Below are 288,358 nucleotides of genomic sequence, written 5' to 3' on the forward strand. Positions count from 1 at the left end.
TTCAATAGAAATGAATGAACGCACAAAGGAAACAACTTAAAAAAATATAGTATTATAGCTAATATTATCTGTGACAGTTTCACGTGATTAACTATTTTGCTTTCTTTTAAAATTATTTATAAAATAAATAAAAACCAGTTTTGTGCTTGAATTTGGACGTTTCTAGACCCCATTTGTCAAGCGATTTTAATGCCTATTACCTAAACTATAAGGTATACCAAGAATATACACATTTTTGTCTTGTAGCTTCCTCTTAATGATTTAAATTGTAACAAAATTTGCGATGGTATTTTCTTATAAAAAATATTCTTTGTAATTGAATGTGTTTTATTTTTCAACGTAGCAGGCCTTTGACATATTCTATCAGAAATTGTGTTAATGTATTGTGTATAATAGGGTAAGAAAGGAAACTAATAATAAAATATTGGTCGGACAAGGTGCTTTTATAGTGGAAGGGTGCATGCACCAGATCTTCTCAATACATATGCTAACTGAGAAGTTCGTGGCAAAAAACCAGAAACTTTTCTGTGCTTTTATAGATCTACAAAAAACATACTACCGAGTCAACAGGAAAAAGCGATGGAAGGTGTTGTCCAAGTATGGAATGAATACGAATCTCACTCAGACAATTGCGTTTCTCTATTATGGAAGCGTTGGATGTGTTATGGTGAAAGGTGGTTTACGGGGTGGTTTTATATCACGAAAGGTGTTAAACAAAACTGCGTATTCTCACCGTAGTTATTCGAATCATCCATGAATAATCGTGTGCGAAAAATGAAAAAGGTGGGATTGGGCGCGAATTTGAGTAATCTGAAAGTATGTTTGCCTGTTGTATGCTGATGATGCGGTGCTGATTACTAATAGTGTGGAAGATCTACAGTCCGTATTGAGGATGGACGAAGTATGTATCAGGAATCAGTTAATGATGAATGTAATTAAGTCTAAAATCATGGAGATGGAAGAGAGAGTACGAAAACAATGTGCAACATAGATGTGAATGACGAATACTTGGAGCAGTTGAATGAGTTTGGGTATTTAGGAAGTATGTTTACGAGAGATGCTGACAGAGATATTGAAGGAAGGATAATTGCAGGTCGCTTCATTAATGGAGGACTAAACGCAGTTGGCGCTAGCAAAAAAATGTCCAAAGAAGCCAAACCGGTCCACAGTAGAGTGCTTATACACCTACCTTGATGTATCTGAACAGGCAGAGAAATAATGAAAGTAGACTGAATGCTGTATAAATGAGATCTCTGAGACATATGTGTGGTAAAACCATGTATAAAACCGCGTGAGAAATGTAGATATCTGCAAAGAGTGCAAGGTTGATGTAGGCGTAGTGAGTACTATTAAGAAAGGGACGCTTAGATGGTTTAAGTATGCAGAGAAAAAATATAGGACGCAAATGTGAATAGTAGCAGACGTCGGGGATGACCTAGGAAGACAAGGCACGATCAAGTGACTCAGATACTTGAGTCAGGCCATGTCGAGAGTCAGAATAATAGAAGAGTATATATGAGATGACGTTTAAATGTGAATGAGGCGAGGATTGTATGCCATGACCGAGTTGTTTGGCGGTCCTCTCTGCCTACCCCTGCGGGGAAACGGCGTGATGGTTAGAGCCAGAAAAATCTTGGTGCGGCCCTCGACTGATGATACTACAAACATCCAAATGCCCCCCGAAGGCGAAAAGGTTCCCCACCCCTGGTCTAAAACATGCGAAAACCTCAGCACGGCTTCTCCTAGTAAGGTAACACCAACGGTAACCTATTTACATACAGTTACTGATTATTCACATTTTTGTATTACTGGGACTTATCATCTATGTAAACTGTAATCATTTGTAAAAAGTTTGTAAGAGAAAAGGAATTAGTAAAGTAATAAAAACATTCGACTCTGATAGAAAATAACTTCCGAGTGATGTTTAACAATTAGTTTATCATGTCTCAACTTATGAACAACAACAACAATAATTATTATCAACTGTTTCCACAAAGACCTATCTTGTGCGATCTATATCTTTTACCACGCAGGATTTTAAAAATTCGGTATATTATGTAGGCTAAATAGCTCAGAAAACGGGGGTTTGTTGAAAATTAGACATCGAGCTTATTACATGTTTTAGTATCTTCCCAACTATTAATGGTTTAAACTTAAGTTTAATGGATCGCAGCCCGCTTTTTATTTATGTTAATTAATTATAATTACGTTATAAACCTTTTTTTAACGCGCCTAAAATTAATGGATTGAAACGTCTGCGGATTTTAAACTTGTTGTTACATTAAACTTGAATGCTATACGATTATTTTTATACATTTTATCGTCTTTGGTAGGTACCTGATTATACATCAAAATACTAATTTTAGTATAAAAATGGTGTTTTATATAAACATAAATGCCAACGAATGGATTTTTGGTTGTGATTTATTCATTGAACATTAAAATTTAATTTCTAAAAATACGCTGTCACAATTTCAACTACAGCGTTGCATAATACCCAATTTTACAAATTTTATGAAGACAATTTAATGTCTTTTTGAGAATTTGATGATGTCCTTTTCTTGTTTGCGGAAATCCTTTCGAGTCTCCGATGCCAATTTCAATAAGTTCATCAAACTAAAGACGTGTTGTTACACAGAATTTAAGCAAAACTTCAAATTCCAAAGTTCAAATTAAAGTTCTTCCAAAGTTCTATTCAAGTTCTGTTACTATCCATGTAATGTGAAACGAATGGCTATGATAAAATAATAACACAAATAAAGTTCTATTCAAGTTATTATCTATGTAATGTGAAACAACTGGCCATGATGCAATAATAACAGAACTTGAATAGAACTTTCACAAAATTTTAACTTCGAAATTTAATGAAATGTTCAAAATCTGTGAAACAACCCCTCCTTTATCATAACACTTGTCCTCCATCAGTATGGGATTTGGCCTTCTCTACAAAAGCTCTCCACCGGCTTCGGTCCTTTGGTATCTGCTTCCAGTCTTCAGTCCATTCTATTCTGCTCCAATCCTCTTCCATAGAACTAGTTTCACCTCTTCCTCAGCCTGCCTGAGTCGCTTCCACCGAGCGGTGTCGATGTCGTTCTATAGATTTATTATTATTTATTATTCAACCAAATACTCGTACCAATATCAATACGTTTTTGCGCTGCGCAGAAATCGAGCCATCAACCTGTCAAGAAATATTTGCACAAACCACAAAGCCACGGTTGCCGTTAAAATTAGTAAGGGTAGTTGGATCATTTACTGTTAATCTTGCATGGTGATAAAATCAGAGAGGAAATATTAATAACGCGTGCAAAATTACAACTATTTGTTGCGGTGTTGGGTTATAGGCAAAAAGTTGCCAATTATTTATACAGAAATTCGAAAACAACAATTAATTAATAAACATGTTGCATTCGGATTATCTACCCAAAGGAATGCTTTCTTCGTGCTGAACATGTGTTCAATGTCGCCAAAAGCAAAAAAGAATGAATATAAATTTTGTGTTCAGTCACATATATTTGGAATACCCTAGATCAGGGCTTCCCTAACTGTGAGTCGCGACGCCCCGGGGCGCCGCGGGATCATCCCAGGGGCGTCGTGAGGTAATCTTTATAGCGAAAATATCGTTCAATCAGCACTGCAGCGTTAAGGGTTTTATTACCGTTTGCGACATCATACTTGTGTGAGACAGGTTTCTTTGCAGTTGCAGTAATTAAGAATAAGTACAGATCAAAAATAAATTTAGAGGCAGAGACGAGAGTGGCGATTTCGAAACTTCAACCTCGTTTTGAGAAACTGCTCAGAAAAGCAAGCACATCCTTCTCATTAATACCAAAGAAAAAAGTTGCTTTTTTATCTTTTTTGTTTGCTTCCATTTTTTTTTTTACGTTGACTACGTGACCCGTTCAGGGGGGGGGCTTCAAAATACTACGCTTGGTGCAAATGACAAATGAGCGGCGGGGGGCTTAGATTTTTAGTAACCGGGGGGGGGGGGCGTCGCAAAAATATGGCAACTTCCCAAGGGCGTCACAGTTGAAAAAAGTTTGAGAAGCCCTGCCCTAGATCATTAATACAAGTTTAAAAATTGAAGCGACTCAATTTGCGCGGTTGTTATCAATCTAGTTGGGTTTAAAGTAACCATTTTAAAATATTTCAAATTTATTAAGAATCTCTTCACATTATTCGTAATCTGGTTAAAGCAGTATTTCAGGCCTTTAACGAATGAATTGACAGGTTTCCTAATAAACTTTCAGTGAAACACGAATGTATTATTGCGACGATGGAACACGTGCTGAATTTTTTTTAAATATTTTGGCATTTCGTCATTGTATATTATCAAAACAACCAAAACAAACAAAACAGAACACATGTTCCAATATATTATTAATGTTCTTAAAGTTTATTAGAAAATGGCCTGCAATCCCGTTTACAACTGGATTTTAATAAATCAACAATACTCATTTTTCTCCTTGCACTAATGTATAAATAATAATCTATCGTCCACATTCACTTCATACTAATTCCTGCCGTGCAAGGACACTTGAAGGTCTAAAGTCGTTCTTAAGTAAATTTAGTTTAATTTAAAAAAAAAATTATATATATATATTTTTTTAAATATATGTATATATATAGTCCTTGTAGGAGTAACAGGGGGAAAGCGGTAGGTCCCCTTAACTGTATTTGTTTCACCACCTAGTACTATTTTAATAAATTAAGTATGGCTAAATAGATATTGTTGGCAAGACAAGATTTTGCAACGCATAACGCGCGTTATGATGATATTAAACAATTAAACGTACGCACTAACTTGTTTTAGCTGCACTAAAATATGTTTTATTGTACCGGGAATATTTGTGTGTGAAGGCTATTATTTTTACATGTGGCTTCGAAATATGCAATAAAAAAATAATATGGTTAATGTAACAACCTACCTGTGCCAGTTACTTCTTCAAAAAATGTTCCCACGTTTCCTGAGCCCATTAATCCGATATAAGTTGTGATAAACAAATCGCAAAACAGACAGTAGTCGTACAACGTACAACCGGTAAGCGGTTCCACCAAGGGAAGGGTTCGCTCTGTAACGTAAGGTGCTGTTAAAAGCTTTGATTAAAAATATAATACATATTCGAGACTATGACTCAGCCGGAATTTCGTGCATTGTCATCATGGTAAAATAACACCACTCAGTACCTCTACACTTGCCTCTTTACTGCCTAGGAAAATCTACCAAACCAATTAGTGTATTACAATGCATCCTGTCTTTGAAATCACTCGTTCCGCCTTGAATACAACGGTCAATGGTCGGTAATCGATTGTGGGTCGATTTCACACACCTATCGCAGGTCTATCCAGGTTATAGTCGAGGGTTTAAATCACGATTAGTATATTGTCCGACGAATGCGTAATCCATTCATACTCAAGGTCTACCCGTTTAATTGCTGTGTAGTGACTTGTTTCTTCCTCATTCCTGTATCCCATTTATAATTCTACAGAACATTCCAACATTGTACTGTTCCATATTATAGATACCTACTTTATTACAATTCAAATAGCTATCACACCAAAACGGTGATTCAACCAATTCTCTCAATACAAAAACTTTGTTTTGTATGAGAATTAAACATTCTAACATTTTATAATTTGTCCGCTCTATTGCATATTCATCTTTGAGGACTAAAAAAATAAATTTAAGGTTATGTTTCTATTTTTTTCTTTTTGACATCGTGTAAACGTATTGTTCCTTCAAGTAATCTCAAAGTGACTTTCGAGATTTGTCACTTATATTATATATACTCTATAATATTATTCAATTGATCCGGCTTAAAATGTAGATTTTCACTTCAGTTCAAACTTTTACAGTAGCTAAGAAATTAGAATGGAGTTAGTGAAAGCCAAACACAGTGTTTTTACATTATTCCTAAGCTTCTAGTTCTTATATTCTGATAAATGACGTATACTGAACCACTGGTTCTGATCGTAAAATGTTTAGAGTTAGCCACAAGTAATATATTATGTTAGTTATCGTGCTAAATGCCAAAAACTAAATTAAAAGAATCGCGCTATGTTGTCGAAATTTAAGCAATCCGAATATAGATGGATAATTAATATTTAATGTCTTAATTACTAAATGAGAGTGGCGTCAATCTTATCAGGTCATAACAATAAACCAATGTTCAATAAAAATCGATTAAGATTGCCTCTACATGTGCTAAAAGAAATAAATTAAATCTGTCAAATACTTCAAGTGGTAGCCGAAATTGTAAAAGCAATAAATCTAGTCCGTGATAAACAATAACATCTGCTTCCGTGATTTGCTTTGTAGGCTTCTACTAGTTTCTACGCTACGTGACCCACCCACGAGTAGCATACCGATACGCTACTTTTAAGGCTGGCCGCATACATACGTTTTTCGTATTCGATTTCCGAATTCGTTTTCCGTATTCGGAATTCCGTGAGACTAGCGCAAACGTTCGTTTTTCTTCATTCGGAATGTATAAACGTCAGTACCAGTGTTGCCAACAAGGGCGATATATCGCCATTTAGGCTACTCAGAGCGAGAATCTAAGTGAAGTAGCTTAAAAGGCGCCAATTAAGCTACTTCAAAAACATCAATTTTAAACATGTCCCGAAATTCTCTAGCCAACCCCACCCCCCCCATGAAATTTATTTTTCTGGGGACAAATTTTATATTTTCTTGAAATTCTCTAGCCACCCCCCCTCCCCCCCCCACGAAATTTTTATTTTCACGTAAAAACATCAATTTTAAACATGTCCCACCTAACAGCAAATTCGGCTACTTTACGCTGCCTTATGTATGAGAAACGGCGATATTAGGTCAAGATCCGTTGGCAACACTGAATTACGAACGGAAATTTCCGTACGTTTGCGTCGGCACAAACAAACTGTATGCAATAGCTGCGTTCCACATGACGTCATTAGGTTTTTTTCCATTCGGTTTCTCCGAACGCGCCGGCTCGCATTCGGAACGTGCGTAAGGAATTTGTTCCGTTCGGAACTAAAACGAACGTGTGCCGCAGTTAATGTATTTTCTACTGATTCCGTGCATTCGGATGTCCGAATACGGAAAACGAATTCGGAAATCGAATACGAAAAACGTATGTATGCGGCCAGCCTTAAAGCTGGTTTCAGCCAGCCTTTTTGTGTAGCCGTTGAATTAATATTATGTCAAGTTACGGAGTGACGAAGACAATAACAATATTCTTCTTCATATTTACAAGCATAAAAACGATTTAAAGGAATATTTTGGGTTAACCCATACAACAAAATAAATGTTGATTGTAGGGCATTCGTCAGGAAAATTACACAATGCTGATATCAAATGGGCTTGTATTGCAAACTCAATCCTCAAACAGTGTTCTCTGCTAAATCCTAAAACTTAACCTAACATGAAGATTTTCTCAACTCCAGAACCAATTTAACATTCAGATCATGTTCGGACATCATTTCTGTCAAATGAGTAGTAGATGCGAATGAAACTCGCGTGGCGTGCTACCAGCACTGTCAGTAGCGTGCAACTGACTTCAAACAAGTAGCCGAAGCGTCGCACGAGCGGCGCGCGGATACGCACGAGCGATGCGTATGTTACCTGTTTAAAACTCGAGTCGCTTGTAAGTATCTTAGTGTACGAATGGCCTTAGCTAGCATAATACTAATGTTAAACCCACGATCCACAGACGAGTGTCTCCATGAAGAAAGCTGGCCATAAGTCGGAAACATTTACGAGTACTTTGTTAAAAACCCGTAAATTATAAACATTTATTATGAAAGCTGTAAATCCGGTACAGTAGTATAATAGGGAGGGGATGGAATTATTAAACCATACTACCTTACCCGTAAACAGTCTTATCGCAGTCGTTGCGTGAATCGCTTTCGTTTGATCAGTTTCGTTTTGGAAATATACGTAGAAGGTATTCACCATACAGTTTTAATGTTGTTGTCGATATAGTTATACTTCTAATTATAAGCATTTAAGAGATAGTTTTTTTTCTGGAAAAGTATCACCATTATAAGCAATTAAGTATGTAAGTTTGGTCGAGTTCCGTAAAATTAGGTTATTCGTATAAAAATTAAAAAAACACTGTGAGCTTATTTTGTTTACCATCACTTTAAACTTTTTGGTGAGAAAAGGATTTTCTTAGTTACTTTTTGTTAGATTTCCGGAGATGGTAAAGTTTTATTAAATGTTTAATTTAAAAAATAAATGAAGCAATAAAAATAAATTAAAAAAATATTTAAATAGTGGCTCAATCATATATTTCATATATTATAATTAATGTCTGTCTAGTGATCTGTTCTATCAATAGTAGGGCGTTCACAGTATTTTTTCACAAAAAAATCTCTTCTAATTTGTTGAAGGTCTGAAAAAAATCAACGATTACGAATAAACTCACTTCATAGTCTCGTGCGACGCACGCCTGGGTGGGAACCCGCCCTATTTGTTCACTTAGCTACTAACCAATCTTGAATTAGTAATTGACGGAGCATAGCGAATTCGTGTTGTAACATTTTGGCATTTAATCTGTTTGCTAATTTCTCTGTGTGTTCCTTTTCCGTTTTAGAAAATCTGCTGCATCCACTTTATTATTCCAGCAAGCCTTTGACTAGATGGCGAACTTTGACTACGGTTCAGTGAAGATTCTTTTTTTAAACGTGAAATCGTGTTTATTTGAACATTATAATTCGATTTTTTTTCAATATTATGGCACCTACCTGCCAATAAATAAACCACTCACCAGATCGACGCTCTTTGGGCTTTTTTTATGAAACGAGTTGGTCCTAAAAACCATAGATATACAAAAAATACTGTGTGTGGCAAGCCTACGCACGACGGAAGTGAAACTTTTAGTATTCTTCTCTCTCTCTTTTCATTTCATTATCTCTTTTTTTCTGTCTATTGACATATTTATAAGTAGCATGTGATAAAAAAAAATTAAAAGTTATAAAAATATGGGATTCGAAGCCGGGTCCTGCATAACGAGTGTCGAACGCTCTGCCTCTAGACCGCGGGGAAAGGTATCTCGCGCGACGAGAACCGCGTATACAAATTGTACTCCTCAATTGACTTGACAAATTTTCGTTTTCAAACACGGTCTCGTTAGCGCTTTATATAGGGTCGATTCGAATATATATTCGCAGTGTGAAGTCATATCTGTCGTTTTTCAAAATATTTCCGTATATTTGTCCGTTTTGGAAAAGATCTATCGTGTTTTAACAGTCTCATACCCGTATGGAGTCTGAATTTGAAAAACATTTCTAAATTTTGAAAAACTCACTTATGGCTGTGTTTTTTACAAAAAAAAACTTGTCACGCACGTCTGCGAGGGTTATTAGTCGCGTTATCGGCCTTGATTAGTAATTTTAATGATTCAAAATAAAAATAATTAATCAAAATACCGAGAGACTCTACCGGCTCGATTTGTAAGCTATATTTCGACCAAAATATCATATAGTCAAAATATCTAAAAGTCGCAGCACGAGAGCATTTTATCATTTTTTTTTGGAATTAAAAAAATCACAAGGAGAAAAAAAAATTAGTTAAAGCGGGGATCGAACCTCGGTTCTTCACGACGATAGTCGGGCGCTCTGCCTCTAGCTAGGCTCCTATAGCGAAATGATCACGGTTTTTCGTGACGGTCATGAGTCGGTTTTTCTCCGGTCCTCGAAAATGCATAACGCGCGTAAAGAAGTTTCACTTCAATATATAGACAGTAAAATTCTCCTTCGAAGCCTACTTATTATACTATACTATACACCATTGAAAAACTCTGAAAGTTTATTTCACAGACTTTCAGAGTTTTTCATTGGTGGATGTAGTTAGGCAATCATACAACCGAAAATGCATTAAATGGATGATTTCTTAAGTAACGAATTAGAGTTAAATATTAAAATTCAAGAATACGAATGTATATGTACCGATTCGTGTAACAAAATTATTTCTAAAAACATCAATGATATAATTATTATGCACATAAACATCCGTAGCGCTCAAAAAAATTTAGATGAATTAATTCTAAAAATAAATAATTTAATTAAAAAACCGGACTTTATAGTGTTATCCGAAACATTTACGAACGCTGAATCACCGTCTTATCACTTACCTGAGTACAACTATATTTCTACCAAAGTAGACATCAATAAAAATTCGGGAATAATAATATTTGCAAGCAATAAATTTAGTATTGTTAACATAATAGAACATCCAATACACTTAGTAAACTGCATCGAAGTACATTTCAAACTCGGCAAATCAATATACTATCTAATAGCTATCTATAGAACGCATGGCTCGAGTATTATTACGTTTATAAATGACCTCAAATACATATTATTAAAATTAAAAAATAAACTTTGCTTCGTCGTAGGAGATTTTAACGTTAATATTAATGAAAAAATAGAAAATAATAACAAAAATGAATACATCAATTGCATGACTGAACAAAATTTTATATCTTGCATAAATAAAAATACTAGGGAAATAAAAGAACATATTCCATCTTGTTTAGACCACATTTGGACAAATGTAAACATTAAAGATCTTCACAAAATAAAATCAATTGTTTGGAAAACTAACATAACTGATCATCACTCATGCTTACTTCTGTATAATAATAATACTAAACATAAAAAACATAATTTAATAACCAAAAAATCAACAATAGATATGACTATTCTCTCTGAAAAATTAAAAAAGGAGGATTGGAATAATGTTTTAAACAGTGATAATACTGAAATTTGTTCAACTAACTTCGAAAATATTATGTCACAACACATTAAAAATTCGACAACTGAGATAACAACACACATAAAATCAAAATTAAGATGTTTAAAGCCTTGGATTACCAAAGGACTTATTATATCTATCAGAAATAAAGAAAAACTTTACAAAATAACTTTAAAAAATCCCCAAGATGAAAAAGCATATATTTTCTATAAAAAATATAAAAATAAATTAACATCTTATATTAAAAAAAGTAAAGAAGAATATTTTAAAAATAAAATCCTATCTTCAGAAAATAACCATAAACAAATGTGGAAAACTGTTAATTTCGCCATAGAAAATACAAAAAAAACACAAAACATTAAGTACATTGAACATGATAAAAAAATTATAGATGCCAATATACAGCCTAAACAATGTGCAGACATATTTAATTCGTTCTTTGCAAATGTTGGGAAAAATCTTGCGAAAAATATTCATAAGCCTTCAAACCAAGAAAACCATAAAAATAAAAATATACAGAAACGTAATATACTTTCAATGTTTGAAACAACAACAGAATGTGAAATTTCGAAAATAATAGAAAATATGAAAGGAGGTTCGTCTCCCGGTTTTGATTCTATTACAACACACATGTTAAAAACTATGAAACCTCACTTAATAAAACCTATCACTCATTTAATAAACTTAAGTTTAACAACTGGAATTTTTCCAATGAACTACAAAACCACAATAATCTCACCTATTTACAAATCTGGAGATCCACATCAACCAACGAATTATCGCCCAATATGTCTAATTTCTAATATAGGAAAGATCTTTGAAAAAATAGTAAAAAAACAATTGGTAAATTTTCTAGATAATAATAAAATATTACACAAAAATCAGTTTGGCTTTATAAAATCTCTCAGCACACAAGATGCTATTGCTAACGTAACTTCATACATTTCTGAATCATTAGATAAAAGTAAAAAATGTGCGGGTATATTTATTGACCTTAGAAAGGCATTCGATAGCATATCCCATGAGATGCTATTAAAAAAATTGAATAATATCGGCATAAAAGGCAACGCGATTAAATGGATCACCGACTACTTAAAAAACCGTCCTCAAGTAGTAAAAATCAATCATGTTAATAGTGATCAAGAGATTACAAGCTTTGGAATCCCCCAAGGTACAGTGCTTGGACCAATTCTATTTACTATATATGTAAACGATATTTTTTTTCAACCTTTACATGGTCAAATTACGTCATACGCTGATGATACAGTATTAATAATAAGTGATAAGACTTGGGAAAAAGTAGAGTTAAAGGCCACAGAAGACATCAACACGCTCAAGAATTTTTTCGACACTAATTTACTGTCACTTAATAATGAAAAGACATTTGTAATTCCATTTGCAATCCATACAAATGATACTCCTAAAAATTTTAACATTGTCATACATAATAATACTAAAATTCACAGCCAAAACTATTGCAAATCAAACTGTACAGTACTAAAAACAACAAATAAAATTAAATATCTAGGAGTAATTATTGATAAAAATCTGAAATGGAAGGAACAAATATGTCAAGTAGTAAACAAAATTAGAAAATTAATATATATATTTTTAAGAATTAGAAACTTTCTGTCGATAAAAAATCTATATATAATTTACTATGCCTTAGTTCAATCCACTTTACAATACGCTATTATTAGTTGGGGATCCGCGTATAAATGTAACCTTCTTCCAATTGAAATTATACAAAGAACGATTATTAAAATTATATTAAAAAAACCCTTTGACTACCCAACAGAACGCCTGTTTGAAGAATTTCAAGTACCTACATTTAAAGACCTATATATTAAAAACTCACTAATCCAAATTATAAAAGAAAAAGATAAATATCAATTTTTAAATGAAAACAGAACGCGACTTAGACATGTTTTTCTATGCCCAAAACTAAATACGTCTTTTGCACAACATCATTATACTTACCAGGGAAGAACCTTTTTCAATCGTCTACCAGAAGAAATCAGAAGCATTAATGATAAAACCCAAATACTGCTCTCTGTCAAGAGACACTTTAAAAATATTCTGAAAAAAAAACTACTGTCACTTAATTAAGCTCACAAATATCCTTAGTTTTCCATAACTTTCTTTCTTTTTTAAAATTTATTATATTAATATATTATCCTTCACTACTATAAAAAAAAAATACTACAGCAAACATACATTTATGTACAATGAATTATTTAAGTACTAACTAACAACAACATTTATGTACACTCCCCTTCCATACACAAGCAAATGCTTTCAATGGAAGAGTAGTAAAAAGAACCAAGATGTAAAATGAATTATGTACCATGTAAACATATTATTAAAAATAAAAAATAATTACAAAAAAAAAAAAAAAAAAAAAAAAATCATATGACGTCACAATATTTCGGTTCCAATTTTTGATCGGAGTTATACCCACCTGTACCTGCCTGAAGCATATTTGAAAAAGAATTGTCATTACGATTCTTTGGACAAATTGTATGATTCCTTATTTCAAAAAATAAAAATAGTTTTATAAATGTATGGTTTATAATTAAATAGGTAGGTATTTAAGTAATTAAAATCAAATCTTATGATTTCAGAGGAAAGTTTGGTTTTGATTTACTAAATAAGAGAAAATTAGAAACACACTTTCTTTGACGCGAAGTTCACAGTTAGATTTGGCCAAGTCTACTAGTTTAGATTCAGTCAATATTTATCCCATATTATTTGTGGAGCAAACCAAAACTGCAATGGAGTCACTGTTTCCGGCCAGTGCTATTTTTTTAATGATAAAACCCAATGCGGTTGTTGCACGCATCGCCTAGAGTGGCCAGTCGCGTTTTTTCGCTATGGCAACGTTAGAACCGTTTTTTTTCAGCTGTCGAAAAATATTTGGCGGAGGTCACGCGGTCCTTGTCTCTCAGTTAGTGGACCCACACCAACACAATTACTTACACGTGCATTATATATGTACGCATTATGGACTGTTACTCACACTAATGAACGATGGGTTATAATGCGAAAGAAAATTACGTCTAGTCGGTTGATGCGACTGCTCAAAAGGTGACGGATGTAATTTTATCTAGTTGTAGTTTTGGTATTTAAGGCGATGCCATACGTAGTAATGCAAAATCATGTGTTTTTGGTTTGAAAATTTGGTCGCCTAGAAATGTTTCAGATGCTTTAATTAAATACTTCGAGTAGAATACATCTTGGCCTTTGAAATAATCGGGTATTTTTTAGATAAGTCTTTTTATAAGCCCAGAAAAAAATTATGTAAAAGCCTATAAAAACTGCTTTAAAGCTCAAAATCTCCTACTTACGAACCCATTTTCGGTTATGATTTTAATGTATAATGTGGCAAATTAAGTTATTTATAAAATGATCGAAAAAAAAAATATTTATGCCTGAACTACCACAAAATAAAATAAAAGGCACTTTTTGGCCATGTTTAATTCTTGCATAAATCAAAACAGGCGGATGGTGTTAAGCGGGAATTTAAACCTTATCGCCATCTACGTAAGGGTTGTTATTGATAGCGGCTCAATTTAAAATATTACACGACGTAGTGCATCGCCTTAATTTAATATTTGGAAGCATTTTTGAGAGGTTCTCTCATTTTTTCAGTGGCATTTTACCTATCTACAAATTTACCACAAAAATATGTATCATTTCCGTGTATTAGGTACGTGAATATAATATGTTTAAACGCATAATTTATACAATTTTTGAATTATCTTTCCACTGAAAATGTCTACAGATATCATGTTTTTTTATTGGGACGGGTTGTTTCCTAGATTTTGAACACTTGATCAAATTTTAAAGTTGATAAATTTTCTAGAATTCTATAAAATAACTGGCCAAATGTGAATACTGTACAACAGTTCCAATTGCTACCAACTGTCCGGAGCCAGTGGTGCTATGGCATCTTCAATTTTAATATTATGACATGATGTGATGTGTGTGGCTGATATAATAGAAAGGAAATAATTGGGAAAGAGAAACGTTGGTTAGTATCTGGATCACCTGAAGTCCTGCACGGAGAAAAAAAAGTATTACTAAATTTTTCGTAATCCGGTTATAAACGAGAATGTAGGCCTTAAAGAATGAGTTAATAGGTTTCCAGATAAAATTTTAGTAAATAACGAATATATTATCACTATGTCGGTACACGTGTTCATAAAATCCTAATATATTCGCATTTCGTCATTATATACTAGGCAAATTCACGTGCATAATCCCGTGTTCCGAAATATTAGAAATTTTCTTATGGTTTATCAGGAAACGGCCTATAACCCCTAATTTGAAAAATTTACAGTACTTTTTTTGCACCGTGTGGTTATCAAACATAGCTAAAGTCATTTCAAGCAACTTAACATTTATTAATGGTGGTCTTTCACAAGGGCGATAGTGAGAGTATCTACCGATCAACAAGAGAACTTCTATAGGAGAGCGGTCGTGATTTAACCGCTCCGGTTTGTTTAATACTTTGAGAAGGTTTTCCTTCTTAAGATATTGCTGAAAAATATTCAATATCCGTGTTTTATTTTATAATTTTTTACCGCTTGTTATAACATTTAAAATCGATAAAATTTGGAAAGTGAAGCCAGAACAAAGACTGTTCAGACTTGGTTCGAACTTTAAAAGTCAATTTATCTGGCTCAATGAAATCAAACATGCTGAAATTTTGGAATTGTGATAAGAATCTCATGGTCCAAATCGAAATCAGTCTCAAAATCTGCATAAAGTTGCATATCTGGAAAATGCATCATTTCTATGGGAACTGATTTCAGACTTGGGTTCGAACTTGAAAATTCAATTTTTCTGGCTGTATGGTACCAAACAGGGTGAAATTTTGAGATCGTGATATGAATCATGTCCGAATCGAAATTAGTATTAAAATCTGCAAAAAGTTGAATTTCTATAAAAATCATCATTCCTATGGGCCCAGATTTCAAACTTGGGGTTGAACTTGAAAAGTCAATTTTTTGGCTCTATGGTACCCAACAGGCTGAAATTTTGGAATTGTGATAAGAATCCTGTTCCAAATCGAAATCAGTCTCAAAATCTGCATAAAGCTGCATGTCTGGAAAATTTATCATTTCTATGGGCATTGATTTCAAACTTTTGTTCGAATTTGAAAAGTCAATTTTTCTGGCTATATGGTACCAAACGGGCTGAAAATTTGGAATCGTGATGAGAATGTCACCTCAAGTGTCAAGTGGTGTCATTAGTTCGGGATTTACGTTACCTCTTCAACCGTGGATATCTACTTATAAAACAGATAAGCCATATTTTATTTAATATTTTTGTTATTGTTTTTTGTTTCAGATGGCACACATACATTATCTTCACTTTGATTTTGGATCAAGATTTTTGTTTATGATATCCTGCGATACACGAGCCCTCTAAGTCTGAGACAGAGTTATGAAATCATTGGACCACGACACAATAGAAGAAATTGTAATTTTTAATTTCATTGTTGGATTTTTATTTTATTTAGGTAGCCAGGATAGGCAAAATAGACTAGGATAAGAAGTCAGCTAGAAGAGATAGGAATAGGCTAGAAGTAATGAACCAGTAAGTGGCATGAATGGCTAAGAAGTAACTAGAACAGACTAAAAGAGGCTAGGAGAAATGAAGTGATTTTGCACAAAAACGGCGCCATATAAATCATCAAAAGAGACTAGATATGATGGACTCGCCGAACGTCACAGCGGTGCTGCCAAGGTCTGGTATCTATGTGAGGATATTGTGTCAGCGCTTTATTACCAACAGGCACATACCTGGACGGATGACAAACCTCGTGCTGGCACTGTTGGTGGACGCGGTGGACTCTCTCGCTGAAGTTTCTTCACCACCTAGGATTCTTGCTGCAGAGTCTCCATCTTCTATCTTCATCGAACGTCACAGCGGTGCTGTCAAGGTCTGTTATCTATATAGGTCCAGTTTCTTCACCGCCTAGGATTCTTGCTGCAGAGTCTCCATCTTCTATCTTCATCGAACGTCACAGCGGTGCTGTCAAGGTCTGTTATCTATGTGAAGATATTGTGTCAGCGCATTATTAGTAGCAGACACATAACTGGACGGATGACGAACCTCGTGCTGGCACTGTTGGTGGACGTGGTGGACTCTCTCGCTGCAGCAGCTGGTCCAGTTTCTTCACCACCTAGGATTCTTTCTGCAGAGTCTCCATCTTCTATCTTCATCGAACGTCACTGCGGTGCTGTCAAGGTCTGTTATCTATATAGGTCCAGTTTCTTCACCACCTAGGATTCTTGTTGCAGGGTTTCCATCTTCTATCTTCGTGTCACCTTGTCCTGCTCATCAACTGTAAAGCGCCCCTGGGGTGATATCTCAAACGGCGCTATACAAATTGTCCAATAAATTAATTAATTAACTAACTGATATCACCAATTTGACATTACCATTTTTTTAACGACTTTTTGACTCCAAGGTTCCCAGACAGTAATCCAATTCCAATAATCCCCAGACAGGTTATTGAAATTAATTTTCCGTCCAAGAAAAAAATTCGATTTTTGAAAAGTTGAGCACTTTCACTCGAAGTAAGACAAAAATACCTCATTTGGGGAACACCACACACGCCCACAGCATACACTTCCATTGGTTCTGATACGAATTTGGGACATCATTAGAATTTAGTAAAATTTCTCGTCTACTCCAAAAATATTTTGAATATTTAAAGCGCGGCCATTCTTACAGGTGCGTCGATTTTTAAGCTGACTAACGCATCGCCGAAAAGTGTGCAGTTTTTTTTCAGTGTGAACGTCTCGTAATACTTTGAAAATACACAGAAGTGAATTTTATGGCATACACATACTGCAATAACCAACAAGCCTCTGTAAAGTAGAGGTATATCAAAAGTAATGTTAGAATTAAATATGTAATAAAAATAATTTTAAATTAGTGACTATATTTAATTTCACGGATTTGCATGTACGTAGGGATTGTTTGTGAAAATTGGTTTTATGATTTCAGTAAACGAATATTTTTCATCTATTGAACATAAAACTCAATAGAATAATAAGAATGTTGTGGCCAATTTCCATGAGACCTATCTTCTCCAAGGCCCAAAACGATCCAATAAATTTGATTTTCTTGAAGAAATAATTTCGAAACATCAAAATTGTTTTCCATTTTCACCAGAAGTTGAAGAAAATTGGACTCTTTAAGTAGCGCGTTAGCAGTACCTTGGTTGAACAATATTATATTGTATACCACCACAAAAAGTTTAAATTATCTGAAAAACTATAGTGTAACGAGTGAGAAATACGAGTACATTAAAAAAACAGCAGAAAAGATTTTTTGTGATCACAGATTCCAGTACAATAATACACAATTATTGTAATATTTATCGAATCAATGCATTATCAATTTGAATGGTTGTTACTTTCGCCTCAGTTTGCAACTGTAGGACTGACACACGCGGCGACGAATAAAACCTCACACACACACGCGCGCTAATTTCTCGCGTATATTCGGTGCATACTTATCCGCTGTGTGTAGCACACTTACATAATGGCATTTTGGTGTTTTTATTGTTCGGTAGAAACGTTAAGCTTTGTCTAAATGTTGCGCAGAGTACAAAAAAGTTTTTTTATGGTGACACCAAAAGAAGGAATGGTTGAAAGAAAAAATCTGGCAATAGTGGCTATTATAATATTGTTACTTAGGACGGGTTGTTTTACAGAGTTTGAACAATGTAAAAATTTTAAAAGTTATGTGAAAGTCCTATTCAAGTTCTGTTACTATCCGTGCGTACAACCGGCCCATGATGAAATTGAAATAATAACAGAACTTGAATGAAACATGATTTTTTTTACTTTGAAATTAGATTGTGTGTCCAAATAGTGTGGAATAACCCGTCCTAAGCTTAGGCGAATGAAACGTGCGTAGTGTATGATAATTGTCCTTGGGTCGACGTAACTTTGTATGTTCAGTTCATTATATTATATTAAAGTGTATTACTAATATTGATATCGAACATAACACATAACAGAAGTAGGTACCTTACAGGGTGACCGAAAAAGTACGCAGAAAAATTACAAAAACGTGTAGAAAAAAAATTACATAAATTCAGACTAGTTATTTTTACTAATGAATTTTCGTGGTCCTGAGGCGCATTGATTAATTTATTTGTGTTTTTTCAATGCTTTATTTAACTTTACAATATTTTTTCTTTTTAGTTTTAACTAAAAAAAATTCACACGCTGAGTTCTGAACGCCATGAAATGGGCACTGATTTTTTTTTTGCAAATTAGTTGCGAAACAAAGCAAAACATGTTTACCTTCCCGTCTTTTAACAACTTGTAACAGTTGTTAATGAGTTAATAATATATTTGGTTTTTGTATCCACACTTCGTAAGTTCGTAGCTTACGACCACTATTTCAGAATACTCAGGAATGTAACGAATTGGTTTAGGTTATTAGAAAACCAATCTAGCAACTTCTCGGAAATAAATATATTAAATCTATTAAAAAGAAAACGAAAAGCCTGCATTTAGTCGCTTTCTAAATATATATAAAAAGCAATTGAAATACATGCATTTAGTCGCATTCTAGTAATATAATGTGTAGAAAAATCAACGCGCCATATATTGTGAGGTGTGATGTCAGCTTTATGTATTTTAGTTTCTCATTTGGCTGCACCGCGTAGGAACCGACAATTCGCGCCTCAAGGTCGGAACGCGCTTTGCACGGTTCCGGCACCAAATTATTCTCGTTCGATTTAATTGTTCTAAATTCAAAGTTATTCATAGACGAATTTAATCGGTCTGGAATCATTCGAAACGTTCGATTCGAAATCGTTTTAACTTTAAATAGTCACAGCGTTCCTTGCAAAATTTAAAATTAATTTCCAATGCTTATAGATTTATAATAAATTGGACTGTGCTGTGCAATAACCAGTTAAGCGCCAGTTATCGGTTAGGTGCTAAGATACGATAAGAATGTAACACGATAAGAATGTAAGCACATCTTTCCCGGCGGGACCGGTACATCTAGGGACACTGATTTTTAAGGTTAGAATTTAATCAGCCGGTATAGGGACATATCATTATATAACTGGGTAATGTAGGAATACAGTGTGGACAAGGATTTTGAAAAGGAACGTAATATCCTAGTTCCATTATCCTTCTTCTTGCTTTTCATTACTTTTTTTAGCTTCGTCTTCCTCTAAATATGATTTAAGATTTTCACGGCCAAAAGTATTTTTGTGATTTATTTTTGGGGTGTTATGCCGTGTTGCGCTAACTCCTTCTTTAGCCAACGTTTCGGACAGCATTGCAGTGTCCATCATCAGGGCAGATGTGTTATTTGTCTTCCTCTTCCTAACTTTTCTGTAACAATTATCTATATGAAACATGCATGAAGCAGCAAAACTTTATGATATTTAGACAGCTTTTTCAGAAGCAAACGCGCACGCGTTTGCCTTGATAATATACCATGGCGAAATGCGAAAAGATTCGGATTTTCATGAAGAAGTATTCCGACATCCTGATACTACACTCGTAATTTACTAAAAAATTATCAGAAAAACTGTTAATTCATAAGGCCTGCAATCCCGTTTTTTATCGAATTACCAATAATAATAATAACACTAAGAAGTAATAATTCTTAATAAATTAGCAAACTTTATTTTTCTTTGTGTGGGTTATTTAGAAAGTCTTGGTCATTTCACCTGAACTATGATGGAGATTACTTATTAGATTCTGGATTGGACTTAGTTACGAATATTTTTTAAACCGTATGTATTTTTAAGATTAAAAGTTTTCAAAATTATATTTAAATGAGTATATTATTGGTTTTGCCACGTGCCAAAGAGGCTTTCTTTATTTATAAGTTATTCGAATATTATCCGACCATTTAGTTTATTTTAATCCACTGCGTCAAAAAACACCTTTAAAAACATTTAATTTATGGAAATTAAAACGCGATCACGTTTCATACACATGCTGCCTATATCTGACTTAATCCTAATTGTCATAATTAATAGAATTTTTACCTAAGTCTTACTAAAACTGATTGGATCCAGTTTGAGATTTAGACTTTCATAAATCTATTTCACAATTTTCACATAGTGAGTTCAGAAGTCCAAATATATTCTTCTATTTTTTTCTAGAATTGATTGCGTGGAAATTATTAGTCTGTACATTTTGGATGCGTAGTACCCAGGAAAAAAATATTATTTTTTTTAGTTAGAAAACAATAATTTTTAATTGACAACCCAATAAGTTTATTTACGTGTTTACCACTGTTTTTATTATTGTTTTTCGTAGTTTCTTCGAAGTCGAGGTCAGGGCTTTCGACTTGCAATCCTGGGGTCGCAGGCTCGAATCTCGGCGTGCGCAAGTAAATTTCATTTTATTTGTGTTATTTCGCAATTTATTAAGTTAAAATTATTTTAATTTTTTTTTGTTTTTAATTTTTATTATTTGTACAATATTTTATATAACTTAAATCGTACAAAACTGATCAATCAGTTTGTTTGTAGGAAGGACTTATATTGGTACGTTCAGTATCGCCCTGGTGAAAGAACATAATTTGGAATTGAAAAGTTGCTTGAAATGGATTTAGCCGTGTTTGGTGACATATAAAATAGCCAGGTGTTTCCCCACCTTCCTCTTCCCATCTCTTCCCCCTTCCCACTACCTTCAGTCTCACAAAATACGCCAATTGGGGATGCCATAGTCTCACTGTATCCAGGCTGTTTTGTCTTTATGATTGTTCCCCTCAAATAAAATCTCATCATTAAATTATCAATTTATAGCACAGAGCATTTAATACCTTATGTTTAAACGTTTTCAGAAATTAATCACATTAAAATCTATTCTAATTTAAAACTTAAAAACTGACACATATTTACTAGCAGCCAAAGCTTGTCAATAAAGCAATTATTATTAAACATTAAAAATTGTTTTCGTTTTCATAACAAAATAAGGGTTTTTCAAACGATCGGGTTCTTGGGATTGAAACGATAACATAGGCCAGTTTATTTTTGACATTAATGTTTAATTTCAAAATGAAAAATACTCTACCTCCTATAAGACACAATTCCTTTCATTATATCACTGTGTATACACATTCCTGTAAACTTAATGGAAATCTCATATGGATGTACGTATTATGTATTAATTAATTACAGTTACGTACGGCAAACATATTTATATATCAAACCTGTGTTCTGTGTTTATAATACAAAATTGGTTCTCCTTCAGAAATAACTAATCTTAATTTTGTTTACAACGCGGCTGATTGAAAAATCTCCCAGTCAAACATGCAACGTTCATTTAAAATGCAATATTTTTTTCATACTTCTTCAAATCCAAATTGAAGCATCTTGTACATTTTAATTGGTATTTCAGTGTTCCGAAAAATGGACAGCAAAAAATGGCGGCTTGGTAACCAAAAACAGGCCATTAATAATTGCACATTTCGATAGTTGCAATGTCTATCAAAACTAGTAGGATGAACCACGAAAATAAATTGCATTTAAAATATTTCCACCACACCAATAAAACTAATCAATTACTCATTATTTTTTTGAATTTTGTAATAACGAATATCCCCTTTTTCGGAGAACATCGTTTTATGGTCGTTGCATCGCCGAAAAACCGCGATTTGATTCTTGCCTCTCTATAAATTTAAATGGTTTGGAAAGAGACAGAGTCGTACTTGTTACGGTTTGCACAAGAATTACTTGCGGTGATATTTTGCCGGTTGGAGCTGGGCACCGAGAATAATGTTAGTGTTAAGCATTTCAAGGTTAGGAATCATAAAATATTAGTTTATAATAAGGTTTATGGACCCCAATATCAATAACGCTAATGTAATTAGAGATGATTTATTTATACACTGTGATGGTTATGATGACTTGATAACATCTTGTTATTTTTCAGGAAGAAAATACGCACTTTCACTCAAATTAATATTATATTTGTACAATGATATTTTTCAACTTTATTTCAATAGTGGCATTTGTTTTTCAGGGTGTTATAATATGAAAATTATTTCAATTTCCTCTGACGTTTCCTTCACATAATATCTTCCCCTACCAATTTTCTTTTCATATAAAAAAACCTCCACCGCTTAACTATCCCTTCCCATAATATCTCAACCCTCCATCACTTATTTTTACTTTCAAGTAATTTCCACATCACTCGAAATTCATTTCAATAATTCCTCCACCCGTCAGTGTTCCCCCTTTATTAAAATATGTGACAATGTAAAAAATAATTCTTTAATTATTACATATTTGGAATGATAACATTATATTTTAAATAAATATATTAAAAAATAAAATATTTTTTTAATCTCTTTGACTGTATGAGTTATGTATTTTTATAGTGCTTTCACGCAAACTAATTATTGACATTAGTAAGTCAGTTGGGGCTCATAGTTTGCGTTTTGTAAGCGGGTACCATTTAAAGCATGGGATCATTCCAATATAAAACGCGAGAACTAGCAATGTGTAAATTTTCTTTAAAAAAACACCGTCAATGAAGACAACCGTATTAATTTTTGTAACGAACATAAACACGACTCAATTAGATTTAGTATCTAAACAAACCTAATAAAAGTTGTTCAATCTCATTTGAAATTTTGTTAACGTGGGATATGCAGTCAGCCTTTTTACATTAATACGTATCTACAAATCTACACGCTATTGTTCTAAAAGATGCCCCTGAATCCATCTTCAGGGTGACACAAGATTGCACAAAGCATTGCCCATAACATACCTTCAACTGCCTTCAACATATTTTTCGTGTTTTTTTCTGACTATGTGTGAATCACGATGCTGTCATAGAGGATATAATAATAACAATTAATTGCTTCGCTGTATTTTAACGATCATTGTTCCTAGAAGTTACTGCGGACAGCCCAAGTGCGTGATGCGCAGCCGCGCTCCGTGAGATAATCAAATAATTCATAAAACCAGATCTTACGTCGAAACAGAAAAAAATAGCAATAATATATTATTGTTAGAGATAGACGCTCTCGCAATGTGGTAGGTACTGGAGAAAACTTCTCAGGATTTCATTTGGCAGCCAGGCAGGAACTGTCTTTTGCACGCGCAATTTGAGCAGTCCGCTGACTTGTAAAGGCGTCGAGGCGCTGTTAATACCTAACACGTAACACAGCACCCTTGTGGTTTTTACTAACGCCAGGTGTACAAATGTATCTATTCTGGAAGAGCTATGCATCCACAATAGGCTTTTATATTTCTGCCTACAACGTATTAAGATTATTTGGACATGTTGCTCGCCAAACTGAGGACTCCAACTTGGAGAAGCTTGGAGAAGCAGAGGAAGGTCACCAATTCGCTGGAGTGACAAAGTATCTCTGGTAAGTGAGTGTCCTTGGCTCTACACACAGTGCAAAGCAAGAAGGAGCCATGTCCATCAGGGAAATTGGAGTGGTAGTCACGATCCTCAGCAATGAAAAACAACATGAATCTTGGAGAAGACTGACTTACACTGATACTGAATGCAATTATTATTATGGATGGAGAATGCCGAAGTAGTGCAGGTCAGGGAAGCCTGGAGGCGGCTTGTCGCGGCAACGGGATAACCCGAATATAACAAGGGGAAGTAGATAAGATGAGTTGAAAAATTATTATTTTACGGAGGTCATAATAATAACATAATAATAATAATAATAATAATATAATATAATTGCTTAGCAACGCTAGTTTAGGCATATACTTTGCATTTGCTCTCTGATTATTTTTTGTTATATCAGATAGAAAAGAATTAGCTTTGATCCCAAAAAATATAAATATTTAAAGAAGAGTATATAAGATAACGCATTAAATAAACTGCCAGTAAGCCATAGGATATTTAGGTAAATAAATAGGATTTAAAAAAAAAATTATTTGAGGACCCCAGTAACCAAGGTAAACAACAATATTTGACATTCATTTGAAAAAAATAAAATTTTGAGACATGTAGATGAAATTGGTAGAAAATTTGGTTATAACATTGATAGTCATAATAATGAAAATATAATCAATGATTTATTGGATTTATTAAAACAAAAATTAGGCGTAAAAGCTAGTAGATTAAAAAGATATAATTATACGTATAATAAAAAAAAAAATAATAGATTATTTCAGAAAAATGAAAAAATATTTTATTCCAAACTTGACGATAAACAAAATATTATTTCGAATAATAATATTCCGTTACCATCTGAATCAGATATGCGCGATTTTTGGACTAAAATTTGGAGTAAAGATATAAAACATAACGAGTCAACTCCATGGATAGAAAATGAAGAACTCAATTTTTCAGGTATTGAACAAATGAGTTTTTCTAATATATCGGTTGAATTGTTAACCAAAATTATTAAAAATACTCATAATTGGAAAGCCACGGGTTGCGATTGGATACATAATTTTTGGTACAAACGTCTGACTACTTTACATCCTCTTTTGGCAAAAAATCTTTCAAAATTTGTCAGTCAACCTCAAAATTTTCCAAATTTTCTAACTAAGGGTATTACTTATATGTTACCCAAAAGCGAAAATATTAATAATCCTTCTCAGTACAGACCCATTACATGTTTACCGACAATATACAAAATTTTAACCTCTTGTTTAACAGATTTAATATATACTCATTTAGATGAAAAAAATATTTTATCTGAACAACAAAAAGGTTGTCGCAGAAAACATATGGGATGTAAAGAACAATTAGTTATCGATTCTGTAATTCTAAAACAGATTCAAACTCGAAAACGTAATTTACATACTTGCTATATAGACTACCAAAAGGCTTTCGATAGTGTCCCGCACTCGTGGCTGATCAAAGTATTAAAAATATATAAAATTAACCCCATTATTATTAGCTTTTTGGAAAACATTATGTCCTTTTGGAATACCAATTTACTTATCAATTTAAAAGGTAAGAAAATAGTAATACCGGGCATTTCAATTAAAAGAGGGATTTTTCAAGGAGACTCATTGAGTCCTCTTTGGTTTTGCTTAGCATTGAATCCTCTATCTAAAATGTTAATTAAAAGCAAGTTTGGAATAAAAGTTAAGGGTAATACAAGGGAGAGTAGTACAATTTCGCATTTATTATTTATGGATGATATAAAATTATTTTCGAATTCTGAACAAAATTTAGAGAAAATGATCGAGGTAGTTAAAAACTTTTCAGATGATATCAAAATGACATTTGGTTTAGATAAATGTAGAACGATCCATATAGAGAAAGGCAAAATTGTAGATGGGGACGAGAGTATATTTAGAAATTTCCAAATTACCAGTATGAAAAGGGATGAGGTTTATAAGTATTTAGGATACCCACAATCAAATAGATTAGACCATAGTAGTATTAAAAATGATATTAGGATTAAATTTCAAACTAGGATAAGGAAAATTTTAAAATGCAATCTATCTGCTAAAAATTTAGTAAAAGCAATAAATACTTGGGCAATACCTCTATTAACGTACTCATTTGGCATAATTAAATGGTATAATACAGATTTAGATAACTTAGAAAGATTAATTAGAACTACGCTAACAAAGTTTAATTGCCATCATCCAAATTCAGCTATAGAACGAGTTAATTTACCTAGAAATTTAGGAGGTAGAGGTATAGTCAAAATAACTTCTTTGAAACATAATCAGGTAGAAATGCTAAGAACTTTTTTCCATAGGAAAGCTCATAGCTCAGAAATGCACAAAATAATTTGCAAGGCAGATAGAAATATTACACCTTTAAATTTATACGATGAGAATGCCAACATTTTTATAAATCCCAACCAGGAATTATTAGATTCCTGGTCAAATAAAATTTTACACGCAAAACACTTCAATTATCTCAACCAAACGTATGTTGACAAAATTAAGTCAAACAAATGGTTGAGTATTGGAGAGTTGAGCGCAGAAATAGAAGGATTTATGCTTGCAATTCAGGATAGAGTCATTAATACTAAAAATTATAGAAAGCATATAATCAAAGATACAAATCAAATTGATGATTTGTGTAGAAAATGTTTGGCTTTTCCAGAAACTATAGAACATATTATATCGGGATGTTCTATATTAGCACCGTCCGAGTATACATTTAGGCACAATCAAGTTTTAAAAATAATTCACCAAAATTTGGTAATTAAACATAACTTGATTGACTGCCGTAATGTAGTACCATATTATGAATACGAACCAAATTCATTTTTAGAAAACGAATTTTATAAAATATATTATGATAAAACTATACTAACAGACCGAGCGATTAGTCATAATAGACCCGATATAGTTTTACATGACAAAATTAAAAAAATAACTTATATCATTGATGTTGCTATTCCAAATTCCTGTAATATTCAAAAATCTGTTAGTGAAAAAATAAGAAAATACACAGATTTAGGAAATGAAATAAAAAGAATTTGGCATTCTCAGACTATAAAAATATTACCATTCGTTATTTCGGCTACTGGCATTATACCTAGCTCTCTAATTAAAAATTTTGGCGTATTAGATCTATCAAAAAATTTATATATAAAGATGCAAAAGTCGGTCATTTTGAATACATGTAGGATAACAAAAGATTTTTTAAATATTTATGTTGAGGGATCAGTAGGATTTATAGGCCCTGTTAGAAGTGCTACCGAGCCGAACCCTCTGATATGAAAATATCTGGAGACGGTGAATTTTTTTTCCCATTTGATATCTGGTGATTTGACGTGTTGTTGTTCTTGTATTGTTTTGTATTTATTTTACTTATATAATGCACTTACATAGTGTTGATTGACTAGCTGATCATTTGTGGAAAAGTGAGTGGAAGGGTTAAGTTTTTCCTTTGGGGAAGACTTAACCCGGACAACTAAATCGGAAGTTTAAAAAAAAAAAAAAAATTCTTTATTCCAGCATGTAGGGAGGTTGGTGCAATCCCACACATCCCATAGAGGATATAAGTACAGATGGTATTTACATATAGTAAAATAAATAAAAGTAGAAAAAAAAAAAAAAAATTGAAAATTAAATTAAATTAAAGCAGAGAAGCACGGGAACCCATCGGATCTAAGATTGTGGGAGCAAGTATCTTTCTCCAATGGTCTTCAATGCTCGATCTTGAAGTCAGACGGGATTCTATGATAAGAATGTTTCTGGAATGATTTATCCTTTCCCTCAGTCCTGCAATCCTGGTTCTTAACAGAGCTGTAAATCCTGGAACTCGCCCTTCTGTAAACATTGAGGAGGCACTGCAGTGCCTGGGGAGTCCAAGCATCAATCGGTAAGCGTTGTTATATTGTACCCGAAGCCTTTTCACCTCCTTTAGTTTGAGCTCGATTGTCCATGCGAGCAGCAACCTTCAAAAGTCCCCACCGGCTGGAGTTAGTGGAAATGTAGCATCCCAAATATTCAGTTATTTTGTGAAGTGGGATTATGATTAATTATGATTATCCAATTTGGTATGGACACCGCCGCCCAAGTTCACCCCAAGTTTTTCGCTACGTTTAGTGATTTAGCATGGGTGCCCTGGTTAATTGTGTGAATTGTGTTCAGGTTGTTCAACACTTTGCCCTCTACAACTGGTCTCTCGACCCATCGCCTTGCTCCATGGTGGGAGGGATATGTTCATATGTCCGTCACTCCTAGACACACTGATCTTTAGATTCCTATCTACCCCTCACACCTTTTACCTCCCCAGAACCCTCTCTCCATCTTTTCCTTAAAAAAGACCCTTCACGCAGCATCCCAAAAGAACATATAGACCCAAAGGGATTTTTTTGTCAGGTCATCCTGTGTGGCGTTGAAGTAAAAAAAAAAAACAAAAACAAAAATTACATACACCGACACTACATGACCAGACACAAGTAGTTGATTCATTTGATCGAGCCAGTTCTTCCTAGGATGTCTACAACTAATTATAATTTGATACCTTGCGGTGAAGTGTACAAATATATCTTATGGATTATAAAGCCCATGACTTCCGAATTTCTACCAATTTATAACATATTTCTCTTGAATACTTTTGTAAGTTCTAAGTTCCCTTGAAAATATATGTTAATTTTGAAGGTAATATACATTTATAAAGCCGAAACGGTTATTACGTAAATTTCCCTCCACAGAAAAAAATTATTTAAAATGCATTTTGTTCTGTTATTTAATACTTTATAGGTATGAAATAATTCACAGTGTGTCTTGAATTTTATCAGTGTATCTATTTGCTGTATTGTAAACGAGTCGATTTTTTATATTAGCGCTCTCCCTTTAAAATTCGTACTGACATATCTCATTTTCAAACTATCTTCTTTTTCTTTCGAACGCTTACCATATTTAGCCTAGCCTTTATTTACTTTTTCACTTCACTCCTTATTTACATGCAACTAAATTTCTGACTAGGTTGCTTTAGTCCTACTAGCTCCAGGCAGTGGAACTGTTGGATTGAATGGATATTATAAAATTACATATTGTGCATACACTCTTCTTAATGGCTGACAAACAAGTTTTATAGCGATGCAGACATAACAATAAAAACCACCACAACCCGACCGGAATGCAAACACAATTTGCGTCAGATTAAAAAAACGTCGATTAATTTATACGCATACTTCCATATATCTGTTAGAACTATACAGTTAATAAAGACGTTTGTAGATATTTGCATTGCAATTGTATTACAGTTTTTCCTAAAAAGAATCATATGCGTACCTTTGTCTTTTTTTCCCAGCCGTCTGGACACGGTGAGATTATGAGATTATTAACAATTGGGGTAAGTTGTGGGGTTGAAGAAAGTGGGGAGGGGAAGGAGATGTTTAAGAGGAAGGTAGGGAAGCACCTGGTTATTACATATCGCTAAACACGACTAAAGCCAATTAGGCAATTTATCGATTCAAATTATGGTATTTTTTAAAATTTCTATTCCAGATAAAAGAAAATTACATTTTCACTCATTTAACTAGAAATAACTAATATAAATACATTTTTATTTTATTCCAAGTGAATACATAACAACAATATTATTCACTTTCAGTGTTTTGCTGACTGAGCATAAAAGAGAGATTTTTTTAAAAATGTATCTACACTTTTTTCATTTTTAATGTTGTCTGGAAGGCAATTATACATGTTGCCCTCCTCGTAACCAATGGATTGATTGCCATGAGGAGTATGTATGGTGTTTAAATTGTGTTGCCGTGTAAAGTGTGTGTATCTTTGGGTTGTTTTAATGAATTCTGTATTTGTATGTTTGAGTTTATTATTTATTTTGTTTATAAGGAGACATGTATTATGTTCATATAGTTTTCTTAATTTAAACAATTTTGTTTCCATATATAATATTTATGTAGATGTTCTAGGTTTGAAGTGAAAAAGATATTTGATTACTTTGTTTTGTCTTACCTGTAATTCATTTATGCATGTTTCATATGCGTTTCATAAATTAATTTAAATGTGAATGTACGAGGATATAATGGTGACCGGATAAATCATCACAATGATAATTCATCACATCTTTAAAAAGTTATATAAAGTCATGGAAAGTGACGAAACAAAAACTATATTAACTTGGTTAAGTAGGTTAGGTTAGGTTATTTTTTTTTTCATCGTTTCTAATGACTTTATATCACTTTTTAAAAGTGTGTTGAGTTATCATGGAACCGGCCATAATATAGATATTTTTAAATTTTATTTGGTAACATATAAGATAACCGGCTAAGAACGCTATTTAAGGTGGTAATTTTATCTTTAATATCTACAATATGCTGTTTAAATGTAAAATGCTTATCAATGCATAGCTCAAGATATTTCTCCTGTATCAGTATTTGCAGGTTGATATTTTGGTATGAGAACGAATGATTTTACGTGTCGAGCTTAAAAAGCTTATCTTTCGCTAGGGTGATTCTGATAGTATATACTGCTCTGGAACGTGCCGCAAGTAAAATATATTATTTCATGAATTAATTAACTTTAAAAAAAATTTATAATAAAGGTATTACGAGAAAGGAAAGTAAGCAACTGGTGGTGTTGTGTGTAGGAAAACATTAGCTATTGCGATATGTAATCTTTTTGAACTATAAATATAAATTTGTAGAGATATTTTTTCAATCAACCCTGTAGCACAAAAATTCGATAACCGCCACTGACTTCTAATAAGATTGTGTTGTTACGCAATGTCGGTATGCACGACAAAGATTGGTCCAAAGAAACTAGAGAATATGCTTAAAGCGTATCAACGTTCATTACATTCTACCTGTGTGAGTCGCCAGAAAATATAGTTAGCCCCAGAATTAGTTCCTGAAACGATCATAATTTTTTTTCTAAAATGGATATGAATTTGTAAAAATCAAACGAGGTTTAGATCTCTGGCCCGTTAGCAAAAAAAACCCTATCTACTCATCGCTGTGATTTGATTGAAAAAATTAAAATCCACACTTCGATAGTTTTTCTCAGAATATTATCTAGTCTCGTAAAGTACGTACATATAAAGGCTAATCTGGTTTTCACAAACCAGAACGAACTTATTTTTCGTAGTATCTTAAAAACTACAGGCGAACACATCATTGCCTCCCAACATATATTAGCTAACGGAATTTATAAGAACACCGGAAAACTATAAAAATGAAATTTTCAAAGCATCACCGAAGCTTCAAACAGATGATCGAACAAGTTTTCATTGTAGGACAAAAGCAAATACGATTTTAGTATTATATCAAGGAGCAGAAAAATAATATTACGTAATCAATGAAAGTATTATTTATAGCGCTACAAATCATTGGACGGACTTTACGAGAAGTTTGTTTATTTCGTTAGTAAATTTAATCAAAGATTTTTCCCCGAATCGCGAAATGAAGATTTTTTCCAGCGTTGCATTCGAGTTGAACGCCCAGACGCTAGTATCGATTCGTTTCCCCAGCGTTTTTTTCGCGTCACTGTGAGCCAGAGGCCTCTTGTTATTTTTTTCGTTTTTTTTTCAGTTCGTCTATGAAAAATTAGTCGAGCGCGTCGCTCTTCCTCGTGTTGCGTTATTTCGCGTCTCTATGGCAACGGAAAACACATTAGTGTGACGTGCCGAAATGGATTTACCTGCAAATCTCACCGGTCACGCAAATAATACTGATCGATTTAATTATGCAGTTGAATTATTGTTTCTACCTGCGATATTTTTCTCGCGGGCTTTAGCTTGCGAAGGTTACACTTAAATTGGGTGCATGCATGTGCAATATGATATTATATATTATTTATTTTTCTATTTTTTTATTTATTTTTTATTTTTTTTATTCTAGATAAAATAAAATTACATTTTCACTAATTTAACTAATAATAACAAATACATTACACTTAAATATATTAGACAACGATATTATTCACTTTCATTGATTTGTTGGTTGAGCATAAATCAGTTACAGCTGTAAATATCTATTCAGTTTGTGAATCACAACTAACAGACAAGTTTGTTTCTACTATATCTGTTACTTTGGGAGAGGTTGAATGAAAAAAGGATACTTACTTCTTATTTTGAAAAAAGCAAGAATCTCATTGTTGTGGAAACTAGGACCGTTCAAACTTAGCGAAGGATATTTTGAAATTTAGCTGAAATGCAATTTTTTTTTTTTTTTTTTTTTTTTTTTTTTTTTTTTTTTTTTTTTTTTTTTTTTTTTTTTGGAATTATTTTTTATTTTTAATAATAAGTTTACATGGTACATAATTCATTTTACATCTTGGGTTTTTTTTACTACTCTTCCATTGAAAGCATTTGCTTGTGTATGGAAGGGGAGTGTACATAAATGTTGTTGTTAGTTAGTACTTAGATAATTCATTGTACATAAATGTATGTTTGCTGTAGTATTTTTTTTTGATAGTAGTGAAGGATAATATATTAATATAATAAATTTTAATAAAGAAAGAAAGTTATGGAAAACTAAGGATATTTTTGAGATTAATTAAGTGACAGTAGTTTTTTTTTTCAGAATATTTTTAAAGTGTCTCTTGACAGAGAGCAGTATTTGGGTTTTATCATTAATGCTTCTGATTTCTTCTGGTAGACGATTGAAAAAAGTTCTTCCCTGGTAAGTATAATGATGTTGTGCAAAAGACGTATTTAGTTTTGGGCATAGAAAAACATGTCTAAGTCGCGTTCTGTTTTAATGACAATGTAAGTTAATGTAATCGTAACATGCCATTTACGATTTTGATTAAATAACTTGCACTAAGCATTTATTAGAATATCAAAAAACCATAGATCAACAATGTAAAACAATAATATGGTTATTTGTGGACCTTAGAACAGGTATATAATACCTGTCAAGATGCGACCGCGTATTTATCTTTCTTACTCTTTAAATATTATATGACGTGTCTAGCCATTGTAAAATAGTAAGCTTTGTTGGTTTACGCATTTCTTCAGTTAAATAAAACAGTTATCACAATAAGTACAATTGTGTTTAATTTCGTATATTTCATACTTAAACTATGACAACGTTTTAATGCTACTGACAAACGAACAAAACACGGTAAAATGTTAACAGAGAGAAATTTTTTCCGTCGACGAAAATAATAGGCGGTATCAAAATAATAGACGGTCTCAAAATAATAGATGGTCTCAAAATAATAGACGGTCTCAAAATAATAGACTGTCTCAAAATAATAGACGGTCTCAAAATAATAGACGGTCTCAAAATAATAGACGGTCTCCAAATAATAGACGGTCTAAAAATAATAGACGGTCTCAAAATAATAGACGGTCTCAAAATAATAGACGGTCGGTACGAATCCGAAGGTCGCGGGTTCAAATCCCGGCAATTAAATTTTATTTGAATAACTTTTGTTACTAAACAATATTTTAATTTTTGATATTTTATAAAATATTTGCGGCACATTTCAGAGTGGTAGATATTATCAGTATAACATTGGTGAAAAACCACCATTCAGAATCCAGTTGCTTGAAATTACTTTAGACGTGTTTGGTGACAAGATATACATAGCAAAGTTTCCCCGCCTTCCTCTTCCTCGTCTCCTTCTCCTCCCCACTTTATTCAGCCTCATACCGTACACCAATTGGGGATGCCATTGTCTCACTGGCTCCAGACGGTTGGGATCAGTTTGAAATCTTTTGCGGAACTCTCTAAAAAAATATTTTGAAGTAGATAAATGAAGCAGTGGCTCTAGTTACAAAATAGCAAACAGAAAGACTCTGAAAAGATATCATTAATCATTCCTACTTTCAGCACTTACGCCTTTTTTTGAAGCATCTCAATAATTACGAATGCACATATGCACATTGCACATTGCCTAAAGTAAATATAATATATTTCTCAGCAGTCATATTCAACATGTATTTCAACTTAATCTAAGGAGATACTCGTTAATCAAATAAAGTTTTCGTGTCAGAATCATAATGCAATGTTCTTGCACAATTTTGCATCCAAAAACATAATGTATTAATCAGATTTGTGAAGGCGTTCAATTTTGATTTAAAACTTATAATAAAACAATTTCTCTTCCCACATTGTGTCTCATGATTAGATGCAATTTCGTAATATTTTTAGAAAAAACCTTTTTTTTGTTTCATTAAAGGCTCATATTTTTACAATATTTTGTAGAAAATGTAAATGGGTTTCGTTTTAAAACGTAGGTGACCAGAGAAAATGTAAATGGGTTTCGTTACAAAACGTAGGTGGCCAGAGAAAATGTAAATGGGTTTTGTTACAAAACGTAGGTGGCCAGAGAAAATGTAAATGGGTTTGGTTACAAAACGTAGGTGGCCAGAAAAAATGTAAATGAGTTTCCTTACAAAACGTAGGTGGGCAGAGAAAATATAAATCGGTTTCGTTACAAAACGTAGGTGGCCAGAGAAATCGATACATGGTTAAAAAAAGTTAAAAATACGTTCTTGTCTTGAAAATGTTTAGAGCGGAAAACATGTAGGTTGAGACAAAACTCCTTCATTCTCTATGATTAACAAACTATTTTGCCTACCGAGATAATGCAGCGCTACGGAGATTTTCCTCGAGTCACAATTACACTCTTTTAAATCCCAGCTACACTACTCGCGAAGTTGATCGAAGTTGACCGAATACAATAGTGTGGGCACTAACTTCACTTCGCTTCGGGCAACTTCGCTTCGCTTCGCCCGACTTCCGATTGTTGTCGGTAAATGCGCCCGAGTTAAAGGACTCGAAGCGTTACTCGCGAAGTTGCACGAGTGTGTGGGCACGCACTTCGAACTTCGGCTAACTTCGTCGAAGCGTCGAAGCGAGTAGTGTAGCTGACACTTTAGAGCACTTCACCGTCACTGCATGGGGATCTAATTGCTCTGACTACACCATTTTTTACAATTGTATTTATTTAGTTATTTTGAAATATTTTTAAAATTTATTTCTTGTTTACAGTTATAATTATGTTTCTAAATAAATCTTCACTTTTGGAAAAAATGCATTGTACTACCGATCACTATCTCTGCATACTTCTGGAATAAAACTTGTAGTGTTGTGAGCAGTAAGTAGACTTGCGCTCTGGCATAATAAAAAGGTAGGTAATATCAAATATGGCTACCATGGATAGACCGGACACGGAACATAAAAACAAATTTACAGACAAACGAAATGCAAAGTGGTCGAGTCTAAGCAGGACATCACTACGCTCAGTCAAATAGTTATTATTTTAATCGAATGCTAAGAAAAAACTCAGGAATTTTCATTTATTAATAAATATATTTATATTCATTTTGATGGCTTCTTTAAAAACTTTATTAAGAGTTTTTTTTTCTAAGATTATTGTGAATAACCTCACTACAAGTTTTCGCGGTATGAGGATGGAACATGGCGTAAATAGATTACAGAATCAAGTTGTTTCACAAATATTAAAACCATGATGTTCGGCGACTTGCTCTACAGTGTCATCCATCAATCTTCAGTGGTGGTCCTGCAATTTGTTCAAATTCAAAATGAGTCGAAGACATTTCAAGTTTTAACTTCAAATTGCCTTCATACGCCTGACAAGTCTTTTTGTGATTTTTTATTAAGTGTTTTTATCGAAGCGTTTTCAGTAGAGTTTATCTTTTATCCAGTGATATCTCACCTGAATACCTTCGTTGTGTCCATTCTAGGAATTAATTGGTAGATTCGCTATTCTCGGAAAGCGCTCAAACGGCTTGCATTCTGGTAAAAGAAACACTGAAAAAACACCCGGGATAGAAAAATAAAAATATCGCTGTGATAGGTAAAAATTACAAAATAAGCGTCGGATCTGGATGTGGCCAGGATTTAGAATATACCAGGTAGGTACCCTGGTATATTACCTCGCAAGTAATATGCCAGGTAGGTACCCTGGTATATTACCTCGCAGGTGATATACCCAGGTTGGTGAAAGCAAGCGATTGGGATTGGGCTCAGGATGTATGGATTTTTATGTAGCGCTGTTTTTATAAAAAATAATCTCAAAAATGTTATAACTATTGGTTAGGTATTATCAGCGCCATGGCAATTCGGCGCCCGGAGCGGACTGCTCCAATTGCACCCGCAAAGAGCCGTCCCTAGATGTAAATTCAGATACATCTTTGTAAGACAACCTCTGAAGGCCTGCGCGGTCAAGTTAGTGATTAAGATCGACTGTGAATCCTAAAAAAAAGATTAATTTCTGTTATTAAATCAAAAAGTGTGGCACGTTCCAGAATGGAAGACACCCTTATTATTGCTCTGGTAAAACACCACTGTTCACGACCGAAACGTTGCTTCGATTGACTTTAGCCGTATCGAAAGGTTTGATTAAGCAGGCACCTCTTCCCCATTTCCTCCCCCTCCCCACTACCTTCAGCCTCACAATTTTAAAACCAAGTCAATCACAACGGTAAACAAAATATTTTGTAACAATTTCATAATTACAATTATGTTTTAAAATGATAACCTACTTTGTTATATGAGTTATGGTTATGTAACGTACCTACCTACTTAATGTTAGGTGTCAGATTTGAGATTTTTAAGTGAATGTACCGCATAAGATTCCCGACTGCCCCGAGTCAGTCAGACTATGGCCTCTCCAGTTGAAGTATGTTATGAGGTTGAAGAGAAGTGGAGAAGGGGAGTATAAGCAAGATGAAGGTTGAGAAATAGATACCTTGATTATTCAGCTTAAACCCTGAAAACGGCGACAGAAAAAATATTTTATGGTATTCTTTCACCAGCGTGATAATGAGTCAATATTCTGGAACGTTCTACACAATATGTCTACTACCTATCCTATCTGATCCGGATCCTAACTGCTTTGCCATTCTGATCCCCTTTGTCCAATCTAGTGCATTCTGTATCAACGCTATTTGGCCATGATATTTTTTTTCGTGGTGGCATTTTTAATATGCTGCGTGTTTATTCAGCATGAGAATCCATGTTTTTTTCTCTCTTTCTATTTCAATCACAGTCCACGACGCGACGGTTGGTTTGGCGGGACGACTCTCCCACGTTAAAACGGCCGAAAAACCTAGTTATCTATGCGATGCATAATCATGTTAGATCTAATAAAATAACTCTTGTAACATCCGCCGAATGCAGCGTAGCGCGCTCTACCGTCAACACTTGGATGTGGCTACTGCTGAAGCATCGGTCGACCAGCAAGAACACCCCGCGATCAGATTGAGAATAATCACAACATGATCATGTAGGGTTCTGCAGTGCGTCAGCACTTTATTTTTATTACTTACTTGATGAAAAATCTATATGTTTAGGACTGTGTATAATTGTTCAAAGTAATCTGTACACTGACATAGAGCTACAATAAGAGGCGCTACTGTATTCTAATATCTCGTGGAAACTTGTTCCACTATTAGAACGCGATAAGCGTTGCGTGTAGACCGGCTTCTGTTGGGAGAGTTGGAGGTCAGTTGGAGGTAAAAAAGCTGAACCTTTTTTTTCGCTTCATGTCTTATCTAAATATAGTACACCGATGCACATTGTAGGGTCTGGGCGACGCTATTGCATATGCTATTGTTACCTGTGCAAAAAACAGCTGCATTACTCTCTTGGTCGTACGCAGATTTGTAATATTACCAATAATTATTATTATTATTTTCTTTATTCCGGAATTTGGAGTATAAATATAGGTATAATAATTTAAATAAGTTTTTCAGGGGTAAAGGGCACTAACTTCTGAAGGTGATTGTACCAACAAGTAAAAAAGATAAAAAACTTTAAGGTAGGTTTCAAGTATTAAAGTTGAATTGTTCGTACATTACAAAAAATCTACCTTGAAAAAAAAAATTGATTTGGAAAAAATTTGGAATTTTGAAAGAATTTATACATAAAAGTTAAAATAAAAAAGCATAATAATAAGAGAAATAAAAAACAACCAATATATACATAAATAAAGAAATATTGTCGATTTCCCAATTCTATCTCTCTATTGATTAATCGGATTGAAGAATGAAGATCCCTTGAGGTGATTTTCCACAAAATGGCACTAAACAAATCGGCCTAAAAGTTTTATTATTATTAATATCTGATACCAATTTGATTCGATGCTCGAACAACTCTTACAGAATTCCATGACAAGGATATTTACGGAATTATTCCTTTTCCTCATTTCTGCCATTCTGGTTCTTTTTGGGGTTGGAAATACAGAAACTAGCCCTTTCGTGAACACTGAGGAGACACTGCAGAGCCTGGGAAGTACAAAATCATGGGTTCTATGGATTTTTAGCGAACACGGAATCAGAAAACTTACTGATATACTGATATAGAATATTGCTAACTTATTAACAATCTCTTCAAATTTTTCGTATTCCAGTTAAAAACGGGAATGCAGGCCCTTACCAAATGAATTGTTAGGTTACAGTTTTGGTAAAAAAAGGAATGTATTAACGTGTTCATTAAAATCATAATATTTTCGCATTTTTGTCAATATGTATTAACGGGGCAAACACGTGAACACGTGTTCCGATATCATCGGAAAGTGCTAACATTTTGTTAGGAAGCCGCCTGCTGTTCCGTTTTTAACAGAATTTTAATAAATCAACAATACTCATTTTCCTCCGTGCAGAGCTCGCTTGCGTACATGGTGGTACAGAAAGCCAAGAAGAGCGTCCTTTTGACCTGTTAGCTGTATAAGCGAAATATTCTCTGCCCGGTGATGTCATCATCATCCGTTAGCTTGTTGGTGATAAGGTACCCTATGTATTTGACTACTCCTACAAATTATTTTGCTCAAATCTCCTGTCTTCAATTCAGACTAGCCCATTATTCTATTGATGGTTGTTTACGGGTTGTTGAACATGCTTTCTGGTGGACACTAGGGTTTTCCGACATACAGGCTTTGTGAGAGGAAAGTTGGAAGTAATAGTTTTGATAAATAAATTTAAAAAATCACCTTTAGATTTCTCTCGCAAATCCGCTTACGCTGGAGAAGTCATTAACTTCTTTAAGAATTCTGCAACAGAGTCGCATGACTTTTACAAAAACATGAGCAAAACGTGGCGATAACAATTGCAATCCGTTTTCAATTTCCCCATTGTAAGTTGTCTTTTAAAATGTGCAGATATTTCGTCTGAGACGTGCATAAAATCCTAATTCTGATCAGAGCTTCTTTGTTGAATTCTATAACACTATCGTTGAAAAAGATAAACCTACACGAAGAATTTGTCAAGCAAAAATATCAAGACACTGGTGAACGGTGAATCCTGAAAGAAATAATGAACTTTAACAGTTGGAGTTAAAATAGAGGGAAGTTAGTCCAAAATGAAATCTGTAAATGGGGGATCGCAGAATTTTTTTGATTAAATGTAAAAATGAGAAGTTGAAAAAGGAATTGAAACTTGTGGTCGGTAACGGGTCTTGACATGAACCCTGAAGGATGGTCTAAAAGTTCAAGAATTTATATATGAAATACAAAAATAGACTTCGACTAATGAATAATTGATAGAAATGCTATTGCTGAAGCATATTTCTTATTTAATTTATAAAATTGATGAATTACAACTGAGGAAAAATGAGTTGAACCCAGTATAATAAAGCAAGTGCAGTAAAAGATCAATAATGGTTCCTTTGATTTCATTTCAGAATAAAATATGATTTGATAGAATATGTGTGATGGAACTAACGAAGTCCGTGGAAGACATGACACAATCAAGTCCTTTTTGAGGTCAGTCAGAAAAGTTATGTGCTGAGCCAATTGAATTGACAGGATCCTGCATCGAGAAAAATAGCAAACATTATAAAGTTTTAAAAAATCATCCATTACGACAAAACCTTGTGCCTACGTTCCATGTTCTCTTTTGCAATGTTATCATCATTGGATGCAGCTGGGCCGCCTGAAGCAGCCAGCATCACCTCATGGCGCAACAAGATGTAGTTTGTTCATTGTATAATATATAATGCATATATATTTGAACTATACATGGGGTAACACTGTAGAAGGCATTATATTCGACGATGAAATGTTTTCTTCTGAGATGATTTTTTCGTAATTGTAGTACCGCACTAAATTCCCTAATTAAAAAAATATTATTTTGCCCCTTTGGAATAATATCTTCTCCAAAGATTATGGCAACCAGCATCACAGCGTGTTTTCAACTTGGACACGATAAAACCATTTCAGTTCTTACTGTAAAAACTTTAAAATTAACAGTTATTAGGTGTCTATGGTTACAAATCATCATCTACATTACATTATCTTTTTGATGTTTGTGTTAGTGTAGACCAGTAATGGCTATTTTTTATGCAAATTAATTTATCTATCGTTACTTAGAATATAATATAATTATGTCTTTCACAGTGTTACCCCCGCAATTTTTTTTTAAATAAAAGTATGGGTGTATGTTTTGTGCCAGATTCGCGAATAGCCAAATGATTAAAGAGTTTATGAATATGTTTAGTATCAGTCATCTTCAATCTGAGATCTACTTCCGTGCAAGGATAAAACTTACTGATAAAAAAATATTGCAAATTTATTAAGAATCACTCTTAATCCGGATAAAAACGGGATTGCAGGCCAATAACTAATCAATTGATAGGTATCCTGATAAACTTTTATAAAATTCCTATATATTGTCACAATGTCGGAACACGTGTTAGTAAAAACATTTTCGCATTTCGTAATTATATATTATTAAGGGTCACAATGATAATTCATCACATCTTTAAAAAGTTATACTAAGTCATGGAACGTGATGAAATAAAAACTTTATTAACTGGGTTAAGTAGATTAGGTTAGGTTAGGTTAAAAAAAATCATCGTTTCTAATGACTTTATATCATTTTTTAAAAGTGTGTTGAATTTTTACTGTGTTGAGTTATAATGGAACCATTATTAAGACAAACGCAGCTGCACGAAAACGTGTTCCAATATTAAAGCGGCATGCAGTCCCGTTTTTAAACGGATTACCAATAATTTGAAGAGATTCTTAAGAAAATCAGCAATACTCATTTTTCTCCGTGAGGTATTGGCACTTATTGCTAATTTTTCAAACTGATTTACTTCTTTTCACAAAATTGCGTAGCTTATTCGTTTCCACTCCCACATCTTATTACGGCACAGATATCTAGAGTCTAGATATATCTACCATAATTATATATGTGCTTTGGGTTTTCCAAAGTCATCGTATCTTCCATTAAAGTTGAGCTAAGTCAGTTCAAGTGCCATTATATTAATATAAACGAAAAAAGCGTCTTTTTTATCAATAATTAAAGAGTGAGATCCATTCTACCATCAATTTAGGTATACATATTTGAAATCATCTCCAACCCAAATTTTCTGGTTTCGGTAAAAATACTCCTGTCTGAAGATGCCCACACCAAGGTGAAACCCACTTAATGTTATTAACTAATAGAATAAAATACCTAATAGGTTTTTCTGTCACTTATTAGCAATTTATAATAGTTATTATAAAATGTGAATTCAGTGGAGTACTTCAGAATATGTTTCCTGCTAGACCTAGAAAACTTTACCCTCGAAAATGGGAATTAATCCGTAATGTAACTGAAATACTCTTGTAAAATTTGATCAAAATAATAACAATGAACACATTAAATAGAATACATTTGTTTAATAATCACAAATAAAAATAAATATAAAAATAAAGTAAAGTACGGGTAGCAATCACTGGTGTGTCTCTCCTGTGTAACACTGGTTAAAAAAAATTGCTTTGAATTTAACAAAAATAAAAAAGTTTAGTTTTCTAAATTAGAACTCAATGTATCAGGGTTCCTACAAGCGATAAAGTAGGTACCTACCTTCCTGAAATATAATATTTTAACAGAAAATTATTTTTATTGTCTTTTTCAAAATTGGATTTATAATATTTCGTGATTTTTCATAAAAATAATAATTTCAGTATGAAATCGTTTTTTTATACTTCCGCCAAATCGAAAAAAAAATTACAAATATCGAATCATTTTCTTCCACCGTAAATCACGTTTGGTTTGAAGTTTTGGCTACCATGCTGAAAATGTAATGTATTTATTTACAATCATTATTTTTTAAGTTTTAATAAATATTTAATGAATTATCTTGTACCATTTGATGGTTCCAATGCATCCTCTCCAGACAACGTACCCAAAGATTTGTTGTCCGATGCGTGGTCCTAGTCTTGCACTTTTTTAGTCCGCGGCCGCCATGCACAAAATCCTAACCTCAATAACCTATCGGTCAAAACACGTTTTGCCGCTCTTTTGTAGCCGCTCGTGGCGCGAACATTTGCAACCAACAGTTCACTTTTCAGCGGTGGGCAACCATCATCAACAATGATTACCATAATTAACATCAAATTTTGTTCTTTTCGACAAGCAAGCTTCGGTCTTCGAAAGCGATCTACCATTGTGTCTTAAAAGCTCAAAATGTTTAAATATAATAATTTTGAAAAGCGTAAAAAAAATTATATGACACAATTATTCACTTAGCGTGATTTTACGACTATGCGACAACTAGAAGACTTTTAAATTATTATAAGCAATAATTAGTCGCCTGTAATATCAATACAAATTGAAAATATCTCCCAAGTAAAAATAAATGCCGCCGACGGGAATTGAACCCGCGTCTTCTTATGTCCGGTCAGACACTCCGAACCACTGAGCCACGTCGGTTTATTTCCAACCCGCCAAATACTATAACATGTAATAGTACTTCAATCGACAATTACTGCTTATTATTTGTTTTTCACCTGTAAACAACCAACTTTATTAAAAAATAATAGGAAACTTTTACTTTGAAAACTTTTTGAAATATTTTGTAAATATAATATTTTTTGGTTTACATTTCCAAAGAAGTTCCAAATACTTATACATAGATTGATGGCAAAATGAACCTTACTCTGTTATTAGTAAAAACCACATTTTATAGTGCCTGTCTCTTCCCACACGTGATAAAAAAGTAGCTTTTTCGATTGTATTAATGTCACTTGGAAGATACGGTGACGGTGTCGGTAAAACATAAGGTACATAATTTATTGCGTTGTGTGAAAAACCATTTTTTTTTCATTTTTTAGTTTGTTATATCTGTCTGTGTTACTTTGTTTCAATGAACTCAGATGTGATTTTAATTTAAGTGTTATTTTTAAAATAGGAACTGATTGTGTGAATAATTCAGACAAGTGATAAAGTATCAACCTACCTGCATTATTTATTATTTTACACATAATATTATTTTACTTGTAATTTTCAAAATTGAATGGTAATAATTGAGACTATGATTTTTCACAGGTCTGTGCTAGTACCAACACTAAACTTTAAACCACTTCAAACTACTACTGATAAACTACCTACTAATATAGTGCTCTAAACAAAATAAAGAATTTTTGTGAATTTAATTACGCCTCATCAACTGAAAACAGTTATCAGAATAAATAATCAACAACGGGATAAAACAGAACAGTAACAAAGCAGAAGGTGATTAAATAGAAGGATAGGTTATGTTTTGTCTTTAGGGAGAATCAAGTAACTGAACAAAGATGCCAACCCGGAACCATCTGCATTCTTGGTTGACGATCCCTGCACTTGGAATGAATCCGAATGTCCGTTAGCCCAAAAGGCGGGAGAACGCAGCAATGATGACTTCCTGCAACGTGTAATAGGACTTGATGGTATTAGAATCGTTCTTTTTTTGTTTGCATCCAAACCGGTCCAAGATTTCTTTTTGGCCAAATGCCTCGCGGTTTGACTTTTTTATTGCATCGCGGCAAATGCGTCGGCTGTAATAATAAGCACAATTATCGCACGCCGCTGGAGAGAACTATACCGATAGAAGTGTGTCCCTATGCCCGAAGTAAGCTCAAATTTTCCCTACTTCTGCGAAAGAGATACAAATTTCAAATCAAATCTTTATCATAATGTGTATATATGTACCTACCTAGTACTTTTAAATTAGAATGCCACCCAAGCAGCAGTTAATCTTATGTTTAATTGGATATTTTATTTTATTCTATTTCTTCTCTTTGTTATTCATATTTATACAAAATATGTTAGTAGGCTTAGGCACCAGTTAAAAGTACATATACCTATTATTTCATTATTATTTTAATACTATACTTATCAAACAACTTATCAAAATGTTAATACTCATCCTAATTTGACTGTCCTAAAACGGGAATCCTCCTAGTTGGGCACTCAAAACATTTCTTAAATAATGTATATAAATGTATAATCTTTTACTAAATAAAAAAAATATCGAAATTCTTTCTCCGAAATGTGTTATATTTAACATCTGGACCCCTAGCACAAGCATATCGATAAATATTTTTATCGATATGCTTGTGCTAGTGTCGGTAATTTGACCGTAGATCTACAACGAACATAAATCACTTTATGACGACTAAATATGCTTAATTTGATCGACGAGACGCATTGTTTGTTCGTTAGCGATCTGCTGGTAACATGTCTAGGCCTATTTCAGCATATCGCTCGCCATACACTACTAATTGGAATGTATAGCGAGCGCTACGCTGAAATAGGCCAAGCCACGAAAATATGCCCAGCTCATGACGAGGAGCGTACAGGATTTATCGATGGGTTTGTGATAGGAGGTAGTTTTCTTTCAAATCGGTATAGATCACACTTCTATGAATTATCTGTTCAGTGACGCACGCTTTGTAATTTTGGTATTATTTGTATTTATTTAAAAATGGGCGGTTTAATTAGCGTTAATAACGTCAATTAGCTTGACATTATTTGCGTTTTGAAATATCTCTTTTAACCGTACATATTGAAATAAAATTATTGCATTTTAGTTGCAAAGTTGAACGAGAACTGGCTGTAATTTAAAATAGACCGTGTATCAATAATAACTGTTTATTATCTCTAGAATAGAAAATCAAAATTAATACGATTTTCAATTCATATTATTTTGTTAAAATTTTAGGCGAAATTTTTACAAAAAACGGTTGTCTACAAAAAAATCTAAATAATTATAATTAACATCACTCACCCACTTTATGTACACATTGAGGCCATTAAACCGTAAAAATATTTTTTTTTCTAGTTTCACAATCGATTTAATCATTGACTTAAGCAGGATGGGAAGGTCCAGATACTGGAGATGGTGACCTAATGGCAGAATCTGGCTAAATCCTGCGAAGTGAACAAATACATCCAAAGTAAGCAGTTTTTGCTTTTTGTTTAAGTTGATTATTTCCTTCTTTTGTGCATGTTGCTTTGACCTACCGTTTTCGTTATTAAATTCGTTAGGATAGGTTCTAACAACAAAATTAGAAATATAGAAAAAGTGAAGTAGACAAATATAATAGAATAATACTTTTGGACCCAGAGATCTGACCAACGGCATTGCTAACTTCAATATTAATTATCAGCTCGCATAGCTGTGTACGGTGATTAAGGCGAAGCTTTATGCTAAATCACTATTTTAATTAATCTTTATAACGAATTGGTGTACATTATGAATATCAAAAAATATGCTTTAGATAAATTGAAGGTTTTCCTATCGTTTCGCTCGAGTAGAATACAAATAAAAAAATAAATTACTCAATTAAAATAAATTACTATAAAAAATGTAAACTACTAAAAAATATTTTTTCTAAAGAAATGTATGAACGCGTAAAGGAAACAACTTTAAAAAATACTGTATTATAGCTAAGACTATCTGTGACAGTTTCCCTTGATTAAATTTTTCCTTTTTTTAAAATTATTTACAAAATAAATAAAAACCAGTTTCGTTATTGAAATCGAACGTTTCTAGACACCTTTTGTGGAGCGATTTTAATGCCTATTACCTACAATATAAGGTATATCAAGAATATAAACATTTTTGGCTTGTAGCTTCCTCTTAACTAGAGACCAACAGATCTCCCTGGAACACCAAGAAGACCACAGCAATGATGGAGTTATACATAATGTTGTGACTCTGGCCTTTGTCACACGGTACCATATAATTCAGCCGGATAACATTGACCCAGACCCTCTCCCCTCAGGGTTGTGTACAGCCCTCAGCCCGCGTTTCATTAATTCAATAAACTTATTGTTACAAGCCATTTTGAAATTTTTTAATAACCACGTAAGTTTTACCATTGTATTATTAACGGCTCTCTATTGTTTTAATATCGTACATTGGCCAACTCCCGTTCCTTCAACATAATGAGCGCTGCCTTCCTTACATTTTAGAAGCAATGATCTAAAATAGCAGACCACTGCCAAAAAATAGAATATTGGATCGAAAAGTATCAGTCCTATAGCCAGACATATGTAGACTAAGGAAGAATTTACATACGCAAAGAATAAAAAGCAAATATTAGAAAGATGTCAACATTTTGTTTCAATGAAAGGAAACAATCCATTTCCTCAACAATTGAGTACACAATGCTTACATAATTTAACCAAAAAAATTAGCTGTAATTATTCAAATATTCCGCGACAGAAACGCAAGACAAACGTAACTTTTCAATTTTACGTCGTGCAAAAAATATATGCTGCTTCTATCACATGCACGGCCGTTCAAAAGGATGCGATTTGCACAAATAATAGCAAAAAAACTGGCTTAAAACATGCATAAGTTATTAGACGTTCTTTTTTGGTATTCATATTTAGAATACACTTTTTTAAATAATACAAATTGCAGTCGCCGCCTGACTGTGCAAAAAAACAGTCTGGTCTATTCGTTGGGTACATATTAAGTTGCAGCTATAACAACAAAATGTTTTCAGCAGCCTCTCTGCTGTTCTGTAAATACTCGTCATTCCTGTTCTCGAAATGCTGAAAAAATGCTCATATTGAATGTCATCGTCATCACATAAGAAACTTTTTATGCACTCGATAAAATATAAATACAATAAATAGATTACTGCGAAATTAAGATTTACGTCGGAGCAAATCTGGTTTAGAAGGTGTATCTGCAAATAAAGCTGCTAAATAAACAATAATACAGCTTCTTTCTGTTAATCTGATCATCCTAGGACCTTATATCAATATAAAGTTGAGGTGTGATAAAGAAACGAAAAGTCAAGTTGGATTATTTCATACAATTTTTTTATTTCATGCCAATACTTTGAATACATAATACAGGCATAGTAAATTGAAATCCCAATTCAATTTTTAAAATTAAAAATGTGTTTTTTTATGTACAAATAACTTTAATTTCTTATAGATATTGTCATGTAATTCTTTGGTACTACGGCTTTTCTAAAAAATATTAATTATGCTTCATTCCTCTCATATAAAATCTATGCCTCACTGCCATACATTACACTTGGATTTGTTTTGAGAGTTTCAAAAGATTAAATAATCAATGGATAAAGAGATACTCATTTAAAAGGTTAAGACAAATATTATTATTATTATTATTTATTAACATTTGGTCGTGCCATGTATTCCTCGGGCATCCCCGACTTCTGCTACCATTCACATTTGCATCGTATGTTCATGACCTTTATTAAATATGATAGTTAATAGAGTAGTGAGGATACTTTTTTTTATATATTGTCTGTTATTGTTTTTGTAATTTTTTTAGCTAAGTTGACCCAAACATTGCCGTCAACTGAAGGGCGATTGTGAATTATTTCCAATTTACACGGAAAACAGCATGCTGTTTTAAAATGCATGTAAAAGCCCGGCTAGCTAATAATCAAATAATATTATAAAATTAACTAAACATTAAGTCCAAAATGTATGTATATCCTTTGCGCACACCTAATGATCACATCAGCGGTCACAAAAATATTGCACATCATATACCAACATCTATATTACGAATTTAAATTTAAAATTTTGCATTCTTTAAAACATTTCCTTTGTGCCTTCAACTTTGTGAATCTGAACTATTGTAGATGTTTAACTGTTTTCTTCCGATCTTTTGAAAGAAGAAAGTATTAAATTTGCAAGGAACATAAAGTGTGGTTTTTTCGGAACTAAAAAGGTAATCGTGAACTTTTTTGTGTCCACGCAGAGGATACAGCGTTACTATGAAATCACTTGTCCAAATTTAATCATTTAATTGAATTTTATGGGAAAAATACATACCAAAAATATTTTTATTCTTAGTGTGCCTTATATCACAACGAATACAGTTAATAGGAATAAAAATCGTTTGGTAAACGAACTAGAAACGGCCGGTTTTTGTGAAAAATATATTTTTTATTTATTTTTTGTACAATCTTACTAGAAATAAAATAGAAGACTGTCACAATAAACTTAATCAAAAAAATATATCTGAATAAAATTATTCCATATGTTTTTTTGTGTTTTCTAACGAAAAAAAATATAATACTCATATTTTTCGAAACGTAGTTAAAATTTTTTTTTTCTATACTCAAGTAAAACATCTTTTCCCACTATCGGTTTATCTTTTCATCTGGTTACTTTGATTTAATTTTCTAAATTGGCAGGAAGCTAACTGAAAATAGATTATCGCGAATTCGATTAAATGGTTGAATTGAATTATTCGATTAGATTAACCGAAAAGATATCTAAATGAATCGATCATATTGTTTGATTGAATTATTTCATTGAGTTTTTATTAAATTGTTCGATTAATACTAATTCATTTAATGATAATCTCTTATTATGTGAATTATTATTGACATTAACATATATACCAACTAGACGCATTCGTATAATAACAGTTCAAATGTACTATGATTGTGTTTGAATCATTTTTAGTGAAATATGACTACCAATAGAATTACTGGATTGCGGGGAAACTAATAAAATGGAGTGTTTTTGTTTAAGTTTTTTTTCCAGATGTATAGTTGACTGAGCGTAGCGAGTTATTTTTTAATTCGAGCGTTTTGCATTTTGTCTTTTTTGCACGTTCTGTTTCTGATTTAAGATGGTGGCCTTGTTGGGTGATACCTTTTTATCCCGCTAGAGTTCGCATGAGCGTTACTATCAGTCTAATCAGAATAATCAGTACCTACTACGCGAGGTCTGCTGTTCACAGAACTGCTAGTATTTTAATAAGCGGCAAGAATTAACTATAAATTAAATTTTGTTGTACGTATATGTTTATCTATTATTCGCCGCAGTGATATCATATTATTTACTGCTTTTTTGTAGTGAACATAAATGATAGTGCCGGATTAGTGAGATTCCACCGTATGTACAAGAATTCAGCCGAGTAAAATAACTAGTTCTCTAAATTTCTTATACGATTACTTAATGTATTTGCATTTTTTGACTCAAGAATTTTGCCTATGGTAAAGTTTAAAAGCCTTTTTCAAAACCTAACCATAAGTCGTTTTTGAAATTGATGCCTTTGAACTTCGAAGGCCTTTATAAATCCCATGTGAACAATGAGCTTCTTGCATGTTTTTTCAACTGGCTTAGAAACATATTGTGAGTAGATGTTTCTATTAAGAATATGAAAATGGGAGAAAAAAACTATTATTATAAAAAAACACACAAATGAATTTTCGTGATGTCATTATTTCAAAATTATGTAGACTTTTTTATATATGACGATTTTTTTTCGATTGACAATGAATTCGACGATTTTATCGAGCTTAGGTTCCAAAAAATAATATCGTTAATTCTTATACGCTAGTTCAACGTGTGGTAAAACCGGCCTTAAGCCTGGTTTATGACCGTTTTAACCAAACGAACGCCATGGTAATAAGTCAAGTTTTTTACTGTTCTGACCTTACGCGCGGCGTAATATTTACAACACGTTTTTAGTAAGGCTGTAAATGAGTAATAAATATATCTAAAAAATAAAATAAAATTCAACTAAATAAAGACAACACCTATTGTCTTAAAAATCCTTCACTAAATCGAAAAAAGAGTTGAAAATTTTGTTGCAAGTCGCTCATAACGTCCATAAAACGGAAATGTTATTACGTATTTACACGTCTAACTAACATCGCAAATTCATAAAAGTAATGACGGTTACTTAAAGTTACGGTTTGATGTATTGAACGGTAAAACCAAATCTAGCCAATTCATATAACTCAAATCGAGGATAAAACGCCAAATACAAGGGGAAAGTCATCATTGCTGTCTTTGTAGATTTATTTTACATCTCTAAAAGATCATCAATCAATGGCTGTTTTGTTAGAAGGCTGACGATCAGGCTTTTACTTATTTTGGGATGTTTACCAAGAGTCCTCATTCCTCGTAAAATTTTCAATATCTGATGATAATATCTGTCGAAATTAGACCAAATCATGTCTGATTATAACTAAAGGGCAATGAAACGAGATTTTACAATGATGTCTTTGATCTACCGACATTTAATAGAAAGTGTTTAGATGCCAGGATTATTAATTCAAAAAGAAAACCAGTGAAGATACCAATTTGTGGAAATAAAAATTGTAAAGGAAATAGCGATGAAACGTTCATGAGCGAGCCGCACAATTGATCTAGCTCTTTTTGATGAGTCGGATTCGTACTCTACTACGGCTCAATTGAATGGTTACTCTTTTTATCAGGAGATATTTCTAAAGTAATTAAAGACGAACGGCTGATAGTCCGACATCTAGACTCGGACATATGTACCTACACCTACTAAATACCTAGCATCTTATTTTTTCGTAGTTCGAACCGAAAAACGGTACCGAGAGTCGTACGATCCCCGGGAGCCGGGAGCCGGGAGCCGGGAGCCGGGAGCCGGGAGCCGTAACGGGGGAGCCGTACTGGGGGAGCCATATGGGGCGACCACAGTATTCACATTACACATATGCTCTGAGCTCACGGCTCCCGTTTAATTGAGCCGTCGTTCAATTGAGCCCGTCGTCCTACGGGTCGGTAAGCAATCGACATAAACCAAATGTTGCAAGAGCCTGCGCAGAAAATTAAGTTCGGTGCGGTAACGGTCTGTTTACTAGTTACTGTTTAGTGTGGAACTTTTCTACGCGGGGTCTTACATGGTTCGTAGCTCTTACTCTTAATAAAATGAGTCACAACCTATCGCTGAAAAGAAAGGATTAATAGAATTGCATTGTCTAACTCTCATTCATTTAAAAATGATTACATTGATAACCTTCAAACAGTTAGAAATTCGCGTACAATGTCACTCTATTTTTTCCACCATTCATTAAAGCGTCTATTATGCTTCGCGATGCATTTAACTATTTTGTTTAGGCGTCATTGTCTCACCGTCCGCTATTCGAGCAAAAAGATGACGAGTCCCTACTTCCTAGTTTCGAAGGCTTCAAATAAGGCTTTCGGTGTCTTTTGTTGCGTGCGACTAACGAATCTTAATGGCTCGACTGTGCAAATTGTTTTTTTTTTCCAATTTGAGGTCAAAATACTCACCAGCGGTGCTTAATGCGTTTTGAAGAGGATAACGGCCTGCAGCATTATTCGTTATTTCTAATATCATCATCGTCAAAATGATATATGATTCTTTTTCGGTATGTTACAAGTTACATCTTTTAGGCTCATCAAGCGAGCAGAAAACATTTTTTCAAGAATGCAAATATACTCTATTAAGTTTTCCGTATCTGATTTGAATTAGGTGGCTAAAAGGAGAACTGGAATGAAATAACAATATATTTAAACGATTTTTCGTGTTTACAAAATCAGATTTTTTTTTTAAATGTATGTTTTTGTGTTTGAAATTTAGGTAAATCTAAATCTTTTTTGTTATTTGTTTTTGGGGTATTATGCCGTGTTGCGCTAACTCCTTCTTTAGCCAACGTTTTGGACAGCATTGCAGTGTCCATCATCAGGGCAGATGTGTTATTTGAATTAAACTATTATAACTAACTAACATAATTTAATTCTAAATAACACATCTGCCCTGATGATGGACACTGCAATGCTGTCCGAAACGTTGGCTAAAGAAGGAGTTAGCGCAACACGGCATAATACCCCAAAAACAAATAACAAAAATACTTTTGGCCGTGAAAATCTTAAATCAAATCTAAATCTGTCAAAAATTGACAGGTAGTATACTGAATCATTTAATTATTTAATTTGTTATTTTTTGTTCAAAAGTACAATCCTGTTTAACTGCAGTTTGTCAAAAGGTGATAAGTATGTCGATTTGTGGAGTTAACTGTTTATAACTATTAAAAAAACACATTAAAACTTTGTCGTTAAAGTTATAGAAACTCGCAAATTCGAAAGATATAGTCATTTGTAACCGAGGGGTGATTTCTGTTCTACTTAAGGATAAGGAATTATCATTAACCTTAAAATTAATTAATTTTTTGGTGTCATCCGAGAGAACTGGAATCGCAGTTAACAAAAAAGTCGTTCATCTTAAGGTTAAGGACAATCCTTATCGTTAAGTAGAATCGGGATTGCCCCTCTGGTACTTTTCCCGTTCTTTGATAAGTATATGTCTATATAACATCAAGTCTCAGTTAGGATAATATTACATCAGAAACTAGAGTGTCTTCTTTATCGCATTAGGATGCATTCAAACGTTACCAAAATAAAGCGAGCATTAAAGTTTTGTTTAGCAAATCTTATTTTTATCAACAGTTTTAATACATTGCTATTAATAAAATAGGCATTGCTAAAAATAGAACTAACACAAATTATTACCGAGAGTTTGGAAGTCGTTGTTCAAAAAAGTGTAGGTTTTTTTACGACGCGACGTTTCGACTGCACATCAACATAACGCTTATGCATATGCAATACATGCACACAGTTTTCAATACAAAACAGAGAGTCGAAACTCTTTCTTATCTGATTTATTGTTAGAATAGACAGGCTTCGTTTAGTCATTACTTTTTATGTACCTACAAGAAACGTTTGGTGAGGTTAAATATACTTTACTTTTGTTAAGGTCTGCGAATATTCATACAATGGTCAATGTGGAAACCTGGTAAGAGAATCCACCTATACTCTCAGCCTAAACTTATTAACCAACAAAACCCTTGTCATTTAAAAAAATTACAAGTAAGTTTATCAACTGTTTGGAACCAGGGGAACTATGACGTCCTAATTTAAGAATAATTTAATTTATGGAAGAAAATTTCTTCTGAAAGTATATTGTATAGCGCCGTTTTTGTGCAAAATCACCTCAAGGGCGCTGTACAAACTTATAATACATTTCTACAGTGATCTATGTTATTAATTAACTATTTATGGAGATAATATACAGTACAATACTTACCTGGTAGGTCACTTGAGATTTACACTTAATTAACATTATCTAATTGTTTATTAGCGAAATTTAGATACATGATTTAGGACATAATTGGAAAATTGAATATAACTGGACTTTCTCTTAGGAATGGTATATTTAATTTAAGGGTAAGACAGTTTAAAATGGTAAGTTTTTAGTTTTTAGTTTAGACCTGAATTTATTATATTAAAACACAAATAACTTTGTTTACATCACTTTAATATATATAACCTCTATATCTATAACCTGAACATTGTTCAAAAAAAAGTGAAAAAAAAAAGAAACATGTAAAGGTTATATATATTAAAGTGATGTAAACAAAGTTATTGGTGTTTTAAAATACTAATTTAAGACATTTGTTGACTGGTTCAACTACAATTTCGTTGTTCTGGGTATTTTGCATAATAGCCTGATAGGTGAAGATTGATCTTATGGTAGGAAACTTCCGATAGGAGAGGGCAATGTAAGAAAAATAAGTGAAACTATATTATGTAGAGAAGGAATATGGTGGATGGGTAGCAGCCCTTGATTGATGAAAAATTGATGCTCGAGTAATCTTGCTGTTCACAGTGCTAGCAGATTTTTCCCCTTTTTTTATTTTTTAACTGAAACCGCACAAAAGTCCCAACTGCTCCTAACCGTCTGGAGCAAGTGAGACTACGGCATCCCCAATTGAGGTATGTTGTGAGGCTGAAGGTATTGGGGAGGGGAAGGGGATGGGGAAGATGGATGTTGGGAAGTACCTGGCTATTAAGATCTGGTCACCAAAGCCATTTCAAGCAACATTTAAATTCTGAATGGTTGTCTTACACCAGGACGATACTAAGAGTATCTTCCACTCAGGAATGTGCCGCAAATATACGAAATATTATTTAAAGTAAATTAAAATGATTATGAATTAAATATATTTAAAAAAAAACATATTGAATTACATTAAATAAAATTAGGATTCCATAAAATCTTAATAGTATGTACTTAAATAAAAATGAGAAAATTAGGTACCTACATAAAAAAGAATAAAATATTGACCTAAAAAAAGAATTTTAAGGATACATCAAATACATTAAAAAATTACTTACATACACGATGGTTCGTTAAAATAAAATTCTACACTTAAAAGTATTTTTTACTGCCCTGATGCCATATTTTAAAGTTAAAAATGGCTGGGTAAAATTAATGGCCAATATATGTTCTACGTTATACTCTTACCCCCTTTCTAATAAACGTATTTAAAATTTTACTCAACCGTTAAACAACCATTTATATTATATGGTGACGGTTGTTTACCAGTGTTGTTCAGGAAAAAAAGAATCTGGAAACTCGTCAGATAGACAAAATTGTATGCCTCTCCCCCCACTATTGACACTGGAAGAGGGAAAATTTTTCCCTGGCACTGTTTACATTGTGTGCCTCTTCACTCACTATTGACACTGGAAGAGGGAGAAATGTTCCCTGGCACTATTTACATTGTGTACATCTTAACCCACTTTTGACACTGGAGAGGGAGAAATGTTCCATGGCATTGTTTACATTATGTGCCTCTCCACCCACTATTGACACTGGAGAGGGAGAAATGTTCCTTGGCACTGTTTACATTATGTGCCTCTCTACCCACTATTGACACTGGAGAGGGAGAAATGTTCCATGGCATTGTTTACATTATGTGCCTCTCTACCCACTATTGACACTGGAGAGGGAGAAATGTTCCATGGCATTGTTTACATTATGTGCCTCTCCACCCACTATCGACACTGGAAGAGGGAGACATGTTCACTGGCACTGTTTACATTGTGTGCCTCTTCATCCACTATTAACACTGGAAGAGCGAGAAATGTTCCTTGGCATTGCTTTCAATATGTTTCTGTAATGATTGGTGCTCAAATTTTCAGACCAAAACATTACTTTCACGATTTGAATTATCGCGAATCCACGATCACTATTTATTTTTTTTATTTTGCTTCTATGGTGGGGGGTCAGAGGAGAACATCTAAGTCAGTGAGACTCTCTAAGGCCTCAAGCGTCATCCTGTGGACCTCGTCAATCCCGCCGGGGAATGAATGCAGCAGGCATTCTTTGACCATATGTTCAATGGTCTGCACCGCACCGCATTCACACTTCGCTGACTCCAAGTCCCCACCTGTGCATCATGTAGGCATAGCGGCTGTGGGAGGACCTTGTCTTAATTATGGTTTTCCAAAGTTTACGAGGCAGTGAGAATCCAGGCTGTCTCTCAAAGGGGTCGTGCACGAGATGGGGTTTTCCCACGTTAGCCGATTGCCACTCAAATTTTTACCTCTTCTGGAATTAGAGGTAATCGGAGGAGCCTTTCTCCTTCTATCCAGAATGGTTTTCGGGACTTCAAGCGGCATGCAGGAGGAGAGACGACATCCTCATGCAAAAAGTATAGATTGCGCTTTTTAAAGCGCCTTCTTGTAATCCTTATTAATTATTAAAAAACATTAAGCACCTTTTAAAACGGGCTGACTTGATTTATTTGGTTTAATGACATCAAGCGCTAATAGAGTAGATTACCGTCGAATGAACTCAGCCATAAGAACAAACTTGTGAATAATTAGCATGGATGCTTATTCAAATCATAGGATTAATTAAATTAAATAAATTATATATTTTTTAATTAGCGAGTATCTGCGCATATTTGATGATAACAAAACTGATTACAAGAATATTAATGAGGTTTTCTGTGCTACCGAATTCACAGCCTGATAATAACAAATCTAGACGTTTGAAGGAAAGCGGTTTTGGCATATGAAAAAAAAATTAATTATTATGAGAAAATTGTACATCTACACTTTACATGTCCTATATAATGAAGTGAGCAATGTCACGGGTTATGATAATTATAACACATTCACATGATAATTACATGCTGATGATAATATTTTTTATTACCTACGACTGCTTAATATATCTAATAAAATATTTAATTATTAAAAATATGTATTTATACCTACATATTAACATTTCTTGGCCAATTTGAGAAATGACTGAAATTAAATGTTATTATTTTTTGTGTTAATAGGTACAAGTGTTTCAAATTGTCTCAGCCGTCTGAAGCCAGATAGACCCAATTGGGATATTTTGTGAAGCTACAGGTAGTTGGGGAGGGGAAGGAGATAAGAAGAGGAAGGTAGGAAAGTACCTTGCTATTCAGCTCTGATCACCAAACATGGACAAAGCCATTTCCAGCAAAGTCTCGATTCTAAATGGTTGTGTTTAATCAAGGTGATACTGATAGTATCTACCACACTGGAAAGTGCCGCAAATACACTATATTCGATTTTAAATTAATTATTTTAAAACAACACAAAATTAATTAAGTTTAGAACAAAATAAAATTAATTAATTTTAAAACAACACAAAATTAATTAAATAAACTTTACTTGGGCACGCCGCATTTGAACCCGCAACCTCCGGATTCGTAATCGAGGATGGTAACCACTCAACTACCAGCTTCTTATACGACTATGATAGAAACACGTAGTAACCAATATTATTTATTCGTATGAAGCAATTAATTTGTGGTTAGACATCATATTTATAATTAAATCAAACACTTAGTTTTTAACCACGAGTTTTTATTACCGGACTTTATTACGACGGTCAGATTTTATTCGACCGGTTTCGCTCAGTTCAATCTTCATAAGAATATAAATAAAAACTTATTATTAAATATTTACGAGTTATTATTTATATCCCGATGAAGCACGATCTAAGCGAAACCGGTCGATGTAAAAAATAATAAAAACTCGTGGTTAAAAATAAGTTATTGATTTAATTATAAATACACTATTATTTAACTTTATTACGATTTCTAGTTTGGAACTTCGCTTGAAACTACGAATTAGTAATACTGTTACAAGAAAATAATCACATATTTCAGAACCAGTAACCTTCATTGGCTCAATTGCCCTGGAAGAATCCAGTATAAATTGTGCTGGATGGTGCTTAACTCCATCAATGAAATGACTCCACCCTACATCCCTGAACTATGAGTCCCGGAAATCACTGGTCTGAGGCAGTCAACTCTTAGATCAACAGATTGATGGAACCTAAGCTCAAGTCAAATACTATGTTTGGTGATCGCGCTTTCCGAGTATCTGGGCCGAAGGCTTGGAATATACTCCCTCCGGAACTAACATCCATAACAAGTCCAACTGAATTCAGGTATAAACTAAAAATTTACCTTTTTAAGCTGTAATACCCTTAAATTAAATATACCATTCCTGCGAGAAAGTCCAGTTATTTCCAATTTTCCAATTATGTCCTAAATCCAGTATATAAATTTCGCTAATAAAAAATTAGTTAATGTTAATTATATGTTAATCTCAAGTGACCTACCAGGTAAATATTGTACTGTATATTATCTCCATATATAGTTAGTAATAACATAGATCATTGTAGAAAAATATGATATATTTGTACAGCGCCCTTGAGGTGATTTTGTACAAAAACGGCGCTATACAAATCATCCAAATATTATTATAATACAGAACTTTTTTTTTCCAACTGAAGGGTTAATATCTTTTGGAGCCCGGTTTAAGCCTCGGCGCATTTTAAGACACCCTAAACAGTTGATATAAACAGCTTAGCGACTGATTTTCTTCAAATTCGACCTAAAAATATCCAACATCGTACTCAACAAGAGACCAAATCAAATAAGTTATACCACAAAATTGACAGCAAATATGTTGAATTTTCACCAGTTTTTCTCTTGTACTACGAATTTAAGGACACCGTGTATATGTGCACGTAGAAAAATAAGTAAATGCTGATTAATTAAAAATCTCTTCAAAGTATTGTTAATCCTGTTAAAAACGGGACTGAAGATGTTTCGTGATAAAGTTTTAGTAAACTCGTAATAATATGCCCTTGAGGTGATTTTGCACAAAAACTGCGCAATACAAATCATCCAATTATTATTATTATTATAGAAGAAAGTAAACACTTTGTGGCTTAACATTATACAAAATGAAGTTTTTTGTTTTAAACCACTTTATTTTATTATATACGTCGACCGGTTTCGGTTGGTCTCAACCTTGTTCAGGACAATAAATAATTAAGTTAGTTAGTAGTTTATATATGTATTGTCCTGAACAAGGTTGAGACCAACTGAAACCAGTCGACGTATATTATAAAATAAAGTGGTTTAAAACAAAAAAAAAATCATTTTGTATTATTATTTTTAATATGGAAATACGTGTTCATACACCTACGTTTATCTTAATAATATAAAATGTTGGGATTTTTATGACGCTTTCGGAAATGGTAACAAAACTTTTTTTTTAATTTAATGTTTATCAGGATAACTATCCATTCATTCGCTAGTTGCCAACAATTCCGATTTTAACGGGAATTCTAATAATTTGAAGAGATTCTTAATACATTAGCAATAATTTTTATCAAGATGTTTTCTCTGTGTGCGGTAGTAGAAATAGTAATAAGACCCTGTTAACAAGATGTGTGTTAAATTAAATTTCGGAATGTAGATCGTATTGCAGTTATTTAGTGTTTATTTTCCATGGGAACATAATTACGCGAGTCATATTTAACAAGGTAAACTATTCGCATCTAATTGCATAAAAACATCGCGGGTTGTGTTGGGTCGGGTCGGGTTAACTTCCAAAGAAAATAAAAGTGCCACAGATCTTCGTCATAGGACTCTTGTCATTTTACAAAAAAATTAATCCATGCGATGCTAAGGAATTTTTCATGCGAAGCTGAGAACAAAGATATACGAAAATTAGTTTATTTTAAATCTGTGTTAGCTTCGTCGTATTATATGAATAGAAAATACTGTTTGGGCGAGACTTTTATTTTTAAAACTTAATACTTTTTGTGTGCAATATTCACTATTCACGGTTAATGCATTTTAATAAGTGCCGTTATTTAAAATAAATTAATGCAGTAAATAGAAGCTAAATAATTTTAGTGTAACTTTAAAAATATTTTTAATTGGGTCGTAGTTGTTTTAAAAATCTATTTATCGAATGAAATTGATGGAATTGCGCTGCGGGCGTATCCGTGTGCCCAGATTAAGCTTTTTTTTAATATTTATGAATAAAATATGCACAAATATCCACTTATATTCATAAATATCCATGAAAATTCACAAACATTTACGAATATTCACAAAAATCCACGAATATTTACAAATATTCAAGAAAATCCATAAAACATCCACAAATATCAAGAAGTGTGTGCTAAGACCGAGTTGTTTGGCGGTCCGTCCTCTATACCTACCCCCGCGGAGAAACGAGGTGACAAAAACGGTGCTATATAAATCATCCAAATATCATTATTATTATTTGCCAATGTTTTGTAATAGTAAATATTCCATAATCTTTTTGTTCACGCAGTTCTGCGTCGGTTCTTTTTATTATATTATAATAATAATTATTATAACAATACATTGAACCTAGTACAAAGAAAAACATAATTTAATTTGTGTTTATTGTTCTGCAGCTCCTAATTTGATACAATGGAGGCGTAAAGTGACAAGTGACGTCATTAGACACAGCCATCGTGCGGTAATGTGCAATATTACGTTACACTCATAGTGCGACTGTATTACCTTTATTTATTTTACTATGCAAAAACACATTTGCTTTAGTTCGCGAACGGAGGTGATTAGTAAAATCGCCTCACTTTCTATATCGCATCTATTATTTTTGGTAATTTATCACTCATTTTAAATTTTAATTAATTAAATCATTACAAATTTTTGAAAATATTTTTTTTGTGAACACCTCATGAGAGTCCCAACTTGACGTTGCTAATGAGAATGTGAAAACCCCAGTTAGGATATGTTGCAAGACGAGAAGAGAAAGAGTAAAATAATTAAATTATTGTCAATTGCTTTTTAGATATGGACACAACAATATAGCTAAAGCCATGTAATGCAATGTTTAGTCGTCGAATCGGAGTTTATCTCCTGCCAGACACTGGGAGAATCTTTCATGCATAGTAAAAAACCTTCTATAAATATCTTTACAAAGGTAAAAATAACAACAATCAACAGGACAAATACGGGGTTTTCCAATAAGAGGTGTTATTTTGAATAGCCCGCTATTTCGGTAGATGTTATTTTGAAGCTGTCATTTTTTGACATTTGACAAGTAGAAACTACGCCATTAATAAAAGCCTACGCAAGACAGAAGTGAAACTTCTTTTGTTAAACCGTATGAACCACAATCAATTACGTATTTCACTCGTATTACACTCACGACGCAGTATACTAACCAAGCAGCTGATGCTTGGCGTGGCGCAGTTCGCTGGTGTCTGAGAGAGAGGAAAGAAGAGAAGAGAGAGAACGTTCGTGAGCGGCTCCCCCACCTCAACAAGCGCATATGGTGAGAGAGGGACAGTGAACGGTGAGCGGTGGTGGGGGTACCCGCATTTTCGTGTCGATCCTGACTCGGTTTTACTCCGTCCCCGAATTACGCGCCTAAAGAAGTTTCACTTCAATATAATATATTTTTAAAAATAATGTACAATGTACAGAAATAGAATCCCACACAAGATCGCGTAGTGCGCTCTAGCGAACGGATATTTTATCAGAGGGAGATAGTTTTAATTTTTTTTTCTGTAAATTATTACATATTATCAAAATAAATAAATTAATTAAATAAATGTAATACAATTATCATAATATACGGATTAGATAATAATTTTAATCCAACACAATAACGCAAAGCGCGCTCTAGCGGAGTAATGTTTTATCACAGTGAGATAAGTGTTTTTATTATTTTGCAATATTATTTTCTTTTAAAAAATGTTCTGACCTACTAAAAAATAAGATATTGAATGAAAAAGGCGTTAAAAACAAAAAAATAATGTGCGATGGCCGAGAATCGAACTCGGATCAACTGCTTGGAAGGCAACTATGCTGACCATTACACCACCAACGCCAGTTGTCGGGATGAGCTAAGAAGCATTTATATGTTACTTCAAAACTTTGACTAGATCAAATGAACTTTAATCGGTGGTGGGGGTACCCGCATTTTCGTTTCGATCGTGACTCGGTTTTACTCCGTCCCCGAAAATTCATTACGCGCCTAAAGAAGTTTCACTTCAAAAATGGAACGATATACGCTTCAACAACGCATTAAAATTATTAAAATTCACTTGAGTGAATCAAATGCAAATCATCTTGAGTGATGAGACCCATTTCCACCTCGGTGGCTTCGTCAACAAGTAAAATTTTCGCATCTGGGACTCGGAAACCCCAAGAGTTATTGTTGAAAAGCCTCTCTATCCTCAACTTGTGACTATTTGGTGCGGTTTATGGTCCGGCGAAGTAATTGGACCTTACTTTTTCGAAAATGAGGCTGGAGCAACAGTTATGGTGAATGGATTGCGCTATCGAGAGATGATTAATGATTTTTTATGGCCGGAATTGGATGGTATTGATCTGGACAACGTTTAATTTCAACAAAACGGCGCTACGTGCCACACAAGCAACGAAACCATTGATCTTTTACGATTGAATATCAAAATAACACATCTTATTGGGAAACCCTGTAAGTACTGTTTATCAATATCGAAAATTTAAAAAATATAAGTTATTTGCATTAATTCGTTACAGATCTTTGAATTTCTAAGTATTCCACAAGATAATGTAACATATCTTGTTAAACTTATATTCGAAATGTAAATTTATTTGCATTTAATGCACTTACTTTTTATCAAGCGCCCATATAAACTATTTCACAATTAGACCGCTCTTCAGCCCTGAAAAAGCTAGGCTTAGAAAGTACGCAAAACGTAGCGTGAGCTTCTCTAATACTAACCTTCAACTAGCCAAGGTACTACAAAAAAAGGCATACACCAATCTCCTGCACACCGTATTAGTAGATGTAAATCATTTTACCTTTTTCAGACCGTCTTCGATTTGTTACCAATCAATAAGTTTTACGGATCGTGCTACAGTTTATCGAAAGGGTATTTTTGTATCAAGTTATACGTGAAGATCAAATCGTGGGAGTTGGTTTTTTTAGTGAATGTGTTAATTTTACTTGTTGATATAACGTTCTTTGGGTCGTACAGTTGTCTCGTACTGTGGGAACCAGCAAGATGTTATGACTCTGTAACCTTGCTGGAAGAGTAAAGGACATTATGAGTCATGATCAGAAATCGTGAGCGGCCGCGGTGGATTTGTAGGAACATGCAGTGCGCCTACGAGATCTATCGACCCATGAAATAATTGCGTGCCACATGGGAGTAATGATTAGGAACGATTATTAATAGCTAGTAAATCCCTCGTGGATCGGAAATTTAATTAAAAAGAAAATAATAATAGACGTTCTCTGAGTAAGGGCGAAAATCTCCCTAAATCTGAACTGAGAAGTCGTGGACATTTCTCATTCCTATCCAACAAAAACCCAACACGAGGAAATATTTTAGTTATTTTTTTAGATGTGTTTCTGACATATTTTTATCAAACCGTATATTATATTTCTTCTCTCTTCTTCGAATTCCTTTTCCTTTCGGAAGTTGGCTATCACCAGGGCAATCTTCACTCTGCAGGTTATAGCAAGGTAATTTGCGAAGCCACGTTGATGAGAGACGGTCATGTCCGAGAGGCAAGAATATAAACGTAACTCTCGTTTCTAAGTTTGAATCTGATGGTAGAATGGGATATTTTCACAAACTATGAATACTGTTAAAATACGTGAAAGATTATTTTTATGATTCTAATGATCATTTTACTAAAAATGTGTAATTTTAATATTTTCATTAATTATTATTGATTTGAAAAACCGCACATTCTGAAAAGATTCCAACTGGCTATTTTTATTATGATATAGAAACCGATAATGTATTTTAAGACGGCTGTTACCACCGTCGCCCGGCGTGACGTCAACTCCGCCAAATTCTCGAATAAAAACGAACATATCGTTTTGGCGGCAAATCGAAAATGGTACATTTTAAATTGTTATAGAATAGTTATTCGTCAATATAAAAATATTTAATTTTGTAATTTTTTTCCGGAACATAAAAACAATGAAAATACCCTATTCCATTTGGAAATTATGATTAAAAAAACTATTTTTTACAAAGATTTCCGATTCATAATTTTACATTAAAATTGGTCTTTGCTTGAAATTACTATATATAACATAAGCGACTAAATCTAAATAGCTATCTACCTACCTGCATACATACTTTTCGCATTCCTATTCTTCTCTCTCAATTCCCTCGGGCCAGCAACACTAAGAAATTGTGGATGATATAGCTCCACTAGATTCGGTCATCTGGAAACTGTTGTGCGGTTTAAAATTGAAAAAAAGCTGCGTTTCTTTCTCAATGTCTCTTAACAACTTCATCTTTCAACACGAGTATGTCGCTTTTATCGCCCTCCGATGTAATCCCGATAAGCATTAATAAAGACATTAATTCATTCAACTTGATGTAGGTACGTAAAGTCATTAAAGACAATGCCTATTAAAGGAACCGGTGGTTGGAAACCAAAAGAAGAAAATAAGATGTAATTAGAAGGGGGAAATTAAAAAAAAAAACACAGGAATTTTATCACATGAAATAGTTTTCTGATTTTACACAGAGAAAACTTACTGATATACAATATTGTTGATTTAACATAAAACACGATTGTTGTTGTTTGAATGTTTTTATGAACACGTGTTCATAAAAATTCAAAAATTTTCGCATTTCGTCATTATATTTATCAATCAAAGCGCAGCTGCACTAACACCTCCCGATATAATCTGATAAATTTTATTGGGAAATGGGTTGCCATCACGTTTTTAACGGGACTAATAAATCGGCTTATTTTCTCCTCATATATATTACGTCAGCTCAAAGAATATTTAATCCAAATATATAAGTTTACTATTGGCGTTGAATACAACGGAAAAAATAAAGAATTATGAATTGCGATACACAAATATTTAAATTCTGCAGACTACGGAAGGGGGAACCAACAAACGTAAGATTTTTTTATAAAACATTGATTTTTTAGCATCCCAAAAAATTTACACTAGCAACGCCAACATCTGCAAAGTTAAGCGAACCTTATAGCATTATACAATATTGGCAATATTTAATATTGGACGATCTATTCAACAGGTGTTTTCCAATCAGAATGCGCAGAACGAGATTTTGGTACAGGTGTTATTTCTGTGTTTGGGAAGCGGGTATGGGTACCGCTGCCCCTAGAACTATTATTGCATATCCAATTTGGACCCAGCAGCCATAGATCACCCCAAGTGGTTTGCTAACTTTGGTGACTTAGCAGAGGAGTCCATGTTCATGGGGTGAGGTCTGTCAGGTCTTGGAGGCAGATGCGTTTTCCCCTCCTATTGCGTGGCAGGCAGGAACGGAAGAGACTGGTTGGGGAAGACCATTTTACTTTTACCATAATATGGTCTTTCTTGACCCATCGCCTTGCACCTCAGAGGAAGGGATGGATTAATACATCCGTCACCCCTGGACACATTGACCCTCAGATCTACCCATCCCTCATACCTTTTTCCTTCCCATAACTTCTATATTTCACTAAAAAGACCCTCCACATATCATCCCGAGGGATGACAGGCACTGATTAACTGGCACTGTGTGGAGCAAATGTGCAACTGTGTGGAGCAAATGTAAAAAAAATGTGTTCCTTACTATGACTATGTGATTGGCACAATCACCTTCTATTTTATATAAAAAACATTTTATTTTTAAGACATCGCAATTATTGATGCATTTAAAAATATGTCTATAAAATACCATCAATCAGATAAATATGATAAGGATGGAAACTGACTGTCAGAAATCAATTTCCGGACTAACAACACTTGTTAGAAACAAGACAAATTATTTTTAAATAAATTTATTTTAGTACAGAGGCATTATCAATCAATTCTGTTGCTTTTATTCGACCGTTAATTTTGTTTACCAAGCTTCCATTTATAAAAAAGCTGTGATTAATATTTTGCTACAAGAACTTTGCAAAAAATCTTCTGAAAGTTAGATATATAAATGTTTAGATGACTCATTGTACCAAAGATAATATAATATTCTATTATCTTTGCATTGGACAAATATTTTTTTAATACATTCGTAATAAGAATTACCTATGTTTAGTATTGAAACCGTTTGGGATAATACCTACCATCATTTCCCATGATATACTATCATACCTACTATCCATTTCCTTCCTTCAAAACAGCCTTACCCACATTGGAAAGAAGAAAATGATTTGTTGCATTGTAAATTGTCGCAAGTCAGTACATTATTCGCATTTGTGGCAAGCAGTTGCATTCGTTGTGTCATTGAAACTCATCAAAATCTTAATAAAGACGACGGGGCTATGCTCAATACTTCTTGTCATACGGGAATTGACGGCTACACCAAAACTAAACGCAGAAAACCATTTTAAAATTATATTGTAAAACCAGCTTTTAGAGGATTAGAGTTGGCCACACGAAATCACATCTACATACATAAGCACACACTTTACCAAAATCTTTACACATCTCCCGCGATGATGGAGACTGAAATGCTGTCCGAAACATTGGAAAAAGAAGGAGGTAGCGCAGCACGGCATGATACCCCAACAATAAATCAAATCCAAATTCTTTTAGCTTCACAATATTTACGCAAGTTATCAATTTATTATTAAAACCATATACTTTATATCATGTTTTCAAACATGAATTAGAAAAACACAATCCCGAGTGGAAGATGCTCTTGGTATAGTAGGTCATACGCATTATTGTAGGTGACTTTTAACTAATGATGAGATGTGCAGAATGCGTTGAACAGTATTCTCTTGACAGATTACTTAATTAATGAATTACATTATTTGCAACAGCAATATCAAGACTGAGCCATTTAGATACTCGCTTGTACCTAGATTGCACGCGGACGGCTATTCTTTAGCAAAAAATTTAGGTGTGTTCAACCGCAATGAATATAGTTTCAAGAAGGCTATAATAACATATCACAATAACAATACTAATTAAGGTTAGCGTAATACTATTTTTCCGCATAGGTTCTGTACAAATTTTAATAGCAAATCTTATTTATGATTACTGTCCCACTAAATTATTTTGTATGACATATGTTTGTATAATATTAATAATCGGGTAATTTACATAGCGCCGTTTTTGTGAAAAATTACCTCAACGGGCGTCTAACATAAATAAAGACTTATTCTAACGGATACCACTCTTATACATATTAAGGATTTTATAATTTTTGCATCGTCTTTTTGTTCATAAATGATTGTATGTCTACGAACATTTCTTGTATGTTTATGTTTATTTTTATGTTGTGTCTTGCATATTATTACCAATTTCTAGTAGGTACATATTTTATTTTACCCACTAAACCAATAACATATTAAAGCGTCTATTACGTGTGGCCTCGTGTTTTCATTTTGAAAAAAAAAACGCGTTTTTTCCTGAATACAATTTGAATAATTTATTATAATACGTTAAGGCGATGCCATACGTAGTAATGCAAAATCATGTGTTTTTGGTTTGAAAATTTGGTCGCCTAGAAATGTTTCAGATGCTTTTATTAAATACTGCGAGTAGAATACATCTTGGCCTTTGAAATAATCGAGTATTTTTTAGATAAGTCTTTTTATAAGCCCAGAAAAAAATAATGTAAAGGCCTATGAAAACTGCTTTAAAGTTCAAAATCTCCTACTTTCGAACCAATTGTCGGTTATGATTTTATTGTACCTATAGTGTGAAAAATTAAGTTATTTATAAAATGATCGAAAAAAAATTAAATATTTATGCCTGAACATCCACAAAATAAAATAAAAGGCACTTTTTGGCCATATTTTTTTCTTGCATAAATCAAAAACTGCGGATGGTGTTAAGCGGGAATTTAAACCTTATCGCCATCTACGTAAGGGTTGTTATTGATAGCGGCTCAATTTAAAATATTACACGACGTAGTGCATCGCCTTAAGGATTATATAACGTTGGTACTCAACGAACTAAACAGAAAAAGAATTCTATATGTTGTTAAAAAACCAAAAACACAATTTGGAAGGCGGGTTTGGGTACCGCCGCACCGGCAACCAATTTATTGGATAACTAATACCTTTGCCATAGTTACTCAAAGAGGTTCGGTACGTTTGGTGGATTTAGCAGGGGTGCCCGGGTTCATCGGGTGAGGTGTGTTTAGGATGCGCCTGCCCACCTGCCTGAGAATCCAGTTTGGGGAGACATTGACTTCTCCAACTGTACTCGCGCCTTGCGCTGCAGTGGAAGGGATATTTTCATATGTCCATCCACTACTGGACGCACTGATCCCTAGATACCCAACACTAATATCTTTAACCTTTCCAGAACTTTCTCTCCTTCCTCTCAAAGGAGACCCCTTACACAGGGAAATTATTATATATTACATTTTATTTTTAAGACATCGCAATTATTGATGCATTTAAAAATATGTCTATTAAATACCATCAATCAGATAAATATGATAAGGATGGGAAGTGACTGTCAGAAATCAATTTCCGGAATAATAAAACTGGTTGGAAACGAGACAAATTATTTTTAAATAAATTTATTTTAGTACAGAGGCATTATCAATCAATTCTGTTGCTTTTATTCGACGGGTAATTTTGTTTACCAAGCTTCCATTTATAAAAAAGCTGTGATCAATATTTTGCTACAAGAACTTTGCAAAAAATCTTCTGAAAGTTAGCTATATAAATGTTTAGATGACTGATTGCACCAAAGATAATATAATATTCTATTATCTTTGCATTGGACAAATATTTTTTTTAATACTTAGTGCATTCGTAATAAGAAGTACCTATGTTTAGTATTGAAACAGTTTGGGATAATACCTACCATCATTTCCCATCATATACTATCATACCTACTATCCATTTCCTTCCTTCAAACCAGCCTTACCCACATTGGAAAGAAGAAGGTGATTTGTTGCATTGTATGTTAGATGCCCGTTGATGTGATTTTTCACAAAAACGGCGCTATGTAAGTTACCCGATCATTAATATTATACAAACATATGTCATACAAAATAATTTAGTGGGACAGTAATAATGAATAAGATTTGCTATTAAAATTGTACAGAACCTATGCAGAAAAATAGTATTACGCTAACCTTAATTAGTATTGTTACTGTGGTATGTTATTATATATACCTACTAGAAAAACACACAAGGAAATGGTTGCCATGGAATTTGAACTCGCTACTAACTGAGCTATCTTGGCATCCCTTAGACCTGCGTAATCTCCGCTCTTTTCGATCTCATATTAGTAATGAAGACTCTGCAAAGTTCTTCAATATACAGACGTTAACTTTCCGAATAAATATAGCAGATTCGGTAATGTTATTTAAAATTACACACAATTTAATCGATAGTCCTGATCTTCTTCAACGCCTATTATTCCATGTTCCCAATCGCGCAACAGCAGACAGTCGCTTACTTTTAATCTCCCTCATTGTAAGACCGATTCCAAACAAAACTCATTTTTCTACAGATCCACACATTCATTTAACTTAAATTATAACCATATTGACATTTTTAACTCGACTTAACGCGACATAAAACAAAAACTCAATAATCAACAAAACTCAAACTAGAAGTTCTATTCCTATATATTCCCGTCCTTAATCCTTATCCTATATTTCCCCCTCCGCCCCTCCCACTCTCCTTTATTTTAATATTTTATAACTAAACAAGAAATTGATTTAAGAGAACATCTCTATGACATTGTACACCTCACCATTGACTATTCATCAGTGGAAAGTTCATAATTGGCATAATTAACTATATTATTATTGTATCATTGTATAATTAAAGATTTGCTGTCAACTTTTCCTAAAATGTATAAATAAATAAATTCTCCACTGCACAATTAGTTTCTGATTCTATTGAAGATATTTCTAAATCACTATATTCGATTGATCTTTTTAACGCATTGATTGACATTATGAATACCAAAAAATATGCTTGGATAAATTGAAGCTTCTCCCATCGTTTACCTTGAGTAATATACAAATAAAATGTTTAATTACTCAATAAAAATATAAATGTAAAGAATTTTTTTTTCGATTGAAATGTACGAACGCATAAAAGAATCTACTTTAAAAAATACAATACCATATTTAAGATTATCTGTGACAGTTTCCCTTGATTGACTTTTTTGCTTTCTTATAAAATTGTTTAGAAAATAAATAAAAACCACAAACGAGCGTTTCTAGACTACGTTTTCAATGGGATTTCGATGCCTATTACTTATATTTGTGACGATATAAGGCATACCAAGAATATACACATTTTTGGCTTGTATTTTGGCCAGTATTTCGCTTTATGAAATGTAATAATCCACAACAGCCCAAAATTATTCCCAATTTTTAAAAGCCTCAGTTAATCTGAGTACTTACTACCAATTATTTATTAGGATATTTTCGTCATACTTATTTCCTTTGCCTTTGTATACCTAAGGATTCTAAAATTTAATCTACAACCTGATCACACTGCTTGAGTGTTTGTAATTGTGTGGGTAGCATTAAGCTATTTTTAAAGGTCCAATTAATCAACAACAACAACACAAATAGTGGATTGATTTTAAAATTGCAATTTTTGTGAATTCTAGATCTGCAATGAATAAATTACTTTGATCTATTTAGGTAGCTGATATTAAACTAAAGGAAAATAACAAAGAATACGGAATAATAGATTCTACGTACGTTACCTATAAATTAAACTGTGTGACTGGTAAAAAAGTCATCATCTTCTAAATCCCTAATACTACCAATACTTCATCATAATCAATAAAAAAATAAATTATAAATATCTTTGGACAAAAAACTGATATATATTTATGAGAAAAAATGACGGTTCTCCGATTATTCGAATTTCCTCTGAAGTAGATATAAACAAAATAGCATGCCTCCTTTCAAATACTTCAATGATTTTTCTTTTCAATTCTATTCGCATTTGGCATTTTTATGTATCATACACAATTTAAAACTATTTTTTAATCTTATAAATTCCAGTAAACAAATTACTTTTAATCAAGTTATGGCATATATTACGTCTATTAAGAGGTTAAATTTACATCGTACACTTTTTGTCTACATTAATATTTACTTTACCATTCCTTTATTTTTATTATTATTAAAATTAAATTTTGGTGATATCTTATTTATGTTTTATAATATGGCTTCTTTAAGATATTTTTCATTGTACCTTAAAAACTTTTAAAAACAAATTAACCTTACAATGTACCTTAATCACTACAATTATTATTTATTGTTCTCATATTCTTTTAATTATTTTTTTACCTATGTCATTAAATATCTATTTTCTTCCTTACCTGTAACTATAAAAAAGATTGTAAATGGAACTTGACTGGTTTATCTTATATTCAACTAAAATGTAAAATTTATTCACTTGTACAACTGTCTGTTTACTAAATAAACTAAAATAAAAAAAATAAAAAAATATCATTCTTAATTCAGAATCAATAACTAGAAAAATTATTAATTAATTAATACTAAAACACCTCAGCACAGATTCTCGAAGTGAGCTTATCATTCTCACTCCATTTAAAATTAAACACTATCTGTGATCGAAGGGTAGGGCTCTCGACTAGCAAATTCGAAGGTCGCGGGTTCAAACACCGAGAGTAAATTTTATTTGATGAATTTGTGTATTAATTAATATAAAGTATACTCCATTCACAATTGAAAAGTTGTTGGCTTTTTCCATGTTTGGTGAACAGATCTGAATTGCCAGGTACTTCATCGACTTCCTCTGCCTCATCTCCTTCCCTTCCCCACTACCTCGAGCCTCGCTAAATACCCCAATTGGGGATGCAAAAGTCTCACTGGCTCCAGACGGTTGGGAGCAGTTGGGACCCTTGTGCGGGATACACGTTATATTTTTATATATATGTGACGTTACTGTAAAATAAATATAAATAATTTTAAAACTTGAATAATTTTTAAATTCCATGTGAGTTTGTAAAAAAAAAAGTTTAAAAAAATGCAATATTATATAACGAGCTGAACGTATGTTACCCTGTAAGTACGAGTATGAAGACAATTTCCCTGAGAAACATGACAAGAGGAATAGTAAGTAAGTAAGTTAGATGGGCCATAGTCGAGTTTCGCCGACGAGATATCGATTATTTCGGCGGCGGAAAATCCTACGCTGCATTTCCCGTTCCGCTGAAGAAAAAGTGCACCGCCCGCGGCGCCTGCGTCGCTCCTCGGAGGGGGGCGGTGCATCCACCCAGGTCGGGGGCGGGGGGGCTGCAGGGGGCGCGCGAGGGGGGCGGGAGCCGCCGGGAGGGGGGCCGCCGGACACGATTCAGACAGTTGGACGGCAAACCTGCCTCTCGCCGGTCCTTCGCGCCGCCGAGCCGAACCAAACACTTTTATATGTAACAAGGTAAATAAATCACAACCGAAAGTGCACCGGTAGTGGCGTTACGTAATCCGCAACAACAAAAATTAGTGCGTTCAAAATTGAATTAAATAAAGAATTCTTGATTTTAAATAGTTTTTCCCGCCCGCGCTGTTTTGTTTTCAAGTTTTGGCGGTCCTATGCAGTGACAGTTTGATTGGCACGGCGACACTTTCGCGTGGTGGCCCAGGCGTCAAGCGTCAGGCGACCAGTGCTCGCCAGTTTGCTGGGGTTTCAGCCGAGTTCTTTCAGCCGCCGCGAGTTGACCAAAGCATCTGCATCTTCCTAAATGACGTTGTCCGGTTTCCGGAGCCAGGACTTTCCGACGGGAGGTTTTCTTCGTTCGGCTTCTCCGCAGTTTCCTGTCGATCCCAAGGTGAAGTTGACCTTTCCTCTGCATTTTTGGCCGGAACAATCCTCCCGGCGCCAAAGCGCGACCAGCGACAGTGTCACAGTTTTTCTCTGTAGAAAAGTTTCATTTCCTCCCGCGCGCCACACTTAACATTCAACCCAAACTTTTTTCGTCGAGTTATTAAACTACTAACTTGTAAATAACGGTTAACAGTTGTATGCACTCGGATGCAATACGATCAAATATTCTTTATTGTGAAATTAACGTTTGCAATTTGGAAATTCAAAAGTGCACGAATTAGTGCATGCAGTGATCATTTTATGGACAAATGATTTATGAAGAAGATTTTGAAAGTAAGTTTTTAAAATGTTTTCCGAAGCGTCACGGACTTTTGATGTTATCAAATAGTGTTTGCATTTATCTCATTGTTCATTTTAACGGTTATTCTAATTCAGACATACACTGAAAACATTTTCATTCAAACCCATGAATTGTATTCAAAATATATATAAGTCACAAAAACATATAATTTTTCATCAAAACGGGGTAAATAAATTACTTAATTATTATTATCGATTAAATGCGTGCATTTTTTTTAAATCCTATAAGAAACCATTTGAAGTTGTTCAACCGCATTTCCAACTGGATTTTTTTATTAATAAGAAAAATGCATTATTTTTCTTATATGCGATATAAATAAATTTTCCATTTACCGCCATAATCTTATCTTGCACAATGTAGCAAAATGTAATGTGTAGGACCAATGAAATAAAATGTGTAAACGTATGAAATGATTAATGGCAATATACCTATCATGTTTATAAGTAATAACTAGCGTCGACCGCACGTGTAAAGAGATGTGCATTCAGAATGACAGAATACTTGCATTCTAGAATATTAAGCATTCCCATAAATATAATAATGTTGCCTACAACATTAACGCTTATAATCCGTAATTCTACATTATGTAATAGGTACAGAGCCCCTGGTGTGATTTTTCACGGAAACGGTGCAATAAAAATATTTAATTATCAATAAAAATTATTCCTCTTATCTTGTACGCTGAACTGTCATACATTGGAATTATTCCCACGCAGGCAAAGTTATTAATTGTTTTATCTAATCTTTGCAATTTTATAATCTCATAGAAAAATACTCAAGATTTGAAAAAAACCGGTCATCTGACCAATCTCATCTGACACACTAATTGCCTTTTCATAATTCGATTGCAAACCCGTAAGTAGCGCAAGTCCCTTTAATTATTTTTTTTTTCTGGCCGTTGGTATCTTTGAAATTATTACCGAATATTTTCTTGCATAAAACTTGACACAAAACATTAGGAAAAAATCATCATTTCAAAAACAAAATTAAGATATGGATTAAAGAACAAAAGAGGATGTATTACAAAAAAATATATTCAAAAAGGTTGTTTTTTTAAATATCTATATAGTGCACATATAATACACAACCGAACTAATAATAACATACATATTGCTTAGTTTTTATAAATACCTTAATATTTATTTTATATCTTAATATTTCATTTAAACACGTTTAATGTAACATCATTTTAATACAGTCCATTTTATTTACACACAATTTGTCACATAAAATTGTAGAATAGGGTCCTCAGCACGGGTTACAGTCAGTGAGGCTCACATTACCAAATAATATTTTATAAAAAAACTTCCAATATATCAATGAAAATAAAAATATATAATTTTTCACTTGTAGCAAACACTTTGTGGGTATACATAATTATAATAATTAAAATAAAATAACTTTGTTTAAATACCACTTTATTGAGTGGTATTTAAACAAAGTTATTTTATTTTAATTATTATAAAAATATATATCTAATTCTAATGCAAATTACGTTGTTCTTTAGTTTTATAAAATAAGGCTATTATAGTCCGGCAATACCAAGTTTGTTCATTTTGCATGAAAGTACCTACACTTATATATATTTAAATGAAAGCACCTAAACTTATCTCCACTTATATACATTTTAAAATTTAATTATCTGTTTTTTGCGAGTACTTATTTATATCCTAGGTGCGTAATAGGTACATTTATAAATATTCATATTTTAAATATCTCTAAAATAGATAAGCTTGTACCTTGGAAAATGTATCCATGCCGTAATGTTCTACCTATACCTACGCATTTGAGTGATGCTGCTCGATTTCCACGCCAGTTCAAAAATATATTGATATTGAGTTTCTAGTAAATATACAAAAAATAGGGACAACTTTTATTTTATTTTTTATTCTATTTATTATCATTTCTTTACGCATATAATACATAATAACAAATAGTATATAATAACATAATATATAATAATAAATAGTATAAACAAGAAATGAAAACCCACGAAGGCACTGCCTGAGTGTGGGTAATATATAAAAACAATTATTTCCAAGTACATAAAGTATAAAATACATCAGTAGAATAAGAATAATATACACATTTACACAATTAATACGCACATTTTGCTTAAAAACAGGTTTTGACAGATAATAATGAGAATATATTTCAGTTTAAAGAAATGGAAAAAATGCATTTTAATATCTATTTCGTTAAAAAAAACGGATAATGTGACGTATTTTCTTCACGCTTTGTTTTAAGGTAGTGATATAAAAATAGTCATTTAGGTATATTTTTTTAAATTAAAGCAAACTATGAACCTATTTTAGGATTATACTTTAATATTTTGCGTTAAATAAGAGAAGAAAATAAATCGTACCTTAAAACTTTAGCATCAATAACAGTTGTAGTCAAATGAAGGATTGATTTTAATTTTAAGGAAAAAACTATAAAAATGCATTATTTTCTATTTCTGGATACCGAAATAATTACTTCTCATTATTGTATAACTATTTTAAAGTGCTTATTAAATGTGTCCCTTTTTTCAGAGAACTTAACGAGTTTTTTTCACGAATAGGTTTCTGGGTATCGTCTCAATTTTGTATGTTAATGGCTCTTGTAACAGTGGTCAGATATTTATTAAAATATTAAGACTTAATATTTTTAATAAATAATAATCATTAACTAAAATAGTGCGTATAGTAGAATAATTTGTTTCAGTCCAAAAATACCCATCATTTTCCCAACAAAATTGCACAAATAGGTATCTACTTTCTAGATAGAGAATGCTGCGCTGAATTTTTTCAAATGTTATCTATTCCATGAAATAATATTTATCGTTTATTATCATATCAAATAATGTACGCGGATACCGATTGGTATGATTCTGTACCTACACCAACATAAAACCAGTTTATTTCTATCGATCCATTGGAGTAATGTAATTCGGCATACTTTTTTGCTTCTCATTTCTAATATTTCAAAACGATTGTGATAAAAGTTTTTTTTCAAATGCATTGTTGTAAGTTATCCCGTTAAGTTGTGTACCAAGTTGACATTTTTAATTGCGTGAGTTATAAAACTGTTATAAATAATGTATCAATACAGTTGTGTTTGCATTTATTTATGGATTGCATAAAAGTGTTTATCCACCCTTGACTCTGCATTACCTACGTCGAAAAAATTATTTTGAGAGGTAAAAATTAGATGCATTAAAAAAATTATACTTTTCTTCTGACGGGTCATACAAATTTGTCCGTTAAATTAGTTTGAAACTTTTGAGATAATAATATATTTTATAAAATCTGTGAGGCAGTTAATAGTGCTAAGTGGTAGATATAGTTATACGAGTACCTACCAGATGTTTCTGATAAGGATTAGTTACGAGTTCAAGTCTCGTTTTTGGCATAGTTTTTTTTATTCCTAAGATTTAAAAATCGGATTCAGGTGTATTTATTGTTTGGAATGCATTAGGTTATTTAATGTCACAGTGATTATAAAAATCCTTTGTAGTTAGGTATATTGTGTGAAATTTTAATGCAATACCTATGTCATATTTATTACATATTATAACGACATCAAATGTGCATAATTATTTAATCTACATTAAAAATTATAAAAAAAAGAAAATTATCCTGAAAAATGGTAATTATGATACAAAAGTATTAAAGTGATTAGTTTTAGGGGTATTATGCCTACTCCTACTACTAATCCTTCTTTGGCCATCGTTTTGGACAGCATTGCAGTTTCCATCATCAGGGCAGACGTGTAAGATTACATATTTAAGATAACACATCTGCCCCGAGGATGGACACTGCAATGCTGTCCGAAACGTTGGTTAAAGAACGAACTAGCGCAACACAGCATAATACTCCAAAAACAAATCACCATACTACTGTAGGCCGTGAAAATCTTAAATGATAAAAGCTTCATGATAAAAGCTTCAAATTACTTACGGGTCTACGTACAAGTCTGCAATTTTTTTAATTTTAATTTTTCTCAGCACAGCGTGCTTTGTATAATAACTTTTTAAAAACTGTCTGCTAATATTTTTTAACAGAGCTTATTTTTTTTATTGAGCTATATCATCACCAATCACAAGTATCAGGATATGATCACATTTTAGAAGAAATTAATAAAAGTGGTTTGCCTGAATAAAATATATTTTATAACCACTAAAAAATATCTGTATTTTCGAAGAAAGCAAAAATTGTTTAGTAACATTCAAAGATAAATAAAGCATTGTCTACTTTAGCATGACTAACTAATTAACTAACCATCACGCAGTTTCCCCGGGAATATTTTTTTTGGAAAAGTTTTATCTCTGCGGGGGCAGGTAGAGGAGAAGAATCGCCAAACAACTTGTTCTTGAAACACACTCCTTGCTTCAGTCACATTCATACATTATCTCATACACACCATTCTGTTTTGACTCATGACATGATCCAACTAACGTGTTAACTTCACTTGGTCTTGCCATGTATTATTTATTAATATTCATAATCGGATCGTCAACAGGATTGAGGGTTATTTTATTAAACCCTTTGGAAGCAGGACTCGGTCGGCATAATTACCATACTTTGTTTTACCGCATAATAAATAATGCTGTAAAACAAAGTAGGTATCTAACTATTTTCGACTTATTTTGTTTTATCTAAAAACCTACTAAACTATAGATAGGACTAATATTTTGCTTTAGGACTGTAAATTTTGAAGAATTCGTAATACCTGCATCAACTGTAAAGCGCCCCTGAGGTGATATCTCACAAAAGCGGCGCTATACAAATTGTCCAATATTATTATTATTAAATACTTTTTTGCATATTATTCAAGTGCCAAGTAATAACGTGCCAACTATAATAGATTGTTGCATGGTTGACTTTTAGAAATGAACTCTATATTTATCTCGATGCACTTTCGACAACTTTGAAAAAGTGTCATTTTTTGCATAGGTAGGTTTTTACAGCAAAGTTTTTTTACAATCTTTTCGATATATCTATTATCCCGACGGTCATGAATCACCTCAGATTTTTCTCTTTGCTACTCCGATAATGCCATAGCACTTTGGCATGCGATCACGATAATTTAGTTGTGTTCAAAAAAATATTCTTACATTAAATTATTAAATTATCTTCAGAGAATTATTTTTTGAAACAGCAAAAATTGTAGAATAGTGAGCTCTGGCTCTATGAAAATCGTAAATTTTCGGTCTAGAAAGTGTAGGTTATTGCAAATATTTTTAACTCGCAACGTAGCGTCGCGCGTCGTTTACTCAAAATGCCATACAACTATAAACTTTTTTCAAAAGAAAGAAACATTCTCGGGTTGTGAATAAACCGAAAATATTTGTAATATCCTACTACCATCATACTAACTGGAAATTTTGCTTGTGATATGATGAAGGACTTAGCTAGCAAATGAAACAAACCTACGACAATAGACCAAATGCTAGATATACATTTCTTTTATTTTTTTTCGTTGTTCAATAGGAATAAATTATGTTTCTCGGTATAAAAATATAATAATAACTTTCTGCAGGTTAGTAGGTATCACCCAAAACAAAATTATATATTCCTGTGCACAGTAAAAAATTTAAATAAATTATTTATTCTTGAACACAATTAAAAAAATGTTGGATTAACTTAATGAGTGAAATCTGAAAATTGTAAAATTTTAATTATTGAAGACAATATTAGTGATCTCAATCGAAATTTTGAAACTGAAAAATCAACGAAAGATTTGGTCGCATCTAGGAGTTGAACCCAGGAAAACATAAATAAATCAGCCATTAAAAAAATGTCTTAAGCTAATATTGGTAGTTCTTAATCGAAGTACAATACAAAATATGACTGAAGGGAATAGGTCGAATTAGCTCAGTGGCAGAGCAAAGCCCCGGTATTCTTGGGTTCAATTCCTAGATGCGACCCAATTATTTGTGATTTTTGAGAGTTACTCATAATTTCATCAATTATTAAAGTATTTTTTTTTTTTTTTTTATAGTGAATACCTCACAAGAGTCCCAACTGCTCCCGTCTGGAGCCAGTGAGACTATGGCATCCCCAATTGGGGGATGTTGTGAGGCTGAAGGTAAGTGGGGAAGGGAAAGAGGAAGGTGGGGAAGTACCTGGCTATTCAGATCTAGTCACTAAACACGGCTAAAGCCATTTGGAGCAACGTTTCAATTCTGAATGGTGGTCTTACACCAGGGCGATACTGAGAGTATCTTCCACTCTGGAACGTGCCGCAAATATACTATATATTATTTTAATTAATTAATTGTGAAATAACACAAATTAATCAAATAAAATTTATCTGCGCACGCCGGGTTCGAACCCGCGACCTTCAGAATGGCAGTCCAATGCGTTACCACTGGACTATGCCGGCCGTTTTATACTCGTACATACATGTGAATTGAATGTAATGAAACTTGAGACAAGTTGAATTATAATAAATACACCTTCATCTATGCCGTAACAAACATAGATAAAATAATAGTAACACTGCCGTGTTTTTAATTGTACATATTCTGCTATACAAGAAAATAATATATCTAAAACCATACCTTACTTAATTTTCAAATTATTTATGTCAATCTTATTTAAAGGCAATTGAATTATTGAGACGTTGTGTTTGTTGAATTGGATTCCGAACAGTTTTATATCTTTCATTCTTATTCACTGAAGGGTTTATAGTTTTATGGCGTTGCCATCAACACGCGCGTTAATCTTAAATAAGTTTTTCAACATAATAAACAATCGTGAGCTCCAATATGTTTTTCTTATAGTTTCTAGTTCAGGGAATGGAAACTTGTGAAAATATAATTTTGTGAAAACATGAAGTAACGCGATTTATTTAATAATATTGCATCTTTAAACTGTATATTTCTAATGAATTGAATAAATAATTAAGTAGTATAGTTCGTTCAGATTCTGTAGTCGGATCGTGATGGACTGCCGCCCGCGCCCGCTATACCGTAATGCATTCACGAATGTCCTTGTGCCGTTTTTCGCGAATGCACACTATACGCCTAGCAAATTCACTAATTATTTCAATAAAAATTACTAATGCGTTGCATCAAATTTTATAAATTGAATATTATCTTGTGTTTCAGTTATTCTGATATCACATTTTTTCACATTTTCTTTATTGACCAATTTTTACAAATTCGATAAAATGATATTTCGGAAGACATATTCTTTATATCTCATCAATATGTTTTCATGCATATGCCGTTAAGCCATTTTTAGTCCATTGTATAAGCAATAGTCCAGAGCAATAATTTATAAGCAACATAACATACGAAGTGAATTTTTTTGAATATAGGTTTTTTTTAATGACAACTGCAGTCGAATATTTATGCAAAGACATTTTAAAAAAGAGCTTCAATACCTACAAGTACTTGAAAAAAATTATAAAAAATTATATTGGAATAAGGATTAGTAAACTCTTTAAACTTCACTTTGAGATAAAATATTTTAAATTATTCTAGTTTTGTTGAAATAACATTTACTTTAGCGTCTCACCATTTTTTCGTATACCTATTTCTATACCAAGATATTTTATACTTTATGTTTGTGTAATAATGGAGCAAAAACATTGCAAAAAATTGCTTTAAATTTATTATAATTAACCATCTGTTATTTGTCAAATAATTGTATTGTTCCATACTTAATCTAATGAATTTGATTATGTGATTTTTTCCATGGTTTCCTCACTTTACCTTCATTCCGTTTCATGTTTTCGTTTATAATAAAAGTTGTATGTTACCATTGATTATTTTTTACACTCAAATCATTTGTTTGAATAAATTACACTTCTATCAAAGTTTTGTCGCAACGCAAATCGTCCAATATTGGTTCCCACCGTTTGTACTTTTCACCCGGCCTATCCAGTGCCAAAATAATAATAAAAGTACCTACCTACGAACACGCTTCGCCAATCAATAAAAAGATAATTTTGCTACGAACCATTTAGGCTTAAAATATAATTATCATATAATTATAAAAAATCATTTATCCAGCTAAGTACGCTAAGTGTCTTAATCTGACTTAACTGTAATCAAATCGAATGGTAGTAATCCGACTACTTAGGCTTTGCCATTTAAAAGCTACCTGGCCAGTAGTTAAACTATTAAATAGCCAGGCGTAGCGCGGTAGCACCATTCTTAACTAATCTTCTTACGACTAGAGTAAATCTGTCCTAAAACATATGGAATATTATAATAAATATTAAGTATTATGTTTGAATAGTCATTATAATCATATAATGATGGACTTAACTCGTGTCCTAAAAACGAATGATTTAAATTCGTTATTGCAGCTATGGAAAATGAACTTTGGAAAAATAAGACAAACACTTGTGTTAGTGTAACTGATCTAGTCGATCATAATTTGGAAGTATCACACACAAAAGGTGGTACACTGGTTGGAAGAACGTTCGACTTGCAGTTGTATGGGCCAGGTTCGATACTCACCGTGTCGTAAACCGACTATGTATATATTTGTGGGTACTATGAAATGATTCTTGGGGTTTGCAGCTTAAGGGTAAACGTTACGTACATTATAATCTACGAATTCGTAGATGACGTTATTTTAAATATTTTATGGAAATTACTTATTGCAAGTTATGCTTTAAAATATTAAGACGATTTATTTTTGGCGCCCGTAATCATAATTATTAATCAATTTTCATATTGTGTAGAATAAGAGTAAGAGTAAATGGTAAGGAATAAATAAATAGTAACAATAAGAGTAAGAATAAACTGATTTTATACTGACAGAATTATTTATTCGTATACATATTGCATAGGGTATACATATTGCAAAGTCATTAGAACCGATAATTTTTTTTAACCTAACCTAACCTAACCTACATAACCCAGTTAATAAAGTTTTTGTTTCATCACTTTCCATGACTTTATATAACTTTTAAAAGATGTGATGAATTATCATTGTGACGATTTATCCGGTTACCATTGCATAGAATAAGAGTAAGAAAAAATAGTTAAGAATAAATAAATAGTAATAATAAGAGTAAGAATAAATAAATAGTAATAATAAGAGTAAGAATAAATTGCTTTCATAAGAACAGAATCATTTATTCATGTTCATATTGCGTAGAATAAGAGTAAGAATAAGTAGTTAAGAATAAATAAATAGTAATAATAATAGTAAGTATAAATAGTTTTTATATGGACTGGACATAATCATTTTTTCATATTCATATTGGGTATGTACGGGCGCAAACAAATAATTAGTCTAAATATTTGAAAGCATAACTTGCAAAAAGTGTATTTTCATAAAATGGTTAAATTAACGACATCTATGAATACATAGATTATAACATACGTTACGTTTATCCTTAATAACACGTTCAAAGTTCTTCCGATTTTCCTCATTATTGGCTTTTATTTATGACATAAGGACATCTTTATAGTGCGAAGTTGAGTTTTCTTACATATCGAAAATAAAAAAATTGGTTTTATTTTCACTGTCTGGCTGGGTTTCAGTATACATTATCAAAAAAATTTCTAAGAAATTGAAATCGTTCTTCGCAAAAATTTTAGACCAAGCTGTGTGCACAGTTTATTGGTGTTACCACAATCATTGCAAAGCAGATTAGTCTACTGGTTTTTTTTTATATTCTTAGCAATCTTCGTCAATGTAGTAATTAAAAAAAACTATTTTATTATCGTGGATTTTTAAATTATTAAAATAATTTCGACCATTTTTTTGTTGAAGCAGAATAAAATGCTTCAATGAATATTTTTTCCGTCCGACGGAAACAGAACCACGAAAGCCCTAAGGGCCCGTTCCCACTTCCGTTTTCAAATCGGGGGCGGGTCCCGTTTTAAAATCGGATGCCCTAGTGGCTGTAGTGGATGTATGGAGCTGTTCACACTTGTCCGACACGATTTGAAAACGGATCCGACATTTTTTGTCGGATGGCTCGCCTACGCAGCGCGTCCGTTTTCAAATCGTGTCGGCACACGCTCGCTCATAGTGTTGTATGGAGCTGTTCACACTTGTCGTCCAGTCGTTCCGGCAGAGTCCCCGCCAAACCCCGACCCCTCCCCGCCCGCTCCCTGTCGCAAGGAAGCAGGCACGCTGCGTGCTTGTATTTGGTTATTTTGTTAAGTAAATAAATCAAAACTACAATAATGGATAAGGAAATAAATCCCGAAAATTTAATACCACTGGTCGAAGAAAGAGTATGGTAATATTTTATCTTTAACTAAATAAAAACAAAACACTTGGTGTACACAACTTTTGTACATCAAAATTTTTATTTTATTTTATTTAAGTTTACTTTTTTTTAAATTTTAAAGCTTTAATGAGATGCACGGAAGAGCGTATTAGTTAAATAAACACATAATAAAAAATATTTGAGTGTTTATTGTTTTCTTACTTTAAAATATCGATAGCCTTTCTTCAGGACAAATGCACTTTCTCAATTTTGTATTTTGATATGTTAAGCTCTCTGAAACTCATTCCAGTAGATGGTTAAAGGAAGTGATAGACATTCTTTTAAGCCATTTAGCGCCCTTGAGGTGATTTTTCATGGTGAAAACGGCGCTATATAAATAATCCATTCATTATTATTCTAAAATAATTAAAGAACTTTAGTTCATCACTTCTTAACTCACCAATTAACACTTGGAAAATTCCTACAGAAAATCATTCGGCTATGATTGGGTATACTCAAAATTTTCTTTTCACTTTTTTCCTTCTATTTAATAAGTACCACATGACAACAAGAGCTTCATCGTCGTCCATTGCGCACCATTACTGAATAATGAGCAAATAACATGTTTTTGTTGAATCGACAATTATTTTTTTTCGTAGAGTATGGTCCGTTTTTAAAACGGATCCGTTTTTAAAACGGTAGTGTGAACAGGGCCATTGGCCGTCCGTTTTTAAAACGGGACCCGCCTCCGATTTGAAAACGGAAGTGGGAACGGGCCCTAAATAAAAATTGAGATATCTTAAAACAGCTGCAAACAGTCAACCTTAGAAAGTGTCGCCATTCGCCATGAAAAAAATACCATTAATAAAAATTAGTTTTATTTTTAGTTTTACAGTATAAAATCGGCTCTTTTTTAACATTTTTTTTCAAAGAATTTTATTTGAGGACACGGATGGCTCCGATTCTTCAACTCAGAGCATGGTACAGAGAACATGGAGATTTCTTTGACCACGTTAGACCCTAGGAGTTTTACAGTAATCAAGTCAATTGTGTGATGTTAAGCATCTCTAATAATTTGTATTGAATGGAGACCCTTGGCTCGGCGCTACACAGGTAAGTCGATTTTTTCCATTTCAATTTGTTTTCAGGCATTAATATCAAAGGCTTCCATGTCATGGACATTTATTTCAGGCAACGTTTCTGGATTTATTACTTATGTTATTTCTGTCTTAGTTTTTTTTGCAATATTTATACAATAATAACATTTTTTTGTTATTTGTTTTTGGGGTGTTATGCCGTGTTGCGCTAACTCCTTCTTTAGCCAACGTTTCGGACAGCATTGCAATATCCACCATCAGTGCAGATGTGTTATATAATATAACACCACAAAAACAAATAATAAAAATACTTGTGGCCGTGAAATTTTTAATCATATTTGAATAATAACTCATTTGATTTTCACGTTTTAATGTACTTGTACGTGTTGTATCGAAACTAATACCTCAAGCGGGAAACTGATGAATCTACATCACATTTGGAGTTTACATTGTGGTATACTTTTTTCTTTCGTTTTCGAATTTTTAAGGTCAAATTAAAAACAAAATGGCTGCCGTGGGGTAAGTATAATTTTCAATGACTTTCTTCGTTTTTGTTTGAAAAGTTTAGATGCTGTTGTTGTAGATTCAACAGTTTCCCGCTATTACCACTAGGTTCCGGACATTCTAGATACTATACAGAATTTGAATAATTCATCAAATTTCGATGTTAATTTTCACGTTCTGCAAAAGTTCTATTCAAGTTATTTTATTATTTTAGTTGTGCGAAGCATCTGGAGCATACTGATATAATAACAGAACTTGAATAGAACTTCCACAGAACCTGAAAATTAACATGAAAATTTGATGAATTATTCAAATCCTTTGAAACAACCCGTCCTAAGTATTTTTCAGATTTAAAATGGTGGATATGACGAAATTGACATAAAAATGATCTAGCGATAACGAAGATTTAACAATGTACTTGCGATGTTGAATTTGAATATGGAATTAGGATATTCCCATAGACATTAAACAAATAAGAAAAATGGAAACCATTAATAGGTTTTATATTTTGATACGTATTCATGTTTAAAGGCTTCATAGATCTGAATTTAAATGTTTAAATGCTAAAGATATTCCAGGAAAAAACGTATTTTCAAATTTCAAAATGCCAAAGCTCACCGTTAGTGTTATACCAATAAATTTGAAATAAGAACTAACTGTAGAAGTTTCCCGGTACATGGATGACATTTGGTTATATTAATTAGGTACTGTAAAAAAAATCAGATAATTGTTATCCAGAGTGGAAGATGTATAATAAAATGTGATTGTTTCAACGTAGTTCGTACCTAAAGACCACCACTTTTATTTTAACAGTACCAAAAATCATTATCTATATCTAGTTTCATTTACTCGAACTTATTGGCCAAGTAATCCCAATATATCCTTTCTCTTTCCCATTATCTATGTATCACCGATTGGATGATTGTATATTAATTATTCTTATACCATTAAAATTACTTTATGAGAAATATTGGGTATGTGTATTTTTCATGTCTATTATAAATCCGGTCTGTACATTGTGTGCACGTGTACTTGCTAATGGCAGAACAGAACGTGATACATAGCCATACAAACACTGAAATATCAGTCTAGTATTAAATTCAACATTACCTACGAAAGAGCAAAAATGTAATAATATTATCTGTGTAACTTTATAATAAAATACACGAGTATCACTCCAGCGTTAGAGCAATTATTTAAGGCAGTGAAATGAAAAGGCGGGTATTCCCCGGGCCAAAAAAATCACCGCCTAACCGAGCTGCCTAAAAAGTTCGTTTTACTCGAATTGTCTGGGTCTATGTGGGTCTAACGGTGCCTCAACGGAAAGAACCAACGAAGCTAGGCGTGTCCAATCTCTGTGTCTACTCTTCTCGTCTACTTTGACCATTATGGAAGAAAACTGGAACAAAACGATGAGAAAATCACCAAGCAAGTGGGGAAATTCCAAAAATTGAAACGCTTAACAATTCACCGTAAAATCGGTCTATTTTTATTTATTTACTTTCATAGAAACCTTTTAACTACTTGTTCTGTACATTGGCTAAGAGCTTGGTTCTTTGGGTTTAAAACTTATTTTGTGCAAGGAGGAATTTACGAAACAGTGCAGTACAAAAATAAATAAGAGAGTTAATTTATATAGAGAAGAGAACAACATACAAATATGTACAATAATTACGTAAACGGCCTCCGGCCTCCGAGGTCGAGGGATAAGGCTCTCGACTAGCAAGCTGTAGGTTCAAATCGCGGGTTCAAATCCCAGCGTGCGCAAATGAATTTAATTTGATTAAATTAGGTTATTTTAGAAATTGTTCATTTAAAAAAATATATACCTACACCATATTTGCGACACGTTCCAGAGTGGAAAATACTATTAGAATCACCCTGGTGTAAGATCACCATTCAGAATTGAAACGTTGCTTGAAATTGCTTTAGCCGTGTTGATTAGATCTGAACGGCCAGATACTTCCCCACCTTCTTTCTCCACATTTCTTTCCCCTCCCATCTAGTCTCACAACATACCTCAAATGGAGATGCCATAGTCTCACTGGCTCCAGACGGTTGGGAACAGTTGGGACTAAAAAACAACCCAAAGAAAAAAGACCTTTTTTTAAGACTTAGATGATTCTTAGTTTGTAATGCAAAGCGGATAGACAGAGAAAGGAGTGCCAGGAAGGAGGTGAATCCATATCGAAGGAGTGGATTTAAGAAGTTCAGAACGTCCTTAGAAGACGTTCAAATGAAACCGGTCGCTGAAGAAGGCGCTGAAATGGCAAGATGCATATTTGTGAGCAGCTGTTATTAGCCAGGTATCTCCTTCCTCACCTTTCTCTTTCCATTTCTTTCATTCTCTCTTTTCCCAGCCTCTCTAAACAGACTACACTGCACACCTTAGATTATTTGGGAATTCCATAGTCCCATAGGCAAAGGAAATTTTAGGAATCACATAAAAAAACAATTACATCGGTCGGGTCTTGTCAAGAGCATATTGTTTAATATGTTTACAAGGAGTATATGCCAAGACAGAGATGTGTGGTGTTTAATCCTCTCTGCATTCCTCCGCGGTATATTGTGTGATGGTTACATAGATTAGGTGGCGAAGTTCTGTTTTTACTCGACCGTTTTGCATTTTCTCCTTCTGTACATTTGTTTGCACGGTCCATCGTTTCAAGATCGTGACCATTAGTAAAGATTCTTTTTTCAAATGTAAAATCGTCGTGTTTATTTGAAATTTCTTGTAGTACCTACCTGCCCCAAGAAATATTGAAAAAAAAATCATTGAGATAGTGACGCATCTTTGGATAAATTGTATAGTTCCTTATTCGAAATTTTAACAAAAATGTTACGTAAAATAAGTAGTTTATAATTAAGTAGATAGGTATTTAAGTACCTACTTACAAATCTTAAGATTTCAAAGGAAATTTTGTTATAGATTTATTAAATGAGAGAAAAATAGAAAATTACATTTGTGAACGCGGGTATCTTGCGTTGCTCGACTTTTCTCTACTTTCTATAAATAAAATATGGATGTATTATATGTATAAACCTTCAGGAAGAAATTCTCTAAATGATAAGAGAACTAAGAAGAAGAACTAAGCGCACAAACAGGCAGACGAATAAAGAGCATTTATTTTAGTATAATAGAGATAATTTATTGTTGATATCCACTTGGCCACTACTTACCTTACGTACGTATTATATGCTTATCTAACTTATTTATATTAAAATCAGAAGGGGAACGTACACTGTTCTCGGAATATTAAAACTGTTTATTTAGCATGTATAAGTATTTGATAGGGCGCATTATTTATTGATACTTTCTTAGTAATTTGAACTAAATATGTAACATTTTTAAAAGTAGCTACTCAACCACGTAACAAACGCATAATATTTTATATAACTTCAATAAGCCACTTATGGCGATGCCATACGTAGTAATGCAAAATCATGTGTTTTTGGTTTGAAAATTTGGTCGCCTAGAAATGTTTCAGATGCTTTAATTAAATACTGCGAGTAGAATACATCTTGACCTTTGAAATAATCTAGTATTTTTTAGATAAGTCTTTTTATAAGCCCAGAAAAAAATAATGTATAATGCCTATGAAAACTGCTTTAAAGTTCAAAATCTCCTACTTACGAACCCATTTTCGGTTATGATTTTATTGTATAATGTGGCAAATTAAGTTATTTAGAAAATGATCGAGAAAAAAATAAATATTTATGCCTGAACATCCACAAAATAAAATAAAAGGCTCTTTTTGGCCATGTTTTTTTGTAATTTTGACACCATCGAAAACTCGAGCGCAAAGCATTTGATTATTTAGAACATTTCCTAGCTAAGAATTAATATTCACTTGACTAGACATAGAAACACTTGAATTTTTTTGAAATATTGTTAGTTATTATATAAAACCAACGCATACCAGTGAAAAAACACGGGAAAGTCTGAATTTTTAAAATTACAACTAAAACAAATTTCTGTTAAAATTATAGTTTTTATAGGTAGAGACTTAATCGCTTGCCTGAATTCTTCCCACAATCAGTTCTCATTTTTCAAAATCACACTTAAATTAAATCGCGGGATTATCTGAATTCTTGACACATCAGTTTCAATTTTGAAAATGAGAATTAATATGTTTTCCTGCTAAAAATATAATGTTATAGGTAGGTACCTACTTTATCGCTTGTCTGAATTCTTCGCACAATCAGTTCTAATTTTGAAAATGATCAAAATAAGTATTTTATTAATTTTACTTTGTTATTAATGCCATGTAAATGTATTTACGTAATGTATACCCATATAATATCACAACGCGCCATTTATATTCAACAAGTTGCAAAAATGAAGTCAATGCTGTTGCTGAAAGGAGATGGATTTTGGGAAGAGATTTTGTATCAAGTTTTTTGTGACTATTATTTAGTAAGTTCTTTTAGAGTTTGACTGTTCCTCGGATTCCAGAAATAAAGAAAAACATAGTATTTTCTTATAGAAAGCAGAAATCAGATAATCTTTATGGACATTCTCAAAGTCAATAAATTGATAATGTCAATAGATTCTAATTCATTAGTAAACTCTCCAGTATCTAATCAGAATCTCACGCTATTGCAAATCCATGCTACTTAACTAACTATTAATTTCTTACTCCATAACATAAAATGGTTTTCAGAAATTTACGACTTCCGTGGAAGAGTGGTACATCCCTTGGTTCTCGTACCAAAGGCCGCAAGTTCAAAACAAGGCAAGAACAAATATATAAATGGATTTATATTACATCCCGGTTGTTTAGAATACTTCAAAATATATACATATCATCTATTTGAAACTAAGAATTCACAGAGGAAAGCCTCACAGTGCCTCAGTAGAGATACAACAATAAGGAATTACAGTTTTTTTCAAATTTTATGAATGTTAACCTTCTAACTTAAATATGTACCATTTTATTTTATTTTTTTTACAATTGTTTATTTCATAGTTAAAATAATTTTCAAGGTTTTTATTTTTAAAATACCGCATAAATGATCGAAATCTGACAGGATACGCATGACGTCATACTTTCTTCGGTTTTGTTGCTTAACAATAAGTTCAATCCCACTCGGGCCGATATGAAATCAACAAAATTTTAATTTGAATATTTAGCAAGATTTAATAAAAACATGAATTCCTTTGATATAATTTGTATATCTTAGTGGTGAACCGTGTACGAGTCTACGCAGCGCAACTTGGCACAAAATTAAGGCACGTGGCCGGCCGACCCGTGAGGTAGCTGTGTAAGTTTTGACAGAAACCGCTGACCAATCACAGGGTGATTAAATCTCTCACGGTTTTAAAATAAAGATATATTAATTCTAAGTATATATATATCATTATTTTTTGATGAATATGAACATATGTTTTTTTAAGCTATAATATTTTCACTCTAGTTTCTTTTAGAATTGAAAACTTGATTGAAATGATTTAGCTATGTTTAGTGTCCAGATCTGAAAAATCATATTAGAAACTATTAAAATTCTTTTCTTGCATTCCACTTCGTTCAGTCAATTGGAGTTACCATATTCCCATAAGCTGGAACATTGATATTAAAACACCTGCGTGTAGTGGTATATTCCTTCATAGGTACATTGTGTTTAAAAACATTACCCGATTTCTAATAAACATGGTTTAAATTTTAACTTGTTTAATTTAACTAATATTAACGGTTGTTTATCAATTGTGTAAAATTTAAAGGTTTCATGATAACTCAACACAATGACAACTTCACCCACCTTTTAAAAGTGATATACAGCCATTAAAAGGTTCCATGAAAACTCAACACAATGATAACCCCACACACTTTTGAAAAGTAATATAAAGCCATTAAAAGGTTCCATGAAAATTCAACACAATCACAACTCCACACACCTTTAAAAGTGATATAAAGCCATTAAAAGGTTCCATGAAAACTCAACACAATGATAACTCCACACACTTTTGAAAAGTAATATAAAGCCATTAAAAGGTTCCATGAAAATTCAACACAATCACAACTCCACACACCTTTAAAAGTGATATAAAGCCATTAAAAGGTTCCATGAAAACTCAACACAATCACAACTCCACACACCTTTAAAAGTGATATAAAGCAATTAAAAGGTTCTATGAAAACTCAACACAATCACAACTCCACACACATTTAAAAGTGATATAAAGCCATTAAAAGGTTCCATGAAAACTCGACACAATCACAACTCCACACACCTTCAAAAGTGATATAAAACCATTAAAAGGTTCCATGATAACTCAACACAATGACAACTCCACAGTCCACACACCTTCAAAAAGTGATATACATCCATTAAAAGCGTTGAAAAAAAGTAACCTATAAACCTATTTAACCTAGTTTTTGTTTCATCATTTTTCATGACTTTATATAACTTTTTGAAGGTTTGTATTGTATTGAGTTATCCGGTTTCCGCTGACCATTATACCACCAATTATTTTAATAACTGCGACATAAATTCATTACGTATACTGAAAAAATTATAAATATAGATAAAATAAGTATAGGTATTTTATAATTTAACGAAGTTATATTATAAAATGGTTCAATAATAATAATAAATAACAATATGCTTATCATTCGCCCGGTCGAGTAACTGAGACGATATAAATCTTTCAGTTCTGCAAAATAATTATGCGAAGGCATTGTTATTATTTTGAAGTGCATCCGGTTCACAAAGTATAATAAATCAAAAGAGGAAATTCAATTTATTATAGGTGAGAGTCCGTTTTGATACCTGGACACGTTAACTTATAGAATATTGAAATGAAGTTATTAATCAAAGCATGTGAGATTATATTAATAATTTTAATTGCTCCAATTATTTAGTTAAATGCTTTCATTACTTTCCGCACTTCGGCCACAAGTAAAAAAATCTTACATATTTTTTCTGCTTATTGTTTTCACGTTTTCGAACACCATCAAATCACCATTGTTGAGCACCATCAAATATAATCTACGCGCAGCGACGCCCGCTTTGTTTCTACCTAAACGCCAAACGCATAAACTCCTTTTGTTTCCACTATTAATTGCTGCGGCCGACGAATCTTCGATGAGTTTTACCAGCACTTTAACAGAACATTGTTAGCAGAAGTGTTATATACAAGTATATTTATTTAAAACCACAAAGAGTCCCAATTGATCCTAACCGTGTGAAGCCAGTGAGACTATGGAATCCACAATTGGGGTATGTTGTGGGTCTGAAGATTGTGGGTAAAGGAAGGAGATGTGGAAGATGAAAGTGGGAACGTATCTGGCAATTCAGATCTAGTCACCAAACACGGCCAAAACCGTTTCAAGCCATGTTTCAATTCTGAATAATTGTCATACACCAGGGCGATACTTAGAGAATCTTCCACTCTGGAAACATGGAAAAGAAAGGTTTTTTTTTTCATTTATGGTCCCCGAACATTCTAATCGATTTTACAGAGTTGAACATTCTATTTTTTAATATTTACCTAACTACACGCAATAAATCTTCTTAATTTACCAAACTTTTTTATAAATTATCCTCGGACTTCTTATTAGGTATTTTAATTAGAATGTAGGTTCCAGTTAACTAAAAGATTGTCACTGTAAATGATGATTTAATGCTTTTGTTCATAAAGTCACGGTTTTAGCAAGTCCATCTATCAGCGTAGGAGACTGCAAATAGACCAACTTTTAATTTTTTATATCACCTGAAGAATGGTTAAATTTGTAAATCAAGGCAAATTTTAATAGGTATCTTTTCTATGGGAAAATATTGAACTCGCAGCAACGAATCGATTAAGGCTATTTTTAACCACGCTCTTCTCATTATCGAAACAGAATACGAACATTCGGTGACTTCATGCTTTTAAATTGGATCACACAGTTTCGTTGCATAATGCATACAGCCTTTTGGTTACCAAAATACGTAGGAACTACTTGCATACGGTTGGAATGAGCAAGCGTCATGAAATGTGCAAATTGAGTGACGCTTTACTTAGAAGGACGGTCTACGGTGACGCGACTAATGGATATGATGTTTATTCACTATACTTAGACGTACACGGAGAAAAATTACCCATATTGAATATTGCTACATCATTTAAAATATTTTTAAATTTTTAAATTATTCATAATCCGGATAAAAACAGGATTGCAGGCCCTTTAATAATGAGTTGATAGGTTTAATAATAATTTTGTAGTAATATTTTTTTTTAGGTTTCACGCCCAGCCGGGCTTTTACATGAATTTTAAAACAAAATATATCTAGTAAGCTATCGAAAATTATACAAAAAAGTTAAAGCTAATACATATGAATTAATATTAGTAAAATTTGTAATAGTAACAAAAAATATTACAGAGACTAGAACAATTCTATATGTAAGACAAATCACTAAAACTACATTACCAACGCTACTCTAATTTTTAAGATTCAACAAAGTGCTGGTATATATTACGCTTAGTCGTATAATATATCAATAGTACTCCCATACTTGTTACCCAGATCATGCATCCTACTGGTCAGTGAGTGTGACTGACACTTAGTTGTGTTTGTATTGCAGAAGAATGTTATATTTTGTCTTGTATTCCTAGTCGGCATAATAAATTATCACGGTGTCATAAAAAATCCTAATATTTCCGCATTTCGTCATTGTATATTGTATTTTATTTATAAAATAAAAATATAATTACATAGTGTCTCGACAATGAAGGATCTTGGAATCATGTTTGATAGTAGGCTGACATTTCATGCTCATATTGAGGCGGCATGTAGCACTTCACTTAGAATTCTGGGCTTTGTTCTACGCACTGCAAGGAATTTTAGAGATAACCGGGTGCTTATAGTTTTATTTAATTCCTTAGTAAGGAGTAGACTTGAAAATGGGTCGGTGATTTGGAGTCCACACCAGGTAAAGTATTCTCTCATGTTGGAGAGAGTTCAGAAGAAGTTCTTGAGATTTCTCTACATGGGGGAGTATGGCTACTACCCGTGGCTCTATCCCACTGACTTTCCTTTGGGTATGCTCGGAATGAACTATCTACGGGTCAGGAGAGATGTGCGCATTGCTACACATTTCTTTAGACTGATTCGTGGATGGTTTGAAAACTCGGTCATCATGGAGAGCCTTCATTTCTATGTTCCCGATGGTTATCTACGTCACCGACAACATAGTCTATTTTATCTCCCGGCCTGCAGAATTAACTTGCCAATGGTCATGCCTGTGGGGAGAGCAATCTTTCTGTTGAACAGAATCAATTCGGATATCGACATTTTTTGCATCAATGAAGCACGCTTTAAAAGGCAAGCTCTATTATCACTGGTATAGTTGATATACACACTGTTAATATTAATCTAAGAATTCTTATTATAAATATATTTTAAAAACGCATTAAAATTAACAATTTTGTAATGTTCTTGAAATGAATAAACAAAATTGAATTGAATTTAATTGAATTGAATAACACATTAAAACATTTATTTACATATGATACATTAAATCACCTTACTAGGCCATTGCCTGTTTCATGGTGACCAACAATATTAGTAAGGAAAATGCAGTTGCTTGAACACGTGTTCCGATATAATGGGAATTTACTAAAAGTTTAGCAGGAAACTGCCTGCAATCTCTTTTTTGACCGGTTTACCAAACATTTGAAGAGATTATAAATCAGCAATGATAATTTTTCTCCGTGTAGATAATCTCAGTATCGCCTTGGTGAAAGACCATCGTTAAAAATAAATGCACAAGACTAGATCTGATTTCCTGGTACTTTCCAACGTTCCTCTCCTCTATCTCCTTTTCTTCAGCGCTCCATTTAACATCCTCTACCTGGGCATGCGATTAAAAAGAATGTATAATAGATGTAGGTAAATAAATCAATAAAGGAAAAAAATAAAATATATTCGCTAAACACACTACGAAAAAAAAACATGTTAACATTTCTAAGCTAACCAGGATAACAATATGGAAATTAGCAAATATAAAAAAAAATTAACAACAGCAAAAATATATTTACGTTAGAAAAGCGTAAGGGATTATTTTTTACCATATTATGGCAAAAAAAAAACATAAATTGTAAATGAATAACAATTCACAAAGTTAGTAAATAAGTTAAAACTATAGTCAAGTTACTAAAAAAAACTAAACATAACTTTTCTCCTTAGCTTATAAGAGACTTCATTAATTATATGGGTTAAATTTTTTTTATTTTTATAAATTTAGTGCTAAACATTTTATAAGGTTTAATAATGTCTAATATGTGTCAATGACATGTATCCGATGGGTGATTTTAATATAATATATTTTACCGAACGGAGTTAGTAACATGAAGGGAATGATTTAAGGTAAAGATAAATTATATAATGTAAAAATGTTCGTTGTGTATAATAAGTAATAAGTATACGTTTGTGTACGTGAACGGGAATGTATACCTATGTGCCTGAATTGTTGTATGTAGTGGAGAGTTGTAAGTGCGCATCGATTGACTTATGGCTAATGTTTTTTTTTCTAAAATAACGGAAAGGAGGCAAAAATTATATCAAGAATTGAGTTAGGACAAAGACTTTTGAATGTTTTTAACACAATAAGTCGGAATCTTAACGACGTAAGTGGAGATGGCGTATACGAAGATATACGGTCCGTATATTTTTATCTGCCCAATATATACACGTAACATTTTTTTCGAATTTGCACTAACAGATACTCTAAAAATAAAGTGGAAATGTTAACGACTTAAGAGAAGAAGTCGTGTAAAAAAATATTCGGCGAGAAGTTCGTCGAATTAGATGGACCTACGGTCGAATATGTACTAGCAGGCCTAGACAATCGATCTCCCCGCGGCGCTTATGAGGAAGCTACAAGCCAAAAATGTGCATATATATATTCTTTGTATACCTTATATTGTAGGTAATAGGCATTTTAATCGCTTGACAAATGGAGTCTAGAAACGTTCGATTTCAAGCATAAAAATGGTTTTTATTTATATTGTAAATAATTTTATAAGAAAGCAAAAAAGTTGATCAAGTGAAACTCACAGATAATCTTAGCTATAATACTGTATTTTTTAAGTTGTTTCCTTTACGCGTTCATATATTTCTATTGAAAAAAAAATTTTTTTAGTAGTTTACATTTATATTTTTTATTGAATAATTTATTTTTTTATTTGTATTCTACTCAAGCGAAACAATAGGAAAACCTTCAATTTAACTCAATCATATTTTTTGGTATTCATAATGTACACCAATTCGTTATAAAGATTAATCAAAATAGTGATTTACCACTAAGCTTCGCCTCCAATATTCTCAAACGATATCTCGGGTAAGCTACTAATTCATCGTCTAGAAAAATAAAATCTGGTGCTTAGGTACCGCTTAGTTTATAGTTGAAAAACGTTTTAAAATATTTTAAATATTTTAATGGTAAGGTTCTGTTTTATTAAATTAAATATAAATAACTTACGTCAAATTAATAATAAAAGCTATTTTGCAAGATCATATTACGTACCTGCAAAAACTCAATCGCCTCTTCAATGCAAACAGGAGGTTGGAATAATCATGTTGGCAGTTATGTATATATTTTTGTCAGATGTCAGTTCCATCAAGCTTCACAACCTACATCACAGGACCTGGAACCTAGTAGTCCTATTTGAGGGAAAAATTAAAATTCGATGTTGCATTAGAATTGAACCCTATGAATAGTATATTATAATTGAATACCTGCTCGATTGAATTTGAAATTAATCAAACTACTTACACTCAAATAATTAAAAAATTTTCCACCCCAAATTGGCAAAATAACATCCCGTGTTCAATTCCGGTCGCATCAAAATACTGTCACTGGACTTTTTTTAATGTATGAAATACTAATGATTTTAATATGAAATAGGTAAAAATTTAAATAAAATAAATCACTTTGTATTCTCCACTAATCGAATTAATCGACCTGTTTCAAAACCAATGGTTTCTTCGTCAGCAAAAACATATAATGCAAATGAATAGCAATAGACAAATAAGTTTAAAAAAATAAGTATCTATGGATAAAAATTATTACAATGAACTGTGATTAATTAGTTATTGTTATATTATATTTTTTTTTATAAATTAAAACAACCAAATCAGGGATATTCGACGTATTAAGGTGGTAAAATAACAAAAAATAATTATAATAATTAAATAAATGTATTAACGTGAACAAAATTTAAGAGATTTTCTGACTTATATATATTTTTAATTATTATTCTAAAGCAACTATTTTTTACTACGATAGCTAATTAATCAGCGTTCATATTAATATTTTTTATCTTTAGCTATTTATTTGTCGATTCTTATTCGTATATTCTTATTACTTTTTAATTATATAAGTTCATCAAGAAACCATTGTTTTCTAATCAATTCGATTATTTTATTGTGATTTAATTTATTTATAATAAAATAACGGTAACGATGAAGTGAATATGCAGTTATTAAAGAAGTTGGTAATAAATGTTTCAAACTTTGTTTTAAGAACCCTTAAAGTTACTCTGTTGTACCTACATGAAAAGATTCTCCAATTTATATGTACTCATTTAACATGTAATATGTACCTATGTAGGTAGCTACTATCAGATATTATTATTCAATGCTTACCTCATCTGAACTAAAGCACGCTAATAAAACAACCGATTAAAATAGCGTGCTAAGCTCGACCAGAAAGTCTACACGATGTGAAATACTTGAAGTTCCTTCTATCTCGCAAACGATACTCCTTGTCTCATTAAAATACATATTGAAGTCTTCGTGCATACAAAACTCTTTCGATTCTATGAGATAATACTACCCTAATTGATAAAACATCTCAGCTCATTGATATGCCATTCATTAGATGAACTCTGCAATCACAACTACGACCTATTAAATTGGACTGACTTACTGCCTTGTACTTGGAGGTATAAATAACACACGTGAAAGGATACATTTTAAAGTTAATATTTAATAAACTTTAATCAGAACCATACCAAAAGTTATGCTACAATCTCGGCTGTCCAATTTAAAAACCTAATGCTACGTATACATACGCGAACCGAGCCAAGAATTATGGGAAAGGAACGAAGCAACTACAAGCCTTTTGTTGCTTCGTTCCTTTCCCATCAGTTGAGGTTCAGTTTGGCAGTTCGGCTTGCGTATGTTTACGTATCATAATAACTACGGAATAGCAAAAACACGGGATTACACAAATTCGTCCTTTACAAGGAAATTCAAATTGGACAGCTCTGTGGCACTCATAAAATTAAAATTTGATTTAAAAACTCGTTTTTGTTTACGATTTTTTTTAAATAAAATATATTTTATTTTCTACAAAACAATCTATACGTATATGTAAGAGGTTGTTAAAATAAAATAGGTCTTTGCATAATGCAAATATTAAATAATACAGATTTCGTTTCGCTATTTGTTTCCCAGATATATTACGTGAACTAGAATTATTCCTTTAAAATAAGAGGTATTCTTGGTAAGAGTCCCAATCCCGCAGATGATAACAGCTTTTAAACAAATTATTTATTGAATATCTTTTTATAAATTAAAATATATGAAAATACGTAATAGTGTGATCCAATCAAGGGTTTTATATCTATGACTCCACACAATCTCGAGACGCGTTATCACGAAGTCGTGATTAGCGATGCTATTTTACATTTTACGTGCAAGATGGCATAATAAATTAATATTTAATTAACTCCGAAGTCGGAAATGACAACCAATGTTATCTCTTGATGTTTTAAAACAATTTTTGTATCATGCAAAAGCTGTCAGTGGACAGGGAGATATTTAGATGGTGTACTTAATTACATAGACACAATTATGTTTATTAAAAAAGTTTATATTTCTGCGGTTTTTTTTCCTGGTATCTATTGTATCGATTTTGACTTCTATCAGGATTGTCAGAACAGAATTTTAGATTTTTTCCGATTATTTACTTAGACCTTCGATTGAATTTAGAGTTCGTAAAACTTTTACAAAAATTGGCCCAATAGCTGGGAGATTCATTAAGACAAATATGTTTTATGAAAAAGTTTAGAATGAAGGGGTAATGCAGGACAGCGCTTTGCTTAGTTAGAAACATATAGAGAAAAACTATGAATGCGTTAGTAAGAATTCTACACAGTGAATATTTATATTAAAGAAGATATTTTATGGTTTCCTGTCGCCATGGGATCATCAAGTATAATGGTATTGGTGTCATAATATACTTACTACTTGATAATAATTATGCTTCCCATGTGATCGTGAATTAGATTTCTGAAAAGTGCTCCATTAACAATTCCGTAGCGTTGCAATAATACCCAAGGAGTCAGGAAAGCTGATAACAGGAGTTTTCAAAATAAAGTGTTTTTCAGTTTATGCCACTAGGAGCAGGGCCATATTCGTGCGCTGGCTACCAAGTACCTTAATGATTTTCAATTCCTTTCATTTTTTGATGACTATTTGGAATAGTATCTTAACAACCTGTAACTAACATGTTTATGTATCTTACGTATTAGTATGAAGTTTGATTTAGCACTAATTTTCATAGCGGCACAGTAATGTGTTAATAAATATATAATCTATTGGCTACATTATATTATATAATAAGTAAGATCAATAATGCATTGCCTAGTAACCTCCCGTCATGAAAACTGTATAATGTTTTTGATAATTAGTTTCATAAGACAATCACTTTGTTTTTCAGCCGATGCTGCTTTCTTTTAGAAAAGTTCAAGTATTTATAAATAGGAGGATAGGTACTGTCTATTAATTTTATTAGTTTTGCATTACATGGAAACTGGTCAGCTTACCTATTCAATTTGCACATGTGACATACTTACTTGATTAGAAAGCCATGTCCTTGTTACTACTGGAACAATTAACATTCTCTTCCATTAGAATTTCATTCTATCGAATACTTTCATGGCTTTGCCTCTGTCAACTAATTTATTTTGGCACATATTTTCCTCCACGCAGCAACATTACCCCCAGGGCCTACGTCAACTTTGAGGATGCTCTGTGGAGGGTCTTTTTTAGGAAAAGGAGGAGATAAAGTACTGAAGAGGAATTATATATGAGGGTTAGGTAGGAATCTGGTGGTCAGTATGTACAGGAGTGACGTGTGAATCCATCCCTCCCACTGCTGTGTTGGGTTGAGAGAGTTCAACTGGAGATATCAAAGGGTCTCCTTTAACCGTCCTATCCCGATCAGGCCACGATGCTGATGGGCAGAAGCTTCCGCCAATAAGACACAAACCTTATTCTATGAGCCCGGCAACCACTGCTAAGTCACCATACATAGCGTACCACTTGGGGTGACCTACAGCAGAGGTATTGGTTCATCCAATTAATGGTTTCCGGGGTGGCGCTACCCCTCACCCACGTCCCAAATTGAATCTTCCATCTTCTATCTTCAGAGAGATTCGAACCCAGATTTCCAAAAAAGAACAACCAGGTACTTAAAGTTCCGTTGTCTTGGTTTGCCTGAACGTCTGATGCAAAACCGTCTTCATTACATCTATTTGAACTTCGCTTTTATTTTCGGCAATGAATGAATGCAAATCTTGAAAGCGGAAACTAACCCACTTCCCGATCGAGCTGAAACTCGGCATATAGATCAATGGTTAATGGCAATGGCGCTCACGAACAGACACGCACACTAGAGGTGGGTGAGTTCTGCATTTTTCCGGAGGCATCCGAGGACTGCTTCCTTTTAAAAGAACTCGAGTTCTTGGAGTGGGTCCCGGGTCCGAGTTCTTGGGTGCGGACTGGGTACTGGGCGACTACCGGGACGCACGGGTCCGGCCAAGGACTCGGCACTCGGACTCGGATAGAACCCGCGAAAGAACTCGGACCCGTAGCAGGACAAGGACCCGCACAAGAACTCGGACCCACACGAGAACACGGAGTCAATCCCGTCACCCATCGCACCCGAGTCGCGAGTTGTGCAGTTTACATTTTGGCGAAGTTCAACGAAATCCATTCGTGTCTTGTCGTGTTCCAGCTGATTGGGCTACAGCTAATGCGAGGCCGTAACGGATGTAGTATTAGGTTCCAAGTTCCAGATGATAATTTTAGCACACGCGTAAGCAGTAATAAATCAAATGTAGTAACATAAATTTCGGTTGTCGTTGAGAATTTGTCGTTTTCATAATCTCTGTCCATCGATATAGATAAAGGTACTTGGTCGAAGCCTCTATCAAATGAAACTCAGTAAAGGCGAGATGTTTTAAAAACAAAGTCAGGAAGTAGTTAGGTACAGCATTGAACTATTAAAATTTTAACAATTAACAACATGTTTTAATATCTATTTATTCCAGTCCATTTTTTTTACTTTTACAATACATACACACTTTGTTCAATATATTATTGTAGGATTTGTGTATATTATATACTTGATTTGTATATTTTTCCTTTTGGTTTCACAAATATATACATATATATGTCTCAGGATCATTAAAAATAAACATTTGCCAGAAATTTGCCTTTCGAATGAACACTATTACGACATAGCTAAAAAATTTTAACAAAAGATAGCCATTTTAAATAAACAATTATTGAATAAAATAATCTTGGTACCTAATTTATCGCTTGTCTGAATCTTTCCAATACCAGTTGACAATCAGTTCCAATTTTTAAAATCAAAGCAAATCCATATTCTAGAGTTCATTGAACCAGAGTTACGGATACACAGACAGACACCACTGAAATTTGTATTTTTAATAACACAAAAAATAAAAATAGTGAACGATAATTAAAATAAAACTTTAAAATAAAACAATAATTTTTACTTACAGTAGGTACCTAGCGCCTACAAATATGAGGGGCTAAAATAAAAATATAAAACATCAAAGAATTGCGATAAATCATTGAGATTTTACATAAAAACCGTTAAACTAATCGGCAATATCTCAAAATGCCTTGTGGCCTTAGTGGCTTGTGTTTTTTAGAAGATAAATAAAAACATCCACTGGAGCGCTTTTCGTCAAATTTTTGCAAGTATTGCAATATCTTAGTAGCACCTCTAGGTACATCCTAGAGTACTTAGTGAGTCTAAAAATATTGGAAAAATGGTAAAATCTAGGTGAATTCATTGTTATTTAAATCATTTCTTATTGTTTCAATACTAATATTTTGAGGAATGCTGTTAATTGTATCGAATGGCAGAATTGATCGCTGAAACAGAATTGATTGATAAAACTATCGACAATACTAGGGTAAGAATCAATTTTTTTTAAAGTGAAAACCCCAGTCACAGCCTAATTTTTATACACCTAATTAAATTAAATATTACTTAACTTATTTTTTTTTTACATCACTCAAATAATTTATTGCTATTATTGATTTATTAGTACATGTCAGTCGATATTATTATTTAACTAATTAGCTCATCGGTTTAGAAAAGCAACTCATAACCCCAAATAACTCCAATAAGTACTAGATATTAAACAATAAACAAAACATCCACTTACTGTAAATCAGGTAAACAGAAGATGTCTTCACCACCAGAACTTACCACTCACTGCAGGACTCGCGAGGCCGGTGGTGGAGGGAGGCATTCGGGTTCGAGACCCCGAGTCCGAGTTTTCTGGGAGTTGTTGATTAGAGGCATTCGGGTCCGAGTCCAAGTCCTTAGAGGCATTCTCGGGTCCGGGTTCTCTGGGAGTCGTTGATTGGAGGCATTCGGGTCCGAGTCCCAGACCGAGTTCTCTGGGAGTGGTTGATTACGAAAAGGAGTGGGAGTAGGACCCGCTTCCCGCAAAGGACTCGGGCTCAAGGACTCAATCCGGCTGAACCTACACATCGCTAACGCACACACATTCGCAATTTTCTGAAATTGTCTACTAGCTGCCCCAAGAGATGGCCAGACAATTGTAACAAACTCTCTTACTTTCGATGTGACACCAAAGGCAATCTTCCCTTTGTGAAGAAAATTTGATGGGTAGGGAAACATGGGTTTATTTTTATAATATATATTAGATAAATAAATTCGTAACCTACTTTCAATAATTATAATCTACATGTTTATGTATATTTTCGTCTTAATTGTTTCATTAAGTTCACTTCAAGTAGTATCCGTTTATTTTCTTCTCACACTCATTGGCACTACGAGTATTTCTATTTAACATTGATATCTAATAACTGATACTAACCTAATATACAATAACACTTTATCTAAAACATGCAAACACCTCAACCCAGGTTTTTCTAATGAGGTGTTCATAAAAAACTACAAAATTTTTCCCCATTTACATAGATATACTGATTATTTTACACTCTTCTACCGTGTTTTATACTACAAATATTTTTTGTATTACTTGTACTTATCATCTATTTACCTGTAGATTTGTAACTATATGTAAGAGCATAAAAATAACTACATAAATCTAGTACTGGTCTCATAAGTTTTCTATTGACTTTGCGTTTGTTACAATGTATCTATCGGTTTGTATTATGTTGTGGTGGAGTTTTCTGATTACAATGTTTTAACTGTGGTGTTTTGTGAAAGTCAATTATTCGGGAGTTATAATAAATAAATATTTAACCGCAATTTAATACTTATCAACCGCTAGACGAGTAGCACCTGAAAATAAAACTTGTATAATTAGTTGCATAATCAACTGACCTTTTATTGAATAATTTATGACCTCAGCTTTTTGCTGCTTTATCATTTGTGTCAAGAAAGATCTAAGCACGGGGAACGCTCAAATGTTTCAAGGCCGCACTACTATCTTTAGTCATTAACTAAATGATCTATGATCAAGACAACAAGGTTAGCATTATTATGTCTATTTAAAGCGTATGTTTAAACACGCTCTCTTATCGCTGCACTGAACTAGGTCTCCTATTATCAATTTGGATGCAGTTTTCACCAATTGCGTGTGCAGTTTGTGTGTACATACATTGATACTGATATACTCTCCCGGTGAATATACTTGAGTATGATCAGGCGTGCTAAATGTGCTTTGGGTCAGTGGCGTATACAGAGTTTTGGATCAGGATCGGCATTTGAGTTATTGTTTATGGTGTATTTATAAGTATATAAAATAACTATATTTTTTGGCTAAATAAAAACAGACATCACTACTTCGTTAGTGAAGATGTACTGATAGAGGTACCGGCATATTTTCTGGTCATCACAATTTGTTCTGAAAAGCTCTGCCTATTTAGACATTAACACAAACGAGTAATCTCTTGATTTCGCACAGAGTAAACATGTACATATTTTGTGTTGTATGAAGTAAAAATTGAATACTCTGACGTGAGCGACATTTGGCATAGAAGTACTTAGTTTCTGCTTTTGACAAGTTATAGTGTGCGGTCGAGCGAGAGTCGTAGTTGGAACTTTGTGCATATTTTTGAAAGTATATATTAATTTCTTGCAATAAGTTTATACACTTTAATATTATTTAGAATGCCCGCCTCTGCCGTGGTGATGTGTATTAAGCGTCGTAGAGTTTTTATTTATGCAATAGATGATATTTGACACATATACATCGGAATACAGAAAAATATTCTTGAATGTACATTTTTTGTGTCCATTTTATTAATATTCGAACTCGTGGATTATACAGATCAACAGAAATCTTTGCATAGATTTTAAAATCCTCGTAGACCATTACTTTTGCCTGTTAGCATGTTCCGACGTACAATGTACTACTTACAGAATTTATTATAATAAACACACGTTTATTGCGTCAGTACATCCTCAAGCGCAAATTATCTGCTAGAGTTCAGTACCTACCTATTAAATATTGTGTAAATTCAAAAGATCTGGTATAATTTTTAATTGATGCCGCACAAGAGTACCAAATTACCTGGGCCAGTGAAAATACGTTATCCGTACTACTATCGCCGAGAGATCTCTTGGATATCGGCCCTTTACGTGATACACGGAGAAAAATGAGTAGGGATGATTTATCAGAATACTGTTAAAACTGTGACTGCATGATCATTTCCTGATAAAATATTAGTCATGCAGAATATATCTGAACACGTGTTCATGCAGGTGGCCTTGTCTTAATAATAACCGACGAAATGCGACATCATCATACTTTTTAAGAACACTTGTTCCGACCTCCCAATAAAATATTCATGATTTACTGATAGTTTGTTATGAAACCTGTTAATTCATTCGTTAAAGGAGTGCAGTCCCGTTTTTAACAGGAAAACAAATAGTTTGACACGATTTTGAATAAATTAAAAATATTTTATATCAGTAAGTTTTCTCCGTGTAATATAAAAAACATGCAAAAATATGCTTCTCTAAGTTGATTAGAAGATTAATCGTATTATGGTGCTCTTATAACTGGAATGAAAAAAACATGTTTCTCTTAAGTTGGTTAGAAGATTAATCGTTCTATAGTGTTCTAATAACTGGAATCACAAAGGTTTTTTTCATATAACTAAAAACATTAATTTTTAAATTTCTAAATGCAGACGTGCACTTGGAAATGCCCTGTGTTTATTTTTCGTTGCAGAAGTCATGTGTAAATGTGTGATTTAGCTAATATTTGAACTATGATAATGTTATGTTTCATTGAATTATATGATACCATAGTAATTAAGTAACCGATGAGTAAATGCACCTTTCGTTTATTAACATTTTAGCAATTCAAGATAGATAGAAATTTCGAACAATAGAGATTATTCTGCCTTACCTCATTCGAGAGTCTTTGTGGAACATTTACAATACAAGCAATCAAAATACCTAAGTTTTAAACCATGCTGCAAAAATCACAGTAATTGTCTTTTTCATAAGAAATTTAAAATTCTAAAGCACGCTTTATCCAACTTAACCACAAAACTACGTGTGACGCTGCACTCGGGTTTTTATTACGTTTTTCATAGGACCTTGGTATTTAGTTGGACTGGGTAGTATGTTATTGGGAATTTTTGCCAAATTTTGCACAAGTTTTTTTTTATTCTCCATTCCTTTACTTTAACTTTATTTTTAAGCTTCCACCAACATCAGATTATTAGAGGTCGGGATATTTTTTAAAGCCAAGAAATTCTGGGACTAACTACCATAATATGTATTGCGAAGAATACTAATGGAGGGTAATAATGTGAATTCTTCAGTAGAAATTTTCAATTTATCACTTAATAATTTTACAAAATATTGTTGCTGGGGTAGTTCAGTTATGCACAAAAATATAATTATAAAAAATGTACAGTAGTAATAGAATTGTTTAAAACTTCATAAACTTTTTTTTATGTAGTAAGTCCCTAAAAGGATGTTAAAAAATGTACAGGAACTAAATAAAGGTTTAAATACGAAAAATGTCAATTATTTCAATGTTGGTCGAAATTTACCCAAAAAATATATTTTCCAAAAATTAATTATTTAAGAAACCACCAAATTAATCTTAGATACCTAACATAAATTACGAAATAACACTTTATTTCATTGAATGTTGAAATGGGACATGGTAAAACACACACTAACTTTTGATCAAAATAATTCATTAAAAATATATGTAGGTTGGACAGTCGTAAAACAGTAAAAAAATAAAGTTATTTAATTAATTTTTATTTAAAAAATACATCATTTTCCAATATTCAATATTATGTAAATATGAAAAAAAATAAAAATAAAATCGTGGGACATGACCAAATCGCAATGTACATACTTTGGAGATTGGACATGACTATAACGCAATGTACATACTTTAGAGATGGGACATGACTAAAACGCAATGTACATACTTTGGAGATTGGACATGACTATAACGCAATGTACATACTTTAGAGATGGGACATGACTAAAACGCAATGTACATACTTTGGAGATTGGACATGACTATAACGCAATGTACATACTTTAGAGATGGGACATGACTAAAACGCAATGTACATACTTTGGAGATTGGACATGACTATAACGCAATGTACATACTTTAGAGATGGGACATGACTAAAACGCAATGTACATACTTTGGAGATTGGACATGACTATAACGCAATGTACATACTTTAGAGATGGGACATGACTAAAACGCAATGTACATACTTTGGAGATTGGACATGACTATAACGCAATGTACATACTTTAGAGATGGGACATGACTAAAACGCAATGTACATACTTTGGAGATTGGACATGACTATAACGCAATGTACATACTTTAGAGATGGGACATGACTAAAACGCAATGTACATACTTTGGAGATTGGACATGACTATAACGCAATGTACACACTTTAGAGATAAGACATGACTAAAACGCAATGTACATACTTTGGAGATTGGACATGACTATAACGCAATGTACATACTTTAGAGATGGGACATGACTAAAACGCAATGTACATACTTTGGAGATTGGACATGACTATAACGCAATGTACATACTTTAGAGATGGGACATGACTATAACGCAATGTACATACTTTGGAGATTGGACATGACTATAACGCAATGTACATACTTTAGAGATGGGACATGACTAAAACGCAATGTACATACTTTGGAGATTGGACATGACTATAACGCAATGTACATACTTTAGAGATGGGACATGACTAAAACGCAATGTACATACTTTAGAAATGAGACATGACCAATACGCAATGTAAATACTTTGAAGATGCCCATTTTCATCGTGTGAATCTGCGAATATATTACATCTATTTGATCTTATGAATTAGAAAGCTTAAGCATTTTTATGCCTATTAAGTAGCAACATTTTAACATCTTAGAAAAAAACGACGTAGTACCATAATAGGGTTCATGAAATAGGGAAACATGACCATGTCTATAACGTAAGAGATGTGTGGAATTTCCACGCTTCCTTCCAAAAATGGCATGAATGTTTACATTCAGCTTGACACGGATAACTTCGCAGGCGTTCAAACGAAGTTCCAACGATCTAACTATTTTAAAGACAATACGAATATAACTAACTAACCATCACGCGTTTCCAGCAGGGTCAGGCAGAGGGGACGGATCGCCAAACAACTTCGTATTGGCACACACTCCTTGCCTCATTCACATTTATTCATCGTCTCATATATTTTATTATTCTGACTCTTGACATGGCCGACTCAAATATCTGATTCTCTTGATCGTGCCATGTCTTCCCTAACTTCTGCTGCCATTCAGCGCCCTTGAGGTGTTTTTGCACAAAAACGGCGCTATACAAGTCATCCAAGTATTATTATTATTATTATTATTCACATTTCCGTCATATATTCTCCTCACGCTCCTGTCTTCGCTTATTCACTCTAAATGCCCAAACCATCTAAGCGTCTCTTTCTTAATCTTACTAATTGCGCTTAAATCAGCTTTGCACTCTTTGCGGATTTCCACATTTCACGTTATACCACTCATACGGGTGGTCATCAGGTATCTCATTTCTACAGCATTCAGACTACTTTCATCCTTTTTCTGCCAGTTCCATGCCTCACTTTCATACATCAGGGTAGGTACCAGCACTTCATTGTGGCCTGCTAACTTCGCTTCTTTGGACATTTTATTGCTAGCGCCAAATGCGTTCAGTCCTCTATTAATGGAGTTACCTACATTTACCCTACTTTCAATATCTCTGTCAGCCTTCCCATCTCTCGTAAGCATATTTCCTAAATACAGAAACTCGTCCACCTGCTCCAAGTATTCCTTATTCACAACTATTCGTATGTACGCTAATAACTTATAATGAAAATATTAATATTTGTAATCGTGCAATCATTAGTAACCTTTAAATGCAAAGGAAGCTAAAAACCCTTGCGAATTTTCGGGTTTTATGTCACAATGTTGTACTTGCATAATATGTGTCTTTGGGCCAGGTGGTGAACACATAAAATTGTTGTAGTCACATAGAATCTTAGAAACTGAATACTTTACAAGAATTTGGCTCTAGCGTGAACCCACAAAATATACACTAAACACGCCACCAATTGCAAACCTACAATAATTGTTGGTGCCGGTTTTCTTATTTGCGTGCTACTTTTAACAAATCACATTTTTTGTATAAACTTGCTAAGAAGGTAACTGCAACTTGCAGTAGACAATTTTATATTAAGAAAAAGAAAATTATAAACAGCCAAGTTGTGTAGATATTATCTAGAGTTCTACAGTTTAATCATTTTATTTTTCATTCATGATTAACCTTTCCTCTCAGGTGCCTACTTAGCAAGAATTAATTATGCACATACTTTCATATCCCGGAAAGTCCACCGGTACATAATCGAGTACTTCCTAGATGCAGATTAAAGGTTATAACAATTCTCATGTACATACACAATCCGTATAAGGTTTTAAAACAGCTGTTTCAGCGTGAAAATTTCAACTTAATATACAAGCACATATTTATTGCGGTCCCATGACAACTCAGAGCAGTAGTAATTCATTACACTTTTGAAAAGTGATATAGAGTCATTAAAAGTGATGAAAAATGGCCTGTAAACCTTACCGAACGTAACTCATTTAACCTAGTTGTTTTTTATATCACTTTTCATAACTTTACATCACTTTTCAGGAATATGTTGAAGTATGTCTTAGTAAAGTTTCCCGGTTAACATATATTGACTAGATAAGTATTAGTTTAATTTATTCAGAGTTTTAACACCTATAGTTGAATGAAGAATTCAGACAAACGATAAGGTACTAATTTCAGTTGTTCGGTGTGAAATCTGCTTCAATAAACTAAAATTTGCTTAGAATTTAAGTCTCATTTTTAAAAATTGGAACCTACTTGTACCAACGATTAATTTAATATTTAAAAAAAAAATACTTTCATTGTTATTTTCAAAAACTGATTTTTCAGAAGAAATCCCGTGATTTTTTACTTACGTGTTCTGTAAACTAGAACCTCTTAACGATTCACTTGTGAAGTGACATGAACTGTGAAAAGAGAACAGAGAGCAGTGAGCAGTAGATGACCAATAGTTTGCCTAGTATGACGCTAATATTACCTACTACATGCGTCCTTGGCAGTAGGATGCGTGACTGCTAGACAAGTGACTGGTGTGCGTGCGAACGTCACTTTGTTCTTAGGAAACCAATTCCAACAGGGTAACGAATATCAGCGCAAAAACAAAGCAAGGCCATTATTTAGTTTTTTATGCTTGCTCCGGGTCATCCTTCAAAATCTGTATGTTGTACATTGTACTTAATGCATTGAAATAATATCTACTAGTTTGGCTTGTGACTTACACGAACTGGTCGCATTAGTAAGTGCGACTGAAACTATTGAAAATTTAAGGTTCTGTAAGAAACTTTCAAAGATGGTTTGAAAGGGAAATATGTAAATACGAAAAACGACAATAATTAAGCGAAAACTGTGAAAATATTTAATAAAACATGACTCGTTTCAAATAAAGCAAACATCTCTCAAGAAATGCTTACGTTGCATTTAAATATACACCGTGATTTTTAACATATTGAACAACAGAACAAAACGTGTTTTTAATCATTTTCGGAGATTTTTTTCTATGGAGGGATATTTCATATAATTACCGTTTCGGCAATTTTTTTAGGAACTTAAAAGCAAAAAGTGTTTCGTTAAAAAGAATGCGGGGCTTAACGCACATGTTAATATTTGTTACATGTCATCCTTCAAAATTTGTATGTTCCACATGCATTGAAATAACATCTACTAGGTCGGTTTTTGATTTGCACGAAATGACCGCATTAATAAGTGAGTCTGAAATAATTATATTAATCGGACTTTTTAATATTTGCTTCGGGTCATCCTTCATAATCTGTAAGTTATACGCATTGAGATAACATCTACTAGGTTGACTTTTGGCTCGCACGAAATGATCGCATTAGCGAGTGCGGCTAAAACTATTATAGATTTCCGCGTGTGGAACGTTTCGATGACATGCACGAAAGCAGATTGCACGGTTAGACAATAAACATGCCCACAACAATAGGTACTTATAAATAGTTATTTCACCATTTTGTGAGAATATTACTGATATATATATTTTTTGCTCACTTTACCGCTCACTTTGAGAAAAATGCATGCAAATTGTCGAAAAGTAAGTATTTAAATGGAAAAGTACTGACCGAAACACTTGAATTTCATTGCTAATCTTAGCAAACAGCCTTTTTTCGTAAAACAATTAAAATAATTCAGTACTCATCCATATAGATACTTAAATGCTAACCTGGTGGTAGGTAACTGATATAAAATTAGTACATTAATTAAATGAAATGGAATTTTAGCAAAAAAAGGAGATATAAGGCACGCAGAATTTTTCGTCAAAAAAACGAAATTTCAGGCGGTGGTGAAGATCACGTCAATGAGGAGAGATTCTTTCATGAATCAATACGTTTTCCCCTTTGTAATTAAAATATGTTGATATATGAAGAGATTTGGTTCTTTGAAAAGATTTATGAAGTATTTCGCAGAAACTAACTCAGTGGGTACCTACCTGTACAAGCGAGACGCTTATCCAGTTTATTTTGTGTCAACGCTGTGATGCAAATACGAATATTATATTTATTATGATACTTTAGTATTAGATTATTATTATTTGTCCATCATCAGGGCAGATGTGTTTCTGGAAGTTGGGACTCTTGGGCGGTAAACATTATTTATAATACATTTATATTTTCCCTTCCTCTGGCTTGGAACATGAAACTCTAGCCCCTTTTCTTATAACCGTGGTATAAAAAATATAAGTTTGGACCGGGCTTAAGATCGGCTTAACTATACCAACGCTTAACCGGCGAATAAGAAACTAATAAGCAAGAAGATAATAGAATAACGCTCTAATGCGTTGGTCAACTAGCTTACTAAACACTCGTTTGAGAGAACGAAGAAATACGTAGGAAGCTTAACAAGCATGTTCTATTATACTTAAAAAGGCTTGAAGACGCGTAGGTTGAACGTACATATTATAATATAAACAGTTTGATAATATAAGGACTTGTAGAGCTGAACTTAAAGTGCACGAATATTATAAATACATTATGTCTCCACGTACAGATGTACTCGTACATCGCTCACATTCATCTTTACTTCTCTCCAGATTCCTACAAATGTTACCTCTGGAACATTTCTTGATTCGAAAGCTTTAAAGCTCTTCCGGATCAAAATCAGGGGTTCGTAAAGTATCTACATATTTATAAAAAAAAATTAATCCAATTAATTTACTATATTTTCGAATGTTCTGAGGTGCGTTTCGAATGTTCTGAGGAATGCGTAGGGAAAATTTATTACAAATCGATATTGTGTATGCATTTTAATAATGCATGCACTCATTAATTATTTATAATGCTAGTGAAATAAAGATGCGCGGGTAGGTACCTGATAACAACATACTACCCATGAGAACCAAAGTACCGAGCAGGTAAATTTCTTCATTTTTAAACAAACAAACAAAAACATTTTTTCTTGTATGTATTTTAAAACTTTTTTTACTTAACGCTGCCCGGTGTTTAACAGTACTGGGCTTACTACCTAGTACTTCGCAAAATAATATTTTTCTTCATGTAAAAATATTAATTTTCTTTAACTGAATAAGTTATGTGTGATAATGATAAGTGCGATAACTTAATAAGTTATGTCCCTCCGAGAATGCGTTGACACCAAAAAACAATCTTTAAAACCATATTTTTTTAAGAACATGCGGAGCTTTAAAAAATACTGTTTTTTTCAATACATTTCGTTATTCATACCTTACTCGTCATTGTAAGTAACATTTCTGATAATTTTCCTTTTTTCTGCATTTAGAACTATTTTCTCTATATTTTGGGACGACTTACACCGTGCTGATGGCTAGATAAAATATTCGAACGACCTATATCGTGCAGATGGCTAAATAAAATATTTGGACGATCTACATCGTGCAGATGGCTAGATGGGACGACCTACGTCGTACAGATGGCTAGATAAAATATTGAGACGACCTACATCGTGCAGATGGCTAGATGAAATATTGGGATGACCTACATCGTGGAGATGGCTAGATAAAATATTGGGATGACCTACATCGTGCAGATGGCTAGATAAAATATTGGGATGACCTACATCGTGCAGATGGCTAGATAAAATATTGGGATGACCTACATCGTAGAGATGGCTAGATAAAATTTTGATACCACCTACATCATCAAATGGCTAGATAAAATATTGAGGTACTCACTTAATGTCGATGAAAGAGATTAAATTTTTGAAATTATTTATTATATTTTTAGAAATATAAATATTTCGCTTTCTAACCAAATACATAAATAAAAGCTTTATAATATTAATACGTTTACCAATCGATAATAATTTTACATAATATCTTATCCTATCAATTATTCTACATTAAAGGACATTATCATTTTGTTCACTTATCTTAAGATTTAAAAGTTTTAAAATAACAATTATTTATTCGATTCTCCGTTTTGAGGCTACCAGGAAGGGGTTTGTAACTGTATATACCCTAATGGCCTATGCTTTTCTTACCACTTTAAGTATTTAATGAGTTAACATTGTTTCTGATTAACAAAATACGTGTCACCGATGCAAAATAATAATACATAGTAAAACAGTAGAATTATTCTAAAGTTTTTCAATTGTTCCACCATAACCACACAATGTAATTCCACTAACCGTGGCAACTTTTAATTAGCACACAGAGCATTTGCAACCCTGCCATTAAAGATCGTGACCAACACATCGTGTTAAACACAGGCTTGAAACGTATCGCGATTTCATGAAATTACGACGACTTCGTAAAAAAGTGTATGCAACAAAATATGAAACAATTTTCCCACTCGTGTAATGAAATTCGACTTTTCAATGAGGAGGCTAAATTTCTTGTTTAATTTTGTGATTTGGTGTGTTCGTTATTATTACTTGATCTTGTTTGTGTGTGTGTTTGTTTGTATGTGAGTGTGTGGGTTTTAGGTCATCTACGCGGATCTCATGCGTGTTGCTAGGGGATTAGATGGTACTGCAATCATTCAATATCGCAATGCAACATATTATTTAGTCGCTCTGTGGACAGTTCATTCGTGGGGTGTTTTTCTGTGTATGGACGAATGCTGCAATATATACTATTTCCTGTCCAATACTGTTTTGAAAAATTATTGCTTGTTTCTAAAGCGATATTAAAGGGATAAAGAAAACAAAGAAGCAGTGAAATGGGAAGTTATTCAAAACTACACAGTAACTGATGAACATAACAAGAACTTCATGTATTTTGAGTAGTAGTGTCTTATTCGAGTGTCTTCCACAGAGGGGCGAAATACAACACACATTTATTATTATTATATATGATCGCTAAGCGATCTCAGGAGACACATGAAGATATTAGGAGTGGAAAACACCAATAAGTGCAGGAAATGTGAAGAGGATGAAGAGACTCCAACTCACCTATGGTGCTAATGTCCTGCCCTGGTGGGAACTAGGCTCAGATACCTGGGGAGACATACAGTAGAACCAGAAGACATAGCCACATACCCAATAACAACCCTGGTGAACTTTATTAAAGGTACTTTGTTGAAAAATTGAGATAAAATGGGAGATAGTACAATGGGCCTATGGCCTAAGTGTTCACGGGAACTATATATAAACAGTCTCCGCCCTTAAAAAATAAAATATGTATATATGAAATTAATTAATTATGAACTGTGTTCTTTAAATAACTTCACATTAAATAATAAATGTATTTGAATACATTTATTATTATATATGAAATTAATTAATTCTGAATGGTGTTCTTTCACAGCTGCAATGTTGAAATCATCTTCAAGAAATTATTGTGGCTAAAAACAAAATTATTTAAAAATTTATACGAATAATCGTTCAGCAGTTGAATCTACTCTCAACATATGTAACACTGAATGCATGTTATTTAGATGAACATTTTACACCGACCATTATATTTTTTATTGCATGGGAATCCCCAGCTTTGTGAGTAGGTAGGTAGTAACCCACATACTTCCTATCTTCGCGTCTCTTTTACGTTCAACTGTAAAGCCGCATACAGACAGGAGTAAAAAGCGACCGCGAGTGTTTGTCCAGCCAATGAAAGCCACTAAAATAATAACACGTCAAAGCCAGATGGTATGATGACAAAATTTTCAGTAGCTGTCATTGGCTAGAAAAGGGCTTTCGTGCACTGTTTTGCTCCCTTCTGAACGAGGACAAATTTTCTACGATGGATGACAATTTTTTTTAAGTATCTCTAGCTATGGGTAATGGTATGGTATATGATGTTAACTGGCTCCGGGCAGTTCGATTCATAATTTTGAACATTTTTGTTAGTTTTTACGTTGCACACTGTTCACCAAGACATAATCTACATATTTATTTATATAACGAGGAGTGTCTGTGGCGGTCCGCGTGTATTTGATTTTTTTACAAGTTTACATTTTTCTTCCTAAATTGAAAATTTGCAAACGTGACCTTTAAATCTAGAGGAAGGTCATATTCTGCATAACATTACGAAAAACCACCTCAGCCCCTTTTTCCACCCCCTGAAGCAGATTTTTTGTATTTATTGATGAAATTTTGCACACTTGACGTTCAAAACCAGAAGAAAATTACTGACTACATCTAAAATCGAAAAGCTCTATGTAAAGCCTGAGCAACGAAAAAAATTTTTTTTTAAAGTTTTTTTTTCCCACAAAAAAACTCAACACATAAACACGCTACAAGGTTCACAGAAAACTTATTAATCCCAAAAGCAAACAAAACCATATTTCAAAAATGACCACACTACATTGCCATTAAATTATATAACAACCTTCCACGTAGCATCAAACAAATAACCGACAAACTAAAATTTAAATCATCACTAAAAACATTTCTTTCAAACAAATGTCACTACACCTTAAATGAATACCTTTCATAAATTAAATACCTCTGTTTTTTTTATTTTATTTACATACATTTGTTAACTTGTAATTGTTGGGTTATGTAATACAATGTGTATTTGTTTGGTTAGCTGGAAGAAATAGAATATGACCTATAAGCCATCATTGAACTCTGTATTTTTGTGCAATACATATTTTTTTTAATTTGAATGAACGCCGGGGACTAACTTAGTCAGTTATTTATAAAACAATTGAAAAAAAATAAGTGCCTACCAAAATTCATATAACGGTGCATCAAATTTTTACAAACGTAAAATATGCGATACGGTTAGGTATGTAAATAATTCGCTGGACGCTCTATTTTCGCACCTATCAAACATTTGTATAAGTCTTTTTTTAAAGTCATATACTCTTAATAACGTTTTGTGTATAATAATTTTGCCCGTAAGTGTGCGCATTAGTTTGCGTCGTGCATCGTGATACTCGACAACCAGTATAAGATGCATATCGTTTCGTGAACTTTCCAAGTGTGAAAATGTCACAGCAGTACAACTTACTAGTCTATCTCACCTTTATCATTTCACGTCGAAGGATTCTAGAACGGAATTGTCCAACACAAAATAAAAACTCAAAAATTAACTGGAACGGTATGAAACGCGTCAATTTTAAGCTTAACAAATTAGTTAAATGAATTTATTTTTTACTGCAAATGCACAAAAGTGAACAGTGTTCTCAGTTGTGTGAATTTTCCATATCATCGCGATACTTTATAAATGCATTTTAATCTGAAGACCGCTTCACATCACAATCAGTAAAAGGTATTTTTCATTTGTATAGTCATTATTGTCCAGTGGTGTTTTTTTAATCAATTTTTCTAGTAGGTGGTGTGAAATTGCCTGCAGGTGGGTGAAGGCTTCCCGGTCTTTGCAAAAGACCATTATAATATTTAGTGCATCAGATAGACTCATTTGCTTCCGTATGTGATGAAATATCTGTAGAAGATATGTGCATTTCCATTTATCCCTTGAATTAGGGAATCCATTTTACATATACATTTTTTTAGTTTGTGTGATTTATTTCTATGTAGGTACAAAGGTATAATTAATAATTTCATTTTTTTAAAGAAGCTTTATTTTGGTAATTGATTGCACGAAGTCCAAAACTAACCAAATCTTAAAACATTCAGAAATTTGTCCATTGCGTTGGTGATGCGCTTGTCAAGTAAAAACTCAGGTTAAGCAACATTTTTATAGAACTTAACAATAAATTTTTGATAGGTGAAAAGTATGAATTTTTCTGTACTTTTTAACCATTCTCATCTACATCAGGGGGTCTAGCCCAGTTAAATCGATAACTTTACAATGTCGGATCGATAGGCGTAACTATCGACGATTTTATACTGATCCATAAAGCCCTAAGTCAATACGATATTGACGAAATCCGTCATTTATGGTTAGTTAGCGATGTTCACGACATCGATCGAAATATAATTCCGACAGTCGGTAGACAAAAGCCACGCTTTTAGCTAGGCCTCCAAGGTGTCAATATGCACGAATTGTTGGATAATGTCGTTCGTTACGCAAAATTATTAGCTAATTAATAAATGGAGGTAAACAAACTAAGCTCTTAGAGTTGAAAGAAATCATTTATTCAATCCATGGACGATTAAGACGCGATCAATTGATTTTGTTTCAGCTTGGAGGAACAATTTTTTTAGTCATAATCAAACAGTTAACTACCTCCCTTTTTAGTGTCAAAAAGTACATGCGGACCGCCAATGTATATTAAAGTTATATTATACATTTATTTATAAACTGCGAATTTTGAATTGAAATACTAACCTAAATATGCTTTGTCACTCTGTATTTACTTTTTGACATTAAAAGGGAGTTGATTAACTTTTGAGGTATTTATTCACAACTTATTGTGAAGAAGTTTCGATTGTGCGAGCCCAAAGAAGTGTAGGGTCATTGGCCCGAACGAATTACTCGCCGCTTATACGAATTCTTTAATTTCTCAATAGCTCGGTTCGTTAATAAGCCAGTAATTTTATTTGTCATTTTTGTGAAATTAAATATTTACCACATCATTCCGTTCATTAATAAACCCAGTAATTTTTCCATAAAGAACGACATTATTAACAATGTTGCGATATCAACAGTCAACCGAAATTTAATTGACAGTCAAGGAGCCTCGTTAGATTTGGCGGGCTTTTTTATCTATCGTCATTAACCGTGCTTGCGAATGTTGCCAACTGACCAACTGATCACGAATTCAGTCAATACCGTATTGACTTAAAGCTTTATCGATCATTTTTTGCCAGATCTCCTGATCTGACCTTTTGTAATGTTCCCCTTGTCTCATAATGTTTTTGCCTCAACAGGTAAAATCTACATCACATTTGGGGTTGATTTAGCAGTATTTTTTTTTTTATTTGAGCTTTAGTTTTCGAGTAAATCTAGTACGAAGTAGAAATCATTCGCTAGGGGGTTAAATTCTGTTGTTTGTGTCTTTAAAAATGTCTTTAAAAATGCGTTGAAGCGTAGGCCTGGCTCCCAAATTCTTCTAACTCTTTAGCTGATGAAAAAAAGGAAAATAGAAAACGAAATGCTCACGTCGAAAATTTTTTCACTGCTACGTGTGATGAAGCTTCCCCTTTTTTGAATTCAGATATCCTGAAAAAAATGGGTTTCAAAATTTCGTTGTTTGGATGCATTCATCTACCTTTATAATGTTAATCGTCTGCATACGATTACTTGCTGTTTTGTATGTAGTGCACCGGGTTTGGTTTGGATACCGTGAGAACGGGCTGGACCACTCACTGCTCACAAAGCTACTAGGTTCTACATACAACTCCAAATTCAACTTTAACTCCCAACTCCAACATCTAGCTGACACACTTAACTCTCGTGCATCGGGTGCTGCTTGCTAATATTATTACATACTTATTACCCGTGGTAGCCGTCTTTTGTAGTTCACACGCCGCTCGCTGTAGAGTCAGCCGCGATTATGTGAATACTAGCGCAGACCAGTGAAAAAATCACGGGATATTATAAATTTAGGATTTTTGAAGTTGAATTGAAAATATTTACTAAAAAATATATTTGCCGACGGTCAAGTATTTAAATACGAATTATTTATTAAATATTTTACTGAAATAAATTTTTGTTACACGCATTGATAATAATAATATATTATTAATAAAATAAACGAAACGTGAAACAGAACAAAACACAGAAAACAATAAGGTCTCAAAAATAATTAGGTCCCAATGGCCGAGTGGTTAGAGGTGTTGTCCCGGTAAGACAAAGATCCTGGATTCGATTCCCAGTTGAGACCGTTACCTTTTTATTTTTCTGTGTCTTTTTCTGTTTCATGTTTCGTTTTGATTTATTAGTATTATTAATCAAGATAAAATAATTTTGGCCCCTACTTAATCTCTTGTCTGAATTTTTCCCACGATCAGTTCCTATTTTAAAATTTAAAAGTTCATTGAACGTGAATAATTTCACATCACCTCACAAACATCCGAAATTGGTACGTTTGATACAATATCTGTTTATCGTAGGCACAAGGCCTTTATGGCGGGCATTTTGCGTATGATTTTTTTTTTATGTGATTTTTTTATTAAATTTACAAACACAATACAATATTTTACAAATATCGATATTTCGAGGCTAATTGCTGAATTAAAAAAACTGCCCAACTTAATTGACAAATTATTTCTCGTGTTTGAATTGGGAAGTGGCGTCGGTTTATTAGGTGTAAAATTTGATTAATTGTAAATAAATAGTTAAAAACCTAGATGATAAATTTAAATAATTACAATTTAAAAAATATATTTTTTAAACTTAGAAAACATAAGAAATAGAGATAAAAATAAATTTACTAACTATAATAGAAGGTAAGTACAAAGCTGGTTACAAATTGTTGAATTCCAGACAGAGCGGCAATATTGTTGGAAATGGGTACATTATACATTTTTATTTTCCTTATTCAGTTTACTTTCTTGCTGATGTTATAATAATATTTGACAAACTAATGTAATTTTCTGCACTTTACTACTCAGATGTGACTTACATTGGGTTTGTAGAGGAAATAAAATTCCCAATATTGGAGATTAAAAATAAAAAGTCACCAATCATAGAACTACACATCGTTTTCTGTATATTTTTTATTTACTAGCTGAGGTGTACCTGGCGTTACTAGAAGTTATCCTTAGGAGATAGACATGTACCGTCCAAGACTTTTCTGTAGGCCTTTCTAAGTTATACAATTCCGTAGTACACATAGACATATGAATATTAGTAGACCTGCCCTAAGTGATTAAAAGCGTATTATCCCCACTCCCCATACCGGTTCCATTGGAGCCGGCTGTGCTCGCGTATGGCCTCAAGTGAAATTTGAAAACGTGACGTCATCATTCTTGAGCGAACTATGGTCGAGGCATCATCGGTTCATTTTACGAAATAACACGGCAAAATGTTGACTTGTGATATGAAAACTTGTAAAAATAGATGTGAAAAAGAGAATAAACCCAATTGTCGTATTACATTCCATAAGTAAGCATTATTTTACTTTATTTTAAGCTTATTCACACCGTATTATATGGATCAGTTTTAGAAACATATACTATCACATCACGATGTAGCGATTCTCAAGTGTGCTCATCGTTGTTTACTGGGGTAAGTAAATTATGAAACATTTGTAAAAGTGTCTTAACTAAATACTCTGAAACTAACTACGACTCTGCAAACAGAAGAAATTTACTTTGCCGAATTTGGACTTCGCAAATTAGTTCATAACGTGGCGAGTAATTTGCGCTCCCATGTAAAAATGTCTATTCATTCAAAAGCAGATTTTACTTTTAAGAACTAAATGGTGATATTATAATGCGAGATGCCTATTTACTGTCAGATTGATTTATTGACGAATCACAGTCAGCTTAACCCCCTTCGTTCTTCAACAGTTGATTTTACCCCTCGCCATTATCTTCTCGTCTATTAATTCCTATGTCTGTGGTAGTACATTATTTTGATGTATTCTATAAGGTTTAGTGAGCGTTGGCAATGCAAGCGCCCAAAAATATTTTTTACGACTTGATTTCAAAACATCGACTTTTCTCCCTTTTCTATAAATGTAAAATGCATGTATTATATACATAAACCTTTTGGAAGAAATTATCTAAACGACAGTGCAAACCTCATCAAAATCCGTTGCGTAGTTTATAATAACTAAGCACACAAACAGACAGACGTGGAAAGCGACTTTATTTTATACTATTTAGAAATAATATTGTTTCTTTGTACGAACCTCATAACCTAAATGAAACTAAACAAAACCATACATGTTTTATACGGAATTTAGTATATTTTAGTTATTGTATTTTAACATGCAACGTGCGTGAATAGATTATGTCGTGTTTTTTTTATAATTCACACACGATACCCCACACAGTTGGCAAGGTGATAAAAACCGCCTAGAATCGGTTTGAAAATATTTGCGTCAAACACGGGCAACATTTTGGATATAATTGACTCAAAATAATATTCACCAAATTATTATTTTTTTATTTTAAATATTCTTTTGGGCATCGATGCATTTCGACTCTTAAAATAATTGATTTGATATTATTTCACTTTTAAAGCATGAATGAAATCCAAATAACATTAAAAAAAAAACAATATTTCATTTTGTAATTAATTTATCGATGTGAGACTTTAAAATAATTATTGTTGTCGTTTTAAAGATAACAAAATTTTCAAATTGCTGTTTTTTAGGCAACTAAAACCATTTCGTCTGTTTTTAAATGATTAATTCGACACATTTTCCAAAGAAGCGAAGTTAGCAGTCCACAACGGAGTGCTGGTACCTGCCCTGATGTATGGAAGTGAGGCATGGAACTGGTAAAGCAAAGATGAAAGTAGATTGAATGCTATTGAAATGAGATCCCTGAGGCGTATGTGTGGTAAAACCATGTTGGATCATGTGAGGAATGTGGAGATTCGCAAAGAGTGCAAGGCTGATGTAAGCGTAATGAGTAAGATTAAGAAAGGGGCGCTTAGATGGTTTGGGCATGTAGAGCAAATAAGTGAAGGTAGGAGTGTAAGGAGTATATATGATGAAAATGCGAATGGTAGCAGAAGTCGGGGACGCCCGAGGAAGACATGGCACGATCAAGTGAATCAGATACTCGAGTCGGGCCATGTCAAGAGTCAGAATAATAGAACAGTATTTATGAGATGATGTATGAATGTGAATGACACAAGAAGTGTGTGCCAAGACCGAGTTGTTTGGCGGTCCGTCCTCGGGGAAACGGCGTGATGGTTAGTTAGTTAGTTAACTCGACACATCGTTTTGAATAAACGTTTCGCAAACAAACTAGGTGGTACCACCATGCAGAATCAAACGGTGCTTTAAATGGCTTTTGACGTGTTTGTTAACCAGATCTGAATAGCGAGGTACTTCTCCAACTTCCTCTTTCCCATCTCCTTCCCCTCCCCAATACTTTCAGCCTCACAACATACACCAATTGGGGATGCCATAGTCTCACTGGCTCTAGACGCTTGGAGTTTCACATAAAAGGAAACCGAGCAATCTTCATTAAAATTACCTAATCACCATCTCCCTGGAAACCTTTCTAAAAATATGATTTATTTTTAACAGACACGAACTTGTGGTATTCCAATGAATTGTTATTGAATAATACAAAAAATAAGTAAGTACTTATTTTTGGTTGTTTGTCGTTCAATATTGCAGAATTTTAATCATAATAATACTCAGATAAGATAGTGGGTACACCACATACTCTAATCAGGAGACAACAGAATGTTCCAACATATGTTGCGTCGGTTGGTTTTGATTTTGAGTCAGATTTCATAAATATCTGTTATACACAAGTAAAGGGTCTCTGAGATCATAAATTAAATTAATTTCCTCTAAAGCCATGTTGCGTTTATGAACGAATCACTTCCTCAACCATAATGTACGAAATTCATATTCATTTGTGTTTTTGTTTCTCACGTGAGCTGAAAATATATTGGTAATGTTTACTAAACAATTTTCAGACTAGCAACACATATCGATGCCTGATGGCAAAAGGGATAAGCGACAATTTAGTAAAAATTTCGTTAAATATACACTTTTGAACAGAAAAAAATTCTAATCATAAATGTATGATTAACTCATTTTTGACTAAATTGTCGCTTACGCCATTTTGCCTTTCCGGCATCGATATGTTTTTTAATGAAATTAATTAGGTTCTTTTCCGAAAAAAATTGCTTAACAAACTTATTTGAAGCTTTACGCCGTTTTGCACTCCACTTTGCAAATCATTGAAACGAAATAATTATTTTGTTGGATTATGAACTTATAATAATGTTACTTTTATTCAAAAAATTCAGACTTGACAGCTTCCGTGGTCGAGGAGTAAGTATCTCGACTAGCAAGCGGGTTCAAATCATGGCGTGCGCAAGTAAATTTTGTTTGATTAAATTGTCTTATTTCACAAATTATCTACTCATTAAAAATAAAATTAATATAATATAATATGAAGATACTCTCAGTATCGCCCTGGTGTAAGACCATCATTTAGAATTGAAACGTTGCTTGAAATGGCTTTGGACGTATTTGGTGACCAGATCAAAATAGCCGGGTACTTTTCCACTTTCCTCCTCCACATTCCTTCACCTCCCCACTACTTTCAGCCTCACAACATACCCTAATTGGGGATACCATATTCTCACTGGCTCCAGATGATTAGGAGCAGTTGGGACTTTTATGCGGTTTCACATAAAAATACAAAACAAGGCCTAACTAAAACCTTCTAGAAGTGACCCTTCAAGTAAGGTACTCCTAGTTATGATTTGAATTTCATAATTAGGGATACGAATATGAACGAAAAAACACAAAATGATTACCATGCGCTGTTTTAATTATTATAATTTAATGTAACATAATTATCGCAATAAAAATTGCAACGATACGCATAATGATGTAGCAAACAAAAAAATCAACTCGATTCCACGTAAAATACCAATTTTACTGACAAAAGTATAACCCCATTGAGTAGTTCCCTGCTTAGGAACGTGGGATTAAGTTTACACACACACATGATGTGTGTAATAATTCCTTTTTATATCAGATTCACGAGTGGAATAGTCGCTTTGCAATCGCAGGTAACAGCACCGTGACCGTACGTGCGTACTAAGGCTCGCGTGATTGCAGTTTAACTGCTGTTTATCATTCCATTTCCATCTTCTGGCGGTCAGCTGCAGTGACATGATGCAGAGGAGTCTCTTAAAGCTTCGGATCGTTAGACTCACTCCTCACTCGTACTGAAGCATTCGAACATGTTACTTTCAGCAGAGTGACAGCATGCCGTGACTTGACGGTAGACGGCACTGACGAAGTCTTCAGTACCATTAAGTGTTCAGCCTGCGAATTCACTTATGCTTTTCGCTAAGTCCTAAAAATTCCATATTCGTATAAGCTCTTCCTGGATTAGGGCTGGGGACGGTGACATGAGTCATTTTGTACCGTCTTACTGCTATTCTAGCTCCTGCTTAAGTTTTACTCACTTGATACAGTTGAAAAGTCGCTTTCACTGTCTGGGATCGGTGGATTCCCTCCAACTGAACTATTGGGACATGCATGTTGTAGGATGACAGAAGAAGTTTTGTTTGGTTTGACTGCTCTCCGGGTTTCAGCTCAGGCTTAACGCACTTGTCTCCTGGTTTACTTGTAAGCCATTTGTCTACCGTAATGCTCACTTGGTGCAGTGAGTTAGTGTAGATTAGATAATGTTAATCAATAAAATCACTAGATAATTTTCTCTCCTAGTTTACTTGTTAGCTATCTGATTACAATTTTACTCTCTTAGTTTCGTATGTTGACTTTGGGCAGAAGCGATATGATTAGTCATTCGAATCAAAAGATTCCCTTGGATCCAGGCCCAATAGTCTCGTATATATATCCTATATACTATTTTCGTCTTGATCTACTCGTTAGCCTTATGCTCGTGATTCTTACTCGAGGCAGAGAAAAAACTCTTATTTTAAGCAATCATCTATTGATTTACTTGGCTCAGCTTTGATCAGCTTACTGATGCATGCCAGGCGCGAATATTGTCACAAAAAGCCTCATCCAGACTTAACAAAAAGCGCTGCCCGACACGTGTTTCCATCCAATAAAGCAATCAAAATGGTCACCTTTGTGGCGACAAAACATTGCAGCAAAAAAACTCCGGCGTCTGAATTTGTCAAACGCTCGAGGTGTGGACGTGGCTAAAATAGAACACTACTTTTGAAATCGTAGTCGGTGCGTAGCTAACAAATCGTGTCTCGTAATTCTGAACGCTTAGCGCGCTTGTTTTACCAACCGAGTTATCTGGTTTTCAAAAGCTAAGATGTTTAAAAAATAGGTGCTTTTACAGAATTCTAGTGCCAGTGATTTGGTCATTTATCAACATAATAGAGTTAAAGATAGACAGTGAATGCTCAATCCAATGTGCGCGCGTGCAAGTGTTTTCAGAAACAGCTCTAAACTTTGTGAAATAGTTTTAACTAATTTGTTCGCTATCCTGCAAAATACTTCCCAATCAAACAATCTTTAATTATTCATATCTTAATACATCAGAGTAAACTGTTTTTAACAACCTTCTACTAGTAAAAAGGAGGTAACAGCAACGATCAGAAAACATCCTAAAAAACACTTAATATCTAGTCTTTGTATACCTCCATTCCCTCCTCTCATACCATTCAGCGCACAACATATAGTACCTTATGTTTCATTGGAAGCGCTAAAATTAAAAGTCCCAGATATTGGTACCCAGAAGGATCATAAATTCACCCTTCACGTCATCACGTTAAAAACGAAGAAATACCATAACCTATCATTTGCGGATAATGCCATATGAACTAAGTAGGTATTAGATACATTTGCTTCGTATGGTAAAAGGTTTCTGAGTATGAACACAAAGGGAGAAATACGGCATCGATCTTTGTATAAATATATTTACGCATGTGGTCATTATTATCACCACATATCCCTGGTCATTATTTAGTTGTATATAAAAAAAGTTAAGTGTTCGTGATAAAATTCCATTTACCAAACTTATCTGGCTTTTTTAAATCAAGCAGGGATGCGAAAAGCACACTATCAAAACTTATTGCTCTTGAAATTATCAAGAGCTTTTCTCTCGTGAACTCTTTCTTTTAGAATCTTCAAATTACCTTGAATAATTATTTTAACATTAACGCTATCTGAAATAAATTTGTATAGTTCTGCACCTTCATTGGCGTTACGCATAAAATTCTGGTCGCTATCTCTCTTGCCTATTCCATGATGTTTTCTTTCAGTTCCTTACGTCCAATGATGCAAAATTGGCCACCACACCATCCAGTGACCAAAGTTTTGATATCCCAACACTTCGCCCGAAGCGTCTTAAAAATAAGCCACTTCTATATCTGTATTACTAAATAATACTTTCTCGAGACTTAGATAGACACTCCACTTAGTTCAGCAGTCAAAACTATACCCATCGCATAAAACAAAAAGTAAAAAATGATAGCCGCAACAAAAGATCACTTATGTCAATCTAAATTTATGTTTTACAAATGACACCGAATCAATAATATTCCACAACTTCAACTCCCGACGTTTAATTTTTGATCAACTCTTATTATTTACAATTTTAATTGATGACGTGGACTCGCCTGAACTTCCCCATTTATATAAATCCTCATTCCATCAAGATCAACTCAACACACCGATTTTTTTTACATTTGTCCACTTTGCAGAACTACCAAGTCAGGAAAAACTCCCCAATTCTATGTGCGTGGTTGATCTCTATACCTTGGGTACCACTGATGATCTTTATACCATAAGTGTTCAGAATTGGTTATTTATAGAGGGAAGAAACTATTTTCAAGAATGCCTTACATTAAAATAAGTTATTTTGCGTTATTATTCCTTTTTTACAAACAAAGTATAATAACATATATTAAGAATAAAGAACATTAAAAAAAAAACAGTTTAACGCACAATAATGATATCATTCCCACAAACTTAAGAAATATCGAAGCGAAATAATGCGGGCGATCGAAAATAAATGGAAGGATAGAATTTAGCTAGAGCATCTCCTATCCCTCTCCTATCTTCCTCCTCCTCAATAGCATAAGTAACTTTTTTGGCTTAATCTATGCTTATATTATTTAGCTTTGTATTCATACAAATCATTTCAGTGTGCTTCAGCATTACCCTGCCAGGCTATATTGTTGCTTGGCGAATTAAGGGCTAATATTTATGAAGTTCGGGTCAAAAGGTGCGTGCGGCCCGTGCGTGTCGGAGCATGCGTGTTTAAAGCATGCGTGACGCAAAGGTAAATAAAATATTACTGTGCGTGAGCTGGGACATGTTTTTTCACGTGGGTGAGTCAGTTTTCGACGAGGAAATTTGCGATGACAAACGCGTATGTGCGACGAATGTACTAATATACATTTGGCGAAATATTAATGCGCAAAAATTGATAAAGCCGCCCTGATTTTGGGCACGAAGTCATTTCATTGCGAAATTTATTTTAAACAACTTTCATATATCCGCAAAGGTGAGCTTCAGAACTAATTTTTTACAACATTGCTTGTGAAAAGTAACGATTTTTAACAATCTGTAAGAATAATTTTGTGATCGCCGAATATAACTATTTTAATATTGTCCTGATGATGGGGGGGGGGGGGTAAATCCAAAACAAGCTTTGATGAATATTTTAAAATAAATTGGTTTAAAACTATTTTGTATTTTACGAAACATTTTAATTATCGACATCAAGTCAGAACGACGCCAAGCAGATAACAAAATCGACGATGATGATTCCTCAATATCGGCAAGAAGCCCAGATACAAGCTTAACGGTGAGCTTACTGCCTGATGGAAAATTCTTTGTAATCAGATTAAAAACGAGACTGCAGGCCGCTTTCTGATAAATATCGAAACACGTGTTCATGCACCTGCGTTTGTCTTAAAAATATAAAATGACGAAATGCGAAAATTTTATGATTTTTATGAACAAGTGAACATCTTGGCAAACATTTGTATTTACTAAAAGTTTATCAGGATACCTATCAATGCATTCGTTAATGGCCTGCAATCCCGTTTTTAACTGGATTATGAATAATAATGAGATTTTTTTTTTAAATAGCAATATTTTTATCAGTAAGAAGAAAATGTCGGGAACAAGTCGAGGGAATGAGACGGAATAACAGTAGGGTAAGTATGAGACTATGTATGAATGTGAATCAAGTAAAGGGTGTGTGCCAATACAGAGTTGTTTGGCAGTTTGTTCTCTTTGCCTATCCATGCAGGGAAACGGCGTAATGCTCAGTTAGTTACATTATTATATTTATTTATCTCGGCAATGATGAATTTTTCTTCAAAATTAGGTACGTTCACCTAATGATTAGGATACGTTAGGTTTCGGTGATTCTATGAAAGCTATGTAGGTTGTCTGAGAATGAACTAACTTCGGGAGGTGATTTTACGATTTTAGAAGTAAAAAGGCCTAATAACTTTTTTTCAAAATCTGTCTTTTTTTTACCATAAAAAAATATATTTCAACAGACCAATTTTATTCCACATTAACAATTCGACTTTTTTTCTGAAAACTACATCTATTTCTTTGTACCATAGTCTCACTCTCGAAGACGTCTCCATAACCTCCCTTACTGTAGAGTACAACGTCCTACAACGCACTTACAAAGTTTTTGGCCCTACAAATACGTTGTATAAACCAGTGCTCCATAACCGGTGTGCCGTGAGCCGGATACAGGTGTGCCGCGGTCAAATTCAATCTATTTGACATTTTAAAATATTTCGTTATGACGTATTTAATACACAATGACAAATTATTTTTTATAATATTGTCTATTTTTCAAAATGTAGTATAGAATAATTATTATAATTAAATAATTTTTCAATGTTCCTCTGGCGTCTAGTGCCAATTGTTGAAAACTGCGCAGTGTGCTTTGTACACACCATTTTTAAAAAAATGTTTAGGTCTCCCGCACAAGGCCCAAAGTTTTAATTTTATTCAAAAAATTTCAAATTTTTTTAAAATTAAAAAAAATAAAATCGTAACTTTTGTGTTTATTCTAAGTTAAAAAACAGTAATATTAGGGAATAAAAATAAATAGGTAGTTTAAACTTTTTAAAAAAAAGTTTTTTATATGTACACAAAATTACAAAATTTCATCAAAATTAACAAACTTTAGGGCTTGTGCGGGAGACCAAAAATCCATTTTTTATAAAAAAAAATCGTTTCTTACTTATTTTTATGCCCTAATATTACTGTTTTTTAACTTGGAATAAACACAAAAGTTACGATTTTATTTTTTTAATTAAAAAAAAAATTGATAATTTTTGAAAAAAGTTAAAACTTTAGGCCTTGTGCGGGAGACCTAAACATTTTTTTAAAAATCCAAAACTTTTTGTGGTAAGTTGTGGTACCTAGTAGCAACTTTTTTTCAACTTGGAATTTGAAAACAAAAAAAAAGTTAAAAATCGATACACCCTAATGCGCAAGAGTTATGCGGTATAACTGCACGCGTTACATCACGTTATGATCACGTTCACTCGTCCGTCATTATTTTTACAACACAAAATTAAGTAAACAAGTTTCCACCATCGATAATTACTATTAATTGTGTGTGGTTAGCGTTCATCCTGTGATACATATTTAGTTTTATACCCTTTTAAATATGGATAATTTTTTACGTGGAAATGATCCGTCTGATGATGAAGAACCCAGCAAAAGTTTTACAAAAAAACCAAAGAAGATAATGAAAATAAAGTACGACGAAGACTATATTAAATATACATTTCCGACAAAGCAATCTTAACACTACTTCCATTTTCAACGACATATTATTTATGTGAGCAAAGTTTTTCAAACTTCGGGTTGCGCAGTTAAAAATCGAGCCGAATATAAAACTTTGTGTTTATTGAAATAAGCGCATGTATCACATTAATTTATTATTATTTTATAATAATTATAAAGATTGCGTAAAAATAAATATGTTATAGTTATATGTATGTATACTTTTAAAAAAAAAACAAAAGATTGTTGTAAAATTTGTGTATCAATTTAATACCTATCTATTTTAGCTTTTGGTGTGCCGCGGAATTCTAGGAAGAATTTTGGTGTGTCATAGGTGAGAAAAGGTTGAGGAGCACTGGTATAAATGATACCATTATGTAGGCCTAGAAACGAATATGGAATTAAATCAATAATTAACACGTTGAAATTTTAACAAGATTTCTAAAAATATTAGTTGACTTTTACAATTACTAAAAATTACTGGAATATCGACCCTTAGGCCCTTCGCACACAAATATACTTATAAGCTACGTGACTATAACGCAACCACAAGTAACCTACCGACATGCTTAATATTTTCCGTACACGGCGCTACGCAAATTATACTGATATTTTTTAAGTGCAGCCATGTAATTAATTCGACGTTAAGTGACTTTAAGCGACGGAGACAATAATATTGTTCTTGTTTACCTAACCTAACCTAACCCAACGAGCGCAGAGCCGTGAAAATCACGAATTATTATAACTATAATTGAAAAAGACAATGAATATTATTTTATATTAAAATATTATATCATATACAGGAGATTCTACATGATGGTAGAAAAATATAAATTACTTTTTTCGAAATTCAAATATTTATTTTCCCATACAAACAAATCAACTTTTTTTACCTAAAAATTCTCTTTAAACGTCAGGTAAAAAAATAGTAAATTATCTTTTTTAACTTGTACTATTGTGTAGAATAACCTCCGAAGTTACGCACTTAACCCCCGGACACCCCTATTTAGGTATTATCACTTTTCTGAATAATTTTTCAGTCAGTTAAAATATTGAAAATGACAGTTAAATTGAAAGGAAATTTCATTGAACCATATTTCATGCAGGAATAACTAACGCACATCACGGACGGCCAAATTAGTATGTTTGGTGATTGACTGATTGTTTTATTAAAATCCAAAAATATCAAAAGTCGGATTAGGTTACGTTTTTACTTGTGTAACTCCAGTGGGTGTATTTCTAATGTGTAATAGTGTAATTCCGTCCGTGTTTATCCTATCTAATCCGTGTAATATTGGTTAATGACCTTCAAAGCATTGCAAGGAATGGCGCCAGCCTATATATTGGAACTGTGTGTCCGACAAAACTTAAGGTTAAACGCAACGCTCGTTGTATTCTACGTGTTCACAGATGGCGTTAATTAATTAATTTTGTTTAAATACGCTTTTGCAAGTTATTGCTTTACAATATTAAGACAAATCATTTGTTTGCGCCCGTATATACGCAATATGAATATGAATCAATAGTTTTGTTCGTTTATAGACTTAATTCTTTCGAGAAAGGCACACAAATACAATATTTTACCGATGATTCAATCCAATATTGTATTTGTATGCCTTTCTCGATAGAATTGAGTTTTTATATGGACAAAACTATTTATTCATATTCATATTGTGTATATGAGGGCGCAAACAAATAATTTGTCTTAATACTGTAAAGCAATACCTTGCAAAAGCGTATTTAAACAAAATTAATTAATTAACGCCATCTGTGAACACGTAGAATACAACGAGCGTTGCGTTTAACCTTAAGCAATAGACAGCTTACTCTAAGGTCAACAGATCTAGATGTTAGTAATCGTCTAATCGAATTTTCTAGGTCAAATCGAGCCGTTTACTATGATCGCTCTTTTCAGCTCTTACTAATCTTCAGAATTTGGCTGAATTTAAACGGGTTTTAAAAACAAAATTATTTATAAAATCTTACCATTCATAAATCTTAACTTCTTTTCAATATTTTATAATAAGCCATATTCTAAAACTTCAGGTAATTGTTTGGTTTCGGTTGCCTCCTTATTCTACCTTTTTAAAATGTATGCTCAGAAGATTCTCATTTCTTAGCACAAACTGCCTCCTGTTTTATATTATGTTTTAGTTTTAATATTCTCGTTTTGTCCTCTCCTCCTGTTATTGTTATTCTAAGTTTTGTCATCACTTTGTATAAACAGTATATTTAGTGTTATAATATTAGATCTGTATTGGGTAAGGCATACTTCAGGAATAATTTTAAGAACACCACTAATACTAAATTACCGTTTCCAAGTTTTTTTATAGTAAAGCGCACTTGAAGTGAAATGACACTAAACTGCGCTATATAAATGCCATGTTATTATTATTATTATTTAGGTGACGGCCTTCGTGGTCTAGGGGTGAAGCTTTCGAGGTCGCGGAATCGTAAAAATAATATATCATATTTCCCACTTTCCTCTTTTCCATCTCATTTCCCTCCCCACTACATACAACCTCACAACATACCCCGATTGAGGATGCCACATCTCCACAGGCTCCAGATGGTTGAGAGCAGTTGGGACTCTTGTTCTGTATTCGTAAAACACGTGAAATTGAAGCCTGTGTATTTTTGTCCTATAACCACAAAAATGCAACATCTCAAACTAACCTGGATATTTTTAAGGCGAAGCTTAATTCCAAATCAATATTGTGATTAATCTTTATAACGAATTGATGTACATTATGAATACCAAAAAATATGCTTTAGATAAATTGAAAGTTTTCCTATCGCTTTGCTTGAGTAGAATACAAATACAAAATTAAATTACTCAATAAAAAATATAAATGCAAACTACTAAAATTTTTTTTTTCAATAGAAATGTATGAACGAATAAAGGAAACAACTTTTTAAAAATACAGTATTATAGCTAAGATTATCTGTGACAGTTTCACTTGACTAACTTTTTTTCTTTCTATAAAATTATATACAAAATGAATAAAAACCAGTTTTTTGCTTGAAATCGAACGTTTCTAGACTACGTTTGTCAAGCGATTTTAATGCCTATTACCTGCGATATAAGGCATACCAAGAATATCTACATGTTTGGCTTGTATCTTCCTCTTAAGTACAACGTAGGCAAACTGTTACATTTCTGTATTTCATTTATTCCAGCTCACACCGCAAAGAGTGTGCTTTCCATGACAATAAATGTTAACAATCAGATTTGCATTTCGTTTCGCATTCACTTATTTAATACTAAAATGCCAGTAGAAATGACACACCTAACTTTGCGGTCAGTAGTCTAGCGGCTGTTGAATTGGTACAAGAGTCGGTTGACTTTAAAAATAGTTCTTTTATTCCAATATTGTAATCGGTGACCCATTCGATAGGCCATACAACACAGTGTAAAAAATATGTGTGTATTATTTACTCAGCGAATTCATTATTATGTTAAACCATACAAGAGTCCCAATTGCTCCCAACCGTCTGGAACTTGTGAGACTATGACATTCCTAATTGGGGTATGGTGTGAGGCTGAAGTAAGAGGGAGGGGAAGGAGATGAGGGAAAGGAAGTTGGGCAAGCACCTGGCTATTCAGATCTAGTCAACAAACACATCTAAAGCCATTTCAAGCAACGTCTCAATTCTGAATGGTGGTCTTAGGGCGGTACTGCGAGTATTTTATATCGTAAATATACTATATTTTTTTGTTTTTAATGAGTTTTAATATTCCAATGTACATTTGTTACGTATAAATTTTATTAATTAGCGACCGGGTTCGACACGTCCGTGTCATTAACTAGCTAATTTAAAACTAAATTTTTAAGTGCAGAAACCAAACTAAATAAAACCCCCTTTTTTTTTTAAATTAATATTTCTACACTTAAAAATTTAGTTTTAAATTAGCTAGTTAATGACACGGACGTGTCGAAACCGGTCGCTAATTAATAAAATTTATACGTAACAAATGTACATTGGAATAATAAAACTCATTAAAAACAAAAATGTCTAGAAATTGTTACATAGTGAATGCCAAAGAAATACAAAAAATACTATATGTTATTTTAAATGAGTAAATTCTGAAATAACACAAATTTACTTGCGCACGCCGGGAATTGAACCCGGGACCTCCAGCTTGCTAGTCGAGAGCCTTGTCCCGCAACCACAGAGGCCGTCGAACGAATATTAATAACATTGTTTATTGTTGAATTACATTGATTCTTTTTTTTACGTTATAATTTTTAAGCTCACTAGGAACTGTGTTGAGGTTAATAATTTTACAAAATAACACAAGCAAAATTACAAGCCTAATTGTTTTAGCGCCATTTTTGTGAAATATCTGGACAATACGTTTGTCAATATGTTTGTGTTGTTTAAATTTTGATGATGTGATGATGTTTAGTCGATCTGTTGGTCACGTGGTGGTGTGCGATCGCGACTCACCTCAGCTCTCAGCTGGTTGGCTAGATAAAGATACATTATTATTATTAGTATTATTGCAATGGCGTCGATAAAGCGCGCTATCGCCTGTGCAGCGGACCAACTCGCCGATCTAACTATGCTATATCACATTAACCAGGGGTGCCAAAATCCTTAATCCTAGCCTAAACTTCATTGATTTACAAAAACTATAAATACATGCGTACGAGTAATTCATATTATGATACCCTTATTTGTGTAGTGGTGTAATGTGTGGATAAAACATATTTAATTCAATAATCATTTTGTTTTTGTTCGGAAGCTGAAGAATGAAACCAAAAACAATAAAAAATCAAACATTCTATTTTTAAATATCTTTTAAAACTTGACTGAGGATAACAAATAATTATAAGCAATAATTAGTCGCCTGAAATATCAATACAAATTGAGAATATCTCCCGAGTAGAAATAATAATCTTTTAAAACTTGACTGAGGATAACAAATAATTATAAGCAATTATTAGTCGCCTGAAATATCAATGCATAAAACCTTGTCTTATAAACATTAGTTTATCATTAAAACAATAATAATTGACTGAGTATTGTAGATATCTTGCTTCCCAGGGACTAAAGTCAACCGCACTAACAACCTCGCCAAATTCCTATCGGGTAGGACTGCTATTTATTTCCTTATTAACTGCTGTAATGTCATCCAATTCCAAAATCCAATGTCCGCTTGTGTCTACGTGATTGCCACATATAGAATACATTGTCATCGACGAGTTTATCTGCCCAGTTTTACCTCTATCGGATGTCGGGAAGTGCGTTAATTTCTGCTTTCAGGATTTGCATTCTCATTCCCTAAAAGTTAATTCCAAATAGGTACAAATAACATATTACTATAGTATAATTTAACTGCGAGTCCATATTCAAATAAAATTGAAAAATGTCGCTACGCACCCACACCCAGTATTATTTGGGCATTTGGATGGTAAGGGGGTGATCCAAACTGGTTCGAACAACGTATTTTTAAACATTTTGACACTATCGGTGTGCACAAATACATTCAAATGTGTCCTCTCTAAAATTATTTTCCTGTACTGTACATCCTTATTGAATTTTACTTCGTAGATTTTTTAAACTCATTTAACAGTATTCTGTAACGTTTATACCGCTATACGGATACAGATACTGTATAGTATACCCTCAAAATATATTGTATATAAATTTTGGATACTCTTTGGTCTCCCTCAGGGCCTACAGACATCGTATTTGGAGATGCTGTGTAAAGGTATTTTCAAGGATAGGAAAAAATCAATCTTGGTCTTGAATATACCAATTTTTGGGAGAAGAGAAAGTATAAAAGCCGGTAAATTATTATAAAACCAATATTTTGTTGTTTTATAGAAAATAAAATAAACTTCTAGTCACTTTGTCGCTGCTAATTAAATAATTTATAATTTTTTGTGCCTTGTGTTAATCGATTGGATTGTTGGAAAATCAAAAGTTTTCTGTTAAGTAAATGCCGCACACAATGAAGTTTCCAATATATTGAATGTTAAATTATTAAAGTGTAAATAATTTTCTGTGAGGTGAAATTTCACTGAAACATTTTCCTTTATCCAAACGTGAGAATCACCCAGAAAACACTAAAAAATTACGATTTTAGAGAGCAACCAAATAATGCACACAGTGGAATGAAGACAACTTTTGAAGGAATTTACTTTTTTTAAACGGAAACATATTACATTACAGTCATACATATCATTTGCGTACAAACCACCCGGAAAAAGTTGCAGTGCTTTTGTTTGGCTAACGCCAACCGCGATTTCGCCACCCCTGCTCCACACAATACATAACAATACACTTACTAATACGGCGACCTTGGAAGAATAAAATATTTTCGCGCGCGCATGGCAACACCTAAGATTAAATTGTAATGAATTTGGCCACGCGTGTGGGAAAATCGGCCCACAGCGAGTGACGTCACAACAGCCGCCGCGTCATCTTGACATTTAGGATGCGGCGGAAATGAACTGTCAAACTCGATCTACTATGTGATTGATTTGTTCGATCAGCCATTCTATGCCCTTGCCGTTTCCGGCCCCGCTGTAACCTCTCTTTTTATTACTCTCATCATTTATGAGAAAGAGGGAGAGGTTACAATGGAGCAATCTGTGGTAGTGCTTGTCTCGTGACTTCATTTTTTGCACTCACACTTGTAGGCACCTCTCGGCATCTCCGTATTCAATCAACTACTGATAATTAATAAAATTATTGATTCAACTGACGTTTTTATAAATCGTGATCGCTTGGGGAAAACGCTGGTCAGAATCAACAGGTTAACGGTCAAATTAAATTATCAAATCTATGTATTATCAATCTGTACTATCAAAAGCATCATTTAAAAAAAATATTAAGAAATACCAAGTTATTTTATTTAAAAGAGTGTTGTAGTTTAACAAAATTTCTGGAATACCTATTTTAAAAATTCTTTCAAATACTTGTACATGAATATTGTAATGTGGGTTCCAGACGGAAGAATTGTATACAAGTTGACTTCTAATAAAGGCAAAATATTAAGTTTAATACACTTAATATTATTGTAAATTAAATTAATTAACTTAAATAAATTGAAATTCCTAGTTAACCTAGTTAAACATCCTAGTTGAAAATAGAAAAATATACGAAAAAAATACTTTTCACGAATTATTACCATCAGTCGACTTGTCAATCTGAGATCTACATCCTATATAATGTACATATCTGTATATTTCCATAAATAAATATCACTTATTCCATACAATAGACGAGAATTATAAATTAAATACTACGTATGATAGTTGAAGAAGAGAACTGGTTAATTATTCCCTTTTTGATTTCAAATGTGGTAAGCCGTACTACATACTTGAAAATAAATATTTGTTTGTCGTGTTTTTAATTTAAAAATCTCCATATCATTTAGTTGTACTTATTTCTATCTTGAGGTGGTGTAATATACGCCAATTTTCGCACTGACCAAGAAAAATATCTATTTACTCTCACGTTTTTGCCAAAGTCGATATCACGGAATGAATATGAACACATGTTCGTTATCAATATGCATATATGGATGTAGTTTCTAAACACATAAGTGCAATAATTTTACATGCATGATAAAGTTTTCCGTTTTACGACTGTACGCATGGGCACTGTTTTATCTTTTACAATAAATCAATAAATAAAAATTTCAAGCTAAAACGAATCGCAAAATGCAGAAGAAATTACAGGCATATTTTATGGCCCGTTCTATCTGATGCTTTCATCTCACTGCCTGAACCCGGCTCCAGGAATAGGAAGACGTATTATTATGGTCTAGGTACAGTAAGTATCTACTTAATCGTAATGTATTATTGAAGAGTTCAAAGGTGAAATGACGAGGAATCATAAATAATTGAAAACGCTATAAGTTGATTTTTGGTTGTTGGTCGTTTGGTATGTATTTGGTATTTATTTTTCATCTGTGTGCAATCCATAAAAATATTATGCAATCATACTATCTTTGCTTTTCTTTATCAAATTGAACAGGTGGAAATATTATTATTTGTATTTGGTGCATTTTTTGCGTTTTTTTTTAAATCTTCTAAATTAAATTGGTAGATATGTTAGGTAAATCATTTCACCATATTTAATTCAACTTACATAACTTACTTTTACACATTTTGCTAATGAGATGACTGTTGTCTTTGGAGATGCTGTCCGTAGAGTATATGAAAGGACGTTCAGATGTGTACCTGGGTCTTGAAAAGATCGATGTTGTAAGAGTGATGTAACAACTATTGTTAACGATTGTTGTAACAAAAGTTGGCTTTTATAAGCTGAGCCGTTGAATGCAAGAAAGGCTTGTAAAAACGATCTGTTAGGGTTTTTTTTATGTGAAACCGCACAAGAGTCCCAACTGCTCCCAACCGTCTGGAGCCAGTGAGACCATGGTATCCTCAATTTAGGTATTTGGGAGGCGAGGAGATGGGGAAGAGAAATGCAATACCTGGCTAATCAGATCTGCCACCAATCACGCCAAAGCCATTTCAAGTAACGTTCCAATTAGGAATGGTGGTCTTACGCCAAGGCGATACTGAGAGTGTCTTCCACTCTGGAATGTGCCGCAAAAAACCTATATGCACTTGCACAAGTTGGATTTGAAACCACAACCTCCAGTTTGCTAGTCAAGAGCCTTACTGACTACGGAGGCCGTCAGGATGTACTATATTGTTGGGTGTTTCGGGTGTATGTGCATAGGTGCTGAAAGGGTCAATGACACTATTTCTTGTGAGCACCTTTCATTGAAATGCCGGTAAAACTAATACAGTACTCCTGCAAGACCTGTGATTCACATATGGCAATTTATCAAAGGAAATGCCAGTTTTGCACAGAGTCGAATTTAAGTAATATGTATTACTTTTCACTGTATTTTCATGCACAGATTTTTCAAACATAAATGCATAACCATGAGTCATGAATTTTAATACGAAAATTCGAAAAAATTAACCACAGTTAAAGTCTCGCTCAAGTTTGGTTTTTCTGTACCTTTGTAGTTATTCCCCTGAAGCTTTCTTTTTATGTTTGCTCGGGGTTTCATGTGATTTTCAATAGTCTCATACTTGAATAACAAGTTTCCTAAGACATCTCCACAAATCTCTATGCATTGGTGTATAGTTAAATACGGACACATAAATGCCAAGTGCAGACCAAAATACATAATTTAAAAATAACACCGTTTAAAATGCTGAATCAAATGTCAAAAGCGAGTACCTATTTGTTATAACACACTGTCGTAAAGTTACTTTCAAATCTTGAAGATATGGGTTCAAATAATATGATTTTATATTCTCGTAAAAATAATATATTTTTCATTCGTATTTCAACGTTTCAGACAGCCTTGAATACACCATCGGTTCAGAGATGCGTAGTGTATATAAGGTATTGGTATTTCAACATCTGTAACGTTTGATTGGTGATCTTCAATCTATTGAAATTTGGTCGTCAATTGACGGAGATTTATCCCACATGGAGAAAAATAAGTATTGTTAATTTATTAAGAATCTTTTCAACTTATTGGTAATCTGATTGAAAACAAGAATTGCAGACCAAATCCTGATTAACTTTTTGTAAATTCGTAATAATATCGAAAAACGTGTTCACGCACCGTCGTTTGTCTTGATAATGTATAATGACGAAATGCGAAAAATTTTGGATTTTTATCAACACGTGTTCCAACATCGTCACAATACATTGATATTTTACTAAAAGTTTATCATTAAGGGACTGCAATCCCGTTTTTAACCGGAGTAAAGTATTGTCATTTGCAGTCAATGTCAATAAGTTTTTTTTTGTATTAAACGGTATTTAAAAAGCACAAAATTTAATATCATCAGTACAGCGCGATTATTTTCAACAATTACCAAAGTGGTGAATATTCACTTTTGTTATAAGGAAGTACAACAAACTGTTATTATTTAATTCAGCTAGAATCCTTCGGATTTTTATGGATAGAATTTGTCTGTCGTCGCCCCTCTAGATATCCTTAACACCCCCTAACTGAAAGCCTCCAGCGCCCACAAGGGGGCATTATCGCCCACTTTGAGAAATACTGATCTTAACACTCCTGGCACTAATAAGAACAAATTTTGAGATTTCCAGAAAAATCGGATGAATGATGTAGGAATACTCGTATTGATTAATACGTGATTTAAGTAAGGAGAGGGTGCCAAGAAAGATAACATAAAATAATTTAGACTCTTGTATTATTCATCCTGTATTAAAAAACAATAAGCTATTATAATTATATCACTGCAATGCCGATGAATGTATTATAAATGATTTTTGAATACACATATGTTATTGATAGCAACGTGGTCATCTGAGTTCCAGCTATTAGACATTATGCACTATTTCCTAAACGGATTGAATTAATTTTCTAGTTACTTCACCTTGAATCACCTCCACGCATTGAAGCGATTCACTATTATTGACTATGTAATATTTTATGCATTCCGATTAATTTAACGGTATGATATTATGTTCTTTTGATTCCAAACACGTGAGCGATATACTTAAAATGGATATTTAAAAAGATTTTTTTTAATTAAGGCATAAATTATGTAGATAGAACCTTATTAAATCATGAAAAATCACGTAAAAAACCACATAAGTTTTATCTCTAAAAATTAAACCCTTTTTATTATTTATGTATGAGATGGATTCTTTATTTATTTTAATTTCTTCCTTTCTTTTCTTCATTTAAAAAGAATCTTTGCAATTCCTTAAAATTTTAGTAATTAATATTAAAAATTCATTAAATTTCGACCGCCTCGGAACAGTTTTGCTTTAGTGAAGTGTTATACAAAAAAATTATTTCTGCTTACCTATCCTGTTGTTTTTCGTTTATAAATAAATATTTTTTAATTTGACATACAATTTTTTTTTTTGAAATTTTGTGTTCTCTGATCATTATTAATTTAATGATTTTGTCAGGTTTTATGTTCGTATAAAAATATTTATTATGAATAAAGTTATATTTTCATAATACACGGATTCAAAAATGATAATATAATTTTCCAACATTTTTACAAATTAAATATGTGCTTCTGCAATAATTAGGATGGTCGTGCAGTTGATAATTATTCTGTAGTTTTTTAAAACATATTACATTTGTTTTACAACCATTACAAACACGGAGAAAAATGAGTATTGCTAAGTTATTAAAAAATTCTTAAAATTTTTGTTAATCCGGCTAAAACGGGATTGTAGGCCATTTCCAATAAACTTTCAGTAAATTTGTAATAATATTGGTACACGTATTCCTTGATAATATACAATCACGAAATGCGAAAATATTTGGATTTTCATGAACACGTATTCCAACATCGTGAATTCGTTATTTTTTTTATTATTAATATAGATCATAGTTACATTAATACATACATTTTTTTGTAAAATATAATATTTAGGTACATAATTGCTCATGTATACCTTATCAGAAAAGAGGAGCTCTTGTGCCTGATAAGGGAGCCACGATTCTTACTTCAGTGATTCAATGTTATGTGTAAAATATAAATATAATATATCCATATATTTTTTTTATATAAGTTTTTTTTGAAAAAAAGTTTGATTTTATTGATTTGTTCTTGTTGGTTCGTAATACAGCGCAATTCGGAAGGGAGATTATTGTAGTTTTTTATGGCTTGGTAAATATAATGGTTTTGCATTTGAGTTGTTTTAAAGATTGGCGTAATAAATTGATTTCCATTTCTCATCAGTTTGTAAAATTCTTGATATTCTGTGTTATTTTTTTCTTTACACTTTTTTATAATTGAAGTTTGCTTAAATATATCATCAATATTTGGTACTGGAAACATTTTAAAAAGCAATTTTGTTGGGAAAGTAGAGTTTTTTTTAAGTATTACCTTTATAATAATTTTTTGCGAGACTTTTACTGAGTTTAGGTTGTTTTTATAAGATCCTCCCCAACCTATGATTCCGTAAATAAGCAGGGAGTGGACAAGAGCATAATATACATTTTTTAGTATTTTCACATTTAAAATATTTCTTAACCTAACAAATATATATATATACATTTCCTTATTCTCTTTACTAACTCCGTAATATGGCTTTTCCATTTCAAATTTTCATCGATGATCACACCAAGATATTTAATTTCAGAAGAAGAGTTGATTACAGTACAAATAGGATTAAGTAGTTTACAGTTGACATTGTCACAATTTTCATCATGGATTATGATATTTACTTTGTGTTTAGGTATTTTTTGTAGTGAAAATAATACATATGTTGTTTTTTTGGCATTAAGTGTGAGTAGGTTATTATCAAACCATGATTTTAAGATATTAATACATTCATTTGCAAGTTTGTTAACTAGTTCCCATGTTTGACCATGTTTGTTTATTACATTACTAAAAGTTTATCAGCAAACCTGTTAATTCATTCGTTAAGGCCTGCAATCCCGTTTCTTAAAGGATTACCCATAATTTGAAAACATTATCAATTAGTTGGCAATCCTTATTTTTCTCTGAGTAAGAATGCGTTTTCCTCTGATAAACTCAAATATTGTTTTAAATCTGCTCTTATGATTAATAATAAAGCAACAAGTGTCATCAGTATTTTGTTAAATCATTGTTCTAAATTTCTATATTCTTCGAAATTGTGTCATATTTTAGATTTAGAGCAAAATAGTTCCAGGAAGGCTTATTCACGACTTCGAGGAAACTTCACTTTAGCCTGATTACAACAGGTGTCACCCGCCAATAAAATTACATTATATTCGTGGAAAATTTCGGACTGTTCGACAATAAAGGTGCACTCCGAAACTATTTGTGTGGTCTTTAACAAATACATGCGTAAGCATTAATAGAAATAAAATAAAGTTCCTTTTATCAATATCTTGCATATTATTTGAACGAGCAAGGTATATTCTTGTAATACTTTACTTGTAACTGAATTGTAGCTATTCACTTTTCAATGTGTAGGTACCGAATAAACGAAAGTAAATATATTATAACACATAAATGTATTTTATAACACTACATATGTATTCTTACTTTCCATATTGGCTACTTTCGACAAGAAATAGACATAGTATAGACATAGACTAATCACACACTATATGTATCTTCCACTATTCTAACTATTGCTCGTACACAATTGAAACATACACAACAGCTCAAGTTCGATTCTATCATAAGATTGTAACGATTAAAAATCACAAATTATAACATTAATGAGATATATTATAGACAATGACAAATCACCCACTTACTTTCACATATTTTGGTTCCTTGGAACGGGCGATTTGTCTAGTTAGGAACCAATAATTTCGACCTGATAAGGTACTATAATCTATATTCACTAAAAATATTTTAATTATATCTTTTATCATATTGTACTGTGTGTAAATCTAAAGGAATAAATAAAATAAATAAATAAAAATAAATACATGATGTGTGTGACAGATTGTTTATTGAAGGGAAAACACGTTTATGAGAGAAAATTTATTTGAAAAACAAGGTTTATGGTTTGTTCGAGGACAAATATATATTAATGTTGTGGTAATTACTGAGTACCATGAAACAAGTAAGTTTAAATAGTAGATGATTGGTAAACTTGTCGAATTCCGCTGCATGCAAAGGCTCATTAAAAAAACAACACTTGATTTCAACTTAAGGCGATGCCATACGTAGTAATGCAAAATCATGTGTTTTTGGTTTGAAAATTTGGTCGCCTAGAAATGCTTCAGATGCTTTAATTAAATATTGCGAGTAGAATACATCTTGGCCTTTGAAATAATTGAGTATTTTTTAAGTCTTTTTATAAGCCCAGAAAAAAAGAATGTATAAGGCCTACGAAAACTGCTTTAAAGTTCAAAATCTCCTACTTACGAACCCATTTTCGGTTATGATTTTATTGTATAATGTGGAAAATTAAGTTATTTATAAAATGATCGAAAAATAATGAAATATTTATGCCTGAACATCCACAAAATAAAATAAAAGGCACTTTTTGGCCATGTTTTTTTCTTGCATAAATCAAAACAGGCGGATGGTGTTAAGCGGGAATTTAAACCTTATCGCCATCTACGTAAGGGTGTTATTGATAGCGGCTCAATTTAAAATATTACACGACGTAGTGCATCGCCTTAAGCATCTAATGGAGACTATTTAAGTCAGGGGTTTAAGCCACATATGCACAAAATATGTTTTTTTAGTTTATCAGTTTGAGTTATTTTATAATTTATGCGTATTTCCCAACCTTCAAACTTAACTATATTTGAGAAAAAAGTTTTATCACTAACATTATTAATGAACAGCTTACTGAGAGGTTGTAATTTAGCCGCAATGCTAATGATAAGTAAATACGGCTTATACGAAATCATAACAAATCTTTCGATCCGGTTGTTACGAAATCATAACAAATCTTTCGGTCCGGTTGTTACGAAAATGTATTGTTATTTTTCGATTTTTTCCTAATTTTGCAGAGCGCAAGATATTGTAGGAGGGGAAGAGAAAGGTTGGAAATTACAATGATATTCAGATGATGTCTCAGTTTTTAACAGCAAAAATGCGATTCTAAAAGGTGGGCTCACTAAAAACATTGTACACCTGTATTCATGTTTACTTTCGTAAGTACTGCCGGGTTTTATTATACCAGAGTTATGGATTTTACCGCTCTGTACAGGCGTCGTTATATTAATCAAGGCAATATTGCTGTTGCACTCCTTGTATTGGAGCAACAAAGATTGTCATAATAACGTGGCCATCTATTCAGATTCAGTTTTGTAACGTTTCAACACTGTGTAAACATTAAAGAGATACTCGAAACTCAATGAAATACACCATTTCACAGAATACTAGTTAAATTTTCTCCTCTGAGAGACATACTTTGCTATACTCTATACCTGTACAGGTGTGCTCTAATGTTCAATGCTCGGTGTGGTACGTATATTGGATATTGTATAGTATGTGGTGTGTGGTGTGGGGTACGAGGTATGAGACGCAAATATTGCGTACAAGGCCGCGAGATTTTTGAGAGCGTGGCATTTGTACGATTGCACTTGCATTATGTGATTATACTTAAACCCACTGTGCGTGTTACACAATGAATACTTCAAGTTGGTTTATTCATAAATATGCTCGATGGGTAGGCAGAGGTGACAGAGTGCCACAAATTACATTATACCTGTTGTGTAAAAATATCTCACCCGACTTTCTCGTTACAAAATTGGAATGTCTAAACAAAAAAATATCCAATATAATGCTTAGATGAATTAAAAGGAAAGATAAGTTACTTAGACAACGCACGTGGTTGGACTGAACTGGGTCCAATGGACAAACTGGTGATTTATTGCGTTTAGTATTGTACATAAGCCCATCAGTCAGACAAGCTGTCATCGGCTGCCACAAACACTTCGCTCTAGGCTATTTTCGTGACAAAGAATGCCTTCCTGTGCTTTTGAGTTGTGTATGAATCATTATCGAGCAAAAAACAAATCTGATGGAGTTTCTTTCCATTCGCATGCACTAAAAAATCACTTATTATTTCAATAAATACAATTATTCATAATGCTTTTCGAATAAAATAAAGTGAGACAGCAAACACAGAAACACATAAGAGTACGAAGGACAACCTAGTGATAGTACGTCACATTCTACTACTCGCTCGTTTTTCAGCTAAGAATGAGCATAAAAGCGGCCCACTAACGGATGAGCGTGTTCGCGGCAAGCATGACGTCACAGGCGAGCGACGAGCATTTTTGTATCGATGTCTTGCTCAGACTGCTTTCCGCAAACATGCTCGCCCGTTAGTGGGCCGCTTTAATGCTCATTCTTGGCTGACAAGCAAGCGAGCAGAGTAGTAGACTGCGGCTTATTATCACTAGGTACTATCACTGAGACACCGAACGCAGAAACACATAAGAGTATGATGGACAACCTTACTTCTTAAAGAGGTAATAGAAATAGATTATAAATCGCATAAATATATTAATATTTAATGAACACAATCATCTATCTATCTGTCAGCAGTGCGTAATGCATTTCCCATTTCAATTAAGCCATAAATAGGTAAACATAAACGTAAACGTTCCACGTGTTTCCAAGTTACGTATTATAGCATATTGCATGTATATTTTACTGTGCCGTACTTACAGTAAAAATTTGATTGTTAAGTTTATCAATGTTCGCACTTGGCTTTAGTTTGGGAGGTTGTGGTTGCGATCCAGGTATTGTATATAATATAAATTAGAGTGCCAATATTGATAAACCTTATTTTGGGACATTCGATATTTTAAATTTCTTGTTTTTACGTATGTTTTGTCCTTAAATATTATAAATTAGTTTTCTTCTTCATCTTGTTTTTAGTTAGTAAAAAAGTATGTAGGTAATATAATTATTTATTGCAAAAAAATTTACGGTCTAAGTTTTGAATGAATGCAAATGTTATCTCATCCTAACAATCTAACCGCTATTGTTGGGAACAATACTGTTGTTTGTTATATTAAATTTAAAAAAATTCTATATTTTATTGTTCGTTCTAATAATTGGTAAAATAAACTTAACACAACAAAGCAATTTTAACCATTTAAAGAGTTAAAGCCTTGATAAAACTCAAACTAGATTGGCCTTTGAGGCACAGAAGTAAGCACAGAGAACGCTACATTTATTTGTATTGGCACACGCTACTCGCTTCTTTCGAAGTAAGGGTTTTACACCACTTCTGACCTTATTTCTAAGGCATTTTCGGCACATAACTTCGAAGAAAAGTCAAAATGTTATCCCTTGCCAGTTTTGAGAGATTTTATGAGATGTTCCCTAACTTCGATAGGCCCAACGTAAATTACGTGGTGAGGTGAATAAAGATTCAATGATGGAGATAAAAGTCGTGGAAAATTTGGCAACTATTACAACGTTCCGATCTTTCGCAAAATATTGTGTTGATATCAAACCTATGAACAAGTTTGTCACTTTTATCTCGGGTTGCTTTTGAAATGTATCAATGATGCTAGAACAGACTTATTTGTAATAACTCTAAATATACTAAGATTGTTACTAATTAGATTCTTACACGCCCGTTCAACATTTGTGTGGTAAAGCCGGCCTTGAGTCTGGTTTAAGACCGTTTTGACCAAAAAAATGTCGCGTTAATAAAATAAGTCAAGTTTTTCACTGTTCTGACCTTACGCGCCGCATAATATTTACACCGCGTTTATAAGTAGAAGGGTTGGAGTTTAAATGGCTATATGTCAAGCAGGAGATAAAGTTTATAGATCATTAACCCCGACATTAATCATTGCCTAGGTCTAGACTCTATTGGAAGGTCTATCTAATGAATTTTAAATCATCGTTCTGAATCTTTGTAAACCGCCGGTCATTAACCTCTGAACTTGGAATTATATTCGCCTATTTACCAAATACATATTTTTTACAAAAAAACACCAATTAGGTTCACCAATTGTAAAAATTTTCTAGACTCTTTTGACAAATTGCAATGATTCTGCAATATCATCGTGTCATAGAATAAAGAAGATTTAGTTAAGGATTGTAAACATAAAAGAAAAATGTTTCATCTTTAATATTTTTAGTTTGCACCTAATGTAAATTGAAATTATCATCATTTACATCATCGTAGGTTCCCTAAGATTAAGTTGTTTTTGTTTTGATTGCACAATTTGAAATAATTTTATAAAACTCTTCTTTCTAAAACGTCAGTGGGTAGGGGAGACCTGTCCAAAACCGTATAGCTAAGGCAGAAGCTCTGTAGTTCAGTAATTAAAAATAAGATAAGGTTGATAGTAATTATTTTTATTAATAAATTTAATAAGGAACAAAACATAATAGAAAAATTTACGAAAATCTTATTCGTAAATGTATTTAAAAAAAAAAACAAAACCTCCAATTTTTCCGGTTTTGCCCCGGGGGGTGGGTAAAACCGTATACCATATACAGTTTCTCAGTTTTGTTGAAATTATGCACTATTTTGTTGGATTCCGCCAACTCGAATGCTAAGCTTCGAAGATTTTTGTAAGTTATCCCAAATAGGCGACGTTCCATGGTAAGAACGTGATCAACGAGTGATTTCGGCACTCCGTAGATTTCTGATGCTTTTAGGTAACCCATAGTTCCTGGGACGACACTCTAATTGTTTGCGTATTCTAGTCTTGACTTGTAATTTTTCTTTGGTAATTACGAGGCATGATGATAACGTCTGTAAACACATAAAAAAATGCTACAACAAAAATACTCCTGGTCAAAATCGTATACTGGCCGGTTTTACCCCGTACGGTTGTGCCCGAAAAATTTCTATTCACACATTCTTTCACAAATGTTAAACTTTTAACGAAAATCACCCAAATGTTTTACTTTATCAAATTTAAAATATACATAATAATAGTATGTGATATGTCACTCACCTGCAAATGATATAAACTTCACTATTAATTATTTCAATAACCGTAAAATTAGATCAGATCACCGAAAAACTAAATAATCGTATTATCTCGCCAGCGGGCAGGCTTGTTTTAACAAGTTTCTACTGACTTGCGTTGATTTAGGGGCTGAACATGGGCGGAATGCGTGGCGGAAATATTTAAAGAAATAAAGCTTTTATAGAGAAATACGGTTTTACCCCGGTATACGGTTTTGTACAGGTCTCCCCTACTATTTTCATATTTAGTTTAAAGCTTCCCTGAAAATGTCTCATTTTTTGTTAGTTTTGTTTATATTTCATATATCGTTTTATTTTTTGGTAACTTCATTTTATATATTATGTTAACATGTTAATATGTTAACAGTAAGGCGACACAAGACTCTTTTAAGGGGGGTTTGCTCGAGGTTCGTATTCTAAATAATTCCGATGAATTCGTAACGATAATATATAAATTTTTAGACCGATACCTACGGATGTAATATATTAATATCTATCATTAGTAAAAAAACAGTACCTAACCATTAAAATATTTTAAGTAAAAAGGTTAAAAAATGATTTAGTAACTTCCCTGAGAATCTGAGATTTTAATAAAACGTTCTTTAGAAAAAAAAAAAAAAACCCCACGAAAAGATCAATTTTCTAGGCCTGCTGGGGCATATTCGACCGTAAGTTTGTCCATTACGCCGGGCCGCGCACGCAATATTTTTTTACACGACTTCTTCACTCATGTCGTTAAGATTCCCACTTTATTTTAGAGATTTGTTATGGTAAATTCAACCTTAGGTCTGTCCAATACACCATAGCTGCGCGTCGCATATTCTGTGCATGGCTTCTTCACTTACGTTGTTAAGATTTCGACTTTATTTTAGGGTATTGTCCCGTCAAGTTTCTATCATCACGGTAGACGCTAGATTCTGGACCAAAGCCCATTTGATAGTGGTAATTTAAAAGAGTGACGAAGAATATAATAGGTACTTTACTTCATTTACAAATTCCCAGCCCGTGTTTCAACTCCCTACTCAAGCTACCGTGAAAATGCACATGCCAGGTTAGTTTTAAAACTTAAAAGCCTCGTCATTTTTCGCCAACATGAATTCTATCACTTTTTTACCACGTGAATGCTACGCTACATCCTGGAAGCATTTTTTTTAAAATTTAAAACGCCTTTTCCCGCCAAATCAAACACAGTCCATCATTATAGTCTTGCTTCATAACGCAGAGGTTGCCAACCTGTTTCACGCGCTATACAATTTGTTAATTTAATGTGTGAATAGAGTAGTCAATCTTCATGGCATTAGATTTCTGCAATTCTTTGATCTATATGATAATAATATAATATTACCATGATAGTAGGAAATTCGTTAAACTACTTGACTTAACACAAACTAAGTAAATATTTTGAAACAATGTTCCCCGAGGTGACATAAGTGTCATTAAAGTAATGTTATTTAGTCTTATTAAACAGGCTTGGCTCCTCTTATTGAAAAAGACTCCTATATCAAATATTCAAGTAAGTGGCACACCACTTCTTTATTTATTATTTTTACTTTATTTATTATTGTTACTCCATTTATTAGTATTACTTTTTTATTATTACTTTATTAACGCCCTTTTAGGAGCTTTTACATATGAATAGTAAAAATTAAAAATTAATAAAGTAGGTACATATTTATTATACATAACTCAACTGTCTCAGTAACAATCTTTATAAATATAAGATGTCCACTGACTCGGTATAATTATTCCCCTCCATAAGTATTCTGGGCAATAAGGAATACATATGGTAGTTAGTACCAGAATTTTTGCACTGAAATAAATCCCGACATCTAGTATCTATATAGTGGAATCTGAAAGCTTATCAAAGGAAAGTAAACTATCAAATGCATTATTTAGAATATGCAAGCTCCTTTCCAAGCTTGACATCAGTACATAGAATGAATATATTTAAGAAAAAAGTGTTTGCTCTAAAGATCAGCTAGCTTAAATAAAATGTACTTATGGAAGATAATAAAAAGGTAAAAAACAATAATATTCAGATTTTTATTTTTAATTGTTCTTTTAAGTTAAGAAAGTGAAATGCAGATTTATTTTACTTAAAATAATAAAAATTATATTGAAAAACAAAGGACGTTGCACAGAATTTAAATAATTCGTCAAATTTGATTTTCAAGTTCTGTGAAGGTTCTTTTCAGGTTCTGTTATTATTTAATGCTATAATAGCAGTACTTGAATAGAACCTTCACAAATTTGAAAATCAGCTTTGAAATTTGATGAATTGTTCATATTCTGTGAAACATCCCATCCTAAGTCAGTGGAAACCCTTCTATCAGACTATTTAAGCGTATTCACTTCATTTGAGTTGTAATTTAATAGTTATTTTTGGACATTTATTTACAAAAACTCTAATCAGGCCTAAGTAATTAGTAAGTTTAGCAATTTAACTATTACGTTCTAATGTTTGACAGCTATCAAATGTTGATAGAAAGATAAAATGATTATCTTTGTAAGCACCACTGCTTAATCAAAAGGGATCGACATGTTTTAAGACCATTTTTTATTTGTCTTATGTGAAACCGCACAAGAGAAATTCATCCGTCTGGAGCCAGTGAGACTATGGCATATCCAATATGGGAATGTTGTTAGGCTGAAGGTAATGGGGAGGGGAAGAAGATGGCGAAGAAGAAGTTTGGGGAAGTACTTGGCTATTCAGATCTGGTCACCAAACACGGCAAAAGCCATTGCAAGCAAAGTTTCAATTGTGAATGGTGGTTTTACACCACAGCGATACTGAGAGTATCTTCTACCCTGAAACGTGCCGCAAATATACTATGTTTTATTTTAAATGAGTAAAATTGTGAAATAACACAAATTAATCAAATAAAATTTACTTGGGCACGCCGAGAGCCCACGTAGGCCTAAATGGTTTTATTCTTTATTCTGTCGATCCTTTTTGATTAAATTGACGGATTTACAAAGTTCATTATTTTATTTGAGTTATAATGACGCCAAATTTTGATTTTGCAATTACTGAAGTAAAGATTAAACGGTCAATATATATTTTTTAATTTGATAGCGTCTGAAACGCCCCAACGTTATTATATAATTATCATAATAGCTGGCCAGCTGACCAAAAATATTTAATGTTTCCGCAAATCATCGAATAAAGGTTGGAGATCCCTGAGCGATGGTACAAACCGTGACATTATTCTGCCGGTCGGGTCACGATCCAGTAGCCTTCAGAATCGTTCATCTAAACTAAATAATCTAAAATAGACCAGCGGCTCAACAAGTTACTTCAGCCATTTCCGAAATGCCAGCTTTAATTATAAAAAATATATTTTTTTTTCATGTAACAGTGTGTAACAGTGTGAATTAATTGAATTCTTATTTCACACGCCGTAAAAAATTGGCGGGTATGTTACCTATTTAGCAACAATAAACCCGTGACTTATGAAAAAAATAGGACTGTGAAGAAAAGTAGGTACCTGTGTATAAAAAAGATATAGTTTTGGTGATTCCAATTTTCACCAACTTTCGTCACGTTTACTCTTTATTTTACCTTGTATTGTCTGAAGCAGCAAAAGCTTAAAAACTGTGATTTCTGAAGTCATGAAATTTGCTTACCTTTTTCTGCCTTAATCTTCAAAGTTGCCAAAATTTTATCACTCTATGTTTTTCAATTGTTCAATAATGGACATGAAACTAGAAAGAAATCGGTTAGTTAATTTTCATTTTGCTTTGGTTGTACCGGGCTGATATATTTTTAAGTCTGAATGTAATATTGCACTTTGGTGCATTTAACATGTCTGTTTGCTTAGCTCTAATTCCATGTTTATGTAGGAATATTTATTGTTTATTTGTGCATTTGAATTAATCATATTTAATTTTTAGTTAATCATATTCAATTAATCGCACTAGTTTGGCCATATTGATTAGCCTAGGCTAGCCGCCAACAAATACAGTATTCCTGTACAGGTACCTGTCGATAATTCGTTACTGTCTGGCGCTTACGTCATGTCTGGGACGAGAACAGTAACGCGTGTTACCGGTACGCATCTGGACTCCAAGTAAGCTAATACTACATGAAATATACGTATCTATTTTTTAGAGTACCAATGGTTAGGATGGGATCCTCAATCGAGGAATGTTTCAGGCTAAAGGAAGTAGGGAGGGGAAGGAGATGGGAGAGAGAGAGAGAGAAAACATTCTAAAACACTTTCTGGCCAAAGTCATTTCAAGCAACTTTTCAATTCTGAATGGTGGTCTTACATCAGGGCGATACTGAGAGTCTTCCACTCTGGAACGTGCCGAATACCAGTATTACCACGTAGTGCTTTGATTTAACAATTGAACAGCGATACAATATACAAGCGTGTACTTCGTTTTTTTTAAGTTCACTTAATCGTGAAACATGTGAAGCATCATAATAATAATAATAATTGGATGACTTGTATAGCGCCGTTTTTGTGCAAAATCACCTCAAGGGCGCTGTACAAATTTATAATACATTTCTCATCACTTTAGATTAACACTTAATTAACATTATCTAATCGTTTATTTGCGAAATTTAGACAGGATTTAGAATATAGTTGGAAAATTGAATATAACTGGACTTTCTCTCAGGAATGGTATATTTAATTTAAGGGTATGACAGCTTAAAAAAGTAAGTTTTTAGTTTAGACCTGAATTCTGTTGGACTTGTTATGGATCTTAGCTCCGGAGGGAGTTTATTCCAAGCCTTCGGCCCAGATACTCCGAAAAGCGCGATCACCAAGCTTAGTATTTGGCTTGCGCTTAGGTTCTATCAGTTCTGCCTACAGCTGAAAAATTTAGGTGGTTTTTAGAATTTAAAAAAATACTATTTGTGAGAACACAAAAGTGAGCAAGTTAAAGTATTTATAACGATGCAATAATTGGAAATACCATCTGGGTAATAAAACGTATGCAACCAGTAGCTAATTAGCGTTCGCCACCGATTTAAATAAAAAAATAATTTAAAATAAAACAATCACTTGTATTCTTAATAATTATAATTATGCCAACCGGGCCGAACTACAACCAAAGATATTATATTGACTACAACATTAGTTTCTTCAGAAAAAAAATAATCAATTCAACTATCGTAAGCCGTCGTGCTTATTAAATTAATGTAACGAATAAATCACATAAATAATATAATAAATACCCCCCATTATTAATAACCTACAAAAGTTGTACCTACTTGCAGTTTTTGGGCGTTATGCCAGGCATTTTAACACATTAATAAAATTCTTATAACACTAAAATTTTAATCAAAAAATGACTTATTTTTGTCACCTTACTAGGAGCCCAGATTGGCCTTCGATGCTGTTAAATTTGCTATGGAGTTTTTTTTAACAAAGCAAAATAGATACGTTCTAAATGTATCGAGCCGTTTGCCAAAATAATTTCATGCTGTGGTTATTTCAGATTAATGTAGAATTTACACAAGTCCATTTAGGAATTTTAACATTGTCGATGAGTGTAAGAATGCATTTAAAGTAGCTATTTAAACAGATTAATCAGATTTTAAAGTTAAAATAAATATACTACCTATTGCTATGACCATTAATAGTTCAATAGACAACGTGACTGAATAATCAATGAATGAAATGTAAGAAAAAAATACTGTTTCTAATTTTATAGTTTTTTTATAATAATTATTTATATTTAAAACAGACAAGCTTTTTACGGGTTACGAATAAGCTGACAATATTTTATTCCTCTAACTTCTATCATTATAGGCGGAAAGTTCTTTTTGCGCAATGATGGGGACTTAGTAGATGATTGAATCCGCGAGGTATTGACGCATTTATTCACTTGGCTGTTAACCAGCCATAAAATGTATCTATTTATTTCCAGGGATATTGGTATCCTAAACATTCTTCATATTATATTCTGGTCGAAGGAATATATTAGGAGATTAATATTGATTTTTTAAAATTCTTTCATTCGTAAACATTCATTTAAAAATCGCATTTTTAACTTGGCATTGTCTAAAGACAATCCTTCAGGCCTCTGGCATATTAAACGTTAGATTTCTTAAAGATGCTGTCAGAAAGTAAGAGAAATCCGAATGTTTTTCCGTTTCTCAATAAAATCCAAATAATTGGGATATTTCCGAACGTATCCGAAAACTAAAAACAGTTTTTAAAAGGTGATAAAGTACGCTTTGAAAATGTTTTATTAAATATAAACATCATTTTTGAAATATTAAAATTTTGAAATCAAACATAAAAAAGTTTTAAAGATGGATTATCTTACGTTTTTCGTTTAAACACTTAACTGAAATTACTAATAACGAGGGAGAAATACATATTTTATAAACATTACTTTGACCTCGCTTTTTTGTCGTTTACTATAAAAAAATCACAAAGTTTTATAATTTATTCTCAAATGGCCGTCGTAACCTTTGGTTTCATAAATGTGTACATTGTAATTATTTCGTGGTTAAATTTGAAGATAAATCTTGGTGTTTTCTCTTTCTTTTGAGACATAACGATTTATATGAGACCGAATGAGCTGTTCGGAAAAGCGAACAAATTGACTCTACGGGTAAAAGCGGTTTGTTCCCAAAACCGAACAATTTAGCCTTATGGGTTAACTTGTGATAAAAACATTCTAATAATAGCGGATTAGAAGTAAAATTTAATAAATTCTGGAAACAGGTCGATTGTTATATTCGTCGTAATTGCACAGCCATACAAAGTATTGTTTTTAGTGAATTTTCTTGGAACCCAGTAGCGTTCTGCCTTGAAGTAGGGTAGCATTTCATTTCGATCGAAAAGAACACCACTTTGTTACTGTTTCATAGTGCATCGATCAATTCTGAGAAATGTACTTATATTACCTAAGTGTGTTTCCCAGAAATTGCAAAAAGTATTGTATTGGTTATAATATAATATGAATCACAATGACCTTTCGTTTTAATTTTCAATTATGATTGTCTGTGTCTCAATTATATGAGTTTTTTCTCAACAGATACTTACATAGCCAAGATTGTTGCTTTAAAAGTTACTAAAAACATACTTCTTTAGGAAAGGACATCTGTAATATCCTATATAAGACGCCATTGAAGTGATTGAATCAATATCTTTTTTAAACATGAACTCCACACTGGAGAACCGAGTTAAAATAAGAAAATAGAAATCTGGGATAGAAGTCAGTGTATCTACCAGTGTCCGACGTATTAATTCATTCCTTTCACTGCGTTGCAAGGCAATGGGTTAAGAGAGTTCAGCTGGAGAGAATAAAGAGTCTTACTCAACTAGCCTCAACCAGTTGGTAGGCAGACGTATATGTCCATCGCCAAGACATGGACAGAACGCAGCCCATGAATCCGGACACCCCTGCCAAGACACAAACGTAGCGAACCACTTGGGGTGTAAAGTACACCCCAAATACAAAAGATGCCGAGATTTCAAAGAAATGATTCGAGATGATTTGAAGGCTCTAAAGCCCAAATTCGCCCAGAAGGTCGCTACGTCACTGGTCATAAAATTATCTATTATTTAACAGCACATTGTCCTAACTGCTTTATAAAAACGCACTAAAACCAACCAGTTACCATGTCTCTAACAAATTCTCGTAAAATTTCTAAGAAAATCTTTTGATGATTCTTTAGTCCCGTCAAAAAATATGTCCATTAAAATCCTTTTCGCAATGACGGCATATTAAAAAAAGATAAAATAAAATAAGCATATTTGATGGCACAAGTTTTAGCACATAAAAATGGCATCCACACGCATGGACCGTTCAATGCCAAACTAATTTTGTATGCTTTCGCTAATAAGCGCCAAAGCCACTTTTTTGGTCGTGCATACCTATTAAGCTCTTTACCAAATCCTTTATCCTGTATTAGTCAATAATCTCACATAATATAATGGAACATACTCATTACTCATACTGGATAACTCGTACAATATCACTGTTTTGAGCTATTTAACATACGAATTTAATTGGACCACTCCTTAAATAGCATTATTTTGGTTATTATTAACTTCATTATATAATCTGTATGGCCAGTTATATCTCCTCAGAATGGTAAATACTCTCAGTATCACCCTGGTGATCACAATTAATTATTCAGAATCAAAAATTTGCGTGAAATGGCTTAAGTAGTGTTTAGTGACCAAATCTGAATAGCCAGGTACTTACCAATCTTCTGATATCCCAAGTCCTTCCCCACTCTACTCTATTCAGCCTCCCAATATAATCCGATTTGGCATCTCATAGTCATACTGGTTCTCAACAGTTGAGACTCTTGAGCGACGCTTACAAAAACATACACGGAGAAAAATAAGTATTGCTGATTTATTAAAATCCTGTTAAAAACGGGATATAATGATTTAGTAACAGTGTATATTTATGAAATATTTCCTGATAGTAAACAATGACGAAATGCCAAAAAAAAAAATTATGAACACGCGTTCATAATTTTTTGGCGGACATCGCCATAACACTCGTCATGTTTTACTGATAATTTATTAGGAAACCTGTCAATTCATTCGTTAAAGGCCTGCAGTCCCGTATTTAACCGCAATACGAATGATTTGAAGAGATTTTTTAATAAATTAACAAAATTTTATATCAGTAAGATATCTCCATATATTTATTATGGAGATAAATAAATAAATATATATATATTTATCCCTCTGGGCGTTAAATAAATAAATAAATATAGGTAAGGTACCTGTGCATTAATTTTCGCAACAGAATGAAATCACCTTTTTATTTGAAAACAATCTTAAATGATAGAAAAAAGTAAAATATATTGTCATCAGTCATCAGGTATCACAAGAAATGAAAATGCATTTTAAGGCGAAGCTTAATGCTTAATCACTATTTTCGATTGATATTTGGTTTACATTATGAATACCAAAATAAATGTTTTAGGTAAATTGAAGGATTTCCTATCGTTTCCCTTGAGTAAAATACAAATAAAAATTTTAATTACTAAATAAAAATATATAAATGTTAACTATTAAAAAAAATATTTCTTCAATAGAAATGTATGAACGCATAAAAAAAAACAACTCAAAAAATACTATATTTTAATTGTAGCTAAGATTATTTGTGACAGTTTCTCTTGATTAACTTTTTTGCCTTCTTATAAAATTATTTACAAATTAAAAAAAACCACTTTCGTGCTTGAAATCAAGCGTTTCTTTACTCCGTTTGTCAAGCGATTTTAATGCCTATTACCTATATTTGTAACGATATTAAGGCATACCAAGAATATACGCATTTTTGGCTTGTAGATTTCTCTTAATAATTAACGCTGATCTTTTCATCTTATTATCATAACCTCGTTTGAGCATTACATCAACATTTGATTATAATAAAAGTACTGAGATAGGTAAGAACTACATAGAACCTATCGCTGCAGTCACGCTGATATTTAATAACACCGCATTCTCATCTGTTTTACTGGATTATTCGATGTTGTGAGAAAAGATATTTCTGTAGCAATAATTACTGTGGTGATGGCAACCCCATTGAACGAATTATACAAAAAAATGGAAATGGGGTCGGGGAAGAACATAATCACCTTATATACAGATGTAGTTTACTAATGCTGGGATCCAATCTGATTTATTCTTTGAGAATATATTGTCAATTTTATATAGATAAAACAACCTATTCTCACTTATCCATTTCATATATTGCATAAATTGGATCATAGAAGTTTGGAATGGAATGAAGGCTCGGAATAAACTCCCTCCGGAACTAAAATCTATAACAAGTCCAACAGAATTCAGGTCTAAACAGAAAACTTACTTTTTTAAGCTGTCGTACCCTTAAATTAAATTTACCATTCCTGAGAGAAAGTCCAGTTATATCCAATTTTCCAATTATATCCTAAATCCTCTATCTAAATTTCGCTTTTTTTTTTTTTTTTTTTTTTTATAGTGAATACCTCACAAGAGTCCCAACTGCTCCCGTCTGGAGTCAGTGAGACTATGGCATCCCCAATTGGGGGATGTTGTGAGGCTGAAGGTAAGTGGGGAAGGGAAAGAGGAAGGTGGGGAAGTACCTGGCTATTCAGATCTAGTCACTAAACACGGCTAAAGCCATTTGGAGCAACGTTTCAATTCTGAATGGTGGTCTTACACCAGGGCGATACTGGTAGTATCTTCCACGCTAATAAACAATTAAATAATGTTAATCAAGTGTTAATCTCAAGTGACCTACCAGGTAAATATTGTACTGTTTATTATCTCCATATATAGTTAGTAATAACATAGATCATTATTATTATTATCAGGCGGGATTACACCATAAGGAGACCTAAGAAAAATTCCGATTTTGGAAGGTGTTCTCTCAAAGAATGGTACCTAAATATTCCAGCGCCAAATTTTTCCAAAAACAATCCAAGCGTTATTATTATTACTTTATCATGCTTCGTTTATGCAAAAATGTTAATGACATTGTAAAAATAAAGCCATTTCTGTATAGCTAGATGTCAGTTTGTGGATAATTTTATATGCGCCGCCACTTGGCGCCAAAAGCTTTTCTTAAATAGGTTAGGGCATAAATAATATTAACATAAAATCTTTTATTCTAATTAAGAATCTTATTTCATATTAAATGTTTAATCGTTCCCAATTTTGGAATAAAATAATTTTAAAAGAACTCGGCTTAAAAATTCCCATTTATTTTTTTCGGAGAAATCGCGGAAATGCCAACAAAATACGCTTTTTTATTTCAGTATATTTTTAACATTAGTTCCACACAGGAGGCCTTGAGGAAAATTATTCCCATCTAGGAGATGCGGTGTGGTGGGTCTGTTCTGGGAAGACAATGTTCTGAGAGTCCTGCTGGAGAGGTCGTGAGGTCTCTTTCAACCAGTTTCTCCCGATCCAGCCTGCCACGCAGCAAGACCTAGACAAACCTCATCCCATGAACACGGGAACCTTTGTTAAGTCACCAAACGTAGCAAACCAGTTTTGGTGATCTATGGCAGAGGTATTGGTTATCCAATAAATAGTTCCCGGGCGGTACCATACCCGCGGTTTCATGATAACTCAACACAGTGACAATTCAACACACTTTTAAAAAGTTATATAAAGTCATTAGAAACGATGAAAAAAAAATTAACCTAACCTAACCTACTTAACCCAGTTAATAAAGTTTTTGTTTCATCACTTTCCATGACTGTATATAACTTTTTAAAGATGTGATGATTTATCCGTTCACCCATACCCGCCTATCAAATTGAAATCAACAATTAAAAATAAAATACGTTTTTTTAATTAATTTAATTATTTTGAAAAGATACATTACATTATATAAAAGGAAGCTTTTGACTATCCAACTAGGAAGGTTTCCCGTTTTAGGATAGTCAAATTCACAGGTTTCAAATTACCATACATGTAGACATTTATGAAAATTACATTACATAATACATAATAGTAACACAATTACATAATGGTAACACCATCTTGTTAAATAATATGACAAACAAATTGAGTAGGTAACACACCAATGGCGAATATAAGAAAAATAAAAAAATTTAAATTTTAAAGAAAATAAGTATGTAAAAGCGAAGTTACAGCTAGACATTCGTGATAAATAATTATCAGATTACATTGTTTTAGTAATATGTCGAAATCAGTCCTGCTTAGATCTAGTAACCATTTTGTTATGTTTGGACCGAAGGATGACAATTCACACAATTTCAGCTGTGGATTGTAGCTGGGATCTTGTTATATATTTTAGGACCGTGATATGAGAATAGTTTTTGATAAGCCTCTCTGTTGCTTGTTGGAACGGAAAGGTCATTTCTTCCCTCACTTCTGGTTTGATGTTTGTGTTCGGCTGTTTTCATTTTGTTTTTATTTTTATGAACATAGATTACTATTTTGTCTTATATAACACTGTCGGACATCTAGTATATATCCAACATCAGAACATTAGTGTTACCTAGATGTTATTGTCTTTGGCATTGCATTTAATGAGTAACGTTGTTCAACAACTAAGAGTTGAAACATTTTTGTTCAGGTATCTGAACTCCGTGGACGACAGTAATAATAATAATAATAAAATGGCATTTATATAGCGCAGTTTAGTGTCATTTCACTTCTAGTGCGCTTAACTACTCGTATAACAAACTTTAAAAAAAATTGTAATTCAGTATTAGTGGTTCTTAAAATTATTCCTACAGTGTGCCTTACCCAATACAGATCTAATATTTTAACACTAAATACACTGTTTATACAAAGTGATGACAAAACTTAGAATAACAATAACAGCAGGACAGGACAAAACAAGAATATTAAAACTAAAACATAATATAAAACAGGAGGCAGTTTGTGCTCAGAAATGAGAATTTTCTGAGCAGACACTTTATAATTAAATAAATTAACCCTCTCACAGCCAAGAGATTCTTACGTCTCATTACAATGACCCAATGAATAGATTCAATTTTCAAATTTGCTTCCCACAAATGAGTAATCATTTCTGTGATGCTACTAATCATTGTTTAATCATGAAAAGTGAGGCAACATCTTCCCTTAATTTTTTATTAACCAGAACTTTTTTGAACCTCGCAACGTACTTAATACTTACCTCTAAATTGAGGTTAAAAAATTATAGTTTGACAAAGTAACTGTGTAGATACTTTATTGACAAACGCTGCCGTCTGACAAATAAGGTATATTATTTTAATCTAAATACGAGTACCAAAAGCTCCAAACCATCTGGAACCAGTGAGGCTATGGCTTTCCCAATTGTGGTATTTTGTGAGGCTGAAGGTATTGAAGAGGGAATAAGATAGTGTAGAGGAAGGTTACATGGCTATTTAGTTCTGGTCACCAAACATCATACAGGCGTGATGGTTAGTTACAAGTTTACATATAAGTACTATACAGGGTGTCCGGGAGTTTTGGACACAAACTTCGGGAGGTGATTCCAGGTGATGGTAGAAGTAAAAAAGTTAAATTACCCTTTTTGAAATTCTTTTGTTTTTTTCCACAGAGGAATAATATTTTCTCCGTACAAACAATTTAATTTGTAGACCTGAAAAAAACCCTTTATACTATCCAAGATCGTTATTATTATATTGTCTCTAATACACTAACTACTTCATAAAAGTACCTATGCGGTCAGCGGGTCTGATTTTGCGCATGCCTGTATAACGCATGCTCGTGTCGTATCGACTACATCTCCCAATATTAAAGCGACGCAGTCCCGACCTTAACCGTGCCATTGTTTTACGACCTCAAGGTCACCGCACCGCACCGCACAGCACCCCACACCGTACACTCCATTCATTGCGAAACGGCACTCTGCTCAATAAACAATTACAGTAACCTACGCGGATTCCAGACGGATTTATTTATAAATTCAGCATCAACTTCACACCGCACTCCATCAAGGTTTTTAAATAGGCTAGTCGACATCTCATACAGATATATCGCGAGAACGTCAAGTTTTGACGTAGGTTTGGATCTTTAATAACTACGTCACAATTTATACAGGGTGTATCAGGCAAACAGTGATTCCTAAGCCAATAGGGCGTAAAAACGTGAATTAAAATTTGGCCTCTAATGATTGTTTTTCGGTTTTAAAATTTTTTTATTCCCAACTCAACCCTAACTGTCCAAATATCTACGGTTTGGTTATGTTTTCCGGTAATCTTTTTTATTGTAACCACTGAAGACTGGTAAGAGGAAGAAGACACTAGTTAAAGTTTGTTGTTAGGTCCTGATACACTCTGTATATTTACATTGTAATAATTCCGCTTCGCGTTAATTATCAAGGTTTTTTCCACCACACTCATTGATAAATTATAGGTTTGCGAAACTCATACAACTACATCTCACCGTTGTTCTTATAGTATACCATTATTTTTATCCTTCTTCTTATGGCGCCCTTTCCTATTGGAGGTTGGCTATCATTAGGGCATTCTTCAACATGACGGTTGCAGCCCGGAGCGCGACTCTTTGGAAAAACACTTGTACCAATTATGTAGATTACGAAGCTTTGAAGTGCGACATATTCTCTGCTACACCTTTCATCAATCGTCCAAAACATATTTTGGATAATTTATTCCATGTAATAATTTTTTTTCCATCCATAACACATTTGTTTTGCCCTACGACAAGTATCATTACACTACATATTCATTTGTAGAGTTGCAGAAACGCCGTCCTTGTCTTCATAAAAGCCTTCTACCTTATAGCACTCGCATTCCTTAGAGTCCTTTCACAGACACACTGAGTATGAAGTTTCGATACATAGATTCATTAGTTTGAAATACATATTTTTTTCCCTTGGTGAACCTGCCGAAAACGAGCCTGTATATAACTACAATTCACAATTGTTTGGAATGTATGTTTCCTTGACTAGATTTCAACACGGTTTACAATGTAATTAAATAGTTATAAATACTAGCTACCTCGTGGATCCATATGGATAATTACTACTGGATACATTGGTTGATTTTGTAATTCCAACTCGATATAGCGTTTTATAGAATTTTATAACTCTCATGGATTTTGATGCCGGCTATAACTTTTACATAACAGCTGACAGTTTTATATAGCAATGTGTATACGGGTTTCGGTTTTGCATTAAATTATCAAATTACAAATAATATGTTAAAATAAGTGGGCGGGCGCGTGTAAGAACTGCTACAAACATAACATATGGGCCGACCTTGAACGGAGTTTGGCCCAATCTTGTATGATACGTTAGCGCCAATTGATACCTACATCCATACATACTTGTGATCGCTGTGTATGCATATTGAGGGAAGTCTCGTTAGTGAAAGGTGCTGCATTTGTATAATATAAATGTAAATATCTTATAGATAAATAAAAGAAATAGAACAATGACAACGAAAAAATTAAGGATATTATTTGAAACGGAAATTCGAAGACTGTTTGAAGCTATGAAGCAGAAAATAGCAATATTGGTTGACATGGTTGGACAAATGGTCTTCTCTGTAATAAACCCGCAGAACGATAGAGTGTTCAGATGTCCGAACTTAGAAACAGAAGGAAGACTGAGGAAGCTGAATATCGTGGCTATCTTGGATCCTCAAGTATTTCTGGTGAAAGACCACCATTTAGATTTGAAACGTTGCTTTAAATGGCTTTTTTTGTACAATATTTCTCCTCCCCCATCTCCTTCCCCTCCCATGCCTTCAGAATACCAACCTATCTCAATTGGGGATGTGTTGGGATTTTGAAGTATTGGGTTTACGGGCAGTTGGGGTCTTGTGCGGATTCACATAAAAAAGTGAAAATGTCTAAAAAAATAGGGGTCCGTGAAAAACTTCCATGATAATATATTCATTATAATAATTAAAATAAAAAAAAAACTTTGTTTGAATACCACTTTATTGTATATATTTATAACCAACCGGTTTGATGTTTATATATATTTATATGTTTTTATTAACCCTGATGAAGGTTGGGGTTGAACTGAAACCGGTTAGTTATAAATACATATATACAATAAAGTGGTATTCAAAAAAAGTTATTTTATTTTAATTATGTATACCTAGAAAGTGCTTGCTACAAGTGAAAAAATATATATTTATTAACTTTCCAAAAATAGACGAGACGTCATATATTTATAATAATAAAAAAGAATGGAGATATCCATATTACCAAATGTTCAAGAGAATTGAAATTTAATGTTTTATAAATAATGTGTCTTTATCTGAAGTCATGCACTGTGCGTAGAATTTGGCTGCCAAAATGCTCTGTGTGTTCTCTGCAGTGTACACAAGTGCAAAAGGTGCATCTACAGACACTACTGCACTAAATTGCCAAGACCATACAAATTGCATAATGTTTAAATGGCGACGCGTGTAGTGAGAGCCGCATGCAGTATTAAAACTTACATTTTATTTTTTCTAACAAAAAATATTATGTAATGAAAAAAATAATCTCGGGTTGAAGAAGATATGTGTTCAAGTTTCACTGGCAGAGAAGATATGTGTTCAAGTCGAATCGAATTCGAAATAATCGAAGAAGATAACATTTATAAATGGAAAAGAAACGTGGAAAATAAAAAAAAAAACGAACCGTCGCAACCGGGAATCGAACACTGGATCTCTGTCTTACCGGAACATCACACTAACCCTGATATATTGAAACCTTTACAATATACGTATGACATATGTTTAGGTCTGATCAAAGAAAGGAGAGTACAAGGAAAATACCTGACGCATAAGGGAATGATAGAAGAAGTGGTGGCCGCTTGAGGATGACAAGGCACAATCGTGTGATCCAAATAGATGAGTCGAACCATGTCAAGAGTCAGAATAACAGAAGGTTAAGTATGATAAGAGTTATGAATGTCAATGAAGCAAAGGGTGTGTGCCAAGACCGAATTGTTTGGCGGTCGAAAGCCATTTCGATTTTTAATGGATGCCTCGAAACAGACCGATTCTTTCACTTCTATTTCTCCACTGTCTTTATCATCAAAATATTCCACAAATGAGGACGTAATTTTTTTACAGGCCAAGAGCAATTGAAACTCCTCACCGATCACACACATTTTTTTTTCATCTTTAGGGTTAACATTTTTTCAGTTTAGTAATGTACCAAATATCTTTGTAATGGACACTGTCAGCAAATCAGATATATCAGATATAAAAATTATCATTTTAAATCAATAAGAATAAAGCAAATAAATAAACCCCTTCTTAGAGTAAATACATTTTAGACACAAACATACAACAATGGTTGTCATTCCGAACAATTTTCATCATAATATCTTTGTAATGGACACTGTCAGCAAATTAGATATATCAGATATAAAAATTATCATTTTAAATCAATAAGAATAAAGCAAATAAATAAACCCCTTCTTAGAGTAAATACATTTTAGACACAAACATACAACAACGGTTGTCATTCCGAACAATTGTCATCATTATCCGATCGATTAGGTCGAAAAATTAGCTTACAATCATGTAAACTTTATTTGTGCCGATTTATGTAAACTGTTGAACTGGCCCTGTTTTCCAAACTAACGGACAAGTCGTATAGGTATTAGGTATAATGATGTTAAGTTTTTTTCTGCGTTTTCTCATATTAAAATAATGAACGTTAAACTTCAGCAGATTCTACGCAGAATATCGTGGCACAAAAATGTAATTTTTCTCCGTCTATTTTGGCTTCTCGCGTACTTACAAGAGAAGTAATTTATTTTCGCATACGCATATTCCTCCCACGTCCTAAACATACCAGTTTTGTAAGTTCTTGTCTAACATTCAATTTGTTCTTGCATTTATATCTACTCGTATGTATTAACTTTATACAAAATATTATAATGCTAATCTTCACGGCCTCTGTGGTCGAGGGGTAAGGCTCTTGGCTAGCAATCCGAAGGTAGCGGGTTCAAATCCTGGCGTGCGCAAGTACATTTTATTTGATGAATTTGTATTATTTCACAATTTATTTTTTTTAAATTCCAGAGTGGAAGATACGTTCAGTATCACCCTGGTTTAAGACCATTATTAAAAATTGAAACGTTGCTTGAAAAGGCTTTATCCGTGTTTGGTGACCAGATCTGCCAAGAATAGCCAGGTATTCTCACACCTTACTCTTTCGCACCTCCTTCACCTCTTCACGCCTTTTAGCCTCAAAAACATTGGGGATACCGTAGTCTCACTGGCTCCAGTCGGTTGGGAGCAGTTGGGACTTTTAAACAGCGCTCTCAAATTCAGCGAAAAATGTTCAACCTTGAATTGATCATACGTGATCTTTGATTTTATAATAATATTGATTCATAAATAGACATCAAAGTTTACTAAAGTACCTTACCATTTAATTTTTTATCCATATTTGGGGATTAGGAATTAAATGTTTATGTGATAAATCACGGGATATTATAATCGCAGGTTATGTGAAGCTGGAAGTACTTAAATTTAAAAAAAAAGTTTGTTTCGAGATCATTGCCTTTCACAATCGATTACATATTTATCCAATAACATTGACAACAAAAAATGTAGCACCATTTATTAAAAGAATAGCCTTTCAATATGTGTATGAGCGGGCCACTAAAGTGTGTCCACTGGACCTAGTTCAGTGAAACCACTCTCGTTAATTAACATAACATCAGTTAATTGGTGAAACAAAACAAATATTCATTTCGAATACAGATTTATTAATTCATAAAATAATTTTGGCGCCTTGTTTATAGCTTGTCTGATAATATGATAAATGATAAATAGAACCAATAAGTGGTTCCAATTCTGAAAATCAAAAGTTCATCGAACTTGAATGATGTTATCTACACATTATACAGGAATATTTCACATTACTTTCTTACCCATCACCAACAAACAAAATTAGTATATTTTTTTTTACGTTAACCCCACACACTGAGGAAAATAATTTTCCTCTGGGCCTAAGTCATATTTATAATGAAAAGAAGTACAGAAAGTTCTGAGAAGGTAAAAGTTATGTAAATTGGTTAGGAATCTAGGGATCAGGAGTGACGGACATATGAATATATCCTTCTCACGACAGCACAAGGCGATGGGTTGAGAGACCAGTTGGTAAGGACAAAGGGTCTCCCCAAACCAGCCGCTCTCGATCTGGCACCCCACGCAGTTGGTGGGCAGGCGCATCCTGAACACATCTCAATATGTTTGATTATGTTGACATTTTTTTAATAAATGTCAGTAAATTCATCCTCCTTGAGTCAATTTTCAGAGATTGCAAAGTTAAGTCTAGCTTGACACGCTAAAAAGAAACTACTAACGATCGAAATGTTTCTAAAATTCTTATTTTTATGTCTCCACAAAATCCTCATTAGCGATGTTCCCGACTGCACAGTCAATCTTTTCCATAATATATTCATCTGAATGCGCAATCAACAAGTTTATCTGATTATCTATCGTGGTCATGTTTTAAGGAATAAATTCGACTTGTATTAGAAACGTTCGTAGCGTCGCTAGATTTTTTTAAATGTTTTTATTTATATTTTCCATCACAAATCAACATTTCTATTATTATACATTTGCAATGTACACTGCATACGAGTATTCACTCTCACAAATTTATTGTGAATCACGTTTAGTTATGCATAAAGATAGGCCATAGAGATAAAATAATATTTTATTAATCTATTTGGTACCCGGATGCCGATTTGAATAAAGTTTCTATGGATCGGTCTTAAAGCAGTAAGAACACTCCTCGTTAATAAATAACAAACTTTATATTAATATAAAATAACGAATTTAAGCTTCCCAAATAGGAACCTACACTCAAATGTCGTTTAAAATGGGCTTTGCAACATTCCTAATTTGTAACTAAATCTGAACAACCAGGTAGATACATTCAACTTACATTTTTTTCCTCCATCATAACGCCGCTTGTAGCATAAACTTAACTTATTTTAATGTTATAACACTAAAAATTAGAAGCTCTTCTCAGTGATGGGTTCTTAACTACAAATTCAAATAGATTGGGAAGAGGAATTACCTGGCTATTTAGATCTAGTCACCAAACATAGCAAAAGCCATTTCAAGCAATGTTAAATTGTTGCTCACGCCGGGATTTGGACTGCATCCTCCGGATGCGTAGCCAAGGATCGTAAGCACCCAACCAGGGAGGTCACAAAATTACTTTATTTCTTATTCTATGTTCACAGTGAATAATATGTCTCAACATTTTGCGGCTTTTTCGGAGTACCGACTATCTCAAGATGTTCATTATAAAGTTTTAAAAAATATAAATTAGAAATTATAAGATGTTTATAAATTGATAGAAACATTTATTAGGTACTAGTATGTTAAGAGGAAGCTACAAGAAAAAAATGTGTATATTCTTGGTATACCTTATATTGTAGATAATAGGCATTAAAATCGCTTGAAAAGCGAAATCTAGAAACGTTCGATTTCAAACACAAAACTGTTTACATATTTTGTAAATAATTTTATAAGAAAGCAAAAAAGCGAACCAAGTGAAACTGTCACAGATAATCTTAGCTGTAATACTGTATTTTTTTCAGTTGTTTCCTTTATGCGTTCATACATTTCTATTGAAAAAAAATTTTAGTAGTTTAAATTTATATTTTTTATTAAGTAATTTATTTTTCTATTTGTATTCTACTCAAGCGAAACGATAGGAAAATCTTCAATTTATCTAAATCATATTTTTGGTATTCATAATGTACACCAATTCGTTATAAAGATTAATCAAAATAGTGATTTGGGATTAAGCTTCGCCTTAAGGTAACAGAGCTGCAGTTTTGATATATTAGAGATTTCTGTAATAGAACAACGAATCGATTGCAAGTGTGGAAGGCTGTACATTACGTAATTTAAATCAGACTACTGGTCCAAAAGCATCTCAGTATCTCAACTCATCTGTATTTACGTATTTAGTATCTGAATCCAGAATTCGCATCTACTGACGTCTACCGGATAGGAGCGATGTTCAATAATGTTAATTAACCTGATCGTTTTGCATAATGTATAATGCATTTTATCTATTATAATTTATTAATCAATTATTAATCGCATCGGGGATTTTTACACCCCATAGAATAATTAAATGCTGTAGGATTGAATTTATAATTATTTAATAAGGCGGACGATGAATTTATTGTGTACTGGTCAAGAATAGTAGTTTAAATACGTAGCTAGTACCTACGTGAATATCCTAGATATGTGAAGTTCTTACCTTGGTAGGTAATTAATGATATTAGATTATGTCAAAATAACAACTGTGGCTCGATGTGCGCTTGAAAACTTTCCTAAACTATCAACCATTGCGTGGTACATTATTGCGTTACTTTTTAGCGCGAAGCAGTCATGCAACGTTGTCTCTTTCTCTCACAAAACGCTCTGACAACCCATAGAAATTGTACCGTAAGTAAAAATGACTTGTAGTCAGTCATACTCTTTCGTAATCGCCACAAACTTTAGTGACGAATATGATTTAAGATTTTCACGGCCAAAAGTATTTTTGTTATTTGTTTTTGGGGTATTATTATTATATTATTATATTAATAACACATCTGCCCTGATGATGGACACTGCAATGCTGTCCGAAACGTTGGCTAAAGAAGGAGTTAGCGCAACACGGCATAATACCCCAAAAACAAATAACAAAAATTTAGTGACGAACTTTCTAGTTACAAATATTAAAATGAATATTGTCTGGTTCATTTTTCATTATTGTTTCAGTAAACTCGACTATTTAAATGTAAACAATAAAATTATGACAACAGTCATTGTTTTTGTTAAAACAGGTAAAATAATATCATACACAACACGTTATATCGGCCGTAGGTAACATATAACCATAAAAAATGGTCGGGTTATCGCGTATTATTATAATAAATCACTGATTACGCCCCTGCGAACTTGACATTGAATACACACATAACCTATTAAAATTAAACACAAACACACATAACTTTACAGCGTACAGACGTTTAAATCATAGACACACGGCAGAGTACGTAGTAGACGCAAACATTACACATCTAATGCATCATGTTATGTCGCTTACAGACACTAGCAAAGTATATTTATGTAAATATTGATACACGTTGGTGAGCATGCACAACCGCAAATAGACTTTCATATGTCTAAAATGTGAGTGTTTTGAGATAGTACCTAGGTGGTGAGTAAGTTAGTGCGAAATCTCAAACATACGTGGATACTAAAATACAGAAAGTAATACTTTTTACACGTCTGAATTCTGCACGGCTATATTTAGGAAAATGCCAATATTACACGGTGAAATATGAGTAAATATTGCAAAAAAAATCTTCAAATGATGGGTAAATTTTGGTCAATTCCTAATACATCGGAACACGTGTTCATGCACCTGCATTTGTATTGACAATATATAGCGACGAAATGCGAAAATAATATTTTTTATGAACACGTGTTTCTAAATAGTGACAATACATTCGTATTTTGCTAAAAGTTAATTAGGAAACCTATCAATTAATTTGTTAAGGGCTTGCAATCCAGTTTTTTACTGGATTACGAATAATTTGAAGAGATTCTTAATAAATTATCAAAATTCAATTTTAGTCCTTTTTCTTCGTGTGAGAAAAAAGACTCTTCAACAAACTCTTCTTTTGAAGAGTGAGTTTTTCATAGTACATAATAACTGATTGTCAATTTAGAATAATATTTGGAGAATGTAGAGAATGTAGTATAACATGATTTAATATTTTTGAAAATAACTTTGCATGACATGTGATCCAAGTTGTATTCTTCGCTGTATATTTAGAATTTTATTGAATTAAAAAGCTTTTTTTTTACTGAAATTTATGTTAATTTTCCTGTTTCCTTTCTCCAGGATGTTTTATGGGTGTGCAATTCATTTACAAAACTATTAGTGTTAGAGAGTGGCCATCTTTTCCCTAAATACAGTCGTGATTTACTGTATTGCAAATTGTATTGCAGGTTATAAAATCTTGATTGGTGTTTATGTATCCATGTCATACAGAGTCAGAGTAAAATACGAGTAAATGTATGAGACGGCGATGCAAGACAGAGTTATGTACCGTTCCATCCTCTCGGGGAAGTGCTAATTTAGTAGTATGTATATCTATGTCTATAGGGAAAGGAAAGCTAAGTCATCCATCACAACACAAGCAACATTTTCCGCTTACTGTGGTGGCAGTGGGAGATTTTCAAATATTGTTAGGTTATTCGTAATCCGGGAATGTTTGTCATTCTTTAAAAAAAATTACGTATGTAATTTTGATATATTTTGAGTTGCGAAATAATATTTATCTTAATATCTAAAAATTCAGCCGGCGTATATTTGTTGCCGCAAAACTCGAAAAGTAGTCAACCGATATCGCTGAAAATTTCAAAGTTTGTTCTTATTAGTGCCTGGAGTGTCTAGAGAGTGGTTTGAGTTGAAGAAGAAATCGGTGAACCCGAGGAATACTTAGTGCTATATCTCTGCACCGAAACGAGACACGGAATCGAATTAAAGTAGATATAATATAGTTTTTTAACAGTAACATTGTGGTGCACAGAAGTGAATGGTAGAAAAAATCGGACACGCCTGAGAAAGACATTAGCAATAGCGAAGCATTGCGGGGTCCACTAGCGAAAAATTTTTAATAAATATTTTTATTTTACACATATTATTATTGTGCATATTTTCTAATGGAGATAAAAAAGAGTATTATATTAAATTATTGTAATTAATCATTAGTCATTAGCATAATAAAATCATACATTGGATACTTAACTATTTAGACTTTACGGTACAATAGGTATCACTTATATAATTTGTTTCATGTAAATAATTATAAATGAGAATTAAGAGTAAGCTGGTGGTACATTTTTGACTTATGATCTTGACATGAATTTGACAACATTTATGAGTAGCTTTACACAATTTAAGTACATAATTTTACATTTACCATTTAAGTTTATTGTTGAATAAGACACTAACAGCAGTAATACTATGCTATATTTCGAACAGTTATGCAAACTTAATACAATTTTTTTTTTACTATTAGGCACGTTGATTTTATGCTAAGGTCCTATTCTGGAGACTGGTTTATTACAATCAATAAACGACTTTAATCGTGATGACATTGTTGCCATTTTGTATAATTTTAAAGACATCTATGGTGGAAGGCTGGTTCTAATGGTTAAATATTATAGTTCTATGGGCCAGCTATTCAGGAAATCAGCCGGTCGTACCTAGCAGAGTGGACGATACTCACAGAAACGTTGCCTGAAATAGCTTTAACTTTAATAGGTGAACTTCGGATGATATAATTAAAAAACATTAATTACTTTTTCAACGTTTTAAGGTACTTTTAAGGTACAAAAGTTGATTTTTTTTATTGTGAAAATAATATTTTTCATTGAAAAAAATTATTTTACGGTTTTCGAAAAAAGTTTTTTCTTCTGCCATCATTACCTCCCAAAGTTTGTGCACTACCACTGGACGGTGACCGGATAAATCATCACAATGATAATTTATCACATCTTTAATAATTTAAATTAATGTCATGGAAAGCGATGAAACAAAAACTTTATTAACTGGGTTAAGTAGGTTAGGTTAAATTTTTTTTTTCATCGTTTCTAATGACTTTATATCACTTTTTAAAAGTGTGTTGAATTGTCACTGTGTTGAGTTATCTTGGAACCCCCCTGGACACCCTATGACTTAATTCTCGCTAAATTACCGAACGAAATAAATCGAGAATCCATAGATCCACTGGCTATGGGCAGTTGGATATCGAGGCGGCATCGCATAAAAATAAATCTGTTAAATTATGCAGTATGACTGACTACACGTTTGCCGGATGTGGCTTTCAAGGACCTGATCGTGCTAGTTTTTGTCGGGAAAACCCCGAATATTTACATCTCAAGATCATTTTAGTAAACATCACATGAAACCATCTGCAAGGATTTTAGTAGCTAAGATACAAGAGGGTTTCTCCTATTTGACTAATAATAAAACCGTAATGTTTTCAATAGACAATATTTATTTTTTTCCTGTTTGTAGAGAATTTTTTTTATTTTAATATTACCTCTTATTAGGTTTATTCCTCTTCTTCTTGTATACTCTCCTATTGGAGGTTGGCTATCACAATGTCAATATTTACCTTGCAGATGAAAATATTTGAGAACTACTAGAATGAATAAATTTTAATTTGATTTCCACCTAATCCCTTTGAATGCATCAAATGCATGAAAATAATGCATTTATTGTTTGTAAATTCTGAATTCCTTACCCGAATATCCCCTACATCTTATTTTAGTTTGATATTGTGGACCATAGAGCTATAATTAGAGGTACTACTGCGTACTAATATCTGTTCGAAACTTGTTTCACCATTAGAACGCCATAAGCGGTGGGCGTAGATAGGATTCGGTAGTTTTAAATAAAACGTTGAGATAGTTGGAGGTCGGTTGGTGGTAAAAAAGCGGAACCTATTTTTTTGCTTCGTGTGTCATCTAAATATAATACATTGTGGGCAGACTTAATGCCATAAATGTACCAATAATCTGATTATTCTATTTGACTCTCAGACGTTGATTGATCGAGGCTTTCTGTTGGATATTGCAGTAATACGTCCTGGTCAAATGTAATAATAATTGTTACGGAGACCTCTAAAAAAATCTAGCCCATGCCTACATTTGTAAAGATTTAAATAAATAAGACAAATGTGTAAAAAGCCGTTAGATATTTTTAGTAAAAAGGCTACAGTATCTTTCACAGACGATCGATAAATAATTTATCGATAATGTCGATAACTTGTCATCGTTCCCAAGCACGACTGTAAATCGCTAACATACGAACAACAGTTCACGTCCTAAAAATTAGAACAGAACCGTGTTTTGTTAATTGGTGATCTGCAGTTGTGCTTCGGAACGATGACAAGTTACCGACATTATCGACAAAACCGTGCTAGATACCCTGGTAGAGGAAATAAAAATGTCTATATATCTATTTATATAAAGAAGAATGTCTGTGGCGGATTTTAGGAGGGCGGCGTTTGTTTGATTTTTTTAATACATCTATTTGAATTCTGATTTAGTTTTCTTGATTGAGGTGGAATCTAACCCACTCCCCGGCATCCGATCGAACTGAAAATCTGCAAATAGACTCTTTGACGAAGACAATGCATTCTATTTTGTCGGAACTCGTGCGCTCACTCCAAACCGCATCCGCAAAAGAAGACATGAGGTAATTAATTTCCCATTGGATTAATCCACAGAAAACGGAGAGAAATTATTCATATTTTCCTGTTTTTTTAATATTTACGTCAATAATTTTGGTGCAATGAAATGACCTTCTAGTATCAATCCTGGGACAGTTGCTACGCCACTGATGATAATGGTTAGCATACCTGCTCAACAGCTGTGAATATGAGAAATTTGGTCGGAATATTTTAGGTGGGTAGTCTATTACATCACATAATTAGTAGATATAATTTTATGTTTGCCAAGAGCTGTCAATACGTTCAGATATAGTTTACCGAAGTAAGCATTCCAAGAATCATATAACTAACATATATTCATAGTAGGTATCAACTTATTTTAAAACTTGGCAACTCTTCGGGTGATGACGTTGTAATACAGTACATTCATGGCCTAGTCCTATTAAATACTGCAATGTATATTTATATAAAAAATGGGTAAGGTTCTGGGAGCAAAGCTTAACAAGTTATGTCACTTTAAAGTCCGAAGTTCCTACGTAAATAATCAAATTTCCGTATAAACTGGTTTCCAACAAAAAAGATCAATGCATTCTTTAGTCATTATTTGTTTGTTTTGTTCATCCATGCTGCTAATGTACTATTTTATTTACATCACGTTGCATTGTAAACATGCTGGCAAGCGTGAGTTTTTTTTTATGAGCATAATTATGTAAAAAACGGATTTCTGGAAACTTGAAAAATTCGCAGGAAAAGTCATCTAATTTTCTATTCCGCATTTAGACAGTCACTGTCAATACATTATATGATACATGTTCGGTGCGATAACATGATAAGTACATTTGTAATTATGAATGATGAATCATTTAATCTTTTATCAGCTTGTCTGAATACTAGAGTTATCTAAAAATAACTTATCTCTAGTGATTGCATTATGTTTGGAAACATTGCACAAAAATGTCAGGATTTCCAAACATTTTTTAATGTCTACATAAATCCGAACAACCAGATTAGCGTTCGAGGAAAATATTTATAAAATATGTATTATAATTAAGTTTCTTCGTACTTCTGTCACTATAAATATCTTTGGTAGTTTTACTTTACAATATAAAAGAAAAATGATAAATCTACTAAATCTATCAAGATAGCACATCTTTGCTCAAAGATACATTTTTAAATATGCACAGAAAAAATGACTTATATTGAGTATTGCTAATTTACTAAGAATTTCTTTAAATAATTCGTCATCCGGTTAAAAATAGGATTGCAAACCCTTAACAAATGAATCAATAGATTTCCTAACAAACTTTCTTCAAAATCAGAATGTCGGAACCCGTGTTCGTAAAAGTTCATAGATTTTCGCATTTCGTCATTGTAGATTAACACGGCATGCAGGGTGGATGAAAACGTGTTCCGATATATTTAGAATTTTCTAAAAGTTTATCAGGAAACGGCCTGCAATCCAGTTTGTAACCGAAACCCGTGTTCGTAAAAGTTCATAGATTTTCGCATTTCGTCATTGTAGATTAACAAGGCATGCAGGGTGGATGAAAACGTTTTCCGATATATTTAGAATTTTGTAAAAGTTTACCAGGAAACGGCCTGCAATCCAGCTTCTAACCGAAATACTAATAATTTTTTACCAAGTTGTTTAATAAATTGTCAATACTCATTTTTCTCCGTGTGCCCACAAATATTTTTCAAGTAGTTTATTTTATTATTAATTTATTTTCTCTTTGTTATAGAATCTTTTCTTTTCGAACCCATTAATAAGTAGGTACTAAAATAATTAATATCATAACAATTTTGTTTTTGATAAAATATTCGCCGTGACACAAATCAAATTTATCACTACTAGCCATTGTTATGAATTCAAGTAGATATTTTATGCCCGATAAAAAAATGGTCGTGACAATATATTTATTCTAATTTTAAAATTGATATGGACAACTAAAAAATATAATGAATTGCTTACAAGTCGGTTTTTGACATTAACAAAACATGGCGCCGGACGGAGTCTTACCGGTTAAGTATTTTTATTATTATTTTTTAATAACTTATGTAAGTCGTTAAAAATAAGTATGTGTTTTTTTATATATGTGTATATTGATTCTCGTCATGCCTGCAAAAGTAAAGAAAATAAAAATAACAAAGGTGGGTCGTGAACTGTTAATGTAACCGCGTGCACAAAAGTGGCGCCCAAACATCGTTCACCCATACTACTGCAAATCGTTTCTACGTACAGCGGCGCTCCGCCTTTGTTTCTATCTACAAACCAGTTGCATAGGTATATAGGTTTTATTGAATAGCCACATTGTTAGAATTTTGATTGCGAATCTAAATTACCTTTTTCGACTTAAATTCGATGGCAAACCTTCGAGACTCCTGAACACTTAATTTGACAAAACATTTGACATAATATTGAACAGATTTCAATAGCCAGATAATTCCTATTTTTCATATTCCTATCTTCTTCCCCTCCCCAAGTGGCGAGGAGCGCGGAGAGGGAGTTTTCTATTCTCTTTCTGTAATTTGTCAATACATGAATCTTTCAGTTTACAGGCAATTCGCATTTGAATATCACTATTTAGTCCGTGAAAATAAAATCTGTTTACTAATTACTAATCCTTTTTACAATGTAAACAAAAGTTCGGTCTTGTTTCCAAAATTTAATTTTCTGTTACACTGTTTAGTTAGACACTTTAAAAAAGGTGTTATAATTTACCCACTTCACTCATTTTTAATGTCTGCCTCCAACTGGTACCACATGATACCAAGATTTTGCGCCCTTTGAGGTGATTTTCTCACGAAATGGCACTATAGAAATGATCCAAACATTATTTTTATTTTTTCATGTTGGGGCAAGTCTATTAATGTCTATGAGAATGCCTTAATCTTACTGGCTTCTGTCAGTTGTGACTTTTATGCTGTTTTCCCGTACAACTTACATACAAGGAGAAAACTTACTGATGAAAAATATTGCTAAATTTATTAAAAATCTGATTTCGTATTTCTATTAAAAATGGGATTGTGCCTTTAACGAATGAATTGACAGATTTCCTAATAAACTGTCTGTAAAACACGAATATTTTATTAGGATGTTTCTTTCTTTCTTTCTTTTCTTTGCCCAATATAATATATTGTAATGGCAATACTCCCCAAATCAAACACGAGAAACGTTTTTCTCTATTAAATTGGGTAGTTACGTCAAAAAGAAAACTTTTTATTTTAATTAGTTTTTTAGTACAACATATTTATATTTTTATATAAAAATAAAATGTAGGAACATGTGTTCATTAAACTTCTAATATTGTAACATTTCGTCCTTTTATTTATAAGTAAAAGAACACCTGCATTAACACGTGTTCTAATATATTCTGAATAGAGTAATATTTTATTGGGAAATGAATTACAATCACGTTTTTAACAGGATTTCAATAAAATCATTCTTCTCCGTGTACGGCTTTTTTAAAATCAAAATTATGTCATTAATGTGACTGAATGACCATTTCCTAATAAAAAAAAATATATGAACCCGTGTTCTCGCAGGTGGCCGTTTCCGAATAAATATAATGGACGTGGTGCGAAGATATTATAATTTTTAAGAACACGTGTTCACACTTATAACATTATTCGTGGTTTACTGATAATTTGTTAAGAAATTTGTCAATTCATTCTTAATAGGCCTTCAGTCCCGTTTATTAAAAGAATTGTGTGATTACATTTTTAACTAATCAACAATATTTAATTTCAGTTAGTATTCTCCATTTACCTACCTATGCATATTTATTTCGGAATTGTTTTGGTAGGAGTTGGTTCAAAACGCTTTTTCAATGAATTAATTAATTTATTTATCAAATATTTTTTTACTTATTTACGCCAAAATTGTGTTTTATACATTTAAAAAATTGCAGCAATATAAATTTAAACACAGAGAAAAAAAAAATTGTATTATAGAAATAGTAAAAAAAAATATCGGAAAGAAATAAGTATCAAATGGTTATGTTTGAATGATAAATTTAATGGTCATCATTAAATCCGCAAATATTTTTAACGATACCTTCGTAGCGAGAGAGTTAGTCTAAAATAATAAAAATTCAATTAAAATAATAACAGATAAAATACTCGTAAGTGGAAGCAGAGCTAGAAAATTTATTCAGGCTGGTTGTTCAACAAACAATTTTTTTTTAAAATTTTTTTATATTTTTAGTGAATGAAGTGTCAACAATATCAATTATTATTACCTAAATTCTGTATACGGTAAACGGTAATATGCATTTCTTATTGTGAATCCATGTTGGAGTTGTCGCAATAATGCGGTAGATAATGCCATGATGTTGGTTTGAGAGGTAATTATAAGGAAATAATTCATGAATACAGGACTGTTAATTACTGAATATCTCCATATTCTACGAGCCGAAGAATGGCAGATTTTGCCAATTACTTTCTGCTTCTGAAAAATATTGCGCAAACAATGTGGCACTAAAAATAATTTTGAAAGTTGAATAGATATACCATAAATAGAATAAACGATACCAGCTAAAAAAACTTGGGTTCTAGAAATCCCTCACAGAAAAAAACGTTTGCAAAATGTCATAACGCCAGTGCCAGGGCAAATCGATTGCGAATGTTTAGCAATACATACAAAACAGATATTCTGCTAATTTTAGGTTCTCTGCTCCTTTCCGCGAATGTCGTAAATTGCATTCACATCGTTCATCATTGCTACGTATCATAAAACAACACTATCGGTGATCTGCGACGTTTTGATATGCATCATAATTGCCGACCTGATGGAAGAACATTGGATGCTGGGAGCTAGGAGCTAGATCCGCCCACTAGCAAACGCACCCGGCCAAACCGAGGAACGTGTTGCGGAAGGAACAATTAACATACACATACAGACTTATCCCCTTACTAATAAACGTATTTTAAATTTTACACATTCCATATTTTAATAGTTGTTTAACAGTTGTGTAAAATTTAAAATTCGTTTATTGGCAAGTCCCTGTCCCTGAGTGCGTCACACATAAAACAAGAAACGAAACTCAGTAGAAGAGGCAAAATATTAAAATATCTATGTTTTTTATGAATACGTACATTTAATATTGAGTAGGATGTAACGGGAAATGCCCGACAGGCTTTTGGGACTTGGGACTATGGCATTCTCAATTATTGTGGTATGACTGAAGGTAGCGGGGGGTGGAAGGAGACAGGGAAAAGGAAGGTGACGAATTACGATGAACCTGACTATCAATATCTGGTCGACCAAACACGGCTAAAACAATTTCAAACAACATTTCGATTCTGCATGTAGGTTTTTTACTGAGTCTCTTCCGCTGTCTGTCTGTCGAATACGTCTTGTGTACACCTGTATAAATGTATAATAATATACAAGGCTCGTGTCGGGAGGCAGCACGGGAACGCAAGGCTAACTTAAAACTGTATTTTTACGATATTATTTCTCTGAGATCTTTCTACATCTCGTTGACCTTGGCATTGAAGTCTTAATGATTCGATAATACCTGGCTTGGCACGTTATATCGATTCGTAATGCCTATATTGATTTTGTAATATCGTGCGCTTCACTAAAATACGTATTATGTAAACATTTATTCTCACAACGAAGAAAAAGCCGAAACAACACTGTGTATATTTAGTACCTATATTCACTTTTTTATCATTGCACAGTGATAAGGTGCCTGTCTTTTTTTTGATTTTTCTCCAGTGCTCACCTTTTGAGTGTTCCTTTGATGGAATTGCCAAATAATTTTTCTGCTTTGTATATTAAGATGGACTGTTAGTACAATTTTGTTGCCTGCATCAAACAAAGAACAACACCCTTGGAGTGCGTATACATACGAGAGCCGATCTGCCATGCTGAAACACCACTAATGGGAAAATAAAGAAGGAATATGAGAGAGAAAAACATTTTTCTCAATATAAGTAGCTATTCTGGAGAAACTACTTATTACAGATTATATTTTATTTTTATAAATATACTAGTGGGAACGGGCAGACGTTGTCCTGCCATAGACCGCTTTCTATGTAGTGAAGTTAAAATTTCTGGTTTTTTGAAAAATGTGTATAGTCATACAGAAACTCTATGACATGGAAGCTGCGATTGTAACAATGTAACTCTGTCACTGCATTGTAGCCTGATTATCCATTCAAATGTATACATTATAAATATTACATATCATTATACTTACAGGGTAGCCACAAACTTGGAAACCGTTAGGAATTTTATTGTTCTAGGAATATCCGGAAATAAATAATCTCTTGATTCTACATAACTTAGCCTAGGAACTTAACTGCTTCTCCACGGAGGTCATCAAATTGTTAAAATAAAACAATCAGCGCATGTTATTATTTACGATGACTTTAAAAACAATATGAACATATATAGGCCTACACGGGATTAAAAAAACGGTTCCATGATAAAAAAGTGATATAAAGTCATTAGAAAAGATGAAAAAAAAATTAAACCACACAAGTAAAAACTTAGTGTTGTAAACTTTATTCGCCATTTACTACAAGAAAAACCTGAGACCGTTAAATCTGCTTCATAAAACTTTAAAAATTTACATTGATTTCTATTCTTATACAATATGTCTCCTCTATTTGACCACCCTGAGTTATTAAGATTGTTATTTCTAGAAGTCACGGTCCTCCATTGTCCACCAATGCGTGGCAATTTAAGGGTCAATTCACACTGCTGCATCCGACGCCGCGCAGTGACGTCTGAACCGCTCACGCTGACTTCACATGCATACTTATACCTAGTTACCCACTACCGACTACTCCATCACCGGGCACGGCCATCATTGCGCAACTCATTGTGCGCGATGGATTGTCCGAAATCCGGTTCGCCGTACGGGCCGCTGCGTTCCGCGAGTCGCGCGCATTCGCCGGGCGGCCTTGATCTTGACTGTTCTAATGTCGGATTAACCCAACAGACCTGACAAGGTCTCCGTTCTCTCGTGCCTTGTGTTCTTGTGCTGGCCAGAGACACTTGGCGCCGGACAATGTTCCGTATGATGTCGCGCAACAAGCTGCGCGACATTTCGATACAATCTTATTTTTACTTAAAAATCGCACAAAAGTTGGTGTTCCTTCCGAAACTGCATATGAATCATATAAATGAACTTGAAAATGGAATGTTAATACATAAACAAAGTGGTGTTTGATGGAATCGGGTGTTAGAATACGTAAGATAGAACAAAGTATGGAAGGAAAATGGGATGACTAATCACTTACTACTGTAACGTATCGGCGAAGGTAACGTATACAATACTATCACAATATAGCCACCCCGATACCTCGTGTACCACTTGTTTATTCGTTTTGGTGAAACTATCCAAGATTACATACCTACACCGACTACACGAACAACTTGCCTCCATGATACTTCGAATCTTTTTTCTTGGTTCAAAACATAAACACTCAAACTTGCACAATTTTCTTGCAATAATATGTTCCAAAAATAGAAGATTTTCAAACTAGTGAATATTTATAGGGAAAGGCAGGTACTAAGCAGATTTTTATTTCAAGACCAAACATTCGCGTTAAATCCTAGCCGATGAAACTATTGCACCTCTTATTTGGTATATTTTAATGCAAAAGAAGAATGAACAGGTAGACAAATGTTTGAAATATCGTTGTTAGTTCAATATGACATTGTAGATTTGATATTGAAGTGGATCCTGAAGTCCGCTGCAGATCGCGGACTTGTTTACTTTAATTACGTTTTCAGTGGAAGTAGGTATTACAGATTGAAACTTTTAATTTGCATCTTCTTTCTTCAATAGTCATATCAGTATCATCCTGGTAGGAGACCATCACTCAGAATTGAAACATTACGTAAGACTCCTCATTCCGAATTTCTACGGACATTTTCATCTGAACACGACTTCACTACAAAATATATGTTATTTTTAAGATATCTATTTATATGATGAGTTGAAAATGTAATTATATCAAATTCCCTAGACAGAAAAAAAACAACGCAAGTTCTGTTATTTTACATTCCATAGGTATGGAAAAATTCAGTGTTTCTTTCAGATTTCGGGAGATTTAAGCTCTCGTAATAAGTCGTATTTTATTGAAAAAAATTCACAACAGTCGCTTATGCCTATTAATTATAATCGTTTTTAATATTAGCGCGCTCCCTCTATCATTCCTTTTTACACATCTCCCTTTCAAACCATTTGGTTGCTTTAATGGTAGCCTTAATGGTTGCTGCTATGTTTAGGAACAACATTCGAATAGCTAAGGACTTACTCCTAACCTCCGAACCTTCTCCATCTAACACAATTCATCATAATCCCCTGGCTCCGGGTAGTTTGTAAACCTGCGCGGTTTTGCATGAATACTATTTTAAAAAAATGGAAATAGTGGAATGTTTCAAGTACCTACCCGTTGATAGCCTTGTAGATCTAGTTCGAATCCCACGGGGAAAACCGTACGTATTAATATATTTTTTAAACACTAGAAATTAAACAAATAAAAAATGTTTCTTGCAACATTTTCGGAAATCAGTCGGTCAATCTCAACATATTCCGAGTTTTATATTATGTTGTTCGTTGATCGTGGACAGACGAAGTATATGGAACAACGTGGATGTTCTCTGCGGCTACCAATCAGCAATCTATTTTTATTGCTTGCATAAGAGATGCGTGTTATTTTGTATACATGTGGACGGAGAGGGGACTGGATCAGAAAACGCTGTGTGAAAAAAGGCCCTTAATTGTATGCAATAAAATCAAAACTTATTTAAATATCGATTAAATAGTTTTAATTTGGTGGTGTAATGCTTAACATGTGATTGTTTTGGACTTGGATTCTTATGAAACTAATTTACGACCTATGTACCTACTATTATTATTTTTTTATTAAAGGAAAAGTACATATAAGTAATAAGGTTTACAATTATAATGACAATATTTAATACTACTCTTCCAGAGATTTTATATTTATGTTTATTATATTTTTATTTATTATATTTTTGGTATTTTAAACAAATCTTCAATTTTATTCCGAGATTCCTGAAATTTATCACACTTGACCTTCAGAACAGCAGAAAGGTCATTGTATGTATGATATTTTGATAAGCCACCCCCACTCTCTTTACCCTCCTCTTAAAGTAAAATTTTCATATTTCTTGACGAAATTTTGAACACCTGAAATTCAAAATAAGAAAAAAAAAATACTGGTCACATCTGGTTTCGAAAAATTCCGGGTAAAGCTTTGGCAATGCCAGGGATTTCATCTAATCTTCAAATAAAACTATATATATTTATTTAGAGCGTCATTACTGTCCTCTAATGTACTTTAAATATTTTTTTAAACTCTGTTCATAATAATATAAAATGTCAGGAAACCTGTTGTTATACGTAATTATCCACAAATAACCGTTGTCATTAAATGTGTATAATATAGAAAACAAAAATCACAGTGCCTATTTATTTGGTGCTAATTGCCGCAATACAAAAAAATACAAAAATTTGAAAAAAATCGTTAAAATTGTTACGATTTTTTTTTAACTCTACTAAAGAGATAAACCAATGGAAGAATTGTGAGCAAGAAGTCTGAAATTCCGAAAAAAACTTAAAATTTCCTAACATTTTCAAATATCAAAATTCTTTCATGAACGGACAATCAATTTAATTGTGGTTAATTTTGTATTATTGTTATGTCTTGCGCTTCATCCGTTTTTAGACAAATTTTCGGACAGCGTTATATCGTTCATCCCTAGGGCAGATGTGATGGACACTGTAACGTTATCTGAAACGTTGGCTATAAAGAAAAAAGAAGTAGTGTAACACGGCATAATAACCCAAATCTTAACCAATTTCTCTGTCGATATTGGCATCATCATTTTCTTCCAAATCAGCATAGACAATACTTCCAAAGATCATCTGTTTGGTGTTGCTTTTTATTTTTTTTTTGTAGGATCTCCCTTTACAAAAAGCCCACCTGTCGATCCAGCCCTATTTTGTGGGTATTTTTAATGTTCCGCAGCGTCGCTCGCCTCGCACATTCAATTTGGCGACTTCATTTAAGTGGTTAAGTAACATTCTACCATCATTCAACGGCTGTGACGTTCAATTTTTTGTAATTACACCTTTTTATGTTACGCTGTGTGACACGCACAAAGATAATTACGCGTTAAATTACCTATGTTCTTCTTTTTATGATCAATTTACGCTAAATCTCGACAAGACATGTAGAATGAAGAAGAAGATTTAATATCGTAGACCTTAATATATGAGACGTGGTTAAGCAATCGAATTAGTAATCCAATTATATTATACATACTATATGGCCAAGTTATGGTTGGAGGCATTGTCATGGTAAGACAGATATCCTGGGTTCGATTCCCAGTTCAGTCCATTACCGTCCATTTTATCTTTGTGTCTTGTTCTGTTTCATGGTTCGTTTAGATTTATTCGTTATCTTATTATTTAATAAAATATTACATAATAATTAATAAAAAATGTATTCCATTAAAATTTAATATTTATTATCCTTTTAGAAAAATTCAAAAGATGTCTCATATAAATTAAAAGCCGATATGTTTATCCAGGACGCAATCTAGTTTACAAATAAATTCTTTAGAATTATCTAATATTTCAAAAAGATAACAGTAATGAATGCAATATTGTTAATTCTGAATTTGAGATGTGAGATCGACAAAAATGAAGTAATTTATTATGTCTCAATAACCGAGTGGTTAGAGGCGTTGTCCCGGCAAGACAGATCCTTGGTTCGATTTTCAGTTGAAGCCGTTACCTTTTTAATTTTTCTGAGCACGTATTTCATTAAAAGTTACCGTTGTAAAATCATTGATCTTTTATCATGGACTCTAAATTAGGTACTTACATATTTTACAATGATAAAATGCACCTAAACACGTCCATTGGTCATTGGTCATTGGTCCACTGGTCACACTGGTCATCAAATTTGAAACAATAGCAATATTTAAAACTTTATCGATGCATTTCACAGATAATCGTGCGATTGTCTTTAATTACTCCGAAATACATTAAAGTAAATCAATGTGGATTTCAACAACGCTTTAAAATTTGAAAAGCAGGTACGAGTATATAAAAATTTTTCATCTGAACAAATGACAGCATCTTTCTATGTCCTCGTCGATTTTGATTAGCCGATTCAATTTATTATGTTTTATTGAGCAATTAATTCCCTTAGTTGGAGTTAGTTTCTTGAATCCTGTAAAGGTAAGCCTTGTATATGTTATCTGGCTCGATGCATATAAAACTTGATTAACACATTTTAGATAACATTAGTTACTCGTCTATAGCCAATATATTTAGTTTGAAGTGCCTACATCGCAACCAGATAAATTAGTACACAATAATCTAAAATTTTGTTCAAGAGAACCATACGGATGCAAGTCCAAAACACGAAATATTTAGGAGAGCCGAAAAAATGTTTTTTTTTTCTCTCGCAACTTCCAAAAATATAAAGATAAAAATTTATCCTAAACTTTTTTATCAAAACTTTCGGAACTTCCACAGATATTTTGACAGATAATTGAAAGATTTTTTTTTATTATTATCAATTTTAATATTTTTTCAAGCGATATATTTGCAAAAAAAATCTTTTTCGGCTCTGCTGAACATTTCGTGTTTTGGACTTGCATCCGTATGGTTTTCGGGTACAGAATTAAACATATTTTTTTTATTTATTACCTACCCTACATAGTTAGGTACTAAAATAAATAAGTAAGAAGAAAGCATAGTTTTGAAGTAAAGCCATTATTTGCAGTAGCATACGTTTAAATACAGGACAAACATAGGTGTATTTTGGACGGTTGCATTAATATGCATAATTATTGAAGACGAAATGTTAATTATTTTTTAAAAGAATTCAAGACAAATGAAAACATAACATACAGACCATTAGAATAAAAAAGAGGATTTCGTATGTGCGATTCTTATGTCATTAAAAAAAATATTTTTATAAGAAAATAGTTTATCGCGTTTAGTCCATACATATTTTGGAAAGAAGTGAAGCGAAAAATAGGTTCTACTTTTTTACCTCCAATTGACTTCCAACGCTCCCAACGAATCCGGTCCGGTTCTAATAGTGAGAACACGTTTCAAAAAGATCCAATCCGTTAGTACACCATTTCTTTAATCATTTATTTAGATACGATACTTTACATGTTTTAAAACTGTTATCGAATAAAAAAATAGTATTAAATAATTAATTGAAATATAATAAAATAAAACTGAGAAGAAACATCATAAAATAAAGGTGGCAAAGATTTTTTTAAAAATATTGTTATTTATGGTATTTTCTATGATGTACGGTTGTACATTATGGTTTGTGTATTGTAATGGCGTTGTGTATTACATACATTTGTTTTTTTTTCTTTTACGTTATATCGCCTCTTATTGTATAGCTCTATGCCTGCATCACTCAATAAAGAAGTTACAAGTATTATAACATGGATATTGTCTATTAATTTACTTCCGAAATATTCGAGGACGTCATAAATTTTGCATTAGCAAGAAAAAAGCCCATGTCAACATAGTTCATATCAATTCCTAGTAATTTATCGTGATAAGAATGTACCAGATAATAATAGATAGAGTACATTATTCATTCATTAGGTTACAGGGTAGATAACGTAAAAATACATTCGTATTGCGGAGTTCACTGATGATTCCATTCCGTGCCACATTCCGATTCCTTCCGATACGTTTGTATAACCCCATTAGTTACGAATTGAATAACTCCGTAGTAAAATAACGATTGTCCAATTGGACAAGTCACATTCCAACAAGACAAAAATCTAAGTGGAAAAATGTCCAACTAGACTATTGTAAAACTAGACAAAATATTAAAATTTTTGGGGAAATTGTCGACCAGTTTTAAAAATATTAACCACATTTTAACAGATTTTTTCGCAATTTTCCAAATTTTATCATTATAATATAAAAACAAAGGATTTGAAGGATTTTTAGGATGAGTGCAACTACTTTGAGCTGGCTAGGTCATTTCTATCAAATGCACGGAAAGAAATGACTATTTCTAGTTCCTCAAGAATCTCTTAAATTTATTGGTAATTCCGGTTTAAAAAGGGATTACAGGCCTTACGAATGAATTAAAAGTTTCCTAATATACTTTTAGTAAATTACGAATATATTATCGTAATTTACGTAATTTAATCGTAAGTTGTCGGAAAACGTATTCATGAAAATCCGAAAATTTTTCCATTACACCAAAAATTCTTTGTATCTTCGTAATATACATGGTGTTCGGGTGTAAATCGCTCTAACTTCGGAAGGTGATTTTAAATTATGGTTGAATTAAAAAAAAAATAAGTACAATAAAAAATTGGAATTTTGAAAAAGTTATCTATCTTTTCTACTTCAAAAATGTAGAATCACCTCCCAAAGTTAGCGCACTTTACCCCCAGACACCCTGCATTATCAATGCAAATCGATAAAACATTCTTAAATCGATGTTTGATTAATGTTTGTTAATTTATCATGAGGACAAAAATCTATTTCTCTCCGGATGCTTTCAACTTAACCGTCTGAGATTAAGCAATGGCGTCATATTTTTACTCTTTTGTGTTTAGTAAGAGAAAAGTTTTCTAACAACCCAACGGTACAACAAAACAGTATATTTCATAGAATGTACGAATGTGAATATTAGATAGCGTGGCTGGACATTACTTCTCCCTTGAAAGGAAAAAACGCTAAAGTAACTTAGTTTTAGTATTTTGAATCAGATCATGAGATAATAAAGGTATTATATTAAATTAATAATATACCATAGGTACACCTGTACCTCTGTATATACAATTCGAACCACATAAAACACTCGATGCCGTGGTCAGATTAAAGTCTGGTTTACACTACATATTTTATCAATAAATTTGATAACAAACTTCTGGTTTAATTTAATGACAAACACTTAGCACTGCGGTTGTGGTAACTTTTCGCTAATCAAAAATTAAGTTTCTCGTCATTGAAGCCCATCGCCAAACGTATATAGCAGCTTAGTTGAAAAGTGCCTAATTAAATTGTTCAGTGTGTATTTTGATTCTTGAAAATCTTTTAATGTTTCATTTTTAAAGAGTAAATTAATTATGTAAAATGTGTCGTTAGTCACTGCACGCGAAAATACATTCAGTCTTACTTATAAAGAATCCCCAATACGCTCCTAGAGAGCTGATATAGCTATACGGTGAGGAGGGTCGTATACTAATCACGTTAAAATATTTATTCATAATAATATTCATGCAAGATTTTTTTTAGACTGCCGCTACTTTTTTCGAATCCTCAAAAAAACGGTAATTTTTGCATTTCGCGTTTAGTTGCTCACTTCACTTTTTTTTTTCAGATGACTTTTGCGATGTCATTGTCATGATTTGCTTTGAATTGCCAATTTGATTATGCTTTCCTTATTTGCTTTGGTAAATCAATATTTTTATTTAAAATATTCCTCTGAGAGTGCTGCCAATGGGTATAATTACTTTTTTACATTTTCATTACACGTGTAGTAAGACGGATTAAGTTTATAAGCTTCTAAAATAAGTGCATACAAAATACAAGTAATTATTTGTTATGGTCTTATTTAAGTCTAATAACAGGGTGTAATGGGTCGTAGAACAGAAATATACGGGGCGTCCTTTTTGTGGGGTATTTAAGTGTGTTTGAAGATGTGCGGAATCAAGTTTTTTTATGTGGGTACTTAACATTATTTTTTAAATCTGGAAATTTTCTTTCGTCTAATTTTTAAGGCATTCAATATCGTAGGAATACAAGTTCTCACAAGATCACCATTTTCAATTTATAAAAACTAACAAAAATAAAGTAGCATTTCATAATCACTTAAAACCAACAATGAACAATAAAACACAGAGAGCGGTGTCTCGCCAAATCTTCAAAATCCGCCACTGTGCGACTGTTAAAATCATTCGCCAATCGGATTTCCAGATGTACGTATATTTTTTATTGCACTTTACTGATTTATTTATGGATGTAACAATGACGTGAATGCGTTATCAGGTATTAACTCCATTACATTATTTTGGATTAAACTCACTATAGTCGTTATGTTATTATGCATCGCATATACATTAACAATACATTTCTTCGTCTTTAACTATTTTTTTTTATTCATGACTATTTAAGATATATATAAATAAAGTTATTAATATTCACAGTTTTTACAAGGGAATCCTGCTGAACGCTTCCTGCACTAGCAAAAATATATAAAATGCTTAGGGAATCTAAACTAGTACATGATATCCTTAGTTCGCTAAGGACGAGTTGTTTCACAGAATTTGAACAATTCATCAAATTTCAAAGCTGATTTTCAATTCCTGCGAAGGTTCTATTCAAGTTCTGTCATTATTTCAGTTTTGTTTAACAGCTGGCCAATAAAGATCTTAAATTACTTGCTATTTTCGTTTGTGTGCATTTTTCCTTCTATGTTGGTTATGTTTTTTTTTAAATTCTTATTCAGTTTTAATTGTCTTTCAGTGAATAATAGGTTTTAAAATTTGCATTGTGTATTATGTCAAAAAAAATCATTAATTACGGTACCTCCACTGAAAGAAACACCTGGAAAAATAAAAACATGAGAGAATTTGAATATTCCCATCTCACGTCGAAAAGCTAAAGAGTTGAATCATTATTACTTCAATTATTATGCTTTCCATAATATTATGTGTATCTTTTTTCCAAAAGTATGCGATGACAATAAATCCACACCTGTCGAGTATTTCAAGGCTAAATGTTAAATCAGATTCCTAATCTCGTAATTCACGGCGGTGCAACATCGCGTTATTGTTTGCAGTTGCTCATAATATAATATATATGTTTACCCATGATTATATAGCTACATAGGATACAGCTCAACGTTTAGTGGAAGATACTCTCAGAGATCACTTCGGTGGGTGGTCGCCTTTGTATTTCCTAATTTTTTCATCTCTTACCCCTTCCTCTCTCTCGCTTTAGAAAATGCAAAGGTATCCAACATAGGAAGTTTCGTGGGGCTGAAGTGAGAGAGGGAAGGATCAGAGTTGAGAAACTTGGGAAAACAAAGGTACAAGAGTGCCAATATCCCGGAACATGTGACACTTCCTAATAAGGATTGTCAACTGTCTTGGGAAGTTGGAACTCTTGTATATTTGTATCTTCCAACTTTATCATATGTTATCCTTCTCATCTCTCAATTCAGCCCCACGAAGTTGGAACTTTCGTGCAGTATCACAACATTATAAAAAAAACTTATTAGAGAAGGTCAAAACATGCTTCATGCTTCTCCCGTCAACAAATTACTAAAAACCGAGAATATTTCAACAGAATTACTCACTGGTCGATCTAGATCTGTGCGTTGTTCCTGTTTTTGTTTGTATTATTGTAAAAGCTACAAAATTAATACATAAATTGTTCGTAGTAACTGTTTCAAGAAATGGAAAACATTTTTTTTTCATCAGAATAAAATGGCAGCCACCTTAAAAGCTGTTACAAAATGCTGTACCTATAAAAATACTATATTATCGATAGTATCAGTATTGTCAATCCTGTATACTGGCACAGTCCTTTATTCGAAAACAACCATAAATCGTGTACGAACTCTTCTGTTATTCTAACTCTCGACATGCACCATCTTATTTTTTTTTTCAAATACTTATGTTGCGCCTTCCTGGAGCACAACTACTTCATCTTCCATTTACGTACTGTTAAACAAATATTTATGTCATGTCTTCCTGGAGTATAATTACTTCATCTTCCATTTACGTGCAGAAAAAAAAGGAATTTAACTTTTCTCTTTAACACACTCTCCGAGGGAAGTCATTCCTGCATCCAATAGAACATATAAAGCCCGGCTGGGTGCAAACTACACATATAAATACTGGCCACGTGCTTGGAGCTTTGCCATTATTTTCAATCACTTCCAATTATATAACATGTTATTATTTTAATGGTCCGATATCTTGTTTATAATGCCGATAAACGTGTCAAAATAATGATGGCGCAAAGAGAACGGGTTCGCTGGCAGTAAAAAGCTCGCACTTGATAATTTTAGACTTGTGCAGTTTGGGTTTTATAGTTTATTGTGTATTTTAGGAGTGTTGTTTATGGCGGAGGATAGTTAGTCTTAGACGATGGTCTTTCCGTAAGTTATATCGGTTATTTATTGAGATCTATTAATTATTTTACCTTGACCACTTGGCATTTCACCTGTGTGTAAATTTGTTTGTTACGTACCGGTTCCGGTTTCATGATGGTGGCCGTTTTAACCTAGCACGCAGTGGCCGGTAAGCACAATCAAAAAAATCATAAAATCATTTTACTGAATGTATGTAGCTATTCTAGAAAAAAATATATAGGTTAATAAAAGAACATATAGCGCATTAATTTTTTAAAACAGTACACTTAACGAAAATGTGATTTAGCAAAAAACAAATAAGTTATAATTAAAATTGGCGTACGACGGGTCAATTAATTAAGTAGGTAGGTATTTATGTACCCACTTACAAATCTCATATTTCGGAGGACATTTTGGTTTTGATTTAAAAGAAGAGAAAATTAGAAACACACTTTTTTTGACGCGAGGTCTACTGTTCATAGTTAGTTCTATAAATAAACTAAACTAAGGCTACGTAACCTAAAATAATACTTTTATTATGTATATTTGAAACATATTCAATAAAATTCCATTGTTTTGCATAAAAATGTAAGTGTCCACATTAAAAAAATCTACCGCTAAAATTAGGTGAAAAAAATACAAAATGAGTTAAAAAAATACAATTGTTTTCATTGTTAACTGTAACTATGTATTACGGTATATTAATTTTATATTCCAGGAATTGTAAACTTTTTTTTATTTATTCATCATTATAATTATAATAAATGATTTGTGCCAAACAAATTTGAATGCCTGGTCACTCATGAAAGTAGAGATAATTTAATTTATATTACTAATTTTAAAAAAATCGACCACATCCAGGATATGTCTAAAAATTATCGAAATAGCACTAAAATATTAATATATAGGCCCCACCAATAGATAACAAAAAGAGAGATATTTCTCATAGTTTTTACAAACTTAAGTGTCTGATCATGCACATTTTTCTGCGAACAAATAATGCAGTTTTGCTTGTTCTTACTGAATAATTAAAATTATTAAAAAAATATTGTTTTCAATTGAATTCAGAATTCTAAATTCTATTAATATAAATAAATCTAAACTGTTGCGAACTTCTGCAACTCGTAAACTTACGAATACCTACAATAACAACACGACAAAATAAACTATTCCACTGCAACATACATAAGCGCAATTACATTGCAAACTCCCCAATACAACGGTTTCACACTGTGGGAAACCAATACTTAGATGATGTCGATATATTTAATATTAACTTTGCGAATTTTGTGGATCACGTAAAAGATTTATTCCAACACTATTTCAAAACAGTAGTTGTATTTTTGTAAACCAGTCAATTCGTTGTATTTTTTAAACTTATGTTCTTGTTCTTTTTCTTGTTTTTTATTTTTTATTTTTGTTTCTTGCATTTATTTTTCAATGTAACTTTATTTTTATTTTTCCTTTCTTATGTTTCAAAATTGTCTGTCGTCAAAATTGTACCACCTATATGTAAAAGCCCTCTGGGCGTTAAATAAATAAATAAAAAAAGCTCGTTGGAATGGAAAACAATAATTGCAGATCCTGATGATCTTAAAAGTATGATGCAGATGCACCATACTTTTAAGAATAAAAAGCTACTTGACAGTGATTTCCTCCCTGCACGGAACTACGTGCATGCTTTTCTCGAGTTCATTATCAAATCACGACTTTATTCTTCGGTTCCGTTAGAAGTACGCTATAATCCACTTAACACTATTATATAGTTAAATAAATATAATTGTTGTAGTAACTCTCCATTATTATTGATTATTGAAACAATATGAATTAGAAAACACAAAAAATAAATGCCGACAAAAATTGACCACTTTTTCTCGATAATTCATATTTTAAAAAGGTGTGTAAATATTACGCGGCGCGTAAGGCTAAAACAGTGAAAAACTTGACTTATTACCATGGCGTTTGTTTGGTTAAGGCGAAGTTTAATTCCAAATCACTACAGTTAAAAGTTAAAGTTACTAAAACCAGTTTTGTGCTTGAAATTGGACGTTTCTAGACTCCGTTTTTCAAGCGATTTTAATGCCTATTACCTACAATATAAGGTATACCAAGAATATACACATTTTTGGCTTGTAGCTTCCTCTCAAAATGGTATTAAACAAGGCTCATGACCGGCTTTCCCACACCAACGTCGAACGAGCGTGTAATTAGTAATGAGTAATAAGTTACAACTCAAGTTTTTTTTATAAATTAGATGAACTTGAGAAAATATTTTGAAATTTTTAAGGGTTTTTACTCGTCCTCAGATATTTAACAATGATATAAAACGATTTTGGTTCTGATATGTTACTACCATTAAAGCGTTTCGCTGGATGAGTAGACTGACAGGATTAAACGACACTGGCATAATATACTCCTTAACACTCCTCACAGCAACCATTCAAACACAATTTATTACCCTCGGTGGTCGTTCACCATATAACCAAATTGATGATCGTTAAAATTTGAAACACCATAATAGTACTAGACATTAAAAAAATAATTGCGTATTGGTCTTTCATTAGCCGCATGCAGTCTTAGATCACAACTTTACCCTTTGCAAAAGCGACAATAAGGTTACATCCAAGGTCGCCCGCTTTTTGCCGAAACAAAAATAAGGCATAGTATTTCAGACATTCTTTTGCGAGCGCGGTTGGGAGTTCTGGGAACCGTTCCTCGGTAGGGTTGGGAGTTCGAACCGTCGACTCATTCATAAACATTATGGCCTTCGTCAATGAAAAGGACCGCGGTTCTTTTCCTTGTTGGGCAAGTTTAACTGCGAATAACAGAATATATTTTGGAAGAAATTCTTTAATATCCCTTTCTCTGTAATCTGTTATGATTCATATGCTGTCTTTCCACCCTTCAGAGTGTTATAATTGAAAAAATATCAAGAGTAACTCACTTAATGCTTATTAATAACATAACTTGATGGTAGTGAGAGGTGGAATAACTGTACCCAACACATCTAAAGCAACGGTCACCACTTGGAATCGATAGAAGAGAAAGTCATCTTTCGTGATCTTTTGTTGATTTCTTTGAGTATTCACGGAATCTCTGTTGAAACGTACCTTAACTTAGTGTTAGTATCCGTGTTTGGGTCATATTCTTTGCTTATGTACGTTGTTTTGGATCCTGTTCATTTTATGGCCTTTTTAGTCTTCCCGCTATTGCACCAATGTTCTTTACTCATCGTGCCTCTATAACCCTTTTCCCTTCTACTACCTTTAAGGTCAGGAAAACTACTAAAATAGTTCTACTTGCAAACTGCTGAATTATGCATATACCATACCCGACCCTTTGATCCATTTGTTTTTTTTTATTCTACCGCTGGCTTAATAATCGTCTGAATAATAATCGTGGCTTATCATGTCATGTTTGCCATGTTCGGTTTGCTTTTTTGTTGAGGTTCCGGTCAACCTTGAAGGCATATCACCAAAATATGATGTGGAAAAAATCTCTGTGAATTCGGCGTATAAACTTTTTTGAATTGGGAAATGGCTCAACACGACGTAACACACAAGCAGATTTATTATCTTTGTTAGCAGATGCACACATCAATTCATCGACAAAAGTCAGGTTGGCTACAAGAATCATTTTATCATCTTAATCATTATCAAGTGGAAGCATAAAAGGGATGAGTGTACACATAGCACGAAAATCCATTTTGGCACAAAGTTCGCGTGTCAGTCTTGCATCAGGTGTCATTGCAGCCGGTGTCAGTTTTACGCTGCTTATTTTCAAATTCTCTGAACTCAGTGTCAGTTTAACCCCTATTGATTGATTAACAAAAAGTACTATTTAACAGGCGCCTGTGCAGTTATCTCCGAATGTTGGTTAGGCGCGCATGTGTTAATGTAAGAACTAAGTGTCAGCGAACATGCCTCAATTTTGGCATGGAGAGTCAAATTAAAAATTCTCGTGATTTAATTTTTGTTGCTTTAATTTAAACTATCTATTGTTGTGTACGCTGTTTTGATAAATTATTATCTTACCTTTTAGAAGCGTCACGAATTTCAGTGTGGTTTATTTGGTTTTATTGCTGATCGGTTGTTTACTGAACACCGCAAATGCGGGGCTCATTTGGGACTCAAATGAGGAAAGCTATTAATAGATTCGTTAATTTTTCAATGTGTTTTGTTTCGTTGCATTGGAATATAAATACAAACACTCCTCACAATGACATACTAGCAAAGTACATTAGATACTAGTTCGCGAATTACGCACTAGAAAGACAGGTGTATTTGAATGTTATCAATATTATGATAAGTCGTCAACAAAAAAGTGATTGTTTGGAAAGAATGTTATCTTTTGAGTAGCAGGATGAGATTCGATCATATTTTATTATCACAACGTACGTATCTCTAATCATTCTACAAATTTCTCTTCTTGAGTGGACAATCGTACACACTGCATTAATTCTAAATATGGACGTACAAAGGTTTGAAATATTTTCGTGTATATATTCCCGGGATTGTCGATTCTTCTTCTTGATAATTTATGGCCTATACGAAAATTTCTAATCTACCAAGCATAATAATTTATTCTTACGGTAAATTTTTTATTGCAATGGGCAATATGGGCATTTCAATAATTTCACGGCTTACAAAATACTGATTCTTTCATTGCATCTTTGTTTTGCAGCATAGAAAATTGGCAATCGTTTATATAACCTTCAAAGACATTAAACACTTCACTTCAAGCATTTTTCTTAGTAAAACCTCTGAGTAATATCTCCCTTTCCTGCAGTGTATATGGTATAACAACATGCGAATATATAAATATTTTGTGATTCCTGAGAGAAAACAGAGTATGGGGAGGAATAACAATCGATTCTTTACTTTGTTAAAACTTGACACCTTTCTTCGATAGTGTTTCAAATTTGTAAATGCTACATGGACTTCAATGATTTCTCGCAAGTGAATTTTATATAATTCTGCATTTGTTAAGCATTTGTTCACACAAATGTTTAAATATTTAACAAATAGTATGCTTATTCGGAATTCCATTATCAAGTTAATTCCAAATATACATACTTGATGATAAGTGCATGCTGTGTATGCTTGCTCTGGCCAGTTTTAACATTTTTATTTATTTATATAAAACATCTGATACAAAAGCCACATATCATGTATATGTCATAGGTATGTAATCATCTAGACGGTTATCAATAATTATTCGCCTGAAATACCCATACAAATTGAAAAAACCTCCTGAGTAAAAATAAATGCCGCCGACGAGAATTGAACCCGCAGCCTTCTGACTTGCGATCTCCTGCTCTAAACCCTAAGCTACGACGGCTTATTCCAAACCCGCCAAATAATTCAATATGTACTAGTATTTCATTCAACAATTATTGCTTATTACATTTTCTCACGGCTCTTTTATGTGTAAATAACTCGTCTTATAAACATTAATTTGTCATTAAAAAAATGTAAAAGGTAAAATTAAGAAGTTTTCTAATATTGACAGGTTATTCGTAAGCATGGAATGTTTGTATTTCTTTATAAATAGAAAATATTTAGAGAATTAGTGAAGATCATTTGAATGACTTTGAAAAGTTGAAAAAAAGGGACAGTGGTGGTCTACCACCACCTTCAATGAACGGACAAGTAAAAGAAAAGGAATCAGACACAGTTTGAATTTGGTCTAGTATTTTTAATGCAGCATTTCAATGACCATTTCATTCTGTTGTTCCAGCGGCGGGAGCTAGCTCAGACATGGGAAGTGAGCACTACTGCCTGAGGTGGAACAATCATCAGAGCAACCTGCTGGGAGTGTTCAGCCAACTGCTGCAGGACGAAAGCCTGGTGGACGTCACGCTAGCCTGTTCAGAGGGCGCTTCCATCAGGGCGCATAAGGTACGCATATCGGACAGTGTACAGTTGAACACTCCATTGTCCTTGTTATTCGATGCCCCAATTAGATATAAAGAAGATTTTGCCATTGAAACTGATGTACCAATTGGTAGGAAGTTAGGAAAATACTACATATTAATCTTGTTATTCAAGGCTGTTTGAAACAGGCCAGATATTCAGAAGATTTTTCCATTGAAACTGATGTAGGTACCATTTGCATCTTTGCTCTCTCTAACCGTAAGGAAATATGACAATTACTTTACTTGAATCAATGGATTTAATAATGTTAGTTTATTTTAGTATAGGTTTCTATGATTAATAATTAATATTCATATCTTCCCAAAATCATTGACATTTGATATCTCTTCTTCCAGTTTTGTCTACTGTTTTTAGTTGAAGTACTTTTACAGTTTTTAGTTAAGGTATTTTTACAAGTGATTGTGTTTTATAAGTGAGATTTTTTTAATTATTTTTAATCCCGTTAGAATCTTCCCGATACATTTATGAAAATATTAATATTTGGCTACCCTGCTTTTATTTTCTTTCTTATCTATTAGCATAAAGAGTATATCCATTGTATTGTGGAATTTAATGGATTTACTCTCATTATCTGCTTTATTAGTGCGATAATAAGTTTTCTTTGTGTCTTCTTATTCCAAGATTCTCGACATGATTTTCTCCAATTTACGTAGAATCTAACAAAAGACTTTGCTCTAATAATTTATTAATCTTCAATAAACACAACAACAACCAAAGACATATTTACCACGTCAATATATGCAGGTCTTACGTCAAGAACTATTCAGTTGCGGGGATTAGTTTGAGTAAAAAAATAGCTCGGAGCGGGTAGGTAAATAGTTTTATTTATGTCTGAAATATCTTTTTAAAATATTTCTTTATTTAGGTGGTTCTGTCAGCGTGCTCGTCGTATTTCCAATCGCTCTTCCTGGACCATCCGTCTCGACATCCGATCGTCATTCTGAAGGACGTGCAGTTCGCGGAGCTGCGGACCCTTGTGGAGTTCATGTACAAGGGAGAGGTCAACGTGCAGTACTGCCAACTGTCCGCGCTACTCAAAACTGCAGAGAGCCTCAAGGTATTATTTACAGCCGTACACTTATTTCTTGATTACATTTACAGTCTCACTCCATGAATTACCCTTCTCTCTGTCTAATATTATATACCCAAACAAATACCTCTTACCCAATACATTATCTAGGATCCCCATCAACTAGTTGAAGATGATGGCTTTTAACGCTTCTGTGGTCTTGTTCCGTGGATTTTAGTCTCGACTAGTTATAATGTATAGTACGTAGATTACAAAGATATCACACTCACTCACATGTGCCACTCGTTCCCCAGTTTCATCATCTGTTGGGATCGATTTGTTAATTACACTGGTCAACACATTTTTTGTCCCTTTAACGAAAGTAGCCAAATCTGACAGGAAATTTCACGCTGATTTCAGATATGTGATTAGTTTTTTTCTATCACGTCAGGTTTTTATGGGTTTTAAGTTTTACTAAAATGTGTATTAATTCATATTTATTCGAGAGTTATCATTGATTTTTTTTATAATATGGCAACACTAGGCTCGAATGTCTTTTTGACAGTTACTGCTGTCACTTTCGTAACCTCTCTTTATCTGAGCACATGTTTTCTTGTTTGTTTATGTAAATTGTGGTAGAAAACAAAGTAAAAATGCATCGAAAGTGCAAAAATAGTGCTGACAATTTCTGTTACACGTGCGGCGAGTTTACACCAATATCTCAAAGGAAAACCATGACTGTTTTGGAGAAACGAGCATATGAACTCTACTTTAAGTGCAAAGTTGGTGACCAGGACAAGCCATGGGCTCCACACGTAAGTTGTGTACGATGTACAAGAACTCTCAGGGGGTGGCTACAGGGTTCACGTAAGGCCATGTTGTTTGCGGTTCCGATGATTTGGAGAGAGCCAAAAAATCACATAACGGATTGCTACTTCTGCATAACAAACATTTTAGGATGTACAAAGAAAAAAAAGAAACACATCACATACCCAAACCTCGAATCAGCCATAAGGCCTGTTCCACACGACGAATCATTGCTTATACCGAGACCTCCAGAAAATTTTCAATTAGAAACGAATCCATCAGAGGACGATACTGAAAAGTTGGATTCTGAATTTTCCGTGAAGGTGTCTACTTCTGCGGAGCCTCATTGGTTGAACCAAAATGACCTAAATGATCTGGTACGTGACCTGAATTTATCAAAACTGCAATCAGAAATGTTGGGTTCGCGCTTGCAGCAGTGGAATCTTCTCGAAAAGGGTACAAAAATCACGCACTTAAGAAACCGGCATCATATCTTGGCTGCATATTATGTCAGGGAAGACACTTTATGTTACTGTCAAGACATTGAAGGTCTGTTCGCAGCTCTTGGCTTAGAACATAACGTAGCAAATTGGAGACTTTTCATAGACTCGTCGAAAGTAAGTTTGAAAGCTGTTTTAATTCACAATGTAAATACTCAACCATCCATTCCACTTGGTCATGCTGCAAACATGAAAGAGAACTATGATAACATGAAGCTGCTGTTAACAAAAATAAAATATGTTAAATACGAATGGAAAATATGTGGTGATCTAAAAGTAATAGGGCTCCTACTAGGACTGCAAGCGGGATACACGAAGTATTGTTGTTTTCTGTGTGAGTGGGACAGCAGAGACAGGAAAAACCATTATGCCAAGAAGGACTGGCCTACTAGAAAGCACCTTAAACCGGGCACGAAGAATGTTCAACATGCTCCCTTAGTAAAATCTAAAGATATCTTACTTCCACCCTTACACATTAAATTGGGTTTGATGAAAAATTTTGTAAAAGGCTTGTCTAAGGATGGAAATGGCATGATTTACTTAAAGCAAAAGTTTCCTAAGATCAGCGACGCAAAAATTAAAGAAGGAATATTCGTGGGACCACAAATAAGGGAGGTCTTAACTGATCCAAATTTTATAACAGTGTTGAGACCAGTCGAGCTAGCCGCTTGGTCAGCCTTCAAAAATGTTGTCGAGAATTTTCTTGGAAGTCATAAAAGTGAAGACTATATCAGCATTGTATCTGAAATGCTCATGGCCTATAAAAATATGGGATGTAACATGTCACTAAAAATACACTTTCTTCACTCTCATTTGAATTTTTTCCCCGAAAATATGGGAGATGTCAGTGACGAGCACGGCGAACGATTTCACCCGGACATTGCGGCTATGGAAAAGCGATACCAAGGAAAGTGGAGTCCATCTATGCTAGCAGACTATTGCTGGACCCTGCAGAGAGACTCTCAAGATACTCACAAGCGCAAATCAGGAGCAAAAAAAATTAAATTGAATTAGTTTTGAAATTTTGCTAAGTAAGTACCCGTCATACTATGGAAGAATTATGTAAAATAACTTTGTTAAATAATAAAAAAAACCTGACCTATAAATTTTTTTTTTTGTTTCATTTCATGTTTATGGAAACTAAATACAATAAAAAAAATTAGCTATGCTTAAGGGACTGCACTTAAAAAAATAAATGTCGACCAGTGTTATTTAACTTAACTATATTTATCATAGGCACATGCACACTTGTGCGTGTATTGTAGTATACATAAACAGCCTCTAATATCACTTTAATGGCATAGAATGCATCACCTTATCTGATTCCGTACTTGATTTCATTTCCGTCCGATTATACATGTTTTTTCGAAAAAAGACAAACATTTCCGGGTTACGAACAACCTGACATTATTTAAAAATCTCATTCTACCACCTCAGTAAGCGGGAAATGTTGCTTGCGTCGTGATTTAAGTCGTGGCGAGGAATTGATTTCAGGACGCCTGGGTGGGACCCAAACGCGTTGCCAACTCAGCCACTGACCGGTCCGATTTACGACTACTTTAGATTCCGATGGTGTGTCTGTTTATCTAATTAGCTTTGTGGTAATTTTTAGCACCTATCTTCAAATAATGTAGTTTTTAGTATCTTCGGATTTTATCTCTATTTGTTTGGTGCCTTAGCAGGGGTGCCCGGGTTCATGGGTGAGGTTTGTCTAAGTTTTGGCACCGAATGCGTTTGACCACCTACTGCGTGGCGTGTCGAATCGGGAGAGACTGGCTGAGGGAGACGTTTTGACCTCTCCAGCCGGACTCTCTCTCGACCCATCGCCTTGCACCGCAGTGGGAGGGATGGATACCTCCGTCACTCTTAAACACATTGACCCCCAGATCCTTCCCCGATATTACCACCCCTCATATATTTTTCCTTCCCAGAACTTTCTCTTCTTTCCTTTCCCTAAAAAGACCCTCCAGACAGCATCACTAAAAATGACATAGGTCCTGAGGGAATTTTTTTCCTGGTAGCCTCCTGTGTGGAGCTAATGTAAATATAAATTAAAATAAATATATACATTGTCGCGAACTCGTTTTAGCCTTATAACATTGTTTCTGTATTTTCACACATATTTATTTATTTTAATTTGTAGGTAAAAGGTCTGGCAGAGATGACAAACCTCAATTCAGGGGCAGGTAACACCGAAGTAGGCGGTGGTGAGGCGGACGCCCTTCAGCCTCAAGACCTGACTCCAACTAGAACAGGTATAGAACAACATGTGCCTGAAAGACTCGTGAGAGAAGAATCTAGTCCTCCAAGGGCATCCCCTCTAATGCACGTCCGGAGAACCAGGCACGACCGATATGAACCACGACACGGACAAGAAATGAGAGATAGACATGAAGCTAGATCAGAAATTAGGCATGAAAGACAGGAGGGAAGACACGAAGCAAGACTGGAGTCGAGGCACGAAGCGCGGCATGAACAAGAGCACGAGCCCGGGGGGACAGACGGGAGACATGAAGCAAAGCATGAATTAAGGCAAGAGATGAAACAGGAACCACACCACGAACCTCCAGCAAGAGATCCAGGTGGGAAAGAAGAACCTCCAGATGAACCCATGTGGACCAGCTCACCAGAAGATGACCTCTCTTCATTACATTCTAACTGTGGACATAGTGATAATATAGGTAATTCGTCTTTGGTTCTTCCATAACGACTTTAATTTTATAACAAATATTTTTTATCATTATTTGCTTTATCATGTTGACACTAAACAAATATCTGTTTGGGTATTGCGCCACCAAAAAGTTGATTCGTATTTTTTCAATATATCTCTTTCAAATGCCTGATCCCTGCATCCTCTTTTTCAGGTTTAAATATGAGTATAAACACGAATAATAATAATTCAGCGTTAATGTCATCCAATCCACTGGAGATGAGACTTGGTCTAGGGAGGAGTATCAGTGGGGAGCCCATCGCAGGACCATCAGGACTACCGCCTGTTCAACAAGTTCCATTGGTAAGTGTTTTATCCTTATACAACAGTAATACTCTGCCAATAACTTTCTGGTCTTTGACTTTTTTATTTACTGTGATTCTCTCACAAGCTTCCCAACTGCCCGGAGCCACTGGGACTTTAGCATTCCCATCTTAGGGTATGTTGTCAATGTTCCTTTTTAATTTTTTGGTAGCTAATTGAGCATGGTGTATTGTTTTTCAAGTCGTTGAAGAAGGAAGTGGAGTGGAATCGGTTGCCTGATGACAAGAGCGGTGGCGAGAGTTCCTCCGAGTATCGACACCCTCTCCACGAATCGGTGAGTGCTTACTCTTTTTGTTTTGTATTGTGGTATAATTAGTATTTTTAATGTCTCGTTATAAATCTCAAATATTATTTACTACTTCAACAATTTTTTTTATTACATGGTACCTATTGCTTAAATACTTAAAATATTGTTATTAAGTAACCTACTTCAAATTTTGTATGGAGCGAACTGGCATCACCTTAGCTTAGTTGGGTTCTAAAATATTCGGTCGCTTTCTTTCTCGATGTAGCTAGATATTCTTATGGTTTTGTTAATCATTGAACCTATTTGACTTACTTACCAGCTGAGCTGGGTACATCTGCCTTCTATATCAGCTGAGCTACTCGGCCGAATTATTTCCTGACTGACCTATTCAAATGGACCTTTAACAAGCAGAGCTATTATTTGACAAATTGATCAGCTAAGCTATTCAGTTGAATTCTTTACTCGCTGAGTTACTCAGTTACCTTTTTCATTATCTGAGTTATCCAGGTGAATTATATTCTGACTGAGCTATGTATTCAAACGGCTTTTTACTCAGTGGACCTCGAAAACCTCGAAACTATTTACCAGTTATGTTAGTTTTGTTTAATCAGCAAAGCAATCCAATTGGTTTCTTTCTTATTTTCAATAACTAAAACTGATTTCATTTTATAAACATTCTGATCGTTTTTTTAACCTTGTATAATAAGATTATAAATAAATTGCACCTTTTTCAAATTCCTTTACAATCCTTCCAATATAAAATAGGTTTAACTTGTAGACACTGAGTCGAGTTTCAATCAGTATTTTATTTTGGGAATAAATTTTTACTCCAAACATTTTAGATTTTCGCTTTGTTTTTTCTGCCTGTTTCGTAGTCTCTCATATTAATAGGTAGGAAAGTGCATGCTTTTTTAATGTTATAATATTTTGTAGTTGCGGGAATAAAATACATTTTTAAAATTTTTATTAAACAAATATTAACAGCAATGATTTATATTTGAAACTAAATAATGCAAAAAATTGAAATTTGAGACCGGAGATGAGGCATAATGCGATGCATCAAGATATTTAATTTGAAAGTACGTTGGAGCAGTTTTGATTACTTGGATGTATATTTTATTATGTAATTATATGTATTGCATGCTAAGTCAATGTGCTATGCTACTAAACATACGTTCCCTTTCTTATGCCTTGCTGTCAAGAAGTTGACCTTCGTTTTTTTGGCCATGGTTGTTTTTATTCATATATATTTTACACATATATATTTGGTTTCTGTTTTCATTTATCGAGCGTTTCAAAGCATATTTTCCGCGTGAACAGAACAGATGACGGCCTCCGGGTGGTGCGGGGACCCGCGAGCCCCGCTCAGTACAGGCGTCGCGCCGGACCGGCCCTAAGAGCACGACACTCGATACTCGATATTTCGAACAACGCCCCGCACTCTCTGCCAAACAAAAATGAGCGTCAACTTCTAAATTTAATATTTTAACATTGAAAATATTCACACTGTCCAAATTCCGTAAACGATACCTTAGACGTAGTTCAAGTAGTACATATTGCGTAAGATCCGACCGTTGATGTCAACGGAAGTACGGAAAAGAAGTTGATGTTCTTTTTTGTGGTTGCAGGAGTCATTTGACGGGGGCGCGCGGGAGGGAGACGGGCGGGTGTTTCCCTGCATGTACTGCGGGGCCGGGTTCCCGCACCAGAGCAAACTGACGCGCCACATCCTGTCGCATTCCCTGGAGACCCTCAAGTACCGCGAGGCCGTGCTGGGCCGTGCGCTGCCGCCCCTGCCGCTGGGCGAGCCTGCCTACCTGCCCGTCCTGCCTCCGCCCGACGACCACCCGCTAGACATGGAGCTCGTGGCCGTGGAACCGGGCAACGTGGTGCTTTGCAAGTTTTGCGGCAAGAGCTTTCCGGACGTGTCGTCGCTCATCGCGCACCTGCCTGTGCACACGGGCGACCGGCCTTTCAAGTGCGAGTTCTGCGGCAAGGCCTTCAAGTTGCGCCACCACATGAAGGACCACTGCCGCGTCCACACGGGTGAGTCCTTCATTCCCACTTGTGATTTCAATTTCACTATCGATATATCGTCATTTATTTACAAGATTAAATACATTTTCTTAAAATAATAATTGATGAGATGTAGGCTTTTGTTGAAGATACGCTACTCTCAGGACTTTAATGTTCCATTATAATGCAATTGGGTATATATTATAAAAGTCCAAACATGTTGACCAATCAGTCCGAGGAACACCGTTAAAAACCACCTACATACATTGATATTTTAGTATAACCATCTTTTAAAGATTGTCCAATGCTACAACGTCGTCGTTTGCTTTCAGGAGAGAGACCATTCAGGTGCGCCCTGTGTGGAAAGACCTTCTCGCGGTCGACTATCCTGAAGGCGCACGAGAAGACGCATTACCCCAAGTACGTGCGCAAGTTCCTGTCTCCGAGCCCGCTGGATACCGAGGAGGAGAGCCCACACTAGGGGGGCCCACTAGGAGATCCACCTTGGAGCCCCCTCTTGGAGCCCCCACTAGGAGCCACCGCCCCCTCCCCCCAAACGTGTCTGACTATTTAGTGAAATTTCTGTGAAATTTTCGCAACCCTCGAGATCTCCTACATGTCAAAAGACGATTATCTCGGTCGGGGAGGTTCACGCCGAGTGGGCGACGACCGACGACCCGGAATGTGATTTAAATAAAAAAGCCGCAACTGTGATCTGAAACGAACTGATAAATAATTGATATAAGACATATTAAGGATACGAAAATAAACTGTTGTTAAATTTTGTCAGCGATTCGATGAATACGTACCGTATAAAAGGTCAGAAGTTTCAATTCAAACGTGTTATGGTGTGCATGTTTTGTTCTGCATGCATATGTTGCCGTTTCTGATTCAGTATAGCGTTATAATCAAATTATTTTTTAAAAGAATGAAAGCGTTATAATAATATATTATTCTACTTTTATTATTATTATTATTTTCATCTCGATTGTGATATATTTAACGGAAAGATGATTGCTCCTAGAGTTACATTATATAGAAAAGCTTAACTCTTGTCATTATGAAATACAATTATGTTTTGTTTAGAGGTCTTAGTTATAATTGTTTTTCCCATAATTACAACTTTATTATCTTATTTTGGAGCAAGTTTCTACTTAATATAATCGTCGCCTGTTTTCTCCTCGGATGGATAGATTGATTGCTGAACTTAGTGTAGACTATTTGAGTGCTTTAAAACGTATGGTAGGATTGTGTAACGGTAGCACACAAAATATAACCCAACTGATCTTTTTAGAGAACTGTTTGTTTCTAACCTTTACTGTTTCCAGGTTAAGAAATGATCAAGAAGGAATTTTTACATCAACATCTCTTTTTTTTACTACGTATTCTTTTAAATCCCTATTATTTCATTTCTATACAGGTTTCAGCCAGTGGTCGGATTCCACAGGAAAAAGTTCCAGCTTTTTAAACTCTTTTAAATCCCATCATGAATCCAAATCTTTGTTCAATTTGATGTCTAAACATCGGAATCGTCTTATTTTTTGTTGTCTAAGGCTAATAATAAGAAGCGAATAACTTATTATTGGACGGAATACTTACATAGAGGTATTTGTTCGTAAACGCGTCGATATAAAAATTTTGCGCTTCGTTTGGTAAATTGAATTTGACCACCGGCTAAAGATTTATTCATAATGGAAATTCACTATTTTATGATTCGTTTCATTGTTAACAATTGGAAATAGAGCATTTTTCAGTGCAGTAATTTTAAACTCATTTTTTGTACACATAGCATGCATTAACTATCAATTATCATTAGCATACTACCAACTCAATAAAAAACAGGCAACAAAAATTTTTCGTATTTTGTTCACAATATTGGTAGTTTTTTTCCATACTAAAATTGACCAATTATCATCATTATTTTTACAGCTTAGTGTTTTAAGTTATCCTTCTTGATTAAAATATTGGTGCTTTTGATTGTGGTTTCGATTGGGGGCTTCCTCGCCCCCAGAAAGTGTGATATATTGACTTAAGTATGTTGCACGATCTCATATCATATTGGGGCGTCCGAGAACAGTCTCTAGTCTAGAAGGCAACTGTTTTATTGTTGATAAAATCTTTTATTAAACTCATCGTTTTTCTATTATAACTTTAGCTGTTATATTCTTAAAATATTTACGTAATTCCCCTTAGTTTGATTATCCATATAATGTGACATATTTAACGATTTGTAGTTTTACAGAACCAGTTTGATGTTTGTATCCAACTTTGTTGAATGATTTGTTTTCATCATATTTTTATCCTTATTATGATTATTTTCAATTGAGCTTCGATCGCCATTTCTATCCTACTTTGAAAAGTTTTATTAAAATCATAATATAATGCATATTATTAATTTTATTCTTCAGGATTGTTCGGATAGTGAATTAATTAACTTCTTCATTATACATATTTCCCCAATAAGGCATTTCAATTGGTGCATATTATATCAATCAAATTACTTTGTTTTTCATATTTCTAAACACATGAACCATGGTATATCAAGAAATATTAACATTTTGTAACACATTGTCAGCGGCTGCACGGACTTTTTCATACTAAACTTAAATTTGTATGTGAGGCCAAAACAGGCCATTAAATAAATCAATTTTGCATGATTTTAAAGGCAATTTTTTTGAGATAATTTAAATTAATAACACAATAACCTTGCTCTACCTGATTTACTATTCAAAAATAAAAAAATAAGCGTATTTTGGTAGAATTTTAAATTTACTTACGACAGATTTGTGTTGGAACTTACATCAGTCGTTTGTAATTTAAATTTACTTACGACAGATTTGTGTTGGAACTTACATCAGTCGTTTGTAATTTAAATTTACTTACGACAGATTTGTGTTGGAACTTACATCAGTCGTTTGTAATTTAAATTTACGTCCGTCAAAATGTTTTTTTAATGATTTTTATAATTTTATTTTATATTTCATTCTATTGTGATAGTATAAGTAGCTATTTTTAATTTATTATTAACTTACATATAATTGTAAAAGTTGCCTCTAAAATCACGAAAAAGTAATTCTTTAATGGAAATTTAACACAAATAAATAAAGTAATACGCATCAATAGTAGATATTTGCTACACATTTGATTAAAATAATAATTATTCAGTTTGGTTGGGTATTTGAGCCTCAAATCCAAATTTAAGTTTTATATGAAAAAGACCTCTGATCTTTAAGCCAGTGACAGACCACACTGTAAGATACATTCCCATTGGTAGTGTATGGCGAGCGATATGCTGAAATAGGCTACGCCGTGATGCGTATAGCGTAATGAGTCTAAACCTTTAAGATATTTGTGTTTATCAAACGGATCTTTTCTTTCTCCTCCACAGTGGGTTTTTTAATTTTACTTTTAATTACAGCGCGGTGTGAATCTTTATTTGTGTTTTTTTCCGTATATCCAGATACATAATAAAATATTTGTTCTTCTCATGTAATAATTTTAAACTGTTAATATAAATACTGCATCATCCTAATGCTTAAATTTGTAATCTTTATTTGTTCCTCATTTGTATATACATTTAGAAAAAGTTAAAATAGATCTTCTTTAATATTTGGTATTTTATTTTTCAAGAGAAATAAGTTGTATTACTAGTTTAATTATTATGAAAATTCATAATTTTTTATCATGGCTAATAAGTGGTTACAATATCCCTTAGAGTGACTATCTGGAAACCTTGGAGTAACAATGTTCTATCGCCATTAAATCGTTACATATTAATAATAATGTTTTTTAATTAGTCTCGAGATCCTCGTTACTCCGAGGTCGAGTAAAGCACGAAATTACTGTAAATAATGATGGGGTTAATTCGAGAGTAGCAAAATTTCTTATCAATATTAATGTTAATGACATTAAAAATTTAGGTAAAGAGAATAAATCATATTTTAGAAACGAGCGTCTTCGTATTAATGTGTGTCACCTTTCGGCTGAAATGAGCGTGAATAGTAGTGTAGAACAAATAAATTATTTAATAAATCTTGATCATTGGATATTATTTCACACTGGAAACAAAAAGTGCGTTTGCAATCATTTAGGACATCTGTAAGGGATTGTTGATTGGTGCGTGTTCGTTATTGTAAAATCTCTGATTCCAGAGTTTCATTGTTATGAGATTTTCAAAGGCGTGCGAAAACAACGTTACGTTATTATAAAGAAATCTTCAATCATTTTTCTTATCACTTGGTACTTTCCCAATATTTGTAAAACTCAATTTTAATATTGCATTCTTCAATTATTTGTCTAGTGAAATTTATTAGGTGTCTACCTAAAGTTTTGATTTAGAAAAAACATGAGGGTATGTATTTAAATTAGAATTTATAGATAGTTTTAGTAAACAAATAAGAACTAGACATTTTTAAGGGAGTCTTAATACATTTTCATCGATAGGGTCCAACGTCAATATCCTATTATGTAATTATTAATTTCACGGAGAGGACTTGTTTGCGATGTATAAAAGCTGTGATATTTTGATGGATTAAATAAATGAAAAATTTGAGGTTTTTCGTTTGTTAAAAAATCGTGTGATTTTGTACTCACGAAAGTTAGGATTGTTTAATTCATAATTTTCTGAGAGAAGTTTTAAAGTTTCAGTGTTTTGTTACGAAAGTATTTTATATTAAATAAAATAGAGTTTAATGTTTTGTATTAGTATTGTTTCGGATCTCAAAATTTTGATCTCATTGACCGCCATTTGTTGGATTTTTCTAAATATTATTTTCGATTCTAAAATATAAATAAGGCTACATTTCCAGATCACGTACGCCAACGCATGGATTTTAAAAATCAATTTACAAATAAAGCTTTGGAATTAAGATTACATGGAATTGAACATAAAAATGTTGTCAAAAGCAAGTGAAAATCTGCTTTGAAGACGTCTAATGAGATTTTATTTGAATAATTTTTAGTATTTTCTTTTTTGATAACTCAATTCGAAGATTTTACAATAACGTGACCGCCTTATTGTTGTAATCCTTAATATGTTATAGTGAATTAAAGGTTACTTTGACTTAAATTAAAGAATACATTGTATCACGAAGGTGTAATTAATGGTAGTAAGAACATTTTGGAAAATATCAGTCAATCAAGGTGAAAACAACACTAGTTTTTTGCTTATTTTTATTTGCTTTCTATTTCTAATTTTCCTATTTTGCTATCATCTTATATTATCACCGACATTCCATTAAACATATTCATATTAATATTATTTATATTCAAAGCATCAACGAGACGACCTTCACCTTTTTATTAAACTGTTTCATTTATATTTTCCTGATTCTGTTTTTCATTGTTTATTCTTTCATAGATTCACAAGAACATTTCAATAGTTATTTTATCTCAAATGTTAAGATTCAGTGAATTATTCTGTTATATTAAGTACAATAAACCGTACCAACATTAATTGGTTCTGCATTTTTATACATGCGATGATATCTGATTATAGTTTTATTCTAATAGTCCCGTTTTACGTTTTCCTAGAATTGTTTGAACAGTATGTGCTGCGAGAAAGTGTGGAGTGTAGAGTGTCACATGTCTTGACAGTGAACAGGAATGTACAACTGTGCAAGTTCTGGTTAATAATACAGTAATGTGAAACAATGTTGCTATTTGAAGGGCTGCACGATCTGTATTTTGTATGATTTAGTAATGTGACTTGTTACCAACCGTAGAGCAATACTGACACCTTTATTGATGTTCCTCTCCTTATGTTAAGATACAAAGATATTAAATATTTACAAGAAAAGATAGCAATAACTAAATAAATTAAAGTACATTAATATAAATAAACAAATTATCAAGATTTGTACGAGTTTTTATAACAGATAGTTTTATAAAATAGATTACACACAATTTAAAAATGCTATTTTGTTTCCTAACTTTCAGAGATACTATTTATGATTAGTGGATGAAATAGATATATTTATATGTATTGTAACTTGTAAATAGATAGATATGTGTGGTGAAACGTATTATTTCCTGCAGTGAAACTAAAATATCATCCCTCAAGTGCAGTTATTCAAATCTTAACATTTGTCCACCCTTCGACACCGTACCCAAGTAGAGCTAATCACCTCACCCCCACCCTAACCCACCTGCATCTCGCTGTACTAACTAACTAACTAACTCACCCACTCACTCACTAGTCGCGTGGACCGGATCTGGGCAGTACTCTCATTTGTAAAATATACAAACCTTCTACTCATACGATTAATCAATAAAACAAACAAACTCTGAATTTTTTACTGCTTCAGTATTTTTTGGATGCAAAATTAAAAATAGTATCACGGGTAGGAAATTTTCGAAAATAGAGCGTAATGTAACATAAAATATATAAGCTTCTAAATAGCACCTTAAATTTAAATATAAAACATTATAATGAATACAAGGTCTAACGGGATCTACCCTAACGTTTATATTTTTCTATCGTCGAATTAGTGACTTCCCGAGATGATCGATTAAGGGAAAGTCTGTTTGTGAGTGATAGAACGCATATTCCAGATTATCTTCTCATTTGGGAGGAATTTTACTCTAAAATTAAGCTTTCCAAGTTGAAAAATCGATAATAGATAGATGCTGTATTACTGAGAGACTTCTGACATTTGAATCAGTCTTGAAGTGGTAGTGAACGGTAGTCTTGTATCTTTAAAATGCCCAGTTCTGAGTTTCACGTAATTTTACTAAAAAAACTTGTATAAACACATCAGGATGATCGTAGTGCAACATTTTGAAAATATTTGCGACCACAATATGTAAATTAGAGTGCCTCTTGCCTTAAAAGACTTTCTCGAAGGCTGCGAAACACGGTTAAGTAATAAGTAGCGAAATTTAATCTCCAAGTTTAAGACGGTATAATATTATGTTGTAAATTGTACAGTTATTAGATATGATATGGCATTTTGTGGACAGTGACACACACTGCTCCATTTCAATGATTAGGAGATTGTCGATCGATCAAAATAAATTCACTCAAACGGAAATCGTATTTAAAAAGGGTTTTAGTTTCAAAAGCAGAAGCAAGCCTACCTTTTAACGGAGCATGTTGTTTCTAGTTTTTATTATTCGACAAAACACAATTCATCCATATCAATTTTAAATCGTAACCTTAGGATTTTAATTTTTTAATAATAAAATTATAACAACTGGTTGTTAATTTCTTCGATTTCTATCAAAGGAACAAGTGTTTTTATTTTTAAATAACCGATGCACGCCTTTGTCACATATTTTTTGGAATGGTAAGGTGGTCTAGAATTTCTTAAAATTCTTTTATAAAACATTCGCTGTTAGATTATTTGGTATCAAGTAAAAAAAATCTCTGAAGTTTAAAATATATAAAAATAAGTATTGAAGTTCGATTGGGGCATTTCTGGTAAAAGTGATTGCAAAAATTTCTATTTTCTAGACTACTACAATGTACCCGTACTCTTTCAAAAGCAATAAAATGGTACCTCTCATGGTTAGTAAATGTAATGTTAAGTTTCAGTTGAAATGTAATGATAATCCGTAGCCTGTTGGTGATTCCGCGTTGATGTAGGCGGGTCTCCATCAACAATATTAACACAAACATAGAACCAAATGTTTGTGCAAACATGAAACATTGGGGCAGGGTCACAATGTTTTTCCAATTTTTTATTCAATGTTTCCGTGGGCGATGGAAAACATAACACGTTGTGGCCATTACCCAATGTTTTAGTTTTGTCTGATGTTTTGAAAACATTTGGTTGCTGGAGACTCGACTTAACAAGAACAAAATAAAAAATGTCAATAAAAACCTATGTGCAGCTTTGTTTCAAGATAAACAATAATGCATTATTTGTCACACAACTATGTTATTTGTTATCCTGTTATCCTTAAAAACATTGTTATCACTATCTTTTCTATGTGATTATGTTTAAGTTTATACTACGTTCATGTATCAATACTTGCATTTATTCTAAAAATTGTATTTATTTGCAATAACTGTACACATAAGTAAGAAATCACAATGTATCGTAAATTCAATGAAACCCGGGATTTGTTCAATTTCGTATCGAATTCAAAGCTTTTGAAAGTTTGGCAGTAAGAAGCTAAGTGGGATGGTAACATTAATCTTTGTTTGCTTTGTTGAATCTTTCTTCTTTGACCGGTGACAGATACTGATATCATTTATATTCATAGTTTCCGATTGCATATTGTATAATATTATAAAGATGGCGACTCGAAGTTTAAATGACGAGATTAAAATGGTTGTTTTGTTGTAATTCTCAATAATTATTTGTAAATACTAGCGCCTGGATAAGAGCACCGATTATAATCATTAATGAAATAATAGGTTTTTCCTCGTCGCCTCTCTGCGATGTTTTATTATGTTCCTCTAGTAGTTAAAGGTCATTATTTATTTAATGTAGGTTTTTTCATCCACGGTGCACAAAATCATTATTCTTAGTTTCTTACGTAAATAGATTATGTTCACAAATTCATTCAAGTACCGGATAATCATCATAATATGGCTCGTGCATTGCGTTAAGTCGAACATGTTCAAAAAATATTGCTCGTGCATTGCGTTAAGTCGAACATGTCCTAAAAAATATTGTCACTATTAGCAATGGAATAAACCGAAACGATTAGTTCTATTTTCCTCGGTCTTACTGCATATAAGAAAAGTTTTACATGTGCCCGCGATAGCAATTATAGGCTCTGCTACACGTACGCTTCGGAGCGGCGGTACCACACGCCACTCCCGGCCGCCGCGCAGAGAAGTAAATTCCGAAAGTAAGGTAACGGTTTACAGCGCAGTCCATTGTGAGACTTTTCTGCGCGGCGGCCTGGGCGGCGCTTGGAACCGCCGTTCCGAAGTTTACGTGTAGCAGTCTATCATATCATAATATAGGTTTTCGGCTTTAGGCAACTCAATGTTCGTACGGTGCTGATAATTTTGATGATTTTCGCAGTACTAAAAATCTTTATGATAATTTTTTTTTTTTATATATTAAATGTTATACTTACTAAATTTTTTTTTTAATTAACATCAATCACAAAACATATAACTTCTGAATGATTGAACAACAGTAATCTATATGATTTCAGAGAAAGCCCGTAGAGAAGAAAATGGTTTACTATTTAATTATTTTTAATATTAAGCATTCAAATGTCATGTCGCATATTTATTAAACTAGTAGCTACTAATGATTATGAGTGTTTTTGTTGTAAATATAATTTCAGCAGTGTCAGTTCTCAGAAATGTAATCTTTTAGTTATGTAAAAGTATCGGATGGAACGATGTATCCAATGGTTTTACAATATTCAAATATATGTTTTTATTCAAACACCGATCAATATAATATTTTAATGATTTGTTGAGATTTTATCCGTTCATAAAAACATTTGAAATTATGTTTCTGGAGTAGGAATATTTTCTTTGTTACATACACCTTCGAAACAAAAACATGCATATCATAGCTGTAAAAATACAATTTTGACAAATAAATGCTATACAAACCACTAAACTAATTGTGTTTCTTTTAAAAACAGTATCCTTCAAACTTTTTCTTTAAAATGATGGAGATATTTTGTAGATATTGAGGTACAGTACTTTTATACGGCACTTTTTGGATAAATGCAACAGAAACTGAATTAATCCATTGACTATACATTTATGTAATTTTGAACTTACATGAACTGTTTTTAATGATTTATGTTCATGTCTACAGTTGACAGTGGACAGTTCTCCAGGCTCGAGTCGCAGCGGAACCCCCCTAGGGCCCCCGATGGCGAGCCCCGCCCTGGGCTGGCCCGGGGCTCTTCTGGCCCTGCTGCAGCGCCGGGCCCTGCACCACCTCCTGCCCCCGCCGCCCCTGCACCCTCACCCGCACTCCCTACCCTACCTGGAGGACGTGCCCCACCGCTGCCCGGCCTGCTACGCATCCTTCCCCTCCGCCTGGCTGCTGGAGCGCCATGCCGCTCTGCAGCACCCTCCGGGGCCGGACGAGAAGCCCTTCGTCTGCGAGCAGTGCGGTCAGAGCTACCGCTACAGATCCGCCTACGTCAAACACCGAGAACAAAACCACCGCGCGAGACTCCCAGCCGACAAACTCTTCACTTGCGACGTTTGCGGTATGCAATTCAGATACCTTAAGTCTTTTAAGAAGCACCGGCTCAACCACGCTCTGGAGCGTCTCCACGGTAAAGGCGGTGAATCCCGCTCACGCGACTCTAGCGATCATGTCTCCAGCACCAATGACGCTCTTCTCGGACGCTCAGGAGAAATGGATCTCTCGCTTTCTAGTTTCCGTCGCGAACCTTCCGTCACTGATCCTGAAGATTCAGACACCGAATTCCGAAGGATGTCTCAGTCACGAGAAGCCGACGAAATCGATCAGGATGACACCGTCGATTCCGTCGTTCCTACAAATACATCCGAAAATTTGACAGCGGAGAGTGACTGCGGAAAGGGCGAGAGGGAACCCACTTCTAAACCAAAGTCGCCCGCAGCCGAGACCGCTCCTAAGAAACCCGAAACATCTTTTGCCAACATCAGCTCAATGGCAGACAGTTCAGTCGGAGAGACGGCAGGAAGCAGCGGTCTGCAGCCAGACAGCAGCGACAAGCCCACTAGAGACCTCCAACCAGAGGGGTCCCTGCTGGGAGCATCCATGCTGGGAGTCGCGACGTCCGAGGCTTCGCTGCTGAGCTACCTTCGGGCAGACTCCGCGGACAGGCAGCGCGAGAGGCGCTTCGCGTGCCCCTTCTGCGGGAAGTGCGTCCGCTCCAAAGAGAACCTGAAACTGCACGTGCGGAAGCACACAGGGGAGCGTCCTTTCGTGTGTTTATTCTGCGGGCGCGCCTTCGGGGGCAAGAGCGACCTGACCCGCCACCTGCGCATCCACACAGGCGAGCGGCCCTATCACTGCGAGGCCTGTGGAAAGTGCTTCGCGCGCGCCGACTACCTCTCCAAGCACCTCACCACCCACATCCACAACCCCCGTTGATGACTGGGTGAAGGGACTAAATAAATTAATTAACTTTAAATGTCAATTGATGTATCGATTACAACACTTGCTCACTTGTGGATTTTTTTATACAAATATGAAACAATTTATTACAAACAGCGAAATGTCTGCGGAACGAATCCTGAAGTCAAAAGCTTCTCTGCTTTCGATAAAGCGATAGGCGATGCCGATGGGGGAAAATTTATAAAAGTTATCGATAAAGGTCGTAAAATAATATATGTTCGTTCTTCGGGCATTTCGCTGAAATTATTTAATATATTATCAGATATTTTTTACTATACCTTTAAAATAGAGCCATAGAGATGTGTCAAAGGAGGAATTTGTTCAATATTTACAAAGATACATAAATCGATTTTAAGTTGCCTTATCTTCTCACCGTCGGTTGTTACAATAGCATAAACATGAGATAATTATAATATATTTTACACCTCGGAATCGAGACTTGATCACAACATGAGACAAGGTGGGATACCTGCGGGAGATAGGGGTAGGGAGATTGGGTTAGGGAGATAGGCAGATCGGAGACTGGCGAGAAATGCCTGTTGCAATATGAATTTGAATTAGTGACGAAAATGCAATATTAACGGGTGATAACGAGAAATTAGCTAAAACAATTTAATAAAGAATCGAGTAATGATAACTACTAGTAGCATTAGGTCGATGAATGCCTAAATTTAGAATATATATTTGGTGTCTGTTAACATATTTGTATTGGTGTCTCAAACTTTTCTTACTAGTTTAGATGCTTATCAAAATTCATAAATGTTTTGGCAATTCTTACGTCGATATAAATGATTTTTAAATTACCAAATTAATTAATCTAGGTTGTAATTATTACGTATTGGTGTTTTTATCTTAAGTGTTTGTCGTAACTTTGATCTAATATATATATATTATATATAATATATTTACACGTACACGCATACCTCTTATTTGTAAATTGAAAGAAGGATGCGAGAGCGTTCAAGTGCTGTGATTTTTATAGATGAGAAGAGAAAACGAAACGAAAAGTAAAGGATGACGATTAGAACATCGAAGTACTAAATAGGAAATATTCAAATGTTTATTATTTATATTTACATACATACAAATATGTTTAATATATGTTAGTATAAGATAATCTCTCTGTGCCAAATTGATGTACCTCATTACGTATATTGGTGTAATAAGTTTATCTAGCCCTAGTAAGTGTGATTTCAAATTAATGTTATCTTGTTAATTAATTCAAAGTTAACTGTTACTAAATATTATCATTATGAGTGCGTACGCACCGAGCAGTAACATTTTAATTTTTTATAAATGTATTTAAATAATCTAGGAATTAAACCGTTCAACCAAATCGGGCGAGGGTAGATTTCGCAAGCAATATATATATATATATGTAGAACCAAATCATAAACAATAAGCATGGGCGGACAGAGTTCTCTATGAACACGAGAGATCTATTGATTGAAGACAATCAAACTGTCGATATAAACTATTAATCTGTACGCAATGAACGCTGGCCAACAGTAGAGCAGGTTTATTTGATTGTGTCTAGTGGACATTAGAACCATTTGACTACCTTCACTTTTGAAGGTGTTGTGTTTTCAGACTCTGTACAATATGTTGCCTTCGCTGGAAACCCCTCGCCCATCAATCACAAGTGAATCCTTCCTTATTTTCCGTAAAACCTCTTGTACTTTTCTTCAGAACATACAATTTTATATTCGTGTAATTATAATGATGACTGATGTTGTATTTTTGGAATATTAGCCTTAAAATGAAATTAAAATTCATATGTTAATGTAAGAAACCAATTTTGATCGATTGGATCTGTAAAGAGTGAAAATGTAGGTATTCCGACGGTTCCTATCTAGAATATAGGCAAATATAAGAAAGAGCACAATAACAGTTAGATAGTTTGAAGAACATCTTTAATTTTTACATTTGAAGGAATGTTCAACCAGTTACATCACCACAATCTTCAAATCTAACCGCGTTCCACAAACTCCATAGATATGGTAAACTTTTAATAGTTATAAATAATTTTAAATGCGTCAATTAAATAATTAAATAAAATATTTAAAAAAACTTCAAATCAAATCCATTCACTGCGGTGGCGTACCGTTACTGTTCTACTGATTTTTAAAATAATTAGTTTTTTTGCATTTATTAATGGAAAAGAACTTTTTAAATTATATTAAAAAACCAATCAAAAACCTTTGCTCTAGAAAATCTAAATCATATTATGTTGCTCCTCTGTGATTAAATAGATAAAATTCATAATAAATTGTGTGAATTTGACTGATTCATTAACTTTCATTCAAAACAAATAATGCACTAAAAAGTACTGGTTTTATTTAGTCTTCCAAAATATCCTACTACAATAGCAATTTATTCTTAAATGCTCGAAAATAGACCGAAAAATAAAAAACCTTAACATTCTGTCGATTGCAATAACGCATTTAAAAAAATCAATCTAGAAATTTTTGAAGAATTATGAAAAGAAGCAAAGTTTAAATTTCTTGATCGTTTCTGGTCGGTGGTCGATTGTTGGAAAATGAATGAAGCACTGAATTGTCCCAAATGCTATCATCTCCGTGTTAAAATGTTGATAGTACTTCGTGATAGCTTAAAGCACCTTCATAGATTAGCCATACATAAAATTGATCATCGAATTTTAAACGAAATGTAAAATAATAACTAATGGTTATTGCGGCGTATTGCGGTGTTGACTGTTGACATAATTATATTGTAGACGTTACTTGATGTTGTGGTGTAAAGTAGAATAGTTAATATAGTCAAAAGATAAGATGCTGCCAGTACCAAATTGTATTTCAATTTTAAATAAAAGTGTATAAAGGAAAAAAAGTAAAAATTATTAAATATAAGTAAACATATTTTATCTGACAGTAGTTTGTGTCCAACGAAAAAAAAGTTTAATTTTTCTGTAATTTCAGGTTGACGGGGATTTGTAAGAATTGCTAATTTGTTATTGCCTAATAATTTCCATCGGTCTCTGATTTATATTTTGTCATCATGTCCTTTACAAGAAATTCAATGCAATTTTTATATCATCGTAATTAGAATATATAAAAATTGCATTACTTTTCTTGTAAAGTTGAGTATTTTGATGCTGAATTAAAAAAAAACATGTCTTAATTATTTATTTATCACCGCCAAGTAACAATTTCTGCGTCTTGTATGTTCTATTTTATTTTTTGGTAAAACTATATAGATTTAAAAAGCAGCACAAATTAGAATTAAGATAAATATATACTTATTAAATTAATGCCATGAGCATTGTTGGAATAGTAACAAAACCGATGCTTTTGGACGTTTTATCTCGGTGTAAATATAAACGTTAAATAACTTTTATGATTAAATCTTTTTTTACATAATATTGTAAAAACTCGGTGTCTATTTATTAAACATAATCAAACGGTACCAACATGACAGCATCTTGTCTTTTTATGCAGTAATAAATATTGTGAAAATACGTTTAGGAAATAAACACTGCGGTCATCCAAGTTTAAATCAATCAAAATTCATGGGGTGGCGTTAGGTTCCAAGGAAAATGTCTCAATATCGGCTCTTGGATGTTTTGTGTCCGGATTACAGACCTCGCTGGTATTTCAGTAGCAAGGAAGTGTTTCCAGTGACTTGACCAGCGAGGTCTTTTCTCCCATTACTGAACATTCTGCATCCAGTCTAAAATATTAAGAAATGCTGAATTGTAATGACGGATTTTTGTAAATATTTCTGACGTTTCTACATTCTTTTGGATGTACAGCAATCTGCAAATTATTTGATCGGCAAACTGTGTCTTGTGTATGATTCAATATTGTTAGGTTTACCGTAATTGAGATTGTAATCCTTCTATGAAACTGTTTAAAAGTGATTGATACAGATTGTGATATAAAGCAATGGGTTTCGCGAAATATATAATCCGCAGAGTAAGAAATATTTTTATATGCAATGTTCAAGTTTTTTTATTGGGTTACAGGCCAAGTATTGTTAGGTGATCTCATCAAATCGAGTGTAATATTATTTTTATAATATTACACCGAACGTTTTTACGCTTCCGTATTATAGACAAATAAACAATCCAAATAGATTCATTCGAAGCGTGACATGTTCTAATGTTGCGTATACATTTGCGAACCGAAACGCGAACCGGACCACGAATTATAGGAAAGGAACGAAGGAACCGCATGCGGCGTTGCGCGCCATTTGCTGTTGCTTGCGCGTTTTGGTTCGCAAACGTATACGCAGCATAAGTATCCACATAAACAGGACAAAAATCCACGAGCCAAGCAACGAAATACGGGAAAGGAACAAAGAAACCACAAGTTATTTCGTTCCTTTACAATAATTCGCGACTCTGCTCGCGGAAATATTGTCGTGTTTATACGCAGCATAATAATCTATTTCTGTACCATTGTTTTCCGTGACTATCTTTTTTCTATTGAAGATAAGTTCCTCAAAATACTCCAGTAAAGTTCGTGGGAACCCATTGTATTGAGTTAGACTGAATTTATTTTAAGGTTTTAGCGAAAGGATCGTATGAATAAGTTTATATTCCAATAGAATCAACCCTTCAATAGACAAAATACTAAGGTGACAGTTTTTAATTTTACAACTACTTTTGTATTTGTTTTACAACATAATTACAATAAATATACATATTTATATACTTTTTATGGAATCGGATTGGATATTGGTGCTAACTAACGAAATGATATGTGATACAGCAGATTTAGGATTAATGGTTTAAAATAGCCCATAATGTATGTGTATTCTAGGTACCACTGTTCTCTCTTTTATTACTCAGATTTATTGTTTTTTATTCCACTCACAAAGCTCAACTACATCTTGCCCTAATCATTTTATGTTATTGTAAAACCAATTTTACTAATTTGTATGAATCATTTCCTCGTAGCAGATAACCATGGTGCTTTCGTGGTTTTGGTTTGACCAAATTCTGTTTGTCGCTGCTGTTAAACAATAAGAGGCTGTATTAAGGAAAAATCCTTGTTCGAAACCCTCGGACCGAGTAGAAGAGTCTGTGAGCTGTGAAGTACGTTAGCAAAAGATGAAAGGCCACAAAGACAGAAAGGTATTCAATTCATTGTGAAATTATGGCAGTGGGGCATGGAATTGGAAGAAGATGAAGAGCGTATACTGAATGCTGTATAAATCAGATCTCTAAGGTGTATGTGTGTGTGTATGTTCAACTCTTCAACCGAATAGTGAGACACGAAAGGAATGCAAGATCAGACAACGGACGAACGAAAAACATATTTCGAGAAATCCCGATAATATCGATTGAATGAAATACTTACTCCATTAAAGTCAAGGATGAGAATATCAGAAGGGTTTAGGATAAGGTGCATGAATGTGAATGAAACAATTGTAGTGTTTCTTTACAAAGGGGTGTGGCTCATGGTGAAATACTAAAACCCATAAATTCACATGTGTTTAAAAAACCTAGAATCTATGATATAAATCTTCACTGATCTCTGTAAAATACAATTTGGTTAACATATTATTTTGATCTGATGTACCAAAAAAGCAATGTTTACCTTGCAATTATAAATGAGGTGAATCTTTAAAGAATAAAGTGTGACGGTGTGCGTGACATAAATCTTACATGTTGTGTTGTATTTCACCAAAAGGGGTGGCAATAATTTGTGAACCATGTCTGCTATCTAACTTTATTTCTTATTTTATGCATAGTAAGAAATATAGTTATAAATCAGTTCAATAGCTTAATTTAAGTGTGTAAGAAAGCGGTTCAATAATTAATATTTTCATTAATTGCGCTAGAGTTTTGAATTTCAAGTAGTTAATAATGAGAACATTTAACATGTTTGAGCTTGTATATTTGCCGCTCATCTCAACCCAAAGCTGGGTCCAGACATGTTCTTTTGTCCGTACCGTACCTCCGTTTCGTACCAGCGTCGCGATCCAAAAACTCTGGACGCATCATCTTTTGTCCGTACCGTACCTCCGTTTCGTATCCGCGTCGCGATCAAGAGCCCGTATCTCCGTAACGTCGCTGCGATCATCGCGTGTCCATTTCCTCCCACCATGTCGTCGACTGCGGAAGTGTTTGAGAATTTGACGATTGCTTGCGCGTCCTTCATTGTTATTCACAATAATATAACGAAAAAAAAACAAAAAAGGCGACGTTGGTGGGAGTTAGAATTGTTCAAAAACAGAGAAAGATGTAAGACGCCGCGAACACGTCCAGACTGGCGCAGACCCGTACCGTATCGCCTTTGAACGGGCCGAAAAACCGACTCGCGATGGATCGGAGCGTACCTCTATCCGTATCGAGATGCCGTACCACCGTACCGTACCGAACGGGCGTCCAAACTAGCGTTCTTGATCGCGACGCTGGTACGAAACGGAGGTACGGTACGGACAAAAGAACATGTCTGGACCGAGCTCAAACTGCTCATTCCCATTCCAAAGCTAAAACAAACATTATTTTTATTGTGACTAAATATTTTATCGATAGTTTTTCGTTGCCTTATTAATGTAAGCGTTCCTGATAATGATAACATGACTTTAGCCAAACGATAGAGTTGTTAGGAGAGTTTGTTAGACGAAGGTGACACGGCGAGGTGGTAACGTAAGGAGTAAGGAGTAAGGATCTCACGCAGTCTGCTATTATTTAACTGTCCATGTTTGGGGAGTCACCTTTATCGTATAATGTTATTTGTTATTATATTTTCCAAAATGTGCTGGAGCGAGGATGGGAAGAGATTAATATGAAATTATTGCGAAACCGAGCGATATTGAATATATTGTATCTACTTCATTTTATTAATTGTTCGGGAGTAAGTTTTGAATGTTCCATATTTCCTATCTACATAATATATTATATTATTATATAAACTTCTAAATGTGCAATAAATGTGTGTAGTAGTGAATCACTTTTTAAATAATTGCCAGAAATATTATCCCATCACAATTTTATAAGCAAAATTTTATTAAATGGAAATTTTACAATTGAATAATAAATACCTAGATATAATTAATTGGTGTTTTGATAAGAAAAAATATTGTAGACATTTTTGGGTTATATTTCTGGCACATTAAATTTATTTTATTTTGAAATAGGAAAACAATTTATATTTCACAAATAAAACCGTTAAAGATGTATATTTGTTGGGATTTAATTTCATATTGAAATATATTTGTTTTATTAAATAATTGATTTGTTTCATTGCCCCATATTTAGAAATAGTTTCTCTATTTTCCCAGTTAACAAGATTAAATATGCACAATGAAATTACTCCAGTCAAAAATATGTACATTTAATTATATAGATTATTAAATATTATGAAAAACCAACATACCAAACTGGCGTGACGTCATTCTACACGTTTCGCAGCGCCATTGTGCAGTGTGCAGCGTTCTTACTTAGTGGAAACTCATGCTTAAGTTCACCAGACTATTTATTTTTACATTAACTCCAGATAGGAGCTGTGTGGAGGGTCCTTCTGGGGATAGCAACGAGAGGATGTTCTAGGAATGAAGGCCTCAGCACGGGCAAGCCACCCAGTGAGGCCTACATTACTGGAAAACATAAATTGTAAAAAATAATGTACCAAATAAATAATAAATAATTAATAATTAAAAAAAGGTATGACGAAATGGTTGAAATCTGGGGGACTTAGCAAACGTAACCAAAGGGCCCTTAGAAGGTTGCCTTATTCAAATGAAACTAAATTTTAGATTTGAGGCCAAAATAACCACTGATAATAACGAGCACACTGAGTTTTTAAAGTTTTTCTTTAATTTTATTGAAGGGGTTTAAAGGTAAAAATTCAAAATGCCGCTATCGCTATTTTGATTTTTTAAAATTTAACACGTTTTTTATATGTATCCCACAGACATAGGAATTAATAGACGAGAAGATAATGGCGAGGGGTAAAATCAACTGTTGAAGAACGAAGGGAGTGAAGCTGACTGTGATTCGTCAATAAATCAATCTGACAGTAAATAGGCATCTCGCATTATAATATCACCATTTACTTCTTAAAAGTAAAATCTGCTTTTGAATGAATAGACATTTTTACATGGGAGCGCAAATTACTCGCCACGTTATGAACAAATTTGCGAAGTCCGAATTCGGCAAAAAAATTCGGGTATATTTTCAGAGTCGAATATTTCGTTTAAGTATTTAGTTAAGACACTTTTATAAATGTTCATAATTTACTTCCCAGCAACCAACCAGCTTTGTGTTTCGCGTCCAGACGTTTCTCGATGTGATAGTAACAACTGATTCATATTATACGATGTGAATATGCTTAAAATAAAGTAAAATAATGCTTATATATGGAATGTAATACGACAATTGGGTTTATTCTCTTTTTCACATCTATTTTTACAAGTTTTCATTGTAGAAGTCTACATTTTGCCGTGTTATTTCGTAAAATGAACCGATGATGCCTCGACCATAGTTCGCACAAGAATGATAACGTCACGTTTTCAAATTTCACTTGAGGCCATACGCGAGCACAGCCGGCTCCAATGGAACCGGTATGGGGAGTGGGAATAATACGCTTTTAATCACTTAGGGCAGGTCTACTAATATTCATATGTCTATGATGTATCCAAAAGAATACAGAACAAAGTTATAAAAAAGGACCCCACAACTGCCCCAGTTCATCTTGCCCGAAATCAATAATCTCGAAGCCTGTGGATCTATGACATTCCTAACCAGAGTAGGTAAGTGACGAGAGTGAAAGGAGTGGAAAATTTGTCATAACTTTAATAAAAACATTTTTTTACAAATATTATAAATAAATATTGGTATCCCCAATACCTATGTGTGGTGGGAGAATCGAGAAATCTCTCAGTATTTTCTTAAGGCGATGCCATACGTCGTGTGACATTTTGAATCAAGCTGCTAACAATAACACCCCTTATGTTGATGGCGATAAGGTTTAAATTCCCGTTCAACACCATCCGTCTTTTTTGATAAATACAAGAAAAAAACATGGCCAAAAAGTGGCTTTTATTTTATTTTGCGGACGTTCAGGCACAAATATTTAATTGTTTTACGATCATTTTATAAAGAACTTAATTTGCCACATTATGCAATAAACCGTAACCGAAAATGCGTTCGTAAGTAGGAGATTTTTAACTTTAAAGCAGTGTTTATAGGCCAGATACATTATTTTTTCTAAGCTTACTAAAAGACTTATCTAAAAATACTGGATTATCTAGTAGGCCAAGATGTGTTCTACTCTCAGTATTTAATTAAAGCATCTAAAACATTTCTAAGTGATAAAATTTTCAAACCAAAAAAAAATGATTTTGCATTGCTACGTATGGCATCGCCTTACGGAAATATTTCAGTATTGTACAGGAAGAAATTATATACGTTTTTTTCAAAAGAATTTAATTGTGTATTGAATTTATGAAAAAACGGAAAAGACTTAAAACATATCGTCTTACCAGCTAGTAGCCGAGTGGACAAATGCGTCGAATCCCCACCCAGGCTTCACGAGTTCAATAGTAAGTCCTCCATCATTGCACAAACAACAAATTCCGCTTAAAAAAAACCTGATTATTTTAAGTCCTATGTCCTTAATGTGTATCATTTTTGCATAGTGTATTTATATTATTATAACCTTGGCCCCCTACGAGTTTGGGGCCCGGAAAAATCGATATATTAATTTCCGAGTCCTGTGTCTCCAATGTGCACCCACGAACCTGACATATTATGCCATAAGGAAATAATTTTTTGTCGCCCCCCCCCCCCCCCCCCCCCTGCAATCGTTCGGGCCCCGGGCCCTATGATTTGTGCCTCCCCCCCCCCCTGCAATCGTTCGGGCCCCGGGCCCTATGATTTGTGCCTCCCCCCCCCCCCTGCAATCGTTCGGGCCCCGGGCCCTATGATTTGTGCCTCCCCCCCCCCCCTGCAATCGTTCGGGCCCCGGGCCCTATGATTTGTGCCTCCCCCCCCCCCCCCTGCAATCGTTCGGGCCCCGGGCCCTATGATTTGTGCCTCCCCCCCCCCCCCTGCAATCGTTCGGGCCCCGGGCCCTATGATTTGTGCCTCCCCCCCCCCCCCCTGCAATCGTTCGGGCCCCGGGCCCTATGATTTGTGCCTCCCCCCCCCCCTGCAATCGTTCGGGCCCCGGGCCCTATGATTTGTGCCTCCCCCCCCCCCCTGCAATCTGCCTGTACAGAATATAAATAAGTGCCTAAATAATAATATATGTACATTTTAATGCAGCATCACATTCATTGGCCAAATGCACTGTACATACATACATATTCGTATTATGTAGCGATCGACGGACCGGTGGATGCAATTTGTTAGCCATAAGTTGATATAATAGTTTGTCTAGTCTATAGTTATTTTATTTATTCTTAGAGCGGAGACTTATAACAAAGGCCCATTGTGCTATTTTCTATTTTACCTCATTCCTTTAATAGTACTCCGGTCCCCTTTATAAGGTTCACCAGGGTTGTCATTGGATATGTGGTTATGTCTTCTGGTTCCACAATATGACTTCCCAGTTCTCATATTTCCTCTCCAATCCCCCTTGGTTCCCTGAAGGCCCCCACAAGGGAAGAAAGCCTCATCTTCCCTCTCCACTCCCCTTTGGTTCCCTGAAGGCCCCACAAGGGAAGAGTTCACGGAGGTAGCCTCATCTAGAATGCTAGGATTTGTGCTAAGCAACTCCAGATTTTTGCAGCTCTGCCGAAATTCGTGTGCTATACTAAAGTTTAGTATGTAGCATTTTGGAAAGTGGTTCTGTAATATGGGGGGACCAATGGATTTAACTTACTCTCAAATGACAAAGTACAAAAGAAGTTTCTGAGATATTTATATCTAAGAGACATCGGATATTATCCCTGGTTATATCCATCAGCCTTTTTGTCCGGCATGCTGGGTATTAATGGCCTCACCGATAGAAGGAAAACTGCTTTGCTGACAACAGCATATAAACTTCTAAACAGTAACATCTGTATTACCGATATAATAGAAAAATTTGAGTTTTATGTCCCCGACAATTACACAAGAGCGCGCGCAGGCACAGAACCTTTGTTGTTCCAAAATGCAGAACTAACTTAACATTAGTAATGCCACTCGGAAAAATGATTCTGTTACTAAATTACCTGTCCCCTGGTATAGATATTTTCCAATTAAATATTCAACAGTTCAAAAACGCGATTATTACTTAATAAAATAAAATAAAATGTATATTTATTATTGGTTATGTATAACTGTAAATATGCATTTAAAATAAAATAAATCTCTCCTCTCCACTCCTCCTTGGTTCCCTAAAGATCCCACGAGGGAAGAGTGTCTCATCTCTCCACTCCTCCTTGGTTTCCCGAAGGCCCCATGGGGGAAGAGTCCACTCCCCCTTGGTTTCCTGAGGGCCCCACGAGGGAAGAAGGCCTCATCTCTCCTCTCCACTCCTTCTTGGTTCCCTGAAGGCCCCAGGAGGGAAGAGAGCCTCACCTCTTCTTTCCACTTTCTTTTGGTTACCTCAAGGACCTAAAAGGGAAGAGTTCATGGAGGTGGCCTAATCTCTCGTCTCCACTCCTCCTTGGTACCCTGAAGGCCCCACGAGGGAAAAGGACTGTCTCTCCTCTCCACTCGTCCTTGGTTCCCTTAGTCTATAGATTTGTTCAACGCCCTTGAGCTGATTTTTCACAATAAACAACACTTCACAAATCATTCAAATAATAACTAATAGTAATATTACTGTCTAATAGATTAGGTAAGTGACGAGAGTGAAAGGAGTGGAAAATTTGTCATAACTTTAATAAAAACATTTTTTTACAAATATTATAAATAAATATTGGTATCCCCAATACCTATGTGTGGTGGGAGAATCGAGAAATCTCTCAGTATTTTCTTAAGGCGATGCCATACGTCGTGTGACATTTTGAATCAAGCTGCTAACAATAACACCCCTTATGTTGATGGCGATAAGGTTTAAATTCCCGTTCAACACCATCCGTCTTTTTTGATAAATACAAGAAAAAAACATGGCCAAAAAGTGGCTTTTATTTTATTTTGCGGACGTTCAGGCACAAATATTTAATTGTTTTACGATCATTTTATAAAGAACTTAATTTGCCACATTATGCAATAAACCGTAACCGAAAATGCGTTCGTAAGTAGGAGATTTTTAACTTTAAAGCAGTGTTTATAGGCCAGATACATTATTTTTTCTAAGCTTACTAAAAGACTTATCTAAAAATACTGGATTATCTAGTAGGCCAAGATGTGTTCTACTCTCAGTATTTAATTAAAGCATCTAAAACATTTCTGTGGTAACAAGTGATAAAATTTTCAAACCAAAAAAAAATGATTTTGCATTGCTACGTATGGCATCGCCTTACGGAAATATTTCAGTATTGTACAGGAAGAAATTATATACGTTTTTTTCAAAAGAATTTAATTGTGTATTGAATTTATGAAAAAACGGAAAAGACTTAAAACATATCGTCTTACCAGCTAGTAGCCGAGTGGACAAATGCGTCGAATCCCCACCCAGGCTTCACGAGTTCAATAGTAAGTCCTCCATCATTGCACAAACAACAAATTCCGCTTAAAAAAAACCTGATTATTTTAAGTCCTATGTCCTTAATGTGTATCATTTTTGCATAGTGTATTTATATTATTATAACCTTGGCCCCCTACGAGTTTGGGGCCCGGAAAAATCGATATATTAATTTCCGAGTCCTGTGTCTCCAATGTGCACCCACGAACCTGACATATTATGCCATAAGGAAATAATTTTTTGTCGCCCCCCCCCCCCCCCCCCTGCAATCGTTCGGGCCCCGGGCCCTATGATTTGTGCCTCCCCCCCCCCCTGCAATCGTTCGGGCCCCGGGCCCTATGATTTGTGCCTCCCCCCCCCCCCTGCAATCGTTCGGGCCCCGGGCCCTATGATTTGTGCCTCCCCCCCCCCCCCCTGCAATCGTTCGGGCCCCGGGCCCTATGATTTGTGCCTCCCCCCCCCCCCTGCAATCGTTCGGGCCCCGGGCCCTATGATTTGTGCCTCCCCCCCCCCCCCCCCTGCAATCGTTCGGGCCCCGGGCCCTATGATTTGTGCCTCCCCCCCCCCCCCCTGCAATCGTTCGGGCCCCGGGCCCTATGATTTGTGCCTCCCCCCCCCCCCCTGCAATCGTTCGGGCCCCGGGCCCTATGATTTGTGCCTCCCCCCCCCCCCCTGCAATCGTTCGGGCCCCGGGCCCTATGATTTGTGCCTCCCCCCCCCCCCTGCAATCGTTCGGGCCCCGGGCCCTATGATTTGTGCCTCCCCCCCCCCCCCTGCAATCGTTCGGGCCCCGGGCCCTATGATTTGTGCCTCCCCCCCCCCCCCTGCAATCGTTCGGGCCCCGGGCCCTATGATTTGTGCCTCCCCCCCCCCCCCCCCCCCTGCAATCGTTCGGGCCCCGGGCCCTATGATTTGTGCCTCCCCCCCCCCCCCCTGCAATCGTTCGGGCCCCGGGCCCTATGATTTGTGCCTCCCCCCCCCCCCTGCAATCGTTCGGGCCCCGGGCCCTATGATTTGTGCCTCCCCCCCCCCCCCCTGCAATCGTTCGGGCCCCGGGCCCTATGATTTGTGCCTCCCCCCCCCCCCTGCAATCGTTCGGGCCCCGGGCCCTATGATTTGTGCCTCCCCCCCCCCCCGTGCAATCGTTCGGGCCCCGGGCCCTATGATTTGTGCCTCCCTGAACCCACCTGAAGGGGTGGGAAAAGTTTTGAAATTTCATGTTTCAGTGATCTTCCTCTTGTATTGAAGGTCAAGTGTGCAAAGTTTCATCAATCACGGAATAACGCTGAAGAGATGCATACAAAACAAAGCAATATCTTATTTACGTATAGGTACATAATATACGAAGATGGATACATAGCTGAAATCTCCAGCATTGCCTGGGATTTATACAGAATCTTTAGAAATCAGATGTATACCAAATTTTTCTTCTTTATATGTATACAGTAGAGGCAACAATAACATTTGGCTGTCATCAGTTGTTTTGTTTTGCTCTATCTAAAATTAATTTTTTACCATTATATTTTGTTTTCTGGCCAAAAAAAAAGTGTAGTGTGTTGTGCCTTGAGGTTTCTTCTCCCTTCTGATCTTCCAGGAGTCACTTTTCGCTGCTGATTTCCAGATATTTATAAACTTTTTTACTTCTGTCATTTTTCATACTATTATTGTAGTTGTTTACTGTTGTGAATAATGGAGGAAGATTTCCCTCCTGGACCCCCTACAAAGCCCCCAGATCCCTCTCCGGACCCCCCAGACGGGGAAAATGTAGAAATTTCTGACAGTGATTCTGTCATTTTGACTTCTACCAAAAAAAGGAAATTTACTCCTTCTTCCCCAATAAAACTTGACTCGCCTTCGACTTCACAGTCCCCACCAGCACTTTCTCAACTTCCTCCAACAAACTTTTATTCTCCTCATTCCCGTGGCCCATTCATAGTATACGCCCAAAAAACTGAGCAAGGAAAAACCATCCACCCTCTTGAATTTGGAAAATTCCTATCAAATAGCAAGAATCTTTCAATCAAGCCTGGAGGTGTAAAAGCCGAGGGTCGCTTCCGAATCTCCGTCGAATTCCTCTCAGGGTCAGCTGCCAACAGTTTCATCAAAAATATCTTCATTTCATCTAATTCAAAGTTTAAGGCATATATCCCTACTTTCAATGTCACTCGCATGGGCCTGGTCAGAGGTATCTCGACCGATCTGTCCATCGAAGAAATTCTGTCTTCACTTTCAACCCCCCAACACATTGGCAATCCCATAAAAGCCAGGAGGCTAAATTACAAGGACTCCTCTGAGGGTATAATTTCCTGGAAGCCCTCCCAATCTGTCGTTATCACCTTTGAAGGTCAATCTCTTCCCTCCCATATATATTTATTCTTCAACTCATTACCAGTTGAAATGTATACTTATCCCACCACTCAATGTTTCAATTGCTGCCGTTTTGGTCATACCAAAGCTGCATGCAGATCTCAACCCAGATGTTTTAAATGTGGAGAAAACCACGCAGCTGACCAATGTCCTTCTTCCTCCTCACCTAAATGTTTTAACTGCTCAGGCTCACATACAGCTATCAACACATCTTGCCCAGAACAATCTCGCCAAAAAAATATTAAAATTTCTATGGCCTCTCAGAACTTGTCTTTTCTGCAGGCTTCTAAACTATTCCCGCCTGTCAAAAAATCATTTGCTGAGGCTTTATCCAGCAACTCCTCATCCAACCCTCTTCCCTCCACTACAACAACTTCTTCTCGTTCAACTAAATTCACATACAAAAACGCTATCTCTAAACCGGCTCCTGGATACGATCAGCAACAACACAACTCACTACTCTTAAATCCCAATGGTTCACCTCTTTCAAATGCCACAAATGGGTGTGCAAATAATTATAATCCGTCCTCAATGAACTCTCTTAAACTTTCTGAAAAACTCTCCCAAGACAATTCTTCATTTATCCAAACTCTTATTATGCTTCTAATTGAGCTTATTTCTTCTCAAACTAATCTACCGTCCAACGCTGCTACTATTATTTCCACATTAAAATCATTTATTCAAAATGACTCTTCAGGATGTCAGAATACTTCAGTGGAATAGCCGAAGTGCTATTTCTAACAAATCTGATCTCCTTAACCTATTAAATTCCAACTTTATTTCTTTGGCTGCTATCTCGGAGACTTGGTTTACTCCATCCACCCACTTTAATGTGGGAGGGTATTCCTGTCTCCGCGACGACCGCCCGGAAGGTTCGGGTGGCGGTGCTGCCCTTTTTATTAAAAAATCCATATCATTTTCCCCAATAAATAATATCAAACCCCCCAATGCTGACTTCCAAATGGTTGCAGCTAAAATAAAGGACACATCCTTTATTTCAGTCTATCTTCCCCCAACAGCCCACTTCAATAAACAAACTTGGTTGCAAATTGTAAGTCAACTAAGCCCTCCTTTCTTTATATTAGGCGATTTTAATGCCCATTCCCCCGTCTGGGGTTCTGCTTTCTCCGACCGAGATGGTCGAAGTGTGATGGATTTCCTAGATCAATCCAACCTTTTCCTTTTGAATGACGGATCTCCTACTAGGATCTCACGCCCCAGCACAAACCCCAGTGCAGTGGATCTATCGATATGTTCTACTAGTCTGGCTTCTCTCTCCTCGTGGGTGGTGTCCCCCGACCCTTGCTCCAGTGATCATTTCCCGATCACCATTACTTATCATACTTCTTTCCAATCAGACAAGTCTCATATTTCAACAAAAATTAAAACGAAACACACCAAATGGGATGAATTTAACTCTCATATGGACAAGTTCCTATTAAATTCACCCGCCACCGATATATTTTCCGTCAAAGATGATTATAATAACTTCAAATCAATGCTCATAACTGCAATAAATAAATCAAATCCTCCCCCTAAAACTAAATCTCTCAAAAAACTCCCTCCAACTCCCTGGTGGGATGAGGAATGTTCCAAAGTAGTAAGAATTCGGAAAGCTAAATCTCTTTCCTATCGTTACAATATGACTATGGAGAACTATCTTATATACAAAAATGCTGAATCCAATGCCAAAAGGGTATTGAGGTCAAAAAAAAGATCCGGGTGGTACAACTTCTGCAGTTCAGTATCTCCGAACACTCCAATTTCGGAAGTTTGGTCTATGATCCGAAGATTTAGATCCTCCTCCAGTTCACCATCTCCTCGAGCGTCTCATTCTAAATGGATCGATGAATTTTTGGACAAAATTGCCCCCCCTTCTGTACCTAACTTAGATGAAATAACGCCCATCTATAATACTCCTATGTCTAATCATTGGCTAGACTCTCCATTCACCTTAATTGAGCTAAAAAATTGTTTATCAACAGTCAAGGACTCATCTCCAGGCAGAGATGGTATACCTTACAGCATAATCAAAAATAGTAATGATAATGTTCTAAACCACTTCTTAAGCATCTTAAATAAAATCTTTGGATTAGTCATCGAACTACGGTAGTGGATAGTCGTGCTCTGTGTTTGACGAATTGCCTACCTGCTGTCGCGGACTTCGTACAGATAAGAAATTATTGTTACATTTTTGTTTTCTATTATTTGTTTGTTATATTTAGGTTTTGATAAATTAGTGTGTACAGTCAATCAAATAGACTGTATTATTTTTTTTTTTGTTAATTAATTAATTATAAATATGGAGGAAGATGAAAATCGCCCTCCTGACCCCGAGTCCATATTTAATATTGGAGATGAGTATGAATCGGATGTTTCTATAATACTCCCTTCCAGAAAACGAAGACCATCGCTCTGTCTTAATGTACCACCCAAAATTAAACCTTCGCAATCCGATGAAACCTCAAACCCTAAGGAAAGTCGTAAGGATACCATATTATCAGAATCTAAAAATACTGATCTAAGTTATTCCCCATCTTCCTCGGCTCCATTCATTGTCAATGTCCAAAGTACTGAACAAGGAAAAATCATTCATCCTCTGGATTTCGGGAAATTCATTTTTAGTTCAAAAAACAGTAACCTTGGCATAGTTAACGGATCTATTAAGCCGGAAGGCCGCTATAAGTTATCCCTAGAATTTAAATCCGCAAACTTTGCAAATGAATTTGTCCAAAAAATAGATACGCTTTCACACCACAAATTTAAATCTTATATTCCAACTTACAACCTTACTAGAATGGGCCGAGTGAGAGGTATACCAACCGATCTCTCAGAATCTGAAATTGTTGATGCACTTAATGATTTTCAAGTGACCCCCAAGGTTTTAAAAGCACGTAGATTAAATTACAAAGATACATCTAATGGAACCACTACATGGAAACCCTCACAATCGGTTGTTATTACTTTTGAAGGCCAAACTTTGCCATCTCGGGTATTTATTTATTACAACGCACTCCCTGTGGAAGTATATAAATTCCCGACGATCCAGTGTTTTAACTGCTGCCGTTTCGGACACTCAAAACCCATATGTCGTTCCCCTCCACGTTGTTTTCATTGCGGAGAAGACCACCCCTTTGATCTTTGCCAAAAATCATCGAATGATCCACGTTGCATTAACTGCAAGGGAAATCATACAGCGGTTAGTGTGGCCTGTCCAGAATTGACCAGACAAAGGAATATTAAACAATCAATGGCTTCAGATAACATTTCATATTTCCAGGCATCAAAATTATTCCCACCTGCAATAAAATCGTTTGCAGAGGTAACATCTACCTCAATTCCTAGCAATCTATCTTACTCTAAATCTCCTCCATCATCTTCTCACAGGGAAACAATTTTTATACCACAAAAACCAAAACCAAAATTTATTGCTTCTATTGATAAAAATCAACATAATGATATTTTGTTTAACCCAAATGGGAATTATAAATCTCAGACACTCAATGGGAGTGCTTTAAATAGTTCCCAATCTTCCACTAATTTAGAGAAAGTGGTGAATGAAAATTCTGCTTTCATTCAGACTTTAATTACCCTCTTAATTTCTATTCTTTCAAACAACAATAATATACCGTCCAACGCTGCCGATTGCATTAAATCATTATTATCCTGTCTTCCTAATGTCTCAGAAACTGAACAGAATTCTTCAGTGGAATATCAGAAGTCTAATCTGTAATAAATTTGAACTTGTAAAATTACTCGATGAACATGAAATTTCAGTTGCCGCTATTTCTGAAACGTGGTTTAAACCCTCGTATCTATTTAAGATTTCTGGATATAATTGTCTTAGACATGATAGACTGGATGGTAAAGGTGGCGCTGCCTTAATCATCCATGACTCTATCCCTTTCAAACCAATCATGTTTCATACTCTCTCCAACAATTTTCAGATAGTAGCAGCTGTTGTATGTGATATTACAATACTATCAATATATGTCCCTCCCTCCACTATTTTTGATGAAAACGAATGGTCATCATTTATGTCTCAGATCCGTCCCCCGTATATGTTACTGGGCGACTTTAACGCTCATTCTACCTCTTGGGGTAGTGAATTAACGAATCGTTCTGGCCGTAATCTTTTAGATTTTATTGATTCCCATAATTTATGTATTTTAAACGACGGATCTCCAACCCGATTCACCCCCCCTCAACAAAGGAAAAGTGTTGTTGATTTATCTCTCTGTTCATCTTCGGTGATACGTAAATGTTCTTGGAACATACTTAAAGACCCCCTTTCCAGTGATCATTTCCCTATTATAATCCTCTTTCACTATCTAACCACCTCGCATTCCTTTACAATTAACAATAATTTTAAATTTAAAACGAAAGATGCGAACTGGAGATTTTTTTCTTCTGTATTAGACTCTCTTGTTCACTCTGTAAAATCTTCTCTTGGGAACATCAGAACACAATGTGAATTATTTCCTAGTATAGTTATAAAAGCAGCAGAAAAATCCATTCCAAAGCGTAAAGTTAACATTAAAACTAAACATTCGACTCCGTGGTGGGACGAAGAATGCACTCGTGCTGTTAACTCTAGAAAAGAAGCAGTTTCCATTTACCGCAAATGCATGTCTTTTGAAAATTTCTTATCAGTGAAACGCGTTCAATCAGAAACTAAACGTATTTTGAAAAATAAAAAGCGGTCTGGATGGCGAAAATTTTGTGAAAACTTGTCTCCTGAAACTCCCCAGTCATCTGTTTGGACTAATTTAAAAAAATTCGGTTCGTCATATGCTCCGGAGCGTACCAAACATATTCCGGAGGAAATTATTATGGGTTTTGCTGATAAGATTGCCCCTCCTTCAGTTGCCAGATGTGAAGAAATGCCCTCTTTTATTTCATATCCATCTCACTCTAACTGGCTAGACTCTCCTTTCTTAGTTAGTGAACTAAAACGAGTAATCAAATCTCTTTCTGACTCTTCTCCGGGTCCTGATGGAATATTATATAGCTTCTTTAAAGTATTCTCCGACATGTCGGTTGAATATTTCTTATCCTTAATTAATAACATGTTTGAAACAGGATTTATTCCGGATGTCTGGAAAGTTCAAAAAATCCTCCCGGTTTTAAAACCAGGGAAAAATCCGTCCGAAGTTTCATCCTATCGTCCAATTGCTCTTTCGTCGTGTTTAATTAAAGTAGTGGAACATTTGATAAAGAACAGATTAGAATGGTTTGTTGAAAATCACAGTATTATCCCTCCTAATCAATACGGCTTTCGTAAAAAGAAATCTACTATGGATAATTTAAGTTTGTTAACAACAGATATCCGTATTTCTCAATCCCTTAACTCTTGTACATTGGCCACATTTCTAGATCTTTCTTCAGCTTACGACGATGTATTAATTGATGTTTTGAAGGAAAAATTAATTAAAATAAAAATCCCCATAAAATTAGTTCAATTTATTATCAACTTGCTAACAGACAGAACCATTATTATCCACTCTTCCTCAAACATATTGAAGCGCAAACTTTGGAAAGGGCTACCCCAGGGGTCTGTAATCAGTCCATTATTATTTAATATTTATATGAGTGATTTAGACATTGTAATCCCTTCGTCTATTAAGCGACTTTATTTTGCGGACGATTTTCTCATATATTTATTTCACAAAAATTTATCGCATGCTGCGAAGGAATTAAATTTGGCTTTACATAATATTAAAGTTTGGATGTTGACAAATGGAATGAATTTAGCTACCTCTAAAACCAAGGTAGTGGCTTTTACTCGCAAAAGAAAACTGCCTATCTTTACAGTCTCTTTTGATAATTTCCCCCTTCAAATCGTTAAGCAAATAAAATTTCTTGGCCTGCTTTTGGACCATAAGCTTTCCTGGCTCCCGCATATTCAGAACGTTTCTGCTAAGTGTGAAAAGGGGCTTAATATGATGCGAGCTGTTTCCAGAGTATGGTGGGGATCCCATCCTACTACTCTTAAACTAATGTATAATTCCCTCGTTCGAAGTCACTTGGATTATGGCACATTTCTTTTCGACCCACTTCCTAAATATCTGGATAAAAAACTTGAAAGAATCCAATCAAAAGGGCTTAGAATGATTATTGGGGCAATGAAATCTTCTCCGATTAATGCTCTTCAGATAGAATGTGTAGATCCTCCCTTGTTTTTGAGAAGACAATACCTCGCGGATAGATATATCTTCAAAGCGTTATCTTTATCGCGTCACCCATTGGAACAGAGTCTCGATCGTTTGTTAAGTAATTTAAATAGCAGAAGGAGGGTAATAGATAGAGATCGATTCCCTCTCTTATTAAAAAGTTTTCTATCATTTAAATATCTGTCTTCTTACCTTCAAAATCTACAAGATGATCCAATCCTTCCTATTTACAGTACCCCGTTTAATGCTATTAATTTTATCCCAAACGTAATAATTTCTGACTTCCGGACGAACATTTTATCATCAGCTAATAACTTTCAAAATGTTGAAGAACATTTTAAAAACTTTATATTTTCAAAGTTTCCTGGATTTTCCCTCATATACACAGATGGTTCCAAATCCGACCACAAAGAATGTGGCGCATCGGTATATATTCCTGAATTCAATGTTAATCTGTCTTATAAATTGCCTAAAGAAATTTCCATATTTACTGCAGAATGCTTCGCAATTGAACAAGCTTTAATTCAAATCCAACTCCTCAATATTCGTCGAGCCTTAGTGTGTACTGACTCTCTAAGTGCAGTATTAAAAATTTCCTCTAATATCGTTCGATGTCCAGAAGACTATGTTATTTGTAATATTAAAAAAATCCTCGATTCTTTAAACGAATCTATGTTTGAGACAATACTGGTTTGGGTGCCTGGCCATCTAGGAATTGAGGGTAACGAGAAAGCTGATTCTCTCGCTAAACTTGGAACTGTATCTGGTTCTATTCCTTTAGATTTTAAAATTCCTGTCTCTGACGTCTTCTCTATTCTTAAATCCAACATGTCTCGTTCCTGGGAAGAAAATTGGACAGTCACGAAAACTCAAACTGGATCTTTCTATGCTGGAATACAAAATCATATTCCAAGTAAACCCTGGTTCCACGGCAAAAAAAAGTCCAAAAGATTTATTTCCTGTATCTCGAGAATGAGAATTGGCCACTGCTCTATTGCAACTCATTTGTTTAAAATTCGGGTGCTCGAAAGTTCATTATGCCAGTGTGGTGTGGAGGATGAGACTCTTGACCATGTCTTCTTCAATTGTAAAAACCATTCTTCTTTCAAAGGCATGTATCGATTGCTTATTAAAATCACCCACCAGTCTCCCCTTAGTATTCCATATTTGCTGTCTCTCAACAACTCTCGCGTATATTCTATTCTTTATAAGTTTATAGATTTGAATGACTTTAATATATGATATGTCCAGTCCCCTTATAGATAATTCACATCAGTTTAACCATATATCTTAACCCAATCGGCACAAAGCACTCTCTTTAGGGTGAATTGCCTAATACAAAAAAAAAAAAAATAAAATAAAATCTTCCAGACTGGTATAATGCCTGATGACTGGAGTTGTCAAATAATCATCCCTATTTTAAAAACAAACAAATCACCAAATTCTGGATCCAACTACAGGCCAATCGCTCTTTCATCCACCCTCAGTAAACTTTATGAAAAATTAATTAAAAACCGATTAGAATTTTTCGTCGAGAGTAAACAGCTTCTCTCTCCATCTCTATTTGGATTTAGGAAAAAAAATCCACTCAAGATAACCTTGCCATCATCAGTACTGATATTAATTTATCAATTTCTAAACAGGAAGTTTGTCTTGCCGTCTTTATAGATATAGAAGGCGCCTTTGACAATGTTTCCATCCCAATCTTGAAAAAAAAACTTCTAGGCCTTGGCCTTCCCCCCATGTTTGTCCAATCTATTATTAATCTATTTCTAGATAGAAAAATTTTCATTGAACTTCCAGATATTTTTCCTCAAAGTAGGTCTATTTGGAATGGTTTACCACAAGGCGATGTATTGTCCCCCTTACTGTATAATATATACACATATGATATGCATGTCGCTATTCCCCCACAAGTAAAAGTTATTGAGTTCGCAGATGACATAGCTTTCTTCTTATCATCCAAAATCATCCCTCTCGCCGTCAAATATCTTAACGAAGCCATGAATGCCCTTTGCACATGGCTCACGTTAAATGGTCTTGAACTTTCAATCCAAAAGACTCAGTGTGTCACCTTCTCAAACCGCCATAAAAACCCCCCCGTTCAAATTTTATTTAAAAATTCTCCAATCCCCAACGCTTCTGAAGTAAAATTTTTGGGAGTAACATTTGATAGGAAACTTAAATGGTCGTCCCATATTAATAATTTAGTTACTAAATGCGAAAAAAATTTAAATATCATCAGATCATTATCTGGCGTTTGGTGGGGAGCTCACCCTACTTGCATTAAGTTGCTTTACAACGCACTTATTCGAAGCCATCTTGACTATGCCTGCCCACTTTTTAGTACTGCCTCAAAAAATGTACTTGATAAATTAGACAAAATTCAATCTAAATCTTTGCGAATTATAACTGGAGCGATGCAATCGTCACCCATCAATTCCCTTCAGGTAGAATGTTCTGATCCTCCTCTTTATTTAAGGCGTCAACTATTTGCTGACAAATTTGTTCTGAAATGTTTAAATTCTAAATGTCATCAGGTTATCCCCAGCGTCTCGTTGTTCATTGACTCAACCCATTCATCTACAATCAGAGCTTCAACTAAACCTCTTCCTGACATCTGTAAAAATTTTAAGTCTCTCTCAGAGCTTCACATCATCCAAAATGATCTACTTCCCTTATACAAATTAAAATATAGTCACGTCACCCTATCCCCAACAATAATAGAAGGGATCGGAATCTTTAAAAGTCATTCCAATCTCCCGGCCCGAACTGTCAATAATATGTTCAATGACATTATTTCATCTAAATGGCCCAACTTTTCTCTTCTATTTACTGATGGATCCAAATCTCCCGATTCTCCTAACTGTGGTATAGGTATTAACGTTTACCACAATAATTCTAATGACAGAATATTTCATTCAATTTCAAATCAATTTTCAATATTTTCAGCCGAGTGTATTGCAATAATAGAATCTCTCAAATATATAATAAAAAATAATTTTGAACATTCCCTCGTTCTCTCTGACTCCCTCAGTTCCCTCCAAAAACTTAAATCCAGTCCTCTTCTTCATCCTGATGATCACTTTGTATGCCTTATTCGAGAGATGATAGCCTCCATTCAAAGCTCTGGTAAAACTGTAACTCTGATTTGGATTCCTGGACATGTTGGTATCATGGGTAATGATATTGCGGATGCCTTGGCAAAACAAGGAGCGTCCAACCCTGTTGTTACCCTCGTAAACCACATTCCCCTATCTGACATTTTTTCCATCATCAAAGATAGATCCCGCAATGTTTGGTCGGAGTATTGGCACATTGCTAGTCAATCCAAGGGAGCCTGCTATGCCTCAATACAAAGGACTATTCCATCAAAACCGTGGTTTCAGCAATTCCCTCATTTTTCCAAAAAAGAAATTTCTTCACTCATTCGAATGAGAATCGGACATTGTTCCGTTCCTTCCCATCTTTTTAAAATTCACGTCCTTGACTCCCCAGATTGTACATTCTGTGGTCTAGAAGTGGGAACTTTAGATCACATATTTTTTGGTTGTCCCTCTCTAAACAAATATCCTCTCTTCTATCAAGCCTTATCTAAAATTGCCTCCCCTCCATTCAACATCTCATCTCTTCTAAGTCTGAACTCGACTCCAATTTTCATTATAATTTTGAAATTTGCCCATTTAAATAAAATTAATATTTAAATTCACCTTTCATTTCTCAATAATTTTAAATGATGGCCAAGAACACCCTTGAAGGGTGAAAGCCAGAAATAATAAGAAGAAAAAAAAAAAAAAATGTATACAGTAATATACTTTCGAAATCAGATGTAGAAAGTAATTTTCATCAAATTTTATATGTCAAGGTGCATAATTTCACCAAAAAAGTATCAAAATACTGCTGGTAGGAAAGGGAGATCGGGGGTGTTTTTTTAAATCTCATAAATACAGTGACCTTTCTCTTATTTTGAAGGTAAAGTGTGCAAATTTTCATTAACCTCAGAATTAAACTGTAGATTTGCATACAAATCAAATCCATGCGGCGAAAAACACACAATCAACTTTATATAGATAGTAGACTCTGCTATGCTTCGCTATTGCTAATTATTCGGGGGGTCCCCGACTTCTTATACCTTTCAAACCACCCTCTAAACACTACTGGAACTAACAAGAACAAACTTTGAAATTTTCAGCGATATCGGTCTACTACTTTTAATAACATACGTTTGCTGAATTTTTATAATTTCAAAGATATATTATTACTAGCGCAGGCCCGTGAAAAACCGCGGGAAAATCGTGAGTTCTTTAAAAATCAGTTTCAATTATGAAAATGACTGAAATGATTTTCATAAAAATATTATATAGTTTATAAGTTACAGTCTGAATTCTTCACACAATTGGTTCCAATTTGGAAAATGAAACAAATAAATTCAATTCATTTTTTTTAATACAATAAAAACAATTTTGGTGATTTTCTTAACTAACATACTAGGCTCATGCCCGTTTTATGGTAGTCGTACATGATTTACGTAAGAACGACAATAATAAAAAAAGAAATTTGAGTTCGTTGTACCAGAAATCAGTATTTATGATTTGCTAATAGCAATAGTACCTTTAAAAAACTATTATCAGTCACGATGACATCTTACGGATTTTTGTGGAACTTCTACGGGTTGAAAATATTAATGTACAGTGCCATCTCTTAAAAATATTTGAAGCATTATATTTTGCTAGAAATTTTGCAAAAAGGTTTTGATTTTTATCGGGAGATGTCTCTTTCATTTCGACATTATGAAATTAATATCTTCCAATCACAAAGACTTATTTTACCGTAAAAGCTTTCGAACCAGATTGTAAGATGTCGCTATTAATTTTAAAGAGTTTATTGTCAATAAAATTCCAGAAACATCGGCTTGAGGAGATATATTGAATATTATTTATTTACAACATTAAATACAACTATACAACAATCACAATTCCCAATTGATGGATTTATATGAACAATCTACCTGGAGCGCATGATATTGAAGAGGGAAAACAATATAAGTCCTGTTTTAACTCGACATATCGCATAATCGCATTTCCAAAACACATGTTCCAAATTATGTCCTCAGCGAGCAAACTGCATCTAAATTTCTCTAATAAAAAATAAACAGTGTTAATCTCAAGTGACTTCCCAGGTTTATGTATGGCCCTGTTTATTATCTGCCTGTACAGAATATAAATAAGTACCTAAATAATAATATATGTACATTTTAATGCAGCATCACATTCATTGGCCAAATGCACTGTACATACATACATATTCGTATTATGTAGCGATCGACGGACCGGTGGATGCAATTTGTTAGCCATAAGTTGATATAATAGTTTGTCTAGTCTATAGTTATTTTATTTATTCTTAGAGCGGAGACTTATAACAAAGGCCCATTGTGCTATTTTCTATTTTACCTCATTCCTTTAATAGTACTCCGGTCCCCTTTATAAGGTTCACCAGGGTTGTCATTGGATATGTGGTTATGTCTTCTGGTTCCACAATATGACTTCCCAGTTCTCATATTTCCTCTCCAATCCCCCTTGGTTCCCTGAAGGCCCCCACAAGGGAAGAAAGCCTCATCTTCCCTCTCCACTCCCCTTTGGTTCCCTGAAGGCCCCACAAGGGAAGAGTTCACGGAGGTAGCCTCATCTAGAATGCTAGGATTTGTGCTAAGCAACTCCAGACATTTTTTCAGCTCTGCCGAAATTCGTGTGCTATACCAAAGTTTAGTATGTTGCATTTTGGAAAGTGGTTCTGTAATATGGGGACCAATGGATTTAACTTACTCTCAAATGACAAAGTACAAAAGAAGTTTCTGAGATATTTATATCTTAGAGACATCGGATATTATCCCTGGTTATATCCATCAGCCTTTTTGTCCGGCATGCTGGGTATTAATGGCCTCACCGATAGAAGGAAAACTGCTTTGCTGACAACAGCATATAAACTTCTAAACAGTAACATCTGTATTACCGATATAATAGAAAAATTTGAGTTTTATGTCCCCGACAATTACACAAGAGCGCGCGCAGGCACAGAACCTTTGTTGTTCCAAAATGCAGAACTAACTTACCATTAGTAATGCCGCTCGGAAAAATGATTCTGTTACTAAATTACCTGTCCCCTGGTATAGATATTTTCCAATTAAATATTCAACAGTTCAAAAACGCGATTATTACTTAATAAAATAAAATAAAATGTATATTTATTATTGGTTATGTATAACTGTAAATATGCATTTAAAATAAAATAAATCTCTCCTCTCCACTCCTCCTTGGTTCCCTAAAGATCCCACGAGGGAAGAGTGTCTCATCTCTCCACTCCTCCTTGGTTTCCCGAAGGCCCCATGGGGGAAGAGTCCACTCCCCCTTGGTTTCCTGAGGGCCCCACGAGGGAAGAAGGCCTCATCTCTCCTCTCCACTCCTTCTTGGTTCCCTGAAGGCCCCAGGAGGGAAGAGAGCCTCACCTCTTCTTTCCACTTTCTTTTGGTTACCTCAAGGACCTAAAAGGGAAGAGTTCATGGAGGTGGCCTAATCTCTCGTCTCCACTCCTCCTTGGTACCCTGAAGGCCCCACGAGGGAAAAGGACTGTCTCTCCTCTCCACTCGTCCTTGGTTCCCTTAGTCTATAGATTTGTTCAACGCCCTTGAGCTGATTTTTCACAATAAACAACACTTCACAAATCATTCAAATAATAACTAATAGTAATATTACTGTCTTGGTGATTCAATCCAGTATTGTATTTGTATTAGTCTCTCGAAAGAATTGAGTTTTTATATGAACAAAACTAATTTTTCATATTCGGTACCCTGTCAACATAAAATTCCTCTTAATAATTTAATACAGTGTGCTGTTTTATTTTCTTAAATAATTTAATTGGCATCATCCATGAATGTGAAGATATTATAAATTGTTTTACGTTTAATCTAATATTTTCTCGTTCTTGAATGTATGTATGTATATATCCTTACTCTCCTTTAGCTTCTTGATCGCCAACGTAAAATTTTCGCCATGCGCCAGATGATTCTATTTTTGCAATAACTTACTTCTTTTTTGCAAAATGATGTTCTTATAAATTAAACAATTTACCAGATAATGCGTTTATATAATTATAAAAATAGTATGTAATCTACGTTAAGTAGTTTCCCCAGAATAGCTAGTTGGTCGGATTATTTTTTACCAGTATCCTTAACCCTTAGGATACGACCAACTGTAGTAGCAGTTAAGTGAAATCATAACTACCTTCAGGTGCACTGCAATGTGCAATATATAGAGCTAGGTTTTAACAGTTATGAACGCATTTCAATATTGTCCATGAAAATTCCTAAGTGAAACATTGACATTGTAGATGCCTGTCAAATTATTTCAAACATAATTTTCAATATTATATTTGGCTTTGAGATATTTACAAATCATTAGCCGCCTTCTAAGGGGTAAGAACATGCTGGCGAACTGGCGGTGAAGCCTTATTCAATGACGAGCATGATGTCAAAGGTTGAGCTTTAGTTTCAGGTTCACAATCAAGTCTTTATGCAGTATGCCATGTTTGAGATTTGTAAATATCTCCATCAAAATATTCTGAGAACAAAACATTTTCTGTTATTACTGATATAATACGTCAAATGCCAAAAAAAACAAGCAGGTAGGTGGAAAAAAAGGGTGTACAATTAGAACACATTATTATAGTTATTAATTTTATGTATTTCTATACATAGTGAGTAAAATATTCATGCTGAATACTATTTATAATATCTTTTATGTATATTTATTTATAATAATAATATCTTCTAAATTTAATATGTTAAAAAATAATCATGTTACCTCTTAAGACCAATATTTGTATACAGTGAAGTAATCTGCAGGCTGTGATAAAAAATATGGTGGTTGAATTAACATTCTTAGAATATGAAAAATAAAAAATATATAAGTAAGAAAATAATACATAGATTCATTGTAGAGCATTACAATAAGAGTAACTAAAATTCTTAAAATATAACATTTGGATACAATTTTTATAATAGAAAGTTCGGATAATAATACACTACAAGCAAATAAAAAAGGTAAATCGTATTCTAAACATTTATTGACTTCACTTTTAATGTACAGATTTGTGTGTCAATTAAAATGTTGGCAAATTATCGTAAGTATTCTTTGGATTATCTAGCCCATATTTGAAATATCGTAAAATAATTGTACAAGCTTACATTATAAACATAAAAAATGGAAATGACTCGAAAGTAAAAAGGTTTGAATTCGTTGCATGCAACCCTTTTCATTTGAAGCTCAGAATACTATGTATGTTATACCATTCGTTGTATCAGAAACCTCGATAGCTAAATAATTAGGGTTTAACTATTTACAGGTTGTTAAATCTACTCCAGACAGACTACGTGGTTAAATTATCTATTTGAGAATCAGCATTAGTAAAGAAAACAACTTGCTTTATAATGTATTCAATTACATTTCCCAGGATTTATCAAGTGCAAAAGAATGGCCACACGGGAATGCTTTGGGAGTCATTATTCATTCATTTACAAAATAGCGTTTAATCTTTGACTTCTAAAACTTTATTTCACAAATACTGCAGGATTGAGTGATCGCTACAAGATTAGTAAGAGATTCATAAAGAAGATTTAACAAAATACAAACAACATAAATAATAGAAAATAATACCAAAAATACTGGACGTAACATTTTGTCAGTGGAAAGAAAATATGAAAAGGAGGATTGAATTTATTGTGCACGGGTTGATTTCTAAGCAAATAAGTTTACTGAAATTTAAAAATAATACCAAAAAAATAAATCAAACAAACAATGGTGCAAATATAAATATGTTTTGCGGTGAAAAGTGGCAATATGCCCTATTTATTGTCAGAATATAATTTCCTTGTAACTTTTAATAAGTATATATAAATATATGATAAACTATCCATTTAATGCAATTTTTATATACTCAAGTATCTTAGGACTAATACAATATACTTTCAAAACATAACTTTCATTATTCATTTTGGCAGAGAGTAAATATTTTGGAATGACATTGTATGATGAATTCGATGTATGAATTTACAACTTTAAAACATTTGGACAATTCAATGATTAATACATACGAATATGTACTACATCTGATAATGTTATTTTGTTTTGTAGGTTGTGTGAATGAGAAGGTATATTTTTATATTCTTGGTTATCTGATTGGATCGAAATGGACCAAATATAAACGTTAAAGATACATACATAATATGTTAAGATAAATTAACCTATTGTAGCAATTGTGTATATTGTCATTTTAATTAACACCCGAGGCGGAGGTGTTTTTATGGCACGTAGATTCACGATACGGAAATAAATAAATAATTTCTTATCCTAATACATATGTACTTCTATTAATACAATCTACATAGGTATATTTTTTAAATATGGCTTAATTTCTATACAATATCAGGAATTTTATTAAATTGTAATCGGTTAGATTGAAATACAACTATTTGGTTTGTAATTAAGGAAAATTACTTAAAAATACTTTATATAGAAACTTTGTCAATGTGTATAGATCTTACAAGTTCTTTACAGAATATTATTTAAAAAGAACTTTATAAGAAAACATATTATTTACAACGCATTGACATAGTGTTATTAAGTAAATATACTTGGCGGAAGTCCCAGCGTCATAGAAATCTCTTTATTTACATATTCTTTTAAAATATTCAATAATTCCGGGTAAACCGGCTAAGAACTATACATATCCAAGGATTTAATGTAGAAATTACAGTTAGAATAACTCTCAGCTTATTGCTGAAAAGTTACAGAAATTTGGCATGAAAGCTTCTTAGGTAAAAGGCAACAAAAATAACAGTTTAATAATATGTTGGGGTGCAACAAACAAACACACATCGATTGGCACAACTTAGCGGTAAATTATTGAATAAAAGTATTTGGTTTTGGCACTCACGTAATATTTTTTTGGCACATGGAATCCACGAGTAATTATACTTTAAAAGTATTATAATATGGCACGACTTAAACATGAGTATTTAGGTACAGGTACCGTTACGTCAGTTATCATCCATTAAAGACAATTAACCCAAAAAAGTAAACTTACAAGTACAATTTTACAATCACAATAAAATGTTTGGCCAATGTTAACACATCACGTAAAAGGAGGTATTTATTTATATAATATTAATCTACATTCAATGAGTTATTGTTTTATATTCATATTCCTCTAAGATTTTATAAATACATCACTTAAAATTTTGAAAAATTGTCATTTTCAACACTTAAATTCTAACGTTAATCAGAAAGGAGCCGAGAGTAGAATTTTTAACAATTTATTACATATTACACTTATGAAACATTTAATGAGTGAAGCAAATACGCTTTACGTTACATTCATGTATTTGAATTTTAAACTTTTAGCATTTTTATATAACTCGAAGCTAGAGAATTTATGTAATTATTTACAAACAGCATAGTTAGTATGCAGAAGTAAAGTATAAGGAGTTTTAAACAAAATAAAGACTTGCATTCATTGGGAAACCTTATAAAAATTTACGTGGTCAAAAATCTTTGCTAAGCGATTTGAAAAATCACTTGCAGTTACTTTTAAATCAAATTCCAAGGACGGGAATGTTTCACAGAATTTCAATGATTCATCGAATTTCAATTTTGATTTACTTGTTTTGTGAAACAACTGTCCAATGATGATATAATAACAGAACTTGAATAGAACCATCACAGAACTCGAAAATCAACATTGAAATTTGATGAATTGTTCAAATTCTGTGAAACAATCAGTCATAAGTGATGGTAATAATGAAACTTAACTACTTACAAGGAACATCAATATTTGGTGTTAAGCTGGCAATGGGAAATTGGCATAGGGAAAAAAGCGGGCGGTTGGGAAGTGGGCAAGTTGGAGATCTACTCTCTGTACGGCTTGCAGTAGGAGTATCTGTGGTTCATGTGCTGGGAGTAGGAACCAGAGTGGGAGAACTTCTTCAGACACTTGCAGCACTGGAAGGGCTTCTCCCCGGTGTGAAGGCGCTTGTGCTCCGTCAGGTGGTGCTTATGCTTGAACGCCTTGGGGCACTCGAGGCACTTGTAAGGCCTCTGACCTAGAACAAAATAATACTCAATTATTGATGGATTGAATTGGAATTTCACAGTGTCAAATGTGTACAGATTAGAAAAGCTTCTCATGTAAATAACATGATACATATAAAGAAGAGTGTCTATGGCAGGCGTCGTGGATTTGTTTTTCATACAAATCTACCCTTTATTTTAATTTATTTATGTGAATACCGCACAAGAGTCTGTTCTCAATCGTCTGGAGCCAGTGAGACTATGGCATCCCCAATTGGGGTATGTTGTGTAGCTGAAGGTAATGGAGAAGAGGAAGTTGGGGGAGTACCTGGCTATACAGATCTGGTCACCAAACATGGCTAAAGCCATTTCAAGCAACGTTTCAATTCTGAATGGTGGTGTTACAGCAGGGCGGAACTGACAGTATCCAACCTCAGCATCACCCCTCGACCACAGAGGCCCTTAACCGGTTCAGTGCCAATCACTCCCATGGGCAGATCAATTATATGTAATTTCAATGGTAAAAAAAGCTCCTGATGGTATTTTGCACATGACATTCAAAATAAGAGGAAAATGACTGCCTACATCTGATTTCGAAAAACTTGTACAACGCCGGGGACTTCCGCTATTAATAAAATGAATAAAATAAGGATAGACTAAGTCTCTTACTAAATATGATAATGCATTATAAAGGTAACTCACCAGAATGTTCATACTTGTGTCTGGCCAAAGAGCTCTGCTTGACGAAGGTTTTCTCACACTGGTCACAGACGAACTGACCTTCTGGCTCTTTCGCTTCTCCGAGGTTTGGCTCCCTCTTGATGCGGCTCTTCTTCGCAGAGGGTTCATCTCCATCAATGTCCTGGGAGACGCGAGAATCCTCAGTCCAGGAGCGCTTCTCCGAGCCAGGGCTAGAGCTGAAAGTTCTACCGATGTCAGAATGCAGATGATTGTTTAACAAGGGAGAGTGCGATGCCATAGTGTCGGGACTGTAGCCCAGCTTGTAGGCTGTCAGCTTGTCCATAGCTGCGTGTCCAATGATAGGATTCGGTTGCATCTTGTAGTGAGTTTGAGGCAGTCTTCTCATCCCGTTGTGAAGAGCGTCATTAGGCGAAGGAGAGTGCCTGAAATCGGCGATGGAGGATGATGAACAATTGGAATGTTGATAGTTTTGTTGATAAGGGTGGCGATAAGGAGTCGGGCTGCGAGAAGATTTCTGGCTGAGGTTGACAGCTTCTTCTCCAGAGTCGGAATGGGCAAACGAAGCATTGCACGAAGGAGACACTGACGGACTGGAAGTAGTAGAATAAGTACTCTTTTTTACTGACAAGTCTAATGGCTGTTCAGAAAAAGAGGTTGACTGTGTCATTCTCCGAACGCGGGCCCGATTATTTTGGAACCACACTTGGACAACGCGGTTATCCAGTCCAAGTTGATTGGCAATTCGCTTGAATTCTTCCCGATTGGGTCTTTGGTTACGAGAATAATGCTCTTTAAGGATGGCTTGTTGTTCATCACTAATTGCTGTTCTGACTCGAACTTTACGCTCGCTTTCTGTTTGTTTTCCATCAATGTCTTTGGAGTAGTCTTCGTCTTCGCTTCCACTCATGCCGCTGTTGATTGATGCGTGCATTTCCGATTCAATGCGATTCAGAGCGAGAGTTTCCGCAACTTGAGCTGCCAATCCTTCGTGCTTTCGGAACAGCTGACCACACAGAACTTGTTCATGTTGAAGAAGTTCTGTCTTGTGGTTGAATACTTTGGAGCAGCGAGAGCACTGCAATGACTCATCTGGGTCTGGTTTAACACAGACCTCGGGAACGGGAGTGGGTGAGGATGCTAATCCGGAAGAGTGAGGAGAAAGTTTATGCATGTTAGCTTGCAGCTGGTGTTTAGTTACTGAAGCATTGACAGACTCCAATATCATGTTAAGTCCTCCAAATCCAATGGGGTTACTGTTCATCAGGGGAGAGCTGCGATCAACATGGTGTTGAGGAATTGGTTCTACACGCTCTCGCTCCTGTTCATGGGGGATTTCTTGTTTCACTCTGACTGGCTCGTCGTCTTCAATGTCCATCACCAGTTCCCTTTCGTCTCCCAGAGATGATCTCTTGTCCTCATCTTCTGTCACCTCCTCAATCATATCTTCAGGATCGGAATGATAACTGGCTGAATCCTTGGTATTGATTTCTGACTCCATTTTACGTGGTATGTACTGGGAGGAAGCCAATTGTTCCAGAAGATGGCTCAAAGATGGTGTTAAGTTGTATGGGGCAATACCACCCGGGTGGTGCATACCCATGCTGGTAGGGAGGTAGAGGGGGTGCAATCCCGGAGGTCCCAGGGACGGAGAGGAGGGGAATCGGCCTTCCCTCGGAGCCATGGATGCCAAGAAGGCAGCTGCAGCAGCCTCATTGTACTTAGGTAAAATCGGCAAAAAGGAATTGTTGTTATTCGGCGCTGAGTTGTTGTTCATTTGCGAAAGAGATGAAGCGGTCCGTTTTCTGGAGGGGCTCCTCTCAGGGTTTAGGGCGGGGTTATTGGGTCGAATGCGACCCATCTTCAGGTTCATGACCAGACACTTCTTAGAGGTCATGTGACTAGAGTAGGAACCAGAATGCGAGAACTTCTTGCCGCAATTCCCGCATTCAAAGGGTTTTTCTCCGCTGTGGATGCGGAGATGTTCCTTCAAGTGGTGTTTAAACTTGAAGGCTTTGTCGCAGTCGTTGCACTTAAACTTCCTTAGCAATGCACTCTCGTCGTGGCTGATCATGTGGCGTTGCAGGCGGTACACATTGGCAAACGGCTTGTTGCAAATCTTGCACGACTGAAACAAAAAAGCAATCGGTCAAATTCTGCACAAACTTCTATAACGATATAAAATTATTGATACTACTATTCAATGATAATAAAATAAAAGTTTTTAGCATTAACGCAGATATTGTGTTTTCCCGTTTGTGTGTTTGTCAGAATATCAGAGCATGACACCTACGAGGTAAGCAGAGGTTTAAATAATAAAACGCGCGTTATCTTTTTCTATTTCGGAAAATCCACATCGCCATTCACAAGGGTCAAGGGTTATCAAACAAGAGGATGGAAAACAAGCATGAAAAGCAAGAGTGGACGGTGTCAACATGACTTTAGATGAAAATCGAATAGTGGCTACTAGTGGAATTTTGTTTATAGTTTGTATGACGCCATAATCGATGGATATAGTAAATATCAAAACATATTTTGAAGTTTTGCTAAACTATGTGGCGAACAGAATGTTTTAAAACATACCCAACAAAACTCGTGTTATCTGATGTTATAATACGGTTGAAATATAAACATACCTATATAGAATAATAAACCCATATTATAATTTTATTAAATTTTCAATAGGGCTGAATGCTTAGCAGGCAGCAGGAAGGACGCACACTCTGTATCCGACTTTATTGAAATGATAATAATATTTGGATGATTTATATAGCGCCGTTTTTGTGCAAAATCACCTCAAGGGCGCTGCATAGCTCATATCATAGAATCAATCATTTTAAAATAAAGACGTAAAGCCATTATTTAAACTAGTATCTTGGCCGTTTCGGAGTGTAGTGATAATAAAAAAATTATATATTAAAAGATAAATATCGCTGTATCTTTTTTAATTGATTATAAAATGGTAAACCTATCTATGCACGGGTTTACGTTCATATGTATTTATAACATCAACAAGTTCCTAATATTAAAATAATAACTAACTAACCATCACGCCGTTTCTCGGCAGGGGTAGGCAGAGAGGACGGACCGCCAAACAACTCGGTCTTGGCACACACTCCTTGCCTCATTCACATTCATTCATCGTTTCATACATACTCTTTTCTGACTCTTGACATGTCCCGACTCCAGTATCTGATTCACTTGGTCGTGCCATGTCTTCCTCGGGCGTCCCGGACTTCTGCTACCATTCACATTTGCATTGTATATTCTCCTTACACTCCTTTCTTCGCTCATTTGCTCTACATGCCCAAACCATCTAAGCGTCCCTTTCTTGGTCTTACTCATTAAACTTACATCAGCCTTGCACTCTTTGTGGGTCTCCACATTTATCACACGATCATACATGGTTTTACCACACATACGCCTCAGGGATCTTATTATTAAAATAATAACATTCTCAAACTAATTATAGAAATGTATGTTGAATCGGATCTAGCGGTTCCTAAGCATTTTACTGGTAGTTATTTAAATATCAAAATCAGTATCGGTAACAGATTTAAAACACATTTATTCAATTTCATTTGAGAAAAGTAATTAAAAACACAAATGCTGCAATAGGTGTCTGTAAATAATATTATTCTCCCCGTGCGGCCTTGATCAGAAATCTCATTATCACTACTATTAACATGTTCTAATATACAGCAATAAAGTTTAAATAAAACGCATATTTGCTATTAGCTGTAGTGCATAGATTGCACACATTTATCATCATCGACGTATACACGTGATAAACAAATAACTCTTATAATTATTGATACATTTCAAGATTCATTAATTTAAACACAACATAATATTATTATTTAAAGCAGGTGTACAATAAATTACTGAATAATAACCAGATAGTGATGTAAAACTAAATTGTAATAAATTGCACTGAATGTTCTTTATATTAACAAAAACTTTCTTCAAATGCGTTATCTGAGCACCTACCTACATAAAATACTTAGGACGGGTTGTTTCGGAGAATCTGAACAATTCATCAAATTTCAACGTTCATTTTCGGGTTCTGTGAAAGACTTATTCAAGTTCTGTTTTTATATCATTGTAGGTTAGTTGCTTGACAAAACTGAAATAAAAACAGAACATGAAAAAATCTTTCACAGAACTTGAAAATGAACGTTGAAATTTGATGAATTGTTCAGATTCTCCGAAACAACCCGTCCTTAGTATTCAATATAATCAACAAATAAACATGTTTTTTATGAAGAAACCATTGGTGTAAACAAAGTTTTTAACACTTATTTTTATTATATTAAAATGAAGCAAGAAAGCGATTTTTATTTACTTATTTTAAATCGTCCGATAATAATGATAATATCTATAAATGAATCAAATCTTTAGTATTGTGAGTTAATTGCTAACAACATTTTCGACAATTGAAAAAAATACCTAGGTACTTACCAATTTTTCGAGCGATAATTGCTCTAATGGAAATAAAGCAAACAAAACAACTAGTTTAGAGCGTTTGTTTTGCGCGGACTAAGAGGCCGAGAGGTTTAGGTTCGGAGGCCAAAGGGCCAAATAATAGAACCTCCTCAATGGGGGCCCCCCTAAAGGATAGAGTAAGATATGACTTCACGTACAATGATTCCTCTCACCTGCGTGTTGGGCAGGTGTAGCAGTTCATGCTTGTCCAGTAGCTCCTTGGTGGGGTAGGCACCCCCGCAGCGGGGGCACACGTGGGGCCCTCCAGGGCCTAGCGGTAGAGGGGGCGAGCGAGGGGCGCGGGGCCCTCGGGCTCCGCGGGAAAGGCCCTCGCCGTCCTCTTCTTCGGGCGGGGGTAGCGGTTTATCTTCGGAGCCCGTAAGGGGGGGAACTAAAACAAGGAAAAATAACAATAAATATTTGAAAACGTACTTCAACCACTGTATTCTGTGATAAGGGTGTAATCTATGTTCTTCTGCTAACATTTATTAGTTGTCGAGTGATCGGGTTTGCATAAATCAAAACAGGCGGATGGTGTTAAACGGGAATTTAAACCTTATCGCCATCTACGTAAGGGTTGTTATCGATAGTGGCTCAATTAAAAACATTACACGACGTAGTGCATCGCCTTAAATATAATGGTAATTCTTGTGGAACGTTCCAGAATGGTAGATTCCGTGATGAAAGAATTATTTAAAAAATAGTGGCTTAAAAAATATAGCTGTGTTTATTGACAAGTTCTAAATTTAAAAAAAATAAGTATCACCCTACCTACAAGAATTTGATATATCATTTTATAATATTTATTTTAATAGATTTTGGTTAAATATTTCGAATTTTTTTGTCAAACCCTATCCACTGTATTAATACCCTCGCTCTGAATCGAAAGGCTTTCTGTTGGTTTTATCTCCGGACAGATCTATTTGGATATTGTGAAGCGTCGGGTTTTCACCGAGGAGATGCAGGTTCAATCCTCTACTAGCTAAGTTCTCTACCAATGGATAACAGCGGAAAGCCTTTATAAAAACATTTAAAAACTTATTTATGTACAAACAAGTATCTTCTATTCAAACAGTATATAGATATGCAGTGAAAAGGAAATGTACAGCTACATTTGCAGATCAAGAGGTAGGAAAAAGCAAAAGCTAAAATTCTACATTTATAAGGTCATCACAACTCAATACTTATTAGACATAATATAATCAATAGATAACTATATAAAATAATTTCAAAGAAACAAAAGAAAACATACTAATTTCAGTTGTCTGACGATATGCGTGATGTGAAATATTCCTCACGTTCAACAAACTCAAAATTTGTTTTGAAATTTTCAAAATTGGAGCTAATGTTTGTGTGAATTCAGACAAGTGATAACGAAGGATTTAGTTAATTGCAGATATTTATTTTGTTAATTTTTTTCATAGGTGATTTTTTACGAAAGGTATTTCTGACGTCTTTATTAATTTGTCAAAATGTATTTATTTTTGCAATGCGATGCTGATGCAATTTATTTTAACAAATACTTTCATCCTACAATTAAAATATCCCGTGATTTTTCATAATTAAAAAAAGAATCAACTCTAAAAAAGGGTCATTTCTTTTTCCGCCAATAAAACAATGCCATATTATAATTGCGTTTCTTCCACATCCTTATGCCATCCGTGGCCATACTTTAGAAATCATAATTTTGTTGGAATGAATTCAAATGGGCCTTAAAATTGTCGGCGGCGCTTTTTTGCACGGCGGATTTCAGTTACGATGACGCCCGACGGTTGGCGCTAATGTCCCATTTCCGGGCGCCGCTAGCGTGGGCGGGAAATACACGCGATGCTGCTTCCCGCCCACATTCCGCCCAGGTGAGATGTCAGATACTCTTACATGTCTCTCCGGTCATCCGTTAAGACATCAGGTGCGATGGAAGATTACAGGAAATCATTAGTTAAGACTTCAGGTGAGATTGCCAGATCAGAGGTTGTCATTAGTTAAGACTTCGGATGGACTGCAATTAGGATGTTATCAGAGCGAGCGAGTTAATAGTAACTATATGAAATCATTTATAATGTGGAGTAAAATAACTGGCAACTTTCTTATTCTATGTTGTAAAGGCTAGGGCTTCGTCGCATTGCCAACAAATGTTAAACATAAAAAGTGAAATAGGTAGGTGGGTACCGCAATGCATATTCATGATTGAAGAGCGACAAATGCAAGACCACACAATTGATAATATAGGAAGGAAAGCGTAAAAAAACGCCCTGGTGATAAACAGCCACCGATAGGAGAGGGGGGTCAGAAGAATATATCCTTTACCGAATATTTTTAAGGTAAGCGATATGCTGAAATAGGTCAATATAGAGCGCCTATTACTTGGTCTGTAACAGACTTTTAACAAAACGTTTTATAATACCCAAACGTGAGAGTGCGAGTGCAATTCTGTAGCAAGCAGTCGCTTCAGCGGTTGGCGTCAAAGACTTATGATACGATACGAATGTACCACCCCAGCCAGGAGCATTCCTGTCCCGGTGAGACCGGTACACCAGGGTGATACATCTGATTTGTTAGGACTTGGAAAACGTCTCTGACGAGAGAAGTTTAATCGACCGGTACCTGGTAAACAAATAAGCCAATATTGGAATTTAAGATATGACAGGGATAAAGGAATTGATTGTTGTTATGTCTTATTTCTATTGCGTCTTTTTGGCTCTTCTTGGCTCGCCTTGACTGTTCTTACATCTTCTAGCCCTCTCTTGTCTCTTCTTGGTTCTTCTCGACTCTCCTTGGATCTCCTTTGCTCTTCTTGTCTCTTGCAGTTGGCGTCAAAAACTTAAGTAAATATAAAATAGTTCGATAATAATGAGGAGCATCTATTTCGGTCTCAGGAGAAGCAAAATAATGCATTTTAATAGCCATATCCAGCGTATCTGAATTTTTACCAAGATTTACACATTGTTCTACTAATACAGGGACGCCTGCAGGCAGGGTAAATACTGCCTTTGTGATAGCCAACCTCCCGACAGCAGACGGCAACGGGAGAACAACATACTGTCGTTGATTTTTGCAAACTCAAAAATAATACTAATAATAATAATGTATCTCGAAGTCGCGCAGTCACTTCAGTGCCTGGCGTTAAAGATTTACTTTGAGATTAATCCATAAACAGCGTTGATAGGTAAAGCAGGGGTAATTTAATTAAGTGCGTAGTCATCGTATTGTTGGATATCAACTAACCGACTCAAGAAAGGGGACAGAAAGTGTGTTATAATCTCGGTATATTAAAATAAGATTTAATTCGCTCTCTAATATTTCTGACGGCAACTAATAATAACACGATAACAACATACGGTATTTGGTAGTTGAGTGTTGGCGATATTGTCTGACGTATTGAGTGATTTGTTATGAGGTTGAAGTCTCACTAGCCATTATCGCATAATATACCTTACTACGATGGCTGATAAGCACAAATATTATGTTGTTGTGAGGTAAAGCGAGAAAAGATGTAAAATAACCAGTAACTCATTACGCTGGAAACAAAAATTTGCACGAGAGATTTGACGCTTATAAAAACAATTAATGTTCTCTACTCTTATTATTTCTTCTTCACTCTTTGCTTCAGCAGCATCAATCAAAAATAGTAACTCTGGTTCTATGAACTCATATTTTCTTTGAAAAACCATAAGTTTCATTTTAAAAATTCTAACTAATCAGTAAGTAGGTACCTACCTATACTTAATAAATTCTAACTAATCATTAAGTAGGTACCTACCTATACTTAATAAATTCTAACTAATCATTAAGTAGGTACCTACCTATACTTAATAAATTCTAACTAATCATTAAGTAGGTACCTACCTATACTTAATAAATTCTAACCAATCATTAAGTAGGTACCTACCTATACTTAATAAAAAAATGCAAATGTTCATTTGTTCAAAATCTTAAATCTCCAAAAGTTTTTCACCGATTGTTTTGATATTTTGACACAAAGTTGCATTCGAATATGTGTGTTTTATATACCTATATTATATAGATGTCACCCATGACAGGTAAAAACATTATTTCTTTAAAACAGCGCCATCTGTTGGACGTAAAAGCAACACGCGGTATTGTTTCTCTATCTGCACATACAGACTGAGCCACATCAACGTGGCGGGGTACAACCACGTAGCGTACGTCACAAATATGGAGATGAACTTAACAACCCAACTCTGTTTAAACTCCTTGTACAAGCGTTCAAACTCGTAAGCGAAACCACGGAGAATTTGTTGTCAGAGGTGTTGTAATATGGACATAATTCAAATTTAAATATTTGGAACTCGGTTATTTTTGTGATTGAAAAAATGAACTTGCCCGGCATAGCTGAGAAGCAAAATAGACCAACAAAAGGTAAAACGCAATGCACAGTGCCCATTTCGCATTGCGACATAATGCGTGGGCCTTTTTATAAATGTGCATGTGAACCAAACCAAAATTATGTTGGGGTTATTTTTAAATGAATATGCCGCGTCTAGTCTAAGGACGGGTTGTTTCGGAGAATTTGAACAATTCATCAAATTTCAACGTTCATTTACAAGTTCTGTGAAAGATTTTTTCAAGTTCTGTTTTTATTTCAGTTTTGTCAAGCAATTAGCCTACAATGATATAATAACAGAACTTGAATAGAACTTTCACAGAACCCGAAAATGAACATTGAAATTTGATGAATTGTTCAAATTCTCCGAAACAACCCGTCCTAATTTAGTCTATGTATTTAACAGAAAATATGTCAAAAAATGTAAAATTGATGTGATAATAATTTAGACTAACCGGTGATTTTTCACGGGACTCGATAGTTTACAATATTCTGCGCAGAAAACGCCTCGTAATGGCTCCGTACCGTGTCGGTTTTTTGTGCTCGAGTCAATGGGTACCACACAATTAACAATGATACAAGAAACAAGAGGACAAGGCGATCCGAGAGTGAAAAGGTAAAGACTCCTCGCTACGGGAAACGGCCGTCACATTACTTTGCCTAATTCACCTTTATATTATTATATTCGTCCATTATTCCTACTCTGGATATGAACCGACACAAGTTATAATTATGTTCGTCCATTATTCCTACTCTGGATATGAACCGACAAAAGTTATTATTATATTCGTCCATTATTCCTACTCTGGATATGAACCGACACAAGTTATTATTATATTCGTCCATTATTCCTACTCTGGATATGAACCGACAGAAGTTATTATTATATTGGTCCATTATTCCTAATCTGGATATGAACCGACACAAGTATTCTCCTTGTGCCGCATCTTCCTGGAACGTCCCTAACTCCTTTCACATACTTGTGAGTCATGTATTTTATAAGATAAACACGTGTATGACTAAAAGCACAGCTTTCCTAGATCGTAGCGTTCGTTTAGGATATAATGCAAGAGGCCAAAGTTACCTAATCTGATGTTGCGAATATTTGGCTCTCGATTTGATGATCCGTTTGATTTATGATCTACGGATAAATATTTTTTAAGTGCCCTACTTTAAAACTTACAAAATGACTGCGTATTAATAGAATACATGTATAGGTAGCTAATGAAAGTAATAAAACCATGGAGTATATATTTGAGTTACTCTGAACGAAGAGAAAGAATGGCAGGCACTTAAAAATAAATAACGATTATCGTCACCAAGCAGGAAAAATACGTCTGAATTGTTTCATTCTACATAGTTTAGTTTTAGTTTTATATTCAGGCGTCACCTAGCTTAGTTATTACTGCATTAAATTGTGATAAATATATTCAAGAGCGTTTTTAATTTATCCAATGAATTAGTTGGCCAGGTCATTAGCATCAGGGACACAAATAATCACAGTAAAATGATGACTCCGACCTCAATAACATCCACTTTGATAATATTATGTGTTGGCGAATCTGAAATTTTGATTAGAACTGAGGAAAAAGCAACCCGCCTAAACCAAATTTACATATTAAATCATTTCGTATTTGGGGCGGTGATTAGCTTTCGACTTTTAGAAATTTTATACATTTACCTTCAAATGGTTAAATGTTAAAACTCGACAAATAACATGCCATATTTTTTTAACCCAAATATATTTTTAACCCAACGCGAGTTCAAACGATTTTTGAGTCGCGGTGGATAGTCGAAATCTCGCTTTGAAGATTTTAATAAATTTATGGAATAGGTTTCACAGAAGACATTATACATTATGAAAAGTTAGTCGATAAAATAAAGCACTAAATAATAATTTGCAAGTTTAATGTAACTTGGCCCGAAACTTAATAGATGCAGAACCATAATATAATTTAATTAAGTCATCTTGCATACAATTTCACACATTATAATCAGCTTTATTGCAAATATATTAAATTTAGTCTTCTAGTAAGTGTAATTAATTAATCTTCTCTTAAGTGGTGTAATCTAGTTTTATTTTTTATATAAAACCCTTGTTAGATGCCAACTAGAGTATAACTCTACGTTATGGTCTCCCTTTTACAATATTATATTTGTTAACAATACTGCCAATAATTATTATTTCGTTAGCTTTCTTACTCAAAGGCCTCATACACTATGTGTCGTATTGTATCATGTTACTGTTGCCACTACCTAGCATTTACATATAAACTTTACATTTCTTATTAACTAATTTAAGTCTGTATAACTTAGGAGTAGGAATATTCTTAATTTTGTACTATTTACTTGCTGTTATAATATGTCAAATGGATATGGTTATATGTATTTTTACTATTACTTTTGTGAACTTGCAATCTTCAGAATATTATTTTTTTATTAACTATGTATGTAAAAGCCCAATGGGCGTATAAATAAATAAATAAAATAAAAATATTCATTCCGATAACATTGAAAAGATTCAACATAAGTTCCTGAAGTATATAATCCATAAATTGCATATTCCTGTAGAAAACATTGATTATAACTTTTCACTAGATAAATTGTCCCTATTAAAACTTTCAGAAAGAAGAATAAACACAGATTTAATAGTACTACATAAAATACTTCATTACAAAATTGACTGTCCTGAGTTACTCCAATTAATCAGCATCCACATACCCAAAAGATCTTGCCGAAATTCAGTACCCTTTTATTTTTACAACACCAGGACACTGTCTTATCAAAATTCCCCGATTCCAAGACTTCACAGTCTCGGAAATAAATACTCTGATCTGGGAGATATATTTCATCTTAAAAATAATCAATATAAATATTGTTTATTTCAATTCTTTTATATATCGAGACATAAATAGACATCTATAATTTCCGCAATATATATATTTTTATTTTGAATATCTATTTATCTGAGACTTCTTATCATTTTTACTAATGTATCTTATTTTATTATGCTTTTGTTGTAACATTTAATATTTTTTTCTTTTTTCGTTGTATTATGTTTCCTTTATTGTTTTAATTTTGTAGAATTTATAATAATTGTGATACTCTACTATTAAACTTTGTAGTGTGTAAAAGCCCATTAGGGCGTGTAATAATAAATAAATAAATAAATATTATCACAAGCTTCAATATCTTGGTTATATTATGAGAAGAAAAAATACAAGATTACAAAATTGGTTATCCAGGGGAAGATTGTTGGAAGACGTTAGAGAAAGCCGCTGGACTTCATGTCTTCGAAATCTACGATGACCAGTATGAGTGCAGTAGTTTCGTTGAGTTTTTGAATTTCTTTTAAGTCCCGAATGCCTGTAGTCCAGTCAATGAACGCATTGAACTGGAACAAATTAGGGGAAAGCTGAATTTTTGAAGGTGAATAGTACCTACCCCAGAGAGTATTTTCACAAACGTTCAAACTGCTCCCCGGCTTGTTTCCCCCCTGTGTAACCTCAAACATTCACTATATCTCTATGGTTGTTGCCGTGATATCGCCAACCTCCGGTAGGAAGGGGCATCAGACGTGTCACCTCGCAATTCGTTCTTTTAACGTAGATTAGGTTACATGACGAAATTACACACGGGGAAATTTTCATCTATTTAAATTACATCAAGTGAAAGTACAAATGTCAAAAAAAACTGATCTTTTGTTTTTAATTTAGCTCACACTAAAATTCTTAGGCCCTTCGTACACACCGATACTTACATGCTACTTGACTGTGACGCAACCACAAGTAGCCTACCGACAAGCTGGTTGCCGTACTCGGCGATACAAGAATTATTCTGAACTTCATATATTTTTCAATACGATGTCAAGTGACTCTAGCGACGAAGAAAATAATATTGTTCTTTTTATATTTACAAGCATAAAAAATGAACATGAAAAGAGAACTAAAGAACTACATGAGAATGATGTCAAATTGACTTTTCTTTTGGACCTCAATCCACGACTTTAATCCCGATAAATCCTTTCTAACGTATTCCGGTAAATTATAGTCATATAAACATGGATATTTTCCCAACTCCAGAACTAATTTAACAATCAAATGATGTTCTGGCGCCATTTCTGTCAAACAAGTAGCATATGTCTTTTATGTGATTTTGTCTTAAAACGGCGCTTTACTAATCATCCTAATAATACTTATCATTATGCGAATGCAACTCGCGTACCGTAGTCGACGCGTCGCGTCGTGAACGAACACTAGCAAAATGGTAAGGCGGATACGCGTACAAAACTCTAGTCGCTTGTAAGTATCTCCGTGTACGAATGACCTAACTCAGAATGTTAAACCTAACTAGTAAAAAAAGATTTCCTTGACGAAAGATATAACTCAAGTAGGTACATGTTATTTAAATAGGTGTAATTCTCTCCATTTGTAGTTTCTTCCAAGTGTAATTTACTAATTAGGTTCACTTATAATTCTGGCACAAGGAGTGATCATGTGCATACGGAGAAAAATGAGTATTACTAATTTATTAAGAATCTCTTCAAATTATTGGTTATTCGGTTAAAAACGGGTTTGCGGGCCGTTTCCTGATAAAATTTTAGTAATATGTCGGAACACACGTGTTTTTTTGCATTTGCCTTGATAATATACAGGGTTTTCCAATAAGAGGTGTTATTTTGATATTCAATCGTAAAAGATCAATGGTTTCGTTGCTTGTGTGGCACGTAGCGCCGTCTTGTGAAAAGTGAACGTTGTCCAGATCAATACCATCCAATTCCGGCCATAAAATATCATTAATCATCTCTCGATAGCGCAATCCATTCACCGTAACTGTTGCTCCAGCCTCATTTTAGAAAAAAATAAGGTCCAATGACTCCGCCGGACCATAAACCGCACCAAAAAGTCACACGTTGAGGATAGAGAGGCTTTTCAATAATAACTCTTGGGTTTTCCGAGCCTCAGATGCGACAATTTTGCTTGTTGACGAAGCCACCGAGGTGGAAATGGGCCTCATCACTCAAGATGATTTGCATTTGATTCACTCAAGTGAATTTTAATAATTTCAATGCGTTGTTGAAGCGTGTATCGTGCCATTTTTATTAATGGCGTAGTTTCTACTTGTCAAATGTCAAAAAATGACAGCTTCAAAAGTAACATCTACCGAAATAGCGGGCTATTAAAAATAACACCTCTTATTGGAAATCCCTGTATAATGACGAAATGCGAAAAAATAAGGATTTTTATGACAACGTGTTTCGACATCGTGATAATAAATTAGTATTTTACGAAAAGTTTATCAGGAAACCTACAATTCATTCGTTTCGGCCTGCAATCCCGTTTTAATAATTTGAAGAGATTCTTAATAAATTAGCAATAATAATTTTTCTCCGTGCAGTTGAACAAATTGCCATTTTATTTCTACGTAATATTTAGTAAACCATACATAACGCACGTTTAACATTTTTAAACCGAGTAATGACTCCAATTGCGCACTGCTGACAAACTAGGTGAAGCGTTTTATTGCGGCTTGAACTGTAATCAAAGTGGAATACCTACCTACGGAGTCATATTTTATAAATATTGCCAATTAATGGCCACGGGTCATTTCTGTTGCTTATAATGAGCCAATGCCCTTATCGAACAAGAGAAACAAGCGAGAAATTAAAGCAAATACTGGCGTCACAGATATTGGTCTGATTGAGTTCAAAGTATCGGCGGGAATGTTCTAAATGTTTATAGTATAGACACACAGATGTTTAGAATTAATAGCTCAATTTTTGTCCCAAGTCTCAACCAGGAGATTTCTAAATTTCGAATTAGTTTTCTAAATACTTTTATAAAATCAAAATCATAATTTCCTCTGAAATCGTCAGATTTGATAGTAAGCAGGTACTTAAATACCTACCTACTTTATAAAATCCATATATTTTATTTGAATAAGGAATTATACAATTTGTTCAAAAAAGTAATATCTCAATGACAATTATTTTTTTCAAACATTCGTTATGCAGGTAGGTACCTGCCATAACATTGAAAAATGAGAGTAAGAAAATCCAAATAAACACGACGATTCGATATTTGAAAAAAAAAATCTTTACTGAGCAAAAGTCAAAATTAGGGATTGCTGAATAATAAAGTGGATGCAGCAGATTTTCGAAAATGGAACGCACAAACAAATTTACAGGCGTAATTTAAAACAGGACTTCGATACGCTCATAGACCAATCGTCACCGTATTTTATAATATTCGAATAAGTACCTACTTATACTTAATAACCAGCTTCGTTCGAGTTATTTTTTCTCTTTATATATAGTTATAATAAAATACAAAGAATAATTATATGATATCTTATACAGTTCAATGCATACATAGCTAATACGCGTTTACCTATAAATTCCATACAGGCTGTGCAAATTTCATGATGCCAGAGATTGCCGTTTGAGGTTTTTGACACTTATGTACTTTACTTAACGAGTAGGTACTTGAGACAAACAGATAATTAAAAAGTATTCTAACTTGCGACTTTCGGCCGGTTTTTCGGTATGTTCAGGAAGGTTACGAATCGGATTTGGTTGTTAGGATTATTACCCGATTTACGAAATATCTCATACTAAAAAGCAACTGAAATACAGGCCCTTTAAATCATTTATATACTGGGTTAAAATATTTTTTAAAACAACTGCCAAAGTTGCCCCCAAAATAGTGAAAAAGCGATTTTTTAACGGCATATTTTTATAATTTAAACCACAAATAAATAAAATAGCATATATCCGTACTAGATATTTGCCGTACGTTTTTATTAAAAAAATAGTTATTCAGTTTGGTTAGGTATTTTTGTTTTAAATCTAAAATTAAGTTTTGAGTGAAAAGGGTCGCGCAGCCGTCCCTCTTAAACTTTGGTAACTCTTCAAAAAATAAACAAATAGACGATTTAAAATGTCTTTTCGGTGAAGTTACTGACAATTTGCTTTATATCTAGATTTAATCTATTAAAATGCTAGTCATAAAAAAACAACGTCTTAATAGAGATATCTATGAAGTACATTATTTTGGAATACCAATCGGATGGTAAGATTGGTACCTACGTCAATTTCTGTTATCAACTAGTACCTACCTTCTTACTCAATAAAGTTTTTGTTTAATATGTGTTTAAATTAAAATCATTATAATCATAAGTTAAATAAAGATTATCAAACTTCTCACTAAAAGAAGTGTAATATTTACTTTGGTAATCAAATCATTTAGCAAGAAGCAATTAGCATTATTTGAAAACCCATTACGCCTATATTTAAGTATACACATATTTAAAATTTGTGTTTGATTTCTGATGATTACCGGTTTGAAAGCTTTCCGACGGTAAGTTGTGTTTATTTAGATGATATCAAATACAAATAGGTTCAAATTTTAGACATAACTAAACTATAGGAACATTTTTACAGGCCAAAGTCTAGATAAATTCATAGTATAAAATGTTGTAAGCTTTAAACTTTTTGAAATACGACGTAGGTTATGGGTTATGACTTGTAGCTAACTTACCTAAAATATGTATTACGCAAATAATTAAATAGTAGAATAATGCAATCACACAGTTCTGAGTGTAAAGACGGTCTTTTATTGAATTCTTGGCATGGAGGTGGCATGTAATTAAAATGCTAATAAATCTACGACAAAATGGGGACATAACATTGAGATTTCATTGAAAAACAGGTATGAGAGGGACCGCGAGGTGCTGCCGCCGCCGGCAGAATCGTGAACCATAAAGCTTTCGCTATTCGCTCATAGATGGCGGTAGTAGTTGTAAAAGCATTGCATTTTGTAAAATAAAACGAGATTGAAAGAATCTGGGCAAAGATAAAAATAATAGTTTGCTAAATTAATATTTTCTTATTGTTGGCATTCGTTAAAATAATGTATTATTTGACTTACGTTGATTTCAGTTCAGATTAAATTGTAAGCAACGCGGGATAATATTAATAATTAGTTTTGTTTATTGTTTTGTACATCCACGATAGCAAATTACTAAGTTATTAGTTCGTAATAAAAAAAAAACAAACACGCGATTTCATTGACATTATCGTGTGAGAAGAAAAGCGTGTCATTGATAAATAACGTAAATATTTACGAATCGCCAAATACAAGACGTCATAAAAAATCCACCAAAAAAATTCCTCGAAAATACAAGCAAATGTCGTAGTGGTCAGGGCTAGGTAGGTACCAACTGTACTTAAATACAATAAATATGCGCAATAAAACACATCATAATCTCAACCAAAACCAAGAAATTTGTCGACTTCAGAATTTCGTATAAGACGGGAAAAATTTATGTAGAAAACAATATTTTAAATAAAATTATCTATACTTAGTTAGGAATATTTTTTCACAGGTAACAAAAAATATTACTAAAAAAGTCGTGAAAGGAACGCGCAATTATAATTAACTAGTTAATCTGAACACGGGATAAGAGGCGTTATATTTAACTGCCACTAAACTACTTTGTGTGTGTTGTGTATGCAATTATACATAACACACACAAAGGGACCTTTTAAAATTTCAAATTTAGACGCATTTACACACTAAGGAACCTTTTAAATCTTAAATTTAAATACATTCCATTCTAAGCGGAGCATTCTTAAATCTTACAAAGGACTTAGAACATAAGAATGTGGCCAAGTACTATAGGTACCTACCTAATTTCGTTCGCTTCAACTCTACGACATACGGACGCACCTGCCGGGCGGGTAAAAATATATATAATTAAAATGGCCGATGTAATGAGCGAGATGTTAATCTTAACACGGTATAGAGATGTTAAATTTAACTACCAAACACCTAAATTACCATCAATATTACTACTTCGCAATAACTACCTTCGAAAATCTCAAATACTAGGACATACCCGTATGTACGATACGTATACGTAAGAATTAGATTTTTTTAAATTATTTTCTTTGCCTACCTACTTTATTGCTTGTCTGAATTATTCTTCACAAAATCTGTCAAACATTTTAAACAAAAGAAATACACATTTAGATCTAGAATTATTAGTTAACAAATAATGAAAAATCTAACTATAGGTGGGTAACTACAATGTAAAAAAATAAATAAGTTTGAATTCATTGAAAGCGAGAAAATTTCACGCGGGAATAAGTAACATTTTATGCACAGATAACTGAAATTAGTATTTTGATGTTAGAAACATTCACAAACTAGCGGACATTTTAAAATTAAAATTTAGTAACATTTCATTGTCCCTAAGCTGAGTATTCTAGCTTACAAACGTAAGAATGTGAGCAAGTACTTGATATAGATGGCTTCACGACATACGGACGCACCTGTCTGGCGGGGAAAAAGTAACAATCAAAATGGTCGACGTAATGAACCGTAAACACAACACATCCTGTAAGAGAAGCCATCTTGGATCTACAAATAATATGTTTAAAAAAAGTAGGCGGTTCTTCTTCCGATAATTCTACCTGATATTCTTATAACGCGCCGCCATGCATGACTGGGAGGGACTTAAAACAGGTTTCGTGCCACCAGGATCACATATCAATGCGAAGGTTACTTGAAAAAACTAGCAGGTAGACGATTGACTCGAGTGGAAGCTATGAGGGGAGAAGCGAACACAAAGAATTCATTATTAAGGCAATCACTACTTGACTCCAAATAAAGACGGCAAACAAGTAATACAAAAACGAGGTATTCAATCATAAGACAGGGAGTTGTACCCTACGAATTCGGCAGGTAGAAAACCGGTTTCACACTTTTTCACAATTATTGCACACTTGCTTGTATTCATAACTTCAAGACCCTTATAATTCTTATTATGGGGTTCTTTTGTTGATATTTATTTCTGAAGTGAGGTACCCCTAATTGTTGTGATAAAGATTGGTTTCAGGTACCGATTTACAAAAGGTTTTGTGGCAGGTAGGATAATGCTAATTGAGATGTAAGAAATAATAACGAGGGTTCGGATTATATTCAGAAAGATTGTTGGGCAAACAGGTTGAAAGCTTTTTTTACCGCTTTTTGAAGGTGGCAAAATGGTGGTGATTTATTTATTGAATAGGCGCCCCTGAGGTGATGTCTCACAAAAGCGGCGCTAAATAAATTAGCCAAGAATAAATAATAAAAAAACTTGATAGGTTTTTGATTCTGATGATACTTAAACAACGAATTATTGTTGTATCTATAATACATGAGATGGTTATCTGTTTATTTGTATGTGTCTAGTTCTATTTCATGTTTCGCTTAGATTTATAAGTATTATATTCTTCTTCAACAAATCTAAGTACATACTAAGATATAACGTACAATATCGACCTGAAATATATTAGGTACTTAGATGTTAACATGCAAATATGTATGACGTTTATTTAAATTTACGTATGATTAATCGTGCACATACTAAATATAAACAAATAGTATACATAAGACATAAGACCCCTTTTCTCCGTAAAACCAAAAGGAAAAATATATTCACAATTTAAGAAATAATTAAGCATCACAATTAAATCAAATACAAACCATAAACAGTGTACAATGAAAATAATAGACGAATTGAGGAAAAAAGAATAGGGAAAATTAAAAGAAAAGGAAAGAAGATTATAATAAATACAGAACATAAATAAATAAATTTCATAATTGTATTTTCAATATTGCCGGATAAATAAATTCATAACAATATTCTAAAAAAATATCTAGGTTATAAACATGTTTTAGTAAAAAAAAAGTTAGCAGAAAAGAATGTAAGTGAACATATTTTAAAACATGATGATGTATAAATTAAAAAGAATATGAATAAAAAATATACATATATAGTGAAATGGAAATGGTGTACAGGTAATTAAAAAAGAAAGTAAAAAAGCTTACGGAAAGCTGCCAGTTTAGCGGCCGTGGAAGTAGGCATACGCTTGCACCTCATGGTTCACCGTTTTAATCAATTCATCGAAATAACACAAAGTTCACAAATATCCAAACAGAACTAACTAATCATAACATGGATAATCTGTCTAAATTTGTATACATGGTAAAGCACAGATGATATATTATGTCGGGCACAGAGAAGTCATTTTATAGTATGTCGGGCACAGAGAAGTCATTTTATAGTATGTCGGACACAGAGGTTTGTAACGTACGTAGGTACTGCACTAGCGGAGAGCGGCCGACTAATGAGAATGGGAGAGGGACGACCAAGCAAACAGATTGTTTGCAACTTTGGGTTATTACGTGCGAGGTAAAACTACACTTTGTAAAATCGCAATCAACAGTCACTGTGACTCACGACAAATCTGCCCAACTTATCTCCGTTGCCGGAGCAATGACAATAGTCAATACTGTAACGAACTAACGACTTTATGGCACAGTTTTTACAACATAACAAAAGTTTTGAGACCGTTTTGTAAACATAACATTTTACTCGTGCTTTTGTAAGTGAATTTGAAAATAATTTGTATTTTTATAGTTTTGTTTGAAGAGCTTTACGATGTTTTATTTTCAGTGATCGATTAGTTTGATGTTTTCACCACAAATAAAGTTAAAATTCAACTAATCTATATCTTGTTTTGCCGCCGTAGCATCAAATATTCTAGTATAATTTATCCTTCATTTTAATCTCAGTCTAATTTGTCAAATTAATTGCGCATTTTTTGACGTTTCGCGAAAAAAAATAACTGATTTATAATTTCTTGATCAATTCTGCAACCATCATGTACACACCAAAGCTGCGTAAACTCTAAAAGTTGTCTGTATTGAAAAAAAAAAGTTTTCGATACTGCTGTCACATCACAAAGTAGTAATTTCTGTCACACTCGTGTCTACCGGAGATAAAATAAACGAAGCTCTACAGAGACGTATCCACTATAAATGACCATTGAAAGATCAACAAAAAAATGCAAAGCGGTTTAAATTGGCATAAATATATGAAAATCATAACAAATTTGGAAAGCACTTTTAATTTTTTCGGTTCTTTTTTTTTACTCACATTGGCAGGTGCTCCAAACATTGGCCAAACTCCACAGCCGATACGAGTAACTGTCATTGTAGCACCCGAACATGCTCTCGCCGCGTGCGACCATCACAAGCGGACGCGACGTGCGTCCCTCAAAGCAGCGGGAAGAGAAATGCGCGAAGATCGAGCGCGAATTTTAGGTATATCACACTCGGCGGACGTCCGCCGGCCGACTGACTGGATCTCTCCTCTCCAGAGCGTCTCCTCCGCGCATCCCCACTACGATACCCCGTAGGAGCGAGCGGGACAAACATCAATTTACTCAACCTACTGTTACTGTAATAGAACCGGAAAGCACAACACTCACCCCAAAATCACGAATAAAATAACACTTCTACGTAAAAAAAGTTTACTAATTTATGGTATAAGTTAAAACAGTGCATACAAATGATGCGTCTTTTCTATGAATGTTTGTACTAATTGCGATTTGTTTGATTTTTGTCGATGGGATAGGTGAGCGAGACCGGAGCTGGGATGCCGTACGGTGGCGCCAGACCAGGAGGCCAGTGGGCCTCGCGACGGTTTCAAGAAGCTCGTCGCCCGCCCTCTGAGGAATTGAACGGCTGTTCGTTCTTTTGATTTGAATTCCACGTATGAATTTTGCGAAAGCGATTTTTGAACGGTGAGAAGGCGCGGTTTTAAAATAAATTAACGCTTCGGAGAATTCCACGTAGGTACCTACATCCTACATACTGCGAGGGTAATTTATTTTGATGAGAATTAAAAAGTAATTCATTCCATGAATGTAATAATGTTTTTGCTAGGTACGTAACCCATGTAGGAACGTAGTGGAAATTGAACGGAACACAAGGCAAATAGAATATTTCTTTACCGTTTGGAAAAAAAACATCTATGAAAGGGGCCCAAAAGAGCAACTAACAAAATAATTTTCACCGGTATATTTTATATCGTTAGATTGCCGAATAATTTAATTATTATACTATTATTATTATTAAATCTAATTATTACACACATCTGCCCTGATGATGGAAACTGTAACGTTGTCCGAAACGTTGGCTAAAGAAGGAGTTAGCGCAACACGGCATAACACCCCAAAAACAAATAACAAAAATAATTATTATACTATAGGTATAAATACGAAAACAGGAAGTGATTTTGTAGTTTATAATCATAGACTGTCTTCTGACGTCAATGTTTACAATATTTACCATGGTTAAGAACTAGCCAATACAGGTTAGCACCTAGTCAACTACTGCACATTATTTGATGTAATAGTGCCAAATTCTGGATTTACCGAAAATTTTACGAATAATGGGATATTTACCGAAAAAATACCAATTTTCTATTATTTAGGAGGAGTGCTGTTCATCCAAGGTATTTTTTTTGCCATAGTTCCATGGCTTATAATTATTGCACAACATTGGGGGGATATTGCACAAAAAAATCCGAACATTATTATCATTGTTTATGAAAAAATAACTTTCACCAGAAGCTAACGAAAAATATATTGTAAAATGTATAATATTTCTGTAGGGGCAATGATTTATGACTTAGGATGATCTAACCCCAAATGTCATTGTAAAATGTCTAATATTTCTGTACGGGAAATGACTTATGACTATAATTATTATCAAAAATATTATTAGTAAAAAAAAAATAGTTAAAATTTTTTTAATTCCTCCTATTTCCATCATTAAAAGCGGAAAATGAATATTGTTCAGTGATGGAGGCCTTAGGCCTAGCTAGCCGAGCGTCGAGCGTCCTTGTCGGGAACCCGACGCACTTTTCCACTCGGCTACTAACCGGCCAAAATTATGTTCTCGGATATTTTGGTTAAAAACTAACTAACTATCACGCCGTTTCCCCATGGGTAGGCAGAGAGGAGAGACCATGGGAATAATATCCATACTCTTAGGGAGAGACTGCCACACAACTCTGTCTTGTTATTTTTTTTATATTAACCCCGCCTATGTCATCTTTTGGGATGCTGTGGAAAGGAAGTTCTGGGAAGGTAAAATGTATGAGGGTTGGGTAGGAATCTAGAGACCACTGTATCCAGAAGTGACGGACATGTGAATATATTCTGAATGTTATTCTGAATCGACCGTGGCCCCACTCAAATATTTTATTCACTTGATCTTGCCATGTCTTCCTGGGGCGTCCACGATTTTTTCTACTATTTTTTTTGGTTTCTGAAAATAAAACACAATGAACGCACAACAATATTTTAAAACTGTAACTGCGACATCTCTGGTTCCATAAAATAGGTCCCCCCCATCTAAGTAACACGTGTGCTCTAGGTAGGTACCGGGTACACCTCAAATAGCTTTGTTCCCACTTGGTACAGGGTGCCCAGTGCACACTGCATACCTCGTCCCACACCTTGGTATCGTTGCACATGTGTCGTTTGCTTTCGTCAGCTGAGTCTTGCTTGCAAGACGCCAAGGTGTGGCAGGGGTCCGTCACATTTTATATATTTCTAGATAAATTTGAAATTTTTATAGACCACAAAGCAAATAATATTAACATTAAAATATTGTTGGCATATGAATCATCTAGATGCGTTTAAGATTGAGGATTGATTTTATTCATTAATTTCATTAATATAACATATATATCCAGCTAACAATAAAAACACCCTAATATAATAGAACTTCCTTCTTCTTCTGGCGTTAGTAAGATTAGATTGTTAATATTAATTTTAGTTGTAAGTTGCTAAATATGTAAATACTGGTATATATGTCGTTAAGATAGTAGTTATAGGCCTTAGTCGTAAGTCACTAGATATAATTCTTAGAGATAAGTTAGTAGTTCTAGTATTAACTATTTAAGAAATATATTTGTACAGCGCCCTTGAGGTGATTTCTCACGAAAACGGCGCTATATAAATTAGCCAAATATTATTATTATTATTATTAAATAGTTTGTACAGCGCCTTTGAGATAAATAACAAATGTAGATCCTAGGAAATAAATTGTACAGCGCCCTTGAGGTGATTTTTCACAAAAACGGCGCTCTACAAATTATCCAATTATTATTATTATTATTTGAGATAAATTTTTCACAACAAAGGTGTTGTACAAATTATCCAATTACTTTAATTATAAAAGATAATGTTTATGTTATGTACTATTAACTAATTTATGTGATTTATCTGCATGATGGAGTATGTCCACTACCCGTGGCTCTACACTATGGACTTAGGATATGCTTGAAATGAATCATCCGCGGGTCAGAAGAGATGTCAGTACACATTGCTATATATTGATTCGTGTATGTTTTGAATACAGCATAGGGAGCATTTATTTTTATGTTCTCGATGGAACTCCGTCACTGACTGCATAGTCTGTTATATCTCCCAGCCTGCGGGACTAACTTGCCAATGGTCTTGACTATGGGGAGAGCAATCTTGTATTGAATAGATTTCTTTTGGATATGGACATATATAGTACCAATAAAGTTGATAACCAAATGAGTTTTTTGGTGCCATACAAATTATCCAAATAAATAATTATTTATTCCATTCGTGGCCATACGGTTGGCGATCTGCTACAAGGTATAAACGCACTGAAATAAGGTATGGTCCACACGAAGCTTCGTGACTAATTGACTAATATTTTGTAGTTTGTATTGGGATTATGGGATACTATAGTCTGTACCGGCGAGCGAGAAACAATGGAGCCACGAGATTCAAGTGTTCACCATGTGCGGACGGACTTTGTCGCAAAGAACAGGGGATTTGGGTTGTTTGTTAAAATAATTCTTTCCTAAACAGTAAGTAGGTACTGAGTTGTAAATAAATACCTTGAGTACCTTCCTATCACTTGTGTATGGATTGAAAATGTGTTCCCAGCGTGGAAAGATTTATGACGACCTCCGTGATCCTCGACTACAAATCCAGAGGTCGCCGGTTCAATGGCGGCGTGAGTTAAAAAATATATTTTTAAATTATGATTTTTAAAAGTTTATTAATATAAAATATTATATTGTGTAGGTGATGGCAGCACTTTCTGGAGCAGTAGATACTCTCAGTATCGCCTCGGTGAAAGACTACCATTTAGGATCGACAAGTTGCCTAACATGGCTGTTTGGTGACCGGATCTGAATAGCCAGGTACTTCCCGACTGTCCTCTTCCCAATTCCTTTTGCACCCTTTTTACATTGCTTACATTTTTTTTCTTCTGAAATTTGTATAATCTGATTTATAATTATAATTTATAATTTGAACAGGACAGGCGGGCTCTGATACCTAACTGTCATATTTTTTATAAATATATATATTCAAATAATACCTGACAATAATTTAAAAAATCTCTTACTACCACCACAGTAAGTGAGTCATGTCACTTGTGCCGCGATGGAGGACTTAGCCAGCCGAGGAACTGAACTCACGACACCTGGGTGGGACCAGAACGCGATTCCAACTCAGCCACTGACCGGCTGTTCATATAAAGTAATTTAATTTTCATATTAAATTATAGCGTAGTTTTTAGACGAAAGCTTAGCTACTTGATTTTTTACTAAATTGTGCAATATAATTAGATTGTTTTTGTTATTTTTGAATGGTTGATTTTTGATATTCAGTTGGCTAGTGGGCGTGAAATTGTACGCAAAAGTAGGTACAAATCTACCGACATCTTACTAAATTAGCACTTGATTGAAGTTGTGCCTTATACCTTATTTAGTATAGAATACTATAAATAATAATAATATTTGGCTAATTTATGTAGCGCCGTTTTCGTGATATCCCAACATCTTAACCAATTCAGCGATATTTCTCTTTGTCAATATTATAAATACTTTATTTGTAGGTAAATTTAAGAAATTGTAACTACATAATTTACTTTCCGTGTAAGTAAATTTGAAATAGGAACTAATTAAATTTCTTTGTTGGCAAATTAAATAGTAACCAATCAATTTTCCTTGGTGGCAAATTTAAAATAAGAACTTATTATCTCTGCCTGTAAGAAAATTTGAAATAGGAATAATTCAGCCTGTTTATAGAAAACCGAAATAATTACTTCACGTGTGATATCTACAAATAAACTAATCATCTAATGAAAACTAAATATTTCATTATTATTTTACCTGTAAATTTTACGACATTTAATTTTAAATACACGGAGAAAAATGATCCTGTTAAAAAGCGATAGTATACCAGTTTCCTGATATTAAAGTAGTTATTCAGAATATATCAAGAACATGTGATCTTTTCCTAAAAAATATCGTGACAGTCATATGACGTATCAGTATTTGTAAGAACACGTGTTCCGCCGTCCTCATAAAACATTCGTTTTTAACTGATACTCTGTTAGGAACTCTGTGAATTCATTCGTTATAGGCTTGCAGTCCCGTTTTCAACAAAAAAACGAATAATTTTACCAGATTTTTAATAAACAAACATTAAGTTTTCTCCGTGTGCATTAAAGGTATGTTTTAAAAAGGTAAATACCTATATAGAATAAAGAAAAAAACTAGAAGTGCCTTAAATATAAATTTAAATCGAAAAAAATATTCCATTTAGCCCACTAGCCGAGCGCTCTGTTTCACTTACACATCGAAATCTCAATCCAATTTGAATTTCGTAAAAACAGTTTTTTATTGGAAATTTAAGCCTCGATACGTAAATATTCGGATCACGAATCACGTCTATAAGGCATTTATTGTGTTCTTTATGCTATGTTTGTAAAGGTTCCATGCTAACTCTACACAGTTTTGTTTTGTTTCATCACTTTCCATGACTTTATATAACTTTTTAAAGCTGTGATGAATTATCATTTTGATGATTTATCAGGTCACCCTAATTTCTACAACCTCGGAAAAGGCTCAGCCTAAGTTTATACAAAAAGGTTTGAAGTGAAACAACACAAAACTGCGCTATATAAATGTTATGTTATTATTATTATTATTATTTGTAGATCTTATTTTATCATATCTTATTTCCGAAGAATTTCCACTCATTGGTAGGTAGGTACCTACTTTACAAACGGTGACCGGATAAATCATCAAAATGTTAATTCATCACATCTTTAAAAAGTTATATAAAGTCATGGAAAGTGATGAAACAAAAACTTTATTAATTGGGTTAAGTAGGTTAGGTTAGGTTAGGTTTAAATTTTTTTTTCATCGTTTTTAATGACTTTATATCCCTTTATGTGTTTTTTTGTGTGTTGAATAGTCACTGTGTTGAGTTATCATGAAACCGTAGGTATAATGTATTACAACCGGTTCGTGCGAACAAGGTTAGTTATTAACCATTATAATCAAATATTTGCACTTTATTTTGGTGATATTTCTTCATTACTCTGTTACACGTGAAGATAAATTTAATAATCTCCTCTGGGTCCGACCTTATTCATTGTTCCTGGGCTATTTATAGAGGTGGGTTAACCGAAGGTGCCAGTCGGGGGAATTTGGCGGTAATAAAACTAACGTCCAGGTTAAAAATATACAGTGCTGTTTGGTATAATAATACTGTAGGTAGAACCCACGCCAGCCTACACAGCTGTGAGGCGATAAGTTGGATAAAATACCAAATCCCAGCACATGAGACAAATCTGTAAAGTCACGTACAAGATACATACAACAGCTTTACCTGATGTAGTTATAATGTACGTAGCACATAGGTAAGATTGTAATATTAGGTTTCTTTGTGGGCAAATTTGAAATAGGAACTAATTTAATTTCTGTGTAGGCAAAATTGAAATGGGAACAATTTTACTTTATCTGTAGGTAAATTTAAAATTGGAACTACATTATTTACTTTCTTTGTAGGTAAATTTGAAATAAGAACTAATTAAATTTCTTTGTTGGCAAATTTGAAATAAGAACTTATTGTCTCTGCTCGTAAGGAAATTTTCAATAGGAAATAATTCAGTCTAATTTATAGGAATCCGTGAAAAAATAACATTATGCTGCGTATACATCCGCGAGCCGAGCTGACGAACTGAACCTCAACTTATGGGAAAGAAACGAAGCAACCGCAAATTGCGCGAAACGCCGCTTACAGTTGATTCGTTCCTTTCCCGTAATTAGTGGTACGGTTCGCGTTTCGGTTCGCAAATGTATACGTACCCTTACGTGTGAGTGAAGAACGAAACGACAATTCCTCTTGGTATATCTACAAGGCAACAAATTATTTTGCAAAATAAAAAAAAAATGGTTTTAACCTAATTACAGATTGTCAGATGTAAACATTTGTAATATTTGTGGAATAAACTACGAAGATTACAAAAGAGATAGATTATGAGATCTTAATTATGACAAAAAGGTAGACACAGAAAAGAATAAATTATTACAGAAGTCGAAAGAAGCTAAGTACCTACTTAGGTAGATTTGTAGAATAAAAATAAATTGTGTGTTTGTGCCTTCGAAGACACAATGATTAGGTATATATTATACAAAATATTATTTTGACAGGGGAACTCTTCGCAAATTCAATTGATTAATTTTCTTTGATCCGCGAAGCATGTTGTAATCATATAATCCCCCGATGAATTTGTAATTCATTACTTTGTTTCACAAAAGGGACGAAAATAAAAACAAAATGGCGACACTGGATGCGGAATAAGAAGAAGTGCAAACGTCATTCAATGGGAACATAAGAACAATGCAGCTATAATAATGCCGAAGGAACCTTTTGTTTCTTACTCCTTGAAACGTGAAGATTTGGAATGAATGTAGCATCTGCCAAAACAAAAAAAAAGGTCAGTAGGGGTCCGCTAGAAAAAATGGTTCGTATTTAAAAATAATAGTAAATTTTCAGTTTTTTTGGCATATGAAGGTAGGTACAGAACATTGCAAGGTACCTACCTACCTACTTGGGCAGACTTTGACAGGTATGGTTCCACCATTTTGTTTTTTTTAACTGCCCGTTGCATTTGTAAAAGTTCTTTTATGATGTCGATTGAAAGGTGGTTCCGGAATGTCCGGTCACTTAATTTGCACTTTGCAGTTTGGTGCCTGGGTACTTCCTGCCAGATGACATCACGAGTTATGTCGACTCATTTGCAGGACACGTAACCGATTTCCATAACTCGCCATAATATAAACGCCACGATCTTATAACGATATTTACCCACGTTATAAAATCAGACAGCCTTGTGTTTAACGCGAAATTTTTGAAAGGAAACCAAAAGAAAAGGAATCGACATGTACGACACAGTATCCTTTTATCAAATACAGCAATGTGCTATAGTGGCTATAGAGAGATATTATTTAGCAGCACCATACCATACCTACCCCGTGTCTTGCTGTGCTGAACCAACAAATGTGGTATGCATAGCATATCTTGGTGTCGTCCGTGGCAGTAGATGTTTGGTGCAAACAACTTCAACTATCATTCAGGAGGTATGGACAATCTGCCCATATTTTATATGCTGTTACTGCAAGGAGTAAATATTTTGAAATGCGAGTTAACCCCTCAGGTTAATTTGTTCGCTTTTGGGAACAGCTCATATAGGTTTCACAGAAATCGTATTTCCCCCACTGTCATGGTGAGAAATTTGATCTCAACGACGTAAGAAATAGGAAACATTAAGCGTTGTATTCACATCTAGAAGTTAACCACAGAAGAATTAAATTGTGCACAGCAATTTGAAATTGTAAATTATTTTCCGACAATAATTTGAAAAAATTTCCGACAGTGATTTGAGAAAAATGTATGAAATTTATTTTTTATAAATTATTTTTATGACAAAATGACATAAAAGTGAGGTGATGATAACATTTATAGTACATTTGTTTATTAAAATGTTTGTGGTTTTTTATGTTTTTTTGTTATCAGTAAATTTTAGTTATGAAAAAAAACTTATGTGGAGCAATTTAAAAAACTTTTATGTTTGCATTTAAAAATTTTATATTTGAAAATTATTATGTTTATTTCTAATAATAAATTTTGAAAACCTATTTCATCACATTTCAAAAACCAATTTTCGGAAACGTTAAAAAATATTCCATTTTGTTGGTTTTTTGGAAAGCGGAAACACTGACGGAATATGCCTGAGGGTTAAATTCTAGGGCTTAAAGTCAAACAACGTTATCAACAAAAGTACAACTTACATAAGACTAGACACTTTACCCCAGTGCTGTCTCAATACCTACAGGAGGTAAAAACAAAGTTATCAACAAAAGTACAACTTACATAAGACTGGGCACTTTACCTCAGTGCAGTCTCAATACCCACAGGAGGCAAAACAAACAACGTTATCAACAAAAGTACAACTTACATAAGACTAGACACTTTACCCCAGTGCTGTCTCAATACCTACAGGAGGTAAAAACAAACAACGTTATCAACAAAAGTACAACTTACATAAGACTAGACACTTTACCCCAGTGCTGTCTCAATACCTACAGGAGGTAAAAACAAAGTTATCAACAAAAGTACAACTTACATAAGACTGGGCACTTTACCTCAGTGCAGTCTCAATACCCACAGGAGACAAAACAAACAACGTTATCAACAAAAGTACAACTTACATAAGACTAGACACTTTACCCCAGTGCTGTCTCAATACCTACAGGAGGTAAAAACAAACAACGTTATCAACAAAAGTACAACTTACATAAGACTAGACACTTTACCCCAGTGCTGTCTCAATACCTACAGGAGGTAAAAACAAAGTTATCAACAAAAGTACAACTTACATAAGACTGGGCACTTTACCTCAGTGCAGTCTCAATACCTACAGGAGGCAAAACAAACAACGTTATCAACAAAAGTACAACTTACATAAGACTAGACACTTTACCCCAGTGCTGTCTCAATACCTAGAGGAGGTAAAAACAAACAACGTTATCAACAAAAGTACAATTTACACAAGACTGGACACTTTACCCCAGTGCTGTCTCAATACCTAAAGAAGGTAGGTATTTAGGTCGATGGTTTTATCCGTTGCCTATGCTCTAAACATTCAACGTGAATGATATATAAAACATCTCGATGTTTGAAGTTTATAAATCATTGAGGGTAGGTAACTACTCACTCTTTGCAGCCATTCTCGGGTAGGTACCTTGTCATCAAAGCATCTCTCTAACAATAAATAAAACAGCCCCTCCCAAGTAACCCCCCCTTTAGAGTCGTGCCCGCCGCTAGGCCCGATTATTAAATGACCCGGCAACCAAGTCTCGAGTTCCGCTCCATGGACGGAAGCGCAACTACTACAAACTTTAAATTAAATTAAAAATAATTAATTTACATTTTGTACCACCCCTCCCCCCTCTAAGGCGCCTATTATTGTAATCAATAATAAATTGATAAATTTGAACACATTTGCTATTACAATACGTTGTGAATAAGTAAAACTTACACACGAGAAGAAATGTTTTAGGTGAGACCGATAACCGAATGGGGTATTTACACCATTTACATGATATATACCTGTAAGTATTTTGATGATATTTAGTGTTGTTTCAATGGTGAAAAATTACATTTCAAGCGTTAAACTTTTATTTTAATAACACAAGCACTGCTTAAAAGAAACGCGTATTCAATTTCAAAATGTATCTATCTTGTGTGTACGTGTTTCGATGTCGGAACGCGTGAATTTGCCGGAATATGTCATGAGAAAATATGTCATGACATGATGAAATGTGAAAATATTCGGATTTTCATGAAAACGTGTTCCGGCATCGTGATAATACATTCTTAATTTGCTAAAAAAATGTCAGGAAACCTGTAAATTCATTCGTTAAGGCCTGTAATCCCGTTTTAACCGGATCACTGATTCTTAAAAATTTTGCAATTTTTATTTTTTAATAGGCGCTAAAATTCAACCTGATCAAGGCGCAATTTGACTTTAGGCCGTAGATGAATAAATACAACCGAAATCACGAAATGTAAAGTTGATTCCAACGCCATTAGAATTAACATAGTGGCCATAAAATAAGCGCAGTGTTTTTGCTAAAATAACGTGATAGGGGCTATAGCAGGCATAGGCGGCGTCAGAAGGCCAAAAGATCTCCCAGCCTCCCTTGGAACTCAAAACACAATGATTTAAAGTTTTAAAACGTCAAATCGCTGCTAATGAAAATGTAATTTATAATTATCCCGGTTTATATAAAATTTTGAACCAAATTAACGCGATTATTTCGACTGTGGACCAAAGTTATTATCATAGCCCTGTTTTTGTAAAACTGAAGTAAATACATATTTTAGAGGGAAATTAAGTCAAATTAAGATAATCTAGAGTAAAAGTGTTCCTCTGCTCATTTAAGTAATGATGTTATTTTATAACTAAAAATAAATTTGGACCAAGCGAAAGTTTTAGAAGGAGTCGTTTAGGAAAGGAGGTTTTTCAAAATACATTCGTAAATATTATTCCTACACTAATTTTGAATACGCTAAAGACACCTTTAAATACACATAGGTTCTGATTTCCTTGTCACTAAAGTTAGAAACAATTTTGTTTTACGCCGGCAACCCGGTTTTTTTTGTAGAGGTAAATAGATACGTTATTGGCCTCACAATTTAGATTCGTAGGGACCAATCAAGATTTACGATCATAAATAGGCAGTCACTATTAAAAACAAAAACTTGCCGGAGATCATGAGGGTAATTTTCACTCCACACACTACAATACAGATGTTGAACTGGAACAGTCATATAAGTTATGTCGAATCTATGATCTTTACTGGTTGTCTACTAATCAAACATTTTGGAATATATTCAATCCCTCGGGATTTTATAATTTTGAACCTGTATTTTACACTTAATATATTCCATAAAATATTAATCGAACAGACAGATTAATTTAATTAATTAATTAATTTCCAAAGGACTAATCCTTTGGAAATTCTATCGATATATTATAACAGGTGACCGGATAAATCATCCCAATGATAATTCATCACATCTTTAAAAAGTTATATAAAGTCATGGAAAGTGATGAAACAAAAACTTTATCAACTAGGTTAAGTAGGTTAGGGTAGGTTAGGTTAAAAAAAAAATTCATCGTTTCTAATGACTTTATATCACTTTTTAAAAGTGTGTAGAATTGTCACTGTGTTGAGTTATCATGGAACCATTATAACATACTTCCCTTGAACCCTTTTGAGTTTTGAGCTCATTAAAAAAAATGTATTGTATTTGAAGATAATTTTTATCCAGATGCTGAGTTGAAAGAAGAGATTACATGAAATCCCCTACATAAAAACTCGCAAAGTATGATCCAAAAGTTACAAAAAAACATAAAATCTGGATCTGTTGTTTAACATACTTCTGATATTATATTTTTTCACTATGTTATTTAAACGTTATTTAACACAGATATCAAGAGGTCTTGGCTATATTTTAAATGAGTGGTGTTTTGTTAAATATTTAACAGTCGCTTTTGCCTAAATCAAAATCGCTTTTCATGTTAGCGCGCTCTCTCTTTCTTGTATTGTATTTACATAGCTCTCATTCACACCATCTTTGTTAATTTTCTTTTTCTTTTTGAACGCTTATAACGGAAGATCAAGAAGCAGAAAAGTAAACATAGCATGTGTATCGAACATAAAAACATGATTTTATTGCATTTAATTTTAATTGCGACTAAAGTTGAACACCTGCAAGTTTAATGACCCCTTTTCCAAATCATAATATTTACCAGTTTAAAAATCTAAAAATCTTGTTAGCAGGCAGCAAAAAGACTGGATCTAACCTGAAACAGTTCGATAACCCTATTTTCTAAAACGAAATCAAAATATTGACAAAGCAGTCGCTGGGCGAAATTATTATTGATACACTAAAAATACCTGCCTTTTGAAAAACGTAAACATGTTTTTGCAAGCTGACGTCACACAAACGCTGGTTGGAGACATTATAAATAGGCCATTAAAACAAAATATTGGCAGTCAAAATTCAAAAATTAACACGAGTGGACGGAACACCTCCAGTTAAAACGCGATCTGTTAATTATAATTATAAATTCCTGAGTGTCAACTGAAATCTGTAGTCGCTTCTGTTCCTCCATCACGGCACAATCTTTTTAAAGATTACAACTATTTGCAAGAGCTGTCAGATGACAGACGACAATCGCATTTGTCATCATTACAATAATGGGGCGTCTCCGTGTGCCGGCTCTTACAATCAAATGACCTGGCTACCGACTGAATAAGCCATTGATGCTGAACACCTAGAAGCCGGCCAATCCTTCCTGGCTACCAACTGAATGAGCAATTGATGCTGAAAACCTAGAAGCCGGCAAATTCTTCCTGGCTACCAACAGAATTAGCCATTGATGCTGAAAACCTAGAAGCCGACCAATTCTTCCTGGCTACCATCTGAATGAGCCATTGATGCTGACAACCTAGAAGCCGGCATATTCTTCCTGGCTACCAACTGAATTAGCCATTGATGCTAAAAACCTAGAAGCCGGCCAATTCTTCCTGGCTACCGACTGAATAAGCCATTGATGCTGAACACCTAGAAGCCGGCCAATTCTGTGAATTTTGTTTTCGAATCGTCTTACTTTTATGATGGTTTGGATAGAACACCTCACGGTGTTTTACTTAATTCATTACCCAGGTTGAGGACTGATGTGTGCCGATGCTTATTATTTTTCCAACATACAAAAAGAATCCTGCCAAAACGAACCATACATAAATGTAGTTAAAAAACGCATTACATGAATGCATAAAGCTTCCATAGCACGAGTCGGCACCTACCTAAGCCAGCAAAAGTGCCCGAATAAAGTGCTATAATAAAGTTTAAACGACGCCCGGAAGTAGATAGTGAAGTGAGCAACAAACTAATGACGTTTGTTTATAATTACCCCTTTCCCGCCAGGCGTCGGCGTCGCGACGGCCTCTGCTCGGCACTTCCGGTGAGCGTCGCCAAGGTGGATCCCGCTCTGAGCAAAATAGCAAGGTGCCTGTCTAGTTATGGAAAACCAGTACATATAATAGTATATAGTAGTATATTGAACTTATAAGCAAGAGCCTGCTTTATGTACATTCTTGTTTTCCGCGTTGAGTAGACTTAATAAAAAAAAAATCACATAATACTAAGACAAAATATGGCTTGAAAAGGAAAATACAGTTATGTAAAAAGGTATAAAAAACTGAATTGATTTCAAGTACGAATATTCAGTCACTTCCTCTTTCTTGTTTCTACTAGATTAGTAAAATCACCCATCATAATAATATATCTCCTTAACATCCCCAAAAGTAATAACATTTACGTTTCGAAGATTCATAGAGAGTTTTTATAAGCAGATTTTCAACGAAGAAAACAATCAAAAGTGATATGTCATGTTAATGAGCCGATTGCACAATGAAAATGAGATTGGTGTAGTATTCATTAATATCAAATGGTTATTTTTACCGAAAAATTAAAACGTGATTCCTGTTTTTTACAAGTACCTACACTTATTAAAGGATTCATTGTGTGGTATATTTTGTCATAGGACACAGGTTTATTTTGACGTATCAACTATTTGGTACTTTTAGGACGTACCCCAAGCATCCGTGAATAGTTCCGACAAAAATAACGTATCTGAATATTGGAGTAAATTCCCATAATTATTACTGAGCAATTAAAAACGTTTTACTGACTCAATTGTTTATCACAACTTCCTTGTTTTGAATAATTTATTTTAGTATTTTTGACGGGGACAGGTTGAATTCGACGTGTCATCGATTGTGCACTTTTACGACGTGCCCCGTACATCCGTGAATAGTTGGTACAAAGTGCCCCCATATTGGAGTGACTCGCCCCACAGACGCATTAGCCCCCGCCTCCCCTTCTCACCGCGACCCTTAACGATGTACTTATGCAAATCAGATGGCTTTTTTAGTTCTCTTAGGGGAAGCGGCAGAGAGGGGCAAGTAGTCTCGCTGCGGAGGAATTCGAGACCAACTATCTCCGGGCTGAAAGTTTAATTAAGGTGACTGGAATAATGCATGTACGTGATCTAATGACTCTTGCCACCGCTTGGCCGCTGAGTGAAGGCATTTTTTGGTTTTAATAAACGGTTCATGTTCATTTTTTTAAATTAAAATACCTAGTGACATTTTAACATTAAATTACAAATTGGTAACTGCATAATTCAGCCTTTGCCTCCTTATTTTGTACTATACTTTGTCTTGAATATCATAATTTTACTTAAGTAAAAGTTTACTAAGTCAAATTATGATATTCTGGTCTGTCATAAGTTGACCTTAGAGCTCTCTAAGTGATAACCTTGACTTTTAGGACATCATAAATAATAATATACACATAATTTAAATTATATATTTTATTTTTGGATTACTATCCACTTAGGTAGGTAATGAATACAAATGATAATGATAAAGAATTATCAACAACAATGTTTTTCTTCCAAGCGATGAAATAAATTTATCTTAAAAGAATAACATATATATACCTTTCAAAAATATCAGTATTGATTGAGACACAGGTTTGACATTTATCTGAACAGTTTCAGGGGAAAATCTCTTAGCCCCGATCAGTCCTCGAGATCAAAGAAAAAAGTAATTCCACAAAACACCCACCAGAAAACTCTTGTTTTTGTCATCGCCCAAATAGAGAGCAAACGGAAGAAATTTTATTAACATGCCATTGTGAATTTCGCAAAAACAAAAACAGCCTCCGCACTCCACAACACAAAATGTATGCATGAAACACAACTCAAAACAGAACAATAAAGGTATAATTCAACGTCACAAGTAACCACCCCCTCAAGAAGTAGACGTACCATGCGAAATACAATATGGGGGAGGATTCTTCTATAGATGGGTGTAAAAGTTAACAGTAAAACACCCCCTAGGGTCAATCAAAGTTGGTTTTCTTTGTCTCGTGGAAACACCTTGGATTCGTCTTTATTCCCAGCGTTGATTGCCTCTTTTTATTTCTATTACATCGCTATTCATATGCCCCGGGGATTCTGTGCCAGTATTCAGGGGCGTCGCATCCCTTTGGGCAATTTGTGCGATGCACACAGGCGGCCTAGTCAGGGGGCGGCTATAATTGATCTCTCTGAGAAGGATTCCATTTGACTATTCGGTCTTCATGATGGATTCTTTTGACAATAAAGAAATCATACCCTATAGGCGTATGCACGCTAATACCACATTTGAGTGAATTAATTAATGAAGAGATTCGAGAATAATGCAAGTCCTAACTAAGAAGATTAGTAAATACAAGGTTAGATATTTCACTTTAATTTAATATCGCCATCAATGAGGCGATTAATCAATATAAGCGTTTTACGGGCGTGTCTGTTCGTCCGAAGCAATTCGATATTTTCTAACTTCAGGCAAAATTGATCATAAATTTACAAAGATTATTTTCATGACCTGTCTGTCTGAAGACATCAGCTGACTTTTTAAAAATCTCTTATATAGTACTTATAAGAGAAAAGAAATATTAATACTCTTCTGTAGTAATTATCAGATCAGCGTTCATAATCCACAATCGTTACATAGTAAGATACTGCCTCAGAACAGACTTTGTCTGGTGAGACGGGTAAAAAAAATAAGCATCTAAAAAAATTACAATTCAATAAACGCCCGGGTTGTCGGCACTGTGTATGCCATTTCAGTAATTATTATGAAGTACATATGATATCAAAACCACACAGTTTTAATTAGTACGCTATTTCTTAGGGCGGTATTTTTTTTCATACAGAGCGGGTCTGTAAGTATCCGGGAGGTATAAGTCGGGGGGGTGGTTGTGGGCGGTGTTCCCTCCCCCGGGGGTACGAGGCATAAGGTACAAGTCCGGGGAGGAAGCTCGAGTCCCCGCCACCCGGCTGTTTATGCGAGGTTTATTCTTACGGCACAACTCTGGCAAATTGTATTGCTTGACGTGAAATCAAGGAATTTAGCTTTGATACCCGCGCCGGGCTGCGATGAGCGAATGAACCAATGAACACGCCGCTCGCGAGCTGCCAGGTCTTCATCGATCAAATTGAATTTTTCATGATTCGACTGAACTACATAGGAACGAAATACATCGGATCATTTTTCCATTCAGTGAGGTACAGAGCAATGTTCGATATTAACTGTCTTCGTAATCTAGAACATGTTTTACTTGCAATTTATTTAGACACGTGAATTCCGCGATTTGCCTATTGAAATTTGAATTGGGGCTGATTCATTCATTTTTATTACACCACAAAATAGTTTACATGATTTAATATTTTAATCAAAACATATACGACATCGACAAATACATTTGAAGATTGATAACGAAGAAGCTGATGCAACAAAAACCTCGAATGACGTAAATGGCGTCACTGTGAGAAAAATAAATATCATATATTTTAAAGTATGGATTATTTTTTAACTGTTTGCAGTCAGGACTAAGTGAATTTAACAATATAAATAAATACCATGAGAAGTTTGATAGGTGCATTATATGTATTACTACATAAATTAGCTAATTTCAAAAGTAGCTGGAGTGGGAGGGGGTAAATAAGACGTAGTAAATTCTCGATTTGCCACAACTACTTACAAAACTTCTTTCTGTTGTTTCCTATCCCTCCAGCCTCCCCCACTAATGCTTATCTCAGGGATAAACGATAAAGAATATACGTTCTACTCAAATCAAAAAATGCAGTAAATTTTTTTTCCTAATGTTTTTTAAAAATTTTTTAAAGAGAGATAAACATTTCTGGGTTACGAATAATCTGACAATATTTGAAAATCTCCTAATACTACCACAGTAAGCGGAAAATGTTGCTTGTGTTGTGATGGACGACTTTGCTAGCCGCTCTACGCCTAGGTCGGACCCAAACGCGATGACATCTCAGCGACCGGTCAAATATACAATCATCGTAACTAAAAAACGATTTGATGAATACGAATAACATTGAAACAATAATACCTAAACAGTCATTCAGGCTTCGTGGAACTTTGGAGATAGGTAGGAATAAAGTTATATTTATGTATGTAGATATTTACAATCTATCTAAATATATTTTTGTATTTGTACCCAGGGACTACTTTTCAAGTACAAACAGTATTTAAAAAATGTGAGTCCAAAGTCCCTATGGGTCTAGGCTGTTAGGATTATTGTGGGATATTTAAAGTTTTAAAAGAAATGTCCATATACACAGTGTGCTTATAAAATGAAAAAAAAATAGGTTTCCATGTGAGGTAATTATACAAAAATATCGTTAGCCTAAAATTAACAGACATATTCAAGATATGACTTTATCATTCGAAACAAACTATTTTTTTTTTAAATAATATTATTTTCATATAATGGGAATTTGTACCCGCTACGCTACTGCAAGTAGTTTGTAAGCAGGGGTTTAGTGAAAAAATATTGTACAACTATGTAGAGCAGACATTATAATTGTAGGATTTGTGGAGCTGAAATTAAATATACACCTCAGAAACATTGCATTTCAAAAACAAATATTGTCAAATTTCTGTTTTTATTATTAAAGAAACTTCGAAAATTCGCATTTCGAATGAATGTTTTTTTTTTGGAAGGAGAGGTTATTCTGGGATGGAAAAATGTATTAGTGGTAGGTAGAAATCTGGAGGTCAATGTGTAAGGGAGTGACAAACGTATGAATCCATTCCTCCCACTGAAGTGCACTGCGATAAGTTAAAAGAGTCGGGTTGGAGAAGTTAAAATGTCTCCCTCAACTCGTCTCTCCCGATCCATCCGTCGTCAAGACCTAGAAAAACTTTACCTCCACGAACCCGGGTACCCTTGCAAAGTCAAATAATCTTGGTACTCCAGTTCCAATTTTGAAAATTAAAAGTTTACTGTACTTGAATAGTTTTATGCAGGAATACGCATAGTGTTTCACAGTACATCACATAATCAAAAATGATTGAGATTAGTATTTATGATTCAACAATAAAATATAAAAATTAGCTGTCTGGGTAAAATTTCTTTAATAAAAGACGTTCATCTTTTCACTTCAGTCTTACTGTAATGAAAAAACGCACCTACGTTTTAAAAATAATGAGTTTATAAGGGATGTATGGATAGAACTAGCATCAACGAGGCGTCTTGTTTTCTGGGAACCTGCTTTGTATTTTTCCCTTTGCGTAAAAAGAGGCCATTCCACATAGCAGCTTTCACTTTTCAGCGTTCAGGAATTGTATCGGAGCTTTTACTATCCTAAGTGTAGAGGACGCAGGGAAACTACTATAATAGTATCCAAAAAAACTTTGCTTATTAATAGCCTACCGACCATAAACGTACTAAGCTTCTCAAGAAAATTAATCGAGAGGTTATTTATTTATTTAACGCCTATCATTTTGATGATTTATCCGGTCAACATTTATATATATAGACAATCTATTAGCTGAAATGACAACTTATGGCTGAAATACTCCATCCACCGGTTTATCGATCAATAATACATAACTATATCTACAACGCATTTGACCAATGAACGTAACAGTGCTTTAAAATGTACATTTATTTGTTTATATTTTGTGCATGCAAGTAATATAGTTATAAAGAACCATACTTACCTATTGTGTAGGTCACTTAAGATTAACACCATAAATTTTTAATTTTTTCGCTAGAAATTTAGATGCAGTTAAGGACGCAGAGTAGAACACAGTTAAAAAGTTATTACCGTTGCTATTATTTGATTCTGGTATTTATTTTTTTTTAAATATGTTCAAGAATGAAAAAGCAAATTAAATGGTTCGCGGTGAAAACTCACTGATTAATATTGTTAATTTATTAAAAATCTGGTCGAATTATTCGTTTTCCTGTTAAAAATGGGACTGGAGGATAATAACGAATGATTTGACAAATTTGATAGCAAACTATCAGTAAACCACGAATATGTTATAAGTAAGTCAGAACACGTTTTGTTCTCAAAATAATAATAGATTCGCATCTCGTTCATTACATTTATTTGGACAAGAGCACCTACGTGGACACGTATTCAGAATTATTCTGAATTACTAATATTTTATTGATTAATGATCATGCAGTCACGTTTTTAACAGTATTATGATTAAAAAAGCCGTACTCATTTTTCTCCTTGGGGCAAAAAGTCAAAAGAATGTATGGAATGTTATGTACAACGATAGTATATTGGTTTTGTTTTTTTTTTTATAATTATGCAAGTAATTTTTGGCACATTGATTCATTTTTATAATTGA

At 33.9% G+C, this 288,358-nt stretch overlaps 2 protein-coding genes across 3 annotated transcripts; one reads left to right on the top strand and one right to left on the bottom strand.

Moving 5' to 3' along the window:
- Window positions 1–71,764: 71,764 nt before the first annotated feature.
- Window positions 71,765–217,629, top strand: mamo (maternal gene required for meiosis). The gene is made up of 7 exons (XM_089632538.1): window positions 71,765–72,039; window positions 195,742–195,902; window positions 196,804–196,995; window positions 200,398–200,935; window positions 201,119–201,267; window positions 201,470–201,562; window positions 213,292–217,629. Exons 2-7 carry the CDS (start codon window positions 195,762–195,764, stop codon window positions 214,567–214,569), a joined length of 2,391 nt encoding a protein of 796 aa, XP_089488664.1. The 5' UTR covers window positions 71,765–72,039; window positions 195,742–195,761; the 3' UTR covers window positions 214,570–217,629.
- Window positions 217,630–243,495: 25,866 nt separating this feature from the next.
- Window positions 243,496–268,483, bottom strand: zfh1 (Zn finger homeodomain 1). Of its 2 annotated transcripts, none has more exons than XM_089632540.1 (4): window positions 268,298–268,483; window positions 252,141–252,358; window positions 247,486–249,610; window positions 243,496–246,815 (listed from the first exon to the last, which is right to left on the bottom strand). In XM_089632540.1, exons 1-4 carry the CDS (start codon window positions 268,389–268,391, stop codon window positions 246,622–246,624), a joined length of 2,631 nt encoding a protein of 876 aa, XP_089488666.1. In that variant the 5' UTR covers window positions 268,392–268,483; the 3' UTR covers window positions 243,496–246,621. The 2 variants fall into 2 exon arrangements, with proteins under 2 accessions (XP_089488666.1, XP_089488665.1); XM_089632539.1 differs by having other exon boundaries at window positions 252,126–252,358.
- Between the last annotated feature and the right edge of the window lie 19,875 nt (window positions 268,484–288,358).

The sequence above is a fragment of the Hesperophylax consimilis genome, chromosome 6 (genome assembly GCF_061612785.1).
Source record: "Hesperophylax consimilis isolate HC1 chromosome 6, BYU_Hcon_1.0, whole genome shotgun sequence".
NCBI classification, from domain to species: Eukaryota; Metazoa; Arthropoda; class Insecta; order Trichoptera; family Limnephilidae; genus Hesperophylax; species Hesperophylax consimilis.

Coding starts and splice junctions, on each gene's coding strand:
- mamo (XM_089632538.1), top strand. CDS start 195,762: ATGGGAAGTGAGCACTACTGCCTGAGGTGGAACAATCATCAGAGCAAC. Junction 196,996..200,397: donor AAACTGCAGAGAGCCTCAAG/GTATTATTTACA, acceptor TTTAATTTGTAG/GTAAAAGGTCTGGCAGAGAT. Junction 201,268..201,469: donor CTGTTCAACAAGTTCCATTG/GTAAGTGTTTTA, acceptor TTGTTTTTCAAG/TCGTTGAAGAAGGAAGTGGA.
- zfh1 (XM_089632539.1), bottom strand. CDS start 268,391: ATGGTCGCACGCGGCGAGAGCATGTTCGGGTGCTACAATGACAGTTAC. Junction 252,359..268,297: donor TGTTTGGAGCACCTGCCAAT/GTGAGTAAAAAA, acceptor TCCTTGTTTTAG/TTCCCCCCCTTACGGGCTCC. Junction 246,816..247,485: donor ACACAAGTATGAACATTCTG/GTGAGTTACCTT, acceptor ATTTTGTTCTAG/GTCAGAGGCCTTACAAGTGC.